The sequence below is a fragment of the Odocoileus virginianus genome, chromosome 33 (assembly GCF_023699985.2).
Source record: "Odocoileus virginianus isolate 20LAN1187 ecotype Illinois chromosome 33, Ovbor_1.2, whole genome shotgun sequence".
Taxonomy (NCBI): domain Eukaryota; kingdom Metazoa; phylum Chordata; class Mammalia; order Artiodactyla; family Cervidae; genus Odocoileus; species Odocoileus virginianus.
In genome coordinates, this window is record NC_069706.1 from 7,393,511 (window position 1) to 7,678,352 (window position 284,842).

At 48.9% G+C, this 284,842-nt stretch overlaps 6 protein-coding genes, 2 long non-coding RNA genes and 2 other non-coding genes across 15 annotated transcripts; 5 read left to right on the forward strand and 5 right to left on the reverse strand.

Moving 5' to 3' along the window:
* Positions 1-5,830: 5,830 nt before the first annotated feature.
* Positions 5,831-8,657, reverse strand: TMEM186 (transmembrane protein 186). Its single transcript, XM_070460669.1, has 2 exons — positions 8,566-8,657; positions 5,831-7,428 (listed from the first exon to the last, which is right to left on the reverse strand). Exons 1-2 carry the CDS (start codon positions 8,599-8,601, stop codon positions 6,793-6,795), a joined length of 672 nt encoding a protein of 223 aa, XP_070316770.1. The 5' UTR covers positions 8,602-8,657; the 3' UTR covers positions 5,831-6,792.
* Positions 8,658-8,664: 7 nt separating this feature from the next.
* Positions 8,665-33,787, forward strand: PMM2 (phosphomannomutase 2). 2 transcript variants are annotated; one of them, XM_020892283.2, is made up of 9 exons: positions 8,665-8,896; positions 9,612-9,809; positions 14,490-14,601; positions 16,970-17,046; positions 17,701-17,792; positions 20,642-20,741; positions 20,851-20,926; positions 22,842-22,957; positions 32,312-33,787. In XM_020892283.2, exons 3-9 carry the CDS (start codon positions 14,505-14,507, stop codon positions 32,411-32,413), a joined length of 660 nt encoding a protein of 219 aa, XP_020747942.1. In that variant the 5' UTR covers positions 8,665-8,896; positions 9,612-9,809; positions 14,490-14,504; the 3' UTR covers positions 32,414-33,787. The 2 variants fall into 2 exon arrangements, with proteins under 2 accessions (XP_020747942.1, XP_020747934.1); XM_020892275.2 differs by lacking the exon at positions 9,612-9,809 and having other exon boundaries at positions 8,666-8,896.
* Positions 33,751-34,800, reverse strand: LOC139032762 (uncharacterized). Its single transcript, XR_011485365.1, has 2 exons — positions 34,567-34,800; positions 33,751-34,310 (listed from the first exon to the last, which is right to left on the reverse strand). It is a non-coding gene; the product is annotated as an uncharacterized lncRNA (long non-coding RNA).
* A 2,658-nt stretch (positions 34,801-37,458) lies between these two features.
* CARHSP1 (calcium regulated heat stable protein 1) lies at positions 37,459-48,614 on the reverse strand. Of its 3 annotated transcripts, none has more exons than XM_070460670.1 (4): positions 48,516-48,614; positions 40,545-40,709; positions 39,752-39,874; positions 37,459-37,903 (listed from the first exon to the last, which is right to left on the reverse strand). In XM_070460670.1, exons 2-4 carry the CDS (start codon positions 40,700-40,702, stop codon positions 37,741-37,743), a joined length of 444 nt encoding a protein of 147 aa, XP_070316771.1. In that variant the 5' UTR covers positions 40,703-40,709; positions 48,516-48,614; the 3' UTR covers positions 37,459-37,740. The 3 variants fall into 3 exon arrangements, with proteins under 3 accessions (XP_070316771.1, XP_020747884.1, XP_020747857.1); XM_020892225.2 differs by lacking the exon at positions 48,516-48,614 and adding an exon at positions 45,054-45,250; XM_020892198.2 differs by lacking the exon at positions 48,516-48,614 and adding an exon at positions 42,488-42,582.
* A 10,277-nt stretch (positions 48,615-58,891) lies between these two features.
* On the forward strand, positions 58,892-63,339 carry LITAFD (LITAF domain containing). The gene is made up of 4 exons (XM_020892260.2): positions 58,892-59,058; positions 60,788-60,883; positions 62,864-63,005; positions 63,211-63,339. Exons 1-4 carry the CDS (start codon positions 58,947-58,949, stop codon positions 63,317-63,319), a joined length of 459 nt encoding a protein of 152 aa, XP_020747919.2. The 5' UTR covers positions 58,892-58,946; the 3' UTR covers positions 63,320-63,339.
* Positions 63,340-71,442: 8,103 nt separating this feature from the next.
* On the reverse strand, positions 71,443-123,624 carry USP7 (ubiquitin specific peptidase 7). 3 transcript variants are annotated; one of them, XM_070460655.1, is made up of 31 exons: positions 123,439-123,624; positions 99,040-99,144; positions 94,074-94,272; positions 92,446-92,584; positions 91,690-91,778; positions 89,766-89,874; positions 88,832-88,962; positions 88,338-88,392; positions 87,389-87,469; positions 87,199-87,289; positions 84,991-85,073; positions 83,205-83,314; positions 81,730-81,886; positions 80,872-81,016; positions 80,605-80,735; positions 79,825-79,959; positions 79,452-79,553; positions 79,187-79,292; positions 78,363-78,455; positions 78,206-78,273; positions 77,811-77,911; positions 76,777-76,930; positions 76,117-76,184; positions 75,601-75,709; positions 75,430-75,507; positions 74,399-74,499; positions 73,474-73,573; positions 72,734-72,853; positions 72,535-72,606; positions 72,316-72,406; positions 71,443-72,013 (listed from the first exon to the last, which is right to left on the reverse strand). In XM_070460655.1, exons 1-31 carry the CDS (start codon positions 123,521-123,523, stop codon positions 71,907-71,909), a joined length of 3,315 nt encoding a protein of 1,104 aa, XP_070316756.1. In that variant the 5' UTR covers positions 123,524-123,624; the 3' UTR covers positions 71,443-71,906. The 3 variants fall into 3 exon arrangements, with proteins under 3 accessions (XP_070316756.1, XP_020747816.1, XP_020747837.1); XM_020892157.2 differs by lacking the exon at positions 123,439-123,624 and adding an exon at positions 103,069-103,136; XM_020892178.2 differs by lacking the exons at positions 99,040-99,144; positions 123,439-123,624 and adding an exon at positions 98,136-98,297.
* Positions 102,952-104,091, forward strand: LOC110136458 (uncharacterized). Its single transcript, XR_002313657.2, has 3 exons — positions 102,952-103,099; positions 103,218-103,456; positions 103,908-104,091. It is a non-coding gene; the product is annotated as an uncharacterized lncRNA (long non-coding RNA).
* A 6,164-nt stretch (positions 123,625-129,788) lies between the features above and the next one.
* Positions 129,789-129,860, reverse strand: TRNAC-GCA (transfer RNA cysteine (anticodon GCA)). The gene has a single exon. It is a non-coding gene; the product is annotated as a tRNA-Cys (tRNA).
* A 71,386-nt stretch (positions 129,861-201,246) lies between these two features.
* On the forward strand, positions 201,247-201,350 carry LOC139032922 (U6 spliceosomal RNA). Its single transcript, XR_011485560.1, has one exon. It is a non-coding gene; the product is annotated as a U6 spliceosomal RNA (small nuclear RNA).
* A 25,639-nt stretch (positions 201,351-226,989) lies between these two features.
* HAPSTR1 (HUWE1 associated protein modifying stress responses) lies at positions 226,990-253,829 on the forward strand. The gene is made up of 4 exons (XM_070460657.1): positions 226,990-228,307; positions 229,009-229,089; positions 238,698-238,973; positions 250,804-253,829. Exons 1-4 carry the CDS (start codon positions 228,082-228,084, stop codon positions 251,046-251,048), a joined length of 828 nt encoding a protein of 275 aa, XP_070316758.1. The 5' UTR covers positions 226,990-228,081; the 3' UTR covers positions 251,049-253,829.
* Positions 253,830-284,842: the final 31,013 nt, after the last annotated feature.

Here is a 284,842-nt window from a genome sequence, read left to right on the forward strand (position 1 = left end):
TCCAGTGTTCCTTCTGGCTGGGACACCCAACACGTCTATGAAATAATTGGACTTGGAAAGTAATATTTACCATTAAATGTGCTTTTAAGAATAATCACAGGTAATGATAATATTTATCATTTGTTTGAACATCTACTACATGTAAGCATATTCCGCTGAAAGTGAAAGTGTGAGTCGCTCAGTCATTTCCGACTCTCTGTGACCCCATGGACCATGGCCCACCAGGCTCCTCTGTCCATGGGATTCTCCAGGCAAGACTACTGGAGTGGGTTGCCATGCCTCCTCCAGGGGATCTTCCCTACCCAGAGACGGAACCTGGGTCTCCTGCATGGCAGGCAGATTCTGAAGTACCATCTGAGCTACCAGGGAAGCCCATATTCTGCTGGGGCTTTGTAATTGTCACAACACGCCTATGCATGTGGTAGCCTGTTTGTAAAATGAGAAGCCTGATGCTCAGAGAGGTTGGAGACCCTGCCCAGCATCATACAGTCTGGAAGCAGGGATTTGAGACACGGGCGGGGGTGTGAGTGCGCACACTCCGTCAACATGGGGTTGCTTGAGGAGCGACCACTCAGGACACTTCTCTCTGCCACTCTGGCCACTGGCCTGAGAAAGTGGACTTGAACTGGTCAGCATTAGTGTAAGCTCCTGAACGTATATCCCTCAGGCAGGTAGGTGGAAGGTGCCAGGACGTCTGTTACAAAGTTACTGCTTCCATTCTTCTGTCCTTCTTCCCACAGGACCCCAGAGGCAGGCAGGACAAGGCAGGAGAATGACTAATCAGCTGCTTTCTAGCTGGGTGAACTTGAACAAGTCCCTTCACTTCTCTGAGCTTCACCCGCAGAGAGAGACTGATCATGGTAATGCAGCTGACACTTACTAAGGGCTTTCTGGACTGAGCACTATTGTAAGTGCTTTGCGTGTAGGAAGTCAGTCCCTTCAACCACCTTCGGGGGTGCTTTTAGTGTCAATTCACAAAAGAAGAAACCAAGGCACAGACAGCAATTATTGACTGGCCCAAAATCACAGCCTGGGAGTGACAGGGCTGGGGTTCTGACCAGCTTGGAGTCTTGCTTCCAAACATGGTGCTTTCCATATTCATGCAGCTGCTGGCTCTCCTATTTCCAGCCCTTGCTGGGGGGATTCAAGAAAAGCACATAATCATCACCTGACACGTAATAGGTGCTGAATACATGCTGGTTCCTTCGGCCACTTGATCTCCAAGCACAGAGTTCACACATAGCTCTGAATATAAAATCTACGTCCCAACAAGGAGACAAGTCCCACCAGATCCCAGGGTAGATTACAACAGTTAACCGGGAAAATGGATGCTTGTCTCTAGGGTTGGTACAGACATGGCCAGATGGTATTGGCCCTGCCTGATTAACCCTCAGCAGGCAAGAATTTACAGTTGAATGAATGCTACACGATCAAAACAAGGCCATAAAGGTTGGGATTCTGCCCAGGTTTCAAAAGGACACTGAGGCTTTCCACTTAGGACTGAATTTAGTCCTGAATTCTTAAAGCAGCCAAGGGCAAGCTCCTAGTTATTTGAGTAACTTGCCCCAGGCTGACCTGCTGCAAGCAGCTGGCCCATCAGATCTGTTTTGGGGATTGCATTAAATGTGCCTGTTTATGATGGGCTGGGGGTGGACTACCTGGGCCTGTAACAAGGTAAGGCTCAGTTTCAGTAACCAGGAGAGGAAGGACAGGGCTTCCCAGGTGGAGCTAGTGGTAAAGAACCCGCCTGCCAATGCAGGAGATGTAAGAAACTTGGGTTTGATCCCTGGGCGGGGAAGATCCCCTGGAGGAGGGCATAGCAACACACTCCAGCATTCTTGCCTGGAGAATCTTCATGAACAGAGGAGCCTGGTGAGCTACGGCCCATAGGGTCACAAAGAGTCGGACGCAACTGAAGCGCCTTAGCACACACGCATGCATAGTAAGGACAATAGTTCCCAGCTATGCACACTGGGAATGCCCCTGGCTGCAGCTGACCTCACCAGTCTGGAAGACCCCCTGTCTTAGCTCAGGCTGCTCAAACAGGATACCATAGGCAGGGACATCCCTGGTGGTCCAGTGGTTAAGACTCTGGCTTCCAATGCAGAGGCATGGGTCCCATCCCTGGTTGGGGAACTAAGATCCTAAGACCTCACATGCCACACAGCACAGCCAAAAAATATAAAGTAACATTAAGAATATCAACTTTAAAAAATAAATACTAACAAAAATAAATTTTAAAAAAGAATACCTTAGATAGGGCAGCATAAACAGCCAACATTTATTTCTCACAAGTCTGGAGGCTGGAAGTTCATGGTTGGGTCCTTGGTGAGGGTCTCTTCCTACCTGTCCTCACAGGGCACTGATTCCACCACGAGGGCCCCACCCTCATGACCTCATCTAACAAGAATCACCTCCTAGAGGCCCCACCTCCAAACGCCATCACACGGCGCAGGGGCTATGGTTTCAATATATGAATTTTTAGGAGGGGACAAACATTCAGTCCAAAGCAACTATCATGTGAAAACAGACATGCTACAGGTCACCCCATTTCCTGTTGGTTTTGTTGTTTTTAATCTGGGGCACCGGGACAGCTCCTAGGTACTGCCCTGCTGGTGCACTGCAGAGGGCCTAATCCATTTCTGTTGCCACAGGGTGATCCAGGATGGTGGGGAGCTGGGGTGGGGGGGCAGTAGGGAATGAAGGGGTGGAATGATGCATTTGCTCTGTGCGCCCTCTGCTGGTACTGTGTGAGCAAACTACACATCCTGGAAATGGACTGAAGTGAAAGCTCAGTCGTGTCCAAATCTTTGCAATTATGCAGGCCATGGAATTCTCCAGGCCAGGATACTGGAGTGGGTAGCCTTTCCCTTCTCCAGGGATTGGACCAACCCAGGGATCAAACCCAGGTCTCCCGCATTGCAGGTGGATTCTTTACCAGCTGAGCTACAAGGAAAGCCCAAGAATGCTAGAGTGGGTAGAGGTGGCTCTTCCTGCCAAAACTAGTGAGAATCTGGGCGCTCATCTCCCACTGCGCTGACACTTCTGGGCTGTGACTGTCAACTTAGATGAGGATGGGAATCACCATCACCTAAGGAAGCTGGGCATGGGCCTGGGCGTGCGGGCCTGCTCAGTCATGTCCAGTTCTTTGCAACCCCATGAACTGTAAACCACCAGGCTCCTCTGTCCGCAGGATTTTCCAGGCAAGAATACTCGGCAATGGTGTTTTTTCTAAAGGTCTCCAGGTGACTCTACACATGGAGCCTGGGTTGAGAACCTATTCTTTAGTGGGGGAAAAAATGGCCAAGGGAAACAAAATCCACAGAAGCATGTTAGTCTGGTGTTTCCCATCCTGGCCATCTATTTCAAATTCCCAGCCTGGCCGCATTGCAGAATTAGCCTCCAGCTTGACAAAAAGACTCCGGGGACCCAACCCTGGATATAATCAGAAACTCCAGGGCTGAAGCTCGCTCAGGGAAGTGCTTACAAGTATCCCAAGAGGCCTATTTGAGTTCATTTTGGGTTTTAATAAGTCAAGGTCAAACCATTAATCCTTAAGACATTTTATAGGAACAGACTATCAAATTGCACAGCCTTGAGAAAAGAGGCTCACAGGTATTGAAGGCACTTGAGCAGGTGAGGGAAAGGTAGAGACAGGCACCGACTGTTCTAGATAATTATATACTCAAGTCTTCTGTATAACTGAATCCTCACTATAAACTTTTTTTAAAGACTTTTTTTGATGTGGACCATTTTTTTTTTCTTTATTAAATTTGTTCCAATATCGCTTCTGTTTTTTGTTTGTTTTGGCTTTTTGGCTGCAAGACTTGTGGGATCTTAGTTCCCCAACCAGGAATCAAACCCATGCCCTTGCATTGGAAGGCAAAGTCTTAACCACTGGACCACCAGGGAAGTCTCCAGACGATAACTTCTAGAGAGTAAATGCAGAGCAAGAAACTGGAAAAGGAGAGACTTTTATGTAGATATCTGGGGAGAAAGGCTTCCAGGCAGAGGAACTGTGTCAATACAAAGGCCCTGAGGCTGGAGGATGCTTGACTATTGGAGGAGGAACAAGGGAAAAACAGCCAAGTGAAGTGATCAGTGCAGAACTGTGGATGAGGCAAGGAAGCTGGGGGAAGGGGCCAGGCCATGCTCCAGGCGGGACCTATAGACCCAGTAAGAATTTCAGCTTCTATAGAAGTGATGCAATCCTCTTTTTTCAAAGGATCACTTTGGCTGCTGTGAGAACAGGCTCTATCAGGGTAAGGATGGAAGCAGCAGGATGCAATAATCCAGAGGCTACAAGGGCAGCTTGGATCAGGGTGGTGGGGCTGGCGGAGGTGAGAGCAGTCAGGTTCTGGCTGCACTTTTAAAGTAGGTGTAAAACCGTCTGTCAATGGAACCACATGCCATTTACCCTGAAGAGCCGGCACTTCTGAGTGGGTCCGAAGCCCTCCGGGACCCTTCAGGCCCACCACCAGGCTCTGGGTCACGCCTTCCACTGCACAGCCCCTCTACCTAGGGAACCCACAGACACATTGTGGCTGACAATGGGGGTGAGGGGAGGGCTGGACAGCGTCCCCAAACATCTGAGACACACAATCACAGCCACACCCCCCGCAGACCATGGCCTCCGACTGGCAGAAATTAACACAGAGGAAGAAACTGGAAAAGGAGAGACTTCTATGTAGATACCTAGGGAGAAAATTAACAGAGGAAACAACAAATCCATGACAAGCCTAGTCCTATCACTTGCATCATTAACTAAAGATAAGTACAAATTAAAGCCGCTTCCTCTTGTTCTTAAGTGTTCCCAAACTTTCACAGTTCTCCCCTTTTTTTTTGACCATCAAAGCTTCCCCACAGTGATGTGGATCCAAATCAGGGTCCTCCCTGAGCAAGGGTACCCAACCTGCTCCTGTCCAGGGCAGAAGGCCCTTGCTGCTCCCGCAGGCTGCCTCCTCACAACTGGGGTGCCCTTCAAGGTCCAGGCCCCAGGCCATCTGCACCTCACCCCCCACTCACCCCCTGCTGCTGTTCTGCTTTGGACCACCCCACTCTTCTCTTGCCTTGTACATTTCCCCGTCTCTAACACACAACACACTTAGCATCTGTCCTCCCTCCCCACCGACACTGTCGGCCCCACAAAGGCCCCAAATCCCCTCCTGAACTACATATGATGCCTTATACCCAGCTGACTTGGAAGCCTGCGGTAACAAACTGTGGTTTTTTTTATTATCATTATTTTTTTTTCTGGCCATGCTGTCTTCAATGCTGTACAGGCTTTTCTCTAGTTGCAGAGAGTGGGGGTTGCTCTCCAGCTGCGCTTCTCACTGTGGTGGTTTCCCTTATCGCAGAGCAGGTGCAGCAGGACACGCGGGCTTTGGTAGTTGTGGTTCCCAGGCTCCAGAGCACAGGCTCAGCAGCTGTGGCGCATGGGCCCAGAGGCTACGCAGCACATGCAATCTTCCTGGACCAGGAATCAAATCAAGCCTGAATCTTCTGCCCTGGCAGGCAGACTCCACCACTGGGGCACCAGAGAAGCCCCAAACCATCTTGAATTACATGCTTTACTTGCTTCTGTGAAATGCAGTAGATTAAGAAGATCTAACTTGGTGCAATGGTAAAAGAATCTACCTGCTAATGCAGATGACCCAGGTTCGATCCCTGGGTCAGGAAGATCCCCTGGAGGAGGAAATGGCAACCTGCTCCAGTATTCTTGCCTGGAAAATCCCATGGACAGAGAAGCCTAGTGGGTTACAGCCCGTGGGGTCACAAAGAGTGGGATTCGACTGAGCACGCACATGAAAAAAAAAAAACGTGTTTCACGTTATCGTGATTATAAAGTCATCTTTCTCAAAATGCCATTTTTCAGTCTACACAGAGGAAGGAAACCTCTCCAAATATTTGATCTTTATCACATTCCTTACAGCAATGAAAGATGAAAATCATTTAAAGGACCAGCTACATTCACTCAGTGGAATATTTTGCAATTACTGGTTTTTTTTTTTTTTTTGCATAAAAAGTATTTAAAAGAATCAAATAATCTGGGACCTTTTTTTTATGTATTTGTAAGGTATACTCCCCATTTTTTTCTAATTTTGAGATCTAATTGGCATATATCATTGTATTAGTTTAACATATACAATTATTTATATATATATATAGTACAATTACAGTAAGTTAACATCCAGCACCTCGCAGTTAACAAGGTTTTTCCCTTGCGGCTATTTTAAATGATCAACCCCTCCGGCCGCTGGGTGCACCAGGGGCCGCAGCACAGGGCGAGCGAAATCCCCCCCGGTAGCCTGGGATCCCTTCACCGAGCTGTCAGCTCTGCACTAGCAGTGACACCCAACCATCCCAGGAGACCAGGAGGATTTTTTCCACTTTACAGACGCAAAAACTAAGGTTCTGAGAGACTTCATAACCTGGCCCAGGCGCGGGCTTTGAGAACTGACAGAACCCCAGTCTCCCACACCCTGTCCGATTTCACAGCAGAGGACGGTTTGAGCAAACCTGTCATTGCTTCCTCCGAGAACCTACCAGAAACTTCTGGCCATTATCTCGATGCCACACGCAAGTGCAGGGAAGAATCGGCACTCGAGGCCTCTCCTAAACCCGGTTACTAGCGTCTACCTTGTGAGTTTTTTCACCCCAGGGGCCCCGGCAGAAGTTTCCCGGCGGCACGACCCCGCCCTTCAGCCCCGCCCACACCCTTTGCCTCCCCACTGGAGGCCCGGCTCCCGGCATCCACTTGGGCTCCCGGCATCCACTTGGGCGCCAGGCCATTCACTTGAGCCCGTCCAGCATCCCAAACACCTGCGTAAACCGGTCTTGGTCCAGGACACGCCCGTAGCGCAGGGTGAGGTAGAAGGTCTGTTTCCCACTGTACTGCTGGATCCGCACGAACAGCTCTTGGGGCCGATCCGGGCTCTCCGTCATGGGGATCACGTCGGCCACGGGGCAGTAGGTGTCCTGTCGCCGGCCCCAGAAGGTCAGGTGGGCCACCCGCAGCACAGTGCCCGCCTCGTTCACGTACAGGATGCCCACCAGCCTCCGGAAGAAATGGCTCATCCAGTACAACATGGCCAGGGCGAAGCCGGCGACCCCGCCCGCCAGGCACAAGGAGCTGAAGGGCATGAGGCCCTGGGAATAGCCGTAGAGGCCCGGCGGCAGGGCGGCCACCGTCAGGGCCGTCTGTGCCACCTTCAGACGAGACAGGTACCCGAAGGCCTTGATGGCGTCGAACCGGTACACCATCTGAAACTTCTCCGCCTCTGGGCCCGGTGGCTTCTCCTTGGAGGGGGGCGTCCCGCTTCCCAGCCCCCTCCTGGGATCCTGCCCACCGTAGCAGCACAGCCGGTGGAGCGGCCTGCCCCACGCGGCTGGCCCCGGCGACCGCGCCACAGCTCGGAGGAGGGCAGCCTAGAAGGGAGACAGGGAGACCATTTCTCTCAGGGAACTCAACCGTGCGGATCACTCAAGAGACAGGTGCAAAGCCCCTCACACGGAGGCCAGTCCTGTGAGATCGGCATTACTGCCAGAGATGGAAAGAAGGGTAAAGCCAGCGGCTTTGTTTGCTGTTGTTCAGTTGCTCAGTCGTGTCTGACTCTCTGCGACCCCATGGACTGCAGCCCATCAGGCTCCTCTGTTGCTTACCTCACAGATCTGCAGGAAAGCTGTGCACAAACAAGAACCAATACTTCTACTTTACCACGGAGGACACCAAGCCCAGAGAAGGCAAGCAATGTACCCAAAGACCCACAGCCAGTCGGTGGGGCCGAGTCTGATTTTTAAAAGCAGTCCTCTTTCCTCCAGGCAGTTCAAGTAAACATGGGAAAGGAGGCACAACCTTCATTCATTCAACAGCTAACCTGCGAAAGGACAGCTCTACGCTGCCACTGAATAATCCATAGCCTGTGTGACATTTCCCCAGGCAGGAAACGCCATCAGTGTCCTAGTGAGGAACAAACCCGGGAGATAGTCATCACAATAACTTTCCAATTCTCGGTCAGATTAAAGCGTCGTCTTGGGACTAAATGAAACGCTATTTCTTGGCCTAGACTGAGAAGGGATTGAACGAAGGATGAGGGAAGGATGGAGGTGTAAACCCGCAGCGCTAGGGTTTCATGAGGCGCAGTTTCACACCTCGAACAGTGCAGTGAAAAATACTTTGGGCGGTGGAGTCAGATCTGGGTTCCAAACCCGACTCCTACAGTCACCATCTGTGGATCCTTGGGCAAATTACTCCGCCTCTCTGGGCCTCAGTTTCTTCATCTTTCAAAACGGGGATCCAGAATATACTGGATGTGATGATGGTTTGAAAGCCTTCAAAACGCACTTGATGCACTCCGAGTGCTCAAGTTTTAGTTATCGCTAGCTGTAGGTCCACGTGACCGGAGGGCAAAGTAAGGCGGGAAGCAGCAAATTAAAACCCACGCGGGATGTCCCTCTGGCAGATTCTCCGAATGAGAACCCCTGGCGTCTGCATACTTGCCCCAGGCCTGCCCCGGACCCCCAAAGCACGTCACCTCCCTCGCTCCCCACCACCCACTTTCTTACCATGGTACCGCTGCCCGGTGAAGGAAGTGAATCCATCTGCTCCCGGAACTGCTAAGAGCGCGTGCTGGGCCCTAATAGGGCAGCAGCGCGTTGCATTCTGGGATCTGTAGTCCAGAGCACATCCCAGTGCCGCTAGTCGCCGGCATTGTGGGAGTGGATTCTCCTCCTCCCGACGTGCCCTACGGCACGGGGGCCGGACCCGGAAGTTCCGGGCAGGGTTCCAAGTGCCAGCGAGTCCTGTTTGGTGCGCGTGGAAACTAGGGTCATGGCTGCTCCCGGCCCAGCGCTCTGCCTCTTCGACGTGGACGGGACCCTGACGGCCCCGCGGCAGGTAAGAGGCGCCCGGTGGTAGCCGGTGCAGAGCCCCCTACTGCTCCCAGACGGGGCTAACGACCGCCCAGGTAGGCAATCTGAGGCGGCTAGGGACCGCCCACCTCCCTTGGAGCGACTGAACTCTGCTGTGTTCCCTGGAGGGCTGAGACGGAAGCCCTAACCAGACCTTCAAAACCCCAGGGTGCTCGGAGAGATGGGACAGGCCGAAAAACTCTAAGAGAGCAAGGAACTTGTGTTGGCTTGGAAAACGCAATTCTGGACTCTCACCGTCAGCCCTGCGTGTGAAACCCAGCTCAGCCCCTTTACCAGCTTGCGTGCTCTTCTCAGACGTATCACTGTGGTCTGTGCCTGTAGCTTGATGTGAAAGACAGATTTCCAGGTCAGACAGGCCGAGTAGAGTCTCAGCTTTACCTCCTGACAACTATGGGACCTTGAGCAAGTCACTTAACCTTAACCTCAATATCAATGGCTTTAAGTGGGGAAGTGACCTGTTCCTTGAGGTGTTTGTGGGGGTGGGTCGAATGAAATCATATAAGTTCATGAAAGCATCTTGCAAACGGTAGGCTGGGTTCAATAATACTCAATTAGTAATAGCCACCACCACCACTGCCTCCTCCAGCCCTGCGGTGGAGTGAGGTGATGGATAAGACCTAGATTGCTACAGGCTGTCTGTTGGGAGTGTCCTTGGACTCCTGGAAACTTCTCTTTTCCAGATTTTGTTGCCATGGGCACAGATTTTGTGATGACACTCACTCTGACCTCCCCCTGGCACGAATCAGTCACTGAACAGCAGCCATTCAAACTTGGGACTGGTTCCAAGTGGCCTCGCTGTCTTCGAGTTCTGTCTCTACCCTGCTTGGTTCCGGCCGGATGGTAGCAGTGGTGGGTGCGCTCTGGAATTCACACGGAATGTATGTGACCTTAGTCGCATCATTTTACCTTTCTGAGCCACAAGTGCTGTGTGTCTAGTGATGATACTCAATTGCAAGTTCTCCAAAGGCCCTTTTTGACTCTGAGATTCCACAATCCACACACACTTGTAAATTGTTAAAAACCCATAGTGGTTCAGAGCCAAGGTCAGTAATGCATTGTTTGCAAAGGGCCAGGTAGCAAATACTTAGGTGTTTGCCCACCATATGGTCAGTAGTAACTACTCGACATTAATGCAGAAGCAGCCGTCAATCACACATAGACACTATAGGTGTGTTCCAGTAAACCTGCTGCTCTGTTTGGCTCTTTGCTTGTAGTGATCTTGGGTTTACATTCCAAGGCTTTTTACACAATATCATTAGAGCCTCTTAACGCTTCTCCCTCTTTCATCCCAAGTAGGGTAGTTATTCCCATTTTAAATTAGGAAACAGACACAGTGAAACCATGAACTTGGTTTCCGTACAAGATCTGATGCAAGTCTCTGGGCCTCAGAGTATTGTTATTTGCTAATTTGCCATTTTCTGACAAGGCTTCAAGATAGAGGCTGTTCTGGTTACGAGGTGTGCCATTCAGGAATGTGCTTCTGATTCCCAATAGGAATCGGGACATATAAGCACAAAGTATGAAATAGCAGCAAAACCAGGCAACTTGCAGTGTATTCCCTTGAAACATTTGAAACGTTTCTTTGGTGAACATGATTTTTACACTTAAAAAAAATATCTAAGTTTTATGCACTGGGTGCTCCAGGTAAAAAATAAAGCTAATTTAGCAACAGATCTGCATTATACAACCTTTCCCTTCCTCAATAAACAACATTCTCAAACACTGATAAGCACAAGGCAATCCGAAAGCAATCAAATGGATTATCTTTTCTTGCAGCTGCTGAAACAGGATGTGACCTAATCAGGTAAAATCTAACCAGTGGCGTCCAGAGCTTTGCGCATTTCAATGTGCTAGTAGAACGTTGCTGTTCTGAGTGCTTTCTTAAGAAATGCCATTGCATCTAAAAGCAGTTGAGACTTAGAAGCCTGCAAAGAGAAGCAGGGCATAAACCTGGGTGGACTGTTTTCCAGCTTTCTCTCATGAAAAGCTTCAAACGTACAGACTCGATGGGGAAAAAAAACAGTACCCAGAAGAACCATATTCACATCACTTAGATTCAACAGTGATTGGTATTTTTTTTAATTGGTTTATTTTTGGCCACATTGGATCTTTGTTGCTGCCCTCAGGCTTTCTGTAGTTGCCGCGAGCAGGGGCTACTTTTTCTTGGGGCGCTGTGACTTTGGGGTGGCTCTTTGCGGAGCACAGGCTCTAGGCACATGGGCTGCAACAGTTGCTGTGCGTGGGCTCAATGGTTGGGGTGCACGGGCTCTGTTGCCCCACAGCATGCGGACTCTTCCCAGATCAGGGATCGAACCCGTGTCTCCTGCAGGTGGACTCTTATCCACTCTACCACCAGGGAAACCCTCACTCTCTTTTTTTAATCTTTGCTGTATCACTTCCAAAGCTGTAGTCGTAATGGTACTTCACCCCTGAATATTTACACCTGCAGCTCTTGAGGACAGGGACCACTGTTGTAAGCACAACTTCGTGATCACACCTAAGGAAACGATCAGCAGTGCCCTAAAGTGATTTTATACAGGGGTCAGCAAACTTTGCTCTGTAAAAAGCTGCTTGTGACCACAATCGAGCATCTGAACTCCTGCAGCCCCGCCGCAGGAGGTAGGAAACGGCTGAGGTTCACACAGCTGCTCACCCCTGTAGTCATGACTGCAGACACCACAGAGATGAATGGATATGACTGTGTTGCGGTCACTGTACAGAAACAAGCGGAGGGTTGGTTCTGGCCCACAGGCCTGGTTTTCTGACTCTTCCTCTGCTCCTTAATTTTCCTTAATTATCCCTGAGAAGTCTTCTATAATTTTTTTTTTCACATTAATTCCAAGTTTTGGGCTCCTTGTGTTTTGTCTGGGATGAGTTATAAAGAATTCCTTGAATTTATCACAAGAGTTATTTAGAAACATGACCCAATCAAAAATTGGGCAGAAGACCTCAACAGATATTTCTCCAGAGAAGACAGACAGATGGCCAATAAACACATGAAAAGATGCTCAACATCACTCATTATTAGAGAAATCCAAATCCAAACTACAATGAGGTATTGCCTCACACCAGTCAGAATGGCCATCATCAAAAAGTCTACAAACAATAAATGCTGGAGAGGGTGTGGAGAAAAGGGAACCCCCCTATTCTGTTAGGGCTTCCCTGGTAGCTCAGCTGGTAAAGACTCCGCCTGCAATGCAGGAGACCTGGGTTCGATCCCTGGCTTCAGAAGATACCCTGGAGAAGGGAGCATCTACCCACTCTAGTATTCTGGCCTGGAGAATTCCATGGACTGTATATGTATAGTCCATGTGGTTGCAAAGACTCAGACACGACTGAGTGACTTTCACTTCACTTTCACTTCCTACACTGTTAGTGGGAGTATAAACTAATACAGCCATTATGGAGACCAGTATGGAGATAAACTAGAAATAAATCTACCATATGATCCAGCAACCCTACTCCTGGGCATATACCCTGAGAAAACCATAATAGAAAAACACATATGTGTCCCAGTGTTCATAGCAGCACTGTTTACAACAGCCAGAACACGGAAGCGACCAAGATGTCCATTGACAGATGAATGGATAAAGAAGCTGAGATACATATATACAAAGGACTATTACTCAGTCATAAAAAAAAGAACGAATTTGAGTCAGTTCTAGTGAGGTGGATGAACCTAGAACCTGTTACACAGAGTGAAGTGAGGCAGAAAGAGAAAAACAAATATATTAATGTGTTTATATGGAATCTAAAAAAGTGGTATTGATGAACCTGTTTGCAGGGAAGGAATGAAGACGCAGATATTACAGAGAAGGGACTTGTGGACACTGGGGGTGGGAGAGTGTGGGATGAATGGAGAAAGCAACAACACACAAACAAGATGGATAGCTGGTGAGAAGTTGGCACTCTGATAACCTGGAGGAGAGGGAGGCGGTGGATGTGTAATTATGGCTGACTTGCATTGTATGGTAGAAATCAATACAACATTGTAAAAAAAATTTTTTAATATATTTAAGTAAATGGAAAAAAAGGCTTCTCCGTGCCCCACACACACAAAAAGAAACATGGCAACAGTTTTGCTGTGTGGTTACTTTCCTTCATGTCTCTCTCCTGTGGTGGGGGCTAGTAGAGATGCTTGATTGTGGTCAGAAGCAGCTGGGTCTTATTTCCTGTCGAGAAATATTTGCTGCCACCTGTAAGGGAGAAGGTACCTCTCTGACCCATGCATGTTGAGCATGTCTTCTGGCTGACCTGCCAGACCATTCAGCTCATCAGTGCTCACAAGGGTCCAGATAAAAATAAATGGTACCCTTTGGCTTCTGTGTGAAGGTGGAAGTGTTATGCTTGTTGTGAGTGTTGCATTTTTAATGTTCTGCAATCACAGGAATCTTCCCCACTTCCTCCCATTCTGACCTCATGTCTGAGATCAACGCTTGGGGGAGCCTCTGGGGCCCATTTTCGGTCACTGACTCAGAGGCCACTAGACTGTCCACTAGGTCAAGATTCCACCGGAAGATGTGGAAAAGATTGCAGTCTCTTGGAAGCCCTTCTGCACAATTGTATTAATCATATGCATGCACTACTCTTAAAATAATGCTTTCTAAAGAAAAAGAGAAGATTGAACTCTAGATGTTTTTGTGCTGAAGTTAAGTGGATTTTTTTGCTTTTAGTTTTCTGGTAGCTTTATTTGTGAAGATAAGTGTACAATCACAGCTTTATTTATGGAGATAAGTGTCCATGTAAGTGTACCATTAAGATTGCCAGCAGCAATGAAACAAGGGTTTAACAGATACTTTGTGGTTTGCCTTAACACAGGGATATCGCTTTATCTCAGTTTAAAATTTATTTTGAATTAGCACATGAGTTGGAATTAGCAACAACTTGAATCCATAAATGCAATACAGTGTAGCATTTGAAAGGAATGGATCTATGTGCATTCTGGAAAAATCAGCACAACTTAATACTGAGAAAGCAAGTCATTGTGCAAGACATAGAATGAGCCCAAAAAGAATGTTTCAAAAAGTAGAGCCTTTTTATATATGTGCCTACAGACAAGTGTATAAATGCACAGGAAAAAAAAAAAGCTGGAGCAAAACATAACAGCTGTTACTGTATTATTTGTGTGTTTTAAGGCAGGTAAAATTTTTAATTTAGCAAGTTTTTTTTTCTGATAAACTTGATGTCCCAAAGTGAAAGTAAAGTCACTCAGTTGTGTCTGACTCGTTGTGACCCCATGGACTGTAGCCCACCAGGCTCCTCCATCCATGGGATTCTCCAGGCAAGAATACTGGAGTGGGTTGCCATTTCCTTCTGCAGGGGATCTTCCCAACCCAACGATCAAACTCGGGTCTCCTGCATTGCAGGCAGACTCTTTACCATCTGAGCCACCAGGGACCCCCCCAATGTCCCAAAAGCACAACCAACCAGTTGGTCTTACCTGTAGATGCAGAAGCAGATAGACAAGTAGGAGAGTAAAGATTGTGTTACTCTTGAGGGTCTTAATCTCCCGATTCCTGCATGTCTCCTGACTGTTTGTTTTCCTTTTTGAAATGCAGAAAATTACCAAAGACATGGATTGCTTTCTGCAAAAACTGAGGCAGAAGATCAAAATTGGCGTTGTCGGTGGGTCAGACTTTGAGAAAGTACAGGAGCAACTGGGAGATGACGGTAGGCTCTGCCTTGCTCGTTAGGTTTGGTCCAAGAGTAACTTCTTACGAGGTTATCGGGACCCATCGCCACTTAGTGTTGTGGTTACAGCCCTGAAGCCTCCTGCCTGTGGGGCAGCCTTCCTGCTTCCTTGTTGGGGGAACATTTTCTCTGCCCTTAGTTTTTCTGTTTTTTTTAATTCTATACATACATTTCTGGAGCTGCTGGTGAAGCAGTTGGTACTCAGACATGTGGACAGAGGGACCTAGAAACGTAGGTGTCTGTGTCTCGGCCTGGAATCCTTCTTGCTGATATCCATTAACTGCCTTCCTGGCTTCAGTTTGGGCACCATCCCGACATCTTGCTCACCTGGGTGTTGAGGGGTCCTGTGGGTCTTCACGCCCACCTCCGTTGTCCTATCGCAGTATTTCCCGGAGTCACCCAGGCTCCTCCCCCACCTTGGGAACCAGAATCCAGAGCCCCGGACCTCAGGAAGCTGGAGACTGACTCAGTAGGTCCGTGGGGCCTGGAATCATACTTCAGCAACTGCCTTCAGGAGATTGTAGGGCTGCTTATGTTTTCTGTAGCGCTGAATATTGGAGACTGTCTCCTTATGTCTGTTTTGAAGACTGGGACTACGGATTATTCATCTTCAGGGCCCCAGGGCCGCTGGGATACCTGTGAGAAACAGTGGGTGGAGACCTAGAGAGCCTGAGCTTTCTCTTTGGCACCATTGACATCTGGGGCCAGGAACTCTCTGTTGTCTGGTGCGCTGGATGCTGCTGAGCGGTATCCGCGGCCTCTGCTCACTTGTTGCCAGCGGCACCCCCTCGCCCAGGATGACAGCCACACACACCTCCAGACACCGGAGATGTCCCCTGGGGCAGCGTCACACCCGGTTGAGAACCACTCCTCGAGATGTAATACCTTCCAGTGCAAATCTGTGTGGGGTGTATGTACCAGACTGGTTACTGAAAGTAATCTATGCGGTCCCTTTAAAGCCCTCTGTTCTGGGCTTCCTTGAGGTCCCAGTGGTTCAGACTCCATGCTTCCGCTGCAGGTGTTGTGGGTTCGAGTCCCTAGTTGGGGAACTAAGATCCCGCATGTCTTGGGGTGCAGCCCAAAACAGAAGCTCTCTGTTCCTCTTACACTAACTGTCCTTGTAGGTGCTCAGTTTAGAAATGCCATAAACAACATGTTGTTTGTTGTTTAATTTAGTCGCTCAGTCGTGTCCGACTCTTGTGACCCCGTGGACTGTAGCCCGCCAGGCTGCTCTGTCCATGAGGGATTTCCCAGGTAAGAATACCAGAGTGGGTTGCCATTTCCTTCTGTAGGGGATCTTCCTGATCCAGGGATCAACCCTGAGTCTCCTGCACTGGCAGGCGGATTATCTACCGCGGAGCCCACCTGGGAAGCCCGTATAAACAACATAATGGGGCACATTAAGACCCTGTTACCTGGTCCTGATTGCCCTTTATGCCCCGATCAGGTATTTAACCACAGGCTCAGAGAGGTTTTGTCAGTGTAGGACAGCGTGTTACCTTTCAGAGTGTGAGTAGAAACACCAGATTCAAAACAGTCACGCGCCAAAAGAAACTGAAAGACCCACCTGTATGAGAATCACCTGGGGACCTCGTTCAAATGCAGAGCTGGGCCCCCACCCAACACACCGTGCCTGGGAATCTGCACTGTAACAAGCGCCTGAAGTCTGCGACCATCCAGATTGATACGGGCTTCCCCTGTGGCTCAGCGGTAAAGAATCTGCCTCCGATGCAGGAAATGTGGGTTCAGTTCCTGGATGGGGAAGATCCGAGGGGATGGCAACCCACTCTAGTATTCTTGCCTGGAGAATCCTTGTGGACAGAGGAGCCTGGTGGGCTACAGTCCATGGGGTCACACAGAGTCGACTGAAATGACTTAGGATGAATGCAGGCAAGATTGATGTGGGTGGTCTTAAGAATCACCTGAAGAGCTTTTTTTTAAAAAAAAATCTGATTCTTAACCTGGCCTTACAGGTTCTGATTCAGAAACGCCGGGATCATAGCCTCAAATTCAGCAGATTTTCCTCACTGTCCGGATGACGCAGGTTCCAGCGGGGTTTGGGAGCCATCGTTGCCTTCAACTTGCCTTTACAAATAAACAGGCGGAAGGCAGAGACACGCAGTGACCCACTACCAACTCTTCAGTCTGCAGCCTAATCGTCATCTGTTAAATTGATAACAAAGGACCTTTAAAAAAAAATTTTTAAGGAGCTTTATTCCACCCTCCCAATCTGTTAAGATAGGTCAGTACTGGAGTTTAGCAGTTTTGTTGGCCATGTGTTAATGAAGAAATAGAAACACAGGGTTCAATTCGTTCCGTTCTAAAGTTTCTTTTGTTTTATTGGCAGTTATTAAAAAATATGATTACGTGTTTCCAGAAAATGGCTTGGTAGCATACAGAGATGGGAAACTCTTGTGTAAACAGGTAGGTTCGCAAGTATCCAGACTACGAAAGACTCCTGGTCAGATGTTTTCTGGAAAGGCACTTGAATGCCTCCGGGGGCTGAGAGGTAATGAATCTTCACCCTCGTTTTTTACGTGTTGAACCATGTGATGATTACACATTCCAAATTGCTAACTTAATTTTTATAATTGCTTTTTAAGGATAATTAATCTAATATTTCTGTTATGGTAGCAGAGACCTGTGCAGGCTGCTTGCTACAGACATTTTTTACGCAGTCCTGTGTAGCTCTTATTACCATTAGGATCCTTCTGTTCAGACAGAAGAGGAAACCGAAGTGAAATAAATATGTTTTCTATCTGTGTCTGCAGATATTTTAATGGAATAAAAGTAGCAATGATAAACTCTGTGGGGGCTTCCAGAAAGCACTTTGAGAGATAACGAACATAAAAATCTTGAGTAATGAAGCAGGAAATGGTTTTGACTGTAGCCCTTTATGGTTTGCCCAATGTTTTCAGCAAATAAGAAAGGGAGAGGAGAAAGGCAGTGTGGATGTCACCCACCCCCGCCAGGTGACCGACCTTCAGCCCACAGTGGCTGAAGACCTGGCTTGGCTGGAAAGCCGTTTTGAAAACATCACCTGCTGTGTCAAGTAACATCAGCATTTTCTTTATCTAGAATATTCAAGGTCACCTGGGTGAAGCCCTAATCCAGGATTTAATCAACTACTGTCTGAGCTACATCGCGAAAATCAAGCTCCCGAAGAAGAGGTGGGTTTGCTTCTAGCAACGAGGCGCCACTGGAATATGGCATCACATCCTCTGGCAGGTTAGGGCTTGTTAACTCCGCAGCGCAGTGCTTACAAGGGGTCACCGGCAGCCTTCTGCGAGGCCAGCAGTGGACGAATGACTATATAAATGATGGTGTGTCCACATGACAGGAATTGAAAGCTCAAGGCACCTGCCTGTGACACAGCAGCGTGGGAAAAGCATCAGCCCCAGGCCAAATCCCCCCCAGAGCCACGTTCGCTTGGCCCCTGCTGTTCAGTACAATCTGAATTAAGTGCTATCGTTTTTTAATTTTTATCCATTCATTCATTTATTTTTGGCTGTGCTGGGTCTTTGCTGCAACGCATGGGTTTTTTTCTAGTTGTGGCGAGCGGAGCCTACTCCAGTTGCGGTGCAGTGGCGTCTTGTCAGAGCACTGTGCTCTAGAGTTCCCGGGCTTAGTTGCTCCAAAGTGTGTGGAATCTTCCCAGACCAGGGATCGAACTGTGTCCCCTGCCTTGGCAGGTGGATTCTTAACCACTGGACCACTGGGGAAGTCCCAGTGCTGTCATTTAAAAGTCTGATTTTAAATGTCTGGGCTTCTGGCTTCTGTTGCATCTGAAGACCCAGTAGTTCAGTGCCCGCCCTCAGCATGGCAGCAGCTGGGAGGGCACAGGGGCAGTGCTGACCCCCGCCCCCACCGCCATCTCCAGCCTTGCACAGGCCGTTTATGTCATTTTTCTGGCCTCTCTGGACATCGATTTATGAACCTACCTCTTGCTCTGAACACTTAGCATCTCAATTCCCATTTTTAAATGATAACAGTAACATGCACACATGCCCACAATTGAAAGAGTGGCAGGAAATGGACCTGATGCTAACAGTGGCTGTTTCTGGGTAATGAGGTTACAGGTGGTTTCTTTGAAATACTTTTCATTTTTTTCTGTTTTCTGCACTTAATCTGTGACACCTTAGTGATTAGGAGGTGAAACATTTCTTAAACGGCAATTAAATTTCAAGACATGCTGCACTTTTGAGACTGAATTCCTGAATCAGGTGGCCCTGCTCGGCTCCAGCTCCTCCTCTCAGAGGGCGGGGCTTTTGGTTTTCTCGTCTTTTCTCATCTGTCCCAGGAAGCAGGGTGGATGAGACAGGCGGGCCCTCAGGTCCATTTTTGTTGGAACTGGGAGGTGACCTATGAGCGTTCGTTACCCTGTGGTGTTGACTTTTGTATAAGTTAGAAATTCTCTGTTGTAGAAAGTATCCCAGGTCAATTCAGTCTTTACTTTGGGCTAAGCGTTAAGGGAAAATAAAAAGAGGGTAAAATCCATTCCCGTTCTCAGAGAAGATGTCGTCTAGTGAGAGAGACCAGCGTGCAGAGTTGCGACTCTGAATTAGTCCAAGGTTCCTGGTGGATTCAGGAGGCAGAGCCGAGACCCTCTTTGAACAGCATTTGCCCACGTTTCTCGTGGTCCTCACTCTGTGCCCCACTTAGAGCGGGCAGGTGCAGTGAAACATCAGATAGTCCAGATCTTCAAGGGGGAAGTGAATGCTTGATCAACCACCTGAGTCCTGGTGTTAGAAGCCATTCAACAATGCATCAGCCGCCCTCCCTGCCTCGAGAATGAGAGTAATAATGTGTCCTTGAGCTGGGGAAACAATTGAGCTCTTTTTCTGACAGTTTAGGACCCACAGGCCTAGGATCCCCCACGAATGATAACCATTGCCCCTGGACCCTCGTGTACATGTAGACTGTGCAGGGGACCGGCCGGGCTGTACAGAGTCCAAGACAGCTGGGCGGGGGTTTGGAGCAGTGTCTCCAGCGCACACACGCTTGCCTCTCTCTCTGCAAGTGGAGCACAGCAAGGGAGGGTCCCGTGAGGGAGATTTTGCTGTTTTCACTTTCCTTGATTGAGTATTCATTGCTACTCAGTTGGCAAAGTACTTTTACGAAAGATTTCAGGAGCCCCTTTGGGGGCTTAGAGCGAGTGCCCTTAGCCCCCTTCTGAGGCTCAGAGCGGTGCCCAAGCTCACCTGGTAAACTGTGGCCTGCCTTGGCCTGGAATCTGGTCCCAGCCCCACGCCTGGAGCTCGGCCTGCAGAAGCTTTACTGAACTCACCTGAGATCTCGGCAGCTTTTCCTGCGTCGCTTTGCTTGGTGAAAAGCAGCATTTCACTGGCTCACTGGCCGAGGCGTCTGTGTAGATGCTTTCAGATTCCTCGGGGAGCGTGAGAGCTCGTCATTGTTTCCATAGCTCTTTGCTCACTCTAACAGTCTGCCCGAGAGCAGCACTGTCCAGCTGAAATGTAATGTAGTTTTTGAGCTTTCTGCAGTGCTGGGTTTTTTGTTTTTTAGGAAAGAAAGGAACAAGTGAAATTAGTTTTAACATGCTTTATTTAACCGAATATATCCAAAATACAGTCATGTCAAGTAATAGTCAATGTAAAGCGTTATCGGGACCTCCCTGGCGGTCCAGTGGCTAAGACTCCACGCTCCCAATGCAGGGGGCCACGTTCGATCCCTGGTCAGGGCACTAGGTCCCTCATGCTGTAACTAAGACCCGGCTCAGCCAAATAAGTAAATGTTTTAAAAGATAAGTAAAGCATTTTTAGTGAGGATTACACTCTTTCACATGAAATCTCTAAATGCTCGTCTCCAGTCGGATCAGCCACAGCTCAGGGCTCATGGGCCACATGGGGCTGTTGATGGCCCATGGCCCAGCACAGCTCCTCCACATGTTGATCACACCCGCCTCTGCCTATGGAATTGCCCACCTCTTAGCCTGTCTGTCTTTCTGCCGTGTTGCTCAAATGTGTCTCCGGGACCCCTCTCCTCTTCCTCTCACGCCCAGGGGCACTTTCATAGAGTTCCGTAATGGGATGCTGAACGTGTCGCCGATCGGAAGAAGCTGCAGCCAGGAAGAACGCATTGAGTTCTACGAGCTCGATCAGGTGAGTCTTCCTGACATAGCCCGGGTGTGCGAACACGTGGTTTGCCTCTGTGGCCGAGAAAGCCGCTGTCCACTGCACTAGACTCTCGGTATCTTTTTGTCTTCCTCAGAAAGAAAAGATAAGACAAAAGTTCGTGGAGGACCTGCGAAAAGAGTTTGCGGGGAAAGGCCTCACGTTTTCCATAGGTACCATACGTCCGAGGGGTTCGTGCCGGGAGGGGGCTGTGGGGTGTGCTCTTGAACTTGGACTCAGTCTTGAACTTGGACTCAGTGCTCAGTTTGCTGATGAGCAGCAGGATTTTACGGGTGGCCCGTCCATAAGGGGGAAGGCACTCACCTGGGACTTCCCCGGCAGTCCAGTGGTTGAGACACTGCACTCCCAAAACAGGGGGGCATGGGTTCGATCCCTGATTGGGGAACTAATCCCATGTGTCGCACAGCACAGCCTAAAGTAAATTTTTGAAAAATAAAAACCACTATCCTGCAAAATCAGCCATAGCAGCAACTTGCCAGTTTAGGAGATGATTTCCAGGCTGCTGGTTCTGAATCCTCACCCATCAGGATTCTTCCTCCCAAAGCTTCTGCTCAAAAATGAGAGCATCTTGCTTGATGAGCTGTGTGTGATGAAGGGGCTTTCCAAGTAGCACTCATGGTAAAGAATCCACCTGCCAAGGCAGGAGACACAAGAGACTCAGGTTCAATCCCTGGGTCAGGAAGCTCTCCTGGAGAAGGGAATGGCTACCCACCCCAGCATTCTTGCCTGGAGAATCCCATGGACAGAGGAGCCTGGCGGGCTACAGTCCATGACTGAGCACACACGCACACGCACGTGTGTGCGTTTGATGAAGAGTGAGAACTTATCCGCACACCTTTGAGCCAGAGACAACACGTGGGTGACTCCGTAGAAGAGAGATGGGATGGGGCAGGGGTCAGAGGGAGCCTGTTAGGTCAAGTAAGTCGAATGTTTCTGAAATCCTATAATGTGTGACCAGCAGAGAACCTTAGAAGTCGCTTGGGCTGATTTTACAAACCAAGAAACGGGGCCCAGAAAGGAGAAGGCGCTTGTCTAGGTTCCTGCAGCTTCTGCCGACAGTGACCAGCCAGCGTGACCGTTTCTGTGTCTGATGCAGAGCCCTCCTGCAGCGCCGGGCGCCTCTGCCTTGCACTCAGGTGGAACACGCCCAGTTTTAAGCAGACGGGTTTCTACTGTCAGTGCTGTTGAGCCATTTTTTTTTTTTTTTTTTAGCCATTTCTTAAAGCCCTCTCTTTTCACCAGCCCTAATAAGCGAGCGTACACTTGCCAGAAAACCAGAGCTGCAGAGGGACTCTGTGTAAAAGATGACTGGGTGGGCTGTTACGTGTCCTGAGAAAGCCTCGAAAGGGTTTTGTGTTGCCCATGAAAGCTGTGTGGAAAATCGCCGTCCGTGGGATTTTCATCTTGCACAACAAGCTGGGTGCATCTTGCTGTTGGGAGGGTGCCCCGAGAGTGCGCTGTGGCTGGAGGTGAGCAGGGCTGCAGCAGGCTGTTGGCGGTTTGCACGCCGGCCTGCCTCAGCTCCTAAGCCTGCCCTGCAGAGGCAGACGCGGCTCTCACTCTGAGTCAGCCTGCTGCGTCTCTTTCAGACTTCAGATTTTTAGATTTTAAGTGAAATGATATCGGGGGCGGGGGATGCATAATGCCAAAATTAATTTCTAGGGACTTCCCTGGTAGTCCAGTGGTTAGGACTTGGTCTTTGAATACAGGGGTGGCAGGTTCTATCGCTGGTCAGGGACCTAAGATCCCGCATGCCTCTGGGCCAAAAAAACAAAATGTAAAACAGGAGCAACACTGTAACAAGTTCAGTAAAGACTTTAAAAATGAGCCATATCAAAAAATATATGTATATATCTATATCTTAACTAAAAACAACCATAGCAACAATTATTTTAAAAAAAATTCCTAGAAGCTACCCCTAAAGTATGGTAATTAGCAAGCCAGGGTAATAAAAATCAACCCTGGGGCTCCAGTTACAGACTAGCTTGAAGGGCACCTTTTTTTCAGTGACACATCATTAACCTCCTTTGCATCTCTGGCTCATGTGTCTCTCTCCTCACTCGGCAGGAGGCCAGATCAGCTTCGACGTCTTTCCCGACGGCTGGGACAAGAGGTACTGCCTGGGACACGTGGAGAAGGACGGCTATAAGACCATCTATTTCTTTGGCGACAAAACCATGCCAGTAAGTATGGAAGTGTGTTGGCAGTCGCGTTGTTCAGTTTGGGCTGGGGGAAAGGACAGACAGAGGGGCTTCTCCCCCCTACCACACACACTTCGCCCAGGAGCCTGGCTGACCCTGGGTGGCGGCTTCTGTCCTGTGGGGCGGGGGTGATGGAGCCCCCTCTTCTCTGCGCTCAAGACACCTGACGCCCCTGGAGGTAAGGATAGAGCCTTTCAGTGTGGTGTTGAGTGTCGCCCGCCTGAGCACTTTCCAGAACAAGACCCGGGGCTGTCATCGTATTCTCTTTGCTTTTCGAAGCCCTTGCCTTTTTCATTTTTCACCGTATTTTCCCCTAGAGGCATTCATCTTGATTAGGCGCGAGGAGCCCTGAATGGTGGCAGAACAGGAATCTCATAGGTCTGACATTCAGGACGGGTGAGAGGTTCAGGGTCAGATGCAGGCATCACTCACAGGGGGTAGGGGGCCATCCAGGGGGCACGGTGAGGAACCCCCAGTCCAGGACTGAACCTGAACTGGAGGCTGAGAGCAGAACCTGGTGTGGAGAGACCAGCGCCAGCCGAAGGCATTGCCCCGGAGCCTCGGGGCTCTCCTGAGGACAGGCAGGTCTCCTCGGGTCGGACCGAGAGGCGTTGCCGCCATTGAGGCTCCCAGGAGGTGCACCCCCGATGGCCACTGCCCAGCCCGGGGCCGCCGCCCTTCACCTTCTCTCACCTGGTGTCCCTCTGCTTCCCCGTGGGCCACCCAGGGTGGTAGCCGCCCTGCTGTCAGGCTCCTGGCTCGGGCTTTGTGGCTGACCTGCAGCAGCCAGTGCCACAGAAAGACTGTGTGGACGGAGTCTAATTCCTCCAGCACAAAACCCAGGATTTATGCGGTTTTACTAAAGTCTGTTTCACGAGGAGGGCTTCCAAGGTGGTGCTAGTGCTAAAGAACCCGCCTGCCAGTGCAAGAGACGTAAGAGATGGAGGTTCGATCCCTGGATTGGGAAGATCCCCTGGAGGAGGAAATGGCAGCGCACTGCAGTATTCTTGCCTGGAGAACCCTGCGGACAGAGGAGCCTGGCGGGGCACAGTCCGTGGTGTTGCAGAGTCGGACTTGGCACACACATCCGCATGGACCTGCCTTTTTCAGGAAGATCTCCACATGCTAGTCTTCCCGCAGGAAAGGGTCTTTCAGATAGTATAGTCTCAAGTCCTGCTTTCCAAATTATAACTGGGGGACTTGCCTGGCAGTCCAGCGGTTAGGACTCAGAGCTTCCACTGCTGCGGGCCTGGGTTCAATCCCTGGATGGGGAACTAAGGTCCCACAAACTGAGTGGTGTGGCCAGAAAAAAAAATTATAAACCTGGGTCTCAGCGAGGTTAACCTTCCCAAGGTCACACAGCTAATGATAGAGCTGGTGACCGAGAGCCAGCTGCCCACTTTTTCAGTGAGTATAGTTCCCAGTCCACAGACCGTCTCTCCAGTGGGCAAGCTTCTGTCTTGTTCCCCAGCGAACACCGGGCTTCTCAGGAGCTGTATCAGTGAGCCTCTCAATGATGGAGAGAAAAGGTTTATAACCACCTCCTTTTGTTGAAATGCTTTGAGGCAGAAGTGCTTTTAAATTCAGGCCTTGGGGGAAGAAAGTCACTGTCTGAGGCAAAGCAAGCAAATGATACTACACCCAGGATCTAAGGGAGGGCCAGAGACTTCCCCCGTCCCCCTAGCTTTGAGCCGGTCCTTATAGTCTGAGAAGCGGGCTCTTAGACGGGCCAGGACGGATAATTCTGTGACGATGACCGTCTTGCTGTACGTAAACAGCCCTCTGAGTCCTTGGTTGGGGCTTTGCAGAGTGGAATGCACTTCTTGAGGTAATCAGTGAACGACTTCTTTGGGGAATTTTTCATATAGGAGTTAGAGAGTTTTCTGTTTAATCACTGTATTATCACACATGAGTCTGTTTTGTTGTTTATTGTTGTTGTTTTAACTTTTATTGGAGTATGTGCTGTGCTTCGTCACTCAGTCGTGTCCGACTCTTTGCGACCCCATGGACCATAGCCCGCCAGGCTCCTCTGTCCACAGGGATTCTCCAGGCGAGAATGCCAGAGTGGGTTGCCATCCCGTCCTCCAGAGGATCTTCCCGACCCAAGACTTGAACCGGGGTCTCCTGCATAGCAGGTGCATTCTTTACCAGCTGAGCTACCTAGGAAGCCCTTACGGGAGTATAGTCACTTTTTAATGTTTTGTTACTGTCTGCAGTACCGCGGTGAATCAGCTATATGTATACACAGTCCCCTCTTTTTTGGATTTCCTTCCCACTTAGGTCACCACAGAGCGTTGAGTAGGCTCCCTGTACTACACTGAGTCCTGTCTGACTCTTTGTGACCCATGGGCTGTAGCCCGCCAGACCCCTCTGTCCGTGGGATTTCCCAGGCAAGAACACGAGTGCATTGCCATTTACTCCTCCAGGGGATTTTCTTAACCTGGGGATTGAGAAATCCCTGTGTCTCCTGCTTTGGCAGGAGGATTCTTTACCACTGATCTCTTTTACACATAGTAGTGTATCAGTTACCTTCTTTTTTAATCTTACCAACCTTTAAAAACTGGGTACTGTGAAATGGAGGTACCCCCCCCCCCCACTCAATTCGTAATTAATAGGCATTCACTGTAGAAAATTAGAAACAGCATGAGGAAGAAAGTAGAAGGCATTGGTGAGTCACAGCTGACATGCTGCCCAGCCTTTTTGCATGTCTGTACATGACCCCAAATGTGGCACCTGGCATGTTCTTTTGTTTCTTTTCTGCTTTTGTTCTCAACATATTTCATTCCTGCCCCCGCATTAGGGAATATTTTTTGAAGACAGACTTTTGATGGCCATATAACATTCTAGTGTTTAGGCACAGTCTATTGACCCATTTCACTAGGAGGCCCTTTTGGGTTGTGGCTCTTTGCTCTCGTAACGAACACTGTGGTGAACCCTTCTTGCGTCATCCTTAGCCCTCTTCTCTGATCTTCTTTGTCAGTGGTTTTCCTGGAAATGGGAGTTAGCAGCCCAGCCATCTGAATCTCTTAACATCCTGACACGCGGAGCAGTTCAGATACTAGCTTTAAGCATCTTTTCGTATTCAGTGATAGACATTTTGAAAACTGTTTTCTTTCTTTGTGCTGGGGAAATGTTTTTGCTGGCTTCCCGGGAGATGGCACCTGAGCTGAGTACAGGGTGAAAAACCATTTCCCTGCCAAGCTCAGCAGACTCAGTTTTCCTCTGATGGGATCTGACATTGTATGGGGTCCCCCGTGTCTTCCCCGACCCGCAGCCCACCCTGAGCACCTCCAGAGAGCAGAGGGGAGAAGTAAGAGGCTGGCCTTTGCTTTTCTAAACCCTTGTCAGTGCTGGAAACCCTCTCATCCTCGCCAGCAATCACAGCAACCAATGTCCTTCTAAACCCAGCTCCAAGTTCAGGTTAAAGGCCCTGGCTCCAGCCTTGGGGGGCCTCAGTTTGCTGTGGGAGGGAGACAGCCAGGGCTTGGGAGGATGACCCAGGCCGCTCTGCCTGGCCCTCTGGGGGGGCTGCCACATCACCCCCAGCCTTCCTGAATTACCAGGCAACAGTGCTGCTTGTTTAATGCTTTTTGTAAAAAACATCTTGACTTTAAGTCGCTGCAGCATGAAAACACATCTGAACCCTTTGTGAGCATTACCCACTGATGGACTTTGCCTCCATAGTTCCTCTCTGGTTAATTCAGCTCACAGTTCTCTCCTCCGTGTGTTGAAACGGCTACAGAGAGGGGCCGGCCCAGCTAGGACCCCGCCCTTCGCAGGAGGAGATGGAGTAAACACAGCTCCATGCCAGGTAGCCTAAAACAGCTCGAGCAGTGTAACAGGCTGTGTTACTGTCTAAAGACAGAGAAGTCCCCTCTCCTCACGTGTGTGTGTCTGTGCCCACGGGGAGTCTGAAAAGATACCCCAGAAACAAATTCCCAAGTTAACTGTGGAGGTAGGGGCGAGGATGGCAGAGGGACTTCCCACTGTGACCAGATCCTATTCTTTACATTTCTGAACTGCCTGAAGGTGCTATCTATTGAAAAATAAAACTTTAAACTGTCTAGTTGAAAAAGGGAAGAAGACGAAACTTTTCAAGTACTTCCTCAGCGCCAGACCCTGAGCTAGACACTTCCACGGGGTCTCCCCCGCCCCCACAGCAGCCGGGAAAGGCAGGGGCCCCACAGAGGGTCAGCCCCCGAGTGGGCTCTGGAAGCCCCTCCCTTGTCATTCTCTCCCCTCACTTCCAAAGCACTGAGATCACTCTGCCTTTAAAACCCGTGTGGTGGAGACAGGCAGTGGGCTTGAGAGCACTCAAATCTGCGCCCCCAGAAGCCCGGCGCAGTGACCACAAGCGAGTCTCTGTCTCTCCCTGGGCCGTCGACTGGGGCACGGGTCCCCTTCTAAAGGCTTGAGAACAAAGTGACGTCTTAACAGGGCAGGCAGTGGGGCAAGCCTGGCCTGCATCCAGAAGCCAGTGCCTTTAAGGAAGTTAGGATAAGGCTCCCTGGGGCTGAGGGCGCTGTGTGAGGCTGGGGTCCACGGGGCGGATGATGTGTCACCGTTGGGAGTGGTACCCAGCCACCCTCGAGATGCTCCTAGGTCTTCAGCCTCAGTCAGGACCTCCTCGCTGTGCCCAGCACCTCGAGGCATCTCCTGGACCCCCAGCGAAAGCACCGTGTCCTGGGGTCAGGCCCGCCTCACTCACGGCTCCTTTCTCTGGTGAAGTCTAAGGGCCAGTCTCAGGAGGCTGGTGGCAGGCTTTGTTAGCAGGGTGACCGGAGCCCCCGGAGGCTGGACCAGATTAGAGGGTCTCAGCCCAGCCGAGAAGACCCCTGTGCCCCCGCTGAGAGAAGCAGAAGCTAGAGTGGGGTTTGGAGGAGCCATGGATTCCAGGTGTCCACCGGGGACCCACCTTCCTTCCAGACACGAGAATCCACGGCCTCCTGGGTCCAGAGGACCAGATGGTGGCTGACTGGACCAGGCCTGAGGCAGCAGTGGCCCCCGCCCGCCCCAGCGTCCCTGCTCAGGGAGAGCGGGCCCCCAGGGGGCACTGGTGTTCACAGCATCAGCTTCCTGAGCCAGGACCCCTCACAGCTCTGAACCCCATTTTATGGATCAGCGGTGGGATATGCCAGAGCGATCAGCAGATCAGAAGGGTCAGTCACCCAGGGACTTCAGCCCAACAGCCAGCTCGCTTTCCACCACCCCTGGCCTGGTCATCTCATGTGTGCATGTTCTGTTGCTCAGTCATGTCCGACTCTGTGACCCCATGGACTGTAGCCCACCAGGCTCCTCTGTCCATGGGATTCTCCAGGCAGGAATACTGGACTAGGTTGCCATTTCCTCCTCCAGAGGGCCTTCCTGATGCAGGGATCGAACCCACGTCTCTTGCATCTTCTGTGTTGGCAGGTGGGTTCTTTACCACTGAGCCACCTGGTCATCACTAGATCTGAAACCACTGGTTCTCGGCCCTGGAGGCACATTGGAGTCTCCTGGTTCCTTTCAAAACCTCATGTCCCTGGTGCCAGGCTCTTATTACTTTTTACCCTGTTTACTTTTTTTGGGAAAAAAAAAAAAATCAGTACTATTCTCTGAGGGCATTCATTTTCAAACATTAAAGTTGTTTGAGATTGTGGTCACATTAGTCACTCAGTCATGTCCAACTCTTTGTGACCCATGGACTGCAGCACACCAGGCTTCCCTGTCCATCACCAACTCTTGGAGCTTACTCAAATTCATGTCCATCGAGTCAGTGATGCCATCCAGCCAGCTCATCCTCTGTCGTCCCCTTCTCCTCCTGCCTTCAATCTTTGCCAGCATCAGGGTCTTTTCCAATAAGTCAGTTCTTCGCATCAGGTGGCCATAGTGTTGGAGTTTCAGCTTCAGCCTCAGTCCTTCCAATGAATATTCAGGACTGATCTCCTTGCTGTCCAAGGGACTCTCAAGAGTCTTCTCCAACACCACAGTTCAAAAGCATCAATTCTTCAGCACTCAGCTTTCTTTATAGTCCAACTCTCACATCCATACATGACTACTGGAAAAACTATAGACTAGATGGACCTTTGTCGGGAAAGTGAGATTGCTCTCACCCGCAGCTAGTCCTCGCACCAGGACAACAGCACACGTGGCAGTTAGGTGGGGAGCCCCCAGACCCACGGCCTGCTGCCGAGCCCCGGGCGCCTGGCCCTCAGGTGGCTGGAGATACCCTGAGGTGGGAGCTCTCAGGTACCCAGGCCTCTGGCCCCCCATCTTTTGTTCTTTCCCAGTTTTACTGACGAATTTTTAAAGCTCCTGCAGTGGTTGTCACCCGCCGCCAGGGGGCGAGCCCCTGCTCTGGCCCGAGCCCTGGTCTCGGAGGCCTTTGTACCCCTAACAAGTAGGGACTTGCCAAGCGCCTGTTGCACTCCCCGGGGTAAGCATCCACGTGCAGCCGCAGAGCCCGGCTATGCGGTGACGGGTGTCCACGCAGCCCAGACCCCCTGGGAGTCACGTCGAGTCTGTCGCTCGCGGGAACCCAGGTCGGGGACCCTGAGCCCTGCTCCCCTTCTCCAGCATCAGGATAATCAGGTTTCACTGGAACCCTCTCCCCTGCAGCCCAGACCTTGGCCTCTCGGGGATTAAATATTAATGGGCGACCTGGACCTAGCCGGGGCCTCTCCTTAGGGCCAGCCAGGTTCACCCCAACGGAAACACGACTGCTTATTCATCCTTCCGCCCCCTCCCTCCCTCCCTCCCTCCCTCTTCTCCCGGGAAACCAGAGCTTTGTTCTGGCGCTTGGGGGAAGCTGAGGCCGGTAACAGCAGTGCATATGTAAATCCAGTTTTGAAATTTCCACCATTTCCTGTCCTCCGAAGTGTTACTACCGAAGCCGTATTTTTCTCGAGGGTGGTGCCCTCAGTAACTCGGTGTTTGGGTTCTGCTTCTCCCGCCCTCCTTCCGAGTCTGGCTGGCAAGGTCTGTGCCGCCCTGGAGGAGCCCGCCTCGCTCTGAGGCCAGGTTGCTGGCGGGAGAAGCCTGCAGGCGGTTCCGCTTTCACGGAAGATCTGAATCTCTGGACCTTGGCTTCGTTGCAAGCCAGTGGCTTATACCGCAGTGGGGCTGACTCCGGTCCAGAGACAGCTCCCCTACCTGCCCGCTCCTCCTCCCCCGGCCATGGGGGGCGGGGAGGGTGGCCGTGCCAAGTGAGGCTCTGGGGGCACCCAGCTGTCCCCGAAAGGGACGCCCTCCCCAGGGGAGCGGGCGTGGCGGCCCTGAGCCTGGTTGCCCCAGAGGTCCTGCTGCCCAGGTAGTGTCTTCCGTCCGCCTTGCACCCTGGCTGGTGGCAGGCTCCTCCTGACTCCTGCTCCCCCGTTGGAGTCCTCACCCCCCGCCCCCAGCCGTTCTCCAGAAGGACCCTCGAGACGTGAACCTGACCATGTGAAGCCTGGCTCCCCGGAGGCTTGGCGTAGACCCCGTCCTCCCGGCCTGGCCCCTCCCAGTGGGTTCTCAGCGGCAGCCTTTCCCAGATGGGCGGTCACTGTCTTCTCCGTCGCCTCCCTTCCTTCGGTCCTCGGAGCAGAGGCCCCCCCTGCATCCCTCACAGCCGCCCGCGGAGCCGTCTGGGTCGGTCTCCGAGACCAGCCTGGAAGGCAGCCCGTCGGTGGACGTTACCACTGTCCCTACAGCTTCTGAGCCCGGGCCTGGCGGGTCGTGGGCGCTGCCCGCGGTTTGATGGTCTGCCCATGAAAACTCAGCCCTCCCTCGAGGGTGCGTGAGTGACACCGCGGTGAGCGTGTCTCCGGGAGGCTGGGTGTCTGCATAGGGCCGGCTGGGTCTCCCTCTGTCGTCGGCTGTTGCTGGGCGCCCTGCTGGTTTCCCCACGCCCGGGCGGGCCTAAGAGGAGTCTTGCGTTTGCTCGCAAGAGTTGGTTTCACACGTACTTGTTTTGTTGTTTTGTTTTTTAAATATTTATTCGTCTATTTATTTGGCTGCACCAGGTCTTAGTTGTGACACTCGGCATCCTTAGTTGAGGCCTGTGGGATCTAGTTCCCTGACCGGGGATCAAACCTCGGGCCCCCTGCTTTGGGAGCATGGGGTCTTAGCCACTGGACCACCAGGGAAGTCCCACACATGTATTTGTTTAGGAGACGTTGGCCGTGAAGTGGGAGCTGACTGAATGACCAGAGTCCTCTCACGGCACATAAATTGGTGAGGCCCACGTAAGGCCCGGCCAGCTTCTGGGAATGCACCTGCCCCAACGCGGCTCCACCCAGGCCCCGGTAGCCAACCCACGTGGGTCTGTGAGCCTCACCACCTCCGCCTTCTGCTTGGGGGTGGCTAGTTCTTACAAAGATGAGAGCAGCTGTAATTTCAGGTGTCAGTCGTTTAAAAGGTTGTCAGATTTTTTTTTTTAAAGATTTTTGAGTTAGGCTGCTTATCCACCATTACAAGGAAAGTGTAGGAATTTCCATGAGATGGAAAGCAGGGGCAGGGCCGGGGGTTGTGGAAGCAGCATTTCCCTGAGACAGGTGTGACTGCGGAGGGGGTTTCGGTGCTGGCTCTGGGGGGGTATCATAGTCATGGACCCCCCTCCGCCCAGCATGCCCGGGTCCTCCAGACACATGCCCTCAACTCCTGGGGGCATAGTGGGCGAGGGAAGCAAGAAAACCTAGGGCCCCATGCTCGCTGAGCCCAGGGGCTGCCCCAGGACTACTCATCCACCAGGGGCCTCCCCGCCTCAGGCAGGGTTCCGCCACGATCCCCCCTTCACAGACGGGGAGCCACCTGCAGCACCCCCGTCACCGGTGCTAGAACCAGGATCTGAGCCCAGGTCAGCAGGCTCGGGCTCCAGCCACGTGAGCCTGTTGAAGCTTAATAAACCACACTCAGCCCCTCTGTCAGGCCAGCCACATGCATGGCCAGCGTCAGCTCAGAAATGGACCGTGTCCATCGTCCCAGGAGGTTCAAGGGCAGCGCAGCTCTGGCCCGTCTGCCTTCCCCTGTGACCAGTTAGGAACATATGGGTGCGGTTACAGCAAATCAACGGCGGCGAGACTCCTATCACCCGCTCTGCCTGCTTTCTTGATAGAAAAATAAGCCTTTGGTCTTCAGGAACATCGTGATTGCTTGCACAGGCGTAATTACATGTTCCTAAGCTGAAGGCAGTTCAAGGGAAGGTGAAAAACCTCGGTCGCAACTGTACCAGGTTGTTCCTCTCCTGGAACGGTAGCTGCAGAGATGCTCCCAGTGAAACGCAGGGTCCTCATTTCTCTGGTGGTCCCAGGCCCTGGCGTGGCAGGGGCCTCGGCCCAGGACAAACCAGGTGGTGCCTGCATCCACCTCATGTCTTTACAGGGCGGGAATGACCACGAGATCTTCACAGACCCCAGGACGGTGGGCTACACAGTGACGGCGCCCGAGGACACGCGCAGGATATGCGAGGAGCTTTTCTGCTGACCGGCCTGCTCCCCGTGGGAGGCAGTCCCCCCCCCAGCCCACCCTGCAGTCCTCACTACGGTCCCCGCTAGGCAGGGAAATGGCCCTCCGTTTCCAGGACCAGAGGAAAAGGCCTCTCAACAACGGTTCCAAGGACCACCTCCAGCAGAGAGTCACATCCCCACCCTAGTCTCCAACCACCCCCACTCCATCCCGATACGTGCAGTCACGGTGCCCCCGGGGGTTTTGTTTTTAAACTTCCCCCATCATTCTAGAATGATCCAGAGAGAATGAAAGGAGTGAACCTGGACCCTCCCTCTTCATGGGCCTCATGGAAAATGTAACAGATGTTCATGCCGGGATCCCCTGCATCAGCACCGGAAGGGGGGCTCTTGTGATGAGAAAGGACATTTATGATGAACCGAGCCCAGCACAGACGGTTAAGACAATTCCAGAAACGAAGCCCATGAGTGTCTGCGCCGGCCCAGTGACCACTGACCACTGGGACTTCGCACGTCACTGGCGGAGGACTCGGGGTAGCTCCGTATCCACTACACGCTGAAGTGCCCGCTGGCTCCGGGGACACGGGTGGTGGAACCAACAGCCCTGCCAAGAACTGGCACACAGGCCGCCCCGAGATGCTGCTCTGAGCCCCGGCCCTGCGAGTGCCGGGGCCATCACACTTCACACGGAGGGCCTCCTCCTGAGGGATCAGGGAAGGGCCTAAGCTGCTAACAGATCTGGAGCCCGGTCTTTGGTCTTTGAATAATGAGCCCGCCCCACCTCCACAGCCCCCACACCCCTGCCAGCCCTCCCTCACCCAGACTTTGACCCCGGGGCTGGAGCAGCTGTCAGGCCTGTAACCCTCACTCCCCTGCTCCCTCCTGCCTCCTGCAAGTTCCTGTGTGGCTGGAAGGACGGCAGCTCAGGCCCTCATCCAGAGCTCGGATGCAAGCTTTCCAAGAAAACGGTTCATGCATCACTTTTCAGCTTTGGTCCCTCCAGACCAGGGTGGGGTCAGTCCAGGCGGGACCTCTGCTGGGGACTCGCAGACCTGAACCTGAATCTGGGGGTGGGGGAACTGGAGAGGGGTGTTCTGGCACCCCACTAGTTGGTCCCCACCAGGTGCCTTCATCACAGAGGAACCTGGTTCCCCCCGAGCCTCTCCCCAGCCTGGCTTGTCTTAGCTCGGAATCGGCGAGTGCAAGCAAGAAGCAGCACCAGGCTGGAGCTCGTCCCCCACCCGCCCGCCCGTGGTCAGTGCTAGGGTGACCGTCTCAGTGGTCCCAGGCCTCAGCAGTTCTGGGGCGTCTTTCCTGGCTGGATTTTACAAATGATACTGTAATGATCTTTCAAAATGAAAAGTAGAAATTAAAGTGATTTTATTGGTTCCCATTTCTCATTGAGATTACTGTTTTGTCCTCGGGTGGTTCAGTGAACCAGTGCCTACTCAGATTCTGGCGGAAGAGCTCAGCCCTTTGGGACCCGAGAGTCGCTCTTTTCGACGCAGCGGTTTCCACGATGTTGCGGGATGGTACCTGCAACTGGCGGAGACCTTCTCTCCACGCTTCTCTGTCCTCTGGGTTAGTATCCAGTGGTCCGTACAAGTCCCATAACTTCTTATGTCAAAACATAAAACAGTTGAGTCTTACCTTACTCAGACTGTCCCAACCCTTATGAGGTGGAGGGTGTGCTGTTTCTCCGCCCTCCTTGGAGCTCCCCTGGGCAGGTCCCCAAGGCCAGCCCCACCCCCACCCCGCAGTCCTGTTGCCCAAACGACTTCGGACTTCCCACCATCCTTCTCCGGCTTCTGTAGTCTTATCTCAGGTCAAGCCCGGCCCAAGCTCCCCCAGTCATGTCATCCATCTCTTCTTTCTCTAGACATTCTCCCAGGTGGCTCAGATGGTAAAGAATCTGCCTGCAATGCAGGAGACCTGGGTTCGATCCCTGGGCCTGGAAGATCCCCTGGACAAGGGAATGGCTACTCATTCTAGCATTCTTGCTGGGAGAATCCCATGGACAGAGAAGCCTGGCGGGCTACAGTCCAAAGGATAGCAAAGAGTCAGACACGACTGAGCATGGATGCTCAGATGGGATTATAGTCCTCACCGCACACATAACAACCAAACTGACTTTTCAGGGGAGCGCTTGGAAGAGTGGGAGCCATCACTCACTTCATCATCCCCAGAATGATGATGAGAAAACCCTGTGAGGCAGGACTGTGAACCCTGACAGGCGAGGGCAAGTCCCTCCCTGCCTTTGAGGTTCCAGGACGGTAGAGGCTGTCACAAGAAATGTAAATACAGTAGCTCAGTGTTGAGCAAGAGGGAAGCAGGGAGGTCATCCCAGGTCAGCCTGGGGCTGTTAAGAAAGCTTCCCGCCTCCCTCTTCCCCTTCCCCAGCACCCCCCGCCCCCTCCCCCAGCACTCTGGAAGCTGACCTGGGCTCAAAGGGCATAGGAAACCTCAGGGGGAGACCACGCCACCAGCTACTGGCCGCCAGGAAGGCCCTTAAGAACCTCGGTGAGGAGCTTGAACTTGACCCCTAGGGAGGGATCTGCATGACTCCTGCAGGTCTGTCCAGCTCCCGGGCAAGGAGTGACTGGAGGCCCAGCTGAAGAACCAGTCGGGCAGACGTCTGGATTCTGGGTGCGACTGGGTGAGGTGAGGCGGCCTCGGTGGCCCAGAATCACTTCCTCTCCCAGGGCTTCTTTCCTCCCCAGGCAGGGCCCCCTCAGCCTCCACATCTGCCCGCCCTCCGCAGATGCCAACACCCCTTTCTGCAGCTCCTCCTGCCCCCTGCGTCCCGGCTTCCACCGAACCCTCCCTCATGCTAAATGCTGGCTTCAGCCTCCCCCTGAATGGGTTCGATGGGCTGGTTATAATTTTTCCTAATGTGCTCTGACCATCAGTATGCTCTTACGTTAAAGATGTTCACCTGCGCACCACCCCAAAGTCATCACCCACCTCCCCAGCCTCTCCTGCCCCCCTGCATTGCCCCCCCCACGCCCTTGGAAACCCTAAACCTGGGCCGCCTCCCCTGTCTGCATCAACAGGGCACTTCATAGCAGGCCAACCAAGTGGCATTTTCTGTCATCACAAAGCCGCATCCCTTTGCTCAGCTCACCTATATGTGAGGGTACTGATTAAGAAACAGGGCATGGATGATCCCATTTTCTTACTCATCCCCCCAGAAAAAGACTGAATGGCTGTATCAGCCTCCTTTGGGGAGACGTGCCCCCCCCATCCCCACCGCCCCCCACCTGCTGGCTTCAAGGAAGAACTCCCTGCAGCCAGATTCCACCTTAACTCAGAACGCCAGACTCTCCTCCAGCAAAACAGTTTATTGAGAAAAGTGCTGGTGAGAGGGAAGACCTGGAGTCAGGAGTTCGGTTCTGTCCCCAGCTCAGTCGCCAACACCATCTGTCCTCCCAGAGCCTCTGGGATAACTCAAAAGATTGTGCTTTGAGTGGGGAGAGGTCTCTTCCAGCCCTCACGACACAAAGATGTAATCACCCAGGAAGAATGGAGCGTTTACAAAGGAGTCTCCCCCAGCGAGAGGACCCACAGGTCACCCACCTGGAGGAGCAGATCTGACTTCCAGCCCACTAGCAGGCTGGTGGGGTCACGTGGAGCCCCAACCATGTACCACGGTGAGGACAAGGCAGTGGGGTCACCTGGGGAAGCGGGTGGCAAAGACGCAGACTCTCAACCTCAAGGATGGGTCTTGAGGGACATGACTTCACTCGAAGTGTGGTCCATACCCAGACAGGGGTCTCCGGGGACCACCTGGGGACCGTCCAAGGCTGCAGGGGAGACGGCCACTGCAGACCAGCAGAAGGCAGAGTGGGCAGGACCCTTCAACAGGACACGACAGGCTGGGAAAAAAGATCAACTTCCTTAACTGTGATGTTTCACCACACACTTGTAACCAATACTTATTCGCCTACTTAAAAACAACTCCGGTGGCCATTTCATGATGTATGGAAATACCAAATCGCTGTGTTGTGCACAGCGAACATTGTGTTGTAGATTAGTTATACCTGGAAAAAAACACACACAACCCCATTGGTCCTCAGCAAAATAGCTCTGGCCTCTGACCCCCTTGCAGAAATTCAGATTTTAAGACACTGGATGAGGCCCCACCATCTTTCAAGGGCTCACCTCCCTGCGTTGCCAAATAGACCCTTGAATACAAATTTCATGGGTGTGGCCACATATCTCAAGACCTGTGAAATATGTTTTCCCCATATTTCTCAGCTATTTCTATTTTTAAATTACAACTAAAGCTGAACCAAGCCACACCAAAGGAAAGCCTTAAGGATCTGTTTCCTGGAAATATCCACAAAGGTCTGCAATGTCAACAGCAAAGTGCACACATAACTGGCTCCAGTGAGAGCTTAAATTCTTTAAAAAAAGAACAATCCTAAGCGGTTCACCAGTTTTCCAGAAAACTCCACCAAAAGCATATTTCTCCTTCAACTTGTGACTTCGCCAGGCTCCCAGGAAGCAAACCACCTGCTCTTTTCTAGATGGATTCCCCAGACAGGTCCGTTTGGAAACAAAGACCCTCCCCCTCTCCACACTCCCCACCCCTCCCCACCACCTCCCGGATGGGTGGCTAAGCCAGAATCCTCAACCACAGACAGACAGGACCAGGCTTCAAAGAGGAGGACTCGCCTCTGAGCACACGGCTGCCACATGCAGGACTCAGGCCTGCCAGACGCCCAGATGCTTCACCTCCTGCTGCAGAGACCCCAAGACCCCCGCCCTCCCCGCCCCCAGCCCCTTGGAACAACCAGCTAAGAACCGGAAAAGTCCGCTCTGCCCAGGGCCAAGGAGAGACTCACGAATGGGGGCGGGGGTGGTGCGCGCGCTTGGGTGGGAATTCCTCCTGGGAAATCACGCAGGGTCCATGTCGCTACCCAGAGGACCAATCTGGGGATTCTCAGCCTTCAATTCCGGGGCGGGGGCGGGGGCGTGGGAGGGACTGCGGGCCAGGGAAGCCGCCCGACCCAGCCCCTGGGTGGGGCTCAGACTCTCCACTCAGCCACCAGGGAGCGCCTCTCCTTTTTCAATGCTTTTAATGTTTTTCAGATGGTGAGATGTTGGTTGCGGTGGTCGGAGGCTATGCTGGTGGCCGAGGGCACCCCCGTGCCTGCCCCCATCTCCAACCCCTTCCTCCAGGAGACTCTTAACAGGGACCACGCTCCCCCCCCCCCCTTTCGGATGCCCCATCTCAAGCGGCACAGTTGTCCTCTCCCGTCTGGTCCTGCCTCCTCCTGCCCCGGGGGTCTCCCCAGAGCCCGGGGGGTGGGGGGGGGTGGGCCAGGGTGCCTCCGGCCACTCCTAGGAACTGACGACGTGGCCGGACCAGGTCTCGTGTTTGGTGCCCGGCGCCAGGTGGGTGATGACCACCTCCACGGCCTGCAGCTTCTCGTTCTTGGGCGGGATGGAGCACATCTTATAGGTGACTTCGTCGCCTTCCATGGGGACGTACTCCCCCTCCACGCTGCGGGGCGAGGAGAGACATTCAGGGCTGACATAGGGAGAAGCCAGACGCCTGAGGGGACTGAGGGTCCCCTGACCCAATCAGCTCCTTTCCCGGGACCTCGGCTGCGGAAACAGAAGATGGAGCCCCGCCCCCAGGGATGCTCTCAGGGCAGTTACACGTGGGCACCTTGGGGCTTATGAATAGAAGAGCCAGGAGAGAAAGTCTTGAGCCTGAGAATCAGAGTTGGAGGATGACCCCGAGGGGGTTTCCTGAGCAGCAGCCCAACCCCCCGCCTGGTCCAGGAGTCTTGGAAACCAGGCTGCACCTGGTTTCTGGTTTCTGTTGTTCAGCGCCTTAGAATCCCACAGAGCTTTCCAGAAAGTCCTTTTCCCTCTCTTTCTACAGGACATGAGTCACCATCTCATCCAGGATGAGGAGGTCCCCATCTTGATGCCACCTTGGCTTTACTCAACACCCCCACCCCAGGGGAAATATCCCCTTCGGATCCTTCAGGCCAAGTCCAGCCAGCTCTCCCCTGGGACTATATGGCCTTGACTGAAGAATCACATTGCAAATCTCCCTGCCCTCTTTGCGGTGACCACCAGGAAGCTCAGGAGTAAAAGTGAGGCATTGCTTTAGCACTGTCCTCATGTCTACACTGTACAGCGGGTCTGTGAAGACCAGGCGTGTAGGGATGTTGGAGGAGAGGAAGAAAGCATCCCATCTCAACAGACATTTGCAAAAGGAGCCTAATTTCAAAACATGGTTTCTACATATTGTCAGGCCTGCTGTGTGGGGTACCTTACCTGCCACCAACAAAAAGACTGGGGGTTGCTGAGGTCAAAGATGGGGATGGGGTAGGGGGGCCGATCAGGTCCCCACAATTCTGCAAGCTGCTTCGAAGACCAGAGGTGGTGCCCAGCCTGCAGGGCGCCCTCCAGCCCGAAGGCCAAGGATGTGTGGGCCCCACCCTGGGCACCCCCTCCCTCCTCTTCCCGCCAGGGTTTCCAGACACTCAGGAAGGAAGGACGTCAGTGAGCAAGTGGCAGGAGAGAGGGTCCAGCCCCACACTTCCTTCCTGGAGCAGAGTTCAGTCAGCCCCCAGCCTCACCAAGGCAGGGTCCCTGGGGGAGTGCAGGCACCCACCCCCAGGCCAAACACAGGCTCACAAGACTCACAGGGACACCCGTGCCTACCCACCAGACACACACGGGCACTCAGACCCACCCCAAAGTGAAAGTGAAAGCCGCTCAGTCGTGTCCGACTCTTTGCGACCCCATGGACTATAGTCCATGGAACTCTCCAGGCCAGAATACTGGAGTGGGTAGCCTTTCCCTTCTCCAGAGGATCTTCCCAACCCAGGGGTCAAACCCAGGTCTCCTGCATTGCAGGCAGATTCTTTACCAGCTGAACTATCAGGAAAGCCCAAAGAAGGTTCTCAACTCACATGCACACACACACAGAGACACACACACACAGAGACACACACACACACAGACACACACACACAGACATATGCACATGGAGACATACACAGACACACACACACAGAGACACACACGCACAGACATATGCAGAGACACACACAAGTGAGACACACACAGAGAGACACATGTGCGCAGACATATGCACACACAGAGACACACACGTGTGCACACCCACACACAGTCACCTGCAGTGTCTCACACACTGCCACCACCACGTACAGGCTCACACCCCCAGCCCTGAACACTGTCACACAAGCCTGGCCCACACAACCTCATCACACTTGGCACCCACCCAGCAGAGTTCACACACTCCCCCTGCCTCCTCCAGGCCACAGTGCCCACCCAAGCCCCAGAGCACCCCGATCAACCGCTGACTCACTCGGAGATATGCAGGAAGATGTCAGGGCCGCCGTCAGCCGGGGTGATGAAGCCGTGGCCCTTGGACCGACAGAAGCATTTGCAGACTCCTTTGTAGACTGGGCCCTGGGAAGCCCGCACCGTCCTGACAGAAGGCAGGGAGAGCATGAGGGGCCCCCACCAGCCCTCTAGGACAGCCCCCTGCTCTCAGGGGCACACCCAGCTCTTCCCAGTTCCCACCCGCAGCTGTCCTCAGGGCATTCTGGGCAGGGCCACCATGTACAGTTGTACAGGTTATGCACTGCACAACTCCCACAACTCCGGGAGCCATTCGCTGAGAACCTGGTGACAGTGACTCTCTGCATGACGCTGCAAACTTTTTCAGGCCTCAGCTTCCCCGTGTGAGTAAAATCCCCCTGAGCATCCCTCCCTCTGAAGGCTAACGTAGCAGCAGCCTCCACATGTTGGCCTGAGCTCTACACCTGCCAGGCACCGTGTGGGTCCCCTGCAGTACAGTGGCCATGCTGCTACTGTCCCCGTTTTGCAGCTGATGAGGTCAAGGGCTCCCGGGGAAAAGGGGCTTGTGTGTGGTTAAAGCCCGATGATCTAAGACCCCAGCGATTTCCCATCCCTGGCTGCCCTCATCCCTCACCCGCAGCTCACGACAGGCTCAAGAGGGGCCTGGGGGTGGCACGGTACAGGGTTTATGAGGCGCCTGCCCAGCTTCCCACCATCAGCCCTTTCCCAATCCCCAAGTTTCCCATGTGATAGACAGGGACGTGGAGGCGACCTGTCTGGAGAAGCCCGAGACTCACGCTGAGAAGGTCCTGGTGCGCCGAGTGGGCAGTGGGCTCGGCACCACGTTGCCCCGTAGCGGGGATGGTGAGCGATCCCGGGCCTGTTGGGTGTCCAGCAGCCCGGCCGAGGACTGATGGGTGGGGGGCTGGGATGGAGGAGGAGGCTCAGATGACATGGCTGACCTGGAGAGAGACGGGGGCCTCTCAGGGACTCACGCCTCCTAGGGGGGCTCTCCAGATGCCTCCCCACACTCACGCCCGACAGTCTGCCATCTGAGACTCGAATACTCCTCTGGCTGTGGAATGCAGGCTCCAGGCTCACTCAGCATGGAAGTCACCTGCTCCAGAAACGCGCCGGCTCGTCCCAGTCAGGGCAGGTGCCTGGTCTGCGTTCCTGTTGCAGCCATGCACCTCCCTCTGTGACAGCTCCGCACGGAAATGCCGCGAGGACACCACTGGCCCCCTCTTTGTCCCCAGGACCCACAGCACAGGTTCTGGCACACTCGGCGTGCATGCGAGCTAAGCTGCTTCAGTCGTGTCCGACTCTTTGCAACCCTATGGACTGTAGCCCACCAGGCTCCTCTGTCCATGGGATTCCCCAGCAAGAATACTGGAGTGGGTAGCTATTCCCTTCTCCAGGGGATCTTCCCGACCCAGGGAATGAACCCAAGACTCTTACATCACCTGCACAGGCAGGCGGGTTCTTTACCACTAGCGCCAGTCGGGAAGCCCTGGAACACTCAGGCACTTGGTAAATTCTTATGAAAGAGAGGGAGGGAGAGAGAGAAAAAGGAAGGAGAGAGGGAAGGAGGCAGACAGAACAGGCAGGATCAGTGCCAGCTGCCTGGATGAGGACTCCAGCCATTCATCAAACCTTTCCCGACCCCTGTTAAGTGCCGGGCACTATGGGGAAAGGGAAGCAAAAAAGGGACCCACACTTGGTGCTCCTTCAGGAAAGTCTGGGACACAAATCAAAAAGGGCTTGGACCCCAAGTTAAGTCTGCATCCAGGAGGAAACCCGGGGCACAGGGGGAGTGGGCAGGAGCATTTCAAAGGCAGCATCTTCAGCCACCAGGCCCCTGACTCAGATCCAGGCCTTGAAGTTCATTTCCACCCAGCCCAAGGCTCCGATTGCTGCTGAGAAATGGAATTCCCTCTGTGACCCCTAACACACATCAGAGGCCAGGGGCAGACCCAGCTGGAGAGAGAGGACTTTAGAGCAGCACGTGGCCGCTGTACCCAACTCGCTGGTGGCCTTGGCTCAAGGCCATGAAGAAAGAGCCAAAGACCAGGAGCCAAAGGGCCGTGGCTGCGTCCTTTCCACTGTCTGGGATCAGCTGCACACTGGTGCAGCTGGGTGGGCGTCACACAGCACCTGCTCAGGGTTGGTGTTGGGGGTGCAGGCCCCCCGGCCCCAGGAAGGAGAGGAGCCTGACTCAGATGTCAGACCCCCTTCATTCCCAGGATGTCACCCCCCACCCATTCACAGGGCGTGGTAGGGCAGGAGCAGCTCCACTGGGTTCTGCGAGGTTCACACGAGGTTTTCACATTTAAAACACAAGCTATCTTTTAAACATCCCAGAGCTTTGCCCCCGCAAGCAAGGTTTCCACCTAGGTTTGAGAAAACTAGCAGTTCCGGCAACCAGAGCCTCCAGTCCCCCTCCCCACCACCCCCAACCCCCGCCACCGCCCTGGCTTTCCTGATCTGCAGGCATTTATGCGGCCCAGGGCACCAGCTTTCAACCTGCATCGCCCAGCAGCACCCCTCTGCCCCAACCCAAACCGCCTGAGAGCCAGGCCTGATTCCTGGGGGGTCAGGCCCACCTCTGCCCCCCAAGAGGACCAACCAGCTCCCTCCACGTGGCCCCTCAGCCTCCTACACACTCCCCTTTCAGGACTCAGCTCCGTCTGGCTGGGAGGGGAGGCAGCCAGCTGGCTCCCTGGAGGAAGTGACATAGTACCTCCTGACCCTTCTCTCAGCTGCGGCCGCGGCCAGGGAGGACCGCGAGTCCTGGGAGCCCCCACCTCGGACAGGCCCCGGCAGCTTGGGGTCAAGGCTCCGGCATGACCCACCAACACAGGTCATAGAGTCCTAGAATGTTCCAACGCCTGGGGTTCTGGGAAGGGGGGCCGGTCCAGAAAAAGGGAGGGCCCCACACCCAGGACAGCAGGTGTGAACCACTGGGGCCTGAGGATACCAGAGTGAGGCAGGGAACAGCCCTCCGCACCCCCAAAGTCTCCCTCTTTCCCCTGCTGTCAGGCACCTCTGACTTTAAACCCCACCCTTCCAGCTGTGTGATCTTGGGCAAGTTACTTGACCTCTCTGGACCTTGGTTTCTGTATCTGGAACCTGGAGATTTTTTTTAAAAGTCGTGACCTCACACCAGCATCAGTAAGTTGAAATGACATAATACATGTTTTAAGCATTCTGCACACCCTCTGCCCAGAACAAGTGAGCATTTAAGGATCAGCTACAATTGTTATAACCGTCATCATAAAGTCATTCAACAAACACGCGCCTGATGGCAGGACCTGTTTATGGCAGAAGAGACAGAAGACAGCAGGACTTCCCTGGTGGTCCAGTGGTTAAGAATCCACCTGCCAGGGCAGGGGACACCGGTTTGATCCCTGGTCCGGGGAGACTCCACATGCTGTGGGGCACCTAAGCCCATAAGCCACAGCTACTGAGTCCAGGCTCTGCAACAAGAAGTCCATGCACTACAAAACTCATAAACAAACAAACAAACAAGAGTGGGCCATTTGTAAAACAGAGGGCGGCTCTTCCAGTGTGATAAACAGCCTGTGCAAAGGCCCTGAGGTTGGCAGAGGCAGGTGTGACTAAAGGCCAGCAAGGAGACTGGGGGTTGGGGGGGTCACCGGGGAAGGAGCGGTGAGAGGCAGGAGATGGATGGGTGGAAGGGCAGTCCAGCTCAGGAACTAGGCCATCATCATCGTCCCCACAGGTCTCCACTCTTCTTGCCCATGTCCATCTGTCTGACTGTCCCCCCGGCCCCTGCCATGCCCACCTCCCCCTAAAGCAGGTCTCAACTGGGGTCCCCTTCTCTCTCCTCCCCAGCCCCTTTGACTCTCCCAGGACACCCAGTCCCGCAGAGATGCCAATAGAAGCCGCCGGCTTGGGGACAGAGCAACCTGAGGGCAACACGGGGTCCCTCCAAGTCCTGGGCCCCAGCACTGGGGCTGGGACAGAGCAGGGTCCCCCTGACCAGCCTCAGGACTGGCAGCCCCCACTGGCGTTCATGTGGTGGGGCTGCGCGCATGCGCACTTGGCAGTGAGAGAAACTGAGGCATGGAGGGCCGCAGAGCCTCCAGGAGGGAGTCGGGGAAGGGAGCTGCCGGCCTGGGAGACGCAGGGGCTTCAACCATCACCCTGCCTGCCTTCAGAGGGCCATCCATGCGAAGCACAGCTGAGGTGGGGGTAGACCTGGACCGGAGCCAGCTACCCCCCACCCCTGGCCTGCGGGGGTGGGGGGCGGGGACAGGGAGGAGTGAAGAGCCTCAGTGTGGGGAGGCATGGGTTAAAGTCCAGCGATAAGGAAACCAGCTGGCAGAGGGAGCAGCCAGTCACCTAGGAGCCAGCTCTGGGGTCTGCTGCCCCCAACCCCCAAACACACACAGATGGGGGGGTTGAGTGTGCAGCGACGCCAGGGGGAAGCTGGCCCTGGAGGAAGCAGGGCCCACCCTACTAGCCCCTGCTCCAGGGCCTCTCACCTCCCTACAGCTTCATCCACTCCTTACAGCGGCCGGCAGTCTGCAGAGGGTCGCCTCAGGCTGAGGCTCTAGGCCAGACCAGAGATGGGCCTCAGGCCTGCAGCAAATTCAGACCAGGTGTCCTGCCCAAGGCCTGTCACAGCTGCTGAGCGTGTCTGCATGAGTGCATGCACATGTGTATATGTGCGTGGCTGTGAATGTGGTGTGTACGTGTGCACATGCATGAGAGTGAAGCCAGGCACACAAGTGTGTGCATACATATGAACACCAATGGACTGGGCAGGGAGGGGTGGAGGAAGCCACCCCGCCCCCGGCACCAGCAAGGCCTTTACCCTGGGAAAGGGCAAGAAGGGGGCCTCAGCCCAAAATAGCCTGGGAATTTCCCACAGGCCCTGTGGGTCCTCCAGGAAGGTTCACAGAGCTCAGCTGGGCACCAGGCTCTGGTCTTCCCAGCCCCTCTTCCACCAACCCACACATCCAGGGACTGGAGACCCACCCAGTCCTGCGGAGCCCCTGCCTTCCTGCCCTCAAGCCCTACCAGTCACACCAAGGGCAAGTCTGAAGCGTCCCTGGTGGCTCAGTGGATAAGAGTCTGCCTGCCAATGCGGGAGACACAGGTTCAATCCCTGGTCCAGATGAGCAACGAAGCCCATGCACCAAAACTATTGAGCCGGTGCTCTAAAGCCCGGGAGCCACAGCCGCTGAAGCCCCAGTCCCCTAAAGCGTGTGCTCCACAAGAAGAGAAGCTAAGCGACAATGAGAATTCCTTGCGCCACAACCAGAGTAGCCCCCTCTCACCTCAATGAGAAAAGCCCGCGCAGCAACAGACACAGCACAGCCAAAATAAATAAATAAGGACAAGTCTGTCTGAAGCCACGTAACCAGTTGCTGACTCCAGGAAGGGATCCTTGGCAGTGCTTTCGGTCATTTACACTTTAGTGAGACGTTTGCAGCTCATTTCACAAGGCTCCTCCGTTCTTGGTAGCTTTCAGGCCCTTGAGGGCAGGAAGATAGGGGTGGGAGAAAGAACTGAGCTTCTTTCTCAGCCTGGCAGCAAAGCCAGGTCTCATTAAGCCTACTCTGAAAAATGGGGTGTGGAGCCTTCCCTGGGTTTCTGGATGGGGGAGGCCAGGGCAGGGTACCGTGTTCAGATACCTCCTAGCCAGGGGGCCAGGACCCTGCTGGCAGGTGAGAATGAGTTCCAGGCCACACGATGGGAACAGGACAGAACACTTTCCTAAGACAGGTATGGGGTCCCACATTCTGCATTTCTCAGGCGCTCCCCCCAGCAAGGCAAGACTGATAGCGAGTAGTACTGGTGATAGCGTTACTGGCCCGGCCCACCTCTTAGCCAGCATAAGGGGGCACCAAATGAGTCACAGTCACCCTAGTCCACCTCGGCGCCTCACCTGCAAACCGAGGCAGAGACGCGCCCTTCCCCTCTCCACCTCCCGCCCAACCGAGCCCCAACCCCGCAGATTGGGGGCGCTTGGGCCGAACGGGTCAGTGGGACAGCGGGGTCCCAGGAAGCAGGAAGAGGTTCACGAAAAGAGCCCCGAGGCGGGCTGGAGCCGCATTCCTCTCCGCTGCGCCGGGGAGAGCAGGGGCTGAGGGGGGAGAGAGGGGTCAGGGGGGGAGGGGGAAAGAGAGAAGGGGAGGGGAGGGGCCAATGGGCGGGGCCGGGCTCGGGGCCAGGAAGGGCGTGGCCAGGGAGAGGGGCCGGGCTCGGGAGCCAGGAAGGGCGTGGCCAGGGGAGGGCGTGGGCGCGGGGCAGGAAGGGCGTGGTCACGGAGAGGGCGGGGGCTCGGGCAAGGGAGGGGCGGGGCCAGGGAGGTGGGCGGGGCCAGGGAGAGGGGAGGGGAGTTGGGAGGGGGGAGCGGAGCCTGGCAACGGGAGGTGGGAGGGGTCGAGGTAAGGAGGGGGCGTCGAGGGGAGTTGTGGGGGCGGAATCAGGGGAGGGGTCGCGAGGGAGAGGCGGCTTGGCTGGAGCTGGCCGCGCCCGCAGCAGAGAGAAATACGAACAAGACACCGAGGTGCATCTGAGATGCCCGTGCCCGGGGTGGGGGTGGGGGTGGGGGTGGGGGGCGAGCCCAGCCGGGAACTGCTCGGCCGCCCCGGAGTGCTGGGAAGAGGCCGGAAACCCGAGGACCAGCGACCGGGAAGCCGAGGCGCCCTCCGTCACAGCCCTGCCGTTAGCGTGCCCTGCCCGCCCGGCTCCGGGCCTGGGAAGCGCCCAAGCCCCTGTGGGTAACTCGAGGCCGATTCTGCATCCCCATCCCATCGCCCCCACTTCCAGCCTTCCTGTATTCCATCTTCGCCTCCATCCAGGGCTTCGATCAGACCTGAGTCTCAGGCCTAACTGTGCTCTCCGCTCCCTCTATGACCAGCCCCCGCCCCCGCAAGCGACCTCCCCTTTCCCTGCCTCAGTCTCCCCATCTGTCAAATGGGACGGTCCTGGTGTAGCCTCCCAGCCCGGCGGACGGAGGGTGTTGTACAGGAGGGTGCCAGATACAACGGCTTCAGGCAACAATAGTCGAGCCGCTAATGGTAGCACTGCCAGGCTCCGGCCGTCTAGAATAATCCCTCCCACGTCCGTCTCTGCTGATGGGACACAAACCGAATGCCCTGAATGCCCTGACTTTGCCACTCGGTGAGACAAAGACCGTTCCTCTCCCGAGGGGGCCTCCCTCTTCCCCGCCCAGGCCTCAGAGCCCGGCGATGGGCCTGGCCCAGGTCTTAGAGCATCTACTCGGGGCCGGGCTTCGCGATGCTACAGGCCCTGTTTCTGCTCTGTTGGGGCTCCGGGGAGGGAGATAAAGACAGCAGCATTGAGAACCCGCGGCCATCAAGGCCGCCCGGGAAAGGCGAGCATAGAGGGGGTTTGGAGAAGGTCCCTGGCCCCGAGGAAGGGGCGCCTGCTTCAAGCCCTACAGGGGCCGTGAGGAAGTCATTCCTGGCAGAGGGGTCTGCAGGGGCACAGGCTCAGGGATAGGGAGGGAGGGCGGGTGCCAGAAAGGGGCTGGGACGGTCTGGCTGGGGGAGGGAGATAACAGAAAATTCTGGTGAAGAGTTTGGGACTGAAACGACATCGAGGACATCAATAGGCGATTTTAAGCTCCGGGTTGATTTGAATCTGTTTTTACAAGTTCCCCCTGCGTTCAGGGTAGAGAAGAATATTGGAGGGGCAAGACTGTGAATGAAGAGACCAAGAAATACATATATATTTTTAAAAAGCAAGTAAAAAATGTAACAGTAGCTAAAGCTCCCGCGCCCCAGTCCTGGGTCAGCTATCTCCTTTTATTCTCACACACCCCGTTATGGTGTGTGTGGGGAAACTTACATCCCCAGTCTACGAATGAGGAAACGGAGGCTCAGAGAAGCCTTCTATGTTGCAGTGAGACCCTCCCGCCTGTGGGAACGGAGATCGTGCCTGGAGGGGACTGAAATCCGGCCCCCCACCCCACTCCCAATACATACATCCACTCCAACCCCAGATAAGCTGTTGGGGGCTTCCTTTTTAGAAATCAAAATAAAAAACCGTTGCATTTCCGGCCTGAAAACTTGGGCTGCCAATGAGGCCGGCAGGGAGGGAGCCCGTGGGCGCGGGTGAAGTTTCTCTGCACAGCCTCCGGGGGCCCCCCCATCCAGACGCAAACACCCCGGGTGAGCGCCCGGTGGCTCCTCCTCCCTAGAGGCGGCCAATCGCACGGCGCCAGGATGTCCCCGCTCCCTCCCCAACCTCCTCGCCAGGCCTGGCAGCAGTCCCACCGCCGAGCCCGCAGCTGGCGCGGCCAGGCCTGGCTGGGGGCTGGCTCCACCTCCCCGAGCGGCGCCCCCGCCCCGCGCGCCTCGCCCCAGCGCCTCGCGAGTCACCCCATCCAGCTCCATCCAGCGAAAGCAAGGGGAGGGGTGGGGGTGGGGGCCCGGGAGGAGGAGAAGAGGGTTTTTTTTCTGCACCAAGAAAACAGGTGGCCAGGCGGGACAAGCAATCAGACGTCCGCGCCAAATCCCTCGGGCTGCTGCCACACCCACCATCCTCCAGGCGGGGATGAGTAACCCGCGCTGCCCAAACAGGCCACTGCCGCCCGGCCATTTCCGAGGGGCCCAGAGACCCAGCCGGGGAGCTGGAAGACCCTACAGAGTGGGGATGAATGGGGGGGCAGAAGAGGCCGAGGGCCCATGCTGGAGGTTCTTGGGCCTCCCTCGGGGCGAGGGCACCCCCACCACGCCCTTTCTGGGGTCCCCAGAGAAGCTGCCTACCTGGCTATCCGCTTCGCTCCACCAGGCGCTCAGCTCCAACTGCGGGGAACAGAGCTGGGGAGGGGGCGTGGTTGGCAGGGCGGGCTCGCCGCGCCCGCCCCTGGCCCCGCCCTCTGGAGCTCTCGGCCAATGGGGCCGCGGCCTCGAGGAGGGGCGGGGCGGGCGGGACCAGTCCCTACGGGACCTTTGTGTCCGCGCTCGGGACTGGCGGGAGCGCGGGGCGCATGGCCTGGGGCGGGTGGGTGGGGGTGGCCCGGGCTCTCGTCTGTGCTGCACACCCCCGGCCGGAAGTCTCCCGTGAAAAAAGGAGAGCATCTGGTCGTCGCGCCCGAGCGAGTCCCTCCCCACGCCGACAGCGTCGGATTTGGTCCCCAACTCGACCTTCGCTCCAGAATCCGGATGGGCCCCGGGCACCTCCTCCGTTTCAGCAGAAAGAAAAAGATACAAGAATGACGAGAAGGGATGAAGAGAGAGACCGAAGGGAGAAAAAGCAAACCAAAAAAATGCAAAGAAAGAAAAAACAACAACGAAACGGAGAGAACTGATTTCGTTCCTTTTGTTTTGTTTTTAGTCTCTGCTCCCTGAGCCCTCCGTGTCTGCAGGTAAATGAACTTACTCCCATCTTACAGGAGAGAAAACCGAGGCAAGACAGGTGACCCACCTCCTCACACCCAGCGAGTCAGAGCAGCCCCTGAAAGGAAGGTCAACCCTGGATGGAGGCTCCGGCTGGTAGCTGAGGGGCGGCATGCGGGGAGGGATACTCTTAAATGTCTGGGACAACAGGGCCTAGGGACTGGGGTGGCACAGGGGTCCCTCCTGGAACCCACCAACTCTCCCTGCCTCTCTTGTGTGGTCAGGTTAGGGGTTCCCTGCAGAAGAACACAGCATGCTTCCTTGACATAAGAGAAGCTAGTTTTGGCCTAAACTGTTTGTGATCTGAAGCCTAGCCACAGTGTTTGTTCTTTAACCGGGATGGGTATTAATGATTTTTAGGGAAGTGAGGGAACGCAGGAACAAGGGAAAAAACAGTCAAGAAACAATTCAGCCATAAAACAGACACCTCCTCAAAGGTATGAAGATGTTGACCTTCCCGATATCTATCAACTAAAACTTGGCCTCTGTTGACCTTTGCCCGAATTTGATGCAGTATTCTCCTCTTCTCAAGCCCCTTCATGAATAGGCATGTACCCTTAGCTTAAAACTTCCCCAGGATTTACCAGGTAGTCCAGTGATTACGACTTCCAGAAGGTCAGGAATTAAACAGACAAAAGGACATTCCTGAGAGTGATGAGAGCATGTGCAAAGGCCCTGAGGTGGGAAGGAGTGTGGTGGGGCTAAGAGAGAGAGAAAAGGGAGCGTGGGGTCAGAATGCGCTAAATTCAAGGGTCTCGATTAGGGACTGAGGGCAGCCAGGAAAGAGCTTAAGGCAGGTGTGAGTGGAGACTCCTCCCTCCAGAGTGTGTCTCATGTCCGCCCACTTGTACCTATTTCTTCCCCCCATGACCTGAGCCTCTCCCATCTCACCAGGAGCAGCAGCCTCCACCCAATTGCTGTACCTTCCCCCTAACATCCATGCCCACGCTCCAATTTTCTTTGCAGCAGGCAGAATAAGCTTTCTAAAGCATTTATAAAGCCAACCATTGTTAAAGAAAAGATCACTCATGACACTTGTTAAAATGGTAAGGCAGACTTTGTTCAGGACTATCAGGATAAGTTAGGGACCACCAAAAAGCGAGGATGGTTTTGGCACAGATTGGGCTCAACTCCAAATGCAACAGGGAAAAGTGGAAAGTTATAGCCAAAGTGGGTTGGAAGCACGATGGATGGAAAATTACTAAGGAGAAAAAAACATCACGGGTCAAGGACGGTTCTAGATAAACTAGCTAGCTAGGATTCTTGCTGAAGGCAGGTCAAGGTGATCAGAAGTCACCTCCCCCTACACAGCCACATCTCCCTCACTAGTAACATTTACTGGTTACAACTGACAACTGACGTATCATTATCACCTGCAGCCACAGGAGGGCCCACCAGCTCCACATGGTCAAATTCAGTGAAACTTTTTTTTTGCTGCTTCTGGGGATTTTGCCCAGCTGATAAGGTTAGACAAATATTCTGGGGCATTTCCTGTTTCCTTCTAATTCTTCCATCATTTTGAAGAGTCACTATATCTTCGGGATATTTTGGTGAGCGGGGCAAGTGACCCCAGCCAGCTGTGCTGGGCTAGGATTGCAAGCTCTGGGGCCAGATTGTGGGTGAGCTTAGCTCTACCAGCATCTGGATCTGGGGACACTTTCTTCCCCTGCATCTTCTCAGGCTGCTTCATTCTGGTCATTACAGCTCACCGAGGGGACCGTCCACCCACCCTGAACTAAGTGCGTGCCCCCCACCAGTCTGTCCCATCACCCGTGGTTACCATTCACCTTTCACCCCATGGGAATATTGTCAACTACAAATTGGCAGCGACCATCTAGCTGTCTCATGTCCGACTCAATGGACTTGAGTTTGAGCAAGCTCCAGGAGTTGGTGATAGGGAAGCCTGGCGTGCTGCAGCCCATGGGGTCACAACTGAGCCTGAGCAACTGAACTGAACTGATCTACCTATCTACCTCTGCAACGAGTTAAATCACATGCTGCCACAGCTGCTGACCTTCAACACCCCCTAAAAGGAGTTCAGGGTGGAGAGCAGGAAGGAGGCGCTCTATGCTCTGGGAAAAACTGGCAGAACAGGTCTTCAGATAGTTAAATATTTTCAGGAGCTGATTTTAGGAGCCCAATTCTTGCATCTCCTTGTATCTAGAAAAGCACTAAAATCCTTTATGGTGACGACTACTCCTTTTGACTACCGAAAGCCTCACGAGACCAGTAGAAACCTTTTGGAAACATGTGTGTTTGATTACATGTATTCCTTCTTCACCAAAATCCCATATATACTGACCTACCCCCCTGTCTCTTTGGAGCAGTTTCTCAGAGCTCTCTCCCAGGCTTCAGTCCTCATTTTGCCCCAAATAAAACTTAACTTACAACTCTCACGTTCTGCATTTTTTTTAAGTTGACAATGAGGTATTGATGCACACGCAGACAAGGCACATACCACACACACACCCATATCCCACCCGCCACACACACACACATCACCCATGCAAACACACACAGATAAAAACATGAAAAACCTCATACTCTCCCACCACACAGCTTTCTGGGTTCTCCCCCAAACTCCAGACCCCAAAGATTTTCTGGATCTAGAGACAGTCCCCCTGCCTCCTCCTCCACGCAGACCTCAGGGTTCAGTCTCAGAGTTCTGAGGGCAGAGAATGGAAAGTAGTCGTTAGGAAAGAAGTTACCCCTATCTGGGATGCCCTCTCTTCAGAGAGTGGGCCTCTAGTGGTCCCCAGGGGACAAGAATTCCTCCCTCTCGACCCCCTGCCCAGGAAGCGATGGAACTTGGAGTGGAGGCACCTACAGTGGGCTTCCCATGTGGCACGTGTGGCAAACAGCCTGCCAGGCAATGCAGGAGACATAAAAGATGTGGGTTTGATCCCTGGGTTGGGAGTATCCCCTGGAAGAGGGACTGACAACCCACTCCAGTATTCTTGCCTGGAGAATCCCACAGACAGAGGAGCCTGGCAAGCGTGGGGTCACAAAGAGTCAGACACGACTGAAGCGACTTGGCAAGCAAGCACCTACAGCAGCCTGTCTACCTCCCATGCCTCTTGCCCCCAGCTCACCATAAACTGGGAGGAAGAGAAAGCAGACCGGGCTGGAAGTGCAGCCCAGAGACATTAGGTGACATCCCAGTATAACCCAGGGCTCCAGGCTCTCCTTGCTGACCGTGACCCCTCTGATGGGCAAGAGGAGACGGACAGGAGGACTGGGCGAAGCGCAACCCCTGGCTAGACTAGAGCTTCTCCAGCTGTCCCTGGCCCCGCCCACACCCCCCGGCCCCTTGGGAACCCAGCCTGGCTTCCATCACTTGCACAATAATTACAGTCACCACTCCTTCCTCCAGATTCCTTCTTCCTTATCTCATCACTTCCCTGCAAGAGCTGGGCCCTTCTGGGAAGACAATGAGCAGGAAGGAAAAAAACGTCCCATCTCCCTTTCCCCTTGAGCAACCCCGGCTGTCAGAGTCTTTCTTTCTGCAGGGCGTAGACAGGGTGAGGGAGGTGTCGAGGGTCACCAGCAGGAGAGGACCAGGGCCCCCCAGGAGTCCCAGCTGCCAGAACTCCAGGCCCGCTCCATTCCCAGGGTGGCCTGTCCACTGCTCCGCCCCCGCCTTGGGTTTGGGGACTCTGCTTATTTCACATATTATTGTCCTGATTGTTGTGCAGCCGCTCAGTCGTATCTAACTCTTTGTGACCCCATGAACTGCAGCACGCCAGGCTCCCCTGTCCTTCACCATCTACCTGAGTTTGCTCAAGCTCATGTCCATTGAGTCGGTGATGCCATCCAACCATCTTATCCTCTGTTGTCTCCTTCTCTTTCTGCCCTCAATCTTTCCCAGCATCAGGGTCTTTTCCAATGAATCAACTCTTCACATCAGGTGGCCAAAGTAATGGAATAGAAGGTAAGCATGGATCTTCATCCATGCTGACCCTTGCTGGGTCAGCCAGCAAGGTAAAACTGTCTCCTTGAATCTTCTTAAGACCCTTGTGTGCATGCTAAGTCACTTCAGTCGTGTCCAACTCTATGCAATCCCATGGACTGTAGCCGGCCAGGCTCCTCTGTCCATGAGATTCTCCAGCAAGAATACTGGAGTGGGTTGCTATGCCCTCCTCTAGAGGATCTTTCTGACCCAGGGATCAAACCCACATCTCCTATGTCTCCTGAATTGGCAGGCGGGCTCTTTACCACCTGTGCCACATGGGAAGCCCTCCTAAGACTCTTAGCAATAAGTAATTATTATTATTACTTTTGATGCTTTTGAACTGTGGTGTTGGAGAAGACTCTTGAGAGTGCCTTGGACTGCAAGGAGCTCAAACCCATCAATCCTAAAGGAAATCAGTCCTGAATATTCATTGGAAGGACTGATGCTGAAGCTGAAACTCCAGTCCTTTGCCACCTGATGGGACGAATCGACTCCTTGGAAAAGACCCTGATGCTGGGAAAGTTTGAAGGCAGGAGGAGAAGGGGATGACAGAGGATGAGCTGGTTGGATAGCATCACTGACTCGATGGACATGAGCCTGAGCAAGCTCTAGGAGTTGGTGATGGACAGGCAAGTCTGGCGTGCTGCAGTCCATGGGGTTGCAAAGAGTCGGACACGACTGAGCGACTGAACGGAACTGAACTGACACCCGTTTTACAGAGGAGGAATCTGAGGCTCAGAGAGGTGAAGACTCCTGCCCTGGGTCACACAGCTGGGAAAGGCAGAGCCCATGCTTTAACCGTCTTCTTCCTCCTCCCTGCCAGATCTTATATAGGGGATGCCACGGTGAAAAACAAACAAGCAAACAACAACAAAAGGGCTCCTCCAGGAGCCCTGAGCTTGCCCTCATGGAGCTGAAGTTTTAGGGTCAACAATGACCAAGCCAACTAAACAGGAATGGGACAAGCCCAGGAGGAGGTACGTGCTGTCAAAACTGAACCACGTAGGCTGATGCAGAGTGGCTAGCTGATCACAGAGAACTCATCCTCCGGAAAAAGGCCCAGGAGGCGCCCGGCCAGGCCTCAGGCCAGCCTCAAGCGGCCTGGGTGCGGAGGGACTGGGGTCTAAGCGGCCGTGTGGCCTGGGGCTGGCCTCAAGCCCTCCCGCAGCTTATCCTGAGGGGGGACGAGATGGGACGGGAGTCTTCAGCCCCAGGGCAATACGAAGGCATCCGGCCAGCCCTAAAGGGACGGTGGCAGGGGCGGCTTGGCATCCTTGGCCTCCCTGCGTGCGACGAGGTACCTCTCCGCCCGTGGAGCCCCGAAAGAGGAAGCGAGGCAGACTCGCGCAGCCTGGTGCTGCCCCCTGGTGGCGATGACTGGGATGACCGGAGACCGAGAGCAAGGCGCATCTTCATTTCCCACTCAAGAGTGTCTGAGCTCAGATGCACCAGCGTCCCAATCTTGCGTTATGGGGACCATCGTCCCCAAAATCCCCAGAGAAGGAGGCAGTCCCCAACTCCATCCCAAGATGTATAACCTCAAGCCTATGCAAAGCCCCCTGCGCTCTGGGCCGTAAAATCGGAAGGATTTTAAGCCAAATGGGCTGGGCAGATCACTCATTCATTCTGTATTTGTGCAGCTCCTCCTCTATATGCGAGCTGGGGCATGCAGAGGGCAAAAAGCAGGCATCAAACCGCAGACCATAATGCACACAGAGATATAACGTAGTCCGAAGGCGGGGGGCGGGGTGGAGGGCGGGGGGGTCAGGGGACGAAGTGAGAAGAGGGAATGGGCAAACACATCAGCACGTGGCGGCAGAAAGGACTGAGCAGGAACGCCTCGCTGGCTGTTTCAAGACTCTCGGGTGTGAAAACCATGGAATCGGTAAAAGAGCTGCAGAGAGAGGGGTTCAGAGGGCCCCCCGCGAGGGAGGTGGAGCTGGTAGAGGCTCTCCAGACTGCAGAGGAGATACCTTTTTTCCAGGAAGACAAAATCTCTGTGGGAATCTGGAAAGGGCTTCCTTAAGGCGCTTTTTCTCCATCAGCTGAATAACGTTTGTAGCAATTCACAAATCTAATGTGTCTGTGATGTAAGTGGCTCTGATACGCCAGGCTCAGCTACCTTCATGCCCATATTCTCTGCCTTCGCAGGCATCACCTACACGTTTACTGCGTCTCACAGCTTGACCTGTTTCAGAACTTCAAATATATAGGCTCACAGGAGACATACTCTTCTGAGTCGGGCTTCATGTGCTCAAAATCATTTTTTGAGACACATTCATCTTGCTGAGTATACCAGTAGTTCATTGTTTTCACTGCTGTGCAGAATTCCTTGGAATAAATATACATGACGGGATGATCCACCCACCTGTTGACAAATATTTGGTTGTTTCTAGATTTTTGGCTATTAGGAATCAAGTTACTATGAATTTTCTCATATAGGCCTTTTTTCTTTTTTTGAACATGTGTTTTTTTTTTTCTCCTGGGTAAAAACCTGGGAGTGGAAGGAATTCCCTGGAGGCGGTCCAGTAGTTAGGACTCTGCATTTTCACTGCTGAGGACCAGGGTTCAATTCCTGGTCAGGGAACTAAGATCACGCAAGCCATGCAGCATGGCCAAAAAATAAAGACACAAATAAATAAAGACCTCGGAGAGGAATTCCTAGTCCCAGGTGTGAGGAGGTTTGCCTTCAGGAGAAACTGCTGTTTTTTTTTTTTTTTTTTTTTTTTTCAAAATGATGAATGAAGCATTTTACACTCACACCAGCAGCGTAGGAGGGTTCTAGTTATCTTGAATGCGTGTCAACACTCGGATTGTCTGTTTTTAAATAATCAGTGGAGGGACTTCCCTGGTGGTCCAGTGGTTAAGACTCCGTGCTTCCACTGCAAGGGGAGCAGGTTCAATCCCTGATAGGGAACAAAGATCCCATATGATGCACAGCCAAAAATCAATCGATCAATCAATAACTAAGTGAAAAGACTCCACTTCCCTCCAACGTATTTAAAAGTAAAAAATAAATTTTAACCATTGGTAACTCTGCCTTTTAATTTGCATCTCCTAGATGAATAGGGATGAGGATCTTTTAATGTGTATGTTGGTCATTTCTGTATCTTCTTTTGTGAAGTCTGTTCAGGTTTTTTGCCCACTTTTAATACTGTGAGTTTTTTTAGTTATTGAGTTGAAGGAATTCTTTTATACTCTGTATACTTGTCCTTTGGCCTGTAAATATTTTCTCCTGAACTGTAGCTTGCCTTTTTATTGTATCTATAGATGGTATCTTTTAAGAGGCAGGTGCTTTGATGAACTAGTCTTTCAAGTTTTTCTTTTATAGCTTGTGCTTCATGCCTCGTGGTGTGTAAGAAATCTTGATACGTGATCACATTTGTTAGCTTTCAGTTGCTTTCCGTTTTTTGGTGTTGCTTTTTTCTTTTTGATATACTTCCTTTTTCATTAGTAAAAATAATGGTATGGTTCTGAAGTCAAACTCACGAACAAGAGAGAGAGAACCAGCTTCCATTTTCAACATTAACCAGTTTAGTTCTTAATTAATCTTTCTTTTATTTCTTCTTGGAAATTATTTATCTCCCTCTCCGTTTGCTTACACTGAAAGGAGTGCTATATATAGGGAATTCCCTGGTGGTCCAGTGGTTAGGACTCAACACCTTCACTGCTGTTGTCTTGGTTTAATCCCTGGTTGGCAAACCAAGATCCCACAAGCCACATGGCAATAACCAAAAAAAAAAGGAGTACTATATATATACATAAAAACACATATCTTCTTGTTTGTTTTTGGACAAGATATCCTGGAGAGGTTGCTCCACAGTAATATATAAAGATTTTCCTCTTTTTTCTCTTTTCCCCTTTCTCTCCTCCCTCTCGCCCTTTATTTCGGGTAGCTGAAGAGTCCCTATGTGGATGGACATTTGCGTTATTTCTAGTTTTTTGTTGCTACCCTGAATAGCCTGGGGCCTACCTCACCTGATATTTTCGCCAGTCTATCTTTAGCAGTCCATTGGGGTCACAGAGCTGGACAACAACAACACAGCTTTAGGATGGATTTCTAGAAATAGTACTGATGGTCAGAGGGCCACCCATCTGTAATTCTATTATGTACGTGCGCTCAGCTGCTCAGTAGCAGCTAAAATAATTGCCACCCCATGGACTGTAGCCCGCCAGGCCCCTCTGCCCAGGCAGTTCTCCAGGCAAGAAGACTGGAATGAATAGCCATTCTCTTCTCCAGGGGATCCTCCCGACCCAGAGATCAAACCCGAGTCTCTCATGTCTCTCCTGCTTTGGCAGGTGGATTCTGTACCACTGTGCCGCCTGGGCATTCTGTTGGATATCACCAACACCTGCTTCTAGTTCTTGTATGGGAAAACATGTTCCCCGCCCCTTCCCATTCACCATAATTATTGCTTTCTGCCAATCAGATGGAAGCAGGGCTATCTTAGACTATCTTGGACATTCTGGGGGCGTAATGAGAAGCCGTGGAGTATACGGGTCAAAGAAACACATCCATTCGTGACCTAACCCCGGCTGTGCGCTTCCTGGCTGTGACTCTAGGTGGAGCTGGGAGCCAGCCCCAGCGTGGAGGTTGCCCTCTACCATCGGGACCATCTCTTCCAGCTGTTTTCTGTCACCAGTCATCTCCCAATAAAATTGCTGGCTTTACTCCCTGCACCGAATCTGTTACCTGGGTTACAGCATTTGATCCCATTACAACCCTATGAAGTAGCTATCTTACCCCCATTTTACAGATGGGGAAGCTGTGGGATGGAGGGTTAGAGAGAGCTAGAGTTTTGCCCAAACTCACAGCTAAACAAGCTGGAGAGGTAGCTAGACTCTGAGGTGACATATAGACTGACACGTTTGTGTGCGCACATATACCTGCGTGCTTGTCCACACAGCTGCGTGTGTGTGTGTGTGTGTGTGTGTGTGTGTGTATATTCCCAGGTGGCGCTAGTGGTAAAGAACCCGCCTGCCAAGGCAGGAGACTCAAGAGACGCAGGTTCCATCCCTGGATTGGGAGTTTTCCCTGGAGAAGGAAATGGCAACCCACTCCAGTATTCTTGCCTGGAGAATTCCATGGAGAGAGGAGCCTGGCTGGCCACAGTCCATAGGGTTGCAAAGAGTCGGACACAACTGAAGTGACTCAGCACATATATACATACACGTGTGTACCTGTGTACATACACCTACCTGCATTTCTAAAGAAGACGTGAACATCCTCACAGCTACATCTCTGTGTCCATGGGGTGAATGAATGAATTGCTCACGACAGAATAACTAGCTCTTTCTTCTTTGACCATGCCATGCACCACCAAACCAGAGATTGAACCTGGCACCCAGCAGTAGAAGCACGACTCTTAACCACTGGACCACCAGGGAAGTTCCTGGATTCATATTTTTTTAAAATATTTATTTATCTGGCTGCACTGGATCTTAGTTGTGGACCACGGGCTCAGAAGTCCCACGACAAGTGGGATCTTAGTTCCCTGACCAGGGATTGAACCCACGTCTCCTGCATTAGAAGGCAGATTCTAAACTGCTGGACCACTGGGGGAGTCCCCTGGATTCATATTTTTAAGGCTCCCACCCTGCCCTCTGACCCCGGCCAGTTTCCGATGGGCTGGCAGCGTGGGAAGGGGGCATCATCTGATCTCTGAAGATTTCTCAGGCTGGGCCCGTGGAGACCCCGCCCCCTCCCACAGGGAATGGGGACAAAGCCCCCCCACCCTGGCCACTGTGAGGACGCACATCACAATGGCTGTTCCACCCTAGCCAGGCCCAGCAAGAGGCACTGGGGTGACCTGCACTCCCGCCCCCTGCCGCAGCCAGGCTGCAGGATGGGGGCCTCCCGAGGCCAGCACCAGGACGCTCCGAGCTTGGAACCCAAAGCTGCCCAGACACCACCACTGGAACAGACCTCCTGGGCCCCAGGAGAGTACTACACCCAGGGTGAGGGTCTCCTCATTCAGGTGACACGCTGACTGCAGGGGCCCCCAAGGCAGGGGCAGGGAGGCTACGGGTCACCTTGCTGAACTGGGTCTGATTCCCGAGACCTGATGGGGGCAAGGTAGGGCCCCCACAGCCTGTACCCTCAAACTATCCATAGACTGATGACTGCCATCAGTCATATCCATAGACTGCCAGCATATCAGGTATGACGTGCCCCTCCACCCACAGCCCACCCAGGGGCCAGAGGCAACCTGGAATGCCCTGGGGGTTGGGGAGGGGAGGGAGGAGGGTCCTGGCTATGCTGCCATGGCCTCAGGTAAGTCCCCAAACCTCTTTTCTCATCTGAGAAAGGGTTGGGAGGGTTCAAAGAGATGATGGATGTAGGGCTGGGCAGTCAGTAACCGGGTTTGAGCTCAGAAGGACTTTCCAACTGGTGGTCCCGGGCCAGGTGGTTTAATTCCTGACCTTTAGTTTCTGCATCTGTAAAATGGGTACAAATTCCAGCCCAGGCAGGGCTGCAGGGACCAGATGGGCAGGAAACCACCACTGCTCCCACAGAGCCTACACTGAGTGGTGAGAAGTGGGGAGGGGCTTCCTGGTCACCGGTTGCCCCCACTCTGGGAGGAGGCATGGGTGGGGGACGGCCCAGGTGCCCCCCTCCAGCCTTGAGACTCCTTTCCTGAGAGGACCAGGTCCCCACGCAAAGCCCTGGAGAGGTTTCCAGTAAAAACACACAGGGTCCCCACCCATCGCCCACACTGGTTAAGATTCGGGGCTCCCCACCTCCCCTCCAGATCGCCCTCTGGATATCCGGGATCCCAGAATTTCCTCCCCCCAAACAGCCTCACGCCTGCATCCAGGGCCTGGGCGACGAGGCTTCCCAGGACCCTGGGGGCAGCCTGAGGGCTGACTCCTGGGAGGCGAGGAGCTGAGCCCCCGGTGGTCAGGAGGGAGACAAGGCTGAAGAAGGAGGCCGGCCTGGGGCCCAGACAGTTCTTCTCAGAAGCAGCAGATGGGATGCTGCATCTTCTGGAGCTGTCCTGACCAGAGGCAAGGGACATGGCACTTAGGATCCCGTGCTCAGGAAGCAGGCTGACTTCAGTTCCATCCTTGACTCTGACGTTTGTGCTGGGTGACCTCAGGCAAGCTGCTTAACCTCTCTGAGCCTAGCTTCCACATCTGCAAAATTGGAATAATGCCACAATCCACCTTGTTGGTGTTTCAGTGAGAGTAAACTAAGACAGACATGTGAAGTGTTCAGCACAGAGTCTGGCACGTAATAAAGGCTGATTATGAAAGTGTTAGTCACTCAGACGTGTCTGTAGCCCGCCAAGCTCCTCTGTCCATGGGATTCTCCAGGCAAGAATACTGGAGTGGGTTGCCATTTCCTTCTCCGGGGATTACAAAAAGAAGGAAAGAAAGAGAAGGATAGATTATGGGGTCTGCGTAATTTCTGCAGCCTCAAGTCCCTGGCGTGGCCTCCAAGAAGAGCTTTGCATCCTAGGACACCCAGAGCACAGCGGGGTCAGAAATGGCTGGGTTCAAATCCAAGCTCTTCCATCTGATGGCTGAAATACCCCTGGCAACTTGATCCATCCCTCCAGGCCTCAGCTTTCTGTCCTGTAAAATGGGTCCCTGCCTCAGACCAGCCAAGTTTTCAGCTCAGCACCTGGCACTCAGCCAGCCTTCTAAGGGTCTAAGGGTGTTTTTCCTTCTTTTCTCCTCCAAGGGCCTCCTCCTCATTCTCCTTGGCCTCCTCCTCATTCTCCTTCGCCTCCAGGACTTGGAGGGCCTCCGCCTCCTCCCCCGATGTCTGTTTACCCAGGTGAGTGCTCCCGCTGTCCCCCCATCGCCCCCTCCACGCCTCCTTCCCCAGGCTTTCCCGTCTCACACTCCGCACTGCCCTGACCACTCGCCAAGACTGTCCAAACAGCACCTGCTCTGGGAAGCCCGGCGTCCTGCTCCCAGAGCAGTGTGAGCCCCCTGCCACAGGTGTGACCCCCACGCTGCCCACAGCCTGGAGCCCTTCTCTCTAATGTGCAGTCATGGGTGGAGGGGGCTGGGACACAGTAGGTGCTCAGGAAAGGTCTATGAAAAGAAGCCCTGTTCTCGACTCTGTGAATCTATTGCTCTTGAAACCAAAGAGGAGAGGAATTCAGACCCCACCCCACCCACCCACTCAACTCTGTAGGGTCTGGGCCTTGGGGAGATTTTTTTTTTTTTGGCTGCACTGCATGGCAACTTGTGGGATCTTAGTTCCCTGACCAAGGATCGAACCCGTGCCCCTGGAAATGGAGGTGTGGAATCCCAACTACTGGACCACCAGGGAAATCTGGAGGTGGGGGAGGGATTTTTAAGTAAAGAAAAACTTTGAGAGCTGCTGGACTGGGCCATCAAGTCCAGTGGGGGAGAGTGAGCTTTAAACCATGGTCACCCCCGTCTAGCCAAACATAGTTCTTTCCCTTGGTTTCCTGCCAAACTAGGGGTGGGGTGGCACCCCCACATTAGAGCCCAGCTCTCCAAACCCCAGCACCCCCTCCCCTCAGTCCCTCGGGAACCTAAAGTCTGTAAGGGTCACAAGCCCCTCCTCACAGCTCAACAGTCCACCCAGACCAGACGTGAAGCCTTCCGTCTAGAGTGTGAAAACTCCCTGGAATCCTATTTTCTTAACAAAATATTCAGCCACTACCAAAGACTTCACCTCTACACACCCAAGATTGTAAAAATGGTTGTTGTGTTTAAAAGAGCTAAAAACAGATCAACTTTTTTTTCTGGAACCCCCACCACAAAAAAATGCTGTGCCTGGGTAAGAAGAGGCAAAAATACCAAAAGGAAGGGTTTGGGGGGGTTGTTGTTTTCAAGCTACTGCTTCCCCAAGGGTGTCACTTAGAGTTGTTGCTTTTTAAAAAAAAAAAATGAATATAGTTGCTTTTTGAGACAGCTTCCCAGGTAGCCCTCATGGTAAAGAACCTGCCTGCCAAGTAACAGACGCAGGTTCGATCCTTGGGTCGGGAAGATCCCCTGGAGGAGGGCATGGCAACCCACTCCAGTATTCTTGCCAAGTCTTGTATGGACAGAGGAGCCTGGTGGGCTACAGTCCACGGGGTCCCAAAGAGTCGGACACGACTGAGCGACTGAGTATGCATGCATGCTTTATCGTGATCACTGTTTTCTGCCCGCGTGCAGAGTTGCTTTACAATGTTTTAGTTTCAGGACTACAGCAAAATGAATCAGCTAGTTATACGTACAGCCTTTTTTTTAGATTCTCTTCCCGTATAAACCATCACAGAGTATTTGAATCGAGTGCCTGTGCTGTACCGTAGGTCCCTATAAATTATCTATTTTATACAGGGTAGAGTGTATATGTCAAGCCCCATCTCCCAGTTTATCCCTCCCCCCACTTAGAGCTTGCAGAATCAGAAGCACAGTTGAACTTAGAACAGTGTGCAACAAACTAAGAAAAATTGCAGAGTCAGAAGCAGATACTGGCTAACTGAACTGAATGCACCCAAAGGGGAGTATATGGGTGAGAACTCACAGGGCTGAAGGGACTCGGTTCAAACCCAGAGACGCCCCTAAATTCCCTAGTGCTTGGGGGTGGGAGGCCTGGAAGTCTTAACTGAGGGAAGCCCCCAAGCCCTGGAGGCTGGTTGGTAGGGGGTGGTGCAAGGGGGAAGCTGGGCCCATAAGGATGGCCTGGAGAAATTGCAGGTGGGGGCGGGCCCCCTGTGGTGGACACAGGAGGGGGGTGGAATGGGGGTGGGGCGTGGGATCTGACGGGTCCCTCCCCTCCCCCCTCCTCAAGAACTGTTCAGGGTGCCGAGAGTGCTGTCCCCAGATCCGGTACAGTTCACGTGTCCATACTGCATGAACCAGATCGTCACCGTGACCACGCCAGTCCCAGGTGTGCTCACCTGGCTCATGTGCACCGGCATCTTCGTGGCTGGGTGAGTAGTCCCCCCTCGCCTCTGGCGGGGCCCTGGGCATCCGTGCTGGGAGCCTGCTGGGTTGGGGCGGGGGGCTGGCATGGGGCGCGGAGGGAGGGGTGGTTTCCTAGCCCACCTTGCTGGCCGGGCAGCCCCAGGGACGGGGTGGGGGGCTCGCAGGCTTGGCTTGGCCCCCGGTGAGTCCCCGCTGCTTCCGAGGCTGCAGGTGTTTCTTGGGCTGCTGCCTCATCCCCTTCTGCGTGGACAGCTTGATGGACGTGAGGCACACGTGCCCCGTGTGTCTGCAGGAGCTCTTCCTCTACAAACGGCTGTGAAATAAATGCTGATTAGGTGACTGCTGTCTGCCCGCGTCTGTCTGCAGGAGGAGGCCGGGAGAGTGCTGGCACACAGGAGGTGCCCGGGCTGACTGGGCACTGAGGGGCTGACTGATGGCGTGCCTACTGGCCCTCCCTTCTCAGGCTCCACCCTCATCTTTCCTTCCCGACTCTTGCCCATCAGACTTCTCTGCTGGCTCAGATGGTTAAGAATCTGCCTGCAAATGTGGGAGACCTGGGTTGGATCCCTGGGTTGGGAAGATTCCCTGGAGAAGGGGAAGGCTACCCATTCCAGTATTCTGGCCTGGAGAGTTCCATGGACTGTACAGTCCATATGGTCTCAAAGAGCTGGACACGACTGAGTGACTTTGACTTCCCGACCTGCCTGGCCCCTCGGCAGCCCGGGCCCTCCCTGCCGCCTCCCCTGTCCAGCAGTGATGCTCTGGCCACGTCTTGCGCATCCTCTCAGCACACCCTGCTGGCCTGCTGCCCCCGCGGGGTCCTGTCTTGGGCCCGTTCCCTACTCAAGCCGCTCCTGAGGTTTCCCGTTCTCACCTCCTGTTCCCCACAGCCCTCCCTGGATGCCCAAAGGCCCCCCCCAGGCCCATCAGATCTCCAAGTCACTCCTCTTCCCACCTCCTCAGTTGCCCCTGGTGGCTGTGGCTGGCACAGCCACTTCTCTGCATCACCTCCTCTCATCCCAGAGCCCTCAGCCCCTCCCCTCTGCCCTGCAACGCTTTCTTTCCCTCCCCGCTCCCCTACCCCTCTCTTCCTTAAAGGAGGAGAGGGCCCCTGATGGCGTCTCCCAGCTCCCAAGCCTTGACCAATCTTCCCGGTCCTCCCCTGTGGCCGGTGGCTGGCAGAGTAAGCACAATGATCACGGGCAAGAATTAGGAACTTTGGCTCTGACACCGCCCAGTTAGTACTCACCACCCTCAAGACCAGGCTTCTTTTTTGCACTTTCGTTTGTTTGTTTATGTGTGGCTGGGTCCGGTCTTGGTTGCTGTGTGCCGGCTCTCTCTAGCTGGGCCGAGCGGGGGCTGCCCCTCCTTGCGGTTCACGGGTTTCTCCCTGTAGTGGCTTCTCTTGCGGGGGAGCTTCAGTAGTCGTGGCCCCGGGCCTCGTCGCTCTGCAGCAGGTGGGATCTTTCTGCACCAGGGATTGAACCCGTGACCCCTGCACTGGCAGGCGGAGTCTTAACCACTGGACCGCCAGGGAGGTCCATCCTGGGACCAGACTTTTAACACGGGGCCCCCTTGAGGCCATTTGTGGCTCCTGCTCCCCTGTGCCCCAGCCAGCCAGAACCAAGAGGGCCCATTCACCCGAGCGTCCAGACTCTGTCCCTGGCTTCCCCTGCAACTCTCTGCCTGCCCCCTTCTCTCTCTGCCAATTCCTTCCAGCCCCATCACTGGCTCCTGGGTCTCTGTCACTTCCCCAGACCCCGGTGACCCCAGGTCCTGGCGGGGACAGGTGGGTTTTTGGGAGCTGGGATGAGGGAACCAGTCTTTCCAAATCTCTGTGCCCGCTTCCCAACAAGAGGTTTAATCCTTTAAATTCCTTAAATTCCCTCGAGGTGACAGTCAACAGCTTTTCTGTCCTGGAAGCTATGCAGGAATCTGGCAAATGCTTAGGATGTAAAAAGGTCCCAAGTTGGCTTCTGAGCGGGACCCCTCCTGGGTACCGTGTTGCTGGCCTAGGGGGCAAGGCCAAGTGGGGGATGGGCTGAACGGCACAATGAAGGGACTTTTTTTCAAGAAGAATTTCTATCGTAGCATGGAAACATATACATTCTGCACGCGTGCGTGCTCAGTCAATTCAGTCGTGTCTGACTCTGCAATGCCGTGGACTGTAGCCCACCAGGCTCCTCTGTCCATGGGATTCTCCAGGCAAGAATGCTGCAGTGTGGGGTTGCCATCCCCTCCTCTAGGGGATCTTCCCGACCCAGGAACAGATAGCCAGTGGGAAATTGCTATATGACTCAGGGAGCTCAAACCGGGGCTCTGAGACAATGAAGAGGGGTGGGATGGGGTGGGAGGTGGAGGGAGGTTGAGGGAGGTTCAAGACGGAGGGGACATATATATACCCAGGGCTGATTCATGTTGATGTGTGGCAGAAGCCAACACAATATGGTAAAGCAATTATCCTTCAATTAAAAATAAATTTAAAAAATAATTTGTATCATAGGGCATCTCCCCTCTGTCTTTATTATTATTCTTCTAATTTTTGGCCACACAGCACAGCTTATGAGATTTTTAATTTCCTAACCAGGGATCGAACCAGGACCTCCGGTACTGAGAGCTCAGAATTCTAAACACTGGGTTGCCAGGGAATCCCCCCGAAGGGATGTTTTCAGTTTTGCAAAATATAACAAATATTACTCACTCCTCTTTTCACTTAAAAGGAATTTGCTAGAGAAGGGGCAGAAGTGGGAGAATTAAGAGGCAGAGGAGGACGAGTAGTGGTGGGATGGCCACTGAGCTATGGTTTATTCACCAAAACGCAGCAGCTGCTTCCGCCCCTGCTCAGCACCGTCTGGGAAGGCAGAAGCAGAAGCTGAGGCCGAGAGATGGCCAGTGTGGATCCAGTGACCAGACAGGCAGCCGGAACCTCGGCTCTGCCAGCCCGAGGCTCCTGCACAGGCAGAAAAGGTGCGAGGGTGGGACGGCGTGTGTGGAGAGCAGAGACATGGCGGGGGAGCTGGCATGGAAGCACCACGCGGCCTTGAGGTGGTTGGCCCTGCTGGGATGGCGCTGGCGGAGCGTGTCACACTAGCAGAGGGAAAGGGCCAGTAGGGGGATGCATTTCTCTGAATCTGGGTGTCAGCCTCCCCAGAGACACTGGCGGCCGCCCTTCTGCTCCCTCCCCCCAAGATGCCCCGCCCGGAAAACCCGGGAGAGCGTGGCACCAGCTGCCGGATGGGAAGCCGGCTTCCACATCTAAACGGGGGGACCACATCCAAACGGGGACCATCCAAACGGGTGCTTATGAGCGCACCTCGAGGCTTGCGGAACTTCCCCGACCAGGGATGGAACCCTTGCCTCCGCCCCGCCCCCGCAGAGGGAGCGGAGTCTTAACCACCGGACCGCCAGGGAAGCCCCTGGGACTTAAGATTTTCAGGTTAGCAGATGAAGCATCTGGGCTTCCCTGGAGGCTCAGTGGCGAAGAATCCGCCTGCCAATGGAGGAGACACAGGGGATCCCTGATCCAGGAAGACCCCATGTGTCGAGAAGCAGCTAAGCCCATGCGCCTACCTCCGCTACTGAGCCTGTGCTCTGAAGTCTGGGGGCCACAACTACGGAGCTCACCTGCTGCAAATATAGAAGCTTGCTCACCCTAGAGCCCATGCTCTGCAACAAGAGAAGCTGTTGCAACCAGAAGCCCACACATCCCAGCTGGAGATTAGCCCCCCAGTCACTACAACTAGAGAAAAGCCCATACAGCAACGAAGACACGGTGCAGCCAAAAATAAACAAGGAATAAAAGTATATATTTATGAAAAGATGAAGATGAGGCATCTGACACAAACTAGGCATCCAGCCCTGAGAAGCAACTTCTCATTCGTAATACATCAGGATGGGGGGCGCCAAGGTGACCACCTGTGTGTACTGACCGCCAGCGAGGCCAGGCAGGCTCACCAGCATCACGACCCCGAGGAAAGGGTGTGGACCTGGGACTTGGTCAATCTCTGGCTTGGAGGCCCACAGCCCCGCAGAGGCACCCAGGCCAGGCAGGCTGGAGTCACCGGGCCTGCCTGGCTCTGCCAGAACCGGGCCAGGACCTGGGCCCGTCTGCAGAGCTCCAGCCGGTGGTCTGATCCTGTGCCCATCAGGCAACATGCCGGGTTTTGCTCGGATCTCCAGAGAGGCCCACGGGCAGGAGCATTCGGTCCCACGGCTGTGGGTGGTGTCCCGGACCCTCCTTGATCAGCCTGCTTCAGTCACCACGGTCCAGCCACGAGGCCCTGCCCAGCTTGCCAGCAGTGCTCCGTGAGCCCAGGGAGCCACTCCAGGCCTCTCTGACTCAGAATGCCCAGTGTCAACCTTAAAAAAAAAATCCAGATTTTTCGGCTTCAAAATCTGTGCAGAGGATGTGGGTTCAGCAGGTTTCGGGCTGTCCCCTTGGCCCAGCCCCTGAAGTCCCCGTCATCCTCACTTGCTGCCTTGGACAACTTGACCTAGACCACCATTCCCACTTCTTAGTCTGTTTATTTTCTATTGTTGCTTTTTAAAAAATATTTATTCGGCTGCACTGGGTCTTAGTTGCCGTGTGTGGCCTTAGCTGCTCCAAGGCATGTAGGATCTCAGTCCCAGAACCAGGGATTGAACCCGCATCCTCAGCACGGCCAGGTGGATTCCTAACCACTGGACCACCAGGCAAGTCCCACCCTTGATGTCCGAGGCCTCGGTTCTGGGTCCCCAGACCTCACTGTAGACCCAGGCTGGGGCACATGGAGGACCCCATTCTCCCCGAGGCTTCCCCAGGCTCCTCCTTCATCTGAACCGAACTCTGGGGCTGGCCAGGAGGGGCCGGGGCTTGGGCTGGGGGAGGTGGAGGAGGTTGGCCCAGCCCTTCTTTCTCCCAAAACTCTCATCTTAAAGTGGGGTTCCCCTCCTTCCAGCAGGGAGGCCAGCACTCAGAAAGGGGCGGCAGTGAGTGTGGGTCTCAAGGCTGGTTCTGCACTCAGCAGGTCCTGCGTGCCCAGCCCGGGGGTTTCATTTACTCCCTGTCCTGGTCACTAGGGGCGGCCAGATGTCTCCTTGCTGGCCCATGCTGTGCTCAGGGCTGACAGCCGTTATCAGGACGCTTGCTCTGGTTTTCCCAACCACACGGCCCCCCAGAGACGAGACAAAGAACACGCCCACCCCAACACAGGGGCAGACTGAGGGGCCCAGGGTGGGAGGCACTGGGGATGCCTCCCGCGGCTTCCTGCCAGAGGTGCCGCAGGGTCGGGAGAGCCAAGCGCGGCCGCGCTGCCATCCCGTGTATCCACCGCCTGCCCAGCGCGGATGGAACAAACCAGCCCGACAGCAGCCCCAACCCGCGAAGTGCTGGGTCTGAACGGATGAGGGGCCGCCTCTCTGCCGTGGTGCAAAGCTCCACCAGGCTCTGAGTGCGGGTTCCCTCCCACAGAATCTCATGAACTCTGCATGAGAGCTGACTCGCTTCAGTCGTGTCTGACTCTTTGTGACGCTATGGAGCCCGCCAGGCTCCTCTGTCCACAGGATTCTCCAAGCAAGGATACTGCAGTGGGCACATGTATCAAAAATTGGCTCCATCTTGCTGTGAACGGGGCTTCCCAGGTGGCGCTAGTGGTAAAGAATCCACCTGCCAATGCAGGAGACCTGAGATGCGGGTTCAATCCCTGTTGTGGGGTGGGTGATACTGGCATTTCTTGGAGTAGGAAATGGCAACCCACTCCAGTGTTCTTGTCTGGAGAACCCCATGGACAGAGGGGCCTGGAGGGCTACAGTCCATAGTGTCAGAGTTGGACACAAATGAGTCTTAGCACACACACCCCACCCGGGATCCCTCTACTGTGGTGCCTGCCCGCCCCCCTCCAACCCCGGCGGGTCAGCGGCCTCTCAGAGCTCGGCTGAGAAGGGACCCTGCCTCTGAAAGTGCAGACCCCACTCTGATCAGCCCGCTCCCCGGCTTCCAGGCCTCATTAGAAGTTAACAGAGGGCATGAGGGACCTTGGGGAATCAGGCCTTTATTTCACTTGGTTCCCACCATGCCCATGGATGCCCCCATGGCTTCCTCTAATGAGAAGGTCAAGAAAACTCACACACTAATGAGGGCTTTATGTACTAACTCAAGACGGCTCGAGGGAACTCATCACTTTACCACCACCCAAAGCGAGGACAATGTGGTCGGGACGCCTCAAGTCACATGTGGCCATTTACAACTAAACCAGGGACTTCCCTGGTGGTCCAGCGGTCAAGAAACCGCCTTGCAGTACCAGGGACTCTGGCTTGATCGTCCCCTGGTGGCTCAGTGGGTAAAATATCTGCCTGCAATGCAGAAGACCAAGGTTCCATCTCTGGGCTGGGAAGATTCCCTGGAGAATGAAATGGCAACCCTCTCCAGCATTCTGGCCTGGAGAACCCCATGCAGAGAGGAGCCTGGTGGGCTACAGCCCATGGGGTTGGAAGAGTTGGACACGACTTACTGACTAAACCACCACCACCACCGGGGAAATAAGCCTGCGCCACATTGAAAGATCCTGCGTGTCACAGCCAATACCTGACTCAGCCAAATAAATTTTTAAAAAATCAGTGATGAAAACTCTCTGCTACTTCAGCCACATGTCAGATACTCAGTGGACACTGGGGTGGGTGCATGGCTCTCTTCCTGGGCAGGGCCACGGAGCATCTCATCCCCTGCCCCCCGACGCCACTTAGGTCGTTCTATTGAGCAGTGAGTGGTCAGAACACCAAGGCCTAACCTGGCAGAAATGCCAGCACGTGCTCAGTTGCTCAAGTCCTGTCTGACTCTTTGCGACCCCATGGACTGTAGCCCACCAGGCTCCTCTGTCCATAGAATTTTGCAGGAAAGAATCCTGGAGTAGGTTGCCATTTCCTACTCCAAGAAATGCCAGTATCACCCACCCCACAACAGGGATCTACAGTTCAACCTTGACATTTGAAATGGATGTTTGCAAACAGTCTGTTCCTCTAACCAAGGAGACCCTTTCTCCCATGGTACAGCTTCTGGTAGCAACAGGAACCTCCAGCCCCTCAAGAACGTTACACCGTGGTTATGGGATCCCCAGGTGAGGGGTTCTTTTCAGGTTCAGCCCCATCCCGGCAGCCCCCATCGGTTTTATGAACTTGGACTCAAGGCTGTGGCTGGGAGGGAATGGAAGATAATCACACATAGTATGTGCTGACCGCCCACACTGTGAAATGGCCTTTGATATAAGCCTTTTAAGAACTTGGGAGTTTCAGTGACCCAAGCCTATAATCTATCCTTGGCCAAAACCTAAAAAAAACAAAAGAACCCAATACTTTAATAAACATTCAAAGTCGCGCACCCAGGGAGTGACTTTCTGCAGGAAGACAGCGCCGTCTATGGTCACTATGGGGACCCAGGCAGGATGGCCCTCCTCCAGGTGGAGAGCAGCCCACGGACACGCTGCGTCAGGGGGGGATGCGAGGCCACCTCCCCCGGACCACGCCTTCGGCCATTCCCGAATTATGGTCATCTTAATGTACTCGACTCCTGCCTGGAAAACCTTCATCTCTGAAGCTTCAACAGGAGGAGAAGGCAAGAACCCCCGAAACCTTGCCGTGGAGTGATAAAAGGTTCCCCGGGCCTACCTGCAAGGAGAGCTGATGGCTCCCTCCACTTCCACGTCAACTCACTGAATTACCATTTTTATAGAAAATTTTATTCAACATACAACATTTTCCAGCAAAAAGGCAATATACAGGAAGAGTTGGTGTACACTGCTGCTACAGAAACAAACAAAAAAATACTGGAAAAGGATGAAAACTAAGTGTGATCTGCTGATTCTATTTTACTGCACTCAAAACTAGACACGCGGCTGGCGTCAGCTCCAAAGGAAACGGCCGGACTGAAAGAAAACCACACACGATGAACGTCGACATCAGCGGGGGCCACTCAGTCACCCGACAAAAGCCACCACCTCCTCCCCGTGGTCAATTGTACATGTTCATTCATTAAATATACAATCTCATTTTTCCTTTTTTTTTTTGCTCTTTTTTTATTTACCTTTTTTTTTTTTTTTACTTTTTTTTATACAAAGTCAACAGCTTGCAAACACCAGTGGGCATACCCTCTTAGCTAAAAGGCCCTCCTTTGTTGGTTCCGTCTGTCCCATTTGAAGGAGACGAGTCTATTTATAATTTTTTCACCTGCTCGAATGAACTCTTGAGATCATTAGGTTTGCCCAGAGGCAGCATAGTACACCTTAATTGGATTTGAACAGTGTTTTTTTTTTCAATTGAATAAAAAGACCCCAAAGTGTCTGGTCAAGCCTGTATTCGGTGCATCCGCTCTGCAAACGGGCTGTGGGACGCAGGGGCTGACGGAAGGGAGGCGAGTTTATTGGAAAGACCCAGGCAGCTGGGGAGACCCAGGAAGGGGCGACAGGACACCAGTGAAGGAAAGAGCGCTATTTATTAGGTTGTGAGTTTCTGTTTCGCCTTTACAGATGCACAAAAGGTCATTGAAAGTATAACTGAGGAAAAGACGTCAGACGAGCCTAACAGAAGACTTCCTAGCTGCGGGCTGGCGGCTGGGCCCCGCGGAGGGGGTCAGCCGCGCCCGCCCAGCGCCGCGCCCGCCGGCCGCTCCCCGACACGCTGACAGCACCTGGCATCGTGGTCACCGTAAAATAACTCTCATTGGCATCCAAGCTTTATAAAAACACCTTCATTTTTCTCAAAAAGGGCAATCAATAGATACAGAGAAGCCAAACTGAACAGCCTCAACAAAATAAAATTAACACCAGCAGCAAATCCTCTTGCTGAAGACATGGGGTGGTGCTCGCGCACCAGAGTTCTCGGCTGTTGGTAAGGGGCACACCCACCGCGGTCCGCTCGCCCGCCCGCCAGGGAGGAAGTCAGTTATGGATTTTGATGGCCTTTTCAAGGTACGTGTAGCGACTCCTCTTCGGGGCTTTGTTGAAGTGGTCGAGCCCGAGCCACGGCCGGGGGTGAGACATGTTACCTGGCGGGGAGAGCGGATGGTCAGATCGCGGAGCCAGCGCTCGGGCCCTGCGGTCAGGAGAGGCCAAGGGGCCTCCCGGGCAGCCGGGACCCCGCGCGGCACCGTCAAGGGCCCCTGCCACCCCCTCGCCGTCCTGTGACGCCCGCCAAGGCCACCGGAGGCAGGCCGCTGTGCCTCCCTGCTCCGCGGAGGACGAGAACGAGACTCACTCCGCAGCCAGGAATGGGGGGCCTGGTCCTCGAACCCGGGGCCACCTGCCTCCTGGACCCTGACGACCTGCGTCTCTGCGGGAGTGCTCTTACCAGGCTGAGGTTCAAAGTCTTTCAAGTTTACTTCATACTCATCTTCGTTTATGTACTGATGTCGGCCCATCATCACAATTGCAAATTTAAACTGACAGACAAAAACCGAAAACTCCGTTATTGCAAACAGTGGGGAAACTCACACCTCTGGCAAAAAAGCAGTCAGGACTTTAGCCTTCCACCCGACAAATGACTCGCCGACATCCAAGAAGTGTGTACCTTTTCAAACTCCTTTTCCTGGATGTCCAGCAGACTCTGAATCCGCTTCATCACTTCTCTGAAATGCTCGCCCTGTGGATGACAAAGGGTGCGTGTGCTCACACGGCTCATGCCCGCCTGTGCGGCCGCAGGGGCTGGAGTCCCTGGCTGAGTGGGGCTGACCCGGAGCACCTGGCTGGCCAGCAGAAGGACACCTCACCTGGTGTATCCTCAGCAAGAACGGGATCCCGAACGTCCCAAACACCTCCTTGTGGAAATGAGCCACCGTGATGAGCATCTCGTTCTCCTTGTCGATATCTACCTGGTCCAAAGGTATTTCCTGGGGACACATGGAGTGGACAGATGTTCAGCTAAGGCCAACACAGCACTGCACGTTTTAATTCCGAACCCTTGACTTGCTCTTCCAGCAAGGAAGTGAGGGCAGATTTTTGCCACAAGGTCACCTTAGGGGCTCGTAAGAATGATGAGGATTTAAAGTCAGAAGACCTCAACCTCAAAGAAAACACCAGGTTTTAAGAGACCAAATGATGAACTCCAGCTACTGCGGCAATCTAAGCCACTTTACAATTAACAGGGCCCAGGTTCCTGACTAGACGCGCTTGGTGATCCCCCTTTGAAATCAATTTCTAAGGGTGAACAAGAGAGGAATTGGGAGTCGGCAGGGGGGAGGCCTTGGGGGCAGATGGACAGCAGTGACCACTGTCCAACAATATGAACACACTCATGTCACCAAATGAAGGGGACACTTCAAACAGTAGCTTTTGGGGCAAGTCTACTGTACCAACATTTAAATTTTCAAAACCTGGAAGAATTAACCCCAGGGATGGCAGCACGTTCTGAGAGTCACTGTGCTACCTGAACAAGCTGCGGCCCCCACCTCCCGTCAGGTCACAGCAACCCCGACTTCCCCAGCCCCCACCCCAGTCAGAGGACACGCACCTCTATTCGAAACGTTCGACTCGTTGCAGGAGATAAACATTCTAATAGTTCATCTTCTTGATGCACACCAATAATTTTGTAGCTTACAATTTCTAGCAGCCTGTGCAAAGCAAGGAAGAAAATAAACTATACAAACTCATGGGGAAAAAAACCAACAAATGGTTTTCTACAAGGGCTTTATTACAAAGTTATGCAGATCTGCTTGTCCTTATGAAGATCTGACGTGTCAGAAGCAGGTATCCGTGGGGAGCAGACAGAACACTGGCCGGGGGGTCCCCTCGGAAAGCGTGGTAAGGACAGTCTGAAGTGGACCCTGCGGTCAGGGCCAGGGCCGGGGAGGGGCCTGTGCAGACCTTTCCTGCAGTGGTTCCAGACTAAGCAGGGTTTGGGATATTCTTCTCACTCATTAGATAATAGAGGCCTCATTCTTCCGTTAATTTTGCAAAGAAAACACTGTGGGGACCAATAGCCTGAAGGACTGTTTCATCCTCCGTGCTGCCCGGAAGACAAGGTGGTAAGAACAGCACCCAACTCTCGGAAATAAAAACTGATCATCAAATCTGGTGCTTCTTCCCTCGGCCCGAACACAAGACAAACGGAGGAGCGGCGACCCGATTTCTCAGACACAAGCAAAGCACAAGTTTTCCCGTTTCAGCTGATCTTTCTGCTTGAGTTCACTCTTCCTCTGCTTGGCTTTTTCTGCCTGAATCTCCCTTTTCATTGCTGCTAATTAGTGTCAAGAGTCAGGGAGGGAAGACGGGCGAAAAGCTGTGAAATATTTTAGAAAACTGCTGCCAAGGACAGATAGCAAAGCTGAGTGCGGTGATGATTCGTCGGGGGGAGGGGAGTGGTGGGGTGGCGGGTGGGTAGTGACGGTGGGGTCGGGCTGGGGCTACCCCCACCTCCACCTTCGGGAAATACTCGCCTAAGTTTCCCTGATGCTTTCTCGCCGAGCTCCACAGCCTTTTTACATTCCTCTAACAGGTCCCGGACACACCCGTGCTTGTCTGGATATAGTGTTATTTCCTAAGAAATGACAAGATCACAGCTTTAGGGGAACCATGACACAAGTGGGGCCTGTGCAGTCAGCGCCGGCACCTCCCCACCAACCTTCATGCAGACCGTCTGCCCAGCCTGGACCCGCCCCGCACTGCCGTGCGTCCATCAAAGGCCATGTTGAGGCAAAAAGCTCGCGGTTCCCAGGACAGCTCCTCAGGAATTTCTCCCCTGGAACGGTCACTAAGAGCCTGTCCAGTTCTCAACACTGAGACAGAGGACAAGGCCCAGGGTGGACGCTGTCTCCTCCACCCGACCTCGGTGCACGGGTGACAACTCTGATGGCCTGTGGTCCAGGCTCCTCTCCACCCGGTGGGGCCAGAGAGGTGGACAGCTAGGGTTCTGACCTTCAAGAAGAGCCACCTAACACAGGGCGGGGGGCCTGCGAGGTGCCAGAGGAGAGGCCGTCGGCCCCAAGGCCGAGCATCCAGGCCCCCGACGGTGACCACAGTCCCCGACTCTGGCACACCATCGCTCCGCTGCAGCCCCGGGGCGGGGAGGGCAGAGCTCACCCCAGCTCCCATCCAGTTCTCAGACTCTGGGGCAGGGGCTCTAATACACACTGCGGCTTATAAGCTTTCTTTGGTTGTTTTAGTTGTCAAGGGCTTATTTAGTTGGTTCAGTTGTGTCCAACTCTCTGTGACCCCATGGACTGTAGCCCACCAGGCTCCTCTGTCCATGGGATTCTCCAGGCAAGAAGACTGGAGTGGGCTGCCATGCCCTCCTCCAGGGGATCTTCCTGACTCAGGGATCAAAACCCAGGTATCCTGCATTGCAGGCAGATTCTTTTCCTGCTGAGCCACCAGGGAAGCCCTTTGACCCTGTTACCAGGAGTTTTTCAAGGCCTGAGAAACAATAAGCCACAATAAAAATAAAATCTCATACCACGAAAATACCTACCTCTTCCCTAAACTGGCTGTTTAACCATATACACTTAAAACTTCGCCTGTTCTCAAAGTCTGTGATTTTCATCTTAAGCTGTTAAAAAAAGAGAAAGGCATCTTAGACCCGTCCCAACAGAGGCTCAAGCCTCCTCTCTCTGACCCGCGGTGCATTAGCCTGGGCTCGTACCTGCTGGTAGTACAGTTTCTTAGGTTGTCTGGGCTTGAAGAACTGCAGCAGATCTCTTAAAGTACCTTCATAATTATGCCTAAGAGGATTACCTGGGCCATCCCTGTAACTACACAAGAAAGCAGTACATCAATACAAGGCTTGTTTATTTGCCTAAAACAAACACCCGTGAATGAGCATCAAAGCAAACCTCTGCCCTGCCCCCTCGCCCTGACATGTGACCCCCATCCCCGAGTCCTGTCCCTGCGCCTGTCACTCGTGAACGTCTCTGCACGGTACACGGAGGCCCGGCTGGGACGGGCCCAGCCAGACACATGGGAGGGGAGGCATGTGGTCTTCAGAGTAAGGCAGGCTTTAAACGAGGCTGCCAGCTATCCTGAGCTTGCAGCAGCGTGGTCTGAGACCAGGCAAGGCGAGGCGGCCAGCGGTGGGCCACGTCAGGGGCTCCGGCTAACGGACGCGCTGCGGCGAGCAGGCGGCCAGGACCGGGCGGCGGCGTCTGCGCATGCGGCTCACCCTTGAGACTTGAAGAACTGCAGCAGCATCGGGTCGGTGTTGAGCCTCTGAGCGACCGTCTTTGCCACCTGGGGGAAGCAGAGAGTGGGGCTTCCATCCGCGGAGCAGACGGAGCCCAGCCTATACACTCAGCGCTGACTAACTGCTCAACGTCCTTAAGCAATAGGGCATAAGCTGCTGAAGTTAAATGCCCCAGAAACTCACTATTAACAGGAATAAACTAGACTTCTTAGTATGTCTCCATGGGAACAGCATATCTGAGAAAGAAAACCTTTAAAAGCACTTTTCACTTTTAATGGGGAGGTCTATAGATGTGTTTTCTTTAAACTATTATTTTAATAGCTCACACTTGGTGTATTATAACTGAAGCAAAGTTGCTGTTAAAATTATGATCTCTGAAAGCACCTTATGCCGGGGGTACAGAGGATCTGGAGGAGGCTCTGGCCGCGGCTGGGGGCGGGGGAGTCAGGGGGAAACTGCTCCTGGTCCCCGGCACCTTCAGCACCAACCAGCTGGGAGCAGGAGCTTCCTTAGACAGCGGACGGTAGCTCCTCCCCCAGAACCACATCCACCACACAGCCTCACTGGCAAGAGAGTTTTAACTTAAGAACCTAGTCTTCCTGGTGTGGAATCTGAAGGGAAGAGTGTTCGATCCAATACCTGGAAATAATTCATCCTATTTGACAGTGTCACCACGAATCCAGGATCATTGGGGATCGTTTTATCACAGAAAATCACATCGACACGGTGGTAGAGGTCCCGGAAGTATTCCTTTGCAGTGGGCAATTCACTATTATCATTTTCAGGGTCATCCCTGGGGAAGGGGAGAAACACAGACGATCGAAGGACAGCCCGAGGTTCACTGCTCATTTGTTTTAAAAAGGCATCCTCTCCCACGCCACAGCGGCACTGAGTGCTGCGGATCTGAACTCAGGCCAGTGTTTCCCGAAGCTGGGAGCCTGCCTGGCCACCAGGAAAAAGGGACCGCAGACAGAAGGTGTGCCCTGAGCGGCACAGGGCAGTTGCTTTCCGCTCCTGAGCTCACTCCCGAGACAGAAAGGTACCCTCTGGACAAGGGAGAGGACTCGGGGGGCACGGTGGGGCCCACCCTGCCGGCTGTGTAGGGTCTCTTCCCTGACCAGGGCTTGGTGGGCTGGCACTTTCCTTCAAAGGGAGAGGGTCACCACTAAACCTACAATCCTCACTGCCTGGCCCTTAAGGAGAAGTCTGCTGCCCCACTCTCGCCCCCATGTTTGGCGGCCTCCCCGTGGCCAGGGTCCAGGACTGTCCTACCCCGCCAGAAGGCCTCAGGAGCCCGGCTATGTCACCAGGATGCCTTCAGACCACACACCTGCTGGCTCTCATGCAGAGAGACTCAAGTGATTACCCGAGTAGGTGCAGGCTAAGGAATTTCATGTTTTTAGGAAAAGACAACACTTTTGCTATTCCATAAAGACCTCTGTCCCCTGCAAAGAGTTATAATGCTCACTGTCGCCATCTTTAGAAACTAAAAGCATCCAGTGAGGAAAAAGCTCACCACCCCTGATGCCCAAACTCAAGAAGAGGCCAGCTGTGGTCAACACACTGCCAACATCAAACAAAACGTGACTCAGGGTCTAGAGGTGATCTGTTTTCTGGTTCCAGGACTTCGGATCTTTGTGCAAAGAGAGAAAAACCCTTCAAAGGGTACGTACTTCTGAAACACTATAATGTCACCATCCATTAGCTCATCGAGGGCTTTGTCAAGAGACACATCATAGTCCTGAATTCTCTCTGTTAAATTCGGTTTAACTTCCTGCAGTGAAAGAAACAGTACGGTTATAATGCAACACCTGTCCAATGTTTAATGTGGCCACACACTGTATGTCCTTTCTCTACACCCAATTCCATTAGCTCTACATTTTTAATAATAATAATCATGGACCCCACAGAAGGGAAAGTCAGACGAGGACAGAGAGAATCCTGACTTGACACCACCCCACTTGGCTGTGGTCTTCACAATGCCAATTCAGGGGGAGCCACACAGACAAGAGCCATCCTTCCCAAACCAACACGGACGTGAGGATTACAGAAAAATAAGGATCCAAACCTCATAGAGGATAAGGCTAGTATCCTGGATAAATCCTGCTCTGTCACACATAACCGGGAGCAAGTCACCTGGGTTCAAGAAAAATGAAGAATCCAAGGCTGCGACACGTGGCGACTTGAGCAAAACCCGCTCAGAAGGCGACCGCAGCCGGACTTACGTATTTTACAGGATATTGGTGTGTAGATATGCCCACAGTAATTCAAGCTCCGTGTTTTGGGATCGTACATCTTCAAAAATAACATCACATCATCTGCAAGGTTAACAAACAGGCTTTGCTGGGACCAGTGCAACGCTAACAAACATCCGCAGTCAGCTTTAGTGACAACTGAGGCGACAGCTGGAGCACCGACAGTTACTGCACGCCAGGAGGGTTCTTAGGGCTGAGCCCAGGACTGCAGCGTCATTTCAAGCATCAAACCCACGGAAGCGCTGCATTTGAAGCAGCAAAGACGAGAGTAAGTGCAGAGAACGTAGGAAACCTAGTTTTGAGACCAGATACTCACTAGCTACCAGGGTATACCTGTTCAGGGCTGTGTCTGTGTTTTTGCCAGACAAGTGAGCACTTGAAGCAATACAAAAGAGCATGCTCAGACCCACCTGTCTGCAAATAAAGCTGTGCTGCAGCAGGGTTCCCGTGCCTAACCTCTGTGGCCACCTGGCTGCTTCGATGGCAGGCAGAGGGTCACGGCCCACAAAGTGCCAAGTATTTACTGCCAGCCCTTGACAGTGACCCTGCTCCATCCCGTCTGTCACGTGCAGAGCAGGGAACATGACCCACAACACGTGGCTGCCACCTTCTCCTCGCCTGCCAGCTACAGCCCAGTCAGTCTCACCTGACCTGACCACAGAGATATTAACGAGCATTCTGGGGACCAGTGAGATTTCTTTGCGAGAAAACGCTTAGCCCTGTGTTTTGAACGATGGTCCAGGACTCTTAATTCCGCCCCTGGGGGTGCCAGGCTGGGCGAGGGGGGCACTTACGATCTTTATCAAACTTGGGTAGCGTGGCTCCACTAGCAGCTAGCTCTGGATCAACTGTTTCCAGGAATATCGTCCAGGGGTTTTCATTATCACTGAGCTCAATCATCTATTTCCAAGAGAGAGGCCGGGTTTAGGAGACTTAAATGGCTGAGGGTGAGAGACTCGAGTAACTGACAAGTCCAACCCCGCGCCACCGGACCACAGGCAACACGGCAGGGCACGTGGCGGGCACTGCGCACGCCCAGCCTGGCCCAGCCGTGCTCACCGTCTTGCTGCCGTCGGCCTCGTTGTCCAGCATGGCCGGCCGCTTGGTGCCGTTGCTCCTCGCCTGCATGGGCCACAACCGAATCTGATCTTGCGGGAACCCCTGGAAGTATCCACAGTTCAATTAATTGAAGCACAATCACTTTGTAGTTTAATTTGGGATCAAGGTGATGGTTCTATGATTAGAAGGGGGAGTGATGCTGACCCCTCTCCCCGCGGGTGTGGGTGGCGGTGCGCAGGCGGCAGGGGAGCCGCTGAGGGCAGAGCGGAAGGGAAGGAGCCCAGCAGCACCCGGCCCACCCCCGGGCTGGGGGTGATTGCCCATGCCTGGGGGTGGAGGAGGGAGAGGACCACGCGCAGGGGCACGCACTCACCATGGTCTGAGAGAGGTTCTGGACAAACTCCGAAAGCGAGGAGTTTTTCAGCACTTTGAACACAGTGTATCTCACTTTTTCTTCATCATACATATCGTTCCCTTGATGGCCACAAAACTGGTCCTCTGCGACGATCTGCCAAGAGGCGTGGAAACACAGGACAGGGTTTACACCCAAAAGGCAGAACAGAACCAGGCCATGCAGACAGAAGCCAAGGTTCCAACGCCAAGAGCAAGAGCGACTCGTCCTTTGCCTTCTTCAGAAGACCCACGCAGAGAAACCCCCAATGACCAAGCATGAAATCAGATATTCATTTATTTAGAAAAGACCAAACCCTGTATTTCCATGCAGCCATTCTAAACTCATCCATAAGCTTCAATTGCAAGTTCACCTGGGTGAGAAAATTCCCAATTATAAAGCCGGATGCACATGTACCTTTCAACTTGATACAACTTCCTGTTTTCTAATGGCAACTAAATCATAAACCAAAATCAGCCCTTGCCCTCCCCTGACAGCACTCTCCCGGCCTGGCCCCCTCAACAAGGCCCTGCTCACCCGCTGTTCTCTGGTCCCCTGCCTGTTTGATGAACGCTCGCACACAGCCGCCCTGTCCGGCAGCTTGAGTACCTCTCCCATCTAAGCTGCCCCCCGAACTGGAAAGAATACTCCCAACGGTCAGGGGACTGGCCCGAGCGTCCCCTCGGCTGCGTGCTCACGGGGCACCCGTGCTCAGGAGGGAGCCCCGGGTCTGCAGAGTGGCTACGCCGGCCGGAGGCTGACCTGCACTTGCATGTAGAGATGGGCCTCCTGCCGCTCCTTCCGCTTCTGCGCCTCAATCCTCTTCTCCTCCTGCAATCGTTCCACCAACTGCTGAGGGATGTCCTGGTCGGTGACAGCTTGTAACACCTCACCTGGGGACAAAGGCACCTGCCTTCACCTCTGTGCGTTGGGCCGGCACAAACAAAGCCATCCCTCAGGGTGATGCTACTCCGCCCCCCGGCCGGGAGGGGTGCGGCCCAGCGAGGGCAGGTCCCCCCGCGCACTCACTGAGCTTGGACTCGCGGATGTAGACCAGCATGTAGGCGTTGGTGCAGTGCCGCACGGACAGGTCGTCGTCGTGGCCCCCGTAGTTGTGCTCGATGGCCTCCTCCTTCGTGCACCTGGACACCACGTCGTCGTCAAACTTACACCACTGCGGCGGGGGCGACAGGGGTCAGGCGCGTGGCAGGAGGCGGCAGCGTTTCCCTCAAACACCTCCTCTGCCGCGGGCGACCCGCAGAATCCTGCCAGCACTCTCGCCTTCCTCGTCCCAAACTCCGGGCAAACTGCTGACATCCACCCACAGGCAGTTCTTACAAGGTGCTCAGATACCAGTGCGGCTTCAGCTCAGGCTCCATCTCAGCCCACCGGGCAATAACGCCTACGGCTGCAGGTTCTGCACCTGGCCACGGGGGCCCCCTCCATCAGACCCCCTCCTACGTGAGCTAGCAGGGCTCGACCTGCTGTTTCTCGCTGGGCCTGGACACAGACCCCCAGACCCTCATCTGCTCCGCCTGATGAAGGCCACGTGATGAGATCCACGTGAGCGAGGCAAAGCCAGAGCATTCATTATGCACGGCACTAGCGGGGACACGCATCGGTCGCTGCCCCACCCTCGAGGGCCACAGATGATAACTGTCAGACGGAAAGGGATCCTGTCAGGTCCCAACGTCCAATACTAAGATGTATATAAAAAGGACGATCACAACTTAAATCCACTTTGAAAGTATCAGCAGTTAACTCAGATCAGAACGTGCAGACACATCAGAGGCCAAGAAGGAATCTTTGGCTGCCAAGGCCAAGCCTGAAGCATCACTGAATTCCCACACAGCCTCCCAACCACCCGACCCCCTGACACATACTTACTTTGCCATCCCCTTTGGGGTTGAGATAAACCACATAATGTCCACCATGATTATCTCCACTGTGAACCAGGACTGCATGAAGAATGTAATTTGCAGGGTCTTTAGGATCAGTTTTTTGCAAAAATTCATCAAGTGGTAACTGTTCAGGAAATTCAAACCTATTTAAAAACAAAACAAAACATTTAACAAGAAATCTAGGTTTCACTTCTGGTGAGACACTTCACCTTAAGGTTTTATTTGCTACCAGGCCCTCTAATTCCCTGGCCCCTTGTTCCGTGGAGAGGGCAGGGCATTTGACATGCAAGCTCCCCAGAACTCCTTCAGATGACAAAAATCTGAGGCCTGATTTGAGAAAAATGCCTGCAGAGTACCGATACACCTATCGGACTTCCCCAATTCCAGGGTGTTACGACAGAACACACTGCCTTTTCTAGGAGGCGGGTGTCTCTGGGAGGACTGCGGTGGGAGGCAGAGCCGGCCCCACACTGCCGTCAGGGACCCAGGGCCGGCACCACACAACGTCCTGCCCGTCAGAGGCCAAGAAGCAGGACTTCCACGTGACAGCTCACGGCGTGAAAAAATGTCGGCAACTGATTCCAATAAAACCAGGACGAAAACCGAGGTGAGGGCCCAATGAAGCTCGGCAGGTTGGATGGGCCTGCAAGCCGCTGGTCGGCGAGCTCCACCGTCTCAGGGCTCATGGTGAGGGGCAAGGACAGGCTAGCAGGCCCGGCTGCTGCAGGCGATGTGGTAGAGCCGCGCCCTCCCCCAAGTCTGGGGGTGACTGGCCAATGTCCAGGAGGCCGGTTATTGTCAGGCTGTACCCTCTGACCAAGGGGTACAAAGTCACCGCTCCAAGTTCTGTCTGCTGAACCAGACGAAGCTGTGTGGGGCACCAATCTTTTACAGGTGCTTGAAGGGTCTAGAAAACACATGGAGCAGTGGGGGGAGCACACCCACCTACACCAGCACCCCTGACCAGTCTGGCACATTCTGCAAGTCAATACGAACCCAGAGATAACAAACCACTGGAGAATCCTAGGTAAAGCAATACAGGGATATCAAGCCCCACTTCTAGGGCAAGCAGAGCCTGGGCAGCAGAAAGCACCCTCCCTGGGGCGTCATCTGCCTGAGGGTGGACCAAGGGGCTCCCTGAGCAGGAGACATGGGTTTGCAGCCCCTGAAGCCATCCCTTCAAAAGGGCAGATCAGACTTCCCTGGCGGCCCAGTGGCTGGGACTCCGCACTCCTAATGCAGGGTGCACGGGTTTGTTCCCTGGTCGGGGAAGATCCCACATGCTCACAGCCTCCCAGTGCACCGCCCCCCACCCCCAGAAAAGTTCTCGGGACACCTCGGTAGGGCGGGAACCTAACAAGAGAGGAGACCAAGGACAGACAGACTTTAACATGGCAGCGAGACTAGCCCCCCGCATCAGGACGCTGGGCACATCCTACCTCTCACAGCCCTCTACATTACCTATCATTGATCTTGATGTTTTGGTCCGTCTGAGGATCATACATAAATCGCATCAGTTGCAGATGTAACACTGGTGGCAATGTCAGGAATTTCACTCCTTTTTCTGCCTCCTAAACGTTGAAGAAGAAACCAGGTTTAGTTCGCCTCCGGTTACTTCTCCCAGCCACCAAAGCGATACCATTTCACAGCAGGATGGGAACACAGGGGGGACGTCTGCTGGGGAGACAGGTACAGGGGCCTTTAAATGCCCTACGTGGGAGATCTCCTCTCAGACTGCATCATGCTATCTTATTGCCCGGGGACGGGGAAGGCAACCGAGGCGCAGTCACTTACTGCCCTAGCAACACAGTCAGTAGACACTGCAATTCTGGAGAAGTGTGAGAAAATCAAACGGAAGAGAAGGGCGTGGTCGGGGCTCAGAGAACAGCCTGTGAGCGCCGCCCTTCCCCAGGGCGGTCACTGACCACTTCTGAACACACCCCCTCTTGCTAACAGCAAGGTCCCCTGCCTGCTGGCATGGCCTCTGCCCAGCCCCCGCCTCCGCTCCACCTTAGCCTCACTAAAAAGCAGCCTTGGCCAAATCCAGCCGCCACCAGGTCATCAGGCCTTCCTTCTGAGCTGTGAACCTTACTTCCAAGACCGGTGAGGAAATGCCCACCTGGAGGAACAGGTGTCCACGAGCAGCCACACCTATGTGGCAATGTTCTCTGATGTACATTCTTGTATTCAGAGAAAAGGGCAATTCTGGGAAGAAAACCAAAAACCAGGAACCTACTGCCACGCAAAGGAACAGCATGGTTTTAGTGCCACTCAGGAGAACAACAGAAGGATCTTGTTTCTTGCCCACTGTCTCCAGAAACTCTGATTCTAATATACATATTGCTCACCCAGACCCCAAAACATTCAGTGTGGATTAGGGCGGTTCTTGTGACTCGTGTTTCCTAAGCATATCCAGCAGCATGTTCCCTAAGAGACTTACTGATCTACACCCCAGCACCCCGAGTGGCCTGACCCAGCAGGACAGCAGGTCTGTGACCCACTGCAACACAGGTTCACTCGCGCACACACTGTATTAGCAAGCGTGGTAAACACAGGACAGTCTGAAACACTCAGGAATTAGCTGAGTCAGTCAGCTGAGATTACGAGGCTGGGTGGCTGGACCCACGTGGACGCTGCTGATCCACCGAGCACCCTGACCTGCAGCCTGCACAGGCCACAGGCCACGCCCTGTGACTGCAGACTGTGGTTGGGTCACACCCTCAGTGCTCCGCAGAGTTCCTGCAAGGCCGTGTGGCAAAGAGGCAGGGACACAGCGCTTGTGCAACAAACAAGAGAAATGCGCTCCTCATGCTGGAAGTCAGGGTTCTCAGAAAACCAGCAAAGAAGAAAGGCAAAGCACCATTGCCAGCAGCCACCAAAAAGGGAGTCTCGGTGACTGAGCGGCTCTCCTTGTGCCCGGGAGACAGCAGCGTTCTGAGTCGGAGGATGCGGTGAGGTCAGGGGCAGCGCTGGATGGAGTGGGAGGGGTAGGGGAGGCGGGTGATGGTCCCGCCTCCGATCCACAGGAGGCTCGGCCACCTCCTGCCCACGGCATCCCCAACCCTGCATCAGCGACACGACCAGCTCTCTGCTGTCTCGTCCAGACTGAGAAACACGACCCTTCTGCGTGCTCCACAACAGCAGCGTGTGGACAGACCCTTGGTGGGTCTCCAGCTGGCGGGAAAGCGAGGGGTCTGAACATGGAGTGCAAGGGCTGGAGGGGACACCAGCCCACAGTCTCAGTTACCTGCAGGCCGTGCTCCCCGGCGTCGTATTTATTGTCACCGTCCAGCTGTTCTACCGCCACATAGTCCACAAACGATTCAAATACTTTCAGGAGAGAGAGAGAGAGAGAGCAAGGTCAGCCAAAGTTATCACTGAAGCTTCAGTTATAACATAACCAACTGCTCAATTCAGGTGCCAGAGAGGAACGAAAATATCAAGCACTGCAGCCGTGAACACGAACTCCCAGCTCTGCGCCTGCACTGACCCAGGGAGAGGTGTATACTCTTAAGCAAACTGAGGGTGCTGCTGAGTTGGCCAGAAAGTTTGTTTGGGTTTTTCGTAGTATCTTACAATATCATCTTATCTTATGATCACATGGAGTGGATGTTTGACTAATAACAACATTAGCAACACTAGAAACAGCCAAAAATGTGGCCACGGGTTAACTCTCAACAGTAGAACCTAAGTGTGCTCACCCCTAAGTTTAAAACACAGATGCTGGTGAAATAATGGGCAAGTTCACTGACTAGACAGGTCAGTAATTCTCACAATATCCATGTACATCCAATCAGACGGATGCTCGTTAACCCTTTATGACAGCGTCGGTTAGACCACCGTAACGCTGGAAAGGAAGAACGCAGAATTCATCCAAGGGTGGCAGCCAGTGGACCAGCAGGAGTCGAGAAACAGGCCTACACAGATACGCAGGGCTCACCGCTGACAGGGTCAGGCAGAGCACCTCGGGTCCACACTGACCCCGGGGAGAAAGGAACTGCTCTGGGTGGGTTGGAGATCGACAGAAAAGATAGAAGAATTGTCTGACGACTTCAGGGACGGCACAAAAAGCAAAGAGCGAAACACTGGATTTCACAATTACGAAATTCTGTTAAACGGCTAGATAAGGAAGAGCAAACAAAGTGAGCCCCAGATGCAGGAAGAGCCCCAAAACCCAGCCCAGCGTCCAGAGCCCACGAGGACCCAGCGGCACGGGGGTTCCCGCCCCGCCCCGCCTAGACTGGTCTTTACTACACGGGCAACCACCACCTTCACACACTGGGTGATGGCAGTGCGGGACCCCCACGAGCCCGCCAAGGCCCGGCTCACTGCCTGGACTTTCCAGGCGGCAGCGCTGGGGAGGGAAACCCCAGAATCTGACAGAGTGTGGGGATTACAGGGGCCCCAGGCAGGTGGCCTCTGAAGGATGGAGGGCCCGGGAGAGCCGAGGCTTCTCTGAGAGCCTTGCTGAGCACTGACCAGGGAGGGACAGTCCCCACAGCTCACCCCGGCCTGGAACAGCCCTGTTCCCTGCAGCCACGGTGAGAAAGCCCCACAGGGACGGGACCTCGGGCAGAAAACCTGCCAGATGCTGCCTCGGCTGTGGGGACAATTGAACACCACGGTTGCAGCAGGAGACCACACTTAAATAGGCCTCGAAAGCATCAACTATCTCCATACAACTGAAATGTGCCCCAGAACAGAGGTGAAGAGCAGCCAACACCTGACAAAATAAAAATCATGACAGCTGGCATCTGATGAAAGATGACTGGACAGGCAATGGGGCTGGAACTCACAGCCCGTGATGAAAGACAAGTTGACGGAGACAGATCCAGAAATCACAGGATTAGCAGACGTGGACATCAAGTAACCGTGAACTACATTCCGCACGTTCCGGAAGATATCCAAATCACCAAGGAGCTTTTGACAAGGTGAACTCTCCCTGACTTCCAGGCAAATGCAAATCAAACCCAAGACAGCACCATCTTCCACCATCCTGATGACCAACTGCTCTGGAGTAGATGTGGAACAAGGGCTCGCAGTTTGCTGGGGAGTGGCAAGGATAAATGGCTGCATCTGCTAAGCTCGAAAAGAATGGTTTCCAAAGACCTGTGTTATATCCCCAGAGTGGAATACTACACAGCAATGAAAATGATCAGATAACTGCTGCCACAAGTGTATGGAGGGAACATTGAGAAAAAGCAAATCGAGAATTAGAAGACTATGTTCTACGTGCTCCCGTCCTTGTAAAAATAATCCAGCAAAGGATGTTAGAAGCCCAAAGCTTCCCAGGAGGAGAGATGGGCAATGACAGCAAAGGGCCAGCGTCTTCCTTAATCGGCAAACGTTTAAGTTTCTTGACCTGAGTGGGGTTACCTGCATGTGTTCACAAGGTACGTTCACAAGCATTATAACGAACCATGAAAAGGCCGTGCTCTATGCACACAGAACTCACTGTTTTTCTTTCCTTTTATGCTTAGCTGGATGTCGTAATAATCTTCTCTTCTATCGGACCGGTAGTCTACCTCTTTACACTGGATGTAAGACTGCAAGCAAGGAAAATAAGGTGGCTTAGGCACTCAGCGTCAGAACACGAGCGCTGAAAAGTTTATACAAGTCATTCTTCAGGACTGGTAATCACATACCACCATCTTGCCTCTGAATAATTTAGGTATGGTGCCTTCTACACACGTGCCTTTCATCTTGTTTTCCACATTATCAAGCAACTGGAAGAGAAAGTTTTGGCTTTCAGAAAATGTTACGCATTATGCAGTAATTTGAAACATGACTAGGAAATTTCAATGGTCAAAAAAATTCTAGACTATAAATATTATGACCTTTAGCATGCAATTATCAAAAACATACAAAATCTTCTTTCTTGGTTGGATATTTACAAAAATAACTACATGCAACAGTTGAGATTAACCCTCTATACAGCCTTTGGAATGAATTAGTAATTTGTAGTGCCTTTAGAAGCATTTTTTTATATTCATTTTTACCTCTGTGGAAAAGCATGTAAATTGAGCACTAAACTTAACTCGTATTGGTCCACACCAAGAGATTAATGAGGTTGAGCCTGTCAACAGGATTGACTGGTTTGTCCATGGATATTTAATGAACTGGATTCAATCCAGCTAGTGCTGCAAAAAAGAAAACACACCTTGCCCAGCCAATCACCTTGAATTGCCATTTCACGTGTGTGTGTGTGTGTCTTGCATCACGACTGGAAGAGTGGGTACCTGCTAGTGACTAGAGGCGGTTTGGGGGAGAGTCACCCACACAGAGGTCTGCCTCAACCAGGACTTGTTTCTTGGGTTACTAACTGGTAGATTACGCCAATTTAACACATTAACAGTCCACTGCCTATACTGTTTCCCCTCATACTTTCCTACCAAATCACTTTTCAGTCTTTCTGGCCTTTAAATGAGATACGTGCCATCTTTTCTTTCTAGCATAGTCCTGGTCCTGAACAAAGATGGGCATAACTGGAATTACAGTGACTAAAGTAGGTCTGAGGTTTTGTTTGGTAACAACTTCTGACAGTGCTTCGAAATATGAAATGTAAGAGGAAAAAAATTACGGGAGGAAACTCACCACTCGACAGAGCTCTTGAACATCGTGTTGCATGAAGCTATCTAATGTTTCCCACCTTAGAAAGATAAAATGAATGTACATTGAAACTTCTAAATTTCACACGAGAGTAAGTTAAGAAACTAAACCGTATCACCAGTCATCATTCTTAAACTAATTTAGAGGATTATTTTGGGGGGTTATAATTCAAAGCCAAGTTGAATTTTATCTCAACACCAAAATGCTCACAGCTTTCTCCTGTTCTGAAAGTCTTACTGCATGGGGAGGTCATGTTTGCAAGCAAACGCACAGAAGCTTGAAGACCATACCTATCCTTTTCCTGACAGGTAAACCTAAGTGGTGCATTAGTTCTCAAACAAAATTCTAAAAGCCTCCATTGACAAAGAGGTCAAACAAAGAACACTGGTAAGATGCGCTGATGCGACTGCTGATGCGTGCCTGTGCTCCGCTCTCAAGCCCTCTGCGTCCACTAGCTGGAAAGGTCTCCCCACACGCACCCGAATGACTTGGTCAGCTTCTTTGTTCCTACGGGCTTATCGCTGTGCTGTAACTCGTAGAACACTCTCTGCAATGCTAAAGGGACACTTTTGGATGAATCGTCGCCCTCTGTTGGCATCATGTACACAGCCTAAAGAGAAGCAATTCAGAAGTAAAAATGGAATCTTACGTCAAAGTATCATTTCTAACACCCCAATGACTAAGGTAGATGGGTAGGGCTTCTCATTATCCCCTCAAATAGCCAGAACATTCTTTGGACATCTTTAGAGACAATCTAGAAGTTAAAAGAAACTGCAAAAAGAATTTTAAAGATTACACATAGCTTACCATCCAGTGAGAATCACTTCTATTTCATACTTCTTAGTGCAACATTTTTAACTTGACATGTGAACATAAAAGTTGATGAAACCTTCAATGCTATTGAAATTATCCACACTCAGCTAGCCTCTAATCTAATCCTATCAAGGTAATTAATGCTTCCTGTCAGACTAGTGTGATGCAAATAGTAAGTGACAGCAGACCCGGCAATGGGTCTGTGCTATTCTCACGACTTTCCTAAAGTACAAATAACTATCCTGTTAGATTTTACGTTTTATCTATAAAAAGTGAAAAATCAGATTCCTGGCCAGTAGTCTTTCAACTCATCAACTTCCATATAAAACTTTTCATATCTTGCTACTACTGACTTTCATATTTTAAAGAAAAGCTTGATTATTTCTTGCCCAATAAAGTTGGGTTTGCTGGCTGTACTAAGCTTTTCATCACGCCACTTGGCTTCACAAGTATCTGGACAATGAGGAATGAAGCTACGTGTAACCGTGAGGCAGGGCCCTCCCTGGAGACAAGCCTGGGGCCAGGCTGTTCTTGCCCCAGAATCCTGCAGAAAGAAGGCAGGCTGGGGAAGGTTGAGGGAGAGAAACACCATCCATTTACCTTGCGTAGCTGGTTTGTGAAAAATAAAGTCTGCAGCAGGCTGTTCATGTAGCAAGTCGCTCCCTGATTCTTTAAGCCGACGTAGCCCGTGTGCTTCTTTGAGTCCCACCTATGAGACCAGTTTGAGGTTCAGGGAAGGCTGCACCCCAACGCTTCTGCCATGTGTGTGGGCAGCGTGGCTGGGGCTGGCTGCTCTGTGCAACCACCTCCGCCCCACTCCTGACACGGGGTGATGTACGAGCACCCGCCTCCAAGCAAATTAACTCGTCGCCAAGCCAGGAGTCCTGCTCACCCGGCTCCCTCCAATACCACACGTGTGGTCCACTCAAGTGCGAGGACTAGTGGGAACTCGGTCTGACTGGAGCGGTTGCATGGCCATCATGTACCCAGAGCAGTGCTCCCACATACAAGCTAAAGTCTACTGCTATCAGACTGGTTCCCTCGCACACACATAACACACACGTGTAGTCGGTGCAAGGTGGGAACCGCCGAAACCCTCTTTTCTGTAGTGTCACATACATGGGCGAGGACGGGTATGCCGACAGGGTCAGACCTCAACTCCCGAAGCCTCTTCTCTTGAGTACGTTGTATCGCTGGCTGCTTAGGACAGTGAATAGTCTGCAGCACCCCCACAACCCCCCGTAGTAACATGAAACAGAGGAGCCCTCCCTCTCTGCACACATTATGTGAACACGTGGCCAAAGCTAGATGTTTTCTGTAAGGTCAGCGTCGGCAAAGACTCTGATGCTGCAGGTATTAGGTTTTCTTGAGTAAGACAGTTTTGACTGCTAAGTCTGAAAAACCCAATCTGCTTTGTTTTATTAAAAGACATATCATAAGTATAGGGGAATACGTTTTTAAAACGAGGGCAAAAAAAAAAAAACCCACAAAAAACTTAACTAGAAATACCACCTTATTGCCCACTCTTGACCCAGGATACCTGAATATGATTCAAGTGTACAGTTCAAGCGTGTGTTTCAAAAAGGAGAGTCTGATTTCTCTGCAAGTAGCCCAATTAATATGAAAATCACCAGATCTCATTTGTTTTTTAAAACTCCCGGTGCCACCAGGGCCCCCAAGTCAGCCTACACGCTCCTGCCAGAAGAGGGCCACACGGGGAGACCACGTGTGAGCGGACGGGGTAGCTGCACCTGCCTCGCTCCGAGACCGCACTGCGCTTCTCAGTCCTGGCCTGGGGACACCCGTCCAGCTCCAACCCGATCCCAGCGCGCCAGCTCGGCCTCTGGAGCCCCGGCACACTCCCCCGATGCCCCGCCCATCCCTCTCCCCTCCCACTGATCAAGGGCCCAAAGCTATATGTTCCTCAAGGCCAAAACCCTGCTTCTGCCCACGGCCCTCCCAGACCCAGGACAGGAGCCCACCCTCCCAGCTCCCCACCACCACACGCGTCATGGAGCTGCCCATCCCTCCAACAAAATGACAAGCGCATGTGCTGCCAGAGTCACTGTTATTAACTCCTTTGCCTGACCAGTCCCAAAGTTCTTTGAGGATGTAAAACTGTGGTTGCCTCGTTCACCACAGTTACAGTCCTAGAGCCCAGCAGTGTGTCGGGCTCATAGAACTGTGTTACTCGCTCAGTCATGTACGACTCTGTGACCCCATGGACTGTAGCCCACCAGATTCCTCTGTCCGTGGGATTCTCCAGAAAAGGATACTGGAGTGGGTTGCCATGCCCTCCTCCAGGGGAGCTTCCTGACCCAGGGATCGAACCCAGATCTCCTGTTACAGGTGTATTCTTTACCATCTGAGCCACCAGGAAAGCCCAGGTTCATAGAAACTGCTCGATAAATGTGCCAAAGGCACCACCGTGTGCACAGGCCAAACACCAGTGGGTGCGTCTCTGCTGCCACGGGCACCTCGGCTCGCTCCTCTCACCACTGCACCCAATCAAAGGAAAACTTACGCAACTCCATGGGGGGCATCCGCCTGCACAAAGACTTCAAACGTAACTTTGTCATCATCAATAAATCCTTTCTCAGGATCAGTCACTTCCTATAAAAAAAAAAAAAAGAATATCCTACTTGCATGAGAACACATGAATACTCGATTCATTTCAAACAATTACCCTGGTGCCCTATACTTGACAGATTAAAATACTACTTTTTCAAAACACCGAAGTTGTGCTTTCTAGTTTTGCAGCGCTTTGGCCTGTTTTCAACAATGCTGTCCTCTGAATGAAATCAGCCAAAGTCTGGATGCCTCCTGGAGAAGTGGGGGGAGACCACATCTCAGACCCAAGACCTCCATGTCCACTTAGCAGGCAAGGTCCAGGGAGGCCACCGAGAACACTCTAGAGCTGAGCAGAGCGTTCCTACGTCCTACTGGCTTCTGCTCCTGCAAAAGCAGCCCCAAAGCGCTGACGTAAGAATTCACTGGTTACTGGAATCTCCCCACACCGTGCCTGCCTCGGTATTATTTTTCTTAAAGGAAATCTAGCCTATCCAAAAAGCGCCAGACTACCTTACAACATCTGATCAAAACACTGGCTGCCGAAAACCTCGGCAAGGAATTGGGAAAAAAACCCATTTTCAGTTACCTATCCAACTCGCAGAGCAAACGTTTCTGATTCCGAAACGAATGGACAGAAGAGCTGAAGAATTAAGAATCAGGGAAGGAGGATCGAGGCTCGTATGATTCAGTCTGAGTAACTGCTACTTACACTCCAGGCCATGAAATTGGAAAAGCCCCAGTCGTTCTCCTTGTGGAAGAACAAGTGGCTGATGCGCCGGCTGAAGGATTTCTCGTCGTCTCTGTAGTTGATGATCTTCAGCACCGCCTGCGCGTGGCAGGACCAGGACCTGTGCGAGGAGGGCGACCCGAGCCTCAGTCCACAGCCTGGCCCACACCGACCCCGCTTTAAGAGCACACAGAACTGCCCCATCATTTCCTTCTACGTTTTTTAGATGGAATCAAGGGCACACATGTCGATCTTTAATGAAGAGAGAAGTAAAGAGGGTCCCAGGGTGCCCCTGTGTAGTCTGGAGGGATTTCAGTCTACGTTTTATGTCTTTTTGATTTCTAAAAGGTTTCAAGTTTTTCATTGATATCTATAAAACACAAGCATCTGACCTTCAAATAGTGTCCTGAGATTTAACAAGAGACGATAGCTTTTTGGTCAGGTAGTAGTTCTAGTATCAAAATGTGGTGGGACTGCTTGAAAAGCACTGAGGAATGATGATAAAGCTGCTTGGTTGTTAGATACCAGACCGAAAGCTCCAGTTCTACAGGTGTCACTCCTGCCCCTCCTCCCGGGGCTGCCAGGCTCCCGGGTCGGGCTGTCCAGGGGGCTCCGAGAAGGACCCCGCCACCTGGGAACAACTACAAGTGCAGATGTCCGGGACAGACTGCACGTTGAATGCTTGGGGCCCAATTTAGAGCTCACAGAAGGACTGCTTCAAACGACCTCTGACATGACCGCAGACTCATGAGCACAGGGGCGGCGGCAGCTGCCCGTTCGGGCCCCCTATGCGGGCTGTGCCCGAGCCACCTGCTGTTCAGGCTTAGGCCGTCTGCCGGACTAAACAAACCCAGCCCAAAGGCTCATCCGATCAGGTCAGGTCGTAATATGAACTGAACAGAGAAGTAAAAACACAGCCGAGGCCCTGACTGCTCCTGAAAACTGGCTTCTGAAACACTCAGGTAAAGAGGAAAAATGAAAGGAGCTGGGTCCCCTGAAGCCTTGGCTGACCGCTGGAGCCAGTTCGTGAACACCTGCATTGAGGTGCCAAGGGCCACGATCTGGGGGCAGCAGGGAGACATGGGCCAGGGAGGCGCCGTCTCCTGGGCTGGTCAATGTGGAATGAGGCGAGGAGGCAGAGGGAGCTGGGACCCCCCCCCAAACAATGGCTCAGCTGTGCTGCTGGGAAACACCGGGCAGCAGAAGTTGGGTCTTTAACTTTCCGAATGACCCACAGAATCAGTTAACATACAGTGTGGATGTCTGCCTGGAGAGTTTCCCTTAACTGTCGTCTTCCCCTCTGGCAGTTATTGGCAGAATAAGACACAGGGTAGTCCAGAGAGGCCCTAATTCCATGCTCCACGGGCAGGTAGGTTCTCACACACACAAAGTTTAGTATTTTATTTGCAGGAAAAATATACACCTTTTCTAGTTTGCAGATAATACCTACCAGTGAGGTTTTAAAGAGGGAAATGTATTGAATCTAATTGAAAATCAAATTGCTATGTAGAGGCAGCAAGGAAATTCACAGAGAAATCCAAAATTCAAAGAGGCCAATCTGGCTTATAACTAATTGTGGATTTGTAATTGCATCATTTAAACTGTCTTACGTGGAATCAGATTCAGCATTGCACTGGAGAAAGAATCCTACGCTTTTTTGGTGTGGTCTGTCTGGATAAAAGCGTGGCATCACCATAATCTTCCACGGCAGATTTCGCACAAAACACGGAGGGCTAAGGACCGACTCACTCAGTCTGCTGAAGCGCTCGACAGTGAACTGAAAGGTTGCCTCGGAGCGCCAACTCGTGTCTGCAAGAGAACACTTTGTCAATCATAGGGCCTGGGGACCGTCAGACAACACTGAAAGCAGGACAAACCTGGGATAAACATTCTCTACAACGGCAATTCAACCGCTTAAGCCTAACCCTCTGGGGAAAGGAGAGCATCATCTCCAATTTAGTAGCAATCTAAACTGTGAGATGACATACAGTTTGTGTGAACGAAACCCCAGACTCAGAGGGCCAGCAACACACACCTGCCTTCCCACCAAACTGGCTCAGTGCGATTAAGAACGTCTACTCTGCTCTGTCTTAATTCCCAAGTAATCCGCAGTGAGTGGAAAGGCTGGAGGAAAGGAATAAACTTCTCCTGTCACATCTGTTCAAGGACAGGGCTTCAGGAGGGAAAGAAAAGGGCTTGAGACCGGGGCTGAGTGTAGAGGAGAGACAGGGATTTACAGGCAAACAGGGCCTTCCGAGGAGTGGGGACAGCCATTCCTGGGAAGTGCAGCACTGCTCAGAGATAAGACCGTTCCTAAGAAGTTAGCTAAAAATAAACGTTAACTTCATCAGTTCACTATTTTGGTGAAATCGCCCTAGATTCTCTAAGGGGAAATATTTGGGGGGGAAAAAAAAAGAATGAAGAAACTGGTATTCCTTTGGACATGAACAGAATGAACTGTTAAATTCACTCAGCAAGACCAAAGGCCAACTTAAGGAATCAAGGTTTCCTCCAATAAAAAGCAAAGCATTGATAAGAATTAAACTAAAAAGTCACATTTTGAATTCTAGCCTTTTCTGCTGGTGACTACTCATTTCAAGAGACCCCAGGCAGTGATAATTAGCGCCAACAACCCATCAGCGTTCTCCAGCTGTCCAACCCTCCCAAAAAAACCTGTTACCGGCCAGCACATAAGAAAACTGCAGCGAGGAGGACAAACTGCTACACAGCTTTCCAGGCACTTCCTGCTCTTCATGAGCCTGTCCCGTGGCAGGAGGGGACAGCTCACAGGCGCAGGGGCCGAGGGCCACATGTGACCTAGAGTAACAGGGGGGCCTTTTCTGGCTGAGCAGCAGGGGCTGTTTCATCATGCCCAAGCCCCGGCACAAGTGGGGTTCCCAGGCCTAGGAAGAGCGTGCCGAGAACACACCCAGGCCCTCCACGCTTCACTTCTCTGCACACAGAACTGCCTCCACTGTGGCTGAGTTTGTTCTTAAGAAAACATGTCCATCAGTCCTCATGAGAGGGTAGTATTCTTTACCAAAGAAAGAAAACCCCACAGGATGTGCTAACAGCGCTTTGCCCTCCGTTCAGAGGCTCTGTCCCCACTTGTTTGACTACCCGCAGCCCAGCTCTCGGCAGAGGCCCTCAAAGGAAGAGCAGCTGCGCGGCATGCGATGCATTTGCGCCTCTGCAGGGGTCACCCTCATCCCTTCCCGAGATAAGAGTCCACACAAAAGGCAAGACGCCTGTTGCAGAGAATGCGGTCCAGAGTGCTGGGGAAAGAAGCGGGCCGCTCCTCCACAGCCACACACATCATATTTGAGCAGCGTCCAAACCCCGCAGCCAGGCAAAGGCAGGTGTGACTCAGCTCCCAAGTCACAGGTGGGGACACCGAGGCTTGCTGAGGTCAAGCGGCTCGTCTCATCCAAGGTGGCACAGGGGGTCTTAGGACCCAAGATCTGTGTACACTAAACACAGTGACCAATGCCATCTTAAGAGTTTAGGGGACCAAACCCAGAGCCTGGTTAAACCAGCCGCTATCCGGTGATGACAGGACACGTTCCAGGGACCTAAAGACATGACGTCACAAGCCCCCACCTACACGACTTTTAGTTACCATTCAGATTTGTGTAGGATGAGTTTTATACAGACCAAAAAAAAAATGCCTTTTTGCTCTTCCTCCCCACACTTTAGTCAAAATCCTCAATTAATCTTAAACAGGACCACATGAGCCTGGCATGGGTCCGGGAGCGGGCCAGCCCTCCAGGGCTCCCGCGATGCCACCCAGGCCTACCTCCTCCCCTCCCCTCCCCTCCTCTCCCCAACGCAGTTCACACTCCAGAGTCACACACCAGATGTGAGATGCCGCCTCCCGCCCAAGGCACAGGATTATCTTCCAAAATATGCTAATCAGGAGGTCTGACATGAGATCTCATGTGAATAAAAATGTCACCACGCCCTGTCTTTGAGCCCGTAGCATTGGTGGCACGGTTGCCTGCCGAGCTGTTCCCTAACGGAGCAGCTGAGAACCTGCATTAAGTACCAGCAGGTCCAGACAGGCAGGGGCGCAGGACAGCAGCAGACAGGAAGCCCCTCCCTCTCTGGCGGACAGGGCTGGCCTGGCGACCATTCTCTGAGGAGCTGGGAGAGAACATGGATGGAAGGCACCCAGGATTCCACGGACTATTTATGCAGCTTTCTCTAACTGCAACTGCTTCAGAATGAAACCCTTTTGGGTAAAAGCGGTACACTTGGGACTAACGAAGGCCACCTCCTACCCTGCTGGATTACTGCCTCATCCAAATAGACTCTGACCTGCCTGAGCACCACGGGACACTGACCAACCCACGCCAGTGTCTGTCGTAAACGGAAGGACGGCGACCTGGTGCCGCCTGCTGCCCTCACACATCCTGGCAGAAAACCTGGTACCCCAAAAAGCAGGCCTGAGCTTCCCCCAAAGGGCACTCTGGCAGAAGCTGTATCAAACCTCAATTATTCATTCTAATACAAGTCTTTGCACATCCCAGTTAATCCCCAGGAAAAAACCCAAAACAACTATTGCTTCACGGGCACCAACCACCTAGATCTACAACAATCACTCTACTTCAACTGGACATTTCTCCCACCTCTGCTGCCCGCCACTCAACTGCTGTGAAAGAGCCTCCCTCACCAAGAAGGCTTCTTGGTACAGATTGAGGATCCCAACCCACGGTTCCCCACACCGTGTGCCCTCCCTACGTTACAATGTCAAAGGAGACTCAGGGAAAAGAGGTTCTAGTGTTTCAGAGGCTTGGGGAATCATCATCAACAACAAAAAGGGCTTTTGGAGAAAGATGTTAGGAGGCTAACAGCTCAGAAGTACTCAGTAAAGAGACAAACTTAGTCCAGCACTCCTCTAACTTTCTGCAGATTTCTGAACAATTTTCACACGCACATATTCTGCCATTAATGGTTCAAAATAACTATCGCCATGGCCCCCCGCCCCACAGACACCGTCTTTTCACACTCCTGCCCCTGGGCCTTTCAGAAGACCAGGAACAAAGGGTATTGAAGACCACTGCTACTTTGTCCTGTAAAGTGCTTTTTCCAGCTGATAATTCGCAGTAGGAGCATTTCTGCTTCTAGGTTCCATAACACCATCATTGCCTACTAATAATTTAGTACAATTGGCCTCAAAAGGTGATCTCCTTACACTGGTTCTCAGGTGAGGCAATCTGGGGCCCCCGGGAGACTTCTAGCCACTCTGACAGACATTTGGAGCTGTCACGACTCAGGGCAGAGAGGAGGGGATAACACGGCATACTAAAAAGTACAGGACGGCCCTTTCTGACCAAGAAGGATCCACCAAAAGGCCTCGGAAGCCTGCTCCTGGGTCCACATCTGAGCCTCCTCCCGAGCCCCCCCACCCAAGAACACCAGGGGCGATGCCAGGACAAGCCTGTGCTGTGGGACCAGCTGGGGCGGCTCCCTGCTCTAGGAGAGGCTACCCTCAACCCCTGCCTCGGGCCTTCCCCACGGCGCTCTCTGAACCACTGCTGGCGTCTCCGGGGTCTGCGATGGAACCAAAGGGCCCCCGCATCCGGGGGCCACCCCACACCGTCGCCCTCTGTCTGCGGTGGAAAGTGCACTCCACAGGTAACAAAGCAGCGGGTCAGACCACGCCTCTTTACCTTCCTCAGATATGGCCTCAGCCCGCTGCCAGGGGTAAAGCGCACTGTGAGAGAACTCTCAACTACGGCTGCAGTTTCTCATGGAGGCTGAGCTTTTGGCAGGAGGTCTGAACAGCAGTCCTTCTGGTGGTGCAGCCCGTGACTGACGGTTTCTTTCAACTGCCCCGTTACACCCCTGGGAAGGACACAACCCTCATGAGGATTGATGGACACGCTTTTGACAGAACATGGTTTCATATTACACTGCAAGACTCCTGGGGGCTGCATAAAGTGACTATTGGCTGCTACCTTCTCGTGGAGTCGACCTGGCACAGGTCACACCCGTCTGATAAGGCATAATGAAAAAATAGCCTCGAGAGAAAGTGCTTCCCTAGGCCCAAAATGCCCATGCATGTACAAATGTGTATACTTTGCGCAGAGAAGATAAAAGACCAAAAGTCAGTCTGGGGGATGAAGCCCAAAGCTCGATTCTGGTTTCGAACCTAACAGGAGGGGGGAGGGGTGATCAGCTACAGACAACTGATAGACTTGCTACAATAGGAATGCAATGGGAAGCCACGTTCCAGTGTCTAGAAGTATCGTGCTGCAGACGAAAAGGAAAGGACAGTAAGGTACTTGTTCTGAATACTAGGAGTGGCTGGAAAATTAACTGCAGGCCTGACCAAATACCCATCAATTACAGACTTCTGTATTTCAACCTTCTTGGCTAGGCTGGGGAGAATCAACTTACCTTGAAATTTGCAGGCAATCGTGGAATTCAAAACCAAACCAGGCTCCTAAATTTTGCTCAGATACACCTCCTGAAAACTAGCTACTCTCAAAGAAACTCAGCAGTCCTCAGGAAGAAGTGTCTGCTTCCGACAGCTTTCTGCCCGACACCAGGAGACGAAGGCCGGGTACTCACCGTCCTCCATGTCCTCCTCCGTGTTACTGTGCCCGTCACTCATGGCCACATTCCCGTTGATAACAGGGTTTTGGGTAATTCTCGGTGGGTCATCTGTATCTCCAGCTTTAAAGGAAGCAAAGAAATCCCATGAGTTTTACCTTCCTGGCTTGGATCAAGTAAACAAAAACATATCTGTACTTTGGACGACTTCCAGTCACCAGTTCCAACCGTGCCAAATAATTGCACTCTAACCCAAAAGTATGGATATGTTTACTCATATGTTCGCTAAACAAACTTTTGTTCCTTTCAAAATGCTAAGTGGGATCTGAACACACAATAATCTGCTGAATTTGCAATGAAATTTATTTTGAAAAAGGTTTCTACTCATTAAAACTCAATCCTAGAGAAAATATTGTTTGGGGGGTTACTAAAACAGTGTACGTTACAATCTTCCATCATGGACACACATGCCTTGAAACAGCAAGCTCATTTTCAAACTGTTACTGGACACTTCAGTTACATAATTATATAAAGTATGAATCCATACCAAAGAACAGGAATGGCATTTTGGGGTGTGGGGAATTTGAAAAGGGGGTCCCTAGGAGGATGAGAATGGACAAAGATCCAAGAAAGGATCTCGAGACTAGCAAAATGCTTGCTGAAGGCTGGTCTGGAAAACATTTATATAAAATAAGAAGCGAGGATTTAAAACTTTTAACCAAGGACTGGCAAATATGAAGTGTAAACTCCAACTGTAACATTCCCATCCCTCTTCAGTCATTGAGTACAATCTTCTTCGAGACATAGGGCCATGGTTTAAGAGAAAAAAAAATTTAAACTTCTGGCAGGACTTAGGATTTAAACAGCCTCTACTGGTCAAAATGGCCATACTTCACATTTAAATCCTGTCCTGGCATATAGAACAGTTTACTGCAACTAATGATGTCCTGTGTTTCCTTGTATGGTCAGCTTTCCCTGGCAATTCAGACACTCCAATAGAAATGAAGAATATCAGCCACAAGCAGGAGATGTGGTTTTTAAAGTAGCTACATAGCTGTGTCCTTGGACTCCAGTATTTCAGAGCCTTTATACCACTCCAACAAGCAGTGGGTCTGATTCAGCACCACGGACAGCACCTTTCCCCTCTAGGCAAGTTCCAACCCCAAATTGTCAGGTTACATTTCTCAAATAATTCCTAAATAAACTGCCTTTTTTTCTTAAGTATCTCAAAACACACCTTAGAGTTCCTTGGAAGCCAAGAAAACAGGTATTACCACCCAAATTTAGACCACTGCCAATCTTGATGTTTTTGTTCTATTAAATATCAATAAACCAGTGAAGCTGCTCAGTCATGTCCAGCTCTTTGCAACCCCATGGACTGGAGCCCACCAGGCTCCTTCATCCACAGAATTTTCCAGGCAAGAATACTGGAGTGGGTTGCCAAGAAGGATCTCCAGGGGATCTTTCTGACCCAGGGATCAAACCCAGGTCTCCTGCATTACAGGCAGATGCTTTACCGTCTAGGCCACCAGAGAAGGCCAAAGTGAAAGTCACTCAGTCATGTCTGACTCTTTGTGACCCATGTATAGTCCATGGAATTCTCCAAGCCAGAATACTGGAGTGGGTAGCCTTTCCCTTCCCCAGGAGATCTTCCTAACCCAGGCATCAAACCCAGGTCTCCCACATTGCAGGCAGACTCTTTACCAGCTGAGCCACTAAATATCAATATATACATTTAATTAATTTTTTGTCAGGGTGTCAATAAAAGCTGTTTATGAAAACACAATTTTTAAACTGGCTCCCTCAATCATGACACCCTGACAAAAAAACTGGGGAAAGAAGTAAGGAAAGTAGAAATTCCTTTTCCTGTTGCTTATCTAGCTTGAACCACATATGCTAAAAAAGTACATTGACTGAAATTTCCACATTTACCCTCCTAAATTAATTAACCATTAATTAACCATCAAAAAATATTTTGAGGAAAAATTCTACAAAGGCCTATGAAATAAACAGCACACTCCACCAATGGAGTATTATACAGCAGTTTTTAAAAAGATTCTCAGGGAATTCCCTGGCAGCCCAGTGGTTAGCACTCACACTTTCACTGCCCAGGGCCCAGGTTCAATCCCTGATCGGGGAACTAAAGTTTCTCAGTGTACCTGAATGAGGTTCTGAGTTAACAGTATTAAGGTTTTAAAAATGAAGATGCCATATCTATCATCATAGCTATAAAAGAGATGAGAGTTTTCTTGGAGTAAGACTATATAAATTCGTATTGCCCTTTACAACGATAAACAAACATGGACTAGAACACAAACTAGTACGTGGTTCTGAAGCAGCAGTGACTCTCCACTGCAGACACACACACATCACACGAATGCACCAGAAATCTGAAGCCATTCACTCGACATGCGCCTGGTACTTCGCCTTTAGTTTCTCAGGTCTTCAGAAGAGCTTTAAAGCATGGTTGGAGGTGCACACATGCAAAACTGACAGAAGTTTCTCTGAAGTTGGCTCCTAAAGGCACCGCGGGTAGGGTATGGTTCCACACTTAGAATGCGTCTCCTGAGCACCGTCCCATCTTTTACACAGCACACGCTCCTGCTGGGCTGACCACTTTCCCACCCTTCACAGGCTCGGCGACAGTGGTCCAGGCCGGTAGCGGTGAAACTGCAGAAAAGCCCCCTGCTGGCCCATGACGCACACTCAGAAACTGCCAGCAGCAGGCCCTCCCAATCAACTGGCACGGGACCCTTGCAGAAAAGGTCGGCAACTCAAGTCTAGCTCCTAAGGGACTGAGTATCCAGTTAAAATAAGCTCCTCTTAAATGAGTTAGTTCAACAAAAGGATTAAAAATTTAATTAAGACACAGTAAATCCCTGGACCAGAATTAAATGATGGAAGTGCCTGATATCACAATCTGAACTAGGCTTCCAGAAATATCCTAAACGATAAGGCTGTCTTTATCATCAAGGAAGAAGTGCAAGATTGGCATTTATGTTTATTTGTCACCATATAAACTGATCCTGTTCTGAATTTCATGTCTTGCCCAACTGGAATTTTCCCAGATATGTTAACTCTTATTCGGCCAGATATGAATGACGACACAATGATTACAAACACCAGTGACAATACAGAATGCCTCAAATATACAGACCAAATCTCTGGTACACTTAAATGTCAGGGAGGGGAAGGGGGTGATTATCATTCTGAAATATACACAAGACGCCCAGAAATACAACATATCATTTCCATTACTCATGATTAGTAGGCCTTTTGACAACAGCATTGTGATAGCGTCAGTGGCAAATTTTAATATATACACATGGCTCAAAATACCTTTTTAAAAGAGTGACTTAGAAACACAAAAGCCTCCCCTGTTTAGTTACAAAGCCTGCACTTCCTCCTTTTTTACTGGGACTCCCTGTGCCTATATCTAGCTTTACTCTTCCCAGACCTCTGTGATGTCACAACCCGGAGCCACTGACCCAAACAGCACTGGCCAATTGCTATGGAAATGAGGTGGTCCCGATTTAGTGCCCGAATCTCACTCCTGGAGGAGAAAAACAGAAAATTCCACTTTGACGGCCTTGATGTCTTCCATCACTTCACAAACTTCTCCCAAAAAGGTTGGGGAGAGGGGACCAAACAACTCCAATAAAACCTCACGGCCTTCCAACTAAGTCTGTATGCTGCCCCCAAGGAGGTAACTGGGCCACAAGGGTCCAGCCCCGCCTCAGAGTCGCTCTCCACTCAGAACCACCCCCCTTCAAACTTCTCCTCAAAATCCCAACTAGTGATACAACCCCATGAGCAAAACCCACAACCTGGTTTAAAAGGGCAGAAAGGGTAAGTGGAGTGCCACAGACACCACGCAACCTTGCATGAGTGGGTCCTCGGATGGGTCAAGCAGAGCCTCACCAGCCCAGCTTAAGCCCCGCCCCGCCCCACCAGTCCACCCTGACTTCCGGGTCAGAGCCCCGGGGCTTCTGCCTGGGCCCCCTCCTCTCCTCTCGGCGTCATGAGGCCCCACTGGGGGCCAGTCACCTCCTGGTCCAAGCACGCAGCTCCCCGCCATGTGAGTCTGCAGCAGAATCTGCTGGGGGTGGGGGAGGGGAGGGCAGGGTTCTCTCAGCCACATCAGAGTGACTGCATAGAACCTCCAGGAGCTCTCACTCAGCATTCTCTTTTTAAAGCTGCCCACAGTTCTCAGGCCCAGACACATAATCAAGTAACCATCAATGGAGATGATCACCTTCAAAAGGCAAAGTGGTTCAGAAACAGAGTTCTGTACAGGTCCAAACGGAGATGTGCATATATATCCTGTTTCAGCTCCATCACTTCCTCTCAAGAATTCAGATACACTTGATTTCCCAAGGTTCTGATCCACAAAACCCCTGGCTCTGAGCTCAAAGAAGCAACTGATAACTCAATGGTGAGAGACAGAAGATGTACCACTCCTGCTGAGCTGGGCTGAGAGGCTGGGCTGGTTATAGGAAGACGTGGTGGGGGGTGGGGGTGAGGTGGGGTTGGGGGCGGGGGGCAGGCAGCAGCTGGGGCCCTGCCCCCAGCAGAGGACAGGGAGGAGGGGGTCCGAGAAGGCTTCCACAAAAGCAAGGACCCACAGGTGTCGGCTGTCATACTCCCCAAGGAGCCAGAACGTCCTGGGTGTTGGGAAACAATTCTGGACGCCCCTACAAAACCTACAATTCTGTGGGAGAACTTTGTGCTCGGTGTCACTCCCGTCCCCCTGGGGGAGTCTCAGGGCGAGCCAGGCCTCCACAGATAGAGAAGACAGAGGATGCGTCCTCGGGCAGAACGTGGAGGTCACCGAGGACACAGACATGGAGCGGAAGGGCCAGTCTGAGCTGTCTGTTCTCACGCAGGTCAACCACCCCAGCAGCCACCGGGCAGGAAGGAGCCGGTGCCGACCAGGCCACAGAGCCCACGGGCTCTGCCGACAAGCTCAGTCCCATCCCAGCCCAGTCAGACAAGGACCACGGCGCCCGTGGGCTGTGAGGAAACGCCCTCCCTCCCTCTGTGAAACCTCCTAGAACTGGAAAACTTCGACTATGCTTCAAAAGAGTCATTTCAAATCCATTATCACATTACCAGGCTCTCCATCCCCTCAAGGGGTGGACTCCCTTCCTGACACTGGTCTTCTGCACACACGACTCACTTGGGAGGTGGGGGCGGGCAGCCCTCCTCTCAGAGGTCAGTCCCGCTTCTTAGCAAGCATCGAGATGTGTCAAGAGCAGGCTGGGCCGGGCGGCGGGGAGAACTGATGAGCAGTCCCTGGACACAAGGTTGCTAAGGCGACAGAGGGACAGACAGACCCGGACCAGGGGGAGGGACCGGCCACCCAGACAGCAGTCCCGAGAAGCACCTGCCAGGCTCCACAGGGAACAGGAACCAGGCAGCGGGCAGGCACGGGGGTGGGCGGGGCCTTGAAAACCCCGGATGCACACAAGCACCCATCCCAAGAGGAACCACCTGTGGGCCGGAAGCACGTGCCACTCGGAACAGGGGGTCTGGACCTGGCTGCCAGCCCCAGGCAGCCATCTGACACGAGCCTGTCCACCCACCGTGGGCCTAGGCGTCTGTCCGAAGCTGGTCCTGGGAGGAAGTGGGGAGTGTGTGAGTGTGCGTGTGTGTGTGTGCGTGCGTGCACGTGCGTGAGAGCGAGCGAGGGAGCTTCTGAGCTCTCATGCCCCTGGCCCCTGGGCAGGGCAGCCTCCAGTGATTCTAGACTTCCTCTGGTCACGTTAACAATGAGACCGTGACTTAATCAACACTAAGGTGTGTTAACACATGTTAACTTGTGTTCTGGGTTTCATTTTTATATGCTCTGGGTCCGTGTAGGGAGCTGGAAGCCCACTTGCGGGTGGTGTCCGCCCTGCTAAACCAGGGCTTCTCGGCTCCTGCCTTGCAGAGAGCCTGAAAGTTCCAAGCAGACGCAGTGTGCGGAAGCCCGACGGTGGGCTCCATATCTTAAATAATTCAGATTTACATCAGTTATAGGAAAATAAAGCCCCAAGGAAGGCCACGGATAAACTTGTGTGCCTTAAATAAGACTATTTGTTTGGGGCTCTCCATTTGGCTTCATTATGCAAAAATCGTCTGTTCTCTGGAGGACCATGCTAACCCGCCATCACATCTGCCCCACAAACCACGACTGCGGACTGGTGTGGACACTGGCCGGGTGCGGAGAGGGGCGTGCACCCAGCCCAACTGAGGAACTTATAACTACGTCCCAGCTGCTTTCTTACACGTCCAATCTCATCTGCTCTACTGCGTAGGGCTGTCCGGTTGCCGAGGAGGAAAAGGAGCCCCAACAAGCCCAGCAAGGGGGACGACGTGGACGCCCCAGGACGGAGGATGTTTACGAGCAGCCTGCAGCAGCCAGAGGATTCACAAGATGCTGAAGTCAAGACGACACAAGCCAACTGCAGCCAAGGACAGTCCCGAAGCAACACAAGTGACAAGTACGCCCAACTCCCCTCATCAACAGGACAGCCCTTCTCGTCTACCACATCAACAGTGAAAAATACTAGAGATGCCCACAGATGTGGAGGGCCTCATATCACAGAATGGGTGCCAAGTGGCTGGAGTCTAAACTTACAGTCAAACCATTCTCCCCAAAGGCAAGAGTTATGAAAGCCGAAGTCATAACTCAGAATGCCAGTTCTAAATATCTATTCTCAGAAAACTAGCATACATGCCCCAAACTGTACACAAGCATGTTTCTTACACCTAAGCACGTTTCACAGAGAAAAACTTTATAAACACAAGTGCTCGTTAATTCTAAGAGCCATCTGTGGTATGGCTCCATCCATTCATATCAGGTGTCCAGAAGAGTGATTTCCACGGAGTTAGAAGGCAGACCAGTGGTTGCCCAGAGCTAGAAGGAAGACTGGAAGGGTGATGGCTGAGGTGCACAGGGGTTTCTTTTAGGTATCATAAACCAACTGCAGTGATAGGTGAATTATGTTTATTAAAAACTGCTGAATTGCAGGGTATATGGAATATCTCAATAAAGCTGCACTGTTGGGGCGGGGGGGGACAAGAACGGAATAAAACAGGCCGTTTTGCGTGGGGACAAACCAGTTTTATAGCAGAGCCATCCAGAGGGCTCTGCACGGAACTGCTGTGTGCCCTGAACACCTGAAAGTGAAGGTTGCATCTGACTCTTTGTGACCCCATGGGCTGTATCAGGAACACGGGAATGGGTAGCCCATCCCTCCTCCAGTGGATCTTCCCAACCCAGGACCCGATCTGGGGCCTCCTGCACTGCAGGCGGGCTCTCCACCAACCGAAGCTGAGCAGCTGGGGCAGGTGTAGACGCCCTCCTTTCTGCACTATTTCTCTAGAAATAAACACTCTGGGGCTTCCCTGGTGGTTCAGCGGTGAAGAACCCACCTGCCAATGCAGGAGACCAGTTCCATCTCCGGTCGGGGAAAACCCCACACGCTGGGGAGCAGCTAAGCCCGTGCGCCTCAACTACTGAGCCCACGAGCCTGGGAGCTCTGCGACGAGAGGCCGCCACAGTGAGAAGCCCCCGGCCACAGCTAGCGAGCAGCCCCTGTCCACCACCGCTGGAGAGAAGCCCACGCAGCGACAAAGGTCCAGCACAGCCAAAGATAAATAAATAAAAACACAGATCCACTGCGGTGTTCGGAAAACCCACCTATCTATAAGATGTGTGTGTGTGGATTCACCCCACGTAGTTTTAAAGAAAGCGAGACTATGAAGGGAGAAGGCCCACCCAGAGAGGACTCAGTGAGCAGAAGTCCTTAGGGAACAGAGCAGTGCGCGTGGGCAGGACAACACCCCTCATGCATTAAGTACAGTGTTCACCCCCTGGATGGAGTCTTGCCTGCCCTCCTGTTGCCTCAGCAAGTACATGCCTTTACAGAAAAGGCAAAACCACCCAGCAGCTCAGTTTGGTTGCTCAGTCTCGTCCAAGACTCTTTGCGACCCCACAGCGCAGAGAAAAGGGACAAGCAGAACACAGCCGGAGGCCTGGGAGCACCCGGCCAGGCTGCAGCAGGAAGGGAAAGGGGGCAGGAGGCAGCGGGACTCCTCCAGCAGACCCCACACAGAGGGACTGCCTCAGTGATCTGTGACCGCGACGGTCATCCGCGTACACCTGGGCAGACAGCAACAGCCGCCCGTAAACGCCTGCATTTTCTACTCACGGAGACAAGGAAATCCGGGCACTGAAGAATGGGGTCAGAAGCAGAGGAGAGATTTTAAAATACACACTCTGACTGTGCTAATTAAAACTTAAAGAAACCAGTCAAGCACAGCCCATGTCAGGGAGTTCCTTTATTTGTGCGAAGCCACAAACTGCACAGCCGGGGACGGAGGACCAAGCCGGTTCTGGCTGGCGTCTTTTCTCTCCCCACGTTGGCGCCACTGGACTATCATCACTCAGGCCGGACCCTCCTTTTTGGGGGGCCACCCAGGCTATCAAGGAACACTTACATCCAAGACCTTCTAAAAAAACTAGTGGTGAAAGAGGAGGAGGAAGACTAGTTTCCCAGGGAGAGTCACCAGAGCAGGAAGACAGACCACGTTCAAGGGCTGCAAGGCGGGGTGAAGACCTCAGTTCTCCCCAAGTCGATGTGTGTTGATACACAATTATTCCAGTCAAATTCCCAGCACATAAGGGAAGCAATTCTGAAAGGAGCAGTTGAGTTGCTTCAGCAGCTAAGATGGAGCTGTGTTAGCAAAGGGGTGGACACAGAACAACAGAACAGGAGAGTCCACAAAAACGCCCGTGTCAACATTACTGCCTGATTCTTGACAAAGGTGCAAGTAATTCAGAGGAAAGGAGATAGTGCTTTCAACAAACAGTAAAGAAAGAGTTGGATGTTCACAGACAAAAATAAATAAATAAACTGCAACCTCGCACCTTACACAAATACTAACTCACAATGGATCTCAGGTGAACAAACATTTAAACTTTAAAAAGTAATCATGTGATACCCAGCAAAGAACTGTTAGACATAACACCAAAAGCCAAAATCCATAAAAGAGAATTTTGATAAAATGGACTTCTCTGTAAAGACACCATTAAGGGAAAAAACAGACAAGCTACAGGTTGGGAGACAGTATTTTCAGATCGCCTGACAAAGGACTTACACTAAATACATCAAGAGCTCTCCAGACTAGACAGCAATAAGAATTTTAAAAGCCCGATACTTAAGCAGACACGTGAGAGAGGGTACAAGGATAGCAAATAAACAGAAAGACGTGTGCCTGGGCTATTAGGTAGCTGTGAATTAAAACAACCGCCACCTCTAAGATGACTGAGATGAAACCTCTGGTGAGGCTGAGGCGGCGGTGCAGAGGACCCAGGCACACGGACGGCAAGCAGGTGGGCAGTTCCCCGTGGAGCACGCCTCACCCAACAACTCGACACCTTCCTCTAGAGAAACGAAGACTCATGTTCACACAAAAGCCTGAACATGGGTATTTATAGTGGCTTCATTTGTAACTGCCAAAAACTGGAGACAACCCAGATGTCCCTCCGTGGAATAGAGCCCAGCAATAAAAAGCAACGAACTACTGATCAGGTTACAAGCTGTACGATTCTGCAAGACGACAAGGCTGCATGGAGACACAGGAGCAGCGCAGCTCGGCGTGAGGGGCTGCTCCGGGTCCCGCTGGGCCGGGGGGGCACAGACCTGCCCCCGAGCTCAACGCCGAGCCGCTGACCACGCTGCCGACTTCGCTGTATGTAAAGGCAAAGGGAAAAAACACCTGTAGGGCAAGGAGAAGAATATGATTTACCAACTCTCTAAATAAACACCGCCTTGGATTACAAGTTCAGAACTTTACCCACATGGGAAAAGAAAGCAGAGCACAAAAGATGCAGTCTGAGTCTTTCCACCTAGGAACTGGGGCGGTCTTGTCCGTGAATGCCTGCAGCTCAGCTCGTTTTCTTTGGGGGGAGAGGGCATCAAGGACGTCAAGGAACCAGGAAAATGGGAGGTCAGATACACACTCTGCTCCAGGGAACCCAGGTACAGAAACAAGCTGTGCTGTTTCAAAAGCTATGTTTGAATTCAGAGTTCCTCCAACTGTTCCACACAAGCTACTGGAAAATGGAGAAAGTGAGGGGAAAGACCCAAACAGAACAGGAAGTGCAATGCTGGCCATGATGGAGGAGCAGGAAGCAAAATAATCAAGCTTACAAATATTTCTACTCAATTGTCCTCTCCTTGAATTCTCACAGAGTATCTGTTCATCTTAATGGAGCCTATACATTTTTAAGTGTGTGTGGGGGAACCACAGGACAATTTCCCACTGCAGGGGACCACCCAACACTGCCTGAACCCATGGAATTAGCTGCTGTGGACAACTCAGCTGCCAGTCGCTAATCATCATCCAACCACGTCCACTGGGCGGGCTTCCCCGGTGGCTCATCTGGGAAAGAAACCAAGTGCAGTGCAGGAGACCCTGGTTCGATCCCTGGGTCGGGAAGATGCCCTGGAGAAGGGAAAGGCTACCCACTCCCGTGTTCTGGCCTGGAGAATTCCATGGACTGTACAGTCCATGGGATCACAAACAGTCGGACAGGACTGAGTGACTTTCATTTTCACCTGCCAACCAGTGGCAGGTGACTAACATATAGATCGAGAGTCACGGCTCTCTTTGTGCCATGAGCTTTCTGGAGATTTAACTACAACCCAATTAGGTAACAGCGATAGGCTGAATGAAAATGTGACGTTTTAAGGACTTTTTAATGTAACTGTACAATGAAATATGCCAACATTTAAAAGGTCTGTAAACTGTGAATTGTGATTTTCAAATGATCAATGAATGGTATTAGAAAGGCAGCATTCAAAGTTCAAGACAATCCAGTAAGTTTTTAAGTAATAGAGCATGAAAAGTTAACTCATCGCGTTTTCAGACTGCATGCTGCAATTAACCTAAGCTGCTATCAAATTGCGGTGGAGTGTGAACGAACTGCCACAGTTACCTGACAGGGCTGCACCTCTGTAAGGACGTGCCTCTCTAAGACTGGCTTGCTTTGTATCTCCAGTAAAATGTACATCGCAGCTGTCAGCAAAAGCAGATATGAAAATCCAGCTGTCTCCTATCAAGTCTGACAATAAATCTGCAAAATGTATGAACAATGCCATTCCTCATTAAACTTTTGTTTTAGGAAATATCTGCTGCACATGTGAGTATCCCCTGGCAATCCGGTGGTTAGGACTCTGCTTTCACTGCCAGGGGCTCTGGTCGGGGAACTAATATCCCACGGCTGTGGGCATGGCCGAGAAAACCCACTGTATTAAATGTGCTACCACATACTGGTTTATTACCTCTAAATGAATAACTGATTTTTAATTTCTACCTGGCAAATGATGATAGATGTGTCCCACCTACCCAGCAGCTCTCCGGGGCTCTCAGCAGTGACGGTTCAGAGACCAGGCCGCCTGGAGGATGGTGCCACCTGAGCGACCTGCAACCCAGGACCCTCCCCGCGGAGCTCCAGCAGGAGACGGTCTGCCAGCAGTGAGGAGGGCACAGCAAAGGAGTGCCCGCATTCCTCGACGCCTGGGGGCTCGTCTGCCTGCAGGCCCTTCGCTTTGTGAGGACCGCAGCAGCACGCGGGGAGAAGCCACAGGGGTGCGCTCGAGCCTCGCCCACCCACCTGCCACCATCTCCCCCTGCAGCCCACGGGCCAGGTGGCCTCCCGAGCCAGCGCCTGCGGACTGTCAGCAACTCGCAGAGCTGTGTGCGGGAGAAACCTAATAAACGCCTCCATGCGGCTCTGCTGCTGCTAACAACCCTCCACTGACACTGACACACCTCACCCCACACCACCCAGCTGATTAGATCTGGCGGTGAATCACATCCTCAACAAAGCTCCAAGTCCCTTTTAAAAATACTGAAGAAAAACCTCTTACAGACGACAGAATCATGAGAGACTGCACATCTTTCTGATCCCATACAAATCACAGCAAGACTCCACAGGACGGAATACTACTGAGCAATAAAAAGGAATGGCGCGCTGATCCTTCCCTCTCAAGCTTCAGAAAGGAGCCGGATGCGAGGCCACACGAGTGTGAGGCGGTCACAGTGTCCACAACAGGCACCGAGACGGTGGACTGCGGGCTGCACACAGGACTCTAGGGGGTAAGGAAAATGTTCAAAACTTCGCTGCATTGACGGTCACAATAAATTGGACGCTTTAAATGGGTGGTTCAAATTGTGACAGATGGGAATCATCAATATAACTCGTTATTTTAAAATTTGTGGTGACTACTGACATTTTTTCAGAGACTTGCAGACACGCAGATGCAAATCTAACCTTTATAATGGTTACCAACACAGGTAAAATGAAGGTTAACTGGCATTGTGAATGGCGGCCTGTTCCCAGCCTACTGAAAGTAAAATATAAAAATGCAGTGCCTTCAGTTATCTGGTAGAAATGGCTATTCACAGTGGAGAGAACAGAATGCCGCTGGCCTCAGAGACTAACGGGGGGAGAGCAGAGAAACACAGCTCAGATTTGACTGCGATCCATGCACCTGGGCAGGAAGCAAAGAGGGCTGGCCTCCATCCACTCAAAGCCAGATCTCTGCCACTCTCGCCTCGAGTCCCCAGAACTCACATCCTAGTGCCCCGGCTTGGCCCAGCTCACGCAAGTCAGCGACCTCCCGGCGCCCTGCAGCCGGACACGACGGCTCTCCCCGCCTCAGAGCCTGGGCTCTGCCCCTCTGTGGCCGTCATCCCTTTCTCTCCGCATTAGCAGTGTGTTCCCGGGGCCCGTCTAGATCCCGCGGACTCCCCTCCGGCTGACACCTGATCCTCTCTTCCTCTGTGTCAAGCACCCGGGCCAGCGCCTGAAGCAGAGATCTGAGGCGAAGGGTGAGCAGGCGCTCTGGGGAATCAGTCTGCGGATCCCTCTTCCTGGGTTTTCTACAGAAGAAAATGCTTGGTTTTCTGTTACTCTGAGCAATATGCTCCAAGGCAGTTTCCCAAAACCAGTTCACAGGCTGGATCTGAAGCAGCAACTGGCCACCAGAACTGTCTGTGACGATGGGAGACCGTCCACCGCAGCGAAGCGGCGAGTCACAGGTGCTATGTGCCCCTGAACAGATCTGCTGAGACTGGGGAGCTGAGTATTTACTTGACTTCAATCACTTCACCCGCCCAGAGACTTGGGTCTCTTGGCCTCTAGAGTAGGGGGTGTAATAATCACAAACAAAGTCTAAATCACAAGTCTAATCACAAACAAAGCTCTAAAACAAAGTCACACGACCACAAGCCCTCCAACAATGCAGCCACAATGAAAGCAATATTTTAAGAACAACAGCCCTTAAAAAGCATAGGACTGAACTTCATCAAAAGAGAAATTAACATTTTAAATAATAACCTCTGATTCCCAAGAAAATACTGGCTAGCACAGAATACTTTTGGATCTGTAATTCTCCCTCCTTCCCCGAGCCCTCAGGGTAATCAGTGACCACCTGGAGGAGAATTCTGAGCACTGTTAACAGCTCCCGGGGACCCTGCTTGTAACATCACCATGCCCACGACCTGGGCGTCCAGCAGGAGCCCACGGCCACCACCAGTCCAGATCCCGAGAGGTAGTGTCTGGGTCATTGCCTGCCGCACGCCTTGAGAAGGAACGAGTTACCTCTACGGATCATTTGCATTCTGGGTCCTAATGAGGATGCCCGTGAGCTACCTCACTTATCTGCATCTCCTCCAGACACCTTCAAACCACGTGCTTGGAGGTCGCAATTTGGCCAACCCAGTGGTGAACGTATTAGCGGTGTGTATGTATCTATCTTGTGTTTTAAACCTTTAAAACTGTCAGGAAAAGAGGCCCAGGAGGAAGACATTCCGGATACGCCCCCACGCTGCTAGCTGGATGTCAGGAGTGAGGGAACTGGCTGGCCTCTAGGCCCCTGCCCCACCGAGGAACCCGGCTGTGGCCCCTCCAACCCTGTCTTCTTTCCACCTGGTGAAAGCTGCTGCCTTAAGAAACAGATGGTTCAGGCGGCACTGAGGAGACGAATGCAGGTGGCTGGGGCTTGGAGACAGAGCAGGGGGACAGCCGGGCTGGTGCCATCTGTGTGGCTGGAGGAGCCTCAGTCTGCTTACAAGTGGATGCAGGGCTGTGTGGGTGAGCTGACCGGAGGACCGGGGTGGACGTGCGGCCTCGGGGTTTCCAACCTGTGGCTTCACAGAGCTGGGGTTTGCACCCTGAGCCCTGGCGGACAAGGCTCCCTGCCTTCTCAAGTTTAAATCTCTCCAGAAGCCCAGAGCCCTGACTGGTTTGCTCAGTGATTCACCTTGGCTCAGACTCACGGTACTGAGGACCTGATTCAGTGAGGCAGGCAGGTATCTACCTCCAGAAACACCCTGACTCTCCCTCTGCCACCCACCGTACTCCACGTGCTTAAGGGAAGGCGGCCCCGGCTGACTCTGCAGTGAGCCGCCTTCTACATTCAAAGCATGTGGTGAACCACACAGAAACCTTCCGCCTGAGGAGCCCACCTGCAGCCTGCCACTTCGGGCGGGGAGACAGGAACCGTTGGAGAGGGCAGCAGGGGGGTGACCACGATGTCATGACCAAGTGTCTGCTGAATGTGACGAGACGCAAATTTCTGTGCCGCCAGCTGGCTTGACTCAAAGCCTGCCACTGCCGTCAAGCCCTGGTAGGCTGTGGAGTGTGCTCAGCACCTGTTTTGCTCAGGGGTGAAATGGGGATGCTGCTGCCTCTACATCAGAACTGTGGGAAGGAGCCAACAAGTGGACACGGCACAGCCCTGGCATCCAGCGGCCTGGTCCCAGGAGGGGCGGCCGCGCTCTCCCAGCCTCTGTGCAGCTTCCCAGACGCCCATCTGCCGGTTCTCATCCACTTCCTGGACCCTGACCCATCTCCCAGGGGGGTTCAACACATCACCACAGACTCACTGGCTTAAACAACACACACTTATCCTTTCAGCTTTGGAGGTCAGAAGTCCAAAATGGGCCTCCCCGGGCTCAAATCAGTGTATCTGCAGGCAGGGCTCCTTCTGGAGGCGGGATTTGCTTCCTGGCCTTTTCCTGCTTCTCCTGGGTTCCTCGTCCATCCTCGAAGCCAGCAGCAGCCTCTCACATCACGTCACATCGAGCCTCTTTCTCAGGGGAAGGAGGACCCTGTGATTATGCTGGGCCCACCTGGATAACACTGGATCACCTTCCCATCCAGTCAACGCTAAAGGAAACCAAGCCTGAATGTTCATAGGAAGGACTGATCCTGAAGCTCCAACCAAAGTGGTCACCTGATGCGAAGAACTGACTCACTGGAAAACACCCTGATACTGGGAAAGATTGAGGGCAGGAAGAGATGGGGGCGACAGAGGATGAGATGGTTGGATGGCATCACCAACTCAATGGACATGAGTCTGCGCAAACTCCAGGAGATAGTGATGGACAGGCAGGCCTGGCATGCTGTAGTCCATGGGGTCGCAAAGAGTCAGACATGACTCAGTGACTGAGCAACATCTCCCCATGCAGGGATCCTGAACTTAACCACAGCGGCAAAGCATCCCGTCAGGCAGTAGCGGTCACAGCCCCCAGGGGATCAGGACTGACCTCTGTGGGCCACAGATGCTCTCCCGCTAGGTCCCAAGGCCACGGTGCTGTTCGGCACCTCCCGCCTCTGAGCACAACACCCTCACTCTTCCACTGGCTCTTCAGGCCAGTCCTCCCTGCACACACTCACCAGGAGCCCTCACTCAAGCGCAGGGGCAGCCAGCACGGCCCCCGCCAGTCGAGAGGGCCCTCTGTCTGAGGACAGAAGCCCTGCAGCAGGCTCAGGGTGAGGGGGAGTCAGGAGCAGGCCTGGTGGAGGCTCGGAGAGACCCAACAAAAAAGCGGAGTGGAGAGGACCAAGGCCTTTGCAGGAGCCTGCGGGCTGGTGCCGTCCTTCTGCCTCACCGAAACGAGGAGCAAGGGAGGAGACTTCTCAGCGACCTGACTTCCCCACCACATCCGAGCACAGGCCAGTTTACCCGCCGTCAAACTGCAGCATGGCGTCATGTGTCCCACATGGCTCCCAACCTACACCTCTGCAGCCCTGGACTCACATGCATACTATTTACTATCGGTAAAACAGACATTGAGATGGTCTGAATCAACATGCTCCACGGGGAGCAAGGATGTCCCCCAAGCAAGCAGGAGCAAGATAACTTGTTACTTTGAAAACGACTCAGTGGGCTTCCCTGGTGGTTCAGCGCGCCTGCCAATGCAGGAGACACAGGTTCGATCCCTGGTCTCAGAAGATCCCGCGTGTGGAGGGGCGACGAAGCCCGTGAGCTGTCGCAGTTGATGAGCCTGCTCTCCAGAGCCTGCAAGTCCCAACTGCTGAGCCCCCGTGCTGCAGCTGCTGGCGTCCACTGCCCTGGATCTGTGCTCCCCAAGAGAAGCCACCGCAGGGAGAAGCCCCAAAACCCGCAACTAGAGAGCAGGCCCCACACGCCACAACCAGAGAAAAGCCCGTACACCAAGGAAAGTGAAGACCCGCCACAGCCAAAAATGATCAAAAACAAAACAAACAAACAAAAGAGACTTGTCGTATACGTGGCATACCTTCCAAATGTGCAAGTAAGCTTTTTACACGGGGAACTGCTGTTTCACACAAAACTGTTTAGTCACCATGGGGCAGGAGCACATTTCCTCAAACTAAGGGCCTCTCTGCACTTTCAGTGAACACACGCAACTTCTGCCAATTTCTTCCTATGCGTTTGTTCTAAGTGATAACTGTTGAAATGTGGCTTTAATGTAATAATAACATAGGGTGTGCATTCCTATTTCATTTCTTAAATAATTTGTTTACCCTGTACTGCTTACAAAACACAGAAAGAAACTGTCCACAAGTGAACTGGAAATTAAAAAAAGACAAACAACTGGATCTGCACCACAAATAACCGCAGAAAGCCTGCTCTGTAGCATCTGCCCAGGCACCATTCATTCACTCATTTTAACTTAGCTTTTCCAGGACACATTGTATCTTTCCAACACCCAACGTGACACTAATGCTACCAGCAAACACCTGCTAGCTAAGGCTCCAACCAGACTGTTTAGGTGAACTCTGGCCATCAACACTTTCTGCCCGACCGACACATGCTGCATCTGCTCGTTCCGGGTGGTGGCGTTGGCCACGGGCAGCGACTGAACCCCTGCAGCGCGGCTGGTCAGTTAAGGACTGCGATTGCCACCGTGTGGCCGCTGGCCACCTCACTGCACAGTACAGGTTACGCCCTGAGCATCCTCTCTCCTGCTCCTAAGACCCCGAGTGGCCTTCTCTAGCAGGACGGGTCCCGGGAGGAAACCAGGTTTAATCTGTCCTCATCAGTAGCAGCAGGAGGCGTGGAGTGCTTCAGAAAGAGGAGGAGCCCTCTCGCTAGTGCGGGCCGGACATCACACAGAGCTGGAGGAGGGGGACTGCCCAAAGCGTGGGGCTCAGCTCAGCAACCTCACCCACCAGCTTCCTGGGGAACATCCTGCGGGCCAGGCACACCAGCCCCATCTGCTCTGCCTCTGCCCTCACATGCTAAAGACAGGAGGGAAAGGCTGAGATTCGTGGGGAAACACTGACTGGTCCATCTATGATGGCTATAAAAGAGAAACCGAGGTTAGGGATTGAGGAATGTCTTTAACCAATTCACACCCAATTTGTTTGACTGAATAATTTCTCCTCCAAACTGACAAACTACTAACTCTAAGAAGCAAACACTTCCAAATTACCTACTACCAACTATATTTCAATTAGGAAAAGAAAACTACCTGCCCTTCACTATTTCAGAGGAGCAGCTGGATATCTAACCATGTAAACAGGCTAAAGAGTATCACAGGTGCTTGTTTGAAAACTGCAATTGCACCGGGTCAACTAAGAGCCTTGAAATGCAATTTATTCCCCAAAGTCATACTGATATAATGTACTTGCAATTCTAGATGCATAAGCCTAGTTTGCTCAGCCTATAGAGAAAAGCGCCCCCAAGTCCTTCTGAAAGCACCATAAAAGGGGTGGTGGGAGGGAGCCAAGAGGTCAGACTGCCACCCAGACACCTGGAGTCACGCCCTGGATGCTATCACACTCTGCATCACACATCACCCCAACAATCTCACAACCCCTCTCCAAAGCACAGGCCAGTTTACCAACTTACTGCACGAGTCAGACCTTCTCCTGGTTGATATTCCTGGGCTGGTACCTCACACGGGACGCTGCCCTCCCAGTAGCAGGACGTCAGGGAAACCAGTCACTGGGCCCCCTTGCCCAGGGAGGGCGGGCGGGCCTGGGTTTTGAATATCCTATGCCAGGCGGGAGAAGCTCATGGAACTGTTGTGGCTGCACAAGGACGGGAACTTCCCTCCCTTCATCGTTTAGGTTCCCAAATGACACAGAAAGAAGGGCGAGCCACCCACCGCCCCGAGACTTCAACATGGCGCTCCCTCACATTTGGAAAGGTAAAGCCCCGGTCGGCCGACTGGATGACCTGCACTCCCTGGAAGGACACCTGGGCATCTCTGGGAACATTAACATGACAGTGGTCCCAGCCGAGGGGGCGGCAATGCAGCACCAGCTCTGACCAGCGCACCCAGGTGGTGTGTCCTCCAGTCCGCGGTCTTCTCTGCCCAACACCAATGACAACGACACTCCTCCTCCTCAAGGGGTGACCCCGCGGAGGCCCCTCCCCCTCATCCCCACACCCTGGCTCTTCCCAGCTTACCCCAGCATCTTTAAGTTCTGGAAGCACTCACTCTTATCCAGGTCGGTGTATTTCCCTACCCAACAAACTTTCCAGTTACCTCCGGCTGCCAACTTCCAAGTCTACACCACCAACGCTCAGAAGTAGGCCTGCTTCTCTTCAAGAGGGTTTCAACACATGTGACTTCTCATTAGCCGAGTCGTGTGTTAGCTTACTACCAAAATGGCATAACTGACTTTCTTGCCTACGCCTGACACTTAAAAATCCTGCTTCCTCCAACTTTCCTAAGTCCAAATTAGTTCAAAACAAGAAGTTTGTGAAGCAGGTGACATTTTAACATTTAACTGTCATAGTACATGTCAAGAAACACCGTGTTACAACTCCAGTCTCCAAAGTTCCTTTGCCTTGGAAATCAAGGAGAAGCACCCAGGCTATGAACTATTCAGGCAAAAAACCAGAAACAACAACAAACTCAAAAATACTCAAAAGGAAACATCATTAAGGTCCATTGATGCCCTGTGTGTGGAAAAAGACCTTTTCCTGGCAAAAGGATCAAAAATGCCAATCGAAGCAACTGAACGTTAAAAGCAATAAAACTGAATTAGCAGTTATCAAAGCGAAATTGGTTTATGGCTTCGGCATTCTCTTTCACACCAACTTGGCCGGCCGGCCACCTCCGGTACTACTGTTTTGCCTTAAGGTTGCCGTTTCCTGAATGAGTGTCTCCCACAGAAACACTTAACAGAAAAGGAACAGTCCCGGGGTGAAGAAGGTGAGGATACAGTGGCAATCCCACAGGTCAAAGACACGGCTCTTACGCAAGGCTAGTGCCTGAGACCACCAGATAAGTTTGGGAAAATGACTGAATGGCTGCTGAGCCTCTTTCCTGGGGTCTCTGTGCTGTGTGCGGCCAAGGAGAGGCAGACACTACCCATGCAAGAACAGGGCCTGAAAGCCACGGCTGCCCCTGGGCAGTGCAGGCGCGCGCTCGGAGCCTGAAGCACAGAGTGGGCCGGGGATCCCAGCGGGCAGGCCTGGGCAACTAGCCATCCACCTGCATGAGGAAGGCAGCCCACCTGAGTCCTTTAAGCAGGGCGGGGACCAGGCAGCCTGTGGGGAAGAGAGGAAGCCAGGAACAGTATAAGAGGCCTATTGCAAAGTCCCGGCATGAGGCAACAGGGGCCTGGCGGGTGGAACACCGAAAGGGCTTGGTTAACAGGATGTGGGATTTAGAGACAAGAACTCAGGGCCAACTTCCAGGTTGGGACACTCCTGTGACCTGGCCTCCCTGCGACAAACGTGATTGGCAACCATGTCAAAATTCTGGATACTGGATAATCGTCAAATAATACCCTCAGCAGAAGGCCCCCAAGCTGACCACGTGTTCCAACAGTGTCCCACCGCACCAAATCCACCATCCTCTCCTCCTGAGCCCATGGTGTTTTTCTTAAAATATTCTATCATTAACCTTAAATATCTGCTTAGGCACATCAAGCCCAGGGTTTCATAAACAATGCTGCTTGGACTGAGGCTGGTCAGTTTGCTTCCTAATCCATGTTAGGATATAATTACTGCAGAAACACGAATGCCAGCTGGCCCCGCCTGTGCGCGGCACGCCTGATTAACCTGCGCCTGTCCCCGCCCCAAGTGCGACCCTGTGACCATCACAACACGGTGACTGAACACCACAGCGCCCCGCTCCGTGCCCAGCACTGCACACACGCTCTATGCCTCCACCCTCACGGCCACCCTGCAGGGTCCCACCGACCTCCCTTTCCGGGATGCAACAACTGAGGGCTTAAGCAACGTGCTGAGGTCACACAACAATTAAATGGCAAAGTCCAAGCTCAGACTCACGCCTGGCGCTAAGCCTGTACTCGCTCTCCTGCCACTTGCCTTCCTTGAGTTCACGCAACGGCTTCTTTCTCCCTTTCCACAAAACTGACTGCGCCCCCACCCCCCAAAAAGCCAAGATGAAAGTATGCAATTTTTCCCCCAGTATGTGTTATAAAACTTGATCAATCTTTTGTTAATAGATAAGGTCAGCAGTCTGGAAGAATCAGGAGGGTAAATGCCTGTAGAGAGTAACTTTCAAACCCATCAAAACTTGACAGGCTCACATCAGAGTCAGATGTTTTTAGGTTTGGCCTAAATTCTTCAAAAAAAATTTTTTTTTCCTGGATTCTCCAAGTTGATGCTCACTTCGTAGGGTTCTTTTACCAACCGAAGCTACTGTGAGAGGATAACCTATATTCTCACATTATTTGACTCTTGCCTTGTTATGGTGCTATTTGAAAAGGAAACATGCTTTAGACAGACTAAAATGCCCAGGTGTAGTCTATTTGGATGCACGTGTACAAGACAACTCACTTTCTATTCCTAAACCTACTTTAGCAGAAAAGTAACTTGAAACTCTGTGAAATCTACCCACACAGGTTTGAAAGAAAAAGAAATCCACCACTGGGGCACCCCAAACAAAAAGACACAGAAGTCAGTGACGAATTCTTTTTAGAAACGGTGGACCACACTCATTGATTTGCTCCCAGCTTGGGGTCCTGACAGCAATGGTCTTAGCGTTGTACAAAAGTTTTGTACAAAAGTACAAAATGAAACTGTCTGTCCCCATTAGTCTCAAAGATGACACTCAGAAACAGACTGCTCACGCGGGCAGCAGAATCACACCAGGGAACACACTCCGAGGTACTGACAGTGGTGCTAGCCAGCCCTGAGCAGCAGAAGGGAGGCCTCGGGCAAACTTCCTATTGACTCCAAGGGGGCATGAACAGCCCTGATTATCACCTCTCAAGTACCCCAGAGGGCAGAGGCCAGTGCGGGTCCCTCCCGCAGCCCCCTGGCCTGCACTGCCTCTGAGTTGGAGGGTAAATAAACTGCCAAGCAAATTCATTCCTGGCCAGGCCCCCACGGAGGCCACACCTCAACGATGCTATTTGCCTCCCAACCTGAAAACGTGCACAGGCCTCACAGGAAGGAAGCATGTGGTCTCGACCCCAATGAACTGCCACCATACCCGCCCCATCTTTTCCCTCTCTGCCCTTCCGAACTTTCCCAACTGCTCAAAACAAGACATTTTAAAAATAACTTGGCCTGAGCAGTTATTCTCCAGCAGACATACAAAGGCTGTGCAGAGTCAGTCAAGAAAAAAAATAAATAAAATGGGATCCCTTTACAGCAGAGCAGGAGGAGAGCCAATTAACCTGTTGATAGGGGAAAAGCGCCAACCTAACCAGCCTCCGGCTCCTCTGAAAGCAGTCTGCCTAGGACCAGTGGGCAAGCGATGCTCCTCAAGGGCAGAGCTCCTCAAGCTGATCAGAGCCCTGACAGCTTTCAGCTGCTGAGTCTATGGGAACCAAGGTGAACACCAAACAGGTGCGAGCCTGGCTTATGAAGCCAGGCACAGTGGATCACCACAACCCCACCCTTCTCACTTTTTAATAGGAAGGATTCTCTTAAACCGAGCACCACATGTGAGGAGTGGGAAGGCTAAGAAAGGCTGACAGAGACTGCCTGAGACACGGGCGGCTTTTTACACAGCACACCTGTAGGAGCTCACAGGGTGTCGACAGCCGTAAGCCTACGAGAAGGTGACGACCATAAGCCCTACAAAGACAAGGTACCTTCTGAAAAATAAATCCAGGACAGAGACCCACTTGAAAGAAACAAGGGTTGTAAGTTTATGGAATCAGTAGTAGTAAACTACAACCTCTGCGATCCAGTTTGAAAAGGCAATAAATTTGCAGGTGAGTGATTTTATGGGTGACATTTCCAACACAAACTTGGATATGAGAACCAAAAACTCCTTGAGAAAATAAAGTAGTCTTAACAGCAGGCATGACTTCTGAAGATTCTTCCCCCACTCAACACTCTCTGGTCTTTGAGAAAAGCCCTTGAAACTTGTGGACATGACTACTTCCCCAGAGACACAGCTCTAGCCCAGAAATCCGCTCTGCATTGGGGGTCATGCTGATCAGCTACCGCTTGTGTTCAAAACACTTGAAAAAGTGCTAAGACAACCTAACTATTGGGTTTTTGTCTTGACTGGATGATCCTTAAAAAGGACACTGAAAAGCAACCCCTTTTTTAATATTCAAAATCCTCCCAGGCAATGTACTCCTCTGGCTAGTTGGCTTAATGACACATGACAAAAGCTCTATGAAGTTATTGCCTTGCTGGGGTCAGAAGACACAGCCCCAGCCTGGCCGTGGATGGGCTGCCCTGTCCCCCATTAGTGGCCACTGAAATCCCAGTGGGAAGTGCTTTCTGCCGGCATCTCCACCACTTTGCCTTTTGCCATCCTGCAGGCCAATTTTTTTCAGGGCACATTCAATTGCTGGCCGCCCCTTGGTATTCACAGGGGAGTACCAGTCACGGTGAGAGTTCCCACCAATCAGGGTGCAGCACCCCACGGCAGGAACGCTGCCTTAGCGCCCCTGTTCATTTCCGCAGCCCAAAATCTCCGGCTAAAAGCAACGTAAAGTACAGCTCATTCAATACCCCCTTCATTCAGAAGCCCTCTTTTTGACTCCTGCCTGTCTGTCCCCCTCTCGAAATAGCTAAGGACCCTCTCTGAAGACTTCTTACACTTTGCCCTTTCAAGCACTTGGGCCACGAGCCTTCGAACCACCAGCTCTGATTGTGCTATGTAAGCCCAAGCAAGACCCTTTCCTGTCCAGACCCTCTACATCAAACCTCTATTACCAAGCCCTTGTTATTATCTCAAAGCTGAGTAGTCTGAAAAACTGCCGGCATCTAGACAGAAAATTAAGTTACCTCTGAAGTCAGGTTGAATTCGGAGGTAAGGAGTCGTAGGCTGGCGGGGGGGGGGGGGGGGTGGGGGGGGGGGGGGCGGCACGGTTCACGTAGTTTCAAACGCATACCTGGCCGGAGGCACCGCACACAGCCAGGTTACCTAACTCCCCGCAAAACGACTTAACTCGGAAACGAAGAGCGCGCCTGGTTCCGAATCCTGGGCCCGTCCAGAGGCTGCCAACCTCTGCGCCCCTTGCAGGTGTTTCCAAACCAAACCCAAGGCCAGCAAGTGTTGTTACGGAGCGATCGGAGTGGTGCTGGTGGGGGGGGTCGGGGGGGGAGCCCCACTTCAAAGCCCCCGGTGGGCTCTCGGGGGGGCGGGTGCGAGGGGGGGAAGGGAGCGCGCGTGAGCAGGTGCGGGCCGAGCTCCAGAGCCCACGGAGGTCTCCGGTTTCCCAAGCGTAAGCGGGGAAACCACGCGACGCCCCATCGGGGCCGTGGGGGATACAGCTCCCCGGCGCCCGGCTTCCCCACCCAAGGCGCACGGCAGAGCCCGCAAGCGCCCGCGTCCCTCTGCGGCCGGGCCCGGAGCGCCCTCCTTTACAACTCGGGGGGCTCCGGGCGCTTTGTGCCGGCCAGGAAGGCCGCCGGGGGTCCCCACGGGCCGGACAATGCAGCGGGCGGGGAGGCGTGGGGGGGACGGTGCGCACGCCGCCCGCCCCCCGCCCGCCGGGCCCCCGGCATGACGGTGCAGCCTCGGCCGGGCCGGGGCGGCCGGGCCGAGGCCCGCGGGCCGCCCGGGGCCTGTGTAAAGATGGCGAGCCCCTCGCGTGGCTCCCGCGGCTCTCCGCCCCCCCCCGCCCCGCCCCGGTCACAATGGAAGGCGCCCCCCGGTCCCGGCCGCGGCCGGCCCGCGGGGCCTCACCTTCCATCTCCATGTCCTCGGGCTCGCTGAGCTGCTGCTCGCCCGCTTTCTGCTGCTGCTGCTGCTGCTGCTGCTGGTGGTTCATGTCGGCCGCGGCCTGGGCCTCGCCTGCGGCCGGGGACCGGGGCTGCGGGCCCGGCGGGCGGGCGGCGGCGGCGGCGAGCCGGGGCGGCGGCGGCGGCGGCGGCGGCGGCGGCGGCGGGGCGGCCTCCTCCTCCTCCTCGCGCGCGTCGTCGGCGGCGGCGGCCCCGGGGCGGCCCACGGCGGGCGGCGGCGGAGGCAGGGAGACGCGCACGTACTTGCTCGCGATTCGCCCAATCTCGGCGCCGAGGCGGGCGGGCGGGCGGCGGGTCGGGCCGGGCGGCCTCGTCGCTCGCTGCTGCGGCCGCCGCCGCCTTAGCCGCCGCTCCCGCCGCCGCCGCCGCCGCCGCCGCGGGGCCCGCCTCCCGCCGCCGGGGCCGGGGCTGCGGGGCCGCGGGCCGGCCGGGGGCGGTGGGCGGCCGGGCGGGGGCCGCGGAGTCAGCCCCGCCTCGGGCCGGGCGCGGCGAGCGGGAGGCCTGGCCGGCCGCGGCGGGCCTGCGGGGCCGGGGGCCGGCGGGAGCGGCGGCGGCGGCGGCGGCGCGGGCGGGCGACGGGCCGGCCGCGCTCGGGGCGCTGCGGCCTCCGCCTCCTCGGCGTCGTCGTCGGGGCTCCGGCAGCGGACGCGGCGCCCGGCGGCTCGGCTCGGCTCGCTCTCAAAATGGCGGCGGCGTGAAATGTCACATCCGCATGGGGGGCCCGAGAGCGAGCTTGCGAGCGACGAGAGCGGGCGGGCGGGCGGCGCAGCGAGCGGGCGGGCGGGCGCCGCGCCGGAGGGCGGAGCGGGAGCGGGAGGCGGAGCGGGGAGGTGGAGCGGGGCGCGGCCAGCCCGCCGCCGCCGCCGCCGCCTGGGTCCGCCCGCCCGCCCGCCGGCCCGCCCGCTCGCGGCCCTCAGCGCAGCGGCCCCGCGCCGCCCGCCTCTGCCTCTCCCGACCCGGGGGGCCCGCCCCGGAGCCTCGCGGCCCAGCCCTGGCGTGCGCGCTCGGGGGCCCCAGCCCTAGCGGGGAGGGTGGCCCCGGCAGGTGCCCCGTCCCCGGGCGTGTGGTCAACCCAGGAAGCCAAAGGGCCGTCCGGGGAGGGGGGCGGGGGGTGCAGGGGCCGAAACCCTGCCCGGACCCAGTGACCGCGGGAGGGTTGGCTGATGTCGCCCGGGGACTCGGCAGAAGACGGCCCGGATCGGAGCGAGCGGCCGGCGCAGGTCAGCCCTTGCTGGCCCTGGTGATGATTATTTTACCTCTTTGAAAACAGATGTGTAATTCATTCAACCCAGTGCCGCGCTTTGCGAGAACTTTTCTCACTGTAGCGCAAACCAGACACCAGGTTTTGGTCCCCTCAGAACCAGCCCAAGTACCTCTTGATCTGGCATTAATTGATTCCCCTTCACATCAACCCAATCTGGCTAAGATCATTTAGGGCCTGCCTCCTTCCCATTCCTTGGGAGACCGGCGACTGGGGTCTCAACTTTCTGATGAAAACCAAGGCAGTGTGGATGAAGAAGAGAGTGGAGAAGGATACATACCTCTCTGCGTCTCTACTGTATCTCTTAGTGACCGTCTCAAGGGAGAATATAATTTTGCCCTCAAATGACCAGGAAGATTTTCTATCTGCTCATCTCCTGTCTCTGCATTTCTCTCTGGTTTTCTCTACTTGATTCACTGTCCGTCTCCCTACCGGGAAAAGAAAGTTTTGTTCTCTGTGGTATCCCAAGCACCCTGGGACAGAGCAAGTACTCAGATACATATTTGTTGAATGAATGTATGATTCAAATGTGACGAGATCCCGTCCCCCGCACCCCCCCGCCCAAGCATTTCCCACCAGTGAATTTCTTGCTGGACCCAAGCAGTGACATTCAAGAGGGAAGGAGCCACTTCACGAGGAATCAGTCCAGCCCCAGCATCTCCCCCCAGATTAGGAAGAGGTGTTGTTATTCACACAAATGCTAATGAACGGTTCTCAAATGCAAATGAACCCTTTTCACTTGGGGGAGGGCAGACAGGACCGCTCTGGCGGAAGGGGTGGCAGGCAATGATAGTGGTGCCTATCGGGTTCCACACTGGCCAACCTTATCTTCATCACTGGGTTCAGAACCAATCCGGGAATTAAAAAAGGATAAGAGTAAGGAATACCTTGCATGATGGTTAAACTAAATGTGGTACACCCAATACAGTAAAATACTATTTGGCAATGAAGAATGGATTAATATAAATTATTTAAATATAAGTCTATTATATTTAAATTATTAATGACATCGTTCAAGATGCTCCTATTCTTACTTTTTCTGCACTTAATAAAATATTCTCAGAGAAATGTTAATATGTCTCACTATAATTATGTATTTTTTCTTTTCCTTTATATTTATTCTGATTTTTTGCTTTATCTTTGTTTGTTGTTGTTAAGGTGTCTAATGATTTATGATGTCTTTGTGAATTATACCTTTTATCTTTAAAAATATTCATCATTTCATTTAAAATAAATTTAATTTTTTAAAAAATTGGATGAGGCTTGATAACACTGCTGAGTTAAAGAAGCTAGACAGAAAGTATCTTATAGCGCATGATGATTCCAATGACACGGAATGTCCAGAGCAGGAAAATCAGCCTATAGAGATGAAAGGCAGATTAAGGACAGTTAAGGGTTTGGGGAGTGACTGCTAAAAAGTACAGGGTTTCTTTGAGGGGTAATGAAAATATCCAAAATCTGATTTTGGTGATTGTCCAACTGTGAACATACTGAAAATACTGAATTGTGCACTTTAAATGGGTAAATTATATGATATGGGTCAGATTGCAATAAAATTAATTTAAAAAAAAAGAGAAAGATGAGGAGACTTCCCTGGTGGTCCAGTGGCTAAGACTCCACACTTCCAATGCAGGGGGCCCGGGTTCGATCCCTGGTCAGGGAACTAGATCCCACGTGCTGCAGCTAAAGATACCATATGCCACAATTAAGACCAGCGCAGTCAAATAAACAAATAATAAAATTTAAAAATAAAATAAAAAGATGAGAATGAGAATAAAAGACCAGAGTGAAAGCTGTTCGTAGTCTAGGAGAGTGCTGGAGATGGAGTGGCCTGGGATGGGGGCGAGGGTGGAGATGGAGAAAACAGGTTAGTCTGTTGGCAGATCAAATTGCTGATAGCCTGGAGCTGGGTGGGACAGAAGAGAGAAGAATCAAGTATTGCTCTCAGGTTTCTGGTTTGAACAACTAAGTGAACGATGGTGCCTATTACCAACATGGGGGAGAGGTCTGGGGAAGGCACAGGTTTGGGAGTAAAAATCGAGAGGTTTTTCTGGCTTTGCTTTGGGGAGCCAAGAGGGGATGGTTGTTTTTATCTGTATGTTTGCCTTTTTTTTTTTTTCCTTTTTTACTGTATTACATTTGAAGTGCTTGTTAGATATTATCTATGCATGCCTGCTCAGTCATGTCTGACTCTTTGCGACCCTATGAACTGTAGCCCACCAGGCTCCTCTGTCCATGGGATATTCCTGACAAGAATACTGGAATGGGTTGCTGTTTTCTCCTCCAGAGGACCTTCCCAACCTAGGGATTGAACCTGCATCTCCTGAGTCTCCTGCATTGGCAGGTGGATTTTTTTTTTTTTTAATCATTGAGTCACCTGGGAAACCCTAGACATTATGCATATGGAGATGCAGGAACTAAGAAATTAGTTCAACAGGATTCTGGACTGAGGGGTAGAAATGTGTGGAGATGGCATGAGAGCCTAGAGGTCACTTAGGGAGGTGGGGATATATTATATATAGCAGATGTGGGCCATAGTCATACGCTGATACAAAGAGGGACCCATAGGGTAGACGATAATTCTGGGAACCGGTTTACTTTTGCATAGTACTTACCAGCATTCTCTTTTATTCCCTACAACTTGTATCCTAGATGGCTTCCCTGGTAGCTCAGGTGGTAAAGAATCTGCCTGCAATGCAGGAGACCTGGGTTTCATCCCTGGGTCAGGAAGATCCCCTGGAGAAGGAAATGGCAACCCACTCCAGTATTCTTGCCTGGGAAATCCCATGGACAGAGGAGCCTGGCGGGCTACAGTCCACGGGGTCACAAAGAGTCTGACAACTGAAATGACTTAGCATGCTCACATGGCACAGCAAAAAGAGAAAAACAACAAAACGAACACGTGTAAATAATCTGTCCACTCCTAGAAGCATCTTGATGAAAGAAACTATCTTTCTCACAGCTCTATCCACAGAACCTAGCACAGTGCCTGATATATAGCAGATGCTCAAAAAAGGTTGAATCAATGCTTCCACCCCAGCTGATGCTTACTAAATGCCAGTGAGGAGCTAGGAGCCATCTGGGGTGCAAAGATGGGAAAGACAGTACCTGCTTGCTTTCAAGGCATCTCAGATGGATTTTCGTACTTCTTTGCTCTTATCCTCCCTTGCCCATCTTTCACAGAGGAGTGGAGGGCAGGTGGAGAATTTATCCCTAGGCCCCCATGACTACTAGGAAAGCAAGACCAGTGCACTTTGAGGCCTACCAAGAAGGCCCAGACTCAGTTATTCCTGAGGGCTGGGCTAGTCTGTTTTTTTCTTGGCCCAGTGGAATTATTAAAGCCCCTTTACACTCAGAAGGGGTTGCTGGGGAAGAATTCCACAGAAGAAGTGAATCAGCTATGGAAAGCCTGCTTCCTGGGAGTCTTAATGCCAAGATGCTTCAAAGAAGTTATTTGGAGAACTCTGTTTGGGCAAGGGGATTGGCACTGTTTCCGATCACTGCCAATTTGTTTTAAATTTCACAACCCCTACCCTGGTTCTGAGAAAACAGAGACCAGAGGAAGAGACAGAAAACCGGGGAGACAGGAACCTCTGGACCAGCTGCCTTGTCAGTAGGTACAGCCAAGGAGGGAGGGGCCACCCTATCACTACTGTCTGAGCAAAACATATTTTGCCGCTCCCAGGGCCCCAGCCATGACTTGGCATAAACATCTGGTCAGCTCTTTTTTTCTTGAGACCCACCCAAACTATTTACCTACCTGGAAGGTAGGTTCTCATCAGGGTCTAAAATAAATTAATGGACATGTCAAAGAAGAAATGGGAGTACCAAGCACATTTTTTCTTTTTCTTTTTTTTTTCAGTGTGTTTTATAATCCATAGTTGGAAAGACACAACCTAAACCCCTAACCACAAGGTTAGTGAGGATGTGGGCAGAGAGAAAAGGCATTCGGTAAAGGTCGTGCAACTAAGCAGTTCAAGAAGGTAAGGGGCTTTAGGATGTGGAACCAGGTGGTCCAAGGGGGTTCCACAAACTTGAACTTGGGAGACTGACTCAACCCCTTAGAACTTAAGGTTCTTATCAAGGAAATGGGGAGGCCAGTTTCTATCTAAAGGGGCTGTTATGGAAACCAAGTGAAAAGATAAGACTTTTCTCAGTTTCCCATCCAGAGATTGTGAGATGGTTCTTGTAAGAGAGTGAATGAGATCCCAGCCATTCCCGATTCCTGACATGTCATCCTTTCACTCAAAACTATTCATAGGCTGAGTACCCACTATATGAAAAGGACAGGGCTGCCTAAGGTAAGCACATGGCAAAAATGACCACGGGGGTGGCTAATGAAGTCACACTGCCAACATGCTTCTAGGCTGTGAAACAACAAAACCTTATTTATTTTATTATTTTTTTTTTAAGATTTCTTTGGATGTGGACCATTTTTTTAAAAGTCTTTTTTGAATTTGTTACAATATTCCTTCTGTGTTATGTTTTGGTTTTTTGGCTTCTAGGCATCTTAGCTTCCTGACTAGGGATCCAACCTGCACCTCCTGCATTGGAGGGCAAAGTCCTACTTAACCAGCGGACCACCAGGGAAGACGCAAAACTTTAATACCCTTAAAGCAAACTCTTTTCTAGAATGACTGTTCACCACTGGCTGGTGTGCTATAGATATTGGGGGGTTGTTTACTCAAAAAAAAAAAAAGAAAGAAACGGCTCACAAAAAGATGCTTTGGTAATATGAATGAGTTGCCTCGAAGTTTAAAGACAAAGATGCCCTAATGAGAGGCAGTGAGACTGTGGGTGCCTTCTTTTCCTGTTTCTGTTTGTTCGCGTTTTAGGAAAATCTGTCAGACTACTGCCACCCATCTTGGTCAGATCTTCTTAAAAGGGTAAGACTGTGGAAAGGAAAGTGAAGTCGCTCAGTTGCGTACGACTCTTTGAGACCCCATGGACTGTAGCCTACCAGGCTCCTCCATCCATGGAATTTTCCAGGCAAGAGTGCTGGAGCAGGTGGCCATTTCCTTCTCCAGGAGATTTTCCCGACCCAGGGATCGAACCTGGGTCTCCTGCATTGCAGGCAGACGCTTTACCATCTGAGCTACCAGGGAAGCCCAAGACCATGGAACAATGGGGTAATTTAAAAAGAAAAGAACAACTGAAGTGCTCTTTTAAATAGCCCTTACTGTGAGGCAGGAACTCGTTGGAGCACTTCACGTGTTACCCAGTTCATTTCATTCTCACTGCAACCCTGTGAGGCAGGCGCTCTGATGCCCATTTTATGGAGGTCACTGAGGCTCCTGGTTAAGTAACTGGCTCAAGGTCACACAGCTGGTAATGGAGAAATCCAAGCAGTCTGGCTCCAAATTGCCACAATAAAAAAAGAAAAAAATTACTAAGCAACTCATTTGGCACCTGCAATGTGAAATCCCCCCTTCCCCATTGGAATCAGGACGCTCATAATTTTGGGGACTGTGTTTACACTATCTTCTCATAATGAAAAGAGATACAGGCCACCTTTCAATGGCACTGCTCATGCCAAATCTTCAGGAACCTTCCTTTCCGTGGAGTCATAAATTTTATTTATAATTTTATTTTATTTATTTTTTGGCTGTGCTGAGTCTTCGTTGCTGTGTGGCCTTTTCTCAGGTTACAGGGAGCGGGGGCTGCTCTCCAGTTACTGGACTCAGGTTTCTCAACGCAGTGGATTCTCTTGTTGTGGAGCATGGGTTCTAGGATGTGAGAACTTCAGTAGCTGCAGCATGTGGGATCTTCCCAGAGCAAGGATCGAACTCAAGAAGCCTGAGCACTCACTCGCCATAAGTAGAGAAAGCCTGCATGCTACAACGAAAACCCAGTGCAGCCAAAACAAGACCAGACTAAATTCAGTCTCTGCCATTTACCAATCAAGTATCACTGGCTCAGTCGTGTCCAATTCTGTGTGGCCCTATGGACTGTAGCCCGCCAGGCTCCTCTGTCCATGAGATTTCCCTGGCAAAAATACTGGAGTGGGTAGCCACTCCCTCCTCCAGGGGATCTTCCCAACTCAGGGATTGATCCTGGGTCTCCTGCATTGACAGGCGGATTCTTTACCGCTGAGCCACCAGGGAAGCCCTGTTTTGTTTTAGTTTTATCATTTATTTATTTTTTTGGCCTCACAGCACGTGGGATATCTTAGTTCCCTGACCAGGGATTGAACCCACGCCCCCTGCACTGGAAGCGTGGAGTCTTAACCACTGGGCCCCCAGTGAAGTCCCACCATCCTTTGCTTTAAAAGGCAATTGACTCGTGTTTGACCAGTATCAGCCTAGAAGTTTGTCACATCACACACATTCTTGACAGAATTTTCTTAGCACGAATTGTAAACCAAATAATAAGTAACTCCTCAAAGAGCCAGGTAGCATGCTTTGTGTTTGAGCATCTTAATCCCCACGATCGGGTAAGAGCAATAGTAACTGCTCATTTTTATTGAGTGCTTCCCCGTGCCAGGCACTGGGCCAAGGGCTTACAGCAACTCACTCGTTTAATCCTCTCAACTGCCCTTTGAAATAAAACCGCGCACCCCTCTTTACAGGAGAGGAAACCAAGATGCAAAGAAGGAAAGAGCTAAGAGGTAATAAAAAATAAGGGAAGGGATTCTTAGTACAGGTTAAACATAGACTTAGCACGGGATGACCCAGCTATGCCACTCATGGGGATGTACCCAACAGAGTGGAAGACAGGGTCTCAAACAAAAACTTGTACACAGATGTTCATTGCAGCAGGAGGCATGATAGTTTCCTATCAAAAGATTGTTTCTATCTTTCCAAACGATGGAAACAACCAAATTTCTATGGACAGATGAATAGATTGACAAAAGCAATGTATCCTACAGTGGAATATTACTCGGCCCTTAAAAAGGAAGCATGTATACCTGTTTCAATAAACTTTGAAAGCATTACATTGAATAAAAAGCCAGCCACAAAAGGCTACATACTGTATGATTCCATTTATATGAAATATCCAGAATGGCCAAATCCAGAGACAGAAAGCAGATTAATGGCTGCTAGAGGCTGGGTATGGGGGTGGAAGGCATGACTACTTAATGGATATGGGGTTTCTAGGATCAAGGCAATTAAAATGTTCCAGAAATACTGGTGATGATTGCATAACATAGTGAATGGATGAAATGTCATTAACGGTAAATTTTATATTATGTACTTTACTATAATAAAAACAAATAAGGTAAAGATTTGAACCAGGATGGCTCAGTGGTAAAGAATCCATCTGCCAGTGCAGGAGACAAGGGTTCCATTCCTGGGTCCAGAAGATCCCCTGGAGAAGGAAATGGCAACCCACTCCAGTATTCCTGCCTGGAGAATCCCATGGACAGAGGAGCCTGGAGGGCTGCAGTCCATGGGGTCGCAAAGGGTCAGACACGACTGAGCAACTAACACTTCACTTTTTCCCTGTGCACTGTAGGATGTTTACCCGAATCCTTGGTCCACCCACGGAATGCCGGTAGCAGCTGTGACAAACACAAATGCCTCCAGACTTGGCATTAGCTTGTTCAATGATTCAACTTACTCTTCTCCTAATTAACCTAAAAATAAACTGCAGACCTGGAAAATTAGTTTCAAAGACATTTGAAAATGAGGGTGGAGAACATCCATGCATTCAAAGTAAAATGTATTTAACCTCACATACAATCATTCACTCATGCAACAAATGCAGAATTCTTGTCCAGCACCCCCATACTCAAGGTCTGGATAGAGGCAGAAAAAAAGGAACCTTGCTTTAAGGCCGTGATGTGGGTCCCCTGGCCAGTGAGGTTGTCACATCCTTGGATCCTCTCTCTCCCATCTCTTGGGACACTTGGCCACCGGGCACAGCTAAGCTATTAATACTAGGCTCTATGACTGGTCAGGAAATAGGTCTTTCCTTCCATAGTTCTTGCTCAGGAAATTTTTTTTTAATGTTTATTTATTTGGTTGCCCTGGGTCATAGAGTGGCATGTGAAGTGAAAGTCTTAGTCGCTCAGTTGTGTTCAGCTCTTTGCACTCCCACAGACTGTGACCCTCCAGGCTCTTCTGTCCATGGAATGCTGCAGGCAAGAATCCTGGAGTGGATAGCCATTCCCTTCTCCAGGCGATCTTCCCTACAAAAGGATGAAACCCCAGTCTCCTGCATTGGAGCCAGATTCTTTACCATCTGAGCCACCAGGGAAACTCTAGTTGTGGCATGTGGGAACCGAATGCCCTGACCAGGGATTGAACCCCCTGCATTGGGAATGTGGAGTTTTAGCCACTGGACCACCAGGGAAGTCACACAGAGTAATGTTTTGATTGACTCAATGAATACACATGCTGGCAGCAAGCAGATTTTTTGCACCACTATTTGGAGTACAGTGACTATTGCAAGCAGCAACTGGTTTTTATCTGCCAGGTGGGATCTCAGGGAATTTAAATTAATTAAAATAATGGCATTTGATATCAAGGTTGATAGGGAAAGAGTCTCAGGTTCTGAGGCAACCAACTTGAGAACACAGAGGTCCCTTTTAAAGAAAATTACATACAAAATGGACAACTTTTATTAAGCAGTTACTATGTGCCAGGCACCCTGGGGATTGTTCTGTTCTTTTGTTGTCTTTTTTTAGATAATATCCCATATTAATAATTATTTGTTTATAGTAGTTTATGTTCATAAATAATCTCTGCTCCTGCTCAGCACATCAACCAAAGGAAAGTAGAAAGGAAATTCTTGTTAATAATTTAAGCATCTACATTTTGAGAGAGCCTTTTGGATTTCTTTTTTTTTTTAATCTTTATTTATTTATTTATTTTTATTTTTATTTATTTTATTTTTTTTTTTAAAACAACTATAGTATCTTTAAATGGCAAGGAACAATGTGTTTCACCATTTGGTGTTATCGAGATATTTTTTCTTACAATAGAAATATTCAAGGCCTAGAGAAAGTCTGTCCTTGTTATCTGAGTCCTAAAAAGCTTGTTTTTTCCTGGATTAATTCTGCTATTGACTTGAAGTAATGTCCCAAGAAGACAAATACAAGCAGGCAGTGGTAAACTAATACAGAATTCAGTTCTCAGATACTCTAAGGGTAGAAATTCAAAAAAAAGCAGAGGACAAAGATAAGTCTGCAATTAATAAATCTACTTGGAGCTCAAATGTTGGGTTTAATTAACTGGGCCGAATTTAACTTGAACTGCCCTGATTTTCTAGGAGAATGCTTATCATTCTGGAGTATTTTTTAAAAATCAAATGATGCAACAAACATTTCTGAACACCTACTAAGTTACCCCACAGATAGGACCCATTTATGTTGGGTCGTTTCGATTGTTATTTATCAACTCTAACTTGCTTTATCAATTAAAAAAAAAAACACCCTGGTAGCTCAGTGGTAAAGAATCTGCCTGTCAGTGTATGAGGCACATGTTCAATCCCTGATTGGGGAGGATCCCAGATGCTTCGGCATAACTAAGCCCCTGCACCACATCTATTGAACCTGATCTCTGGAGCCCAGGAGCCACAAGTGCCGAGCCCACATGCCCTAGAGCCTGTGCTCAACAACAAGAGAGGCCGCCACAATGAGAAGCCCTCACATCACAGCTAGAGAGTAGCTCCCACTCGCTGCAACTAGAGGAAGCTCTCACAGCAACAAAGACCCAGCACAGCCAAAAATAAATAAAATAAATAAGTAAAATTATGAAACAAACAAATGAACAAAAAAATCGGACTTCCCTGGTGGTCCTGTGGCTAAGACTTTGTGTTCCCTGGGCCGGGGGCCTGGGTTCGATCCCTGGTCAGGGAACTAGATGCTGCATACCTCAACTAAGACCCAGCACAGACAAATAAAAATATATTTTTAAAAAGTACGTTTTTAATCTCTGTTACATTCAAGGTATTTAAGGGAATAAAAAAAGTGGTTTGGGCTTTTTGAATTTCACTCGAAATTACGATGCCACCTGGCTTGTTTTATTTTACCTTTATATAAAAACTTGACTTTTGTGCTTTTAGCCACAATACTATACGCAAGAAAATTAACAGTGGTTTCCTTGGAGGAATTTGGGGAGAGGAGGAGAGTCCATGTTTTTGTTTTTTTTTTTTTAACTTTTACTTTTCCACAGGAATTAAGTAAGGAATTAAACTAAGGCCCACTGGTCAAAAATGCAAGTACTTGTTTTTAAAAATAATGTTTAAAAAAAAAATAATGTTTATTGCAAGGAGTAAGAGATAAATTGGGAGACTGGGCTTGACATATATACATTGTGACGTACTTAATCATTCAGTCATGTCCACTCACTGGACTGTGGCCCACCCGGCTCCTCTGTCCATGGGATTTTTAGGCAAGAATACTGGAGTGGGTTGCAGTTTCTTCCTCCAGGGGATCTTCCTGACCCAAGAATCGAACCAGAGTCTCGATCTACTAAGTTACTGGGAAAGCCCCATATACACAATACTATATATAAAGTAGATAACTGCTATAGACCTGAACTAACACAAATTCTTAAAGAGATGGGAATACCAGACCACATTACCTTACCCCTGAGAAATCTGTATGCAGGTCAAGAAACAACAGTTAGAACCAGACATGGAACAACAGACTGATTCCAAATTAGGAAAGGAGTACACCAAGGCTGTATATTGTCACCCTACTTATTTAACTTATATGCAGAATACATCATTCGAAATGCCTGTCTGGATGAAGCACAAGCTGGAATCAAGATTCCTGGGAGAAATATCAACAACCTTAGATATGCAGACGACACCACCTTTATGGCAGAAAGCAAAGGAGAATTAAGAGCCTCTTGATGAAAGTGAAAGAGGAGAGTGAAAAAGTTGGCTGAAAACTTAGCATTCAAAAAACTAAGATCATGGCATCCAGTCCCATCACCATACGGCAAATAGATGGGGAAACAGTGGAAACAGTGTCAGACTTTATTTTTTTGGGCTCCAAAATCACTGCAGATGGTGACTGCAGCCATGAAATTAAAAGACACTTGCTCCTTGAAAGAAAAGTTATGACCAACCTAGACAGCATATTAAAAAGCAGAGACATTACTTTGCCAACAAAGGTCCGTCTTAATCAAGGCTATGGTTTTTCCAGTGGTCATGTATGGATGTGAGAGTTGGACTATAAAGAAAGCTGAGAGCCGAAGAATTGATGCTTTTGAACTGTGGTGTTGGAGAAGACTCTTGCGAGTCCCTTGGACTGCAAGGAGATCCAACCAGTCCATCCTAAAGGAGATCAGTCCTGGGTGTTGGTTGGAAGGACTGATGCTAAAGCTGACTCCAATATCTTGGCCACCTGATGCAAAGAACTGACTCATTGGAAAAGACCTGATGCTGGGAAGGATTGACGGCTGGAGGAGAAGGGGACGACAGAGGGTGAGATGGTTGGATGGCATCACCGACTTAATGGGCATGAGTTTGAGCAAGCTCCGGGAGTTGGTGATGGACAGGGAAGCTTGGTGTGCTGCAGTCCATGGGGTCGCAAAGAGTTGGACACGACTGAGTGGCTGAACTGAACTGAACACAAATTGTAAATGAACTAAGTTCCAGTAAATTTTTTTAAATTTCCATATTAAAAATTAAATTTTGGCCTCCTTGGTGGCTCAGTGGCAAAGAATCCGCCTGCCATTGCAGGAGACATGGGTCCGATCCCTGAATTGGGAAGATCCCACTTGCCTCAGAACGATTGGACCCTTGTACCAAAACTATTGAGGCTGTGCTCTAGAGCCCACGCTCTGAAACAAGAGCATCTACCACAGTGAGAAGTCCAAGAGGCCCGCGCACGGCAACTGAAGATAGCCCCTGCTCGCCAAAACTAGAGAAAAGCCCTGACAGCGATGTAGACCCAACATGGCCAAAGAGGAATATAAATAAATAAATAAAATTATTTTTAAAAATTAAATTTTATTTGGAACACAGCATTCATTCATATGTGTGTTATCTATGTCTACTTTCATCAGATGAAGGTAAAATTAATAGTTGCAATAGAGACCAGAGATCACATACAGGGCCTGCAAAGCCAGAAGTACTTACCAAGTACTTACTTGGCCCTTAATGGAAAGTGTGTCAATTCCTGCTATACTGTTTGAATTTTTTCTGTGCATTTAATAATTTTATCATGTGCACATAATACTGTAATAATAACATCTGGAGGAAACACATATCAAAACTATATAGTATTAGAGCAGAGTTCCAGGGAACCTGAGATGAGAAGGCTGAGAACCAGGGCTCTCAAGTCTTGGTTGGTGGTGGGGGGTCCAAGGGGCCCTTATCTGAAACTTCCACCCTAGTACCATTTTTCTTGGTTGCCTCCTCCAGGCTACAATGGACTCCTAGGTTCAGCCAGGGCTGGCACTATGGAAAACTTCTTTTGCCCTTTTCCCCCAGGGTCACCAGAACTTCTCTAGCACATTCTGATCCACATTATACAAGTCACCCCAAAGCAAGGTCTCAGAGTATGGTCCCAGGGCCTTCAGCATCACCATCCCAGGAAAGACTGTTGGAGAACTCCCCTCTTTGAGGTTCAGCTCTGCATAAATCTTTTATGTATTTTTTGCTGCACGGGGTCTTTGTTTCTGCACACAGGCTCTCTCTAGTTGTGGTGAGTGTTGGCTGCTCTTCATCCTGGTGCTCAGGCTTCTTGCTGCAGGGCACAGGCTCTGGGCTCATGGGCATACGCTTAGTTGCCCCACGGCATGTGCAATCTTCCTGGGCCAGGGATGGAACCCATATCCACTGCATTGGCAGGTGGATTCCTAACCATTGGACCACCGGGAAGTCCTCCTAGATGTGTCATTAATTCAGGGGCTTATAGTGTATTCAGAGATTTGTACAACCATCACCATGGCCAATTTTGAATATTTTCACTTCTCCTCCCCCAAATCCTCTACCCACTGGGGCTTCCCAGGTGGCACTAGTGGTAAAGAACCTGCCTGCAAATGCAGGAGACATAAACGACACAGGTTCAATCTCTCCTTCCCGGAGGAGGGCATGGCAACCCACTCCAGTATTCTTGCCTGGAGAATCCCATGGACAGAGGAGCCTGGTGGGCTATGGTCCATAGGGTCACAAAGGATTGGACACAATTTTAATGACTTAGCATGCATGTGCTAAGTCCGTATTTCTTGTCCCCACAGCCTATTGCAACCACTAATCTGCTTTCTGTCTCTATGGATTTACTTATTCTGAACATTTCGCAGAAGTGGAATCAGAGGATATGCGGCCTTTTGTGTCTGGCTTATTTCACTCAGCATATTATCTTCAAGGTTATCATCAAGATAGCGTGTGCCAGTGGGTAGGTCCTTTTTCTGGCTGAATAATATTCCATGGTAGGATATACAACTCTTATTTCTCTATTCATCTGTTCATAGGTATTTTGAGTTATTTCCAGAGGCTAAACCTTGACCCTTTATTGAGTCAGTTCTTGGACCAGTTAACCTCCTCTTGTCTTGGCTTGTTCATCTGTAAAATGGGGTAATGGCTCTAGGTCATAGGCAGGGCCAGGACTCGCATACACAGTCCCTTTGTTTGAAATGAAGTACCCCTCTTGGCAGACACTTCTCTCATCACAGGGCAGTGTGCACAGACAGAGCCTTTGTTACGAGAAGCAAGATTGGCCAGAGGTTCTTGGGCTGGTTTTTATACACCCCCCCCACCCCGGGACCTTTTTCAAAAATGTCCAGTGCTTTGATTTTAGCTTTATAGTTTCCATTAAAAATGCCATTGTCCAAAGTCATTTAAGTCAGCTTCAATTTTCTCCCACCCCCCTTCAGTGAGCTTTTGTCAAATACTTACAGTATAGTTGGATTCATTTGTTACTGTCTGCATTTTGTCCTGGGACCCCCCCAATATCCCTCTTGATTTTTAACACAATTTGTTTGCATTAAAAGTTCACTCTTGATACTTCCCTGGTGGGCCAGTGGCTAAGACTCTGTGCTTCCACTGCTGGGGGAGCCCAGATTCCATCCCTGGTCAGGAAACTAGATCCCACATGCCACAATTAAGACCCAGCGCAGCCATGAGCCAAATAGATGAAGTTCATTTTTGTATGGTTCTATCGGTTTTACAAATGCATAGGGCTGAGTATCCCCCTCCCCCACTATCAAAACGAACATCTTAAAAATTCCTCTGCCTCCCCCGCCCCACCGCCCCACAGTCGACTTTCTCCCTGACCCTCCCTTCTCCCTTCCAACTTCTCCCTTCTCTCTGACCCTGCCCAGCTCTGATCCGTTGCCCCACACTTTGTATTCTGCACACATTGGAGAACTGCAAGCACAGCTCTGCTCACGGGATTGTTAGGACCCGTAGATGAATTCGTGGGAGGCACTCAGGACAGGCTGGACGATCCCCGTGGCTCAGCAGTAAAGAATTCGCCTACAACGTAGGAGACGCAGGAGATGCGGGTTCAATGGAACAACTAAGGCCTGGTTCCAGAACGCCCTAGAGCCTGTGCTCTGCAAGATAGAAGCCACCGCTGCAAGGGAAGCCGCTGCAGGGAGGAGACAGCCACAACCAGAACCCACCTGCCACAGCGAAGACCCTGCGCAGCCCAAAGTAAATGTTAATTACATACCTAGGAGAGGCGTGCAGTATGTAGACTATATCGCACTAAAGCTGTCATTTCAAACAAAACAAGACACAAAAGATTCCCATTGTTGCAGCCTTAATAGGAGGTCACACCAGTTTGCTCTAAACCAGGCAGGCCTGTCAAATTTCAAAACCCACATCCAAGAAATTCCTGGATTAATACTCTGCCACTGAACTAATACAAACAGCCATTATTTAGCCTGGCCCACCCCGTGCCAGCTACTTTCCTTACTTTTTTTAAACTTATTTTTCAAATTTTACTTTTTGATTGAACACATGTGGGATCTTAGTTCCCAGACCAGGGATCAAACCTGTTAAACCCAGGTCCTTTGCATTGGCCACTGGACCATCAGGAAGTCCTGCTACTTTTTTTTTTACTTTTAACTCCACTTTTCACACTAGCTGGGTAGGATGGATTCCAGGCTCCTGTATTTTCTGGGCAGGTTGTGTTCCTGAAGACTTGGCAACATTTATAAAGCTTAATCATTCAAGATTACCCTTGACAATAGAAGGCAGATATTTCTGTTTACCTGCTCAGGTGCGGTCAGAGCATAGACACTCTAAGGGTTCTTCAGACCTCTTGGTCCTATATGCCTTGAGGTGACTGGAGCCTTAAATAAATGTGGGGGTCCTAAGGAATTTGGGCTTCCCTGCTGGCTCAGCGTTAAAGAATCCACCTGCCAATGCAGGAGATTTGGGTTCAATTCCTGGTCTTGAAAGATCCCCTGGAGAAGGAAATGGCAACCCACTCCAGTATTCTTGCCTGGGAAATCTCAGGGACAGAGGAGACTGGCCAGCTACTGTCCACGGGGGTTGCACAAAATTTGGACACAATTTAGCGACTAAACAAGCAATGTGTATTATTTCACGTGAGGACAAAAACTGAGGTTTGACCCCTATGTTTATGGCACTGACTCAGATTTGAAAAATGACAGCCCTAAGAGATGATTGTTTTATGTAGCGATTGGGAGTAGTTTGTCCACAGTCACACAGCAAGTAAGTGTTAGAACCAGGGTTCTAACTCTGTCTACACTCTGGAGCTGGGGCTCCACCGCTTCATTGACTTAGTTGCTCCCAATGCAGGGGACTCGAGTTGGATCCCCGCTTAGGGAACTAGATCCCAGAGGACCCAACCTCTGAAGGCAGCAACTGAAGATCCTGCATGCCACAACTGAGACCCAGTGCGGCCAAATGAAGAAATAAATATTAAAAAGAAAAACCCACCTGCTGAGCTTAAAGTGGGGAGCCCTGATAGGATCCAGTTTGGCAAGCAAAGTATTCAAATAACTGTTCTCAAAGGGACATGGTATTCTTTCTTTGAAGTATTTAGTCTTGGGAGGAATTTGTTACAACCTTAAATTCATTACAAACTTAAGTTTCTAAAACATGTAACAGTTTGGCTTTGAGTAAAAGCTTTTGGCTTCCAATGGATTGTCTGCTGTTGGCTTCTCCTTTGAGCATTGGTGAGCCACAGGGCAGAACCCAATCAGATCTGTGCCCTCATCTCCCTGAACCTGCCCCTGCATGTGTTGAAAGCGGAGAATCCTGCTTCTGTCAACCTCACTGAGCTACAGTCAAGTTCAAAAGCGATAAAGCAGGGGTTGGCCGACTATAACCCACGGGCCACATTTTTCTGGTCTACTTCCTGTTATTGTATAGCCCAAGAATGAAGAATGGTTTTTCCTTTTTATTTCAATGGTTGGGGAGAAAGATTAGTGAATAGTATTTTGAAAAATTATGAAGCTTCACATTTCAGTATCCATTAATAAGGTTTATTGGAACAGGGCCACAGTCATTCATTTATTGCCTGTGGCTCTTAGGGTGGCACACTGGAGTGATTGAGACAGATGGTGTGGTCCAAACTACTTACTATCTGAATCTTTACCAAAAAAAAAAAAAAAGACCGCGGATGCAGAATGCTCTGGGTAAAATGGCACTTATCATGTAAATTGTTCTTGTTGTTGTTTAGTGGCTAAGTTGTATGCAACCCCATGGACTATAGCCCACCAGGCTTCTCTGTCCATGGGATTTCCCAGGCAAGAATGTCTGAGTGGGCTGTCACTTCCTTCTCCAGGGGATCTTCCTAATCCAGGAATTGTATCTGCATCTCTTACATTGGCAGGTGGGTTCTTTACCACTGAACCACCAGGGAAGCCTGCCATGTAAATATCAGCTACTACTTATTCTTTATCAACCATTTTCCTAATACACACACACCAATCTTTTTCTTAACTTGTATTTTAAATTAGATTTATTTGCAAGCATTCATTTTCTTCTAGAAGATTATTTTTCAAAATATTTAGTTGGGAATTCTCTGACAGTCCAGTGGTTAGGACTCTGCACTTTCACTGCCAAAGGCGTGGGTTCAATCCCTGGACAGGGAACTCGGATCCCGAAATCTGAGCAGTGCAGCCAAATTAAAAAAAAAAAACAAAACTATTCTTGTTAAGCCAACAGATGACAAATAGGGAAAAAATACTCATGAAATAAACAAACAAAAATCATTGTTGTTAAGTCAATGAATGATAGAGAAAAAATAGTCATGACACAGACAAAGGATGGAAATCCTTCTTGCGGAAAAGAATACTTTTCGATAAAAACAAAGTTTTATTAATTAATTTGGCTATAAAACCAAATAGTAAATAATGAACAAACAGAAGATAGCCAACCTAGTTACTAGCAAAGAAATCCAAATTAAAACAAAGTACTTTTTCACCCAGCAAATTGGCCATAGTTAAAAACTTAAAAGATGAATACCCAGTGATGGAGATGACTCACGAAAATGGACTTCTATTGCAGATGGGATATTATCCTGAGTAATAATATTTTGGCTTTTAGGACCTAAGTTCTGCAACCAAGGACTGAACCCAGGTCCTGGCAGTGAAAACGCCAAGTCCTAATCACTGGACCTCCAGGGAATCCCCAGGAATAAGAAATTTTAAGTGTTTAAAATTTTTCAATTTAAAATGTGTTTAAGTTTAAAAAATATAGATTTGAAACAAACAAACAGAAAAAAACATAAAATTTTTTCCATTATTTTTTCAACAAATATTTCAGTGAGCATCAAATGAGTGCCAGGCCATGGGAAAGAATTTACATTTGATATATTTGGAAGGGAGAAACCATTGAAGTGTTTTAGACAGGGAATAGCATGGTCAGATTTACACTTTTAAAAATATCTCTGGCTGCTGGAGGAGATTTGGCCCTGGAGCTGGGAGACCGCAGGTGGCAGAGGATGAGATGGTTAGATAGCATCACCGACTCTATGGACATGAGTTTGAGCGAAGTCCAGGAGGTAGTGAAGGACGGGGGAGCCTGGTGTGCTGCAGTCCACGGGGTCACAAAGAGTCAGACACGACTTAGCGACTGAGCAACAGCGATAACAACAGAAAGACCAGTTAACAGGCTTTGGCAATTATCATTTAAATATCATTTATATTTAATAAATATACTTCATTTAACTCAATTATATCCAAGCTTAAGAAGCTCTCTTTCTTTTTGGCCACGGTATACAGCTTGCAGGACTTTAGTTCCCCAACCAGGGTTTGAACCTGGGTCCCGTCAGTGAAAGTGACAGGAGTCCTAACCACTGAATCGCCTAGGAAGTCCCTCCTAGTTTATCATTTCAATACGTAACTGACATAAAAAATTAAAATGGGATACTTTATATACATCATTTTTCTCAACAAACCTTCAAAATCTGGCCTATATTTCACATTTACAACGTGTCTCAATTTAGATGTCAAAATTTCATTGGGAAATATTTGATCTCCATTTAGATTTCAAAAAATTTGCCCTTGAAAAAGTAGTCAAAATGTTATCAAGAACAGTTTAAATGGTATTTCTATGTATTTTCAAATTTCCTTTGAAGATAATATTAATATTCAAAAGTAGAACTATATAACCAAGTCATTTCAAAAATACTTAAAATTTCTTCAGTAACAAAAGCAGCATCAGTTCTTAAACCTGAATTACTTCAAATTAAATTCAATTAGATGTTCAGCTCCTCAGTCGCACCATTTATATTTCAAAGGCCCAGCTGCCAGTGGGGCTGGTGGCTGCTGTTCTGGGCAGCCCTGATATAGAACATTTCCATCATGGCAGAAAGTTTGGCTGGCAGCACACGGTTAGATGGTTATTATGAGGATTAATTGAATTCATGGGTTTAGTTGGGCTTCCCTGGTGGCTCAGTGGTAAAGAATCCACCTGCCAATGCAGGAGGCATGAGTTCGATCCCTAGGCCAGGAAGATGTCCTGGAGAAGGAAATGGCAACCAACCCACTCCAGTATTCTCGCCTGGGAAACCCCATGGACTGAGGAGCCTGGCGGGCTGCAGTCCATGAGGTCACAAATGAGCTGGACATGACTTAGTGACTAGATGACAGCAACAACAAAGAGTTTAGTTAGCACTGTGCATGTCCAGCTCTCAAGAGTGCTGATACCATGCAGGTATTTCACCGGCACAACCCCCAGGTAGCCCAGTCTTCCTAGATGGGTCAAGCCCAAGTCTGTCCATCATGCCTTATCCTCTCTTCCCGCCTGGAACTCTATTCTGCCTCCTAAGAGCTCCTAATGAGACCCCTGCCTCTCCATCCCTGCCTGCCCAAGCTCAGGCCAATGTTGCTTCTCACCCTCCTGTTCATCTCTTTGACTCTCTTTCCCCTCTACCCTCCCAAGGAGGCCCCAGTTTCCCAGGCCCATCCATCCAGACACTCCCACATATAAGCCACTCATCCCACCATAGCCAGAGTCATCCTTTCAAAATGTGATGGGATAACTACCTTAAGAACCTTCTAGATCCCGCCTTGCTTTATCTGGACCCTCCCTGCCTGCCTTTCCACCTCATCTTAAATCTGAAGGCCTCAAGGACTTTCTGGAGATGCCCATCCTCTTCCCTCCAACATTTGCCCCAGGTGACATCATTCACTTAAAAAAAAAAAAAAGTTTTTATTTCATATTGACTGGGTAGGAACAGTGGGGGGCTTCTCAAATGGAACTAGTGGTAAAGAACCCGCTTGCCAATGCAGGAGACATAAGCGACACAGGTTAGATCCCTGGGTCAGGGAGATCCCCTGGAGGAGGTCATGGTAACCCACTCCAGAATGCTTGCCTGGAGAATCCCATGGACAGAGGAGCCTGGTAGGCTACAGTAAGGTTGCAAAAGAATTGGACATGACTGAAATGACTTAGCAGGCACACAGGCATTGCAGATTAACAATGTTGCCATAGTTTCAGAAGAACAGAGAAAGGACTTCAGTTCAGTTCAGTTCAGTCGCTCAGTCGTGTCCGACTCTTTGCGACCCCAAGAATCGCAGCATGCCAGGCCTCCCTGTCCATCACCAATTCCTGGAGTTTACTCAAACTCATGCCCATCGAGTCAGTGACGCCATCCAGCCATCTCATCCTCTGTCACCCCCTTCTGCTCCTGCCCCCAATCCCTCCCAGCATCAGGGTCTTTTCCAATGAGTCAACTCTTCACATGAGGTACCCATACATAAACATGTATCCATTCTCCCCCAAATTCCCCTCCCATCCAGGCTGCCACATAACATTGGGCAGATTTCATGTGCTATACAGTAAATCCTTATGGTTATCCATTTAAAATACAGCGGTGTGTATAGTTCAGTTCAGTTCAGTCACTCAGTCGTGTCCGATTCCTTGCGACTGCAGCAGGCCAGGCCTCCCTGTCCATCACCAACTCCCGGAGTTTACTCAAACTCATGTCCATTGAGTCAGTGATGCCATCCAACCATATCATCCTCTTCGTCCTCTTCTCCTCCTGCCTTCAATCTTTCCCAGCACCAGGGTCTTTTCAAATGAGTCAGTTCTTCGCATCAGGTGGCCAAAGTACTGGAACTTCTGCTTCAGCATCAGTCTTTCCAATGAATATTCAGGACTGATCTCCTTTAGGATGGACTGGTTGGATTTCCTTGCTGTCCAAGGGACTCTCAAGAGTCTTCTCCAACACCACAGTTCAAAAGCATCAATTCTTCGGCACTCAGCTTTCTTTACAGTCCAACTCTCACATCCATACATGACCACTGGAAAAACCATAGCCTTGATTAAGACGGACCTTTGTTGGCAAAGTAATGTCTCTGCTTTTTAATATGCTGTCTAGGTTGGTCATAACTTTTCTTCCAAGGAGCAAGTGTCTTTTAATTTCATGGCTGTAGTCACCATCTGCAGTGATTTTGGAGCCCAAAAAAATAGTCTGTCACTGTTTCCACTGTTTGCATTGTTTCCCCATCTATTTGCCATGAGGTGATGGGACCAGATGCCATGATCTTAGTTTTCTGAATGTTGAGTTTTAAGCCAACTTTTTCACTCTCCTCTTTCACTTTCATCAAGAGGCTCTTAAGTACTTCTTCATTCTCTGCCATAAAGGTGGTGTCATCTGCATATCAGAGGTTATTGATATTTCTCCCAGGAATCTTGATTCCAGCTTGTGCTTCATCCAGCCCAGCATTTCTCATGATGTACTCTGTATATGAGTTAAATAAGCAGGGTGACAATATACAGCCTTGACGTACTCCTTTCCCTATTTGGAATTAGTCTGTTGTTACATGTCCAGTTCTAACTATTGCTTCCTGACCTGCATACAGATTTCTCAAGAGGCAGGTCAGGTGGTCTGGTATTCCCATCTCTTTCAGAATTTTCCACAGTTTATTGTGATCCACACAATCAAAGGCTTTGGTGTAGTCAATAAAGCAGAAATAGATGTTTTTCTGGAACTCCCTTGCTTTTTTGATGATCCAGCGGATGTTGGCAATTTGATCTCTGGTCCCTCTGCCTTTTCTAAATCCAGCTTGAACATCTGGAAGTTCATGGTTCACATACTGTTTGAAGCATGGCTTGGAGAATTTTGAGCATTACTTTACTAGCCTGTGAGATGAGTGCAATTGTGCAGTAGTTTGAGTATTCTTTGGGACTCTCTTTCTTCGGGATTGGAATGAAAACTGGCCTTTTCCAGTCCTGTGGCCACTGCTGAGTTTTCCAAATTTGTTGGCATATTGAGTGCAGCATTTTCACAGCATCATCTTGAAATAGCTCAACTGGAATCCCATCACCTCCACTAGCTTTGTTCATAGTGATACTTCCTAAGGCCCACCTGACTTCGCATTCCAGGATGTCTGGCTCTAGGTGAGTGATCACACCATCGTGATTTCTAGGTCGTGAAGATCTTTTTTGTATAGCTCTTCTTTATATTCTTGCCACCTCTTCTTAATATGAAGACCTACAAGCCCTTCTAGAACTAACCCCCCCAAAAAATGTCCTTTTCATTATAGGGGACTGGAATGCAAAAGTAGGAAGTCAAGAAACACCTGGAGTAACAGGCAAATTTGGCCTTGGAGTACAGAATGAAGCAGGGCAAAGGCTAATAAAGTTTTGCCAAGAGAATGCACTGGTCATAGCAAACACCCTCTTCAAACAATACAAGAGAAGACTCTACACATGGACATTACCAGATGGTCAACACTGAAATCAGATTGATTATATTCTTTGCAGTCAAAGATGGAGAAACTCCATACAGTCAGCAAAAACAAGACCGGGAGCTGATTGTGGCTCAGATCATGAACTCCTTATTGCCAAATTCAGACTTAAATTGAAGAAAGTAGGGAAAAACCACTAGACCATTCAGGTATGACCTAAGTCAAATCCCTTACAATTATACAGTGAAGGTGACAAATAGATTCAAGGGACTAGATCTGATAGACAGAGAGCCTGATGAACTATGGACGGAGGTTCGTGACATTCTATAGGAGACAGGGATCAAAAAAAAAAAAAAAAGGAGACAGGGATCAAGACCATCCCCAAGAAAAAGAAATGCAAAAAGGCAAAATGGTTGTCTGAGGAGGCTTTACAAATAGCTGTGAAAAGAAGGGAAGCAAAAAGCAAAGGAGAAAAGGAGAGATATACCCATCTGAATGCAGAGTTCCAAAGAATAGCAAGGAGAGGTAAGAAAGCCTTCCTCAGTGATCAATGCAAAGAAATAGAGGAAAACAATAGAATGGGAAAGTCTAGAGATCTCTTCAAGAAAATTAGAGCTACCAAGGGAACATTTCATGCAAAGATGGGCTCAATAAAGGACAGAAATGGTATGGACCTAACCGAAGAAGATGTTAAGAGGTGTGTACATGTCCGTCCCAAACTCCCTATCACTTCTCCCCATCCTTTACCCGAGCAACCCATAAATATACCATATTTATGTGAAATATATACTAGATTTCAAAGATTTACTAAGAGAAATGACAGAAAATGTTTCTTTCAGTTTCTTAAGGTCCTCTGTAACACCCCATCACTGTACCTAATACTTCTTCACAGACATTGTTGCAGTTGATTAAAAGGACTGATGACTTAACACTAGTTGTTACGTGTTTTGCCTTTTTTTTTCTTTCGATTTTTCACTGTGCTGCATGGAATGTAGGACCTTAGATCCCCCATCAGGGATCGAACCCACACCCCCTGCATTGAAAGTGCAGAGGCTTAACCACTGGACCACCAGTGGTGTTTTGCCAAAAAATCCCTGTGTTTCACATTTTCCCTAGTAGATGTGAGTTTCTTCAATGAAGCGGAACCCCACCCCCCAGGGCCCGGTACACATAGGTGCTCAAAGTGAAATGACGTTTTGCTAAATATAGATTAAAAAACAAAAAACCTCTGTCTCCTCCAGCAGAATGAATCCATCCTCCTTAAGGCAGTAACTGCCCTTATCTCTTTCTAGTTAGAATCAACAGGAAAGACTCAAATATTGCCTAAAGGAATAAACCGTTACCTTTGTAGGGCTTGTAGGTTTCTCAGAGCCAGGCTGTCCGTGGCAGCTGCAGGAACTAGCAGAGCTTTGAAGGCACCCCACCTACTAAGGAGTAGCCCCGCACCTTCCTCCAACATCCCCAACTCCAACCTCACCCTCCGGCACACAACCCTCTCCCTGTGGGGTTCCGGAGGCTGGATTCCCTGTGCAGGTAAACCTAAGTCACTTCAGTGGTGTCAGGTGTTTGCAGCAATATGGACTGAAGAGGCCAGGCTCTCCTGTCCATGGGGATTCTCCAGGCAAGAAATACTGGAGTAGGTTGCCATTTCCTTCTCTAGGGGATCTTCCTGGCCCAGGGATTGAACCGAGTGGCCTGTGTCTCCTGCATTAGCAGGTGGGCATTTTTTAACCACTGTGCCACCTGGGAAGCCCATCCAGGGAATGGGGAACCACAAAAAAAAAAACAAGCAGAAGGAAGCTGAAGATGGTATTTACATGAGGCCCAGAATGTCAGTTTCAAAGGGACGGGAGTAAGGGCCGTGAGCCTCAGATGAAACCCAAGGAAGAAAAAGATCTTACAAGTTTTACAAAGATAGAACAAATGCTTCATGTTAACTTATACAACATCAGCTCTGGACTGGGGTGATTCTGGATTTGAAGTTTGTTTTTTTTTTTGAAGGAGGGAAAAGTAATGACATTTCTCAACACAACAGTCAATTCAGCTCTACTCAATTAGGTAATTTCGCTCTTACCTTGGAAGATAATTGGATTTTAAAAAGGTAACAAAAGTGACTTAAGGGATTTTCAAGGGTGATTATGACTGCTCTTGGGCATCTGTGCCCATCCCACGTTGGAGCCTGGTACTGTGGAGGAGCGCTTTTAGCTATGATCCTGGTTCAACTGATAAAAGCACCCACCAACCTTTCCTCTCCACCTGTCCACAAACCTCTGTGCCCACCCCTCTCCTTCCACTAGCTGCTCAAAGACCCAACCCCGATTTGGTCAATTCAACTTCCAAAGAAATACCACCAAATGCAAGAGAACGAAAGACAGAGGTGCAACTGCAAAGGAAAAGACGTATTTGCATGCACCCCTACATCCTCCCCGAGAAGAAACAAACCAGCTCTGGAAGGCAAAGTTAAGATTTCTGTAAGGTGGCGCACGATGAGATCTACCTCTCTGAAATCAACAGCTTTCTTATGAACCAGCAATCGAGTTGGAAAACGTCATTGCCAAGAGCATACCTTGTCTTGTGTCCGTCTGGGCTTTTAGGAGCCGCCTGCAGGCTAAGCTGGTACTGGGGGTGTTATGGGAGAGCTGTCTCAGGAACTGAGAGCCATATGACCCTCTGGTCCTCCGGCCACACTCAGGCCTCCGTTTCCGTTTCTGAGGTGTCCTTGCCTTTGACAGCATCTCAAGACAGTGAGTTGTCTGGGAGCATAAAGAGGGCCCTGCGTCTGGGAGAGCCAGCAGTAATGGGAAAGAGTTCTGGTCCTACCCTTCTCAGCCTCCACTTATTATATGCTCCCTCCCACCACCCTTCTCCCCACCCCAGCTCTTCCCAGGCAGGGTCTGGAATCCTTGCTCATTTGCATAGCTTAAAGGTTTACTCCAGGTGTGGTTCCAGATCGCATCAAGCACTGCAGCTAAAGCAATTTATTGAATTACTGTGCAAAACCCACCTCATACTTGGACTTTCACTCCAAATATTCTCTATGATATTTTCCTAGATAGGTAGATAAGATAGATGATAGATGATAGATGGTCCAAATCAGTATCTACCATTTCAACACTGTGCGTCTCACGAATGGGCTTATCTGTGAAACGGAAACAGACTGGAGAACAGAGAACAGGTTTGTGGTTGCTAAGGGGGAGGTGGGAAGGGGAGGAATGGGTTGGGAGTGTGGGATTAGTTGTTTAGTCCCCAGGTCATGTCTGACTCTCCGAGACCCCCCTTGACTGTAGCCTGCCAGGCTCCTCTGTCCATGGGATTTCCCAGGCAAGAATACAGGAGTGGGTTGCCATTTCCTTCTCCAGGGGCTCTTCCTGACTCGGATTGAACCCGTGTCCCCTGCACTGGCAGGTGGATTCTATACTGCTGAACCAACCACCTGGCAGTTATTGTTCAGCTGCTAAGTCGTGTCTGACTCTTTGCAACCCCATGAACTGCACCACGCCAGGCTTCCCTGTCCTTCACTATCTCCCTGAGTTTGCTCAAACTCATGTCCATTGAGTCAGTGATGCCATCCAATCATCTGATCCTCTGCCCGCTTCTCCTCTTGCCCTCAGTCTTTCCCAGCATCAGGGTCTTTTCCAATGAATCAGCTCTTCACAACAGGTGGCCAAAGTACTGGAGCTTCATCATCAGTCCTTCCAAAGAAGAAAGAAAGAACGAAAGTGTTAGTCATTCAGTTGTGTCCAACTCTGTGACCCCTTGGACTGCAGCCCACCAGCCTTCTCTGTCCAAGGGATTTTCCAGGCAAGAATACTGGAGTGGGTTGCCATTTCCTTCTCCAGCGGATCTTCCCATTTAGGATTGACTTTTTTGATCTTCTTGCTGTCCAAGGGACTCTCAAGAGTCTTCTCCAGCACCATAGCTCGAAAGCATCAATTCACTGATGCTCAGCCTTCTTTATGGTCCAGCTCTTACATCCATACATGACTATTGAAAAAACCGTAGCTTTGACTATGAGTACATTTGCTGGCAAAGTGATACCTCTTCTTTTTAATATGCTGTCTAGGTTTGTCATAGCTTTTCTTCCAAGGAGCAAGCGTCTTTTAATTTCGTGGCTGCAGTCACCATCCACAGTGATTTTGTAACCCAAGGGGAAAAAAGATGTCCTTTTCATCATAGAGGACTGAAATGCAAAAGTAGGAAGTCAAGAGATACCTGGAGTAACAGGCAAGTTTGGCTTTGGAGTACTAAATGAAGCAGGGCAAAGGCTAACAGAGTTTTGCCAAGAGAACACACTGTTCATAGCAAATGCCTTCTTCCAGCAACACAAGAGACAACTCTACACATGGACATCACCAGATGGTCAATACTGAAATCAGATTGATTATATTCTTCACAGCTGAAGATGGAAGAGCTCTATACAGTCAGCAAAAACAAGACCTGGAGCTGACTGTGGCTCAGATCATCAGCTCCTTATTGCAAATTCAGGCTCAAATTGAAGAAAGCAGGGAAAACCACTAGGTCATTCAGGTATGACCTAAATCAAATCTCTTATGATTGTACAGTGCAGGTGACAAATAGACTCAAGGGATTAGATCTGATAGACAAAGTGCCTGAAGAACTACGGATGGAGGTTATTAACATTGTACAGAAGGTGATGACCAAAACCATCCCCAAGAAAAAGAAACGAAAGAAGGCAAAGTGGTTGTCTGAGAAGGCCTTACCAACAGCTGAGAAAAGAAGAGAAGTGAAGGGCAAAGGAGAAAGGGAAATATATACCCAACTGAATGCAGAGTTCCAAAGAACAGCAAGGAGAGATAAGAAGGCCTTCTTAAGGGAACAATGCAAAGAAATAGGGGAAAACAATAGAACGGGAAAGGCTAGAGACCCGGTGGTAGACGTAAACTATTATATTTAGACTGGATAAACAACAATGCTACCGTATAGCACATGAAATTATATCAATATCCTGTGATAAACACTAATGGAAAAGAATTTGAAAAAGAATGTGTGTACCTATATAACTGAGTCACTTTGCTTCCAGCAGACATTAACACAACACTGTACAGCAACTATAGTTAAATAAAATAAATTTTAAAAATAAATGCTGTTCATTTAATCTCATCCATTCTTTCCCTGAAGACCTACCCTTTCATAGGTTCCAGAGTTGGCTGGGTATGTTGGGGGCTATGAAACCAGCTCCACTTTAGATATTTTCCTTATAACCTTGACACATTATTTCATTGCTTAACCATATTACAGTACAAGTTCATTGCATAAAGGAAACATTATTTTATATAACATGATCACATGCCATACATACTGTACCATATTGATGCCCACTTCATAAAGTTCCTATTAACAAATTCACTGCTGTGAAATAATCAGGTAATTTTAAAAGCTTTATGTTTTGAATAAATCCTTACCAGGTTGTCATACAGGTGTTTGAGAATGCTTTGGGAACATACTATTTAGGTAGGAACATATTATTCTTTTTCTAATTAAAAACAAATTTTTTTAGTGTTCTCTTAAAAAATTTTAATTTATTTTTGTCTGCACTGGGTCTTTGCTGCTGCGTGGGCTTTCTCCAATTGGAGCAAGCAGGAACGACTCCCTATTCGCTGTGCTTGGCCTTATCATTGCAGTGGCTCCTCTTGTTGCAGAGGACAGGCTCTAGAGCTTCAGTAGTTGCGGGGCTCCAGCTTCGCTGCCCATGGCATGTGGACTGGGGATGACACCCACGTTTCCTGCATTGGCAGGCGGATTCCTATTGGACCTCCAGGGAAGTCTGCATTCTTCTTTTTCATTAAGTAACAGGATATACTAATAACAATAACAACAACAAAAACCTTAGAAATAGCTCAAGTGTCCATCAACAGGAGAGTGGTTAAATTATTTTTAGTATCATTATACTATGGAATACTCTAGAGCAAAGAAGAGTGAAAGCTAGTTGCACGGTCGTGTCGACTCTGTGCGACCCCATGGACTGCAGCCCGCCAGGCTCCTCTGTCCATGGAATTCTCTAGGCAAGAATACTGCAGTGGGTTGCCATTTCCTTCTCCAAGGCTCTACAACAATTAAAAAAAAAAAATGATTGAGACGTGACAGCATGACAAACACGTATCATTTTATTTACATGAACTAGAAGAAGGGGCAAAACTAATCAGTGGTGCAAGAACTTGGCATCACGGTTACCACTGGACAGGGAGTGGAGAAGGGGTATGGGAAATTTGGGGTGTTGAAAATATTCTGTTAGTTGGTGTTGGTTTGTATGGTGGTTGCAGAATACGTCTACATGTAAAAAGTCATCAAAAAAAAAAAAGAATAAAGTCATCAAGCCACTACACTTAAGGTTAGGGCACTGTTTCCAGTAGTCTGTACTCATGTAAGAGTTGGACCATAAAGAAAGCTGAGTGCCAAAGAATTCATGGTTTTGAATTGTGGTGCTGGAGAAGACTCTTGAGAGTCCCTTGGACTGCAAGGAGATCCAACCAGTCCATCCTAAAGGAAATCAGTCCTGAATAGTCATCGGAAGGACAGATGCTGAAGCTGAAACTCCAATACTTTGGCCACCTGATGCGAAGAACTGACTTATTGGAGAAGACCCTTATGCTGGGAAAGATTGAAGGCAGGAGGAGAAGGGGATGACAGAGGATGAGATGGTTGGATGGCATCACCGACTCAATGCACATGAGTTTGAGTAAGCTCCAGGAGTTGGTGATGGGCAGGGAGGCCTGGTGTGCTGCAGTCTTTGGGGTCACAAAGAGTCGGACAAGACTGAGTGACTGAACTGACTGACTGACCATCCAACCTGCCAGCTCACTCCTGGGTATTTATTCAAAAGACATGAAAATAGGCGACCATAAAGACCTTCCGGTCAACATTTCTTCGGTCTATGCTATGCTTAGTCACTCAGTTGTGTCTGACTCTTTGCGACCCCGACGACTGTAGCCCTCTGTCCGTGGGATTCTCCAGGCAAGAATACTAGAGTGGGTTGCTGTTCCCTTCTCCAGGGGGTCTTCCCCACCCAGGGGTCGAACCTGAGTCTCCTGCAGTGCAGGCAGATTCTTTACCATGGAGTCACTGGAAAAGCCCTCAGTGAAAGAAGCCAGATGCAAAAGACTGCATGGAGTAGGATTCCAATTATTTGAAATGTCCAGAATAAGCAAATGCATTGAGACAGAGAGTGGATTAGTGGTTGCCCGGGGCTGGTGGAGCAAACGGGATTAACTGTAAATGGACCCAAGGGATCCTTTGAGAGTGATGGAAAATTTCTAAAATTAGATTATAGTGGAAGTGCATGTCAGTAAACTTACTAAAAATCATTGGGTTGTACACTTTAAATGGGTTAATTTTATGATGTGTAAATTATACCTCAATAAAGAAAGGTAAAAAATAAAACCCTTCGAGTGCTGATGCAAAATCTGCTGCAGATATAACCATTAGTTAAATATGCAGCCACTTGGGTCATAAGTACTTTAAAAAGGACTTGCTGGCCTGACAAACTGCCACTCCCTACAAAACCCCTCATGCTTAGCTACCCTGGGTACTTGGAGTTCTTCTAATGTCAGTCACTGCTTTACTTTTTAATTTCTTTTTTGCATTTTAGTTTCTTATTATATTTTTAAAAATTGTATGCAACTTGAAAGGCTACTTTCCACTTACAGTTATTATAAAACATGGACTGGGATTTCCCAGGTGGTCCACTGGTTAAAAATCCACCCTAGAATGCAGGGGACGAGGTGTTGATTCCTGGTCAGGGAACTAAGATCCCAGATGCTACAGAGCAACTCATTCCACATGCCTCAACTACCGAGTTGAGTCAACTCTGGAAGTTGAGTTGAGTTTGAGTAAACTCCGGGAGTTGGTGATGGACAGGGAGGCCTGGCGTGCTGCAGTCCATGGGGTCGCAAACAGTCGGGCACGACTGAGTGACTGAACTGAACAACTACTGAGCCTAAGCGCCACAACGGGAGAGTCCGTGCACCACAACCCAAGATCCCACAAGATGCAGCAAAGATTCCATGTGCCACAACCAACACCCAGTGAAGCCAAAGAAATAAACCAATATAAAAAGATTGGCTATGTCACCTGTGTTGTACAACATCTCGTCCTTTAGCCTATCTTACACCCAATACTTTCTACCTCCCGCTCCCCCCATGGGGCTTCCCAGGTGGCACTAGTGGTAAAGAACCCGCCTGCCAATGCAGGAGACATAAGAGATGTGGGTTCGATCCCTGGGTGGGGAAGATCCCCCAGAGAAAGGCATGGCAACCCACTCCAGTATCCTCTCCTGGAGAATCCCATGGACAGAGGAGCCTGGTGGGCTATAGTCCATGGGGTCCCAAAGAGTCAGACATGACTGAAGCGACTTAGCTCCCTCCACAGCCCCTCCCCCAACCCCACCCCCACCAGTAACCACTAGTTTCTTGTATCCCTGAGTCTGCCCCTTTTTGGTCATATTTGCTAGTTCATTGTGTTTTTAAAATTCTGCATGTAAGTAATATTATACAGTATTTGTCTCTCTCTACTTCCACACTTTTGTTCCAGCAGTTTCCACGGCCCACAGGAGATGAAATTCTGGACATTTTTCAGAGCCTTTCTCAGACTTCTGCCCTTTCAGAAGGCTTCTCCAGTGGCCCCACTCTCCACACTCTCCACCAGCCTCACTCCGCAAAGAACGGATTATTCCCCACTCCAGCTTTGGTCTAACTCCAAGATGAGAAAATTCCAGAGAACTATTGTGCAACCTAGGTCCTGTGGTTAACACCATGGTGTCATGAACGTGGGCTTCCCGGGTGGTTCAGTGGTCAAGAACCCGCCTGCCAATGCAGGAGATGCGTGAGACTTGGGTTCGATCCCTGAGTCAGGAAGATCCCCTGGAGAAGGAAATGGCAGCTCACTCCAGTATTCTTGCCTGTGAAATCCTATGGACAGAGGAGCCTGGTGGGCTACAGTCCATGGGGTCCCAAAGAGTCAGACATGAATGAGCGACTGAGGAGACATGCATGTCACTCACTTAAAAACTTGTGGAGAAGGTAGATCTCAGGGTAAGTGTTTTACTACAAAAGAAGAAAAAGAAAGAAAAGAAAAAGAAGGGACACAAGAAATCTTTGGAAGGTGATGAATATGCTTGTTCCCTTGACTGTGGCAATGGTATTGTGGGTATATATGTGTGTGTCCAAATTCCCAAAATAAATACATTAAAGATGCACACTTTTGGGGACTTCCCTGGTGGTCCAGTGACTAAGACTTCTCACGTCCAAAGCAAGGGGCTCAGGTTTGATCCCTGGTCAGGGAACTAGATCCCACAAACCACAACCAAGACCCAGTGAAGACAAATACATATATAATATGTATTTTTTAATGTACAATTTTTGTATATTAATTATGAGTGCATGGTCAGTCGATCAGTTATGTCCGACTCTTTGTGACACCGTGGACAGTGGCCCACCAGGCTCCTCTGTCCATGAGATTTCCCAGGTAAGAATACTGGAGTAGGTTGCCATTTCCTTCTCCAGGGGATCTTCCTGACCCTGGGATCGAACCTGCGTCTCCTGCATTGGCAGGCGGATTCTTTACCACTGAGCCACCTGGGAAGCCTATATTACACATACCAAAGCTGAAAAAAGAAGCAAGGGATGGAAAAATAATTACACAAAATAAGGTTGAAGACTCCCTGGAAGAGGGTATGGCAGCCCACACACCAGTATTCTTGCCTGGAGAGTCCCCTTGGACAGAGGATCCTGGCAGGCTACAGTCCACGGGGTTGCAGAGTCAGACATGACTGAGTGACTAGGCACAACACAGCACGTTATCTTAAAGGGAATTTTTTTTTTTGGCCATGCCAACACAGCTTGGGGACCCCCGCGGCGAGAGCACCAAGTCCGAACCACTGAATTCCGCCATCGGATTCCATTAAAGGAAATTAAAAACACTGATTCTATTGACCCCACTATTGTGAGCTTCTGTCTCTTTTAGTTTGTTATACGAGGCTCTGCATGAGAGCTTGACATGGAATGGGGCCTCAAAAGTTGCAGAGATCAAGAAGGAATGGGGTGTAAAGTAATTAGCCTCCAACTAATAAAAATAAATGAAGAAAAAAAGAAGAATGGGGGAAGACTAGAAGAGCAACAGGTGGACCGTGGGGGTATAATTGAGCAGGGAAAGGAAAGTCCCCGGTGGTTTCACTCATCCATTTCCTTACTTTACTAAGGTCTTTACTGAGCACCTCCAGTGTGCCCAGTCGCGCTCAGCCTTAGGAACAAGAATGTGAACCCAGCCAAGGCTAGCAAGGGTTTCTGTCAACAGGAGAGCTCCCAGAACGGTTATGATTTTAAAGGGCTAATCAAAGTCAACTGAATGCGTTTCTTTCCAAATCCAATTATTTTCGGGTGTGTGCAGCAGCAGGGGATGAGTCATCAGCAAGTTTCCTTTGGCCCTACATTCTCCTGGAGGAGTCAGATTAAAAAATAGATACATCTCCAAGTGCCAGGAAGAGAAGCAAGGCAGGCTGAGGGGAAGAGAGGGTGGTCCAGGAAGGCCTTCTAAAGAGGGGCGGTGGGAGGGAAGCGTCCAGCAGCCCTGGCATCTCTGCCCGCCAGCCCTGGCATCTCTGCCCGCCAGCCCTGCTCTTGGTCAGGGGTGGAGCTCAGCATTGAGACAGGCATGCTGGCCCCGGCATTATTCTGCAGATAGAACGGAGCGATGCTCAGAGAACCTGGGCACTGGCTGGGCGGGGAGCCCTGTGTTTCTAGAATGTCTCCTTCAGACTCTGACCTCTGACGTGCAGTGAAGTCACTTCACCCTTATACAGACTATTCAAAATAATAAATAATAACCGTTGTTTTAGTCAATCAGTTGTGTCCGATTCTTTGTGACCCCATGGATGGTATCCCGCCAGGCTCCTCTGTCCATGGGACTTCCCAGGCAAGAATACTGGAGCGGGTTGCCATTCCCTTCTCCAGGGGATCTTCCTGTCCCAGGGAATAAACCTGGATCTACTGCATTGCAGACGGATTCTTTACCACCTGAGCCGTCAGGGAAGTCCCTAGTAGTAGTAGTAATAATCATAATACTTTGTTCTGATAGTTAATATCCATCTCCCCGCTATCGATTGTCAGCTCCGCGAAGCGGAAAGAAATTTCCTCTGTCTCCTTTTCATCTCCCCAAAGCCTGCATATGACTGGGGGCAAAGAATCTGCCTGCAATGCAGGAGACCTGGGTTTGTTCCCAGGATCAGGAAGATCCCCTGGAGGAGGAAATAGAACCCACTCCAGTATTCTTGCCTGGAGAATCCCATGGAGAGAGGAGCCTGGCAGGCTACGGTCCATAGCGTCAAAAAGAGTTTTACACAACTGAGCAACTCACATACACAACAGCAGTTTGGTGAATGAATGAATCTGAAGAGCTCTTGTGTTTTGACTTTAGAATCAGATTAAATTCCCTCCACTCCCTTCCCCTTAGTCCCTCCCATTCTCTCGCCTCCAACACTTCTAAGAGGACTTGACTTTGAAGCTGAGCCTTGAAGCTAGACCTGGAGGGAGGAGAAGCAGAGGCTCTGCCTTAAGGAGTGAAAGACCTGGAGGGCAAATGCCTGGAGGCTGGCTCCGGCTCTGTGAGAGCTGCAGGAAAACAGGAGGGGTCCAGGAAGGGTCTGCTGGTGGGTGCTATCAGATATGTCCTGCTGGGTGGAGATGGATTTGACTTCTAATCTCAGTCCCAGCTTGACCTTGGGCCTTCTCTCCTCTAACCAGGAAAACTGTCCTCTCCGGGGCCAAGACACCTTCAGAAGCTTTTCGAGGACTGCTCCCACCACTGTGGAATGTTCCCGTTTTTCTGCTTCCCCGGTGGCTCAGATGGTAAAGAGGCTTCCTGTCATGCAGGAGACCTGGGTTCTATCCCTAGGCTGAGAAGATTCCCTGGAGAAGGAAATGGGAACCCACTCCAGTATCCTTACCTGGAGAATTCCATGGACAGAGGAGCCTGGTGGGCTACAGTTCATGGGGTCGCAAAGAGTCGGACACAACTGAGCGACTTAACACTTTCACTTTCTGCAGCCTAAGCCTCAGTGCCCCGACTCAATCCCACCGCAGATCCTTACCTGGCCCCCTACTCTTTTTTAAATTTTAATCTAATATTTTTGGCTGTGCAGGCTTCTCCTTTCGCTGGCTTCTCTTGCTGCAGAGCATGGGCTCTAGGTTCAAGGGCTTCAGTAGTTGTGGCGCTCAGGTTTAGCTGCTCTGCGGCTTGTGGAATCTTGCCATGCCAGGGATCGAACCCGTGTCCCCGGCACTGGCAGGTGGATTCCTAAGCAGTGGACCGCCAGGGAAGCTCTGGCCCCTCACTTTTGTCCCTTTGCCATCTGCATGAGGTAGTAGGACTCCTTTCAATGGTTGGGTGCCTGATAGATGAGCGCCTACTGGATGCTCAGCCCTGTCTGGGGGCACCGGGGAGACAAAGTCTTTGGCTTTGAGGAGCCTTCCTTCTAAGGGAAGAGACAAGCTGAGAAGTAAGATGCACAGTGTCCCAGGGGTCTCTGGAGGGGAATACAGCAGGGAGGAGGGCTGGCTGGGGGAGGGTACAGGTGGAACACTGAGGGGTAGGTAAGGTGTGGTGGTGCGGGGATGAGGGTGAGGAGGGGTCTTGCAGGAGGCCTGCTGGCCCTCCTCATCGTTGCTGGTGGGACAGCAAGGCTGCAGAGAGGTGGGCTCTCCTGGGGTGGCTTCAACCCCTGAAAGACCCCTGTTACACTTAGGAGAAAGGCAGAGCTTCCCCAGGGGCAGCCTGCATGGTCCTCTCTGCCCTTGGCTTCCTCTGTCTCTCCCATGCTCTCTCGTCGGCCACACGGGCCCCAGGGCCTTTGCACGAGTGGCTGCTTCTTCTGCCAGGACCACTCTTCTCCTCCCACCCCCCTAAGGGGACTCCTAGCATCTTTCACCCCTGACTCTGTCACCTCCTCCATGACGCTGTCCCCCAGGTCCCCTGACTGGTTCAAACCAGTTGTCATCTCTCCTGGCACCTTTCATCTCAGCACCAGCCCAGGGCTTACGTGTATGTTCCTTTGGGCAAGTGTTTGAGGATCATCTCTCTTGCTGTCTGTTGAATCCCCAGCATCTGGTAAAGGACCTGGCACACAGTAGGGGTACAACTCATGGCTGTCGAATGAAAGAATAAAAGGAGGGAGGGACAAGGGGACAGAAACATAGCCCAATGGGTCTTTGTGTTCACAGTAGTGTGGAGCATGTTGGGATAAAATCCAGACCGAGCCACTCCCAGCCCTGGGACCCTGGGGCAGGCACAGGGGCTAGTTGACTTCAGTTTCTCTCATTTGTAATAAAGGAGATCACAGTACCTCCTACCCTAGTGAGCTTTGGGTGTGTGTTGCGGGAGGGATGTGAAATATACATAACATAAAGAAATAACATTTTTCCATTTTAAACTGCACCATGCACAAGTTGCTGGCAGTAAGCACATTCACAATGTGGGGCAGCCATCACCACTATCCAGTTATTCCAGAACCTGTTGGGTTTTTATTTTATTTATTGTATTTTTTGGCCACACCACGCAGCAGTAGGATCTAAGTTCCCTGACCAGGGATCGAACCTGTGTCCCCTGCATTGGAAGCATGGAGTCTTAACCACTGAAGCATCAGGGAAGTCCCCCTATTGGGGTTTTATGAAGATTATAACATGCATCTAAAGCTTTCACACTGGTTCATGGATTTGGGAAGAGCTTGGGCTTCCTTGGTAGCTCAGATGGTAAAGAATCTGCCTGCTATGCGGGAGACCTGGAGGAGGGAAGATCCCCTGGAGGAGGGCTTGGCAACCCACTGCAGTACTGTTGCCTGGAGGATCCCCAAGGACAGAGGGGCCTGGCAGGCCACAGTCCATGGGATCGCAAAGAGTCGGACACGACTGAACGATTAAGCACGCGCACACACACACACACAGAACATTAATAACTATCTTTAATAGTAGTACTGATAACGGTGCCAAAAAACACTTCTTCCTCGTTTTCTGTATCCCAGGCATCAGGTGCACTGGGTCCCTGACGTATATTAACTCATTCAGTTCTCCCTCTGACGCATGAGGGGCAGGCTTCTATGAGAATGAGGGAACAGAGCAGTTGAGTAACTTGCCAATATCACACAGCAGAATCAGGGATTGAGCCTGGCTCTGCAATCTACACTCTTGACCTCTGTGCAATGCCCAGCTCAGGTGATGCCAGAAGAATAGGTGTTTTCCCAGAAGGAGGGTGGGGCAAGGGATAAAAGTTTCCCAGGGGAAAACCTGGGGCAGGGTTTTCCCTCACTCCAGGTGCCGCCTGCAGGGAACACAGCCTGCTGCTTGCAGGAAAGTAGGGCGGAGGCTTGGTCCTCCTCCTCCTCGCTGTCTCTCTCTTTTCTCTTTATATATTTTATTGACGTGTGGTTGACTTGGGGTTCCCTGGTGGCTCAGGCGGTAAAGAATCTGCCTGCAATACGGGAGAACTGGGTTCAATCCCTGGGTTGGGAAGATCCCCTGGAAGAGGTCATGGCAACCCACTCCAGTATTCTAGCCTGGAGAATCCCCATGGACAGAGGAGCCTGTCAGGCTATAGTCCATGGGGTCACAAAGAGTTGGACATGACCGAGCAACTAAGCACAGTTGACTTAAAACACTTCAGGTGCATGGCAAGGTGATTCATCCATACATATATACATATATTATTTTTTAAATTATTTTCCATTATAGGTTATTACAAGATATGAACTCATAGTTCCCTGTGCTATACAATCAACTTTTGTTGCTTGTTACACACCTATTTTTTAAAAATAGCTATTAAAAATTTAAAATAGATACTAACATTTCTATTAAAATAGAAATTTAGTGTTCTTTTCATTCTAAGTAAAACAAGTGGAATCAATATGCCATAAATTTTTTAGTTAGGTAAAAATTTGTGTTTTCTAAAATATATATTATACATATGATTTATATATGTGTAAACAAAAACTTTTCTACTCTGCTTAATAAAGGCTTGAGAAAGAACATTAAAAAAAATAGATGGCAAAGTTGGAAAACATAAACTAAATGAAATGGGAGCACTGAATATGAAATAGAAAAAGTGAACCAAACTAGATAAAAGTCATCTGATGCTCCTTCTTGCATAGCTGTCATCTTGTTAGACTGGCAGCAGGTGAGCCTTTATCCCTGGGGGCCAGAGGGCCCAGCTCTGACTCTGATGGACTGAATTGCCGAACTAGAAACCAAGAAACACTTATTGACTCCTGGGCAGTCCAGGAGCTGATTCATACCCAGGGCTCAGCTTCCGCTCTGCACATGTGCCATCAGAGGGGCGCCAGGCTACAGAAGGGGCAGAAAGGAGACAGAGCGGGCATGTCTGTCTGTCCCTACCACTGATCTGCCGCATGCTAAGAAGCTCAGGGCATCCCAAACAAAGACTGCAATCTTCTTCTCCCTCCAGAGGCTCCCTATAAAGATAGGGCAGTTTTCAACATAATAAGCACGAGAATGCCTGGGGTGTTTTTTAAAAAAAATGCAGATGGTTAGGTCCCCCTTTTAAAAAAAAAAAAATATTTTTATTTATTTGGCTGCAGCAGGTCTTAGTTGCAGCACAACAGATCTTCTCTCTTCCTTGGGGCACGCAGGATCTTTTTTTCTTTCAGTTGCTGCATCCAGGATCTACATCCCTGACCAGGGATCAAACCCGGACCTCCTGCATTAGGAGCCCTGAGTCTTAGCCACTGATCCACCAGGGAGGTCCCTGAACTGAGGTTGTATATCTGACTCATCTAAAGCCAAATGGAATCCTTTTCCTGGGAATTTGGAACTGGGACTAAATAAGAATATGAATTCTGGACACATTGAGGCTGCTTGACTCCAGATCCGAGCTCCACTACTTAACACCTGGGTGGTCCTGAGCAAGTTAGGAACCCTCCCCAGGCTTCAGTTTTCACATCTCTACAATGGGAATAGCTACATTAGTACCTACCTCATAGAGCTGTTGTAAGGAGAAAACGAATTTACACAAAAGGTGCTTTGAACAGTGCCTGGCACACAGTGAGTGCTCGAAATATCTTCATTGGTGCTGTTGTTATAAGTTAGGGTTCTTCTGTTCTAAGGGTTCTAGGCAGCATACAACTTTATCTTAACTAAAAAACAGGCATTTGTTGGAAGGAGAGAGGATTGATCAGAGAATCCAAGGAAAAGCTGAACAACCCAGACCCAGGAAGGGAGAGGAGTAGCCCTGGGATCCATGAGGTGGGCTGCATCAGTCTCTCCAGGCACTGCTGCAGGGAGAGCAGGCTCCAAGATTTAGATTTCAAGACAGGTCTAGTCCCAGCACATCCTTTCCCTTTGGTACCTTGATCAACAAGCTCAGTCAAGCTGCAAGTAGTGGAGAAAGAGAATTTCCCTTAAGTAAATTCAGGGGCCACGGTTGGACGATGAGTTTGGAGAAAATTTGCTCTGGGTACCACTAATCCATCCAATTGCTTTGCAGAATTAGAGGAAGAACTTCCCCATGAGTAGATGCAGCCTTCAGCCTTAATGAATGGCTTGATAAACACAGGAGGGACTAGGGTTCAACCCTCCAGGGGCTTCGTTGCTCAGGGGCTCTTGCACGGGGCGGAACCTGCCTAACCATTCGTGGCCACCCTTCCTCCATTACACAGAGAGGTTGAGAGAAAGACTGTGTGGTTAGGACTGAGCTCTGAAGCTGCCACAGTCCCTCGAGTGGTCCAGGAGCACAGGAAGTCAGGCTGGAGAGAGAAAAGAGCAATGCAACCTGCAGAGAGAAAGTGAGCCAAGACGCTCTTGAAATGCAGATCTGTTCTGCGTTTCTGATGGCTTTCCACTTCTGGGCCCTCCTGAGGCCTTTAGGTTCAGCGAGGCGCTCCTATCTCCTGAATGTGAGCTCTCTCTTTTGCTCACGCTGGCTGCCTTCCTGCCCCAGCTGACTCCTGACAATGATGGAGGAAGCATTTGGTTACAGCTGTCATTCTCCTGGGTTGACGGGGAGACATTTCTGCTGAACACCACTGGGAGGTGAGATGCCGATGACATTCAGTCTACAAAAGGGAGTGGCGTGGTGCTGGAGTCCCTGGAGGTAGGGATGAAAAATGATGTCGGATTTTCTGCAGTTGATGGATGAGAATATACCCACCTCCACTCCCTGAACTGCAGCTATTCTAGGAAAGAAGCTCTGGCAGCACTGAGAGAAGCTTCCACAAGGAGGAGCCTCTGCGGGTAAATTAAGAGAGATCCCTTTGATGAGCCCTAGAGTCCTGATAGACCTTCTGACTCCAGGCCTTTTCCATTTTTCTGGGTCAGAAGGCCCAAGATGATGAGCCATAACCAGCGACACGATAAATGTGGCACTTTCTCCCTCCCCTGTAACATACCCTGCCCCCCACTGGGGGATGTGGGGGGTAGGATTATTTTATATCAGGTCTGTGATTTCATAATACTGATTGATCTGCTGTGCAAATACAGGGCAACCTTGTGTAAACTGAAATGGCCCTTCTCTGGTTCACAGTACCCTCAGTGATAACATTGATGGGAATGGAGTGAACGACTGCAGTTCCTTGGTGTAATGCTGTGTTACTGTTATTTTTTTAGGCTCTAAGTCGTGTCTGACTCTTTTGTGACTCCATGGACTGTAGCCCGCCAGGCTCTTCTGTCCATGGGATTTCCCAGGCAAGAATTCTGGAGTGGGCTGCCGTTTCCTTCTCCAAGGAATTTCCCAAACCAGGGATTGAACCCACGTCTCCTGCGTGGGCAGGCGGATTCTTTACCACTGAGCCATCTGGGAAGCCACATGGCAAGAATATCCATGCAAAATAAAGCCAGGCAAGCAACTCAGAGACCAGAGAGAGAGAAAAGGAAAGAGAAAGGACTTATCTCTGAAGTTCCCAGGGGTTTTCACTAATCGCTCACCCCCAAACTGACCTCTGTGAGTTTGGGTTTGTATTCAAAGGAGAAAGTCACATCGGGGTGGTCAGTTGATGTGATTTTGGAGCGGTCTTCCTCAAGAAAAAAAGATTTAATCACTATTATAAAATTGTTAGGAAATCAACAGCAGGCCAGGTTTGCCTCAAATGCTATTGCTTGCCAACCCCGATCTAATGCATCAAAAAGCGGACCCTATGACTTGAAAACACAACGCCTAAAATACGTTATCATCTTACACGCAGGTCTTAGGAAGGGAGAAATAACGGTCCCCAAAACTCAAACTTCATGACTCTCATACTCCCTTAAGATGGGTCATTTCATTTGTTTGCATCTATTATTATTATTTGGGTGTGTGTGTGAATGTTGTATCAGATTAAACTCAAGCATTGCCTGATGATTGCATTAGTTTCTGAGTCTATCTTCAAGGCACCTGACAGCTGGCAAATGGTTAAGAATATTTATACTCTTTCTCTTTTAACTGTACCAAACAAAAAGAGAAAGAAAAACCTATCCTGCCAGTACTCTCTGTTCTCCTTTGGAAACCAATTTAGCAGTTCCCTGCACTCAATTCGGGGCCCACTAACAACACAGATAAGCTTAATAATAGGTGTGAGGCACCGTGCTAAGTGCTTTAAAGGCATTTTCTTATTTAATCTTCTTGATAACCCTGAGAGACAGTGTTGGGGGCACTGTTGATTGCCTATTCAGCAACCAGTCTGGCTTTTCTTGAAATCCAGAGAAGCATGCAGCCCACGTGACTGAGGACCAGCCAATCCCGTCCCCCCAGCTCCAGGAGTGAACTCTGATTGGTCTAAACTTGGTAATCCCATTTTGCTGCCTGTGATTGGCTCAGGGATCCAGGCCCAAGCCAATCAGCTTCAGGCATTCCCCAGTGAATGGCTTCTCGGTCTTAAATTGGACCAATTAGACTGAAAGGACAGAATTTTATTCCATGATCTGGGGGGTGAGTCTCTATTGCTCGGTTGGATGTGAACAAGGCATGTGGCCTCAGTTACCAATAGTCTTCCAATAGCCACAAAAGAACCGCAACCTTGGCCTGAAAAATAAAAGCTTCTGGGTCCTCGATTCAGCTTCAAGATTAGCCATTTCTGAAGCCCACCCTACCTCCGGGCTTTTTGCTATGTGAGATGATACATTTTCTTATGGTTGATACACATTTTTGTTCCTTACAGCCAAAGACATCTCACTGATGCATGTAGATATTTACCCTCATTTTACATTTGAGAGAGTTGAATTCAAAGACGTTACATAATGTAAATGAGTCACTCAGCTAGCAAGTGGCAGATCTGGGTCTCTATCACTTCCATGCTAATGCCTTTAATCACACCGTGTGAGGATTAGCTAGTGCACCCATGCCATGCCCTACTGTCCGCCCCCCCACCGCCCGGTTTCTGCAACGCAACTAATAGCAACAATAGCAGCAGCAATCATAATAGCATATTACATAATGGTATATAATACTTGGGCTTTCCTGATAGCTCAGTTGGTAAAGAATCTGCCTGGGATATATTGGTTTTTAGAAACGTTTTTATACATTTGTTTATGACTGCACCAGCTCTTCCTTGCTATGCAGGGTACTCTCTAGTTGCCGGTGGTGGGGCTTCTCATTGCGGTGGCTTCTCTTGTGGCACGGGCTGTCAGCGAATGGGCTTCAGTAGTTGTGGCACTTGGGTTTATTTGCCCCTCGCCACGTGGAATCTTCACGGAGCAGGGATCAAATCCGTGTTCCCTGCATTGGCAAGATTCTCAACTAGGAAGTCCCTATAATACTTGTTGAATGTCTAATACTACATGTCAAGTCCTATTCAAATTTACGAGCGTTCATTCTTGTAAATAGTTACTATTGTCTCCGTACAACAGATAAGGAAACTGAGGCACGAGGGTTTAAACAACTTGTCCATGGTCACATAACTGATGAAGTTCCATCTATGAGTGCTCTTACTCTGCCAAATAGAGAAAATGTACTTTAGGACCGACTTCAGTCGGCTGAGCCTGGACACTTGTTGCCATGGATGCCACCATATTCTATCATCTTACAGTCAGGTGACTTCACTTATTTGCAAAACCAGCCTAGCTCCTTTAGGCATTTTGAGTTTCCAAACCTTAGGGCATGGCACGGAGGCAAAAAAATAGTGGCCGTTATTTTTCTGTGTCCATTTATCTCCTGGCTTATTTTTCTTGCTGGCTAACTTTTTCCAGTTTGCGTTTGTATCTGCACCACCACCCACTTCCTTATGTTACGACTTTAAATGAATTGCATTCTTGGAACATTCACCTCCCTTCTTTCCTCTCCTGTCTGAAGCTCAGGAAACCCAGCTGGCACTAGGTTCATATTTTACTTGTTTCTTCTTGCCTGTCATTAACTTAGGAGCTAAAAACCATCCCAAGTCTATAGCCAGTGTCTAAAGGATGCCCACCACAGGCCCAGCACTGCCCCCAGGGCTTAGCATACATTTCTTGCAACTATCTCTGAGGCAAGTCCTATAATTATCATCTGCCCTTAAGGGATGAAAAAAAACAAACGAACTGAGGCACAGAGAGATGAAGTAATTTGCCAAGGTCACACAGCAGTATGAAACAGGGCAAAGATTTGAACATAAGAAGTCTGACTCATCACTCATTGTGGTGGACCCTGGCGTTACACTTACTAGTGGAAGAAGGGAAATCCAGTATCAAGGTGCTTTCAAGATATTAGTTAATAGGACTTCCCTGGTGGTCCCGTGGTTAAGAATCCACCTGCCAATGCAAGGGACATGGGTTTGATCCCTGGTTGCCATGGGGCAACTAAGCCCGGGGGCCACAATGACTGAGTCCCCTCCCCCTGAAGCACGTGCTCTGCATCAGGAGAAGCCACTGAAGCAAGAAGCCCTCACACCAAGTAGCCCCCACTCGCCACAATCAGAGAAAGCCAGCGCGTAGCAACGAAGACCCAGGGCAGCCAAAAATAAAACTAAATAAATAAATGATTAAATCATGTATTGGTTAATAAGATAGATAACGAACAAGACTTACTGTATAGCCCAGGGAAGTATACTAAATATTTGGTGACAACCTATAAGGGAAAACAATTCTGAAACAATTTTCTTTTCTGAAAAGAAAATTTATCTATCTAAATCGCTGTGCTTTGCACCTGAAACTAACATGACATTGTAAATCAACTACAAGGCAGTTTTAAAGAAACCATGTTAAAGGGAATAAAGCTAAACATATGTATGCGTGTGTGCACATATATATATATATATAATTAATATATACATTAAAGTGTGCCAGCCCCCTACTGGGCCCATCTTGTATTTGCTGAAGATTCTATCAAGTGAGGACTTGTATTTCTCAGATCTGATCTTTCCCACTCTTGTCTTTTGCATGCAGCCTGGTTTCCTTAGCATAAGATGCTCTTTGCAGAATTCCTCATTGGCGCTTTCATTCCCTCAGAGCTGGGCTGCTCAGCGCAGAAGCTGCCACTCACACTCGGCTACTAAACACTTGAAATGGGCTAGTCCCCATTTGTAAGCATCAAACATCCACCAGATTTCCAAGACTTAGTAAAAAAAAAAAAGCAATTAAAAAATTTTTTTTCACCTATTTTTTCTTACTTTGAAAACATGGCTACCAGGAAATTAGAAATCGCATCTATGGCTTGCATTATGTTTGTGTTGGATGGCATCCATCTAATGCCCTCTCCTCCAGGCAGCCTTTCTGAACCACTCCACACAGAGTAAGCCCTCTGCCCTATAGCTGGGTTCTAACCACAGATATTTATTTCTCTGTCACCTTAAAGTCCCAAAGTGGGCAGTGCTGGGCTGGGCTGGGGGTTCATGGCCCCTGGAAGCCAGACTCCTCCTACCCTGTGGCTCTGCTGTTCACAGCCTTCATTACATGGTTAGGACGCGTGCTCCAGCATTTTCCCATCCACCCTGTCTTTTAGGACCCTTCCTGTAAGGGGCACACATGGCTTCAGCTTCCATCCCATTGGAGAGGACTCAGTCACATGGCCATGCCAGCTGCCAGGAAGCCTGGGATATTCCGCATGGCACGTGAAAGTATTAGTCACTCAGTCCTGTCCAAGTCTTTGCAACCCCATGGACTGTAGCCCGCCAGGCTCCTCTGTCCATGGAATTCTCCAGGCAAGAATTGTGGAGCGGGTAGCCATTCCCTCCCTTCTCCAGGGGATCTTCCCGACCTGGGGATGGAATCTAGGTCTCCCGTATTGCAGGCAGGTTCTTCACCATCTGAACCACCAGGGAAGCCCGCATGGCTACATGCTCAGCTACGAATTTGGGGGATCTATGACTTTAAAAGAGAGAAGAGCTGTGGGAGGACAACGGGTAACCTGTGTTCTGTCTCCAGTAAACAGCGTCTTCTTTATTTCCCAGAACTGGTCATAATCTGTTATCATCTGAGTTGCTTATCTGTTTCCTTTGGGACAGGCTCCCTTCTTTGACTGTAAGCTCTGAAAGGACAGAGATTTGTAAATCTTTTCAGCTCTGTGCCCCACTGTTTGATGGACTACCTGGCACAAACTAGGTATGTAGTAAGTGTTTGTTTAATAGATCACTGCTTGTTAGCTTCAGATTATTTCAAACAAAGCCATCATGCAGATCATGAGTAGGGTTTGTAGTATTTTTTTCCCACGACAAAGTCAAGGTATGAAAAGAGATAGTTTTCCAGATCATTGCTGGATGGGTGGTTGGACTGGCAGTTTCTCTAATTTCGTTTTTTAAAAATTAATTAATTTTTTTATTGAAGGATAATTGCTTTACGGAATTTTTCTGTTTTCTGTCAAACCTCAACATGAATCAGCTGTAGGTATACATATATCCCCTCCCTTTTGAAACTCCCTCCCATCTCCCTCTTTTTTTTTTTTTTTAATGTGTGTTTATTTGGATCCCCAGATGGTACAGTGGTAAAGAATCCATCTGCAATGAAGGAGACTTGGGTTTGATCCCTGAGTCAGGAAAATCCCCTGGAAAAGGGAATGGCAACCCACTCCAGTATTCTTGCCTGGAGAATCCCATGGACAGAGGAGCCTGGTGGGCTAGAGTCCATGGGGTTGCAAAGAATCAGACACAACTGAGCATACACACATATTTATTTATTTTTATGTATTTATTTGGCTGCGGTCTTAATTGAGGCATATGAGATCTTCGATCTTTGTGATGGTATGCAGGATTTTTTTTCTTAGTTGCGGCATGTGAGATCTTTAGTTGCAGCATGGGAACGCTTAGTTGCAGCATGTGGAATCTAGTTCATTCCCTGCTGGGCCCCCTGCATTGGGAGCATGGAGTCTTAGCCATTGGACCACCAGGCAAGGCCTACTAACTTACTTTTAATACTAAATTTAGTACCTTTTAATACGTAATACCTTTTAATACTAAGCCAGTGTATTGCCTGCCAGGCACAGTGGCATGCGCCTATAGTCTTAGCTACTCGAGAGGCTGAGGCTGGAGGGCCTTTGAGACCAGGAGTTCTGGGCTGTAGTGCATTATGTCTTGTTATTTTGGGCTCCTCAGGCGGCTCAGACAGTAAAGAATCTGCTTGTAATGCAGGAGACCTAGGTTTGATCCCTGGGTCGGGAAGATCCCCTGGAGAAAGAAGTAGCAACCCACTCCAATATTCTTGCCTGGAAAATGCCGTGGACAGAGAAGCCTGGTGGTCACAAAGAGTCAGACTCGATTGAGTGGTTAACACTTTCACTTTCAGTGTATGGCTCAAGTGAGCTGTGTCCAGGAAAAATGAATCCTTTCAGGGCTCGGGTCCTAACACTCTCAGACACCTCTTCAAATGTTTCCTGGAATTAATGTGAGAACCCAGCAGCTCCCTAAATGCCATTAGCTCCTTTCCAAAAATCTCCCGATGTTGTCAGCTGTTTGCTCCAATCCAAATCCCCGTGACTGTCACTGGAGAACTTCTCTCTTTTCTGATTAGCATGGAGAAGATATGGCTGTGACAGAGATCCCATAGACCTGGACTCACATCCTGCCTCCCCTTCGACTACCTGTGTGATCCGAGGCAAATTACTTAACTGGTCTGGCCTTTATTTCCTCTTCTGTAGAATGGGGATAATAACACCTGATAGGGAGGTTGGGTGGAGAAGAGCAGTCAAAAATCGACTTCAGGAGAAAGCAGGGTGTGTATACTCACTGCTTTTGTCCCTGTTATTACTTGGCTGTATTCACCCTTCCATCTGGCTAGGCTGGTCTGATGACCACACCCATTCTTGCCACTAACAGCAGTGATCCTACGATGATGAAAACAACTCTTATTTATTAAGGCTTATTCTGTACCAGGCACTGTCATGGTCACATTATAACTTTTCTGGGCTCTTCCTCCATTAAAAAAAAAAAAAGATTATATTTTGTGACTGTATTGGTATAAAGGCAAATACAAGGCAGACAGGATTCTATTTGTGTTTTCTCCTGGTATTAAAATTAATTATTTCCATGGGCTCTTACCCAACAGCATCCACAGCAGGAAGGGAGAGTCAGCAGTAATTACAGCCACTTTCTCCTTATCCTTGTCTTTATATCAGAGTAGGAAAGTTTTCCCAGACCAGCCACCCACCCCAATGGACTCCCCACTATGGTTCATTGGCCAGAGTCATTTCCTGTTAAAGGAGAATTGAATTGCCATGACTGGCTCAGACCAGTGGTTTTTGGTCTTAGCTGCCCAATTGTATCACCTGGGTATTTTTAAAAAAATTACTGTGTGATGCCAGAGGTGGTTAATTTTTTTTATTTTATTTTGGCTGTGTCGCAGGGCACATGGGATCTTAGGTTCCTGATCAGAGATCAAAGCCACACCTCCTGCGTTGGAAGTGCGAAGTCCCAACCACTGGACAGCCAGGGAAGTTCCTAAGTCCCTCAGCTTTTAAGAAACACATGCCCTGAGTCCACCCACAGGTCAATTAAATGACAAGGGCTTTGAGTGGGGCCCAGGGTTTTAGTATCTTTGAAAGGATTGCTTCCCCAAATAATTCTAAATTACAGCCAGAGTTGAGAACCTACGACCTAAACTAGGGTCAGCAAACTGTTCTACAAAGGGCCAGATTGTGAATATTTTTAGCTTTGTCGGCCATGGTTTCTCCTGCAAGTAAAGAGCTCCGCCATTGTAGTCCAAAAAGTAGCCACAGACAATCGGAAATGAATGGATGTGGCCGTGTTCCAATAAAACTTTATTTGTAAAGACAGGTGGCAGGCTGTCCTAGAAGAGAGAGAAGTGATGACGGAAGCAGAGGTTGAAGTGTTGAAGACGGGGAGAAGTCACAGGTCAAGGAATGCAGAACCGATGGGGGTGGGCAGAGACACCCCAGGACGTTCCTCTGGGTCTCCTAGCTCCGCCACCCCAGACTGTCGTTAGCCTGACTGGATCAGATGCCAGCGGCAGCTCTGACCGGGGTGGAGGTGTTACCTGCAGTCCTGGGGCTGTGGAGAGCCTGCTGGTCATGCCCCCGGGGGCGGGGAGGGCCGGCCGTGCGCCCTCTAGTGGCCACTGGGAGGAAAGAGTCGGGTAGCAGTTCCGCTGAGGTTTGGGAGCTGGGTCCCCATCTGGTGCTGAAACTCAGACTCTCCTGTTCTTGCCTTTGTTTTTGTTTAGTCGCTAAGTCGTGTCCGACTCTTTGTGACCCCACGGACTGTAGCCCACCAGGCTCCTCTGTCCATGGGATTCTCCAGGCAAGAATACTGGGAGTGCGTTGCCATTTCCTTCTCCAGAAGATCTTTCTCAACTCAGGGATCCAAAAACCCCATCTCCTGTGTCTCCTGCATTGGTAGGTGAATTTCTTTAGCACTCAGCCACCTGGGAAGCCTTCGTGGGTGGTCTCTAGGAGCTGGAAAAGGCAAGGCAAGGAATCCTTTACCAGAGCCTCCAGAAAGGGAAGCAGCCCGCCACAGCTTAATTTTAGCCCTTTCGTTGTTGTTTTTGTTGTTGTTTAGTTGCTGAGTCGTGTCTAACTCTTTGTAACCTCATGGACTGCAGCATGCCAGGCTTCCCTGTCCTTCACTATCTCCCCAGAGTTTGCTCAAGTTCATGTCCATTGAGTCAGTGATGCTCTCTGAGCATCTCCTCCTCTGCCACCCCCTTCTCCTTCTGCCTTCTATCTTTCCCAGCATCAGGAGCTTTTCCAGTGAATTGACTCCTCGCATCAGGTGGCCAAAGTATTGGAGCTTCAGCTTCAGCATCAGTCCTTCCAGTGAATGTTCAGGGTTGATTTCCTTTAGGATTGACCGGTTTGATCTCCTTGCAGTCCAAGGAGAGTCCAAGAGTCCAAGAGTCTTCTCCGGCACCACAATTTGAAAGCATCAGTTCTTTGGCGCTCAGCCTTTTTTAATGGTCCAACTCTCACATCCGTATATAGCTACTGGGAGACTCTTTAGAGAGATCTATTTTGCAGGTCTGACTTCTAGGACTGTAAGGTAATAAATGTGTGCTGTTTAAGCCACTAAATTTGTGGTGGTTTGTCCCAGCACCAACAGGACACTAAAACACCATCTCATGTCTAGTCCCTGAGCAGATGTCCCTGTGAGCCACACCTCCGGTATCTGTTCTCTAGACAGGTCCCTCCTACACTGAATCTGCGAGACCTGGGACCTACCAACAGCTGATGACATATGAGATGCTTGTCAGCTCCACACCCAAGCATCAGGAGACTGGTCAGCTCTACTTTTGGGCTTTGGGGAGTCCCAAGATGCAGTAGATAAAGCAGGAGGGGGCCTCATGGAGAAGACAGACCCCGAGGCAGCTTGGAAAGGAGCAGCACCCAGCCTTCCCAGTTCCTACTGAAGCCTCCAAGATGATGCCATCCATCAGACTGCAACAGCCTGAGAGACCCCAAGCAACATCAGCTGTGAAATAGCCTCGTGAGACCACCCACAGAACCGAGGGGATAATAACATGGCTGTTTCAAGCTACTGTCCAATTTTATCTAATATGAATTGAAGCCCTGCTATGCTGGGTGCTAGGGAAACATAGTAAAAGAATCCACCTGCCAATGCAGGAGTTGTAGGTTCAATCCCTGAGTCAGGAAGATCCCCTGGAGGAAAATATGGCAACCCACTCCAGTATTCTTGCCTGGGAAATCCCATGGACAGAGGAACCTGGAGGACTGTAGTCCATGTGGTTGCAAAAAGCCGGACACAACTTGGGGAGAAAACAACAAAGGGAATGATTATCTCATACCAGTGTGCTAAATATCACCTCCACTCAAAAAACATGATTTAATCTTGGTTGCACTGGGTCTTTATTCTGAGCGCAGTCTTTCTCTAGTTGTGGTGAGCAGGGGCCTGTTCCTAGTTTCAATGTGCGGGCCTCCCATTGCAGTGGCTTCTCTTGTTTCAGAGCACGGGCTCTAGCCACACGGGCTTCATGGTGCCCAGGCTGAGCTGCCCCGAGGCAGGTGAGATCTTCCTGAACCAGGGATCGAACCAGTGTCCCCTGCATTGGCAGGCAGATTTTTTTTTTTTTTACCACTGGATTACCAGTAAAGTCCTACTTAAAAAAAATTTTTTTTAAATTTATTTGCCTGCACCAGGTCCTTGTCTTCGTTGCAGCACGTGGGATCTTGAGTGGGGCATGCAGACTCTTAGTTGGGACGTGTGGAATCTAGTTCCCTGGCCAGGGATCGAAGCTGCATGCCCTGTATTGGGAGCGAGAGGTTTTAGCCACTGGACCACCAGGGAAGTCCCCACCTCCACTTTGAAAGTGAAGAGACTGCGGCCCTGAGACGGGAGGTAACCAGCTGCTGGCAGATGAGGGAGCTGGACTTGAACCTGAGTCTTTCTGATTCCGGAGCCCCAGGCCCTTTGCACTTCCCAGTGCCACCTCTCCCGCAGGCTCCTTAGGTTACACTCGAGGCTTCGGTCCCTGTTCCTGCTTCACCGTGCTGGAGGCCGCCACGTGGCGTGAAGCAAACTCATGGCTACGCTCCTGTCCCTTCCCTCCTCTCCCTCTCACGTCTCATCACAGAAGCAGCGTGACTTAGAGTAAATGAAAACAGGACGTGTGCAGGAAGGGCAGGCTGACCCACCACAGGGCTCTTCTCGCCTGTAATGTACCTGTGAGCTCTCGGACACAGCCTGACTGTCTGCAGAGGGGCTGGGAGGGTTTCCAGCTGCCCTGGGGCTGCTCCGTGGGGGTCAAGGCTCAGGAATGCAGAACCGAGGTGGGGGGCGGGGGGCAAAGTCACCCCCTCACCCCACCCCAGGGTGCTCCTCTGGGTCTGCTGGCACTGCCGCCCCAGACTGTCATTAGCATGGCTGGATCAGATGCCAGCGGAAGCTCTGGGGGAGGGGGGTGTTATCTGCAGTCCTGGGGCTTTGGAGAGCCTGCTGTTCGTGCCCCCGGGGGCGGGGATGGCCCCCCACCCCCCGTGCTGAATCACTAGCCAGTGCCCTGACCCCAGCGGCCAGGGCTGTGCTAAGGTTCAGCTGACTGGGGCCCTTGCGCCCTCTCGTGGCCAAGCGGAGACCTAGCAGCTCAGCAGAGATTTGGGAGCTGGGTCCCCATCTGGTGTTGAACCTCAGACTCGCCTGTTCTTGCCCTTGTGGTTTAGGCGCCAAGTCGTGTCCGACTCTTTGCGACCCCATGGACTGTGGCCCACCCGGCCCCTCTGTGCATAGGATTCTCCAGGCAAGAATGCTGGAGTGGGTTGCCATTTCCTTCTCCAGGGGAATCTTCCTCACCAGGAATCAAACCCACATCTCTTGAGTCTCCAGCCAGCGCAGGTGGATTTTTCACCAGTGTGCACTACCAGCTAAATAAAAGAGACAGCCCAGAAGAATGGATCCCAGTTGGACATCTCTTTTAAAAGAAAGATGGTGGGGGGAGGGGTATTGGGAGATTGGGGTTGACATATACACACTACTATATATAAAATAGATAATTAATAAGGACTTATTTATAGCACAGGGCTCTCTACTGAATACTCTATAATGACCTAGAGGTGAAAAGAATCTAAAAAAGAGCTGATACGCGTCATATATAACTGACTCACTTTGCTGAACGACAGAAACTAAACAACATTGTAAATCGACTATACTCCAATAAAAATTAATAAAAAAGGTAAAACAGACAAATGGCGGTGCTGAATAAGCACAGCTGTCCACGGCCTTACCAGATAAACGTGCCCCAGCCACGTGAGCTATAAAAGGAATCTTGTTTTCTCACTAAAACGAGAAAAAAAACTGGAGTGGTTTGCCATTTCCTTCTCCAGGGGATCATCCTGACACAGGGATCGAACCCACATCTCCTGCACCGCAGGCAGATTCTTTACTGACTGCGCTCCCAGGGAAGCTTATCATATTTTAGAGCCATTTAAAGTTCACAGCAAAAACAACCACAAAAAAGTTCGCAGCAAATTTGAAAGGAAGGCACGGAGATTTCCCACATGCCCTCTGTTCATACACAGAGGCTGTTTGTACATGCCTGGCCTCTCCCACCGTCAGGAGCTCCCCTTATCCAGAGCGGCGTTATTTGTTACATTCGAACTGACCCGAACACATCATCACCCAAGGTTCATCCTTTACATGATGGTTCACGCTTGGTGGTGTGCTTGCTATGGGTCTGGACAAATGTTATATGACATGTGTGTGTAATTCTAGTATGATATAAAGTATTTTCACTGCCTTAAACATCCTCCACGCTCCGCCTACTCATCCGTCCCTCCCTCTCTGATCCCCGGCAACCACTCCTAAGTCTCCGTACTTTTGCCTCTTCCAGAACGTTGTATAGTTGGATCCCTACAGTACATGGTTTTTTCAGAATGGCTTCTTTCACTTAATAATATGTGTCTAGGTTTCCTCCACGTCTTGTCTTTTCTTAATTTTTCTTTTTCCTTTTTTTTTATTGACATAAAGTTGATTCACAATATTGCATTAGGTTCAGGTGTATAACAGAGTGACTCAGCCATTGGATAGATGACATACTCCACTTAAGCTTCTTATAAATTATTGACTCTATTCCTTGTGCTATACAATATATCACTGCAGCCTATTTATGTTTCCTCCATGGTTTTCCATAGCTTGATAGCTCCCTTCTCTTTGGTGCTGAATGATATTCCATTGTCTGAATCGACCACAGTTTATTGACTCATTCTCCTGCTGAAGGACAGACATCTTCTTTGCTTCCAAGTTTTGGTGCTTATGAATAAAGCTGCTGTAAAAATCTCTGTGCGGTTTTTGTGTAGACTTAGCTTTTCAGCTGTTTTGGGTTAAACACCAAGGAGTCAGTTTGCTGAATCATCCAGTAAGATTATAGATGATATTTAGTTGTTTTTTTTTTTTTAAGAATATGTTTTGTTTTGTAAGAAACCACCAAACTGTCTTCCAAACTGTCTGTATCGTTTTGCATTCCCACCAGCAATGAGTCGTTGCCGCACACTCTCCCCAGCACTTGGTGTTGTCAGCGTTCCGGATTACGGCCATTCTAATAGGTGTGTAGTGATATCTCATTGTTTCGCTATTGTTTTTCGCTGTAAAATTGAAGATGGATTCTTTTTTTTTTTAAGATTATTTTATTTTTAATTTTTATTTTTTGGCTGCACCACATAGCATGTGGGATCCTAGGGCCCCGACCAGGGATCGAACCTGTGAGCCTTGCATTGGCAGCACAAATTCTTAACCACTGGACCACCATGGAAGTCCCTGTTTTTTTGTTTTTTTTTTCAAGGTTTATTTATTTATTTATTTTTGGCCGAGCCAGGTCTTCATTGCTGCAAGCAGACCTTCTCTGGTCGCGGAGAGTGGCGGCTACTCTCTAACTGGGATGCCTGGGCTTCTGACTGCAGCGGCTGCTCTTTCTGGGGGGCGCGAGCTCCAGGGCGCATGGGCTTCAGAAGTTGCAGGGCTCCAGAGCACAGGCTCAATCGTTGTGGCACATCAGCTCAGTTGCTCCGTGGCATTTGGGGTCTTCCTGAATCAGGGCTCAGGACCCATGTCTCCTGCCTTGGCGGGCAGACTCTCTACCACTGAGCCACCAGCAAAGCCCTGAAGATGGATTCTTATGAGGAAGAAAAAAATGAAAACCAAAAATGCCTTGGTTGATGACAAGGGATACTTTCCCTCGATACATGTGACTTGACTTTCTTTTTTAAAAACTGTCTCCCATCCGCAGAAACGTATCTTAACTTGGAACTCATGAACCGCTTGCATCTCCTGTTGAGTTGCTCGTGTGTATTTGGGAAAAACGAGTGTCTATAACTTTCTTTATTTTTTAGGGAGGGTTTTATAACTTTCCTTGTAGCTCAGTTAGTTAAGAGTCTGCCTGCAATGCAGGAGGCCTGGGTTTGATCCCTGAGTTGAGAAGATCCCCTGGAGAAGGAAATGGCATCCCACTCCGGTATTCTTGCCTGGAGAATCCCATGGACAGAGGAGCCTGGCAGGCTACGGTCCAGGGGGCTGCAAAGAGTCAGACAGGACTTAGTGACCAAACCACCACCACCACTGCTAGCAGGGGGGTCTCTGACCACCCCTCCCCAAACACAAATCGATGAAGGTTCTCCTTCCTTGGCACAGTCTCCTCCATCCTCAAGATCTAGCCTGTTCCTACCTCTGCTCACCTTCCAAAAATAAAACAAAAACATACAGACCAAAGCTCACCCTCCCTTTTGCCTGCTGTCTCGGCAGGGATAGATCAACTGCTGCACATCAGCCCCCACCCCAGGGGCTGAACACAACAGAACGTCATTTGTGGGAGTTCCTGGTTAACCAGCCAGCGCTCCACTCAGGGGGCCAGGCTCAGCCATTCCTAGGGCTCTAGCCTTCTCAACGTCCCCTCCATGTGGTTGGTGAATTCGGAAACTTCAGCAGGATCAGACTGTGGAGGTTCTCCTGGGCCAGGCTTGCAAAGGGTGCCCAGGGCATCTCTTCACGTTCCAAACCGAACTGAACCTGGTCACGTGGCCGCCCGGAACTGCAAGACGCTGGAATGCGGTCCAGCCAGAAAAGAAGAGCCGGTTTGGAGAGCAGCCAGCCAATCTCTGCCTCACCTGGCTGACTTCTACTCCTCTGTCCAGCTCAGGTGTCGTCTCCTCCAGGCAGCCTTCTCTGACCCCCACCTATACCTCAGCCTGCCTCGCCCCTGATTCGGTTACACTAAAGCTCCTCAAATGTTAATGCACTTTCAATCGGCTGTGGGCCTTTGTTAACCTGCAGGTTCTGATTCTGTAGGAGGTCTAGGGTGGGACCTGGGGTTCTACATTTTCTAACACCTGCCCCGATGATGCTGATGCTGCTGATGTGTGGACCACAGTTGGGGTAGCAAAGAGTTAGATGCTCCTTTTCTCACCTCCGTGGGATCTGTGCTTTCCTCCATCAAATCACTCTGTTGCTGAGACGGCTTATTCCTGGAGCTGTCTCCTTGGCTCCCTGAGATCAGGGAAGGGCATTTGTTCACCATCAGATCCTTCCAGTGCCACGCATAATGCCTGGCCTGGAGGCAAGGTCAGTGAATGTCAATGAGTGAAAGATTGAACGGGTTTCTCTTCCTTTGTAATTGGGACCCCCACTCCCTGCCCCACGGCAGAGTCATGCTGAGTTGAGGGGCAACTGGCAAATTGACAAACAGATCAGTAGCAGGAACCTGGCCCCTTTGGAAAAAATACGGCGCGAGAGGGACTAGGCAAAGCCCAGCCTCTCGGGATCCGAAGTGGCTTTGCAGTGCCCACGCCACCCCCACTTGCCCCAGGATTCCACATCTCCGGGCACTGTCCGGCCCCCAGTGCTGATTCTAGTTTCTGTGTTACAGCAACAACTCTGACCACCTCCTCATGCCAGTTAAAACATCTGTGCTCTGGAGAAAGCCTTTGAACCTCATGCTGTCCAAGTTTCCATTCCCCAGAAGCAGCAACTGTGACAGAGATTCTGGACAAGGATTTTATTCAAGAAGGGCTCCCAGGAGACACCGGGAAGGGTGTCCTTCCGGGAGCACTTGCCTTCAGCATGTGATTCTGGCCTCAGATTCCGTGGGTTCAAATCCCAGCTCTACTTACTGTGTCCTTGGGCAAACCCAAACTCCCCAAGGCTCAAGATGAAATTAATTTGTGGAAAGTATTCAGCTCGCGGTGAGTGATAAGAAGATTAGCTGTAATGTGTGTGGCAGGGATGCTGTTTGGAGATGAGAGTAGAAAGAGAATGAACTTGGAAGCCAGACAGACCTAGTTATAGCTGCGAGGACTTGGGCAGCACCTTCAATTTCCTGAACCTCTGTCTTTCTATCTGTAGAGCGGAGCTGTGGTGAGTTAACTGAGGTCGTGTCTGTAAAGGAATGAGGGGCTTCCCTGGTGGTCCAGTGGTTAAGAGTCCACCTGTCAATGCAGGGGACATGGGCTCAACCCCTGAACTGGGAAGATTCCACACGCCGAGGGTCAACCAAGCCCGTGTGCCAAACTATTGAGCCCGAGCGGTAGAGTCCCTGCTTGGCATCAAGAGAAGCCCGCGATGAGAAACCTGTCCCCGCAACTAGAGAGAAGCTCATCGCCACGAGAGAAAGCCCTTGAGTAGCAACAAAGACCCAGCACGGCCACAAATTTAAAAATAAATAATTGTTTAAAAAACAAAGCAATGAGAACAGATCACTGAAAAAGTGGAAGCTACTCCATCATAGTTTTTTTGAAGATAACTGACATATAATAAACAGCACATATTTTAAGTGTCCGTTTTGATGAGTCTGAGATACATAGACACCTGCAATAAAATCACAGCCATCATATCATAACTAGACTCATAGTGCTGACCATTTCGAAATGTACAGAAATAACAAATCTATGCTGTGTACCAGGAGCTAACATAGTGTTGTAGGTCAATTACACTTCAAAAACAAAGATTCGCAGAAAAATATTTCAGATTTGCACTTACTGAAGGGTGGGTGTGGGGGAGGGGAATTGGACAAAGGTGGGCAGAAGGGACACACTTCCAGCTATTAGATAAATAAGTACGAGGGATGTAATATGCAAAATGATAAATGCAGTTAACATCGCTGTACGTTATATATGAAAGGTGGTTTTTTTTTTTCAATTTTTTTTTCCATTTATTTTTATTAGTTGGAGGCTAATTACTTTACATCATTACAGTAGTTTTTGTTATACATTGAAATGAATTAGCCATGGATTTACATGTATTCCCCATCCCAGTCCCTCCTCCCATCTCCCTCTCCACCCGATCCCTCTGGGTCTTCCCAGTGCACCAGGCCCGAGCACTTGTCTCATGTACCCAACCTGGGCTGGTGATCTGTTTCACCCTAGATAATACACATGTTTCAATGCTGTTCTCTTGAAACATCCCACCCTCGCCTTCTCCCAGAGTCCACAAGTCTGCTCTATACATCTGAGTCTCTTTTTCTGTTTTGCATATAGGGTTATCGTTACCGAAAGTTGTTAAGAGAGTAAATCCCAAGTATTCTCACCATGAAAAAATTTTTTTCTTTGTCTTTAATTTTCTATCTATATGAGAAGATGAGTGTTTACTAAACTTATTGTGATAATCATTTCATGATGTATATGTCAAATCATTATGCTGTACACTTTAAATTTATACAGTACTGTACATCGAATATATCTGAATAGAATTGGAAGAAGAATCATAAGAAAAAAAAATCACAGCCATCAAAACAGTGAATCTGTCATCCCCTCAAATGTTTCCTGGTGGCTTTCACGAATCTCCCTCCTTCTCTTCTTCTTTCCCTTTACGCTGCATCTCTGGGTGACCACCAATCAGCCTTCTGTCACTATATATTCATCTGCATTTTTAAAAAAGTTTTCTATCAGAGGAATCACACAGTATGTGCTCAGCCTTTGGGTGGTCTACCTGCTTTTATTCAGCATAATAATTCTGAGATTCATCCAAGCTATTGCATGTCTCAATAGTTCACTCTTTTTTTATTGCTGAGTAGTCGTCTGCCGTGGGGCTTCCCAGGTGGTGCTAGTGATAAAGAACCTGCCTGCCAATCCAGGAGACATAAGAGAAGTGAAAATATCACATTTGCTTTACGCATTCATCTGTCAGTGGACACTTGTGTTGCTTCCCTCTCTTGGCGACTGTGAATAATACTGCTATGAACATAAGTGTGCAAATATCTCTTCAAGATCCTCCTGTGAATTCTTTTGGATATATGCCCAGAAGTGAGATTGCTGGAACTTATAATAATTATAGTTTTAACTTTTTGAGGACCTCCATACTATTTTCCATGGTGGCTGCACTATTTTTCATTCCCACCAACAGTGCACAAGGGTTCCAGCTTCCCTGCCTCCTTGCTGGCAGTTGCATTTTCTGTTCTTTTGATGGTGACCATCCTGATGGGTGTGACAAAATCATTTCGCAATGTTTAAAAAATGATACGTAATCCTTGATTTGTTTCGAATGTGCAGAATGTTATAATGTTTTGGAAGGATGATTGATATATAGTAAAAGCACATATATTTTAAGTGTCCATTTTGATGTAAGGTTTTGACATATATATACATAAAGGGCTTCCCAGGTGACACCAGTGGTAAAGAACCTGCCTGCCAATGCAGGAGACATAGAGACTGGGGTTCGATCCCTGGGTGGGGACGATCCCCTAGAGGATGGACAGGCAACCCACTCCAGTATTCTTGCCTGGAGAATCTCCATGGATGGAGGAGCGTGGCAGGCTACAGTCCATGGGGGTCGCAAAGAGCTGGACATGACTGAAGTGACTTAGCACATATACATATATATGTATGTGTGTCTGTATGTGTATATATATATATATATATCTAAAAAATCATAACTGTAGCAAGACAGTGGCCATCCTGGACTTCTCTGGTGGTCCAGCGGTTAAGAATCTGTCTGCCAATGTACGGGACACAGGTTCAATCCCTGGTCTGGGAAGATCACATATGCCACGGAGCAACTAAGCCCGCGTGCCATTCGCCACAACCACCAAGCCCACCCTCTAGAACCCATGCACTTCAACAACAGAAGCCACAAAAACGAGTAGTTCACACGCTGCAAAGAACACAGTAGCCCCTGCCGACATAACCAGAGAAAGGCCACTTGCAACGCAGACCCAGCACAGCCAAAAAAATAGGTAGTGACCATTCCCATCACCCCCCCAAAAGTTCCTGGAATGCCTCTGTGTTCCTCCCACTCCTTTCTCCCTCCCCGCTACTTCCCGTCTCCAAGCAACCACTGATAACTACATCATGTAAGAAGAAAGTAAAACACACCTGAGTTGGCTGCTGCAGGTGACTGTGGGTCTAGACCACCACACGCTCTTCCAGGGGTTGCTGGATTTTGGGGACCATTTCTAACCTAATGACACTGCTCAGCATCTGGGTTGTGAATCTGGGAGCACTGTCCCTTCTGTGGCTCTTTCAGGGCCCCAGAAACACTCAGGGCGGTTCAGTCGCTCAGTCATGCCTGACTCTTTGAGACCCCACGGACTGCAGCACGCCAGGCTTCCCTGTCCATCACCAACTCCCAGAACTTGCTCAAACTCATGTTCACCAAGTTAGTGATGCCATCTAACCATCCAACCATCCATAAACACTAGATTGTAGTATATGAATTTGTTGATACTCAGCTATTTTTGAGTCACAAAAAATCAATTTCCTATTACTCAGCTTAAAATCTAACCATTCACATATTTGCTTATTCATTTCCCCAGTGGGATCCATAGAGATTCCTTCCTGAAATACTACGACCTAGAGTAAGCAAAAATAATAAAGAGAAATGAGTCACCTCTAACCACTTAAGGAAGGCAGGATAATTATATCTGGAGCCAGGCAGGAGATGGTCAGTGAACTTGATGGTTATTGTTCTGTACTTAAGTTTTGCTGTTTCCAGAATTTAGGGTGAAAAGGGAGACACAGAGTGTAAGCTTTCTGCCGTCAGATAAAAGAACCACACCACCAACACCACTGGCTCAGCGCTGAAGAATCGGCCTGCCAATGCAGGAGGTGCAGGAGACTCAGGCTCAATCCCTGGGTTGGGAAGATCCCCTGGAGAAGGGAATGGCAACCCACTCCAGTATTCTTGCCTGGAGAATCCCATGGACAGAGGAGCCTGGCGGGCTACAGTCTAAGGTTCACAAAAGGTCGGACACAACTAAAGCGACTGAACACGCACACACAAAGGAACTAAGTAAGTTCACAAGGGAAGCCAGAAGCCATCCTCAGCCCAAATCTGGGAAGAAAACAGTCAAGTCTGGGTGATTTGTCACCTCCTAACCTTCCAGTCTGAGAGAAATCACATTTTTCTCTACGTTGCAGTAGTTAAAAATGGCTTTTGTTTCCAGCTGGGAGGCATCACCATAGCAAAAGGCAATTATTAGATCAAAGGGACAATTTAATGCATCTTTAAAGGCACTAATTTGATGCTGAGGTGGCAATCAAACCCTGCTCTTAGGACTGGTTTGCAGGACCTTAAAATAAACTTGTCAGTTCTGGGCCATGCTAAATGTTTTTGAATAAATATCTCTTTTATGCTCACAGCATTAAAATATAAACAAACAACAGTGACACCAGCCCAGAAAACTTCAGGGACTGATAAAGGGGGATTTCATACAGGCTCTCCCCAAATTAAAAGATGCTTGCTCCTTGGAAGAAGAGCTAGACAGCATATTAAAAAGCAGAGACATCACTTTGCCAACAAAGGTTCATATAGTCAAAGCTATGGTTTTTCCAGGAGTCATGTATAGATGTGAGTTGGACCGTAAAGAAAGCTGAGTGCCAAAGGATAGATGCTTTCTAATTGTGGAGTTGGAGAAGTCTCTTAAGAGTCCCTTGGACTGCAAGGAGATCCAACCAGTCCATCCTAAAGGAAATCAACACTGATAATCATCGGAAGGACTGATGCTGAAGCTCCAATACTTTGGCCACTTTTGATGTGAAGAGCTGATTCATTGGAAAAGCCCCTGATGCTGGAAAGATTGAGGGCAAGAGGAGAAGGGGGTGACAGAGGATGAGTTGTTTGGATGGTGTCACTGACTCCAAGGACGTGAGTGTGCACAAACTCCGGGAGATGGTGAAGGACAGGGAAATCTGGTGTGCTGCAGTCCCCGAGGTCGCAATGAGTTGGACACAACTGAGCGACTGAACAACAAGAACTCCCCAATTCAGTTAAAGACATGGCAGTAGGAAGCTTATCTTCAGAGGAATCCAGATTTAGGACCCACGGGCTCCCTTTCCCCACGGCTCCAGCCCACTATTATCTCTCACAAAGTTTTCTTCTTGTAATGAGGCAGGGGCGGTGTGATACACACATGCACACGCATTTTGGCAATGTTTAGATACTTTGGGTTCTCACAACTGCTCTGTGTGTGTGCACGTGTAGGCGTGCACACACACTATTGGTTCCTAGTGGGTAGAGGCGGTGGAGGGGGAGGGAGGGTGGCGAGAGAGATGGGGAGGAGGGGGAGGGTAGCCACTGATAAAAAATAGAAGAGGGGGACACAAAAGGAGACAAGAGAGAGGGAGAAGGGACAGGAGAGGAAAGACACGAAGCCTGACACGGGTGCTGGATCCAGCCGGACCTGAAATCTCCCCGCCCCGGACTTTCCAGTGATCCCTATTCATTTAAGCCCTTTTCAGATGTTGCTGTGTGGTCGCCAAGTCGCAGACGACTTTTTGCGACCCCGAGCGCTGTAGCCCGCCAGGCTCCTTCTGTCCTTGGGACTTCTCAGGCAAGGATGCTGGAGGGGGTTGCAGCGTCCTTCTCCAGGGCCATTTCAGATGGGTTTCGGTCGTTTGGAACCCAAAGGCTCCTAGCTAACACAGACGAGAACGACAGCTTAAGGGTGCTTGCTCACGTTGAGCAGGAAGTTTGCCATTACCTCTGATCGCTCTCAAAGCCAGTGTAACACAATCATCTTGGGTTTATGGGGAGATGTAGGGATGGAGAGAGAAACGGGATCCCCGGGTACCTGAGAAAGAGGGTCCGGCCCAGGCTCGCCCAGGTCCCGGAGAAGCAGGCTGCAGCTTGCTAAACCTGGAATTTGAGATGGGCGCCCCATACTGCCTCACGTGGGGGCATCCCCACTTGGATGTTAAAAGGAGTGGATGAGTCCAGAAGAGGAGGGCCCTGGGGGCCACCTCTGCTCCCCGTGAGGAGCGTGTGCACTCGGCAGTTGGGAGATGGTTCACAGGTTCCCCCTCTTTCACCTCCTCCGCCCTCCCCTCGCAGCGGCGCCGGGGGCCGGGGGCGGGGGCTGGGGGGCTGAGGAGGCGAGGGGGCGGCGCTCCGTCTGTTCTGCGCCTGCAGCTGCGGCTCCCGCCCAGGGGTGGGTGGGTGTAGGGGCTGGACCACTTTGAGAGTCAGGATGCGGCGACGACTCCAAAGAGGAGGCGGCTCCAACAGCTGCCTGCCCGCCTGCCCAGCCCAGCAGGACTCCCCGTTTCTCACCTCGTGGGAGTCTAGGTGGAAAAAAAAAAAATCAAAGAACAGCACCAACAAAAATTCCCCCAAACCAAGCAAGAGGAGGGAGAATGTTCTCAGCTTCTTTTCTTGGGCATGGGATGCCGAAATGTGGGAAGTCCCCGGGCCTCGTTCGCTGAGGAAAGAGCCGATCTCATCTGCTTTAGCTTCTGCATCACCGCCACTCCTCACCTTCGAGAAACTTCTGATGCTCAAAATTAAGCAAGTATAGTGAAAGCGCGTCCACCTGGACAGGTCGAACGAGGGATCTAGAGTCACTGTAAAGTGCCTCGGGATTTAGGAGGATCAACCCACCCAGTCGTTCTCGATCCAGACTGTAGGTTGGAATTGCGGGGGTGGGGGCTTAAAAAATACTGATGCCTGGGCTCCATGCCCAGCACATCTGGGTGTGTGACTTAATGCAGAGAAGAAAACCAACACAAACAAAAAATCCTACTGAGCAAATGGAAACTTCAAGCCTGCAAGCATTTTATAAACCAGGGTTTAAGTCCTGACTTCATAGACTCTGATCCTGGCCAAATTTCCTAACCTCCCTGATCTTTCATTCCCTGTAACACAGAGGCTTGCTGCTTGAAAGGAAAGATATGACAAACCTAACAATGTATTAAAAAGCAGAGATATCACTTTGCCGACAAATGTGCGTAGAGTCAAAGCTTTGAGTTTTCCAGTAGTCCTGTACGGATGTGAGAGTTGGACCATAAAGAAGGCTGAGCACCAAAGGATTGATGCTTTCAAACTGTGGTGCTGGAGAAGACTCTAGAGAGTCCCTTGGACTGCAAGGAGATCAAACCAGTCAATCCTAAAGGAAACCAACCCTGAATATTCAGCGGAAGAACTGATGCTGAAGCTGAAGCTCAAATACTCTGGCCACCTGATGGGAAGAGCCGGCTCATTGGAAAGGACCCTGAGTTGCTGGGAAAGATTGAAGGCAGGAGGAGAAGGTGGTGGCAGAGGATGAGATGGTTATATAGCATCACTGGCCCAATGGCCATGAATCTGAGCAAACTCTGGGAGATAGTGGGCAGGGTGCTGCAGTCCGTGGGGTCACAAAGAGTCGGACTCGGGTTAGCGACTAAACAGCAGCAACACAGGAGGGGGTGGGGCAGCAGCCTCCTTTCCAGAGACTTCTATTGCTCTTAATTCTCCAGCCACTGTGGACTTCATTTCCGCCAAGGCTGACATCTCTCAGGGCTCCGTGGCTGTACCCTCTGAAGGGCTCACTCCCACTCAGTCCTTAATGCCCAGCTCAAGTACCAGGTACTCTCTTTTGTGCTCTGTTTTTGGCTGTGCTCCATGGTTTGTGAGACCTTCAATCAGGGACTGAACCGGGCCCCTGACACTGAAAGCCCAGGGTCCTAACCACTGGACCATCAGGGAATTCCCAACTTGGAAACTCTTTGTGTCCTCAGACAGTCCTCTCTGCCTGTGAGGTTCTGCCTCCTGCTTGGGGCAGAGACCATCTACTGTCCCCTAATACTCATCCCTTTAGTATCAGATTCCATTGTTTGGCAAGACTTTGTCAAGCTGGTGTGTGTGTTTCTGCTGGGAGGTACACGGCTTCAGGTTGTCTCTTTTTGTCAGTTTGGAGGTCACTAACTCTTTGTTGACTTAACTATTAATTTATTCAAAGTTGCTAAGTGGCAACGTTCTGATTCAATCTATTCTTTCTTCCTGTGTTAGGTGGCATCTTTGCTAAATCAATTGTTCGGTTATCTTGAGGTTCTATTGGAAGAAGGAAGGCAAAGCAAATGCTTATTTGGTTCCTTTTGTTTACCAGATTTCAAAACAGAATGAGCTGGTTCATTCATATCCTGTAAGGTGAGGGTTTATTTTTTTTCAAAGTATGATTATGCGTTTATGGATTTAAATGCATTTATGTCAACCCATTTCTGTTATCCTTGTTGTTTTAGTCACTAAATTGTATCTGACTTTTTTACAACCCCATGGACTGTAGTCCACCAGGCTCCTCTGTCCGTGGGATTCTCCAGGCAAGAATACTGGAGTGGGTTGCCATTTCTTTCTCCAGGGGATCTTCCCAGCCCGGAGATCGAACCCATGTCTCCTGCATTGGCAGGTGGATTCTTTACCACTGAGCCACCTGGGAAGCCCCTCAGTTATCCTTATTGATAGCCAAATTATCCCCTCTTTGGCCTGCAGGAGACTCTTGAACTTAACATCTGGATTTGAGAGGGCCGTAGTAGTCTTTGCTCACCTTACACATTTCCTGCTCCGGGTCTAAAATCAGCCTTTTCTCCAAGAAGCCTCTTGGCACTAGAGTTACACAGCTTCCTTCCTTCCTTCCTTCCTTCCTTTTTCCCCAACACAAACTTTAGCAAACACATCAAGGCATTCTGCATCTTCTTCACATCACAGTTACTTCTTGGCTGTTATTCCACATAACGTGCTTTTTTGAGTTTAGAAAACAAAAGCCCCAAAGATTATTTCTACTCTATCCTCTGCTACGTCTCTCGCCTGAGGTCATGAGTACTAGGCTGACTTCAGTGTAAATTCAGGGAAGAGGAAGGGGGAGACAGGAGGAGAAAACTCAGAGTGTGTAAAAGCACATGGAACATCAGGTAATCAGATAAATGACTGACGTCACCCTTCTTATTTGTTCTTTCCTCGTATCTTGAGCATTAACATAACAGGTTCTTGTTGCAGAGAGGAAAATGCTCTGAGTCAAATAGGCAGCTAGATTTTAATGCACATCACTGAGAAATTCCTTCTCTGGTCTCATACAATTTGGTGCCTGCCAAGAATGCTGGCTGTCCGGGGATTAGCCGAGAACAGCAGTTTGTCCATCTCCTGTTTTTCAGAGCTTCCCAGTCCTCTCTTTCACACTGTAACATCTGAGATTGTAGCGATAAGGAGAATGGAGTTCTAGAAGCTCCTGTGTTCTCCATCCCCCGCCCCACCACACCCAGCCCCCTCCTTCCCAGGCTTGTCGGCTTCTGACAGGTGTTAGCAAGAATCTGTAAAGTTCGAAAGGGTAAATTCATGCCCCTAAATGCCAGGGAGCCTTGAGTAGTCTTTCTTCACATAATACAGAACTTAGATTTCCTTTTCAAATGCCAGAAAGTCTTTTCTCTAACTTTCCCACTTTTGATAGAGTAATGGGTACTGAGAAAGATGGCTCTGCTGAAAGAAAACAGCAACTCCAAGGCTGAAACGTTTATTGTGTTTGGGTTTCAGCCTTAGTGCTGGAGGCACCTGGGAGGAGTAGGGACTGTGGCAAATTGGAATCCCAGGACTTCCCTTTTTAAAGGGACAGCTCCTACTGAATTCCAGCAGCTTGCTGCCCGGGGAAGCGTGGGTACAGTGTTGCCATGCATGTGTGCTAAGTTGCCTCAGTCGTGTCCGGCTCTCTGTGACTCTGTGGATTATAGCCCGCCGGGTTTCTCTGTCCATGGGATTTCTCAGGCAAGAATCCTGGAGTGGGTTGCCACGGCCTCCCGCGGGGGATCTTCCTGACCCAGAAACCAAAGCCGAGTCTCTTGTCTCCTGCATTGGCAGGTGGATTCTTTACCTGCAGGGCCGCCTGGGAAGCCCAGTGTTGCCGTAGCTTAGGAATTTTCAAGAGAAAATGCAATGTGGAATTTGATGTTAAAATACTTTTTTTTTTGAGTTTTATATAGTGGCTTGATTTTTTTTTTTTTATATATATAAAGCATTTTTTTAACCCCCCGAACAAAAGCACACTCCTGGGCTAAATTCTGGTTCCTGGCCGCCATTTGCAGCCCTCTTTCCATAAGTTTCCCAAGCAATTTTTCTAGACTTTGAGCAATAGCTTCTGTACTTTTCTCTCCTCATATCATTCTGATGAGGACATTCTCTCTGCTGCTGTCCCTGGGATCTCTGTCATTTTATAATCTCAGTGCATGTGTGTATATCATTTTTTAGCACATTAATAAGCAAGTCTATAAGGTGCTATGCTAAGCCCTTCACCGTACATCATTAAATTTAATCTTGGACTTCCCTGGTGGCACAGTAGGTAAGAACCCACCTACCAGTGCAGGGGACCTGGGTTCGATTCCTGGTCCAGGAAGATCTCACACACAGTGAAGCAACTCAGGCAGCACACCACGACTACTGAGCTCGCTCTCGGGCCCTGGAGCTGCAGCTACTGAAGCTTGTGCACCTAGAGCCCACGTTCTTTTTTTTTTCCCCATTTATTTTTATTAGTTGGAGGCTAATTACTTTACATCATTGCAGTGGTTTTTGTCATACATTGAAATGAATTAGCCATGGATTTACATGTATTCCCCATCCTGGTCCCCCCTCCCACCTCCCTCTCCACCCGCTCCCTCTGGGTCTTCCCAGTGCACCAGGCCCGAGCACTTGTCTCATGCACCCAACCTGGGCTGGTGACCTGTTTCACCCTACATAATATACATGTTTCAATGCTGTTCTCTTGAAACAACCCACCCTCGCCTTCTCCCAGAGTCCACAAGTCTGTTCTATACATCTGAGTCTCTTTTTCTGTTTTGCATATAGGGTTATCGTTACCATCTTTCTAAATTCCATATATATGTGTTAGTATACTGTAATGGTCTTTATATTTCTGGCTTACTTCGCTCTGTATAATGGGCTCCAGTTTCATCCATCTCATTAGAACTGATTCAAATGAATTCTTTTTAATGGCTGAGTAATATTCCATGGTGTATATGTACCACAGCTTCCTTATCCATTTGTCTGCTGATGGGCATCTGGGTTGCTTCCATGTCCTGGCTATTATAAACAGTGCTGCGATGAACATTGGGGTGCACGTGTCTCTTTCAGATCTGGTTTCCTTGGTGTGTATGCCCAGAAGTGGGATTGCTGGGTCATATGGCAGTTCTATTTCCAGCTTTTTAAGAAATCTCCATACTGTTTTCCATAGTGGCTGTACTAATTTGCAATCCCACCAACAGTGTAAGAGGGTTCCCTTTTCTCCACACCCTCTCCAGCATTTATTGCTTGTAGACTTTTGGATAGCAGCCATCCTGACTGGCGTATAATGGTACCTCATTGTGGTTTTGATTTGCATTTCTCTGATAATGAGTGATGTTGAGCATCTTTTCATGTGTTTGTTAGCCATCCATATGTCTTCCTTGGAGAAATGTCTGTTTAGTTCTTTGGCCCATTTTTTGATTGGGTCATTTATTTTTCTGGAGTTGAGCTGGAGGAGTTGCTTGTATATTTTTGAGATTAATCCTTTGTCTGTTGCTTCGTTTGCTATTATTTTCTCCCAGTCTGAGGGAAGAGCCCACGTTCTGCAACAACAGAAGCCGCTGCAGTGAGAAGCCCGCGCACCGCAACGGAGAGCAGCCCCCGCTCGCTGCAACTGGAGAAAACCCGTGCAAAGTAATGAAGACCCAGCGCAGCCAAAAATAATTTAATTTAATTACATTAAAGTTTTGCTGAGGGCAGACAAACCAGAACATGTGCGGTGCTCAGTCACGCAGTCGTATCTGACTCTTTGCAACCCCATGGACTATATAGCCACCCGGCTCCTCTGTCCGGGGAGTTTTTCAGGCAAGTATACTGGGGTGGGTTGCCATTTCCTCCAGGGGAATCTTCCTGACCCGGAGATTGAACCCGAGTCTCCTGAGTCTTCTGCATTGGGAGGTGAATTCTTTACCACTAAGCCTCATGGGAAGCCCAACCCAGAATGGGTTTTCTTTAAAAAAAAAAATCTTTACAGAACTAGGAGGTAGGCACATATGAGTTGTTTATTGCTCCATAACCAATAACCCCATTGCCCTGTGATTATAAGAGATGCTGCTTTTCAATTGCTCAGTTGTGCCCGACTCTCCCACCCCATGGACTGGAGCACACCAGGCTCCTCTGTCCCCACTATCTCCTGGAGCTTGCTTAAACTCATATCCATCGAGTCGGTGATGTCATCCAACCATCTCAACCTCTGTCATCCCCTTCTCCTCCTGCCTTCAATCTTTCCCAGCATCAGGGTCTTAGAGGAACTATTTGGGCTTTTTTTAAAAACAAGTTTTCTATAAATCTAAAATAACCTCAAAATTAAAAGTTGAAAATATTTCTGATGCCTGGACCCTTTGCAAATAGGGTTCTGACTCTTTTTTAACTTTGATAGCATTTATATGCTGTCCATGTAAATAAACATTGTTAATATCTTTCATTTTAGTTTTATTTAGGACACACCAAGAGGCATATGAGATATTAGTTTCCTGACTAGGGATTGAACTGGCACCCCACGCATTGGAAGGGTGGAGTCTTAAACGCCAGACTACCAGGGAAGTCCCAATAGCTTCTGATTTGATTGCTATAAATTAGAGCCTGGACATAAGATTTTAAAAAGAATCTTTCTGTTCATGTGCTCCTAATCAGCAGTCAAGATTGCGATTCACAGTCTAGGTACTGACTCATTATTAAAATTATTTCACAAATTATTCTTATAATTCCTTTAAAAAAAGATACAGCAAAGGGGATATGTCATGCCATCCCATGTGTTTGGGTTTCTAGTTTGAAGTCCTTTGATAAAGATAACAAATTTTGATGAAACAGAGTTATAAGATTGAGCAGTGAATGGAAATTTAGCTACCTAAAATGTGGAAACAATACTTCTGACTCTTTAAAAAAAATACATTAAAAAAATAATAATAAAATAAAAAATATACCTGATCAAAGGAAATAAAAAGGGATGTGTCCTGTAATTCCCCCCATCCTTCTTTGTATAGTTTATACAATGATCCACTGTAAATACTTACCAAATAACACACAGTTATTTGCATATCAGTAAAGCACGTAATTGTAAAACATGTAATGTTGCCACCATTTTGTATCCCAATTATGGAAGTGGTTACAAGAATCTAGACACATGTAATAAAATTTCATAGTATTACACACACACACACACACACACAACGCCTGTAAAAACCGCTGAACATGAATGAAGTTTGGAGTTTAGTGAATAACATTATACCAGAGTTAATTTCCTGGTTTTGATAATGGACTATTTATTTATGTAAGATGCTATTATTAGGGAAAGGTGGGTGAAAACTGGATGAGAACTCTCTATATTATGTTTGCAACCTCTTGTAACTCTAAAATTATTTCAAGATGAAGGCTTTATTAAATATGGGGAAAATTTTGAAGAGCGGCTGTGGACATGGGCAATTGGAAATAAAACGAAGAACAAATAGCCCCTGTTCCGTGGCTTCTTTTGCCTTCAGGATTAAGTTCAAAGCCCTGAGGATGGCACTCAAGGCTCTTATTGACCTGGTTCTGACTACTTTGCCTAGATCCGTCAGAGTTGGGGACACACAATCAAACTGTGTCATCAGGAGATGCCCTAGAAACCTCAGGTGGTAAAAAGACAGTTCAGTCCCTCCGAGCAACAGGAGGGACTAGGCCAGGGCCTGGGTCTTGCAGACAACCCATTACACCCAAAGGTCTTTTTTTTTTTCTTTTAAAAAAAGTATTTGGCTGCACCAGGTCCTACTTGCGGCACACAGGATTTTTGATCCTTGTTGCAGCCAGTGGGAATCTTATGTTTCGCCAAGCGAACACTTAGTTGTGGCATGTGGAATCCAATTCCCTGCCCATGGATATTACCCAGGCCCCCTGCATTGGGAGCGTGGAGTCTTAGCCGCTGGACCATCATGGAAGTCCCTAAAGCTTCCTTTTAATACAAATATTTCATAATCTCACTTTTCTCTCCTGAAAGAAAATTCATGGACAATGTAACCTCTTCCCACACAAAATTTACAAAAATAAATACCATGACCCAACTGTCTTTTTAAAAGGAAAATTATAAAAAATGTCATTTATAATAAAATAATATGCATTTCTACAAGTAAACACTTAGGCACAAATACTCTGCGAGACTTAAAGGAGTGGGCAGATGCTGAAAATGCAAACTGATAAGGCTGTGCTGTGTCGTCACACAGACACCACATTTGGAAATGTGAATTTCCCAGCTGGTAGATGACTCCTGGTAAGATTCCAAACTAAACAAAGCATGGTCTTCCTGGGATTTACTGGGTAGCTAACATCTTGGACTGTTCAGTGTACAACAAAATAGTCCAAAAGACACTTGGGGATCATACATAAAATAGAGCGGTAGTTCAGAGCTTATAGATGTTTCTGTTTGCTTGTTCGTTCGCTTTACCATCTTTGTGAATGTTCAGTGGAAGATTCAAAAGTCACAGGGGGGACACGGGACCATTCTCCATTTGGCAGCACTGTGCCACGCATTGCAGGAGCGGCGGCGTGCCTGGCGCCTGCCCACTTTACACCAACAGCTCTTCAATGATTGTGGAAACAGGAACTTTCCTTGTGGTCCAGTGGCTAACACTTCACGCTTCCACTGCCAAGGGCATGGGTTTGATCCCTGCCAACAAAGCTCCGTACAGTCAAAGCTACGGTTTTTCCAGTAGTCTTGTACGGATGTGAGAGTTGGGCCATAAAGAAGACTGAACTCCAAAGAATTGAGGCTTTCGAATTGTGGTGCTGGAGAAGACTCTTGGACAGTAAGGAGATCAACCAGTCAATCCTAAAGGAAATCAACTAACCCTGAATATTCATTGGAAGGACTGATGCTGAAGCTGAAGCTCCACTACTCTGGCCACCTGATGCGAAGAAATGACTTATTGGAAAAGACCCTGATGCTGGGAAAGATTGAGTGCAAAAGGAGAAGAGGGCAGCAGAGGATGAGATGGGTATATAGTATCACCAACTCAATGATCATGCAGCTGAGCAAACTCCGGGAGATAGTGAAGAGAGGAGCCTGGCGTGCTGCAGTCCTCGGGGTCACAAAGAGTCGGACCCGACTGAGCGACTGAACAGCAACAGGGACAGAGATCCCAGGAGCTGCAAGGTGCGGCCAAAGGAGAGAAAAAGGTGTGGAGACAAAAAGAGCACCTCAAATTTCCCACGTTTCCCTAGTGAGACGGGGGTGGAGTGGGGTGGGGGTAATTTCCCGCTGAGAACCAGCATTCTGGAGCAGTACTATCCATGTGGGAGCCACCAGCCACATGTCGTTAATTAGGGGCTGGAAATGGCAACCTGCTCCAGTATTCTTGCCTGGAGAATCCCCATCGACAGAGGAGACTGGGGGCTACAGTTCATGGGACTGCAACGGAGTTGAACACCACTGAACAACTAAGCACAAAATGCGTGGGGCCCCCAATTGACATATGTTAGTGGTGTCAAATATTCATAGGGTTTCCTAACTTGGTATGAAAAAAGAACAAAATATCTCATTCAGTTCAGTTGTTCAGTCGTGTCTGACTCTTTGCTACCCCATGGACTGTACCACGCCAGGCTTCCCTGTCCATCACCAACTCCCGGAGCTTGCTCAAACTCATGTCCATTAAGTCGGTGATGCCATCCAACCATCTCATCTTCTGTCATCCCCTTTTCCTCCTGCCTTCAATCTTTCCCAGCATCGGGGTCTTTTCATATGAGTCAGTTCTTCGCATCAAGTGGCCAAAGTATTGGAGTTTCAGCTTCAGCATCAGTGCTTCCAATGAATATTCAGGACTGATTTCCTTTAGGATGGACTGGCTGGATCTCCTTGCAGTCCAAGGGACTCTCAAGAGTCTTCTCCAACACCACAGTTCAAAAGCATCAGTTCTTTGGCGCTCAGCTTTCTCTATAGTCCAACTTTCACATCCATACATGACTACTGGAAAACCCACCGCTTTGACTAGAAGGACCTTTGTTGGCAAAGTACTGTCTCTGCTTTTTAATATGCTGTCTAGGTTGGTCATAGGTTTCCTTCCAAGGAGTAAGCGTCTTTTAATTTCATGGCTGCAGTCACCATCTGCAGTGATTTTGGAGCCCAAGAAAATAAAGTCTGTCACTGTTTCCATTGTTTCCCCATCTATTTGCCATGAAGTGACGGGACCAGATGCCATGATCTTCCTTTTTTGAATATTGAGTTTTATGCCAGCTTTTTCACTCTCCTCTTTCACATTCATCAAGAAGCTCTTCAGTTCCTCTTCACTCTCTGCCATAAGGGTGGTGTCATCTGCATATCTGAGGTTATTGATATTTCTTCTGGCAATGTAGATTGCAGCTTGTACTTCATCCAGCCTGGCATTTCACAAGATGCACTCCGCATAGAAGTTAAATAAGCAGGGTGACAATATGCAGTCTTGCCACTCCTTTTCCAATTTGGAACCAGTCTGTTGCTCCATGTCTGATTCTAACTGTTGCTTCCTGACCTGCATACAGATTTCTTAGGAGGCAGGTCAGGTGGTCTGGTATTCCCATCTCTTTAAGAATTTTCCAGTTTGTTGTGATCCACACAGTCAAAGGCTTTGACATAGTCAATAAAGAAGAAGCAGATGCTTTTCTGGAACTCTTTTGCTTTTTCTATTATCAAATTGGCAACTTGATCTCTGGTTCCTCTGCCTTTTCTAAATCCAGCTTGAACATCTGGAAGTTCTTGGTTCGCATACTGTTGAAGCTTCGCCTGGAGAATTTTGAGCACTACTTTGCTAGCATGTGAGATGAGTGCAATTGTGCGGTAGTTTGAACATTCTTTGGCATTGCCTTTCCTTGGGATTGGAATGAAAACTGACCTTTTCCTGTCCTGTGGCCACTGCTGAGTTTTCCAAATTTGCTGGCATACTGAGTGCAGCAATTCAACAGCATCATCTCTTAGGACCTGAAACAGCTCAACTGGAATTCCATCACCTCCACTAGCTTTGTTTGGAGAGTGATACTTTTGTTCATAGTGATGCTTCCTAAGGCCCACTTGATTTCAGACTCCAGGATGTCTAGCTCTAGGTGAGTGATCATGCCATCATGGTTGTCTGGGTCATGAAGATCTTTTTTGTACAGTTCTTCTGTGTATTCTTGCCACCTTTTCTTAATATCTTCTGCTTCTGTTAGGTCCATGCTGTTTCTGTCCTTTATCATGCCCATCTTTGCATGAAATGTTCCCTTGGTATCTCAAATTTTCTTGAAGAGATCTCTAGTTTCTCCCCTGCCTATTGTTTTCCTCTATTTCTTTGCACTGATCATGAGGAAGGCTTTCTTATCTCTCCTTGCTATTCTTTGGAACTCTGCATTCAGATGGGTATATCTTTCCCTTTCTCCTTTGCTTTTTGCTTCTCTTCTTTTCTCAGCTATTTGTAAGTCCTCCTTAAACAATCATTTTGCCTTTTTGCATTTCATTTTCTTGGGGATGGTTTTGATCACTGTCTCCTGTACAATGTTAGGAACCTCCGTCCATAGTTAATCAGGCACTCTATCAGATTTAATCCCTTGAATTTCTCACTTCCACTGTATAATCGCAAGGGATTTGATTTAGGTCATATCTGAATGGTCTAGTGGTTTTCCCTACTTTCTATAAGTCTGAATTTGGCAATAAGGAGTTCATGATCTGAGCCACAGTCAGCTCCTGGTCTTGTTTTTGCTGACTGTATAGAGCTTGTCCATCTTTGGCTGCAAAGAATATAATCAATCTGATTTTGGTATTGACTATCTGGTGATGTCCATGTGTAGAGTCATCTCTTGTGTTGTTGGAAGAGGGTGTTTGCTGTGACCAGTCTGTTCTCTTGGCAAAAGTCTGTTAGCCTTTGCCCTGCTTCATTTTGTACTCCAAGGCGAAACTTGCCTGTTACTCCAGGTATCTCTTGACTTCCTACTTTTGCATTCTAGATACTTTAAAATATCTCATTAAAAATTAAGAAAACCTGGAGTATATGTTGATATGATACAGTTTTTGATATACTGGCTTAGATAAAATATAAATGCTAATTTCACCTCTTTTTTTTTTTCTTACTTTTAAAAAATATGGGTGGGGGGGGACTTCCCTGGTGGTACAGTGGCTAAGACTTCTTGCTCCCAAATGCAGAGGGCCCAGGTTCAATCCTGGTCAAGGAACTAGATCCCACATGCTGCAACTAAGAGTTTGCATGCCACAGCTAAGACCCATCGCAGCCAAATAAATAAATTATTAAAAAAAAAAAAAGGAAGGAAGACTTGATGGGAGACTGGGTTTTCTAGAGTCTCCCCCTCCCCTCCCCTGCTCCCAGCCCGCCAGTTCCTCCAGGGAACTGATTCAGCAGAGGAAATAAAGTTTGTTTCAGAGCCTCCTTGGGAATAATTTGTAGCTCTGGAAAGGCATCGCAGAGTAATGTCCTACCACCACTGTTGGGAATGGTGATGATGAGAAAAAATCCTTGGTGTGTTTAGCGGAGAGGCCTGTGGGCAGCCGCAGAGAGTGGACCTATTTCCTGTGGAGACCGCCTCCCTCTCCCCAGACAGGCTGACCCGAGGAGGGCGGTGGTGGCCACAGTTCCTTGGCGTGGCCGTTCTGTAAATACATGTTATCAGAGCCAAACACGGAGCGGGGGTGGTGAACAGCGCCTGTGTATGAAGCAGGGTCTGAAAGTCAGGCGGGGGTTTGCAGGTGGGGATGAGGTGTGCTGCTCAAGGGGCATTCACGGCACCCCTAGAACGGGTGGGTTGCCATGAAAGGGCATCCAAGGAGGGGTCAGATACGCATTTTCTTGAAGTGGTGTATAATTTATTATAGAAAAAAAAAACTGAACTCAGAGACTAAAGGACTGCATATGAAGTATTAAATAGAAATAAAGAGCCAAGAAATTCAATAAATGAATATTACACATTCGAGAAACAAAGAACAGATAAGTTCAGAACAGATAAGGAGACAAATATTTTTAGCAATAATTGGGGAGTCATTTTTCTTACCTGATAAAAAAAAATACATAATTTCTATAAGCAAAACTCAATAGTCGAGGCATCTATGAAACATGTATTACTGAATTATTTTAATTTAAAGATTAATAAAATAAATCCTAGGGACCTCCTTGGTGGCCCAGTGTCTAAGGCTCCACGCTTCCTGATGCGGGGACTGGAGTCCACATGCTGCACTTAAAGATCCCTCATGCCACAGCAAAGACCCGGTGCAATCAAATAAATAAGTTAAATTAAAAATAAATAAATAAGTCGTACAAGTGCCAATAAGGAAAAAGGAATACAGGAAAACAAAGCAACAACAGAGCACAATATTAATAGTTCACATACTCAGTTATGAGAAGGCTGGCTGCAGTATGGAAAGCAGACAGCAGGGGGCGAGAGAGAGACGCCCGAGGCCCTGTCTGGGAAGTAAACCGGCAAGGCTGGGGGACCCCTGGACAAGTGCCTGCTCTAGATGCTCCCATAGATACAAAGACAATACAAGATGTGGCTGTGGCGGTCCGGGACATTACAGCCACGTCCCGCCGGCCAGGAGACACGAGTTTACTGTTCCTGCGTGGCTGTACGGAGGTGAGTGAGTTTTAGCAGCAGCTCCTTGTGAAGTGAAAGTCGCTTAGTCCTGTCTGATTCTTTGCAACCCCATGGACTATACAGTCCATGGAGTTCTTCAGGCCAGAATACTGGAGTGTGTAGCTGTTCCCTTCTCCAGGGGATCTTCCCAACCCAGGGATCAAACCCAGGTCTCCCGAATTGCAGGCGGATTCTTTACTAGTTGACCTGCCAGGGCAGCTCCTTATTACAGCGTGAATACATAAAGAGTCCAACTGCAAACACACCCTGTCTCAGCATGTACCTTAACCCCCAAGGCCAGTTAGCTGAATGTCATACCCGGCCACAGGCTTTAGCCACTCAAATACCACATCTAGAGGTTTTCCCTCTGTGTTTGTAAGATCATCACTATTCACTCCTGTTGATTCATCTTTCTGACCTTCAGTTTCTTCATCTGTAAAACAGGATCCTTAAGATTATCTCCATCAGACTGCGGTGAAGAGGATTAACTGAGATAATACAAGCAACATGCTTAGCACAGAGTGCTCAGTGGATGTTCATGATCACCGTTGTTGTTCAGTCACCAAGTGTCCGACTCTGTGACCCCATGGACTGCAGCACCCCAGGATCCCCTGTCCTTTGCTATCTCCCGGAGTTTGCTCAGATGCATGTTCATTGAGTTGGTGATGTTACGTAACCATCTCTCCTCTGTTGGCCCCTTCTCCTCCTGCCCTCAATCTTTCCCAGCATCAGGGTCTTTTCCGATTCAGCTCTTTGCATCATGTGGCCAAAGCAGTGGAGCTTCACGTTCTTCAGCACTTAGCCTTCTTTATGGCCCAACTCTCACATTTGTACATGACTACTGAAAAACCATAACTTTGACTATATACTAAAAGAATGAAGATTTTTATTGGGTATTATAGATGCATTCAATGGCCTTTGGATAAACCACACCAGAACTCATCCACAATCAGTCAAACACAACAGAAGTTCATTCTTTCACAAAACATGTGTCAAGACAAAATTCCCTTCAACTTACAGTAAGATCCTACTGAAGTCTTGTGGGCAGAGTTTGGGAAATTGCATCTGTATTTTCTTGTTATGTCATTATTAAGTTATTATGGTGGTTCTGATGGTAAAGAATCTGCCTGCAGTACGGGAGACCCAGGTTCCATCCCTGGGTTGGAAAGATACCCTGGATAAGGGAATGGCAACCCACTCCAGTATTCTTGTCTGGAGAATCCCATGGACAGAGGAGCCTGGCGGGCTACAGTCCATGGGGTTGCAAAGAGTCGGACACGACTGAGCAACTAACAGTTTTCACATTCCACCACAAAGCTGACCCTCCCACAAGACTGTGAATTCCCTGAGGACAGTGTCTTAGTCGTCTTTGCATTGGCCATAAACCCAAACACTTACTACCAGGGTTGGAGGGACGAGCTGCGCCCCTGTCCACAGTGCTGAAGTTGAATGGACTGGGCATTCCTTGTGATGCTTCCTCTCCAGCCCACTCACACTGCCCTCTATAGAGATGCCGTCTGGAGTTGCTCTGCCGTCAGCCCTTATCTGATCGCCCAGATATGTTAGCTGAATACGGCAGGTAGTAAAAGGGGTCCTATCACATGAACTCACTGTTGAAAAACACACCCTGTACATGCATGCATTCTTGATCTTGCAGTCCAAGGGACTCTCGAGGGACTTCTCAGTATGTAGAACGATATATATTGTCCTTATCACAATACAGTGGGATTGGTCACTGCAAGGGGATTGCTCTTTTTTTTTACTCTTTGTGTTTTTGTATGTTTTAACGATAACCCATGCATTATTTCTGTCAAATACATCTGAAAATAATGTTTAACCAAAAAACACAGTTAGGTGCTTGCTTCAGCACATACACTAAAATTAGAACTATACTGAGAAGAGTAACATGGCTCCTGCAGGAGGATAACATGAAAATTCATGAAGCGTTCCATATTTTTCAGACTTACAGTTATGGAAAATGAAATCATGGTTATCAGAGGGAAACATGGAAAGGGATAAGTCAGGAGCATGGGATGAACATACACACGCTACCACATGTAAGATAGATAACCGACAAGGACCTACTGTATAGCACAGGGAGATCTATGCAACATTCTGTGATAACCTGTATGAGAAAGAATGTGAAAAAGAATGTGCATGATAAGTCGCTTCAGTCTTGGCGACCCCATGGACTGTAGCCTGCCAGTCTCCTCTGTCCATGGGATTCTCCCGGCGAGGATACTGGACTGGGTTGCCATGCCCTCGTCCGGGGGATCTTCCTGACCCAGGGATTGAACCCTAGTTTCCCTCGTCCCCTGCATCGGCAGGCAGATTCTTCACGAGGGAGCCACCGGGGAAGCCCCTAGCTGATGTGTTCTGCCAGGCATCTGTAAGCCGAATAGATGGTTGCTTCATGGCACTGAGTTTGGGGGGTACTTTGTGTTGCTGTCATAGCAACTGGAGCAGCTGGTAAGTGAGGGAGTCAGCGTCTGACCTTGGGAGTCCCACGCCTCCTTCTCTCTCCCTCCCCGCTTCTCCGGCTTCGCCCTCGCTATCTGGTGACCCGCCAGCGTTATCAGCAGCCAGCAGCCTCCTCTCTCCCAGCCTGGGGACCTCTGACTAATCTCAAGAGCAGTCCATCTTATTTGGAAAATAAAAATTAGAATTCAAAGACAATTGTTCACCGAATGTGTAAATGCCTCTCCCGGTAACAGCTGTGGTTCTTTCCACAAAGGAGAGCCTCCAGCCCCCATCCCATGCAAGAAAACCACAGAGCCAAACATAAAGTAATGAGTCCGTCTGTTCACTCCTGCCGCCCAGGCTTTTGCTCAGATCACAAAAGCTCTTCCCCATTCTCTTCTTCTTTTTTTAAATAAAGTCTCCAAGGATCTGAGGGCCGGGTGTTGTCTTTTCTGTGCCTACCTGCTTCCCTCCAAAACAGGGAGGCTCATGCTTTCCACATCATTTAGCATTAAAAAAAAAAAAAATGTACTTAACTCCTTCTGGGCAGTTCTAGCAGCATATCTATGAGCCCCCAGGCTGGAGAGCCAAGTTTGGCTGAATATGGTTCTGTGTTTTCTTCCTTCTGGGCATGGGGATCAATTAAGATTCACTACAAGGAAGCAAATGAAAAACTCAAAAAGCAAAAATCCAACAATCTCAACCTAAGTTGTTAAAAAATAAATAATCATTAAAGTAATAATATTATATAATAGTAGTGGGCTCCTGCGGTAGGTGGCTCCGACGGTAAAGAAGCTGCTTGCAATGCAGGAGATGTGGGTTCGATCCCTGGGTCCGGAAGATCCGCGCCGCCCCCCTCCCCACACCCGGAGAAAGGAATGGCACCTCACTCCAGTATTCTTGCCTGGAGGGTCCCATGGACAGAGGAGCCTGGCGGGCTACAGTCCATGGGGTGGCAAAGAGTCAGTGACTAAGTGTGACTTAGTCACACGACTAAGTGACTTTGACTCCTACTACTAAGAAAAAGAAGGAGAAATTCATTCCCTTCCATCATGGGAAATTTCAGGCATGGCTTGACTTTGGATGAGGCTGGATCCAGAGACCCAGGTAGTAATATTATCCAGACCCGGAATCTCTGCCATCCTTGATTTTGCCTTCTTTGTGGTCTCCTCATTTTCTGGCTTGTCTTGGGGTTCCCTGGCAACTTCACATTCCCCATATCGCTGAACCAAATGCAGAGGGAGACAGAGTTTCTCTGTCCAAGTGCTGGAAAAGAAGTCAAGGAAGGTTGGAGCCTTGTTTTCTCCGGCTGGCCCTTCTGGGGACATGCAGTCTGCCATGAACCAATCACCATGACCTGGGGATGGATCTGTTGGCTCCCCTCGGGTCAAAGGCTGTGAATTTGACCATGCAGGAGATTGGTGAGAAGGGGACCACAGGGACTGTTAGCACAGGGAAAAGAGAGGATTTGGATGGCCAGGATATAAACGGCCACTGTAGGGCAGAGTTGAAGTGTGCCGAGAAAGCAGCGTGAAATATCCACAGCGCGATCAACATTCTCAGGGCATTCACAGGAGGTAATACAGAAACGGTCATTATATATCTTTGAAAAGATGCTGAAAACATCTATATATGTTTCATACTATATATCACAGGGAACTATATCCAATCTCCTGGGATAAACCACATGGAAAAGAATATATATATGCTGCATGTTGCAAAGTCACTTCAGTCGTGTCTGACTCTTTGCGACCCTGTGGACTATGGCACACCAAGCTCCTCTATCCATGGGATTCTCCAGGCCAGAAACTGGAGAGGGTTGCCATTCCCTCCTCCAGGGGATTTTCCCAACCCAGGGATCCAACCTGTATCTCTTATGTCTCTTGCACTGGGAGGCGGGTACTTTACCAGCAGCGCCACCCGGGAAGCCCACATATACATCAAAAAAGAATGTATATATATGAGTCACTTTGCTCTACGGCAGAAATTAGCACAACATTGTAAGTCAACTATACTTCGACTATACTTCGATAGAAAAAAAAGGAAAGAAAGGACTTTCCTGGCGGTTCAGTGGATGAGTCCACCCGCCAATGCAGGGGATGTGGATTCGAACCCTGGCCCAGGAAGACTCCACGTGCCTCGGAACAACGAAGCCCATGTGCCACAACCACTGAGTCCCTTTTCTGGAGCCCTTCACCTGCAACTACTGAAGCCTGTGCATCCTGGAGCCCGTGCTCCGCACCAAGAGAAGCCGCCGCAAGGAGAAGCCCGTGCACCGCAACGGGAGAACGGGCCTCCGCTCACCGCCACTAGAGAAAGCCCCCTCGCACCAAGGAAAACCCAGCACAGCCATAAATAAATAAGCTATTTTTTTTTCAAAGTCCTGTTCCATCCTCTTGCCCACACATGGAAACAGATAATGTTATTATCTCGCTTTCCAGATGAGAAAATAGAAGAACTGAGTGGTCAAGTAAGGAACTCTAGGTCACACAGTTAATAAAAGGCAGATCTGGGTCTTCAGACCCATCTCTCTCTGAGGTTAAGGCTTTTTTTTCTCTTTTAAACACTAGACTAAAGGAGTGTTTTAGGTAAGTCAGGTATGGATGGGGTTACAGCTGCTGTCCCATTCAAGAAAACCTCAGAGCAGGAATGTCTTCAAGGTCTCACCACTGCCAGCATTTAGAGCTTGCCACAGGTGTGTGGTGGGCTTTCCAGGTGGTGTTAGTGGTAAAGAACCCGCCTGCCAATGCAGGAGACATAAGAGACACGGGTTTGACCCCTGAGTTGGGAAGATCCCCTGGAGGAGGGCATAGCAACCCACTCCAGTATTCCTGCCTGGAGAAGCCCATGGACACAGGAGCCTGGCAGACTACAGTCGGTAGGATCACAGAGAGTCGGATATGGCTGAAGCAACTTAGCACGAACGCACAGCTGTATGGTCTGGGCCCACGCCTGTGGCTTCACCTGGGTCAGACAGTCCTGGCCGAGAAGGCAGAGGCAGGACGAGAATGGAGGCCCAAAGTGTATGGAGCCCCTGGCCTCCTCCCCTCAAAGAGCCCAGGGAGGCCAAGAACTGGAGGTATGAGCAAGTCATCGCCGAGGGGAGCGGAAATGGTGACTCAGCCCCCGGTCACGATTCCCGGCTCCTGGGCCTGAGAGATGAGTCATCACCTTGCCGCCTTCAATTTTCACACTTCTAACTCGCCCCAGCCTCACCTGGGGCGCTGACGAAGGAAAGCTCCCTGCCCCCCGGGCCGTGCCCCCAGACGACCTTGAGTTCAAAGTCAGTCTTTGCTACTTACCAGTCAAGGGACTTTGAAAGGACTTCCCTGGTGGTCCAGTGGTTCAGAATCCATCTGCCAACTCGGGGACACGGTTTCAATCCTGGTCAGGGAACTAAGGTTCCAGATTGCTGTTGTCCAGTCACCAAGTCGTGTCAGGCTCTTCGCGACCCCATGGACTGCCGCACACCGGGTTTCCCTGTCCATCACCAGCTCCCAGACTTTGCCCAAGTTCATGTCCACAGACCTCGGGGCAACTAAGCCTGAGTGCCACAACTACTGAATCCGAAAGCCCCAGAGCCCCTGCTCCACAACAAGAGAAGCCTGCACACCCCAACTAGGGAAAGCCTGTGCTTAGAAACGAAGACCCAGAGCCGTCAAAATAAAAGCAAAACAAAACAAAATTCAGGCTCTGCTATTTGTCACTTAAGTGTGGCTCAGTTGTGTCCGACTCTTTTCCACCCTATGGACTGGATCCTGCCAGGCTCCTCTGCCCATGGGATTCTCCAGGCAAGAATACTGGAGTCAGTTGCCATTTCCTCCTCCAGGGGAGCTTCCCGATCCAAGGATCAAACCCAGCTCAAAGGAGCTTTGACAAATCACTGAGCACACATTTTCCCATCTGTAAACTGGAGGTGATAATGTCTGTCTCGCTAGGCTCCTTTACTTGGTTGGTATTTATTGAGCACCTACTATGTGCCAGGCACGGGAGGTATGATAATAAACAAAAGAGACACATTTCCTGCCCTGGTGAAGCTTACATCCTTCTGGGAAAAAAATAAGAAATTATGTATGTGTAATGTAAACTCAGTTGGTTATGAATACAACAAAGAAAAATCAAATGGATGAGGCAAGAGGGGGCAAGCGGGTTGAAGAAGACAGTTTCTCATGTTCAGCATGGGGCCTCCACATAGTAGGGCCTCAGTGAAGAAATATGAATTCCCCCTCTCGTAACTTCAGGAAGGAAGGACCACATGGTTTCCAGCACGGAAGGGGCTTCCCCTCCCTGGAGGTGATGCCAGGTGACAATTCCCAAGCAGGGTCCCAGGACTGGGCTGAGGATTCCCAGTCTGCGCTCAGTGGATGCCTGTGTGTGTGTGTGTGTGTGTGTGTGCGTGCATTTAATGTATTTTTAAAACATATTTATTTATTTGGCTGCATGGAGTCTTAGTTTCGGCCTGCGGGACTTTCAGTTGCAGCCTGTGGGATCTAGTTCCCTGACTAGGGGTTGAACCCCAGACCCCGGGACTGGGAGCGCAGAGTCTTAGCCACTGGACCACAAGAGAAGCCCCTAGTGTGTTTTCTTTCAATTGAGGTGAAGTTCATACAACAGAAAAGTAACATCAGTCATTTAAAAGTGAACAGTTCAGTGACTTTTAATACATTCAGTGTGGTACAACCATCATCTCTATTTAGTTCCAAGACATCTTTCAGCACCCTGAAGAAACCTTGTATCCCCTAAACACTCACCCTCCATTCCTTCTCCTCCCAAGCTCCTACAAACCACTAGATTTACCACTTCTGGACATTTCACGTAAATGGAAGCTTACCATATGTGACCTTTCGTGTCTGGTTTCTTTCACTTGTGATGTTTCTGAGGTCCATCCACATTGTGGCATGCACCAGACTTCATTGCTCTTTATGGCAGAATGTGGCTCAGATGGTAAAGAATCCGCCTGCAATGAGGGAGACCTGGATTCGCTCCCTGGGTTGGAAAGATCCCCTGGAGGAGGAAATGACAACCCACTCCAGTGTTCTTGCCTGGAGAATCCCACGGACAGAGGAGCCTGGTGGGTTGCAGTCCACGGGGTCACGAAGAGTCAGACACGACTGAGTGACTAGCACAGCATAGCACATTACTCCATCACAGGGACAGACACACGTGTTTATCCCTTTATCAGTTTAAGTGCATCCTTACGTTTTACACTCTAGACACATCGTGTGCCCCATCCCAGCCCTGAGAGCTGATGCCAGGAAGCTCTAAGAGGGAGCGAAGTGAGACGTGGAAGGGAGAAGAATGAGTCCAGGGTGCATTAATGGGCAGGGTACCATGTTGGACTATGGCGACTGTTTCCCTGGGGCTCCCTTGAGAGACTGTATGGGGTGGGCAACCAAGCGCGTTCGCCACGACTGCTGAGCCTGTGCCCCACAGAGGCTGCGCTCTGCAAAAGAAGCAGCCACTGCAATGAGAAGCCTGTGCACCGCAATGAAGAGCGGCCCCAGGTCTCTGAAGTAGGGGAAAGCCTTCTTGCAGCAACTAAGACCCAGAGCAGTCAAAAAATAAAATAAATACATAAATCTTAAAAAAAGTAGGTGCCTCCTGCTGCCATCTGTGGTAGAATTCTATTAGCTTTCCTCATAGCACTTAACAGTTTGTGATGATTTTATTTATTGCTTCACTGATCTATCATCTGTCTCGATGAGACTCTCAGCTGCCTGAGGACAGGGGTTCATCTTTCTTTTTCACTACTGCACTCCTAATTCCTACTTCAGGGCTTGGCTCAGAATAGGAGCTTAATAAATATTAAGTACCCGGGAAGCATAGCTGAGTAATTAAATAAATGAACCCACCATACAAAACATACTGATGTCATATTTCTACAGTCCCAACATATACAAATTACACTGTTTCCAAATATTAATTAACAAAGCCTTTGGAATTTCCCTAAGGGGTTGGCCGAGGGTGCTTCCAAATGGATGATCCAAGACGCAAATAGAGCGAAATGATTTCTTCTGGGTCACTGATGACTCAATGTCTGGGAATAGAAACATACTCCAAAACCTTTGCTCTAATTAGTCAAGGTAATTATTAGGCACGATAATTAGGCCCGAGTGTCACCAGCCGGCCTGTTTTGTAACCTCCTGAATGTAAGACCTGCACTAATTTTGCTCTAACGAGAGGATCCGTTGTGGTTTGCCACCCCGAAACTAGTTTTGCTTTTGCTGGGTGATCAAAATGTTCCTCTCAAAATACAATCTTTTCAACAATAGATGCTTTGACTCACTCACTGTCACATTCTGGGATCGTCCCTCTATTTCCCTCTGATATAGTTTTTGTTTTTCTGGGTTTCTTTTTACTTTTGATTTGGGGGTTAAAAATTTTTTTTTCTAACGAATTTCTCAGTATTTTTAATTTATTTACGGCTGTACTGGATCTTTGTTGCTGAGGGCTTTCTCTAGTTGCAGGGTGAGAGCTTATTTCAGCGGCTTCTCTTGTCGCAGAGCACGGACTTTAGTGTGAGCGCTCAGTAGCTGTGGCTGTCGGGCTTAGTTGCCCCAAGACAAATGGAATCTTCCCATGCTAGGGATCGAACCTGTCTCCCCTGCATTGGAAGGCAGATTCTTAACCACTGGACCACCAGGGAAGTCCTAAAAAAATTTTTTTAAAATTGAAATATAGTTTATTTGTCATGTTTCAGGTGTAAAGCAAAGTGATTCAATTAAACACACATATATTTTTTTTCAGATTATTCTTCATGATAAGTTATTACAAGATATTGAATACAGTGCCATTCTGGGGGGGTTATTTTTAGAGGTCAGTTCTGATCTCCGTACAGACTCTTCTCCTGGCTCGTTTATTGACTGAATCAGTGGCGCTGGTGGTAGAGGAGCGGCCTGCTATTGTAGGAGACAGGAGACACAGGTTCCATCCCTGGCTGGGGAAGAGCTCCCGGGAGGAGGGCATGCAACTCACTCCAGTATTCCAGCCTGGAGAATCCCATGGACCGAGGAGTCTGCTGGGCTACAGTCCATGGGGGTCGCAAAGAGTCGGACACGACTGAAGTGACTTAGAGCTACCAGGAGCAGGGCTCTGTGACCACACCTGGGATGACTGGGAAAGGAAACACTGTTCCCACCCCAAAAGAAAAGACTTCATATTTCTATCAGCGTGAGGAGGGATTGCAGCATTTAACTTATTACTTTATCTTCCTCTTGACCTGTTCTCATAGCCAACATTTCCTGAGGTCTTATTCTCTGTGAAGTACAGCCTTGACATCACTCAATTAATCCTCAAAACAGACTTCTGAGGAAAGTACTATTAGTAGTACTATTTTTTATCATCCCATTTTACAGATGAGGAAACTGAGGCACAGGCCTTTAGTAATTGGTCTCATATCACAGTGCTGGTGGGTAAATGATGGTTGCCGGATCCGAACCCAGGCAGTTAATATCAGAATCTGTGCTCTTAACCCACCACCAGACTCAGTGTACTAGAATTTTCGATTGTCCAGAAAAACTTTCAAGTTCTCTGACATTGTATGTTCTGCATATTCACTCAATGAACATTTCGCAGTGACTCTCTGTTGGCAAGGTCTGATGGAGGTGATGAGCAGGGTGTCGAGATGAGCCAGAGAAGATTCTTGCCCTAGAAGCAGGATAGTCTGGGGGAAGCATCAGGATTTTGGAGCAAGATCCTGGATTCAAATCTTGGCTTGGTCAGTACTTGAGGTTGCCAGATTTAGCAAATAAAAATATAGGTCACCCAGTTAAATTTCAGATAAACAGTGAATAATTTTTTTAGTGTCCCTATGTTACATGCCAGGTTTTGTAGTATTTTATTTGACAACCTTACGGGTGATTGCTCTGTGACCATGGGTACATGACTCAACCTCTCTGATCTCAGATTGCCTGTGCTCGAAATGAAAATACTGATCCCCATTTCACACAGTGGCTTGGAGGAGTAAAAGCACATGTTTATATAAAGTATGCAGAATGCTTCAGCTTCTCATAACTGGTCCATTTTCACAGAAAGCCCACTCCAAACTGCTCCATGCAGTAGCTGGGGTCAAAGGACTTTTAAAATTGGCTCAGGCCAAGGCATATTGAAGACCTTTTGAGGTTCCCATGGCTCCTAGACTAAAGCCCACAGGCATCTGGATGTTTCTGAAGTCCTTCAGGCTATAGACGGTGTTCAGGGCAAAGACCCTTCTCAAGAACCCACCCCAGAGACTAACCCCATCCATATTGTTTTTCTCGAAACCCATCTTCCCTTCCCAAAGTCTAGGGCCCAGGACAGTAAGCTTTTGATGTGAAGGAGGAGGGAATATGCATGGGATTTAGGGTGTGAGATGTTGCAGTAATCCAGTGCAATCCCACCAGATATGTTTTGAATCCAAATGCCTCTTCCCTCCTCTCCATAATGGCTCCCCTAGTCCAAGCACCACAACCTCTTCCTTGCATAATCTAAATAAACTTATTTTTAAATTTTAATTTAGTTAAAAAAACTTTTTTTGGCTGCGCCACTCAGCATATGGGATCTTAGTTCCCAGACCAGGGATCGAACCCATGCCCTCTGCAGTGGAAGCACCCAGTCTTAACTGCTGGATTGCCAGGGAAGTCTTTCCTCTTTTTCATTTTTAATTAATTGATTTATTTTTTGCCCTAAAATTTTTTACATTTTATTTTGGAGTACAGTTGATTGACAGTGTTGTGTCAGATTCAAGTGTTTCAATAAACTTCTTACTGGTCTCCCTACTTCCACACTAAAAAGTCACAAGAACAAAATTTTTAATACAAAAAAATTTTTTTAATAGGCAAAAGTAGAGGGAAAAAAATGAACACAATTTCAACAACAATCGGCTCATCAGCTCATGAGCAATCCAGTTTTATCCACTCCCTAGACCTCTGGGATTTTTAATTTCTCCTCCCCAGGATTTTTTTTTTTTTTTTTAATTTCAGCCTCAAGGACAGGAAAATGTGAGTTTTCATCAGTTCCCTTGCAAATGTATTGCTTATTATGGCATCAGCTTTATTCCAAAATTTCTTCAGGGATTTGCTTTTGAATCCAAAGTTTTGATACTCAACACCAAAGTTTAGAGATCTTTTTTTTTTTTTAAAAAAATGTCTCTCTTCTGCAAATCTTGCAAATCAAAATACTTGGCTTTCAAGTTTATTGTCTCCACCATGAATTTCAAAAGCCTGCTTAGGAACTCATAAAAGCCAAGAATTTGGCTCTTTGGAGCTTTCTTTTTTTAAAAAGTTGGTTTGGGTCAAGCTTCTCCTCCAAGGAATGTATCCAGGATGATTCAGGACTCAGCCTCAATACTTGGTTTTGTGGAGAGTCACAGGATTGCTTTTAAAAAGGGAACAAACATAGCATTGCTGTCTGTGCAGAAAATGTTACCCAGGGCTATTTTTATTGTCGTTAAAATAATGATTTCAGTGAATTTAAATGATTTCTCAGAATACTCACAGATGTGAGGCCCATTACCCTGTTTTTCCAAATAGTTAAGCTCTTCAAGTACCATGTCTCCTACTAAAAACTTTCACAAGACCCTAACTTCCAAGCTTGGGGGTGGTCATTTTCTTTTTAATATGTCAATATCCTGGGTGTTTCTACAAGACAAGCTTGCTTCTCAGGACTTTGCACAGTGCCCCCTTGAAAACCAGTGTTCTGGGTATAGCCTAGCATCCCTTGTCTTTTGAAAATTCTGTTTAGCTTTGCATCATCTGATTTCCTTGGTCATAAGCATTGGCGTTAATGTTGAAGTTGGTCATATGTTTACACACAAAAAAAAAAAGTCAGAGTTTTCATTTTAGGCAAATCTACTGAAGTCTCCCAATATTTTTCAAGCCAAAAATCACCCAGAATCAGATCTTACCCTGAAAGGATAATTCAGGCCCGGACGTGATACAGGCAAACCAAAGGGGAAGGAAGGAGGGTTAGTGGTGAAAACCACTTACTGAGAATAGAATCACCGATGTTTATCCTGAGCTCAGCCAACAGCTTCCCTGGTGACCCGATGTGCCAATGGTAGGTTCAGTTACCAAGTGGGCAGTTTTCCTAAAGACGAAATCAGAATGCACTGAGTCCTTAAAGCCAGAGGCAAGAACACTTGTGTTTTCTTAAAGTGGCCCAAATTATCACCATTGGGCATGCCTTGATCATTTTTTTCTTAATAAATTTTTTTAAACTTTTTATTTTGTATTGGGGTATAGCTGATTAATGATGTTGTGTAGTTTCAGGTGAACAATGAAGGGATTCAGCCATATATATACATGTATCCATTCTCCCCTCTCATCCAGGCTGCCATGTAACGTTGAGCAGAGTCTCATGTGCTATACAGCAGGTCTTTGTGGTTATGAATTTTAAAAACAGCAGTATGTACATGTCCATTCCCAAACCCCCTAACTTTTAATTTTGCCACTCTTAGATCTACAGCAAAGTTGCAAAGATAGTATAGATTCCCCATCTGCCCCCCACCCACTTCCCCGTATGGTTTTCCTGCATTATAAACATCTCACAATGTCCCCATATATATGTTACAATGAATAAACCAACAGTGACACATTTTTCACTAACTGCTTTACTGTGTTCAGGTTTCCTTGCTGTTGCTAAGTCACTTCAGTCGTGTCCGACTCTGTGCGACCCCATAGACGGCAGCCCACCAGGCTCCGCCATCCCTGGGATTCTCCAGGCAAGAACACTGGAGTGGGTTGCCATTTCTTTCTCCACTGCGTGAAAGTGAAGTTGCTCAGTTGTGTCCGACTCTTAGCAACCCCATGGACTGCAGCCAACCAGACTCCTCCATCCATAGGATTCTCCAGGCGAGAGTACTGGAGTGGGTTGCCATTGCCTTCTCCTAATTTTTACCAAATGCACTTTTCCTGGCCCAGAATCCCATCCAGGACACCACATAATCACAGGGACTCACCATGACTTCCTAGACACCTCTTGGTTGTGACAGACTTTTTTGTTTTTGTATTTTTCCAAATGAGTTACAATTCACATACTATAATATCCATTCTTTCAAAGTGTACACTTCAGTTTTAAAATTCAAAAATTGGGCACTCACCCCTACTAATTCCTGAATGTTTTCTTCACCTCTGTAAGAAACCACACGCTCAGGGGACTTCCTTGATGGCCCAGTGGTTAAGACTCCGCATTTCTACCACAGAGGGTGCAGGTTGGATCCCTGGTCATCGACCTAAGATCCTACAAGCTGCACTGCATGGCCAAAAAAAAAAAAGTAATGAGTAAATGAGGCTGTATTTGTGAAAAAAGAAATCGTAAAGAAAAAAAGGTACTATATTTAAAAAAGAAACCACACACCCACGTAGCACTCACTCCCCACAACCACAACCCCCGGCTCCCGGCAACTGCTAATCTACCTTCTGTCTTTATGGTTTTGCCTATTCCGGAAATTTTGTATAAATAGAATCATACAACAGGTGACCTTTTGTGTCTAACTTCTTTCACTGAGTGCAGTGTCTCCAAGGTTTATCCATGTTGCAGCAGGCATCAACCCTTTGTTCCTTTTTCATGACTGAATATTATTCCACTGAGTGGATATAACTTATTTTGTTTGTCGATTTATCAGTGATGGACATACTCACTTATGGCTACTGTGACTTCCCTTAATCATTTTAAGGAGTACTGCTTAGGCATTTTGTAGAATGTCCATGTATTTCTCATGGGGATGCTACAGTTATGAGGCGGAAAATCATGAAGGAAAAGTACCTTCTCATGGCCCACATTAAAGCTATATGCTACCAGAAGGATTTTTCACTCATTAAAAAAATTTTTTTTTAAATTTTTTTGGTTGCCCAGCTCGACATGTGGGATGTTAGCTTCCTGACCAGGGATCAAACCCATGTCCACTGCAGTGGAATCTCAGAGTCTTCACCACTGGACTGCCAGGGAAGTCCCTATGATTTTTCACTCTTGATGTGAACTTGCTCACCTGGTGGAGATAGTGACTGTCAAATTTCCACACTGTCAAGTGCTCTAATTTTAATAGACTGTTGCATTGATTTCTTCTTCACTCTGGCTGTGTGGTTGTAATCCTAAGATTAATTTTTGCTGCAAAGCTCTATTCAAAGAAAGGCTAGTTTTAATTTATTTGATTTAAATTTATGCTTTAAAGACAGCCCTTTTATTTTTCAGATCAAAGACACTGAATTACATTAAACCATCACACTGAAAAAATATAGATCACACTGAAGTGATTTGCAGAGATTTTCAAGCCAATATTTAATATCCAGTGTTGCAGGGGAAGCAGAGAAGTAGACATTTCATAGGCTGTCCAGAGTAAGAGCAGAGATGGGGAAGAAATTTGGCATTTCATACCCACATAATTAAAATGTGCCTCCTGAATACATCAGTTCTATGTTTAGAAATTTACATGAATAAAGTAAATATGTATGCAAAGATTTGACCAACATAAGTGAAAAAACCTCAACTCAACTCAAGTATGGTATTATTTGGAGGAACCCAAAATTGAAAATAACCTAAGTGCCCCAAATAGGAAAGTGAAAGTCGCTCTTTGCGATCCCATGGACTATATAGTCCACGGAATTCTCTAGGCCAGAATACTGCATTGGGTAACCTTTCCCTTCTCCAGGAGATCTTCCCAACCCAGGAATCAAACCCAGGTCTCCCACATTGCAGGCGGATTCTTTACCAGCCAAGCCACCAGGGAAGCCCAAGAACACTGGAGTGGGTAGGCTATCCCTTCTCCAGCGGGTCTTCCTGACCCAGGAATCAAACTGGGGTCTCCTGCATTGCAGGTGGATTCTGGAAATTAGCTTTAAAACCAATGATGTAATGCTTCAATCCAACAGCGACCAAACATTTAAAAGGATATAGGGACTTCTCTGGTGGTCCAGTGGTTAAAACTCTAAGCTTTCACTGCAGGGGACACAGGTTCAATCTCTGGTCAGGAAACTAAGATCCCACACAGAGAATAGTGTGGCTAAAATAAATAAATACATATGTGCTTAAAATTTTTAAAAAGGATGTAACAGTGTGAGAAGTTAATCACAATTTAAAACCAATGTATATATGTATATGCCTAGAAAAAATACTGGAAGGATGTATATGAAGATGTTACATTCATTTTTTGAGTTGTGGGCCAAGAGTATGATTTTTTCCCATTTATTTGTATTTTTATATCTCCCACAATGAATATGTTTTATTTTTTTATAAGAAAAATTTAGTGTAATTTTAAAAGCTACTTTTTATTTACTCCATTAAATGATGTCATTTCTGTGCATTTAGTCCTTAAAGCATGGCTTTCCTCATAGTGGTAAAGACTCTGCCTGCAATGCAGGAGACACAGGAGACGTGGGTTCAATCCCTGGGTCGGGAAGATCCTCTGGAGAAGGAAATAGCGACCTGCTTCAGTATTCTTGCCTGAGACATCCTATGGACAGAAGGAGCCTAGCAGGCTAGAATCTATAGGGTCTCAAAGAGGCAGACAAGACTGAGCAACTAAGCTCGAGAGAGCCATTCAAGGGAATTTTAGAAAGACATCTGATACATAATCGTATCATCACACCGGACCAATCCCAGGCTGCTGCTTCTTTTCTGTATCAGCCAGGGTCCCTGCACCAGAGAGGTGACCTCTCAGATGGGATAGTTTGAGGCGAGAGCAGCACCAGGAAGCAGGTACTCTGGGGCCAAGGACAGCTAAGCTCTCCCTACTGCGCTGGAAAGGCGAGCAGAGGGAGTGGTTACCCGCAGTCAGACTGGGTAGCCCTAGGGAGAAAGCTGGGGTCCAGGCAGGCCAGGCTGCGGCAACCCCGCAGGTAAGGAGCTGGGAGACGAAGCACCGGGGCTCGCGTCCCGCCCTCTGCTCGCTTCCTGGGCTCCCATTGGCTAAACAGTTGGAGATGCGCGGCCCCCATCAATGTGTGCCCGAGCGCTCGACTTGTCGAACTTCCAGGAGCTGGGAGCTGAGAGGAGCAGCAGAGTGGACCTGGAGGGGTGGCCAGAGGACAGCCACGTGAGCTTGCATGAGTTGTTTCACCTCTACACAAAGATACGAAAAGATCTGGTCTTCATCCCTGCTTCCAAGCGCAGAGCTTCTAAAACCCTTGGAATTTCCTGAGTGAAGGGGCGGAGGGGGCGGTCTTCTGCTCTTCACAAGAAAGTGTTAGTCCAGCTCCTTGTGATCCTATGCACTGTATAGCCCTCCAGCCTCCTCTGTCCGTGGGATTTCCCAGGCAAGAATACTGGAGTGGGTTGTCATCCCCTCCTCCAGGGATCGAAGCTGCCTCTCCTGTATTGCAGGCCGATTCTTTACCGTCTGAGCCGGGGAATTCACAAGAAGCCCCTTTCAGTCACACCTGAGTTTATGTTGATGAGCAACATAAAGCGTTGCTTTAGTGAGGGGCCCCTTGGACAGCCTCGGTATGGGGCTGATCCCCAGAAGATCACGTGACAGGAGGCTTAGCACTCAGCCTCAACCACTGACCTCTAAAAAGGGGTGGGGGGAAGGGGCTGAAGACTTCAGCTCTATCAAAAGTCTTGAATGGTACCCTCTTTCCCTCCCTCCGCTGAAAGAAACCAGCTGCCGGTTTCCAGCCACCCCACGGGGAGTGGGGGGGGGGGTGTTAATTAACATAATTATCACCCAAACCGCTTCCTTTCCCGAAGGGGATTACAGTGGGAAACTTTGTAATTCCTCCCTTCATATTCCTCCCCACCCTCCCCCACATTCCCAGCAACCTTTAATCTGTTTTCTATGACTATAGATTAGCTTGCATTTTTTTTATAACTTTATGTCAAGGAAATGAATCATAAAACACGTACTCTTTGTGTCTGGTTTCTTTCACTCAGCACAATTATTCTGAGATTCATCTGCGTCATATTGTGCAACAATAGTCCACCCTTATCGCCGTGGACCACTGGGTCCAAGGTATGAATATATCCCAGTACGTGTATCTTTCACCTGTTGATGGACATTCAGGTTGCCTCCAATTTTTGTCTGTTACACATAGACCTGGTATGAACTTTCATGTATAAATGTGCATGCAGACTTTCTTTTCTGATAAATATCTGGGAGTACCGTGGCTGAGTCTTAACCCTAAGCATATGCTGAATTTTAGAGGAAACTCTTAAATTGTTTTTTAAAAGGATTACACAGGTTTACATCCCCATGCATGCCAAGTCGCTTCAGTCGTGTCAGACTCTTTGCGACCCCACGGACTATAACCCTCCCTGCTCCTCTGTCCACGGGATTTCCCAGGCAAGAATACTGGACTGGGTCACCATGCCCTCCTCGGTTTATAGCCCCGTGAGCGTTCTAACAGAATGGTTAACAACCAGCACACACGAATACACTCAATGCCAAAGGTCCCTATCACTGTTATAACGCAGCTACCAGCCCCCTTTACAAATGCTCCCTGGGATGGGGCAGTGCTGTCACCATTCAGACCCACTGGACCAGAGGCTCTTTGGTTCCAGGGGAAGGCAAGGATCTGCTGCCATTTAGGAGCCAGGAAAGGAAAGTTGTGAACCCCCATACTTCTGAGCTGAACTCACGGTAGCTGAGGGCCAAGGTGATAACAAGAGGGAGAGGTAATTGCCAGCAGCACATCTTGGCTTGGCCTCGCCTTCTGTGGTTCTTCAGTGTCTGAAAAGACCGAGATGCTCTTTGTTTAAAGAACTAAGGTTGACACGCAGTGGAGAAGCCCAAGTGGTGATTAGAGCCTAAAGTCAGCTGACCCATTTGTTTTCTATTCTTAATTTTTGTCTTTGGCCCTGGAGCCTCTCAGAGCCTCCCTGGGGTAAAAATAAATGGTGCTTGGTAATCCTGAGCTGAAAGGTGGTATTTAAGTCAAAAGTATACCAGAACTCAGCTAATTTGCACTAATTGCCTACATCAGCCATGGATCAGCCAGAAGGGAAAAACATCAGATGATGCAACCACAAACACGCATTGCTCCCACCCCAAACACTTTTCATCTCTGAAACCTTCACCCCTAGCCCCCCTACCACACTGGAGAGGGCCTCAGAATCCCCTGAACCCTCGTTAAGACGTAGAATTGGCCTGGTCTCACCTCCTTGCAATTCTGATTTCTTATGTCTGAAGAGGTGCCTGAGAGTTTTCATTTCTGACAAGTTCTCAGGTAGTGATGCTGCCGCTGCTGCTGCAGGGGTCACCCTCTGAGACCCACCTCCCGACTGAAACTCTTTTTTGTCAATGGGAAGTCCAGCCGTGGCAGTGATTTTCAACCAAAGTTATTCCCCACCCCCCCCACCCTCAGGAGACAAAACCCAGAGAGATTTTTGGTTGTCATAACTAACTGGGGTGCGGGGGGTGGGGTAGGGGTGGCACTGCTTGACATCTAGTGGCTAGAAGCCAGGGAAGCTCAATGTCCTATAATGCATAGCACAGCCCTAAATTATTAGAAATCAATTACAAATAATGATTTGACCCCCGATGTTAATAGCGCCAAGGCTCAGAAACCCTGAACTGTATAGGAGAATGCTCAAATAAATTAGAAAATACCGACAAGGGATAAATATTATGCAGCCATTAAGAATCCTTCTACTAAGCCCCCATGTACCGCAACCATGGAATGGAATGTACTTGTACAGTTGGTCGCTCAACCGTGTCCGACTCTTTGCAACCCCATGGACTCCCCTGTCCAGGCAAGAATACTGGAGTGAGTTGCCATGCCCTCCTCCAGGGGAACTTACCAACCCAGCCATCACATTTACTTAGAACTGCTAAAAAAAGGTCATCTGAGGACACCCCCATCAGTCCAGTGGTTAAGACTCCACGCTTCCACTTCAGGGGACATGGGTCCAATCCCTAGTCAGGCAACTAAGATCCCACATGCCACGTGGTGGCCATACAGGCGCACCCCCCACCCCAAATAATTTAACATGAGACACTCAATAAAATTGAGACACTCAATGGAATTGAAATCATATGTTCACACAAAAATTTGTACGCAAATATTCACAGCAGCAGCATTATTCATAATAACCCCAAAGTGGAAACAATCCAAATGTCCACCAATGGACGAAGGAATGAATAAAATGTGGTCTCTCCAGACAATGGAATATTATTCAGCCATAAAAATGTGAAGTAGTGATACATGTTATAACACAGATGAATCTTGGAAACATTGTGTGCTAAGTTGATTCAGTCATGTCTGACTCTTTGTGACCCCATGCATTGCAGCCTGCCAGGTTCCTCTGTCCATGGGATTCTTCAGGCAAGAATACTGGAGTGGGTTTCCATGCCCTCCTCCGGGGCATCTTTCTGACCCAGGTATCAAACCCCAGTCTCCCGTGTCTCCTGCATTGGCAGGTGGGTTCTTTACCATGAGCGCCACCTGGGGAGCCACTGAAAACATTAAGGTAAAGAAAGAAACCAGGCACAAAAGTCACATATTGTATGATGATCCTTCTTCTAGGAAATGTCCAAAATAGGCAAATTGAGAGACAGAAAGTAGATTGGTGGTTGCCAGGGGCTTGGGGGGAGGGAGTGAATTGGAAGTGAGTGCTCATGAGCACAGGGTTTCTTATAAGGGTCATGAAAATGTTCTGGAATTAGATGGTGGTGACGGTTGTACAATATAGTGAATATACTAGAACCACTGAACTGTACACATTGGTGGAGTTAATGGTCTGTGAATTAGATCTCAATAAAAAATTAATTTTCAGAAGGTGCCTTTGTCCTAGTGTGCCTGTAGGCTGGAAACGTATGGGCTGGCTGAGGTCTGCAAAACAAGGCTTGTAGGGTTTCATCTTGGTGAACTGGAGTTGGGGTGGGGGACAGGTGGTGCCTGGAAAAGACCAGAAGTTTCTATATAGGATACACACTCAGAGTGGCAGACCCCACTGGCACCTGCCTCTATCTCCTTGACTTACACTTTGCCTGTGGCATCATCTCTCTGCTAGGACCCGTGATTCTCTGGTGAGCCCTTGTTCTCCTGCAAGTGGGCTTGACCCAGTGGATGACATGACTGCTACCTACTCAACCTCAACCAACGTCAGGGACTCCAGCTTCCTCACTCCTGGAGGTCCCCAAGGGACTCACAGCAGTAACCCATTCATTAATGCACCCCAAATTGGCTCCTCCGTATCTCTGCCTTCCTTTCCTGTTGTGGGTTCACCTCCCAGATCAACTGCTTGCTCTCTCATCCTCATGTCAGTTTCTGCTTCTGGGAGAACCCAATGGAGTAATTCTCTTTTATTTTAAAAAATATTTTTTTAGAAGACAATATTTTCCTCATCAGAAAAAAAACAAGCACTTTAAAATTAATATTTAATAAGTAAAGCATATTTTAAAATCAGCAGCAGCATCACCTGGGAGCGTGTTAGAAATGCAGACTCGGATGATGACTAGGATGATGACTGGTTGTGAAAAGAATATTGCTAATGTCCCTTTTGTTTTCTCATATGCACCATTTTCAATAAAGACGCTTGCTTTATGGCACAGTTATAATTATTTTAAATAAAATAAAGGGACAAATTAAGAAGTGAAAAAAAAAAAAAAGAAATGCAGACTCGGACTTCCCTTGTGGTACAGTGGATAAGAATCTGCCTGCCAGCGTAGAAGACACAGGTTCATTCCCTGGTCCAGGAAGACCCCACTTGTCGTGGAGCAATTAAGCGTGGCACCACAACTACTGAAGCCCTTGCACCCTAGAGTCTGTGTTCCACGAGAAGAGAAGCCTTGGGCTCATCCACCAAAATGAAGAATAGCCCCTGCTCACTACAGCTAGAGAAGGCCCCAGGGCAGCAACAAAGACCCAGCACAACCAAAAATAAAAATACATTAGAAAAAGAGAAAAGAAAGAAATGATGCAGGTTCTCAGTGCCCCCAGCCCCGCCCCAGCCCAGCTGCCCAAAACCGAACTCTGCATTTGAATGCGATTGCCAGGTGATGTGTGTGGAGCGCTGGATTGCATAAGAGGACGTTTCAGGATGCAAACTGTGGTCAGACAACGCGCCTGATGTGTAAACATCTTGTCTCAGTGAGAAGCTGGTTTTCTGGTGAGACCCACATTGGCGAAGGGACCTAAGTTTTTGTTTCTGTTTTTAGAGAACAGTGTCACAGTTTTCGGGACAATCAAGGAATCATTTAGCAGTCAGAAGCAAGAGACACCTGATCTGAGAAACACAGTCTATTAGGAGGCACGTTATAAGATATCACCATTGTGCTGAAGCGCGCCTCCAATGCAGGCCTGGCTACTGCCTGCAAAGTTGTGGCTAGTTGGGAAGGCCACAGGCTGCCTTTCTGAAAATTCGTTTAATTTCCTGTGATTCTCCCGTCAGATAGCAGTCAGAATGAGGATCACATTCTTAATCTGACTACTTACTATGTCATAGCCAGCAACAACTTGCAGCTACACATCTAGGCTGAAAAGTGTCTGACTCTTTGCAACCCCATGGACTGTAGCCCACCAGGCTTCTCATTCCATGGAATTTTCTAGGCAAGAGTACTGAAGTGGGTTGCCATTTCCCTCTCCAGGGGATCTTCCCAACCCAGGGATCGAACCCTGGTCTCCCGCATTTTGGGCAGACGCTTTACCGTCTGAGCCACCAGGGGATCTGAGGACTAGCCATGTCAGGGGAAGCATGCTGACTGAAACCGCCCACCCTGGCCAGGCACCATAGTAACTATTTGCATGATTTGTTTTACGACAGGAGGTCCTGGTAAGGAACACGGAACTAATAAGCCACCACCAACCTGAAGAGTTCGGGAAAGGTCAAAAGGAGACACCACATGTCCGACCACCTCCCAGAATCCTCCTCTCTGGCATCCATCTTGGCTGAACAAGGCGTGCACCACCAGGAAGGACTGTGAGTCAGAATGATTGGCTAAAGACAACCCGGAAACTAATCCCATCACCATAAAACCTGAGACTGTGAGCCACGTGGCAGAGGAGTCCTCCTGGGTTCCCTGACCCTCCTGCTCTCCGCCTGGGGCGCCCCTTCCCAGTAAAGTCTCTTGCTTTGTCAGCACATGTGTCTCCTCAATCAATTCATTTCTGAGTGTTTGACAAGAGCCCAGTTTCGGGCCCTGAAAGGGGTCCCCCTTCCTGAAACAGCTATAGAAGGAACACGACCTTGTAATGGGGAAATGTGGTATAAACAGTGGCTAAAAGGAAAGCAAAGCAAAAACATCCTCAAATATCATTTATTTAGCACTGTGCAAATTGCCATCAGCTTCACATAGTTAGTACAGAAACCTGACTACAGTTGCTTATACCAACTACAGTGTTTTTTGTTTGTTTTTTACTTAGATAAAAAGTCTAGTGGTAGCCCAGGGATGTCCACAAATTAATCAGTGACTTCCTCCTTTCTGCTCTACCATCCTTGGCATATAGCTTCCTTCCTTAAGATTACCTCATGGTCAAAGATGGCTGCTGCTACTCTTGCAATCTTGTTTGTGTTCCAGATAGAAGGAAGGAGGAAGTGGCAAGAGGGCAAGCTAAGTCAGTTTCCTCTAAATAGCTTTCCTGGAAGCCCCACCCAATGACTTCCTCTTATTTCATCAGCCTCTTAGTTGCAAGGGATGCTGGGAAATGTAGTTCTTAAGATGGGCACATTATGTTCCCAAAGCTGCCAACCTTTCTTTTCCTCAAGGCCAAGTGGGCACCTTCTGTTTCCCACTGGTGTGATCATTTGGCTTCCATCTTTTTTCCCTCCATTGGCCTGGAGGACATGATAGTCCTTGCTATATTCACCCAAAAAGGCTTCAGTGATGGCCAATAAAGTCTTTTTTTCTTGAACACGATATGTCTCCAGTAAAAAAAGCTCTCCTCTAAGATAAAATGGCCTTCAACATTGTTGTGCCTCAAAAGAAGCCATTTGAACCATTATCCCAATAAAATGTTGTGCGTTCCTATCTAAGGGGAAAAAACGGCCACCTTGCCCACTTGAATAAAATTTAGGCTCTGTTAGCAAAGAATAACTGTGAAATGGTAATTGGGAAGAAAGCTAGCAGACCGTGTTATGTATGCATTATCCCATTTTATATTCAGTTTTGAGAGATCCTTAGTAAAACCCATCAGTTCCCCCTTGAGGTCTGACAATGGTCCTAAACTTTATTCTGTATTAAAAGACAGAAAATCATTGCTTTTATTTAAATGTGCTTGCTGATTTGTATGCTGTTAAATGTTAAATAAAAGATACTTTATCTTGCTATTAGTATTCCCTTTTGTGCTTAGAATATTATTTGACTTTTCTTATGTCTTTTGACTCATGTCCTCGAGTCTAACTTTGACCTTTCTGGCAGTAATTAATCCATGAGACCACTTTTGCGGCTCACTGTGATGAATGCAGGCATTATATGGTGTAAGAAGCTATTAGTATCCTTTATTCTCTTGACATGTCTGATTGTTCGGTAGTCAAAACAGGTGAGGAAAAAGATGGACTGCTGTTGCAGTTTTAATTCAACCATGTTAACAATCTTGGAATGTAGAAAGCCTTATGCAAAACACAGATGCTTTATTCTATTTTTAATTTTTTGGCCATGCAGTGAGGCTTTGGGATCTTAGTTTCCCAACCAGGGGTTGAACCCAAGTCCTTAGAGGCGAAAGCATGGAGTCCTAACCACTGGACTGCCAGGGAATTCCCAAAACTCAGAAGATTTAAAAGATTTGCTTATTTAAAAATATTTGCAACACATGAAAAGTAGAAAAGCATAGACAAAAAAAAAAAGCCACTAACAAACTGGGAAACTGGGCTAATCAAAGTAGAACTACAAAGGGACACCTTTTTCACTTATTTGATGAGCAAAGTGAAACTTTTTTTTATAATACTATAGATAGTACTATCTATAATACTATAGATAGAAACACAGCACAGATATACTATGGAAGGCAGTGCCAACTACTTTGCTTTTTTAAAGGGCATTTTTGAAGTTTCTTATAAAGTTTTTAACTCATACACCTTTGACCCCAAAGTTATTTCTGAAGATATATATTTACACAGACATACATATACACACATGGAAGGATATTTGCTGCAACATTGTTTACAATAGCTAAAGACTGTCACAATCTCAATCTCCACCACTAGGAAACCTGTTAAAAATCATAATTGTAATAACAAAACCAGTGAATACAGAAAAACACACTTGCTTTCACCAAGTGATTCTATTTTAGGAAATTTACACAAAGAAAGTAATTGAATGAGTGTGCTGAGTAAATGTTACTGTATGAAAACACCGAAAACTTAGATGTCCTTTACAGAGAACTGTTCTATGTATTACCATGCGACGCTATGTGAATGTCAATAAGAGGAATGAGGTGACTATTCATAGAAGAGGTCCAAGATACAAAATGGGAAACAAAAAATAGGTTTCACAAGTTGAAAATATAACTTTTATATCAAAAAGTTTTTAAACACATACTTCAAAGTCTGGATGTTAAAACTGAAAGTATACATTAATCCACATTTTCTTGAGCCGTCCAGTTCTAAATACTTTTTTTGGTCCTTGCCATGTGCCTTGGGTGGGTCTTAGTTCCCCAAGGAGGGATGGAACCCAGGGCGCTGGCAGCGAAAGCGCCAAGTCTTAACTACTGAACCACCAGGGAATTCCTTATAGGTATTAATACATTAAATGTATGTGAAGTCACCGGATCTTAGTTGAAAGATGTCACATTTTTTGTGGCTATACAGCCTCCTAATACCAAGGATTGAGGCTAATCCAGGAGCTTTCTCCCAGGCAGGCCCCTTGAGTGCTAGTTTTTGTTTAGTAATTTCGTCTGTTGGGATCATGGACTCAGTACTTTCTTCAATTATCCTTTAATCCTGAGATTTTCTTACCTCTTTTTTCTTAACCCTACGACTTTCTGAGATCACCGCCATTTATCATGCTCTGAGAGACTTAATTTGCCCAAGGATACTCAGCTAGGAAGTGCCTGTACAATTATTTAGAAAGCCAAATGAGATGGCACCATCTCACCATCATCAGACAGAGAAAGCGGTTCAGGTTAAACCAGATCATTCCTGGTTCCTGGAGCCTTTTCTACCTCTGTGCCTCTGAAGCTATGTGTCCCCCCCACACTCTGAGGGGCCTCTCCCTTCTGAGCCTTGCCTGTGCTACATGGCTTAGATAAAAGTGTTCCACCCCACAAACCCCGGAAGCCCTCCCTGATTCTCATCGTTGGCAACAGCAGCATTTGGCACATTTGGCCATTTTTCACAGCAGTGGCTTCTGAGCTTCGCCCCACAGCTTTTGCAGATTGATTAGGAGCACCCACTAAATAGTGTGAGAATGCTCAGTTGGGTCTGACTCTTCAACTCCATGGAACGTGTAGCCTGCCAGACTCCTCTGTCCATGTGATTATCCGGGCAAGAATACTGGAAAAGTTAGTGTCCACACAGTTGGACAACAGTCGTGTCCAACTCTTTGGGATCTCATGGACTGTAGCCCGACAGGCTCCTCTGTCCAAGGAAGTCTCCAGGCAAGAGTACTGGAGTGAGTTGCCATTTCCTTCTCCAGCATACTTCCCGACCCAGGGATCGAACCCTCGTCTCCTGCATTGCAGGCAGATTCTTGCCCAACCGAGCTACTCGGAAGTACAAGAATACCGGAATGGATTGCCATTTCCTACTCCAGGGGATCTTCCCTACCCAGGGATCTTACCAAGTCTCCTGCATCCGCAGGCAGATTCTTTACCACTGAACCACCTGGGAAGCCTGTACCCCAGGTGTTTATGCATAATTATGTTGCTTAGGTTTTTAAAAAGACAGTTTAGACTGAAAAGAATCATTTGCCAGTAGCCTGGTCTCCAGTGTTAGAGAGATACACCTAAGATCCCAGAAAAATCTCAATTATCACAAAAAACACTACGTTCAGATGATAAAGATAATGATGATTTGCTGTAAAAATAACTGAAAATTCTTCCTATTGCATTAAAAAATTTTTTTAATACTATAGAATCAATAAATTGTTTTTGTAGTGCTTGTACAAAGCAGACCCTAGGCTGTGTGCCTCTAATACTAAGGGGACAAAGGGCCCTAGCTGCTGCTCCCTTCCATTCTGGTTGGCCTAAAGAAACCTGGGATTTCTCTATAATCCTTACTTTTGCCGGGCTTGTCCTTTCCGCCCTGACCTCCACCCCTCCCTCTTTCTGAATTCTACTTATCTTTTAAGATTCAATCAGGAACAAGACTGCCAAGATGCCTGCCCTCTAAGAACTTAACTTTTCGGTGAAAAGAGACACATTTCAGATACTGATACGGGCTATGAAAAAACAAAACCAGGCCACAGGAGAGTGAAGGGAATGGTACTTTAACGAGGCCGGTCTGTCGAGGGTTCTCTGCTTCCAGGCCATTTGCGAGGAGTCTTGAGGAATGACGACAAGGAGGAAGAGATCCCAGAAAGACAGGGAACTGGGAGGGCAAAGGCAGTTTCCGGGGAAACGGAAAGAAGGTCAGTGCGGCTGGGCGGCCCAGGCCAAGCGGAGGGGAGCGCGGAGATGAACACAGAGGAGGCGGGGCCCGATCCTTCAGGGACTTGTGGCCCACAGTGAGGAGATTGCTCACTGATTTTATTCCCAAGGTGATGGCTTTACAGCCAAATTTGCTTGTAGAAGGGCGTTCTGGCAGCTCGTGGGACTTCTCCAAGCCCCAGTGGCTCATGCTCCTGCGCCGCCAGCGTGTGACGGCCAGCTTTGCCTCTGTGCCGTCAACGCCCCTTGATAGCGTTGCTTCTCCCCTAAGTCCTGAGACCCCTGGGGACGCACCCGCCCCCCCCCACCGCGGCTCGGTAACCAAAGCGCGCAGCCCGGCTCGGCGGAAGGTGCCTGGGGCAATGGAGCACAGCTGAACCTGAAGTCTGCGCAGAACTTTCCCCCTGGAAGCGGGGCCTCCCACTCGGCGCGGGACGTGGATTCCGGCCGGAGGCGGCGGGGGGACTGGCGTGTGACGCAGGCGGCCGCACGTGGCCAGGAGTGTGCCGCTCGGGACAGGTGCGGGGGCCGCCAGCTCGGCACTCAGGCTCCCGCCCAGGGATTTTCTCGGCTTCGCGGCCGCAGCGGTCTGGTTTTGGGACAGTGGCCCCGGGGTGGGGTGGAGGCTGGCGCCTTCGGGGAGGGGGGCGCGCTTTGGTTGGGGGCGGCCCGGAGGCCTGGACGCCCGGCAGGCCGGTGGGAGGGCCCGCGGGCCTCGCGACTCGAGAAGTTTCTCTCTCTTTATTTGAACGCTGAGGCTCAGCTTGTCTATCTAAGAAATGGGTGTTTGAAATGAACAGCTGGCAAAGCGCTTTGCAAATCTGGCCTCGAGCTAGGCGTCTAATTCACTTTCATTTCCCTCCTCCTGGAAGCCCAAGGGGCTGGAGTAGCGGGCCACCACCCCACCACACCCCTCCGTCCCAGCGGCGCGATCACCAGACTTGATTTTGCGTCCCCTGGGGCGTGGAAGCGCCGGAAAAGCCCCCGCGGGGTGCGGTCGCGGAGCCGGGTCACGTGACTCCTGTCGGCTGGCTTTGGGCAGAAGGCCTATGCGCATGCGCACTTCTCTCCCCCCCCCTTTTTTTGGTAGGCTCGGACGCAACCACTGTCAGCTCCTCCCCCTCCTTCATCGTCCTGACATTCACTCCCTTCCCCCCGCCCTTTGGTTACGTCAGGCGGACAGGCCGACTAACCAATCACGGCGCTGCATTCATAGGCTGGCACGCGGAACCGGTTGGATCGGACCAATGGGGGCCCTTGGAGCGGGCGCGCCCCAACCGGGCAGGGGGGCCGGGGGCCGAGTGGGCGGTGCTTCCTCCAGTCAGCATGTGGGCGGGGGAGGGCGGAGACCAGCAGCCGCAGAGGCGTCGACGGCGGCGGCGACGACGACGTTCCTTAGTCTTCGGGGTGGGCTCGGCGGCGCAAGCCGGTCTGCGCGCAGGGCTAGGCGGTTAGCGGCGGCAGCGGCCCTAGGGAGGCCGCGGCGCCATGGCTGGGCGGTAGACGGGCTTGGGCTGGCGAGGCAAGTGGAAGCGGCGTTGATCCGGTCCGCGGCGACCTTCGGCAGGGCCCGGGGGTGGGGCGGCCCGGGGAGGGGGTCGTCTCGGGCAGCGCGGGGCCACGGGGCGGGGCTCGTAGGCCGTCGGGGTGCAGGAGGCCTTGGCCGCCGCGAGGAGCCGCCGCCGCTGGTCGCTGGGCCCCGCCGCCGGGCCGCTCGACGACGACGCTCCCGCGGGGGCCCCGCCTAAGGAGGACGCGGCCGCGGCGGCTGCGAGGCCGCGGAAGGCCGCGGAGGATGGAGGAGCGGAAGGAGGAGGGCGAGGCCGAGATCCAGGAGCACGGGCCCGAGCACTGGTTCTCCAAGTGGGAGCGGCAGTGCCTGGCCGAGGCCGAGCAGGACGAGCAGCTGCCCCCGGAGCTGCAGGAGGAGGCGGCGGCCGCCGCGCAGCCCGAGCACAAGCAACAGAAGCTGTGGCACCTCTTCCAGAACTCGGCCACCGCCGTGGCCCAGCTCTACAAAGGTGAGGGCCGCCGCCGCCGCCATTTTGCGCCCCCGCCCCCGCGGGGCTGGCCGGCGGTCGGCGGGGGGACCGCCCCGGGGTCGAGGGCTCAGGCTGTCGCGCCGCGTCCCCGCCGCCCCCTCCCCGTAAGATGGCGCCGCGGGAGGCGGGCCCTCGGGAGGGGCTCGGGGCCGGGGGGGGGGGCGGCCGGGGCCGGGCTCGGGGCGGGGTTGGGGGCGCCCCGGCTTGGGGGCCGCTTCCCCGGCGGGGCTCGGGAAAGCGGGTCCCCTGCCCGCTTCTGAGGCCGGGTCGCCGGCGCCCCCCGTCCCCGGGGCCGGGGAGGGCGAGGGAGGAGCCCCCGGTCACAAAATGGCGAAGGGAGGAGGCCCCGGGGCCCTATTGTGCCGCAGCCGGCCTCGGGGCGGGGACTGCGAGGGGCCGCCTCCCTCTGCCGCGCCTCGGCCCCGGGCTGCGCCCCCCTCGCCCTCCGCCCCGAGGTCCGGCTGCTACCCCGGCCACCCCGCCGCCGAGCCCCCCCCTTCTCGTCGGGCCCACCACCCCGCGCGGGATCCCGAAACTTGAACAAAATGGCGAAACCTAATATGGCCGTTCCCGAGTGATTGACGCCCAAGTTTCATCGCTTGTTCTCTCTTTCTCTGTCTTTGTGTGTTTCTGTGTGTGTCTTTTTTTTTTCTCCTCCCTCTTCTTTCGTCCTTTTTCAGACCGGGTGTGTCAGCAGCCAGGACTTTCTCTGTGGGTTCCCTTCCAAAACGCAGCTACCGCCGTCACGAACCTCTACAAAGGTAAAGAGAACCTGCGGCCTTGCCGTTGACTGGGAAGGGGGGGGGAGAGAGGGCAGCCTGCGTCCGGGTTTCAGTCGGGTGTTCTGAGTGCAAGGGCCGCCTCGGTCTCGATCGCCGGAGTATTTCTTGCCCCTGAATCCAGCCACTTAAGTTTCAGCTTGCAACTGGAGGATTCCGCTGGTGTTATGTCATCTCCAGATAACGGGGTCTCATCTGGGGTCGTTTGGCTCCCTCGCTCGCATTTGGCGGTGTCTGGGGTACTCTAGGGGGCTTCCCCGATGGCTCAGTGGTCAGATGCAGGAGACGTACGAGACTCGGCTTCAGTCCTTGGGTCAGGAAGATCTGGAGAAGGAAATGGCAGGCCACTCCAGTATTCTTGCTTGGAAAATCCTCATGCACAGAAGACCCTGGCAGGAGCCATAGAGCCACAGAGTTGGACACGACTGAGCACGCCTGCAAGGGGCACGCTAATGTCATCACTGACAGGAGGCTTGCTGTGCGTGAGACCGCCTACCAATCCCTACCCTAGATTCCAAATGGCAGCAGTGCCCAAGTTGAGAGGCCCAGCACTCCAGCCGTCCAGACGTGCTGTTTGGGCATCCGGGGAAGAAGAGTTTGTCTCAAGGACAGAGGTGGGAGGGACACTTGTTTCTGGAAAAGGATCTCGTGAAGGGCAGTTTCCTGCAGGCCTTGCATTTAGGTGCATTGGAAACTAGCTAGTTGGAATAATCTGTGCTCACATGAACATGCTGTTATTCCCTAGCAACTGCATCAAATATTTGCTTTCAGAGCTAACCTTCTATTTGACATCTCATTGTAGGTAGGAAATCTGATCAGTTTGAGTTGATTTGTGTTTTTTGGTAGTCCCTTTATGCAGTTAATCCCGCCCCCCATACGTGCCTGAATATTCTTGGCCATTGCACTCTCAGTAACAATGGGTTTAGATTTTGTGTATTACTCGATTTTTGAAGATTTGGAAATTTGGGTTTGATTTTTGGCAAGGTTTCTGTGGAAAAAGGAATTGAATTTGAGTGTTAATCTTAGTAAAAATGTAATTAAGTGCTTTTAAACGGCTAGAAACTGCTGATAATTGCAATAGAGCTTTGTGCATTTCAGAATTCTCAAACTAGGTTGAAACAATCTGTGGAGCAGACTTGATTCTCAGATTTTCCTTCTTGTGTAAGAATGAGCAAATTAAGATAGTATTCTTTAGGGGAAAAAGTCCTTTATTTTGGATTTCCTGGGTAGATCTTGCAGTTTTTTGGGATGGTAATATGAGAATGTAAGATTAAACTGGTGAATGGAATGTTAATTTCAGGGAATGAGGAACTAGTAGTCCAGGCTTACTGAGAAAAAAGGGGAACGATTAAATGGTGTCCCAGTGGTCAACTTTGATTTTATGTAGCTGATTTGCTTAAATTTTGACTTTTGGCATCCGTTACTATTGGAGAGTTTTGAACATCCTCTGGAATTGCACTAGGTTTCACCCAAACAGGGAATTTTGAAATATTACTTGAAGCTCATTTCTTGGAAAATTCCAGTTTCTGGGAGTATAATTTGCATACAGTAAAGATCATTCATTTAAGTTGTATAGGTTGAATTTGACACTTTGTTACTAAGTAAGATATATCTATCCCCTCACCCTTGCCCCTGGCAAGTACTGATTTGATTGTTGTATGTATGGTTTTTTGTTTTTTTAATTTAGCAAATAGAGCCGTATAACGTGGAGCCTTCTGTGACTGGCTTCTTCCACTTTGCCTGTTTTTGAGATGCTCCATTGAGTTCACGTTGCTGGTATTAACAAACAGTTCAGTGCTTTTTCCCCTTCCTGACTGGTGTTCTGTTGTGTGGAGGTGTCACAGCGTATCCACTCAGTTTTAGCGGTTATTTTTTAGTTTAAGTCCTTTTTCTGTGCCAGGCTCTTTGACTCGGCCATACACAGATATGAATGGTCTATGATTTTGGTGCTTTTGGTGTGCTCCTGGAATGTATTTCCTTAGGACTATAGCCGGCAGTTTTTTTTAGTGTTAATTCTTCATATAAAATGGACTCAGAAACTGAACTCCGAAATAATCCATAATTTACTTGATTTGAAAATGCTTCTTACAGTGTACTAGTTTTTCTTTGTTGAGAAAACTTGATGAAACACATTGAATTCCTTTTTAAACAGACATGAAATTCTTGCATTATTGCAAATGCTAGATTGTCAGTCCAGCCTTAGTTTTATTTTTTTATCCTATTTCTGTAAAATGAAACACATCCCCTTTTACCTGAGGAGTGGTTAATTGTGGTTTGTGGAATTTGGTTGTGTAGCAGCAATATTCTTTGTTTAGCTGATTCAAGGAAAGTGGATGAGCTCTGCAGATCCTCACATTCTTCCTCCTTTTTAGGGTGTGGTCTTCAGAGAACAAGAATGCAGCTGATTTAATAATTGAGCACTTTAAATAGAATCAATAAAATTAGCAAGGTAGTGTCACAGTACATGCAGCTGTAAGTAGTGGTAAATTTAGTCACAGTTCTGATTCAATATCTAAATGTAATTCCCAGGAGAGAGGTGGGTGGGGAGACGGTTTTGAGGGATCCCTGTAAATGGACAGTGCTCTTGTACTTTGTATGATTAAGCACTTATCTTACAAGCTAAAAATGGCTCATTTTGCCTCCCCCAGCCTAGGGAGAGGTTGGCACTTTTACTAGTTTCTTGGTAGCAGCTACAATGAGTGCTTAGGAAAGTCAGAATGAGGTAAAAGTCTAGCAGAGGACCCCTTTTGATTGCTTGTGGGGTTATGAAACATGGAACGTTCAGTCGGTTTGGTTACATGTGGCTGGAGACTTGGAGGAGAGTGAGTTGGGGCGTCCTTGGTGTGGACAGAACTCAGTGAAATGGAGTGCATGCTTCCTCCCACTTCACATACTAAGTTGGCTCAGACATGGGCATCCTTGGAATGATGAAAAGGGAAGAACATTCTGATGACTGGTGGTTGTTTTTACTTTGACTTGGTAAATTTAAAGGAAGTGCTGTTTGTTAAATATTCAGTGGGGTTGTGTCCCTGGCTTAGTACATTTTTTTGATACCTACAACTAAAAGGGAGTGAAGTTACTAAGGTTTTTAACTTAGTCCAGGTTGATGCTTAGCTGAGAACTGCTTGGTCAAGCCTGTTTGCCTCTTAAATCCACCTCCCGTTTCCTTGCTGACTGGTTTCTCTCTCTCCTGACTCATTAATTCGAAATTGCTTCTGCTGTCAGTGGAGGCTGACGCTGGTGGCTCTCTTCTCCAGAACAGAGCTGTGCTGTGGAGCCTCGTGGTCATCGGAGGTGGGCGCTGCAGCAGCTGCCTGGGAGCCAGTGCTCGCCTGCACCGCTTCTCACCCTTTGTTTGTTACTGCTCTTGGATTTATTGTGTCTTTTCTGATTTTTGTCTTACATTAAGCTCCTCCGCATTTTAAAACTGTGTCTGAAACTTGAGTTGCATACTGACTTCTACCATATATGTTGAGATCTTATGATATTATTTATATTAAAGACATCTGTGGTTTTCTCCTTGCACAGCTTTTGTCCTCAAGGTGTGAATCGAGCGGTACTTGAAGAAGGCCAGGAGCATTATCATGGTGTCCTCTCCATGATGATTCTAGTTCAGATTTTAGCCTGTTGTTTGTACTTAGTTGTATGACCCTGGAGACAGATAATGGAACAAAAACCACTTCACTATAATTGCCTTCATTTTCTCAACTGTAAATAGGTTTAAGTACCCACAACTTAGCAACCAAGCTCTTAGTATAGCATGTAGTGAGTGTTCAAGCGAGGACTGTGTTGGTGGTCACAGACTATGTGTTGGTCCTGTTTTTCAGATGATGTTTCTGGCTGTGGGCTGTGCTTACATGAAGGGAAGAAATTTCCTTCTGTTGGAATAAATTTGTGGTGTGTCTTCATCTTTCCCTAAAAGGGTGAAATGTAAATAGAATTGACAGGGGAGAAAAACGGTAGGATGCCCTTTAAAGTCCTTGGTTTTGAGACATCTTGATGCCAGATCCTCTATAATATGTTGTTCTCACTTCAGTGTGACCCTCTTGGGTTTGTATGTGAACTAAAGTGAACAGAACATACTGAAAATTTGTGGACAAAGGGTGTTTAAATAACTGGTCAGAGAAAGTATCATCTACCTGCAGGCAGATACTGAAGTTTGAGCTTATGTTTTGACTTTGGAGTTGGTTTGTAACTCTCCTGCTACAAAAAACCATTGAGTTTTGAGACTGTTGGGGATTCCCCTGGTGGCTCAGACAGTAAAGAGTGCCTGCAATGTGGGAGACCTGGGTTCAATTCCTAGGTCAGGAAGATCCCTTGGAGAAGGAAACGGCAACCCACTCCAGTATTCTGGCCTGGAAAATCCCATTGATGGAGGAGCCTGCCAGGCTACAGTCCATGGGGTTGCAGAGAGTCTGACAGGACTGAGTGACTTCACTTTTACTTTGACAGTGTTCAAAACATCTTCGTATGGATTAAGACTGAATACCCAGAGTCCCGTTAAGCAGCAGTCTCAGTCATTGCTGTTACTGTTTCTCTGTGAAGGTTTACAGAAGACAAGTTGGTTTCTTAGGTGTAACTTCTCGGTGAAAGAAGGCTTTGGCTGCAGAGACCAGAGGATAGAAGTCAGGCCGGACGCAGATGGGCTGCTCTCCAGCTTGAAGCCTGAGGGTGGGGGGTCTGACTGCACCCGGGGGCTCAGGCCTTCCTCCTCCGCAGCGCTGTCCTCCCACGTGTGGGCCTGCCCCTCTGGGCTTTGTCATTAGGCTAGTGTCAGCATGGTAGCCCCTGGAAAAGGAAATGGCAACCCACTCCAGTATTCCGGCCTGAAAAATCACACGGTAGAATAGCCACAGTTTTGGGGTTGTACAGATTTGAGATTAAACCAAACGTTTCATCACTTGAGCCAACGTGGAGGAAACTTTCCCCAGAGCTAGCCAAACAGACGTGGAATACCTTTAGGAGAGGGAGGACACAGACTGGATGGCAGGCAGTGAGGCCACTCTCATCCTCCTGGAGTCCTGTCATTTTTGATAGGTGAGGATTTAAGTCAGCATGTAAGTTACCTAGAAGCTGGTGTTTATTTTGGGTACTATGTTACTGAATATATAGAAATTACTTCCTTAAAAAAGTTGAAAAACAGGTTTTTTTGGACATGACTCATAATTTATTTCTAATGAAACAGGCAATATATATATATTTTCCTAGAGTAGAGTAGTTGGTTAGTGCAGATTTAATTCTAAGTTCAAATGTTATGTAGTTGTTAGTGGAAATGTGCGTTGGTCTATCTGCTATTTTCTGGCTTGTAGGTCCTCTAAGGAAATGGAAGATGGCTTCTCTGTTGTTGAGGAAGAAATCTATTGTAGAAAGAACTTTTGCTGTCTAACTTTGGGTGAGGCCCTTTGAGCCTCAGTTCCAATTCCTTGTTTATGAAATTGGGCTATCTGCTTTGGTTAACTCATATGAAGTCTCATTATGTCTGTTTCATGTAACAAAGTTTTGTATTGGGTCTTCATCTCAGAATCATTGATCCTTTGACTGCTATCCCTTGCTAGTGGTGGAAAAATGAGACTAATAAAAACACTTTGAGTTCAATCAATGTCAGCTACTTTTGTTGTTCAGTTGGTAAACCGTGTCCGACTCTATTCGACCCCATGGATGGTAGCATGACAGGCTTCCCTGTCTTCCACTATCACTTTAGTTATTACTTCAGCTACTTAATGTAAAAACTCTAATACGAAGCAAAGATGTCTACTGTTTCTTGTATGAATCAGATTGTTTCTTGAATATGGAAATGAATGTGTTGTGATTAAAGGTTAGATTGACATTCTGATGCCCTTGGGCTTTTCCTTAACCTTCACGCTATGGCTGTTTTCTACAGTGGCTTTGGCATAAGTAAAACAATGTTGGACACAAGACTGTCCACAGCTTTCTGTGCTCTGCACTTCTAGAATTTGGTGGTCTAGTTGACAAAGTTCAGATGTATTCAAAGCAGTCTTTGGCCGAGAGCTTTCTGGAGGCCATCTTTGAGTGTTTATTGTCCTACTAGACCCTAAAGTAACCTGTGGTTAAAAATCTAGTTATTCGTAAGATTCTCCAATAAGCATTTTATCTCTTCTGCTTAGTTCAGAATGTGATAAGGTTCCATTTCAACCAAGTAACTCTTCAAAATTCTTCAGCATTTGTTCAGTTGCTAAGTCATGTCTATATATTCCATTCCATGGACTGCAACACTCCTGGCTCCTCTCTCCTCCCACTATTCCTGGCATTTGTGCAGATTCATGTCCATTGAGTCAGTGATGCCAGTCAACCATCTCATCTCTGCTGTCCTCTTCTCACCTTTTGCCTTCAGTCTTTCCCAGCATCAGGGTCTTTTCCAGTGAGTCGGCTCTTCGCATTAGGTGACCAAAGTACTGGAGCTTCAACATCAGTCCTTCCAGTGAATATTCAGGGTTGATTTCCTTTAGTATTGACTGGTTTGATCTCCTTGCAGTCCATGGGGGAGTCTCAAGTGTCTTCCCCAGCACCACAGTTCGAATTCTTTAGCGCTCAGCCTTCTTTATGGTGTTAAAGAACTATAGTGTCAACATGATATTCTTGGTTTAAGGAAATGACTGAGATTGGATTAATTTATGTGGCAGTGTTTGGCTTTGGCTTTCAGGATATGCTGTAATGGTGTAAGACCAAATTTATGCCCAGACAGTGCAAAAGCATGTACCTGAAGACATTAATGTTCAGTCTGTTCTTCTCCTCCTGCACCTCTTAATCTGGAAGAGTCTGTTTACAAAGTGCCCAGTGTGTTCTTGGGTGGTTCTGATGTTGAGACTTGTGCAGAACTTTTGGAGATGAAATGATTGGTCAGTATTTTAAGAGGTTCCCAGCTTGTTACATAACTGCTTTTAAAACTTTGAATATTGAGTTTTCCAGCTTTGTTCAGCTCTGTGATGAAAGCATCAGCCCTTTGCAGACCTGACTTTTGGGATTTCCTCATGTGTTCAATCAGAGCAAATCGCAGCACTTTATTCCCAGGATTGTCAGGTTTTTGTTTTTAAAAACCGCCTCATGTGGTTCCTTCCTTTGGCTCTTGAGTTTTGTATCAAGTTCAGCCTTTCTTCTTCGCTGTTTTGTCAGGTGTACATTTACATGCCTGGTTCATCTTACTTTGTGTTGTCCGTGCTTGCTTCAGACTTGTTTCTTGTACCCCTTTCATGCTTTCAGCTTTTTCCCTCTGCTTCGAGTTCTGGGCTTACCCCCATTTGGTTCTTGAAAAATAAAATCTCTTGGGTCATTCTTTGTGGAAACAGAAACTTCTCTGTTTACAACGATGCTCTTGGGGCAGGTTTGTAGAAACCTGGTTCTTGTAGATGCACCACACTGGACAGCTGCCCTCGTTTTTGTGGTCGAGTGGGGTGGGTTTAGTTTACTCCATAACATAATTTCTCTGAAAAGTGCTTCCAGCTCTTTCACAATCACTTAGCGTCTAGATGCAGTCTTACAAGGTCATTTTAGAGATTATCCACCCTTTATCTAAGGTTGGCTTCATCTGAGTCTTTAAGATTAAGAGCTGGGAAGGCACTTATCCTTGCAAATGGACTTTTAAATGGGGTGTGCGCTTTGTCGATGATAAAAGGAGAACGCGGCACTGGTTCACACTAACTCGGGCGTCTAGCAGTGAGACCGCAGAAGCTGTTCAGGAGCAGCGTTCGTGTCTGTAAGGTGGGAAGCGGTGATGGACGCCGTTATTTTCTAGAGTGCTCCCATGACCAGCTTGTGCTGTTTTTCTTTTTAGCAACAAAACTGATCATCTGCTAAAGAATAGGCCTTATTATAAAGTTCTGTTTGTGCTACCCTGTTGCCTTTTTTTTTTAAATTATTTGTGCAGGGTCTTAGTTGTGGCATGTGGGATCTATATAGTTCTCCAACTAGGGAATGAACCCCAGGCCCCTTGCATTGGGAACCCAGAGGATTTACTCCCTGGACCACCAGGGAAGTCCCCACCTTTTTTAATAATGCAAATTCACACAGCTTGGGAGCCCCTGTGATGTTTGGGTTGTTATCTTTCTGGGACACAGCTCTTTATTCACTGGTTTGCTTATCCTTTCAGCATCTACTTTAGATATAGCAGATAGAATTAAAATCAAAGCCAGGAAAATTAATAGAGGAATGATTCTGTGTGTTAAGTGAGAATTCATACTTGGGGAAAGGAACCATCTTCTCTAATGTTGTTAAAGATGTATTAGTGATTTTCCTGCTAACGTAACAGCTCAACTAAAAATAAATTACAGTAACTTAAATTACCAGGTATTTTTCTTTCAGCTGTAAAGCCACTAAAGGGCAGGCATCATGATTTTTTTTTTCTTTTTTTGTCTAGGGACAGGCCTCATTTTACTGAAAATTTGGGTTTAGTGTGTACAGGGGGCAGTGTCTACAGGGAGGTGAGGAGACTAGTTTGAGAGGTTTTGGGACAGGGTCTTTTGGGCATGGTTAGAAGTTAAGAAAACTGTTGGGAACTGGAAGCAGAATGAAAACATTCCTAGAAAAATGAGTGTGGCTTTTTGTTTCCACAGTGCTATTGGGTTTTGGTGACTAGTCAGTCAGTATTATTTTTCTCTAAAATTCTTAAGATATTTGCTACGGCTTTTGTGTGTGTGTGTATTTGTGTGTGCAGTCATGTCCGGCTCTTTGTGACCCCTCTCCTCTGTCATGTGGGATTTCCTCTGGCTCTATCCATGGGATTTCCCAGGCAAGAAGGCTGGAGTGGGTTGCCATTTCCTCCTCTAGGGGATCGTCTAACTCAGGGATTGAAGCCACGTTGTTTGCGTCTCCTGCATTGGCAGGTGGATTCTTGACCACTGGAAGCCCTGCTCCTGCTTCAGTGTTCCCAGTTCTTGGTGCTGAGCCTGTCACTAGGAGTACGTATCTGAAGTGATATAGTACTCCCAAGAAGAGCACAACCCGAGTGGCAGTGCACGATGGGTGGCAGTGTTAGTCGTCTGTTGAAGGATATGAATGCGCCTGTGTAGAGTTTCTGAGACACGAAGTGTAACTTGGTGGTTGAGACCCACAGGCTGGACGGAACATTCCAGGCCTTGAGCTCTGCGGTGGTCCGCTGCTGCCCGTTTCCGCAGTTGCAGTGAGGGCACAGCAGTGCAAGGCATTCGTGTACCTTTTTTCTCGGGTGAAGCTGGGCAGAGTACCAGTAAGCGTTTAGTGATTTACCCATTGCTAGCATTGTTAAATAAGCTAGGTTGCTTAGATTAAGGAAGCTTTTTAAGGAAACACTGAAATGGTAATGCTTTAGCTAATAATTAGTCCCGCTTTTTATCTGATTTTTTTTTTTTTTTAAAGAACAAGACAGAAGTTCCAGGAATGTGTGATGTGTTTACTGAATTTAGGCCGTTGTGATTAGGTGTCATGTGTAACATTTTAAACATGAATGAAGTTCAATGGAATAGATTACTGATAGACTTAAAGAGCCTCCTACTTACTGATACTCATTTTGGTGAATTTGTAAAATGGTTTTCTGTAGGAGGGAAGGCACCTTGGCTCTACTGATGATCATGTATCTTTTTCTTCTTTTTTTCTAACAGAAAGCGTGGATACTCATCAGCGAAGTTTTGATATTGGAATTCAGATTGGCTATCAGCGACGCAATAAGGATGTGTTGGCTTGGGTTAAAAAGCGCAGAAGAACTATTCGTAGAGAAGATTTGATCAGCTTCCTGTGTGGAAAGGTTCCTCCACCACGAAACTCTAGAGCTCCCCCAAGACTGACTGTAGTGTCCCCTAACCGAGCTACTCCAACGGAAACTAGCTCATCTGTAGAGACTGATTTGCAACCCTTCCGGGAAGCCATAGCTCTGCATGGTAAAGCCGTTTAAACATATTTCTTTGGAAAAATGCTTAAGAGTGTGTCTGTGCACCCAGCTTCACACTGAGGCTAGACCCAGATACACCGGCTGCTTTGTCTGTGATAGTAACTGCTTGCTCTAGAAATGTTCAAATAGAATGTAAGCTAAGAACTTACATGGGCAGTTTTTGAATGTTAGCTAGCCTATCCTAAAAACTGTTTCTAGAAAGTTAGTTTGAGCTGATTGGTGTTACAATAACTGCATCTTTTGCAACATTAATTAGAATTTATTGCTTTACACTTCTGTTGTACATACTCTCTTACTCTTCTGAGTCAGAGGAAGTTTTTGTGTCTTAAGAATTCTGTCGCATTTATAATGGCCTGGAGAGCCTAGTCAGTGACAGGCAAATAAGGCAGGTAACTGTCCTGCGGGAGTTCTCATGGGAACTCCCTTTGTTGGCTTAGGTTATTGAGTGTGCCTGCAGAGGGTGAGTGCTGATGGACCCAAGAAGGAGAGGACAGATGTGAGAATAGTTGGGTTGACTTTCCTTACGTCTGCTGTCCTGAGGACCTTGCTTGATAGTCAGGACCGTCAGAGGACAAGTCCATCTCCATCTCCCCAGGCCAGACCTGCTGTCAGATGGCCTTCTTGGCTGAAGGGTTTAAGTCCTACTGGAGAAGTCTGGGGAATGTACTCAGTAAGTCTGTTGTTGCTTGTTCTCTAATACAAGCTTCCAGATAGAAGTGGGAGAGGTATTCTATATCTATAGGTCATTCAATACTGTTGTAAAAATACAGTCACAGAATAACAAGACTTGGTGTTGAAGCCAAGATGAAAACATGGATTGTGCAAGTGACTACGCAGATACAGTCATTAGTGAGTTTGGTCCTGAGCCTTGTTAAAAGTTAACATTTCTGGGCCAGTGTAGGTCATCTAAAATAAAGTAACCTGGTAATAAGAAGTGGGATATATACAAAAAGCTTCTGTATCATCGAAGTTTTAATGCTTACAGAGATTTGTTTTCTCTTTGGCAAGCATTGCTTCTTTATACCTAAAACGCCATTCAGAACATGGACTTGGGAAAAGTGTTGTTATTCTTCCCTGTCCTGATTGTGAGTTTATGATGAGTTAAAAACACAAAAACATTTTATTGCAAAAAAGTCCATGATGTATGGATGCAGTAGTTAAGACTGCTTGCTGTTTCTAACATGGTGGAATTTTTGAAACTCAGGCAAAATAGAGATTGATCTGTTCTATTGAATTAAGAGTTTCACATCTTTTACCATTAAGTTTGGAAAAAATTACTAGACATGTACAACTTGTCAGATTAATTGTAGTGCATGTTAGTATTTGATGTAGTTGTGTTTCCTTAAGCATTTTGATTTTCTTTGTCATCCAGTGGATTTATGATTCATTCCATACTTCTAAGAGTCTTTTTTCTTCCCCCCTGTATTATACTCTTATAGAAGACAGTTTTGAGAAACATAAATGCCACTCTTGCTATAAAATCTTTACTGCAGTTGTACGCATTGTAAAAAGGACAAGCCAGCAGCCCACCTCCCACATCTATTATATTCTCCAACTCCCATTACGTTTTCTTAAATTGAGTTTGTTAAACTTTGTGATTTATTATTTTACTGAACTTTGGGAGTTTTAGTGTAAGTTTAGGAAGGTACTATTTATAATTTTGACTTGTGTTTAAATTGTGATGTTTTAAAAAGTTTACTTTCAGAGCTATCTAAAAAGTAACCTTCCACTTTGATAGATTTATGAAGTAGTGCCGATACAGAATACATTGGATTCCCAGCACTCATGCACTGAATTCACACAGTTAAAAGGTGAAGGTGCAGCGCAGTAGTAGAGCAACTTGTGAAGAGCATACAGAAACAAGTACGGAGTTTGTGCTCTTTTGGTTTTAACGGACATCCATGAATTGAGAATGCTAGTCTGAATTGAGTATTTTGAGTAATTTAAATGATTTCTAATAATAGGGCATTGTAAACTAAATTGTAATTTGGATTAATGGCTAACTTTGTAACCTGGGGTCCTAATGATCTAATTTATTGAATAGTTTGTAAATTGAAGTCAAAATTATTCAGATATTTTGAAATATATTTGGAAATATCCTAATTAGGGTGCATGCTTGTCAGAATTTGGTTTTGCATATAATTTTCATCACCAGATCTACAAAATGTGAGGTCAAATTGAAGTTCTTGGGGTTCTTTGGAGGGAGAGGCTACGCTTATGAAGTTTTGGGGCACCAGGGGGAAGTAGGAAAAGAATTGAGTCTGACTTTTTAAGTTTCTAATCAAAGCAAACATTCGTGTAGGAGGTCATGTTTGTTTATCTTTATCCACAGAGGACCTTGTGTCCTCACAAGAGAGTATTTTTTTTTTTTAATCAGCTTCTAAATTCTCATTTCCACCAATGCTCCCATAGATGCTTAAAATACGTTCTTTATTTGAAGAAAAATGGCCAAGACATAATTGTAGAGTATTTCATGTTAAGACAGTGAGGGTCTAATGATAAGGTCCTTTGATAAATACCCCTCATGACCTTAGACTCAAATATGCAATTGCAATGAAAAGTACTGGGTTGGCCACAGGTTCTTCAAATGAAACTTTTGGCCAACCCAATACATCAGTTAATAGTTATCAAACAATTTCAGTCAAAACTGTCAGCTAATGGTTACTGAGGTTTAATGAATATAATCTAGTGCTTTATTTTGGCACTTGTTTGCAGCATATTTTGTTCATTTTCTATGTACATGATATGTCCTCATTTGGATACTAAACTCACGAAAATCAGAGAAATGTATTTGCTGTGTTGATTTCTCCTTTTCTTAAAGAAATCATCCTTGTGTTAAAGAATATTATCTTAAATTTACTGGGAACTGGATTCATAGCTGGCACCTTGTTTTTATGTAAACAGATTGCAGATAGACCAAAGATCATCTGGACCATTTTGTGGTTCCCTGCCTGTCTTCTGATTAGCTCTCTTAGCCATCCTTTCTCTTCTAGAAATTTTCCTTTTCTGGTCTTCTCATTAGGCTACTTTGATCTCTGACCTTTCAATGACTTAGGGGAATAGGTTACATTCCCCTGGATTTAGCTGTTAGCTACCTCCTGCAGTCCCTTTAAGGGATTTTTGAGTCTTAATTTCTAAAATTTGTCCTTACAGTTCAGATCCTCCCTCCAGACTGCTCCAGACCCTGTTGTGCCCTGGCCTGCATCTCCACCAGGGTGTCCCCAACTACAGCAAAAACATGTTTTTCCCTCATTTCTGCACTCAGCAGATGTGTGTGTGGCAGATACTGTGCAGTCTGTAGGGAATATACGATTGACTTAGGGCACACTTGGATAATTCATTTTAATGTCATATGTAAGGTGTTCTGGGGTCAGAAAAGAATGTTCCACCGTGTGGCGTAGCGATAAGTTCAGAGAAGGCTTTTCTGGAGAAGGGGAGCCCTGGGCTCTTGGAATCATCTCCTGCCTGTTCTTGCTTCCCAGTCCTGAGTTGACCCATTCTCCAGTCCACCTTTCCTGTGACCACTGGAGTGATCTCTCTGCGCTTGTTGCTTCACTGAAAAATAATGTTCACTCCCCTGTGGTGTGTAGGGTAAAGTTAGAACTCAGCATGACATTGTAAGGCCCTTGTCAGTTGATCTGACCTTGGGTCAGGTTTCTTAGCAGTATTGTGTGTCATCATCTGAATACCTTCATGGTTTTTGCTAAGCTTTCTCTTCTGCCTGTTGATCCCTTCAGACTCATGGAACGTCTCCTCTGGGACGAAGCTTGCCTTCAGTCTCCCTGTGTTCTGGTCTTCCCTGAGCGGGGCATCTGCTTTCCTTGCCCATAGACTGGGGGTGTGGTGGGGCAGGGCTGTGTCTCAGAGCCGCTGGCTGTGACAGAACCTGAACTAGATGCGTTCTGAGCCTAACGCAGGGTTCAGAGGTCTGTTAAGTCAACAGAGCAGAGAACTTGGACAGAGAGTTGAGGCTCACGGATTCCCTGGGTGAGTGCAGTACGAGGGTGAGGAGAAGGGAGGACAGAGCAGGTGTATCTTAGGGCTGGTGCACAGTCAGCTCTTCACCCCGAACGGCTGAGACTTGGAGCGGGGCCTGAGGTTGATGAGGTACCATTAGAGCGGGCCTTCCAGTGTTAGGTCAGTACAGCGTCCTTCGGGGGGTGGGGGGAGGCTGTCCACATTTACCCAGAGTTATTGCCAACTTAAAGAAAGGCTTATTTGACTAATATAGACCAGGTCAGTAAATGTTTGAATAGATATTCCAGATCTGTCTGGCTCCCAAATTCAGTTACCTCTATTTGTACATTTAGTGTTCCTCATACCTCGCCCCCACCCCACCCCCCCCCCCCACACCCTCAGCAGGTCTTTAAGCTTATTTTTCTTTGCTAAAGGCATTAGAATATACATGAGTTTGGTATTTCTTCTGGGGGTCTTCCCCATAAGTCAGTCTGGGTGCATAGGCTTGATGAATGGCTGGTGACCTGTATTTCTGGTTCATTACAGCAGGAGGAGTATTCAGGCTTTGTGCCTAGGTTGCGTTCCCAGTATGACCTTGGACAGGGTGGCCAGCCTCTCCAGGGCAGTCACCTCTGAGAAGGTGTGACATGTGTTGTTTGTAAGGCGATACATAGAGTGAGAAACCAAGCCCAGCACCTAGCCTTTACACAGGTAAAGTGTTCTTTGCCTTGAGAGGAGAGGACTTCCGGTTAGTTCCAAGTCCTGTGAGCACCATGATGGTGATACTCCAAAAACAGGCCTGGAGCTCAGGTGGCCTTTGAGGGTACTTTGCCTCTCCTTTTAGTAAGGGTGGCCTTTTAAATGTGTAGTTACTCAAAAGGAAGGGATAATTTAAAGTTAGTGTTAACTATCTATTTATATTATTACTCACTAAGATCTTGAGGTTGTTTCATGTTGGTATAAACTGGGGAGGTTGGTGGTGGAAAGATGCTAAGCTGATTTGGCTTGCCCAAGCTTCTGTTGTGTCTAGAAAGCCTTAGATTGAAGTATAGTCTCCTCAGAGGAGTTCTGTTTGTCATCATGGGGATTGGATGAAAAGGTCCAGAGTTAGAATGGGGCCAGGAGTGGAAGAGACCTGGATGGGAGAGGGTGCTGCAAGTCAGACCTCACTCATTTGCTAACTCCATTAAAACCTTGCTCTCGCTCAGATCATCTCAGAGGGTCTTCGCACGTTTCTAGCCCTGGTTCAGACTGTTCCATAGAAATTGAAGACCCCTGGGTTTAGTTCCAAAAATCATTTTGGTGGCATTCTTAACTGCAGTACAGGGAGCTAACCCCATTGGGCCTGGATTTTGACTCTCTAAAGTTACTCAGTTCACACGGGGTGTGGTGTTAAAGAGTAGGTACTGGTGGGGGAACCATTGCTGTCACTGGCATTTGGCTTTAAGATGCCTTCTTGCTCAAGTTCCTTCCATGTTGTTTAAACAACATCAGTTTAAAAAAGACAGCGGGCTACTACTTTTGTAAAGGGTCTTAGGCAAGTGCAGGCACTCTGGCCTTTGATATGATACTGGAGAATTCCCCCCCTTGCCAAAAGGGAAAGGTGTTTTTTAATTTGATGTTTTGTTTGTTTGTTTTGTTCTGAGATAATGTGTTGTGCGTTTAAGAAGACATAGTATTTTAGTGAGGGTTGAAGTCAAGCAGTTTTAGCCTGGAAACCCTTGTGTGCCCATGCACACGCATGTGTCTGTGTGTGTGTTTGGCTGGCTGACTGGTGTTATGCAATTAAAATCCTTTTGTGAAAGTTGTGGTCATTTAAAAATGTATATTGTCATTCTGTAGTCTTTCCTATTGCCCAGCATTTACTGAGCACATTAAATAGCCAGGCATTCTGATTTTCAGACTAGTGATAGGAGCAGATGATACAAAGATGAATCACATAATCTCTCAAGGAGTTTCTAGCCTAATAGAATTGTATTATTAGTCAGTTTGAGGCATGTAATCCCAGGCAATCAGATTGAGGCACAGTTCCGACATTTTAGGAGTTAATTGGCTCCATATCTGGCTTCTCTCTTATGTCTAACAAGGTCTGTCTTTTGTATGTGGTGATCCTTAGTCTCTTAAATCATTAAGATGCTTGACCAGATTCTTGGATCTGGAGAGACTGAGTGTAGGGCCTTAGAAGAAAAAGGCATTCATTTGAAATCATTCAGGGATATAAGATTAGGTCGATATTTTACCTAGAAAAAAAAATGTAAGGCAGATTCCTAATTTGTCATAAAATGGTTCCCTGCCGCCTCTGGTGTTTTTGGAAAGCTGTGATTTTAGTCAGTATGGACCAGTAGGATTTTCTTTCTCCTTTGAGCACAGGTTCTGTTACTTTTGTTGTTTTGTCACATTTGGCCTGTGTCTTCCTGGTTACGTTGAGATCTGTACATTTAGGAAGAAATTTGAGTATTGATGCTTGGTTCCTGTCTCTTCTATCACTTTTTAATTTCTTCCATTGATAAATACATAGAAACAAACGTTGACAGTCACACAAATACTTAGGTTAAGTTCTTTTAAACTGATGGTACAGTATGAAAGAAGCTTCTTGGCAGTTTTCAGTTGCAGAGAATAGATTAGAACTGGCTTGTGGGGGATTTATATCCAGTCTTTGAGAATCCCTTTTCCACCTCTTGCCCACACTCTTAGCACAATGTGTGGAACACAGTAGATTCTTAATAAATGCTTGTTGAATGTTACATTCTGCATCTTCCTGAAATAACAGAGCTGTCAAGTTATTTCACAGTAAATGTTTGCAAAACTTATTTGGGAATTAAGATGTAAGAGATTAATGCACCAAAAGCAAATCTCATCTCTTAATTGCTTTAAATTGATTATTTAAAATAATCTTCTTTAATTGAAACTCCTCTGAAACTCTTCTGAAGGCTGGAATTTTTTAATTATTGCTTTTGTTCAGACCAGCCTCTGAGAGGAAAAACAATCAAGGCAATTAAGATAGCATTAAATTTTTGATGAAAAGTTGGCATTTTCTGTTTATTAAGATTTAGATATTAGCTACTGAAGTTTCTTAGAGATAGGGCTTAACTAAAGCTTCCAGCATTAATGATACAAAACTTAATTTGCAGTAAAATTTTCTCGGACACTTTTTTCATTGAAGTGAAAAAGGAGTCCATGTAGCCATGCCTTGAAGCCATTTTACTCACCTAGTATTTCCTTAATAATCCATTGGTAGTTGTGAAATAGTTTTTTTTTTCCCACTAGTTTTCTGATTTAATAATACTGATTTCTTGGAAGATTTGAAAATTTCCAAAAAGTGAAAAATTCAGTATCTTGCTGTCCCAGTTTATTTACAGAGATAACTGCAGTTAAATGTTTGGTGCATTTTCTTCCAGTCTTTTTTTTTCAATGTATAAATATTAAAATTATTTCATAGCTGAGATCATACTGCATATGTGGTACTGTATCTTGCCTTTTTCATTTTAACGTCGTGAGCACTTTTCCCGCGGCATTAAAACTGTCTGAAAAACTGAAAGCATTTTGGGCTGTCAGCATAACTGAAAATGTTTTCTCGGTGTGACACATGTACCTTTGTAATTGGTTTGATTTAGTGTGCTTCAATAAAAGTTCAGAATTACGATTCACAGGTTGGGGTGGGGAGTGGTATCTACTTCAAATTACGTCAGTCTTCTAGTAGAACGCACTTTTCCCCGCTTGAACTTCTCCAAACACGACATGCACACACATTGCTTACCTAAAACCTCAGAATACAACTTTGTGCAGAGGGAGTGTTTCCATTTGAATAGTGCAAGTCATTTCAAATGCAAGAATGCCAGCTTCTTAGGGCTCCCAGTCAGGATGTTAATCAGTTGGTCCAAGTCGTGGGGATTTCACATCCCCCCTCTGCCCGAGATGAGAGAGCTGGTGGCGCGCAGAGCTGCCCGAGGGTCCTGGAGCTGCGCTGAGTGGATCCGCGGTAAACAGTCGGCCTTGTCTCCTCCGGGGCGAGGCGCGCAGGTGCTGCAGGAGGCTGGGCGGCCAGCGGAGAGGGTAGAGGCCGCCTCGAGGCCACTTCAGGGCTGCGGGTTGGAGGAAGGGAAGCTGGCTGGGTTCTGCGTTTGCTCTTTGTGCCTCTGTGTGACCTAACTATGTGCTGGTAAACTGGAATTACATGTAATTAATTCTGAAAACAGGATTTTCTTATGACCCTGAGCATGACGTTGGTATGAAAATTATAGTTAATGTGCTTTTAACAATTTGCCATGTAACCTAGATTCCTATGACTGGACTGTAACTTTTGTTTTCCCTCCCATGGGGGCTTTCAGAGTACGATTAAATCCTCCTAATTGCTTTTTTGTTTTTTTTTTTACCCCCACTCCTGCACTAATCATTTAAAAGGAATGCAGACACTTTTTAAAACGATGAAGTTTATCTTGTATTAAGCAATGGAGACTTTTTTCTGTCTAATCATACTGCTTGTTCTACTGCTTTTTGTCAATTGATATTCCCATAGCCCTTTTGAAAAAGTGTGTTTTGGTAGAAATTAAGTCGTATGCCCTTGGGCCATACAACTTAGTTTTTATTTTTAGTTCTGAAGCATGTTTAGATTCTCTGTACTTGTATAGGCCTGTGATTGTTTATGTGGCTTAGCTAAGGTTTCCTAAAGCATCTCCTAGTAGCTGTCATTGGTTTATAAAATAAAATTTGGGTTGTTTAAAATACATATATTTTTGGTTGTTAATCTTAATTTTTTTGTTTGACCCTTGTGATGAAATGTCTTCTTTTGGGGAAGATTAGTTAAACCTTGGAAAGAATTTTCACTGCTGAGAGTAGAAAATAAAATAGGTAATGTTGCACATTGTGACTTACGCTTTAGCTGTCAAACTAAGTCCAGGGTCATACACCCAACAGAAAAAGATTGTGGTTTTCTGGAAGTTACTGGGGGAATTTTCAAAAGGACCAAATTGATGTTTTAAAATCTCTCTTCTTTTTTCATGGAGGATAGCAGTTGAAGCATTTGCTTGAGGTGACTCTTCACTTCTGATGGAGCGTTTTTTGAGCCTTGAATGCTAAACATACAGCCACGTGGCTCCTCCATTAACAGGAAGGCCATTGGAGCAGAGTTTGTTCTTTCTGGGGTCTTAAATGCTCAGGGGATTCCGAGTCTAATTACTGAAATAGGCCAGTTTATTGCTGAGGGCCTATGTTTTGCAGCATAATTACCTTAGAACCTCCTGCGTTATGAAACAGGTATGAAAAGGTTGTCTCAATATGTGGACACTTTTCAGTAATAATACGTCACAGGCTGCGAGATTAGGAAAAAAGAAGGCACAGCTGTCCTCCTCAAGGGGTTTAGTCTTGATGGAGAACTTAAAAACAGAAAGACAAAAGACCAAACCCAGCAAGTTGGAAATAATTGAGTGTTATCTTCATGACAAAGACATATAAGAGCCACGTGGGTGTGTTTCCTGACATTGGAGAGGTGAATAAACGTCTGCAGCTTTGGATTTCAGAGTGAGGGGTAAGGCCTTGAAGCATTCTGACATGTGCCAGACACTGTGTTCTGTTCATGAGATACAGATGCAAAGACACTGTCTATGGGAAGAGCTGAGCAGTGGTGCTGTGCTGGGACACCAGCCCAGGGTGTTCCTTTCCTGTCTTACTTTATTTTAATAAAGTTGTGTGAGCTAGGGAAGAAGCAGTGTGGGTTTTTTCCCCAAAGGTGTTATGCTTGAGAGGGCCAACAGGCAGTTAGAAATACGGATGGGCCCTTGAGTTCAGGAAAAAGGTCTGTTCTTGTGGCACTGATGTGGGAAATGACTCCTGTAGGTAAGCTTCAGGGGCTGAGGCTCTTAGCTGGCTGACGTCAGCGGGACAGACGGAAGGAAGAGAAGGCCATTGAGGAAGGAGCCGGGCAGGCTGAGAACAGGAAAGAGTGTTTCAGAGGAGAGGTAGGAGAACCTGGCAAGTTGCCCAGGAAGGGAGGCGGAGGTGGGAGGGACCTGGGCTGCAGGTAGTGGGGAGCAGACGTCGGAAGGCAGGTGCAGACCAGGCCGTTGTTAGGAACTGCAGATGAGTTGATGCTGGGACTGAAGGATTGAGTGTTAGGATGGGATTGAAGAGAGCAGAAGGGAGAGGAGCCACAGAGACAAACTACGAGGTAGGCTGGGACCCTGAGTTCCTGAGGCTACCTCCGTGCTGAAAGAATTGAGACTTGAAGAGGTGGAGAGTTAGGAATTTAGATTCTGCTTGCGTCTTGGGTCCCGGCTCTTGCTTGCTAGCCGTGTGACCTCGAGTGGCTTACTTATTAACCTTCGTTTTTCATCTGCAAAAGGGAGAGGATACAGATCTTATAGGGTTATTCCAAGGATGAAACGAAAAAGTGCTCACTCAATACAGTGCCTGACCCAGGAAGTACTCCGATATTAGTGCATTTATTTATTTTTAACAGGCACTGGCCTTGGAAAGGCTTAGAGCCGATGAGAGATGAGGTCAGATTTCCCCTGGCTGCCAGCGGAAGGGTGACAGGGTGCCGCTGCTTCTGCCCAGAGGGCAGTGAGAAGACTGGTTGGTTCCTGCAGGAGGGGGTTAAGAGCAGTTTAGAAAAGGAGGTGTGGGCTGCAAAGGGTACCTGGGAGGTGTTGGGGCCTACCAAAGATTGGAGAACGTTCATGGGCTATCTGTAGAGTGAGAACGGTGTCAAAGGGAATTTAAACGCTTTGGTATGGTAAGTGGAAAAAGGATTCTCTGCTCCCTAATGATCAAATCTAAAGTACATTTACAGAGTAAATTAGAATGGGTCCCTAGGAAATCAACCTCTAAGCTGACTTGTTAAGATAGGAGTCCTGTTCTTTGCAGGAGTGTTGATTATACTAGATCGTATCAGTTCAGTCAAGCAAGGAAGAAATTCATTATGAGACTCAGATAGCCGAAGGGGGAGTTCATAAGAAGGAAAATCCAGTGAAGTCAGGTTATTGAACTCAATGCTGTGGTGTGTCTCCTGGCCCCTCTCACGCCTTTCACAGGTGTATCCCGAACATTTAGAAACAGAACATAGAGTTTGCCTCCTTTAACTGTTCAGGGGTCTAAGGAGTGAGTGACCATGCATGGTGGAATGCTCTGGATTTAGTAACTTTTAACCTTGTAAGCAAGGCAGCAGGAATTTTTATACCACCCTTGCTCTCCGCCCTTCTCTGAAGGATTAGAGACGATGTTGAGTTAGGCTATCCTGAGGACAGTCTAGACCTCGGGGTGAGCATGTAGGTTGATTTGTCCAGGGCAGAATCACTTTGTATCTGATGTCTAAGGATCATTTTTAATAGGGGCCACCTTTAAGGTTCAATAGTGTATTGTTGAGATGCTAAATTATAAAGTCACTTTATAGAGATGTTAGGGTTGAGTTCACTCAGCCCTGGAAATGACTGCAGGCTCTCCTGTGCGCCCACACAGTACAGGGATCTGTTGGCACAAAGAGAGGACGGCGAAAATATTCTGTTTAAAGCCAGCACCTCCTCCCTCAGCTCTTAAGTTACAGATAGCACTTATCTTGTAGAGGAGCTGGCGGGATTTCCTGATGAATTTGTACACCTAGCAGGGTGCCTGCCATATATCATAAGCTTCCAATAATTGGTAGTTACCTGGATTGTAAATATTGCTTAGTATTACCAATGAACATTTTCTGTGTCAGAGCCAGACGATTCGTTCCTCCAGGAAAAAAAACCGCTCCCCTGTTGAACCCCTTTGCAAGGAAAATAGGCAGACTTCCTTTGACGCGATGACGACGTTGAAAGTAAAAGTGGGTTGCTTTCAAGAGGGTGGAATAATCGAGCAACTCTTAAAACCTTTTTTCTTCTTCCTAGGTCTTAGTGGTGCAATGGCTAGTATAAGCGTGCGTTCGAGTACCCCAGGCTCTCCTACACATGTAAGCAGTGGATCGAATGCTAGTCGAAGGAGAAATGGACTCCATGATGTCGATTTGAACACTTTCATATCAGAAGAAATGGCACTCCACTTGGACAATGGTGGAACTAGAAAGCGTACCTCAGCCCAGTGTGGGGATGTCATTACAGACTCACCAACCCATAAACGCAACAGAATGATCTAAACTGCAGACATTTTCCACACCCACCATGCTGCTTGAAAGCCACTTGATCCTCAACATATTACTATTATTGCAAAGGAAACATATGAGGCCATCTTCCATTGTTCACTGTTTAAGACAAGTGAATCCTATAGTGGTTGCCATAAAAAGAAAGTTCTAGGTATTTATAGTAGATGCCTCTTGTAATTATGGCTTTCTTAAAACTATAACCCTAGCAGAGGACATCAGATACCATGTCGTAGGGTCCTCGTAGGCAAACATATATCCGTTTCAAGGCTAAAAGTGACCTTAACTGTATTTATTCTCAAAGGGAAAGGAAATATCAGATGTTTATTTGGTTATAGAATGGTTTTTTGGGGGTGGGGGGGAGGGTCCATTTCCTGCTGTGTTGAGTATTTTGCTTCAACAGTATTGCCAGGTTCCTAAAATTGTCTAAAACACACGATTTGGCTTCCTCGTCAAATCTCCAGGCTTCCATTTTTGCAGCAGCACAGTACCACGCACCTGGTTTCTCTCTAATAACAGCGTGCAACTTTGAATTATTATTGAACTGTGTCCTATTTTTTAGTTTTTGAAGCAGTCTATAATTCTGGTGATTGTGTGATGTAAAGAGGTGCTATGATGGTCATGCAATTAATACTTAATACTGAATCAATACACAGAACCTTATTGGATTCACTTTGTGTGTGTTAGTGCTCTAAAAGTAGCAATATTAAATTGCCCCACTCCCCCAATTAACCCTATAGGCTTAAAATAATTCATTTTTAAGACAAGTACTACTTCCCAAGCAGGGTACTATCCTTATGGTAAATGTAAACATGTTGACTGCATTCATGGTGACCTGAAGTAGAGAGGTCACGAACTCTTGAGAACAGGCTTCCTTTTTGGTTCAGTATTAGTGAGAGGGAGATGGGTGGTGGGAGAGGCTCAGCATTGTAGTCTTTCATATTTACGTTTTTCATGAATGTTCTGCTTTGTGCAGTTTCTGTTGGAATGGGTGAAAGAGAAAGGTCTTTTGTCTGCTAATAATGTGATCCCAATTTAAATAGCAGAACCCAACTCTCCAAATCCCTCTCCTAGAAAGTGCAGTTTGGAATCTCATTCTGGGAAAAGATGGAATCGCATGGAAGTCCTCTAGATGTTAGGTTAGACCTAAATAAAAGTTCTCAATAGATTCCTCTTTTGAGTAAATATAAGACCTCTTGTAGCTACAAAGTTTTAGAGCATGTTTCATCTTCATTTTTAATATCTTGAACTGAATGGTAGTCTTTTTATAGATGAAGAACTGATGTCAGCCTGCCAGGTACTGTAATTTATTCTATCATACTATTATATATATATATATATATATCTCAAGTAGGACAGTGAAAATGTTTCCTTGCAAACTTACAGTTCAGTATCAGTTACTTCCTGTTTTTTATCCTTTAAAGACTATTGCAAATCAGTGTAAGGGTTTTTCCAGTAATTACTCACAGCACTTTGTTAACGTTTGCAATTTTCTCCAGCCATTTAATAATCTTTGAAGAAATTTTGCTAAGTTCACCATAATATTCGTTGATGGGTGGGATGTGAATGGAAATGTGTGAACTGGAGTTCTGTATTCACTATAGATACAGCCCTTATTTAAAGAAAGTCAATTCCATGCTAAACCTAGGAATGAAAGTGAGGCGTTTCCAAAGTTTTGCAAAAGTGGATTTTTTTTTTTAATATGATGGGAAGAATTGTAACAGTTTATTATTATACTGGAAATGGGCAAGCCTATGTATTCTCTATACTTTACACTTCCCTTTGGAATATACCAAGAAATGCATTTGGAGTTATCTTTGTTTTTCTATCTTTGTAAATTTAGATTCTGGAATTGGGTTTGATGGTGTGAAGCGTTGCTCACAAGAGGTCAGAACTCCTTCCTAAAGGTTTTTGAGGCTGAGGAACACATATTTAATCTCCCCTTTATGCCTTGGTTGTAGTTCCTCTCTCCAGGTTAGTGACAAAAAATTTTTTTGGTGGTTTTTGTTTTAGTTGGTGCTCTGAATCTCAGTACCCTTTACTCTGGATTGTCAAATTTTGATAAAATATGTGCCATTTTCTTTGGTAAGAGAAAGCAGGTCTTCACGTCTGCCAGAACACAATTTATATATTGGCTCCATTAAACTTTTGAAAAACTTTTAACATTTGTTATTTTTTCCATTGCATTCAATTCTAAATGCGCTTTGTCACCGACTGGTTAACTCCTTCCCCATCTCCACCCCATTGCCAAAAACCCAGGAGGTTGAAAGGGAGGTAATTTCTCTTAGGAAAACTTAGTTCTGACTGCTAGATTTTTTTGCAGCCTTTCTTTGTGCCATTTCAGATGGAAAACAAATCATGGAAGATTGCATATTCGTGTGATACTTTTTAAATAACGTTGAATTTCTTTTTTTCTCCTCCAGTCTCTTTGAGAACAGTGTAGGCAGAATTTTAAAACTTTACCTTGGGGGAACAGAACCTCTTTTCATCTTAAGCTAGATTCTCGGATCCTTTTAGATGTCACAGCTCATGGGTTGTGTTCCCGTCACCTTAACTTGGCATGAGTGGGTTGAGTTATCCTTCTGCAGTGTTTGAGCATGGCTGAAGCATTAAAAACCTATATATAATGTTTAGTGTTTTATAGAGCAAAGTCAATGGAAAGCATTTGGCTGAACCTAAAGACCTGCAGTCAAATTCTTCAATGTGGTTTACCCTACTGGATTAGTGGTACACACCTTAAATCATTCAATGAATAAATAATTTAAAAAAACCAAAAAACCACGGGGCTTGTCTGCAGTTTTGTTTTTGGTCATCACACCTGAGTAACTTTGACATAAAATGGAAGTTCAGGATTACAAAATAACTAGCTGAAATATTTTTCCCAGGGGCTCTCGGAACTCATTAAACTTGGGTCCCTTTGGCTTTTGGTCTTAAAGATTGCCATGCAACATTGAAAGCTGGGCTAAGTTTCCGATCTTGTTGAATATTAAGGGGGTCACCAAGACCCAGCCGAGAGGGTGAGCCAGCCTCAATGCGGTGATGGTGCAAGACGCCAAAGAGGTGGTTTGGAAATGGGCCTTCATCTGGGGACACAGGCAGCACAGTTAATTTCAGAAAAGTATTGTGAGTGAATCATTAAGTTTTGGGCACCTTTACTTCCTACCGGAATGTTCTGAGAGGTGTAGTGACTATTAGCAGATGAATCTTACTGCACTTTATTTTGTATAGCGTGCCGCTTCATCCACTAGATTATCTGGGTGTATTTCAAAGTGAAAAGAAACTTAAGATTTCATATGTTTAGTTAAATTTAGGAGGTTATTCTGAGCAGATGTTTTTGTGGTCCCTGCACCCTTCGCAGAAGCCGTTACAACTTTGATCAGTTCAGGTGACCTTACATTGCTTTTGTCTAGCTTACAAACCCTGCACTGGAGTGTGGGTGAGGTATGTGATGTTTTAGTGGGGGTTGCTCTGTGTGTTATATTAATTCATCTGACAGGGTTTTACTTCCTGGGACGGGACCTGCATGTTCTCTGTGGAGTCCAGCACACACCAGCCCCATGAATAATGCAAGAGGGTTTTGAGAGTCAAACACAAATTTTGTGGCCCTCAGTAAAACTGGCTTTTCACTGATTTTACTCCAAATTTTTGGTGGCCTCTCATTTTATTTGTATTGTGTAATTTCTTAAAAAAGCTGCAAAAATCCAGCCATACAATAGCATATAGTGTATGCAGATCTTTCTGCATAAGATTACATGTGATATTTTATGACTAAACAATTTCTTACACATCTGGGACGTTACAGGGATCCCATGTTTTATCGTAGTTAACAGTGGTTCATCTGGGATAAATTTCTGCAGGTAAAATTGCTGGTTCAAAGGAATTCGTACATAAAATGTTGGTAGATCCTACCAAAGTAGGAACGGTTAATAACTTTCATCAACAGGGTCGTAGGAGTGCCTTTTCCCTTACATCTTAGCTGCTGGATATTTGTACAACTCGCAGACGGAAATGATCTCACAATTTTCATTTGCCTTTTGCCCCCTTGTGTGAAGGAAGAATCTTTGCTTGAAATCGTGTGGATTTGAAAGCGAGCTTCGCCACTTAGGTGTGGGAGCCTGGGTAAGTTTGCCAGCCTGGGCACTGTTTCACCATTTGTGACGTGGGATGAAAAAAAAAAGGATGCAAAACTTAGTGACTTGAATTCTGTGGATACCTTTTACATCTACACTTAGAATCTGCCTCCTATCTGTGGAGTCCTTAACTCTGGAATGTGGCTGTTTGGTTTTTTTTTTAAATGTGCATTTTTGTAAAGAAAATTAAAATGTCAGACAGCATAAAGGCCCTTTCAACTTATCTTCTTCTTCACGCCTCAAAAGTAAAAACTGAACTGTTCTGGAGAGTAACCTGCCACATGATTTTCTGTAGGTTTCTGAGTCCCTTCACGTGTGTGGCCTCTTAACTATGCTGCTTGACTGGTGGTGGTATAGCAGTAAGTACTGAGCCATACATGAGTCATACACTTGAGGGATGTGAGAGACGATGTATCCTGGGATAGTCTGAAACCAGAGGCATAGGTACCCAGAACAGGGTGAAGCCTGCAGTCTGTGAAGTAATAGTTTTAGGGCAAAAGCTAATCCACATGTTTGTGAGGGGCTTATTTTCCAGACTGAAGTAGAATGCCTGCTGGGATGCCACAGTCTAGCAAGTCCAAGTGACCTTCCTTTATGAGTTCTTAATCCTCGTGTTGGGGAGCCAGGCCTTCAGAACCTGGGGGAGGGGTGCTGGTGGGCGTGAGGTCTGCGTGCAGGTGTCGCCCTGGTGCCCGCGCCACACTCGGGAGAGCGGAGACAGCCCCTGCTGCCGGCGTGGTGCGTGCGTGCTCAGAGCTGCCATGGAAACCCTGAGAGCCCTGGGCTTCCTGCAGCCACGAGGTGGGCTGTGCAGGCGTGCAGCCTGACCGAGGGGTTTGGGGGCGCTGGGGCCGCTTGCCACCACTGCCTTCTCTGGGCTGCTCTCATCCCCTTTTGGGGCCTGGTGGACTCGGTATCCAGACATCCTCCGTAAGTCCACCAAGGTAGGTGCCTCCGTATCTTTGGCATTTGAGAAATCACTGGCTTCTCGGACCATTGGTATTTATGTAGGGGTGGCAGTGGTGCTGGGCTGAAGTTTCTGGGGGTGGGGGGGCCGGGGGGGAACGTGTAGCAAACCACGGAGGAGGCTGATGGCTTTTCTCACCCGTCTCCTTTGGTGAGCCTCATGGCCACAAAAGCAGTGTTGGTTTCCAGGTGTATCTGTAGACATTTGTAACTACCGTGATGTTCTGAGGGGCTGTTGGGGGCTGCTTAAGTGTTTCTCAGGCATGTTAGACCGTGATCAATGGTAAGAAATAATCTTCCCATCGAGACCTAGTGTGCACACACACACACACTCACACACACACACACACACACACACACACACACACACACACACGTGTATTTCCCTGAACAGGATGCTGTGTGTGAACTACCACGTTGATTTCACAGCCAGTTTGAAAACCCGGGCTGTCTGGATGTCAGTGCCTGGCACAAAGTGTAGGAACTTGAACATGTTCTTGAATGAACGAGTAAATAAAAGGTGACCTGAAGGTCTCCATGTTTTCATGAAAAGTTCCTCTCTTTTTGCTGGGCCTTCACAGTCCCAACAGGAACCAGTGTGTGGTGGTGAAAAGGGCGGCTTGGTCAGGGAGCTGAGCCCTACCTCAGAGGCAGGGTGAGGTGGAGAGGCCCGGGCCACAGCTGGCACACGGGAAGCGACCCAGGTGCTGTTCGTGTGAGGTGACGTGGCTGGATAAAAATCCCTTTGCAGCGTGGGAGAAGGATCTCCTGGGTTCTGCAGTGGTTCCAGCTGCTCTCCCTGTTTCTTCTCTCTCCAGCCCTGTGGTTCTCACCCAGCCTGCACATTAAAAGCAGCGTGTTCAGGCATACCCCAGACAGACCAGATGGGACTCCTTACGGGGGACCCAGGCACTGGAATTTTTGAAGCTCCTCAAGTGAGAAGCACTGTCCTGGGACCTCCGGTGTGTGCTGAGGAGAATGCAGAGAGGTGTTGCTTGGCCCCTTTCCAGATTTGTTAATTGAACCGGTGGATCCAGGCTTCTCAGCCCTGAGGCTGAGGTCAGCTGGTGCCTTCAGAGGAGCCTGCCCCTCCCCTTGGCTGCTTGCCCAGCCACCTTTGGTCCCTTGTGCTTTCAGGAAGTCTGGACATGACGAGTGCCTTCCTCTGGGGCAGGCTGTTTCACTGGGCTTGACAGGAGGAAGTTTGCACCCACAACATCCCAGGGCCCTGTGAATCAGCTCACCAGAAGCTCTGCCCTGGGAGACAGCCCTCCTGGCAGGGCTGTGTCACCTTGGGAGAGGTTTAAAAATAAAGATTCCTGGACTCCGCACCCATATACACTGATTCCAAAGGTCTGGGGGGAGGACAGGGTTTCTACCTTGAAAAGGCAAAATAAAAATCCCGAGTCCTCCTACCTATTACCCCTGTTTACAAGTTTTTTCATTGATGATACATGTACATGGGAAAATGGTACAGAAAGGCTCAGATGACAAGTCCTCCTGAGCTGTCTCATCTTGGATGTCGTCTTGTGTGGAGTTGAGCCTGGTGGTCTGTGGCTTCCTGCAACTGTGAGGGAAGATGGGCCAAGACTGGGGCCCATGGACACGGCAGGAATAGAAGGACCTTGGTCCCGGGATGCACCAGGCATTGCACTCACTCAGCTTGGAATCCTGTTACAAGGAGCAGAAGATAAGGCTGGGGTGGTACATTTGTTGTTGAATTGCTAAGTCATGTCCACCTCTGTGACCTCATGGACTGCAGCACACCAGGCTTCCCTGTCTATCACCGTCTTCTGGAGTTTGCCCAAAACTCATGTCCATTGAGTCCGTGATGCCACCCAACCAACCATCTCATCCTCTGTCACCCCCTTTTCCTCCTGTCTTCAGTCTTGACCAGCATCAGGGTCTTTTTCAATGAGTCGACTCTGCAATCAGGTGGCCAGAGGATCGGAGCTTCAGCATCAGTCCTTTCAATAAAATATTCAGGGTTGATTTCCTCGAGAACTGAACAGGTTTGATCTTGATAAATGTATTCCTGAAAAACTATACAAAAAGGGTTACATACACTCTAAACTGCTCTATTTGTTTTCAGATGAAATAATGGAGCCTTTCCCTTGCCAGCTTGTCCAGATGTGTACCTTGTATTTAGTAATGAACATTGTCATGAAAAGGGTGAGAATACCTGGCGAGCTGGTGTGGCAGGTCCGTCAACTCCATTTTCCGGATGAGGAGAGAGAGGCTTGGGTGTCTGACTTTGTGACTGCGCGCTGCTGTGTTCAGGGCGTGGAGCCCTATGGGGACAGTCATCCACCCACAGGGCAAGTGTTGACCACCCTGCTTCCCTCTCACCATCTGTAAAGAAGGGTGTTCGCAAGGGTGAGAGAGGTGATGTCTCCCACCGAAGGGTACCCCCCTCCGGGTGAGCACCGAGTTCTTCATCCTAGCCCTGGGGCCGCAAGAAAGACTGGCTTCGTTGCTCCAGAGGAGCGGAGGCGTGTTAAGTCCTGAGGGTGTTAAGGGATTAAAGGGGAGCACTGAGACGCCCCAGGCCGCAGGGGTCTCTCTGGGGGAGCTGGAGGTCTCAGGTCGGCAGCAAGCGATCCCGGTGCCCGCCGCTAAGGGGAAAGGCTGGCTGTGCCCGGGGGCTCGTGCCCTCGGCTTCAGCCCACAAGGAGCACAGAGCGCGGCTGGTGGGCCCAGCGGGGCCGCCGGAGATGTCCCTGGTCGTGGGACCCCGACGTCGGAAGACGAAAGCCGCTGAATGAAACCCGGGTTAAATCGGCTCGCCTGGCGGCTGCCAGTGATCCCACACCATGGACTCCCTTCCAGATGTCCCGGCTCCGGTAGGCGGTCAGCGCGGGCACAGGCTCCCGGCCGGCAGGGGGTCGGGGGGCTTGGAGGCCGTGAGGGTTACTTCCAGGTCCTGTGTGCGGGGCTAGTCCTAACTGAGGCTGGGGCGGACCAGGGCCTGGGGCTGGTCTGCTGTCCACCCCGCACCGCGCTGGGTTCTCAGCAGGTGCCGGTGCTGAGGGGTTCGCCCCCTCTTTGGGAAGGCTCTCCCGTTATTCTTTTTGTGGTTGTCTTCCATGTCCTCTCATGGACCTCCCCATTCCCCAGTCATGCTCTCTGTCCCTTGTTCCTCATCCTACTGTGATTTTGTTTACGGCCTTTTGCGTGGAAACTCCTGCGTTTCCTGGAGGCCACTTGTGTTCACACCCCTTGTGCCTGTCACTGAGTGGACATTGGGTAAACACATCCTGATGGGCTGAAGGGATGCACATTTTACAGGTGAGAACACAGAGGCACTGTAGCTTAAGGGGGTGCCCAAACCAGGATCCGAACACGTTATCTGTTTACTTCTGCCCTGTCTAGAAGATACTATACTTGTGAGCATTCCCTGTCGAGCTAGAGCTTTGGTTCAAATTCAAGAGAATTGGGAGCTTGGACGGGTTTCTTTGACTTGAGCCTCACTTTGCTCATGCAAAGTAGGGGTGACACTGGTTATCTACCTCCTGGGGTCGGGGGCCTGCCCGGGGACTGAAAGATGCAGGTGTGACCTGAACGACCTGGTCAGCTGGCTGAACTTGGATTAGGTTTGAGAACTGCCCTCTGGCGCTCAGCACTCACTGATGGAGGCAGATGCCGAAACCGTGTTCCTGCCTCCGCAGAGCCAGCCACCCCTGAAAGGCCTGACCCGCATGAGGTGGGGTGGGACCTCGGCTCTGCTTTGACTATCCCGCTAAGGCTGGGCGCCCGTCCTTCTGCGGGGACTCACTTCCTGTCTGGCCCTGGAGTGGGGAAGGCTAGACTCAGCTCCATGGAAACGGCGGGGCCCACCCACCAGGGCCTTAAAGGGACAGTCGTCCTGGGGCGGGGCCTGTCCTGGTGATTGCCGGTGCTGAGTGAGTGAGGGACGGGCCCAGCGACCCTGGCATCAGGGTTTGAGTCTGCGGAGTCGGTCACCAGATGCCACAGTCCTTTTCCATTCCCCCAAGGACCTCCCCATGCCCTCCCACCCTGCACCACCTCCCAGTGCCTGATCCCATTGCTGGACCGTTCAGGACCTCACTCCCTGATTCTTCTGAACTTGCTGCTTGGTCTAGGCCTTTGTTGTCAAACTGGGTAACAGGAGCCTACACTGACTGTGAAAGTTCCATGAAGTCCTGTTTGTTGGGGGTGGTCCATTGCCGACATCCCCAGGGTGAAGGTGAATTGTAGAGGGCACAGCTGGTTAAGGAAGCTTAAGTTCAACATACACTGTTGGCCCACCTGAGCACCTTCTGTGGGTGGGGCTGGCTTTGGCCTCCCTGGAGTCAGGGCCTCTGGGAGAACAAGTGGATGCCTTTCCAGGCTCCTTCAGGAAGGCCTGTCCAGCCTACTGGGCCTCACCTTGTGTGTGGAAGTTGCTCAGTCGTGTCTGACTCTTTGCGACCCCATGGACTATACAGTCCGTGGGACTCTTCAGGCCAGAATACTGGAATGGGTAGCCTTTCCCTTCTCCAGGGGATCTTCCCAACCCAGGGATTGAACCCAGGTCTCCCACATTGCAGGCAGATTCTTTACCAGCTGAGCCACAATGGAAGCCCAAGAATACTGGAGTGGGTAGCCTATCTCTTCGCCAGAGGATCTTCCCAACCCAGGAATCGAACCAGGGTCTCCAGCATTGCTGGCGGCTTCTTTACCAACTGAGCTATCAGGAAGCCTGGGCCTCACCTTGCCCACCTCTAAAACGGGCCCTCTCACTGGTCCAGGATTTGAGGTCCTGGCTTGGGATACTAAGGAATCTATGAACCGTAACTTGCAGTTACTCATTCTCAGGGTTTAGTTCCTGTTCCCTGACCACCCCCCCCCCCCCCCATCCCGATCCCCGCAAACGCCCTCCCATCCCCAAGCTGCACCAGGGCACTGAAGGTGCCTCGGGTCTGCCTTCTAGGGCTTTGCCTCTGAAGTCCTTCCTGGGCTCCAGCTGGGGCTGTAATCCTTCCATTAGCCTTTGGCAGGAGACAGACCCGTGGCTGTGGGCAGAGCAGGCTTGGGCTTCTCGGCCTGCGGGAGGATGCGCCAAAACAAACAGGAAGTCCGCCAATCCTGCAGGAATGTGTGCTATGCCCTCAGGGAGATGGACGGCCAGTGGGGCTGATAACCCTGTTTCTCCTCTGTCTCTTGGGTACTCCCAGTTCAGTTCAGTAGCTCAGTTGTGTCCGACTCTTTGTGACCCCATGGACTGCAGCATGCCAGGCGTCCCTGTCCATCACCAACTCCCGGAGCTTGCTCAAACTCATGTCCATCGAGTTGGTGATGCCATCTTGGGTACTTTACATGCACATATTCCATTGTAAGTTTACTGCAACCCCTGAGGAATGCCTATGTGCCTGTTGACCAGTGGAGAAGCTGCTGCTCAGAAAGGTGGAGTGACTTGTCTGAGGATCCCCAGCTGGGACTAAAACTTGGAATTTCATCTCTCTGAAATCCAGACTCTCTCTCTCTGTGACTTTACTGGATCAAATCCTCGTTTCGCTGAAACTTGTGATCCAGTTGGGAGTCTGTCATTTGGTATCATTTTAAGTGTTTAATTTTGCTTTTTATTCACTCCAGTTAAATGATGGTGTTTCATGGTCTCAGCATAAAGAGAGAGAATAGCGTCTTTCCCCCTCAATCATGCCTTTTCTTTAGCATAAAAATGGAATTCTTTATTAGAATGGCTGGCACACTATTTAAAGAAACAGAACAACACAGCAGGACTAAAAAAAAGAAATGCTGATGTGCAATCTCTGGACACAGGCTGCCTGGATTCAAATAACCTGGTTCCACAACTGATGAGCTGTGTGTCCTTGAGCAAACCCACTTAACTGTTCTGTGCCTCAGTTTCCTTATCTACTACGTGGATGAGTTGCTGTTACTAAGCGTAAGTAAATTTAATGACTTAACATGTTATTGACCAGAGGCGTATGAATATGTTTTTTGTTGTGTGTGTGCTCAGTCACTAAATTGTGTCTGACTCTGCAGCCCCATGGACTGCAGCCCGCCAGGCTCCTCTGTCCATGGGATTCTCCAGGCAAGAATACTGGGGTGGGTTGTCATTTCCTACTCCAGGGGATCTTCCTTCCTCCAGGGGATCTTCCAGAAATGGAGCCCGCGCCTTCTGCATTGGCAGGCGGATAATTTATCGCTGAGCCACCTGTCCTTTGTTACATGAACGTTATTATCAATATCGTTTACATAACAAAGCACCAGCCCCAGGCATTAGTTTCTGCAAAAATTAATGCAGATATTAGTAAGTTAATATCATAAAGTTCTTATAATAGCATTTACCATTTAGTTTATTTGATATGGTAGAGTGGATAAATATAATGTGGAATGGTCCTCGTCCATAATAGGGGTAGTAGCCTCCTTGGTCACTCAAAACCCCAGGGCAGGATTTGTCCTGGGGATTCCTGATGCTGAGTTAGGTGCTGATGAATGGGCCCAGTGACCTTGGAGTTGGGATTTGGGCCTGAGAAGTCTGCTGTCAGATCTCACAATCCTCTTCTTTCCCTCTAAGAGTTCCCCTCCACCTCCTCCCACTTTTACCACAGAGGCAATAATTTTAACATCATTTTGGTGCCTATCTTTCTGAACCACAAGTCGGCAAACCACAGCCTAGAATCTGAGAGCCAAATTCTGTCCCCTGCCTGGTTTTGTGAATAAAGTTTTATTTGTACTCATTTGTTTACATACATGCATCCAGTCTAGGGCTACATTTGCAGAGTTGAATAGTTGTGGTTCACAGAGCCCAAAATGTTTACTGTCTAGTGCTTAACAGAAGACTGACCCCTGCTCTAGATTATTTCCTATCATTATGTATTTTTATATATTTATATTATTATAAAAATAATAAATGGAATTACACTGTAGGCATTTGTTTATATATTATTATAAAAATAATAAATGGAATTATACTGTAGGCATTTGTTTAGCAGTTTGCTTTTCTTCTCTTCACGTTAAATCAAGAACCTCCTTCTCTGTACATGCAGACCAGCTTGCTGCTAGTAGTATTTCAGAGTTTGGCCATCCCATAATTTATTAACCAATCTCTATGATATCATTTAGTTTATCTCCCGTAGTCTATTGCAAGAAGTGCTGCAGTGAATGTTTTGTGCTTATGTGTGAAATTCCTAGATACCAAGACATAGAATGTCTGGGTCAAAACGCAGATACAGTTAAGAGTTTGATGGAGACACTCAAATCCTCTTTCTGAAAGACCAGTTTATACTGCCTCCAGCATTGTCTGCAAGCACTCATTTCCCCATATCGTCTCCACAGTTGAGTGTTGAATCTTTCCAAGTTAACTTTTTTTTTTTTTTTGACTTTCAAGATCCCAGTTCCCAGACGAGGGACTGAACCTGGGCCAGAGCAGTGAAAGCCCCAAGTCCTAATCATTAGACCATCAGGGAACTCCTTTCAAATTAATTTTGAATTTACCATTCAAAGTTGAATTTATAGTTCTATTAAAAGTCCAGAGGGATTTTCGGAAACGGTTCAGAAGTACTTTAGTTTAGCTGAAAGAATTCCCAGCTGAGATTAGCTAAGGAAATTTTGAAATAAAAGACTTTAAAACATATAAAATGGTAATAATTAAAAGTTAGGTGTTGGCACATAAAATGAAACAGGATAGATATTCCAGAAAATATACATGATATTCTATCAGAAAATAGCACAAATGATGGAAGGGATGGGTTAGTCAATAAGTGGTGTGGGGAAAGTTGAATATTTGGGGAGAAAATTGTTAGAGCATCATTTCATGCTCCGAGGTATACTGAGACATTAAAAAGTTAAATGTAGACACTTCCCTGGTGGTCCAGTGGCTAAGACTCTGAACTCCCAATGAAGGGGCCTGGGTTTGATCCCTGGTCAGGGTCCAGTAGTTCAGTGGTCATGTATGGATGTGAGAAAAGTGAAAGTGAAAGTTGCTCAGTCCTGTCCGACTCTTTGTGACCCCATGGAATATATATACAGTCCATGGAAATCTCTAGTCCAGAATCCTGGAGTGGGTAGCCTTTCCCTTCTCCAAGGGATCTTCCCAACCCAAGGATCAAACTCAGACCTCCTGCATTCCAGGCAGATTCTCTACCAGCTAAGCCACAAGGGAAGCCAATAGATGTGAGAGTTGGACCGTAAAGAAAGCTCAGCACTGAAGAATTGATGCTTTTGAACTGTGGTGTTGGAGAAGACTCTTGAGAATTCCTTGGACTGCAAGGAGATCCAACCAGTCCATCCTAAAGGAAATCAGTCCTGAATATTCACTGGATGGACTGATGCTGAAGCTAAAGCTCCAATACTTTGGCCACCTGATGTGAAGAACTGACTCATTGGAAAAGACCATGATGCTGGGAAAGATTGAAGGCAGGAGGAGAAGGGGGCAACAGAGGATGAGATGGTTGGATGGCATCACCAACTCAGTGGATTTGAGTTTGAGCAAGCTCCAGGGATTGGTGAAGGACAGGGAAGCCTGGCGTGCTGCAGTCCATGGGGTCACAAAATGTCACACACGACTGAGTGACTGAACAACTACAACAACAAGGAGCTAGATCCACATGCCACAACTAAAGGTCCTACCTGCTGCAGCTAAGACCCAGTGCAGCCAAATGAGTCAAAATAAGAGTAACAATAAATGTTAGAAACATTTGAGGCACTTCCTTGGTGCTCCAGTGGCTAAGACTGCATGTTCCCAATGCAGAGGACCCACATTCATTCCCTGGTCAGGAAACTAGATCCCACATGCTGCAGCTAAGACCTGGTACAGTCAAATAAATATTAAAAAATGAAAATATTTGAATAAGTAGTTAATATTTAATAATTTTAGAAAGTTAAATGTAAAACATAAACAAGGAAAATATTCATGAATATTTAAACTTATAAGCATAAAAATGGGCAATATTTTTATTAAAAATAAAAGATTGATTATAGCATAAATTTAAGCTTTTGTTCATCACCAATATAAACAAATTGAAAAGAAAATGGGACTGTGACAAGTAATACACCAAAAAGGAAAAATAAAAAGATACGAACAGAGAATTCAGAGGCAGAAATACAAATGACCAATCAATATATGGATAGGAAGTTCAACCTTACTTTGTGAAATTCACATTTTAAAAAGAAATACTGTGCTTTAGGTACAATTTTATTCCCCCTTGCCCCTGGCTGTGCTGTTTGCCTTGTAGAATTTTAGCTCCCTAACCCGGGATCGAACCCAGACTCTTAGCAGTGAGACCATGGAGTCCTAACCTCTGGACTGCCAGGGATTCCCTTGGATACAGTTTTGGAAACATAAGTGGATACAACTCAGTGCTGGGAAATCCAGGCTGATGTATATTCATACATGCTGCTCCTGAGGGCAAACTTCCAACATTCCAAAAAATAAGTTTGCCATCTATACCAAGATCTTTAAAAGTGGCCCTAGCTTTTGATTCTGTGGGTTTCCCTGGTGGCTTAGGTGGTAAAGCGTCTGCCTGCAATGTGGGAGACCCAGGTTCAATCCCCGGGTCGGGAAGATCCTCTGGAGAAGGAAATGGCCACCCACTCCAGTACTCTTGCCTGGGAAATTCCATGGACGGAGGAACCTGGTAGGCTACAGTCAGTGGGGTCGCAAAGAGTCGGACACGACCGAGTGACTTCACTTTCACTTTGATCCTGTAATTCCACTTCTAAACTTTTACCCCAAGAGGGAAAAAAATCAGAATTGTGGCAACTCCTTCTTAGGCAATAGTATCAAGTATAGTGTTACTTGAAACAGAAGGCACAAAGAAATAACATAAAAACCTAGTCTAGATGGGGGACTGATTAAATGCATCTTATTAGTTAAATTAGGTAGAAAATTTTGAAGCCTTTGTAAAGCATGCTCTTAAAGACTATTTCAAGAAATGAGGAAATGCACATAATGGGAAATACACACAGCATGATCTTAATTTGGCTAGAACAGTGCCTGGCAGCTGATGTGAGCTACTATCATTGTTGAAAATGTCAACCCCCCAAATGAGCATACATTCCTGCCTCAGCTGCACACGTGTGTGTTCCCAAGGCTCCTTGCCTGGCCCACCCTTTGTGAACCAGTTGGGGAAGGTTGTGGGGATGGCCCCGGCTCCTCCCCCTGGGCAGGTCCCCCCAGACCAAGCGGGGGCTCTGTTTCCGGCTGAGCACTGCCATCTAGCGGCTCCTGGCCCACAGCGCAGCTGTCCTTGCAGCTCACCCACCCAACAACGGGGCTCCAGAGTCTTCCTTGTCTGCTGGGGGCGCTGCTTGCTCAGCGCTGGAGAAGACCCTGCAAGACGCCTTATGTTAAGATCTTTACAGAAATCTTTTGGGCCCATGTTTCTTAAACTGTGGTCCTTGAACCTGCATTGCTGGCCGCTGCTGGGAGACTTAATAGTAAAGATTCAGGGTACATCCCAACTTCCCTGAAACAGACTTTGCTGGCGGTGGGGAGGGCAAGGCTGCTGAAAATCTCGAATTTTAACTTGCTCCCTGGGTGATTCTGACATACATCGGTGTTTGAGAGCCATTGATCCAGACCTCTAATATAATTTAATGGGAGTGGGAGGCTTGGCATACAGCCTTAAGCTTTTTCCCTAGTAACCTACATCTAGATCTGTTTTAGGAGGTGCCTTGACTCCAATGTAAGATTTTTTTTAAAAGAGCAGTTTTAGGGACTTTGCTGGTGGTCCAGTGGGTAAGACTCCACGTTCCCAATGCAGCGGGCTTGGGTTCGATCCCTGGTCGGGGAACCTGATCCTGAATGAGCGACTAAGAGTTCAGATGCCATAAGTAAACCTCCTACATGCAACAGCTAAGACCTGTGCAGCAAAATAAATTAATAAGTAAGCTAAATAGGACAAAAAAAAAAAAAGCAGTTTTAAGTTCAAAGCAAAATTGAGAGGAGGGAAAGGGGTTTCCTCATATACCTTGCACCCCCATCCCCTACCAGAGCCTTTCCCATTATCAGCATCCCCCCCAGAGGGGCACATGTGATGAACTTATCCTGACACATCCTAAATCGCCTGACGTCTGTATCAGGGCTCATTTGGTGGTGTGCATGCTGTGGGTTTGGACATAGTATTAACATAATCCCTTGGACCCATCATTATGGTATCACACACAATGTTTTGCTGTTCCCTTCCCCAAACTCCACTATTCATTCTTTTCCCCCGACCCCAACCCCATCCCCTGGGAACCACTGATCTTCTTACTGTGCCTCTTCTGTTGATTTTTCTAAAATGTCATACAGTCAGACTCATCTCACTACATACTCATTTTATGTAGTGTGTAAACTACATAGCTTTTTCACACTGGCTCCTTTCACCTAATAATGTGCATTTAACATTTCTCCATTCTTTTCATGGTTCGGTAGCTCATTTCTTTTTAGTGCTGAATAATATTCTGTTGTCTGAATGTACCACGGCTTATGAATAAAGCTACTATAAACATCCACATGCAGGTTTTTTGTGGGGACTAAAGTGTTCAACTTCTTTGGGTAAACACCAAGGAGCGAGCTTGCTGGATCCTATGGTAAGAATGTGTTTAGTTTTGTAAGAAACCAGCAGACTGGGACTTCCCTGGTGGTCCAGTGGCTAAGATTCCACGCTCCCAATGCAGGGGCCCAGGTTCCATCCCTGGTCAGGGAACTAGATCCCACAGGCTTCAGCTAAGACCTGGTGCAGCCAAATAAGTAAATAAACAAGTAAAATATTAAAGAAACCACCAGACTGTCTTCCAAAGTAGCTGGACCATTTTGCATTCCCACCAACAATGCCTGAGAGTTCCTGTTGCTCCATGTCCTCCCCAGCATTTGATGATGCTGTTTCAGATCTTGGCCTTTTAAATAAGCATGTAATGCTATTCACTGTTGTTGTATTTTGCATTTTCCTGAAAACATATGATGCAGAGCATGCTTTCATATGCTTATTTGCTATCTGTGTATCTTCTTGGGTGAGGTGTCTTCTAAAGTCTTTGACCCATCTTTAAATCAGGTTGTTTATTTTCTTATCGTTGAGTTTTAGGAGTTCTTGGTATATTTCAGGTAATGGACCTTTATCAGATGTGTCATTTGCCAATATCTTCTTCCAATCTGTGGCTTGTCTTCAGATTCTCTTGACATTGTCTTTCATAGAGCAGAATTAAAAAAAATTTTTTTTAATGAAGTCCAGCTCATCAAGTATTTCTTAAATGGATTGTGCCTTTGGTGTTGTATCTAAAAAGTCATCACTATGTCCAATGTCATGTACTTAGGTTTTCTCCTGTGTTATTTTCTAAGAGTTTTATAGTTTCATATTTTACATTTAGGGGTGTAATCCATTTTGGGTTAATTTCTGTCAAGGGTGTAAGATGCTACAGACACAGCCATGGTGAGCCCTGGAGAGGGAGAAGGCTGATCTGCTGCTCAAAGCCGTCTGGGACATGAGTGGGGCTGGCTCATTTGCCCACACCCCCTGGAGAAGGGGAAAACCTATTTTCTGTTTGTCTACTCAGTATTCTGTCACAGGGATAGCAGCACTCTGAAATATTTCTGGTTGATAAAATAGTGATTTGAGTATAATAGAGTAAAATTCTAAAAACACTGTTTTTGTGTAATTTTTCTCTTCTGAACAACATAGTAAAGTTAGTAACCAATACCTTACCACTGCCAGGTACATGAGAAAAAGTGTCACAAAATAGCGTTTTGCAAATTCTAGCTCATCACCTATTAAGGCTGTGACCTTGGTCAAGTTACTAACTTCTAAGCTTTTTCCTCTGTGAAAGAGGACTAACAATAGTATCTTAGCTGTGGTAAAGACTGCTCATTTCCCCCCAAGATCCTATCTCCCCTGCATTTTAGCTAGGGCTGTGCCAAATGAGGGGCTCCCTTGGCAGCTCAGTGATAAAGAATCCGCCTGCCACTGCAGGAGACAAAGGTTTCATCCCTGGGTTGGGAAGATCCCCTGGAGAAGGGAATGGCTACCCACTCCAGTATTCTTGCCTGGGAAATCCCAAGGACAGAACCTGGTGGGCTACAGTCCGTGGGGTTGAAAAGAGTCAGACACTTATGGACTAAACAAACAACAGCGATGCCAAATGAAGACTACATTCCCCAGCTTCCTTTGCGGCTATGTGTAGTCATGTGACCGACTGCTGGCCAATAGGGCGTAGATAAAAATGATGCGGGGATTCTGGGCGGGGCTGTTGCCCCACTCCACCCCTTGTCTCCTTACCCTGGGCTGGAGTGCAGGTGCAAGGGCTGGAGATGGAGCAGCCGTCTGGAACGTGAGATCGTTTTAGGAATGAATGGCGGTCATGCCCAGTAGATGGACAAGACAGAAGAAAGTTGTTTTTCTGACAGTGTGGAATTGCCATGTCAGCCCTGGACCACTTCATCACAGATTTGTACGTCACAGAAAAGTGTTAGTGATAGTTGCTTAGTTATAGTGTCAGACTCTTTGTGATCCATGAACTGTAGCCCGCCAGGCTCCTCTGTCCATGGGATTTTTCAGGCAAGAATACTGGAGTGGGTTGCCATTTCCTTCTCTAGGGGATCTTCCCGACTCAGGGATCAAACCTGGGTCTCCTGCATTGCAGGCAGATTCTAACTTCTATCTTATTTAAGTCATTGACATTTTGGATCTCTGTTAGTTGTAACTGAACTTAGCCTTAACAAATGCATGACCACGTAGAGTTCTTGGAGAGATTGAAAGAGTTATTATGTACAACTTGCCTATTGCAAGAGCTAGCACATTACCAACACTCAGTAAATGTTAACTTCTTATTGTAGAATTCTCTAGCTTCTAACTGTAACAGCAGTCCCTTAGTCCCAGCAAGAGCTCTCGAGGGGAGTCCTTCTGGAAAGAAACATGATCAAGATTGTGTTAGTTCCAAACAATAAACAGTATCTGGGAATTCCCTGATAGTCCAGGGGTTAGGACACTGTGCTTTCACTATTGTTCTTGATCCTGGGTCAGGGAACTAAGATCCACCAAAAACACCAAAACCCAAAACAACAGTATCATCAAAAACAACGGATTCAACTAGAAATGATTTCAGTTGAGCTCTTCTGTTTACCTGTTCTAGCTGACAAAGCTCAGCTTTACCCTTTTGCATGGCACTTTAGTTGGAAGATAAGTCATTCTTATCTTACATTCTTACATTTTTTGAAATAGCTATGTTTACAAGCACATAGCTCAATTGTTCCCACATTTGAAACCCAGGCTTTCAAAGCAATTTAGATGCATTCTTCTCCTTGACTTTCTCTGTTTTAGACAACATGTTGGAATGCTTTCCCGGAGTCAGTGACCCCGTTTCAACTTTGTCTTTGTAACCTATGGATGGCCTATGTATCAAATATCCAGTGATAGCTACTCCTGTGTCCAGTGAGAATTTGTTTGACTTAGTTGTGTCTGAGATTCCTGTTTGGCTCTCACATTCTTTGATTCTGCAAGATAGTGATAAGAGAGTTCCAGAAAAACATCTGTTTCTGCTTTATTGACTATGCCAAAGCCATTGACTGTGTGGATCAAATAAACTGTGGAAAATTCTGAAAGAGGTGGGAATACCAGACCAGCTGACCTGCCTCTTGAGAAACCTGTATGCAGGTCAGGAAGCAACAGTTAGAACTGGCATGGAACAACAGACTGGTTCCAAATAGGAAAAAGGAGTATGTCAAGGCTGTATTTAGTCACCCTGCTTATTTAACTTATATGCAGACTACATCGTGAGAAACGCTGGGCTGGAGGAAGCACAAGCTGGAATCAAGATTTCGGGGAGAAATATCAATAACCTCAGATGTGCAGATGACACCACCCTTATGGCAGAAAATGAAGAACTAAAGAGTTTCTTGATGAAAGTGAAAGAGGAGAGTGAAAAAGTTGACTTAAAGCTCAACATTCAGAAAACTAAGATCATGGCATCCGGTCCCATCACTTCATGGCAAATAGATGGGTAAACTATGGAAACAGTAGCTGATTTTTTTTTTTTTCTGGGCTCCAAAATCACTGCAGATAATGATTGCAGCCATGAAATTAAAAGATGCTTACTCCTTGGAAGGAAAGTTATGACCAACCTAGACAGCATATTAAAAAGCAGAGACATTACTTTGCTGACAAAGGTCCGTCTAGTCAAGGCTATGGTTTTTCCAGTGGTCATGTATGGATGTGAGAGTTGGACTGTGAAGAAAGCTGAGTGCCAAAAAATTGATGCTTTTGAACTGTGGTGTTGGAGAAGACTCTTGCGAGTCCCTTGGACTGCAAGGAGATCCAACCAGTCCATCCTAAAGGAGATCAGTCCTGGGTGTTCATTGGAAGGACTGATAATGAAGCTGAAACTCCAATACTTTGGCCACCTGATGAGAAGAGTTGACTCATTGGAAAAGACCCTGATGCTGGGAGGGATTGGGGGCAGGAGGAGGAGGGGACGACAGAGGATGAGATGGTTCGATGGCATCACCGACTCGATGGACATGAGTTTGAGTAAACTCTGGGAGTTTGTGATGGACAGGGAGGCCTGGCGTGCTGCGATTCATGGGGTCGCAGAGTCAGACACGACTGAGCAACTGAACTGAACTGAAGGAATCCCAAGGGAAAAAGCACAAGGACAGTAAAATTTTACTTATTTATTTAACTGCACTGTGTCTTTCTTGTAGTGAGTGGGCTTTCTCTGGTTGTGGTGAGTGGGGGCTTTCCCTGGTTGCAGCGAGCAGGCTTTCTCTGGTTGCGGCGAGCGGGCTTTCTCTGGTTGCGGCGAGCGGCTTTCTCTGGTTGCGGCGAGTGGGGGCTTTCTCTGGTTGCGGCGAGCGGGCTTTCTCTGGTTGCGGCGAGCGGGCTTTCTCTGGTTGCAGCGAGCAGGTTTTCTCTGGTTGCGGTGAGCGGGGGCTGGCTCTGGTTGTGATGCCTGGGCTTCTCATCGCGGTGGCGTCTAGTTGCAGAGCATGGGCTCTAGAGCTCATGGACTCAGTAGTAACAGCCCAGAGGCTTCCTTGCCCCAAGGCATATGGAATCTTCTCAGACCGGGACTGAACCCATGTCCCCTGTATTGGCAGGTGGATTCTTAACCACTGGGTCACAGAGTTCAAGGAGAGTAAAATTGAAGAAAGAAAATTGTTACAAGGTTTGTTATCAATGGATGAAAGGAGAGAAAAGATAAATATCAAGATGGTTGCTCTTTAATGCAAAAAAAAACCCCTCAAAATTAACAATATTGACTTACTAAATATAAATAAATATGAATTTTGATATAACATTTAGGGGGAGATAGAGCCTATTACTACTCTGTCGTTGTTCTGCCGCTCAGTCGTGTCTGACTCTTTGCAGCCCTTGGACTGCAACATGACGGGTTTCCCTGTCCTCCAGTGTCTCCTGGAGTTTGCTCAAACTCATATCCATTGAGTTGGTGATGCCATCTAACTATCTACTCTACAGTGTTAGTATTCTCTACTACAGTTACTATATTACACTGATATAATAAAAAATACTAATTTTTTATTGTTTAAAAAATTTTTTTAAAAAATTAAATACTAATATTTTTATAATGGCATAAAGCAGTATTTTATATGTTAACTCAATTTTCCAGAAAGAGAAAATATTTCATATAGAACTGTTATGAAACTGCTATATAGTTTCATTTAATTTCAATTTAAAAAAGGGTTGGTTGTACTTTAACAGCTCATCAATTGTTTGGTAGACAAATTTGAAGCTATTTTCTCTGTAGAAAACAGTAAAATGATAACATTTCCCAAGCTAGACACAACAGGTTCATTTAAACTAAAGGATAGCTGATACGTATAAACATGGATTGAGTTCTGGGGTCCAGAAGAAAATTTAGCTTCATTTATTGAGGTAACCATTCTTTTCTTAAAATTAAGTTGCATGAAGTAACATTCCCATTTGTCGTCCCTCTTATTCTTGTTAAATTATGTCTGATTATTTTTCTTTAGGCCAATCCATGGATTTAGCGGCCCTTCCCTGAAGGACGGGTACCAAATCCTTTTAATGTGCTTGATGAGGCAAGAATAAAATCTAATAAGTTATGATCCACAGGGCACTTGTGATCAGACACTTTGCCTTGCATATTTTTAAAAAACATACTTATTCATATTTATTTATCTATTTGGCTGCTCCAGGTCTTAGTTGTAGCACTTGGGATCTTTATTTGTGGCATGCAAACGCTTAGTTAGTTGCGACTCGTGGGACCTAGTTCCTTGACCAGGGATCGAACCCGGGCCCCCTGCATTGAGAGTGTGGAGTCTTAGCCATGGGACCACCAGGGAAGTCCCCAGGTCAAACGATCCTTGAAGAGTCCAGACGGCCTTCTTTCCAGGTGAGCAGGCCCATGGCAAGGAGCCTGCCCAGGTCCAGGAACAGAGCAAGATCCCGGCTTTGCCTGGGAGGCCCCACGGCCACCTGGTCGTGAAGGAAAACCTCCGGCCACCTGCGTGAACTGGAATCCGGCTGCTGTGGACCTCGCTGGCTTTGCGTCTTTGAGCAAGTCGCTTGCCCTCTCTGGCCGCCGTTTCCTCTTGTATAAAATAGCAATAGCGCCACCTAGTGGCATATATAGCTTACATGCTGGCTGGGCGTGTGTGCGCGGTAAGTCGCTTCAGTGGTGTCCAACTCTGTGACCCCTCGGGCTGTAGCCTGCCAGCCTCCTCTGTCCATGGGATTCTCTAGGCACGAATACTGGAGTGGGTTGCCACGCCCTCCTCCAGTATATGATGCCTAGAGTGGGTCATTACAAAACCAAACACTCCTTCCCCCTACCTTTTTAGAGATACCTTTATTTGGATATAATTCACATCCCATGTAACTCACCCACTGAAAGGACAATTCAATGTATTTTGGCATATTCATTTAAAAAATTGTGGTAAAATATATATTGCACGAAATGCACCGTTTTCATCATTTTTAAGTGGCCTTAATGACATTGGCACCTCCTCTTTATGACAGAATGATCTTCTATGATGTCGTTAACAATCATCGTCTTCAGGGTCAAGTTTTCATTTTAAAGCAAGCAATTAACGACTAAATGAGAAGCATGTTTCATTTTTAAATATGTTATCCGAATTCAGGAAGATGTTTCACATGGGAACAGACTTTGCACTTACTCGAACAAAAATAGGACATCTTGAGGATTCCTCTGTCTCACTATCTCACTAAACTGTCCACACAGGGGCTTCCCTGGTGGTCCAGTGGTTAAGGCTCTGAGCTCCCAATGCAGGGGCCTGGGTTCCATCGCTGGTCGGGGAACTAAGATCCCATGTTGCTGCTCCATGCGGCCGAAAACAAAAACAAGACAAAACAAAACTGTTTACACAAATCAAAATGCCAGGATTGTAGATGGTAACTCCAGCTCATTGTCCTCGTCACAGTCGCCCCTTGATGCGTGGACTCTGCACCCGGGGATGCTAAGCACCAGACTGGGTGACTTGACTAGTACCCGTAAAGGGTGATGCGCAGCATCTAGGAATTTACTCCCAAAACAAACCTGGGGAGCTGAGTCTGTGAGGCTTTGTGGCCAGGTGTTCTCAGAACGAACTGATGTGTGGAACACAATGTTTATTAAGGGATAAGTAATAAAAAAGTGCTGATTCGAAGGTGATGTGTATATTATGAAAGTACGTGTGTGCTCAGTTGTGTCCGACTCCTTGTGACCCCTTGGACTGTAGACCCCCAGGCTCCTCCGTCCATGGGATTCTCCAGGGAAGAATACTGGAATGGGTTGCCATTTCCTCCTCCACGGGATCTTCCCGACCCAGGGATCGCACCTGTGTCTCCTGCAACGGCAGGCAGATTCTTCCCTTCTGTGCTATCTGGGAAGCCCATATATTATGAAAACTCAGTGGTAAATTTTTTTTTGTGGGCCGTCCTGTACAACTTGTGGAATCTTAGTTCCCTGACCAGGGATTGAACTCGTGTCTCCTGCTGTGGATGCATGGAGTCCTAACCCCTGGGCTACCAGGGAAGTCCCTGCAGCGACTGTTTAGAACTTAGACCAATGGAATATACTTTTGGGGGGAGAGTATTTTGATGATGAGGATAAAAAACAGCCCAACTTGTGGTCGATTTCACTCTTGGCTTCAGTTCTGTATTGATGAGATGGAGCCTCTTACTGATGGCTCCAGGGCGGCTGCTCCCACCACCCCCGGGCTGTGGATGATGATTAGAGTTCAAAAGTGAGAAGAACCCAGCACGCCCTCCAGCTCACCCTGCATCACAGGCTCTGAAACCCAACTGATGCCCCAACTGATGATTGATACAGGCCGGTGCTCTCTTTCTGCTGACCAGTCTCCTCCTCCCACTTAGGAATTTTTCTAATCTTGGGCGTGGACCTCATTTAGGCATAAATCACTGTGTCTCCTCTGAAACTCTTCTCCAAGGGGCCAAGGAATACGAAATTGTCAGCAATCAGACTTCAATCATAAAGGAAATCAGTCCTGAAAATGCATTGGAAGGACTGATGCTGAAGCTGAAGCTGAAGCTCTGATACTTTGGACCCCTGATGCAAAGAACTGACTCATTGAATAAGACCCTGCTGCTGGGAAAGATTGAAGGCGGGAGGAGAAGGGGACGACAGAGGATGAGATGGGTGGATGGCATCATCGACTCAATGCCCATGAGTTTGAGCAAGCTCAGGGAGACAGTGAAGGTCAAGGGAGCCTGGTGTGCTGCAGTCCGTGGGGTCACAAAGAGTGAGTCACACGGCTGAGTGACTGAAGGACAAAGCTTCATGCTCTTTTTCTTCGCAATTTTCTGAGTAATCCATGTTGCTCTGAGCCTTCTGCTTTGGGGCTATCAGTGGAAGCTCATGTAAGATCCCCTTTTTATTAAAATCCTCAAAGTAAATTCCACCTCTGCCTGCTACAGACAGTAACGGAACCGCTGGGTATTTAAAAATGGGTTGGGGGTGATGCTGTGGACACACAGGGCTCCTGTGTCCTGGAGTAATTTAATACTGAATGAACACTGTCCTCTCAGCCCCTCCTCCCCAGTCCCAGAGCTGTGCCTTGCATCACGCTCAGGGTGCCAGGCATCAGATTCATGCTGACCTGCCTGCCATCCACGCCAGGGCCTGGGGGCCGATGCCCACGCCCCGATTCAGGGAGGAACACCTGAGGTTGAGTGAGCGTCAGGATCTCACACAAGCCCTCCGGCTACCACGTCCTTCTGGGCCCCACGTTTGGACCTCAGGACTCCCCTGAATTATGTCTTCGAGTGGGTGGGGGGGCCCAGTACCTCCCATTGGTACCACGCAGGCAGTTTGTCCAGGTCACACAGCTCAGGGCTTAACACAACAGGGATTCATTCTCTCACAGTTCTGGAAGCCAGAAAACCCGGATCGGGGTGTCCACAGGGTTGGTTCATTTCGGGGTCTCTGACGGAGAATCCGTCCTTCGCCTCACTCCAGAGTCTGATGTCGGGGGGTGCCGGCCACCCGGGGTGCTCCTGGGCTGGTAGCAGTCTGGTTCCATTTCCGCCTCTGTCTTCACGTGGTTCTCTCCCTGGTTTCCTGTCCACATTTCCTTCTTCTTATAAAGAAACCAATCCTTAGGTTGAGGGGCACCGCCCTCCCCCAATCCGATATGACCCCACCTTTAACAACGCATCGGTAAAGATGCTGTTTCCAAATAAGTTCAGATTCTGAGGTTCCAGGTGGACGTGAGGGCCCCCTCTCTTCCTGATCCCCGCCTCACGACTTGGTGACCCATCAGGACTAAGGGCCTGGATGAAGTTCCTTCTCAGAGGGGCCGTCCGAGTTCAGTGATGCTCAGGACCCAGGGCTGCTAACCGGAGGCCTGAGCGGGTGGGCTCTCCCCTGGGGAGGGAGAGGGTGGGAAAGGGAGAGGTCGGAGGAGGAGGATGGGGCCCAGCAGGGGAGATGGAGACAGTTTTGTGTGTGGCTCCTGCTTGCCATGAGGCAGAGAGAGGAGAGGGAACTTGGGTGGTACTTTGCTCAGATCTGAAGCTGGGGTCCTGGGAAGAGCTTTGTCACCCTTAGCCCCAACCCCAGATCCATTCAATATCTGTCAGGGGGTGCGGCTGAGCTAGAGGCCCATCGGGCAGCAACATCCCTCGGAGAGAGTGATCAGGGCAGGCTGCTCAGACCCGTGACCTTGAAATACCCTTCCTAAAGACGAACACCCACCTCTGCATGACACGGGATGGAGGGTGGGGCCCGGGGTGCGGGGCGATAACTCATGGAGTGTGGAGGGACTTGGGCAGGGGAGTCGCGGCTGAAATACTGTCCTAGGGACCTGTCTCTGACAGCCTGCTTCTCTCCAATTACCCTGGTGACTGTGGTGATAAATCTCGTTCACCTAAGTCTGAGCGCCAGGCAGGCTGAGTATCAGGGCATCCACGTTGGACCCGGCTCTGGCCATTCGCAGCCCTGGCCGCTGCGTGGACTCTCTGGGCCTTTTCCGCACTTTGCAATTCCATCTGTCCCTTTATTTTTTATTTAAAAAATATTTATTGTTTATTTGGCTGCCCCGGGTCTCAGTTGCGGCACTTGGGATCTTTAGTTGTGGCGTGTGAACTCTTTAGTTGCAGCATGTGGGACCTAGTTCCCTGACCAGGGATTGAACCCAAGCCCCCTACCTTGGGAGCGCAGAGTCTTAGCCACTGGACCGCCAGAGAAGTCCTTCCGTAAACTACTTGTATGTTTCAAGGTTTCATTATTGCAGAGAATTGGCCTCTTGCACGGATTCCCAATCACGTTTTTGGAGACGCAGTCTAGGATGGAACTCCAGATTGTAGTCAGATGTTGGGGTTTGAGGTCCTTCTCCACCAGGAGCTGAATGTCCTGTGAGCAAGTCCCCTGACCTCTGTGAGCCATAGAAATCTCATCTGCAATGTTGGAATCGATGTTAAGATTTGTGAGCTGGGAGGCAGCTTAGCAGAGTAGAATAAACGTGAGTTCTGGGGTCAGACAGACCTGTGTATGCACCCACCTCTTAGTGGTGTGGCCCTGGGTGCCTGGAGTGGCCTCTCTGAGCTTCACTCAGTTTCCTAACCTGTAACATGTGGGGGAAATCAAGGCAGCCTCCAGGGCTGTCCTGGTATGGCTGAAATTCAACCTCTGTATGGTGCCGGATTAAATCTCAGAGACAGAATTCTGAGTGAAGAAGAAATAGCTTTATTGCTTTGCCAGTCAAAGGGGGCCACAGCTGGCTCATGCCCTCAAGACTGCGTGTCCTGCTCTGGAGGGGGTAGTAAGGAGTCTTATATGTTCAGGGTGTGATCAGCTGGTGGGCATGCTTCTGATTGGTTGGTGGTGAGGTAATCAGGAGTTAGCATCATCAACTTGCTGATTCCAACCTGTCTGAGGTCTACATGCTTGTGGGGAGCATACAGTCAACTTCTTCCCCCTGGTGGGGGTTTCAGTATCTGCAAAGCCGCTCAAGGAGATGGCTCCGAATATTCTCTGCAGTTCTTGAGGAGGTACTGAAGGTCCTTGACTTTGTTTAATGGCTGAAGTATTATTATTTTGTCTTGCTTGACTGTTCTCCTTTCTATGTTTTCTTACAGAGATCTTTAAGTAAAGTTTTGCTACAGACAAAAAAGCAAGCAGGGGACTTGGGTGGAGTTCTCTCCTTGGGGGGCCTCTTAGGGTCCTGCTTGGTTATACTGGGGATTCAGAAGATCGTGTCTGTAGAGTGCCTTGGGCAGAAATTGACATATAGCAGGTGTTCGCCTAAATCTGGTTCTCTCTTAACACTGCTTTCCTCCTAGTGTGCTGGGGATTGGCACACTTTTTCTGGAAAGGGACAGAGAATGAATATGGTAGGCTCTGCGGGCCGTATAGTCTCTCTCATAACTGTCCAACTCTGCCACTGCAGCAGGCGGGCAGCCACGGACAGCGTGCAAAGAAATGACTGTGCTGTGTTCATCCGATTCAACTGTGTGCACTTTGAGAGTTGAGTTTCTGATCATGTTCTCATTTTATTTTTGGCTGGGCTGGGCCTTCATTGCTGTGCACGGCCTTTCTCTAGCTGCATCGGGCAGTGGATACTCTCTAGTTGTGGTGCATGGACTTACTTGCTCCGAGGCACGTGGACTCTTCCCGGACCAGGGATTGAAGCCACGTCCCATGCATTGGCAAGCGGGTTCTTAACCGCTGGACCATCGGGGAAATCTGAATTTCTGATCATTTTCACGTCACAAAAGATAAACAAATTTAAGATATAAAAACCTTTGTTACTTATGGGTTGCACAAAAACACAACAGGCTGGATGTGGCCAGTTGGCTGTGCTTTGCCTACCTGTGTGTTAGTGAGTGTCTCCAAATGGTGTGTAGTTTCCTTCATATTCTCTGTGCTTCACTCAAGGCTGGACTCTTGCAGCCCCCAGTGAGATGCAATTGTGGGAAATGGTTGTGAATAGGTATGTGATCAGGCACGCATATTGCAGGTACTTAAGTCACATTTGGAAAGAATGAAGCCCCTACAAGGGGAATTTGCATCCTACCAGAGGAGGCGCAAGGAAGTGGGAGCCGGAGTGTGTGGGTACCAGAGGCCCTTGGAAGTCTCTGTTAAATTCGGGTGTTCAGCCATTCCCAACTCAGCCAGCAGGGGGCGCAAGGGGACCGCTTTCCTCGGGTGTCTGGGCGGCGGGAAGCGGTACCGCTGAGGCCTGCCAGGAGATGGGAGATGCTCAGAGATGGGACTGGATGACCTACGAGCACCTTTTCTGCCCGGTGCATCTAGAGCTCTTTCTTTTTTCAGAGGGAGACATTTAAAGATGAGCTGCCTGGAACTAGCTGGCAGCAGCCCCCTTTCCCTGGAGATGGAATAAAAGGAAAATCTTCCTCTTGTTGCGGGCGCCTGTCATCCTGGAGTCTCAGCGGCCTCCGTTTATCAGTCCCTTCGGTTAGAACGGATGCGTTTACAGAGGAGTTAATGGCAAAAGAAGAACTCAGGGCTCTCTTTATTAAAAGCCGCCTCATTACGCACACGACAGACACTAGGCAGAAGGAAAATGGTTAAGATTGAGCTGGGACTGGGCACCAAGGACCTACAAATGACACTCTCTTGGCCTTGAAAACCTCAAAGAAAGCTTCGAGGCGAGACAGCATGATAGCCCCCTACGGCTGCCTGTGCTGTCCTGGGCGGTGGTGATTCCATCTGTGAAGTTGGGATGGAGAAACATCACAGACTGGTCCATGGGGAAGGGCAGTGTTTCCAACCAAGGACCTCAGACTAGCGGCATCACCTGGGAGCTGCTAAGAAATGCATATTCTGGGGCCCGGCCCCTGAATCAGACACTGGCGTTGGAGGCTGCAATTGGCCCCTAAGCAGCTCTCCAGGTGGGCGTGGTACACGCCCCAGCATGAGAACCACTGGCGTCCTGTAGATGTTTTTAACTTTGGCTGCACACTGGAATCAATCACCTGACTTTATAAAGCCTTCAAGTGGGGACCACAGTCCAGACCCATGACATCAGGCCCTCTAGGGTTGAAACCAGCACCTGTGGGTTTTTTAAAAATAATTTTGTTGACGTGTAACTGATGCACAGGCTTCCAAGGTGGCGCTAGTGGTAAAGAACCCGCCTCCCAGTGCAGGAGACATAAGAGACGTGGGTTCGATCCCTGGGTCGGGAAGATTCCTGGGAGGAGGGCATGGCAACCCGCTCCAGTATTCTTGCCTGGAGAATCCTATGGACAGAGGAGCCTGGCGGGCTACAGCCCATGGGGTCACAAAGATTTGGACACGACTGAGCAACTAAACAACAAACAACAGGGCATTATCCGTGCCTTACATATACCTCAGCCCTGAATGAGAGCTGAGGAAGTGAACATCTAAGGTTTACTTACTGGATCTTTTATCTCACAGTCTGGCTGGGGCCAGACTGGGGTGACTTTTTTCTGCTTTGTCTTAACCCAGGTCAGCCCTGATGTCTGTTTAAATTTAAAGGTCCCCTTGACCTTTAGGAATCTATCATGATACAAAAAAAAAAAAAAAAAAATTGGCAGCATATTAAGGCTTCCCTGGTGGCTCAGTTGGTAAAGAATCCGCCTGCAATGTGGGAGACCTGAGTTTGATCCCTGGGTTGGGAAGATCCCCTGGAGAAGGGCTAGGCTACCCACTCCAATATTCTTGGGCTTCCCCTGTGGCTCAGCTGGTAAAGAATCTGCCTGCAATGCGGGAGACCTGGGTTTGATCCCTGGGTCAGGAAAATCCCCAGGAGAAGGGAAAGGCTACCCACTCCAGTACTCTGGTCTGGAGATTCCAAGGGATCGCAAAGAGTTGGACACAACTGAGTGACTTTCACTTTCATGTAAGACGTGTGTGCGTTGTTTGCGTGTGTGCTCAGTCATGTCTGACTCTCTGTGACCACATGGACTGCGGCCCACCAGGCTCCTCTGTCCATAGGACTTTTCCATAGGATTTTTCCAGGCACGAATACTGGATGTGGGATTTTCTCAGCCCAGTAATCAAACCCGAGTCTCCTGCGTCTCCTGCATTGTCAAGTGGATTCTTTATACCACTGAGCCACCTGGGAAACTGGATATGTGCACAAAGATATTTACTGGTGCATTGTTTGCCTGCAAAAAAATTGGAAACATAATTTTTCCAATAATTGAATAATGGAATAAATTACAGCACATTCAATATTATGGAACATCACAAGTCATTGAAAAGAAGCAGGTGGATCTACATGTATTGATCTGGAGAGAGATGTACTATATATTATTAAATGAAAACGCAAATTGCTGATTTTTGCCTAGGACGTGATTCTTTTTTGTGTTTTTAAGGACTCCTGCCGGGGGCTAACTCAGAAATGAATTGTCCGAGGAGAAACACGTGCTGACAGAGCAAGAGACTTTATTGGGAAGGGGCGCCCCGGCGGAGAGCAGGAGGGTCAGGGAACCCAGAACTGCTCTGCCTCGTGGCTCGTAGTCTCAGGGTTTATGGAGATGGAGTTAGTTTCTGGGTTGTCTCCGGCCAGTCGCCTCGCTTGGCCTGTGGTCTGACTCAGGGTCCTTCCCGGTGGTGCATCTCTCAGCCAAGGTAGGTTCCGCCGAGAAGTACTCTGGGAGGTTGGGAGGTTGGGAGGTTGGGAGGTTGGTCGTTTCCTCGCTCTTTTGGCCCCTCCTGACTTCTCCCTGTTAGTTTTTGGCTGCAACACCACATTCTTTATTGAGACAACTCAGGCAGGTGGGCCTGGCCAAGGCAGATGGTTTCAATCAACAGTTCCTTAATACTACTGTTATGAATATTTGTGTACTCATGTGTGTGTGTGTGTGTGTCTGTATAAAGGAGAAACCAAGCATGAAACCATATATTCCAGGCTCTTGCATTGCTTTCTTTGTGGGATTAGAGATCGGGAGGAACTCATTCATTCATTCCTGCGCTCATTCGTATTTTCATTCAGTTAATATTGACTCAGGGTCTGTGTGTGTCAGGCACGGTAGCCCTGGGGATACGGCCGTGAGCACGGCAGAGAATCGCCGCGTTCCTGCAGCTGGAGGGGCCCCCCATCTGGGTGCCTGCCCTGCATCACCCTGGTTTAGTGCTGCGGTTCTGTCCTTGCAGGGAACAAGGTCCTGAGCAAAGAAGAACGAGTGGTCACCCTCTGGAGCACGCATTTGACACTTATTAACATTTATTTATTTTATTTTTGGCAGGGCCGGGCTTTCTGTAGTTGCAGCGAGTGGGGGTTACCCTCTGGTTGTGGGGTACACGTTTCTGTTGTCGTGAAACGTGAGCCCTAGAGCACAGGCTCGGTGCTCACTTGTGGCTCACGGGCTTAGTTGCTCTGTGGCATGTGGGATCTTCCTGAACTAGGGATCAAACCTTTGTCCCCTGCATTGGCAGGCAGATTCTTTTTTTTTTTTTTAAACTTTTTATTTGTATTCACAATGTTGTGATGGTTTCAGATGGAGAGCAAAGAGACTCAGCCATCCATAAACACATATCCATTGTCTCCCAAACTCTCCTCCCATCCAGGCTGCCCCGTAGCATTGAGCAGAGTTCTCTGTGCCATACAGTAGGTCTTTGTTGCTTATCCATTTTATTTATTTTTTAAAAGCTTATTTTTTTTGGCCTTCAAGTTAAATTTTATAAAAACAAAATCTTATTAAACACCAGGATAAAGAGTCAATTTTAAAAAAAAGCTCAAAAAAGATTAACCTCTACATTTCTCAAGAGATAAATCTTGCAAAACGTGAGGTTCCAATGTGGATGTGCACTTGCTCATTAGGTGGTGGCTCCGATGTTGTTTAGTTGCTAAACTGTGTTTGACCCTTTTTCAATCCCATGCATTATAGCCTGCCAGGCCCCTCTCTCCATGAGATCTCCCAGGCAAGAATACTGGAGTGGGTTGCCATTTCCTTCTCCAAAAAGCTTTTTTTTTTTTTTTAAAGCCTTTATTATTACCATAATAAAGTAAAGTCCTTTGTTTTATGTTTTTGGCTCTTTGACCCTGAGGCATATGGGAGCCTGGCTCCCCGAGCAGGGATCGAACCAGCACCCCCTGCATTGGAAGTGGAGTGAAAGTCACTCAGTCGTGTCCGACTCTTCAATCCCATGGACTGTACAGTCCAGGGAATTCTCCAGGCCACAATAATGGAGTGGGTAGCCTTTCCCTTCTCCAGGGGATCTTCCCAACCCAGGGATCGAACCTAGGTCTCCTGCACTGCAGGCGGATTCTTTACCAGCTGAGCCACAAGGGAAGCCCAGCATTGGAAGGTGAAGTTCTAAGCCCCGGACCACTAGGGAACGCCCTGGTTATCCACCTGAAATACAGCAGTGTGTCCATGTGGCAGGCAGATTCTTAACCACGGGACTGCCAGGGAAGTCCTGGAGCGTGCATGTGAGCTTCGGGAAGACAGGTGAAGAGATACTATAGAATGATAGATATTTGGTGATAAAAAGGCCTGCCTTGGAGGTCCTCCAACTTGCGTGCAGTGAGAATTATCCTTCTGCCCAGGAGGGAGCCGAGGTCCCCCTTTATGTTCTGCCCAGCTGTCAGCGGTGGAAGGATGCTCTGAGCACCTCAACCCGCCCCAGAGGGTCGCTGGCCAGCTCTGCATTTTGCTGAGTTGGCAGTGGGACCTCGTTTGTTAATTAAGAGTAGATGGTGAGCTGTCCTCGTGTTTTAATTAACCTAATGGCCTTCCCAGCATGACTCGGGTTCAGCTGTAGACATCAGTGCAACTTTTAATGAAATGATGTGGAGGTCTGTTGGGGAGGCACTTCCTGTCACTTGGCAGATAACCGCTTGGCAGTTGAGCCGGGGGAACACTTGGGTTTTTGTTTTAAGGCACGGCGCTTAATCTTTTAGTCACGCTCGAGAGCTTGATGGCCTTTTCTGCCCTAAACCAACTTGCTTGGCTTTGAAAGCACGGCCAGGAGAAGACGTTTCACGGGCTCAGAGGCCGGAGCAGACGCTCTTTGCTGTCGTGCCCAAGTCCCCTCAGTCCCAGGGCCTCCAACCTTTGAGCGCCTGTGACACCTGGGACCCTGCCTGGGGCTTTCCTCGCTGGCCCGGGCTTGGCTGCACGAGCTGGGCTGGGTATCTTACGAGCTGGATCGTGTTGAAGTCCCAGCCCCGTACCTGTGGCTGTGACCTCATTAAGAAGCAGCGACTCTACAGGTGATCAAGTTAAGATAAGGTCATTAGGGTGGGCCCTCATCCGATATATGATTTTTCTTGATTGATGTTTGGCAGTGCTGGGTCTTATTTGCTTCATGGGACTGCTTGTT

Coding starts and splice junctions, on each gene's coding strand:
- TMEM186 (XM_070460669.1), bottom strand. CDS start 8,601: ATGGATTCACTTCCTTCACCGGGCAGCGGTACCATG. Junction 7,429..8,565: donor CACCGGGCAGCGGTACCATG/GTAAGAAAGTGG, acceptor TCTCCCTTCTAG/GCTGCCCTCCTCCGAGCTGT.
- CARHSP1 (XM_070460670.1), bottom strand. CDS start 40,702: ATGTCATCTGAGCCTCCTCCTCCATCCCAGCCCCCCACCCATCAGTCC. Junction 39,875..40,544: donor CGCACCAGGACCTTCTCAGC/GTGAGTCTCGGG, acceptor GCCTTCTGTCAG/GACGGTGCGGGCTTCCCAGG. Junction 37,904..39,751: donor ATCTTCCTGCATATCTCCGA/GTGAGTCAGCGG, acceptor CTCGCCCCGCAG/CGTGGAGGGGGAGTACGTCC.
- HAPSTR1 (XM_070460657.1), top strand. CDS start 228,082: ATGGAGGAGCGGAAGGAGGAGGGCGAGGCCGAGATCCAGGAGCACGGG. Junction 228,308..229,008: donor CGTGGCCCAGCTCTACAAAG/GTGAGGGCCGCC, acceptor GTCCTTTTTCAG/ACCGGGTGTGTCAGCAGCCA. Junction 229,090..238,697: donor CGTCACGAACCTCTACAAAG/GTAAAGAGAACC, acceptor TTTTTCTAACAG/AAAGCGTGGATACTCATCAG.
- PMM2 (XM_020892275.2), top strand. CDS start 8,831: ATGGCTGCTCCCGGCCCAGCGCTCTGCCTCTTCGACGTGGACGGGACC. Junction 20,927..22,841: donor AGGCCTCACGTTTTCCATAG/GTACCATACGTC, acceptor CTCACTCGGCAG/GAGGCCAGATCAGCTTCGAC. Junction 22,958..32,311: donor TTGGCGACAAAACCATGCCA/GTAAGTATGGAA, acceptor ATGTCTTTACAG/GGCGGGAATGACCACGAGAT.
- LITAFD (XM_020892260.2), top strand. CDS start 58,947: ATGGGGGCCTCCCGAGGCCAGCACCAGGACGCTCCGAGCTTGGAACCC. Junction 60,884..62,863: donor CCCGATGTCTGTTTACCCAG/GTGAGTGCTCCC, acceptor CCCCTCCTCAAG/AACTGTTCAGGGTGCCGAGA. Junction 63,006..63,210: donor ACCGGCATCTTCGTGGCTGG/GTGAGTAGTCCC, acceptor CCGAGGCTGCAG/GTGTTTCTTGGGCTGCTGCC.
- USP7 (XM_070460655.1), bottom strand. CDS start 123,523: ATGAACCACCAGCAGCAGCAGCAGCAGCAGCAGCAGAAAGCGGGCGAG. Junction 78,274..78,362: donor ACCAATATCCTGTAAAATAC/GTAAGTCCGGCT, acceptor TCTTGAACCCAG/GTGACTTGCTCCCGGTTATG. Junction 73,574..74,398: donor AAAGCATCAGGGAAACTTAG/GCGAGTATTTCC, acceptor TGCTTTGCACAG/GCTGCTAGAAATTGTAAGCT.